At 39.3% G+C, this 267100-nt stretch overlaps 2 protein-coding genes across 5 annotated transcripts; both read left to right on the plus strand.

Annotated features, from left to right (window-relative positions):
- Positions 1-29819: 29819 nt before the first annotated feature.
- SCN4A (sodium voltage-gated channel alpha subunit 4) lies at positions 29820-212817 on the plus strand. 4 transcript variants are annotated; one of them, XM_075176881.1, is made up of 28 exons: positions 29820-29920; positions 91563-91879; positions 93863-93980; positions 100017-100107; positions 100561-100689; positions 103919-104010; positions 107283-107555; positions 107724-107787; positions 118324-118465; positions 127861-128073; positions 140574-140729; positions 141785-141899; positions 144289-144527; positions 147558-147731; positions 153635-153991; positions 158254-158703; positions 159191-159314; positions 163766-163920; positions 172352-172525; positions 174872-174994; positions 175344-175622; positions 177902-177955; positions 189042-189179; positions 195283-195387; positions 203321-203591; positions 207996-209131; positions 209919-209956; positions 211615-212817. In XM_075176881.1, the coding sequence occupies exons 2-27, from the start codon at positions 91622-91624 to the stop codon at positions 209919-209921; spliced, it is 5433 nt and encodes a 1810-aa protein (XP_075032982.1). In that variant the 5' UTR covers positions 29820-29920; positions 91563-91621; the 3' UTR covers positions 209922-209956; positions 211615-212817. The 4 variants fall into 4 exon arrangements, with proteins under 4 accessions (XP_075032982.1, XP_075032983.1, XP_075032980.1 ...); XM_075176882.1 differs by having other exon boundaries at positions 211659-212817; XM_075176879.1 differs by lacking the exon at positions 209919-209956 and adding an exon at positions 210007-210047.
- A 6363-nt stretch (positions 212818-219180) lies between these two features.
- On the plus strand, positions 219181-256127 carry CD79B (CD79b molecule). Its single transcript, XM_075176883.1, has 9 exons — positions 219181-219296; positions 226236-226274; positions 228428-228457; positions 234281-234304; positions 236408-236449; positions 238295-238579; positions 243205-243323; positions 245489-245530; positions 253617-256127. The coding sequence occupies exons 1-9, from the start codon at positions 219242-219244 to the stop codon at positions 253713-253715; spliced, it is 735 nt and encodes a 244-aa protein (XP_075032984.1). The 5' UTR covers positions 219181-219241; the 3' UTR covers positions 253716-256127.
- The last annotated feature ends 10973 nt before the right edge of the window (positions 256128-267100 follow it).

Genomic DNA, 267100 nt, shown 5'->3' on the forward strand with positions numbered 1-267100 from the left:
GTGGTATAGATAGAGTGGTCCCCACAATATAATAATAAAACCCTCAACTGGTCTGAATTCCACCAAACAAGTATCTGGACTGCGTAGTGTGGTGGCCCCGGTACACAATTTGGTACCGAGGCCACAATATAATTAAAAAATTGGGCATCAACTGTCACCGTTGTTTAATATCTGATACACCTAAATATGGACTGCACAGTGGAGTGGCCCCGGTAGTAAATTTGGTGCCGGGGCCACAATACCGCCTCCAACTTCCAAGTGTAGTGTTTATAAAGACAGACAGCGTCGAAGTGTTATTAGTTGACTTTCTTAACCCTAAAATTGTCCCTGTTGCAAATATTCGTGCAATGGACAGTTACTTTTTTATTGAAAGACTCAAGCTTTCAAGTGTAGTGTTTATAAAATATAAACAACAATACAGTAGTTTTAGAGCACGTCAATACCTCTTGTTTTAAATTATGACAGGGCATTTTACTTTTGGTTTAATTTCTTGAATTTGTTGCAATTTGGTTTTACTTTTTGAACATGGCAAACGACTGTTGATTGGTCATATAATGCAAAAAAAAAAGGTCCAAGATGGAATTGTCCTTGGGCCCTCACACCCACCCTTATGTTGTTGAAATAGGACATGCACACTTTAACAAACCAATCATTTCAGCGACAGGGCCTACCAAACAACTTTGGCTGAAATGATTGGTTTGTTTGGGCCCCCACACCAAAAAAGCTATTCATCTCTCCCTGTACAGACTAAACAGGCTCTACTGAGGCAAGATGTCGTCCTCATCCTCAACCTCTGATTCCTCTCCCCCTACAGTGTGTACTTCCTCCTCATCACACATTATCAATTCGTCCCCGCTGGACTCCACAACCACAGGTCCCTCTGTAGTATCTGGAGGGCAGTGCTGTACTTCATTGAGGAATTGATTATTCATTTTTATAAACATCATTTTTTCAATGTTCTGAGGAAGCAACCTCCTTCGCCGCTCACTGACCAGGTTCCCCGCTGCACTAAAAACTCTTTCCGAGTACACACTGGAGGGGGGACAACTCAGGTAAAATAGAGCCAGTTTGTACAGGGGCTTCCAAACTGCCTTTTTTTCCTGCCAGTAACAATATGGACTGTCTGACATGTCTACTTGGATGGTGTCAGCAAAGTAATCATCCACAATTTTTTCTATTGTGACAGCATCCAATGCAGCGAGAGTAGACATGTCTGCAATGGTTGGCAGGTCCTTCAGTCCAGACCAGATGTTATCAGCATCCCCGCCAGTGCCTCTTTTGGGAAAACTGAGCTTTTTCCTCGCAGCCATAGATGTGGAAGAAAATGAGGGTGGAGCTGTTGGCATGTCACGGTCCTCTTCAGAGGACAATCTCCTGACCAGCAGGTCTTTGCACCGCTGTAGACTTGTGTCCGCCGGAAACAGAGACACAACATACGCTTTAAACCGAGGATCGAGCACGGTGGCCAGAATGTATTCCTCTGACTTTAAAAGAGTGACCACCCTCGGATCCTGGCAAAGCGTACGAAGGGCTACATCCACAAGAGCTACATGCTTGGTGTAATCGCAATGGCTTACCAGCTCCTCCCTCACTTTCTCCAGCTGCTTCTGCAACAGCCTGATCAGGGGAATGACCTGACTCAAGCTGGCAGTGTCGGAACTGACTTCTCGTGTGGCAAGTTCAAATGGCTGCAGAACCTTGCACAACACGGAAATCAGTCTCCACTGCGCTTGACTGAGGCGCATCCCCACTCCTTTGCCTATGTCGTAGGTGGCTGTGTAGGCCTGAATGGCCTTTTGCTGCTCCTCCATCCTCTGCAGCATATAGAGGGTGGAGTTCCAGCGCGTCACAACCTCTTGTTTGAGGTGATGGCAGGGCAGGTTCATGCTTTTTTGATGTGCCTCTAGTCTGCGGTAGGCACTGGCTGAATGCCGAAAGTGTCCAGCAATTTTGCGCGCCACCGCAAGCATCTCCTGCACACCCCTGTCACTCTTGAGGTAATGCTGCACCACCAAATTAATGGTGTGGGTGGGCAAAACATGGGACGTGCTGGAAATTGCCCATATTTAATGCCCGCACAATGTTACTGGCATTGTCTGACACCACAAATCCCCATGAGAGTCTAAGTGGGGTAAGCCACTGGGAGATAATTTCCCTCATTTTCTCTAATATGTTGTCAGCGTTGTGCCTCTTATTAAAGCCTGTAATACACAATGTTGCCTGCCTTTGCACGAGCCGCCATTTTGTAGTTGCTGCTACTGATGCAGCTGTTGCTGTTGCTGCGGAAGGGGATGCATCTACCCAGTGGGCTGTCACAGTCATATAGTCCTTCGTTTGCCCAGAACCACTTGTCCACATGTCCGTGGTTAAGTGGACAGTGGGTACAACCGCATTTTTTAGAGCACTGAGGACACTTGATCGTACTTCTCTGTACATTTTTGGTATCGCCTGCCTAGTGAAGTGGAATCTCGACGGGATTTGGTACCGGGGACACAATACCTCCATCAACCCTCTAAATCCCACTCCACTGATGGCGGACACCGGGCGCACGTCTAACACCAACATTGCAGTTACAGCCGCAGTTATACGCTTTGCAATAGGGTGACTACTATCGTATTTTGTGGTCATGGCAAACGACTGTTGGACGGTCAATTGTTTTGTGAAAGACTTAGCGGTCTTACGACTTCCCCTCTGGGAAGATGACCGACTAACAGCAGCAACAGCAGCAGTGGCAGTAGTAGGCGTACCGCTGCAGGATTCCTCGGATGAATCCCGTATTGAGGAGGACTCAGTCTGGCTGCTGACTTGGGCTGCAGGACTGAATCTGATGGAGATTGTGGAGGAAGTTGACGAGGAGGGTGTTGCTGGTGTGTATCCAACTGGACCACGGGATTTAGGTGTCCCTGTACCGATGAGGGTCCTAGCCCCAGTTCCTGAACTAACCACTGAACTATGAAGGTTATTCAGGTGACGTATAAGGGAGGATGTTCCTAGGTGGGCAAGATCCTTACCCCTGCTTATTTGAGCTTTACATAAGCTACATATGGCCATACATTGGTTGTCTGGATTTGGATAAAAATAACTCCAGACCGAAGAGGTGCATTTTTTGGTCTTCTGACCAGGCATGACGATGGGCTTTTTCATCCCATGGACATCAGCTGTTTCCCCCCCTGGTGCCTCATTTACAATAACCACATCACCATCCTCATCATCAAGTTCCTCCACAGCGCCAGCTACATCATCAATAGCCTCCTCCTGAGCCACCTCTTCTCGTACAGTGATGGGAAGGTCAGGCTTGACAACCACCAACATCCTTGGACTCGCCTTGTGGATTTGTGATAATTTCTCTTTAGAAGGCAGAGTTGTTTGCTGTTTTGTTGCTGACAGCATAACTCTCTTCAATTTTTTGTAGGGGGGGGGGAGGAGGAGGAGGGCTAAGATCCGTGGGTGAAGCTGAACCACTAGTCATGAACACGGGCCAGGGCCTAAGCCGTTCCTTGCCACTCCGTGTCGTAAATGGCATATTGGCAACTTTACGTTTCTCCTCAGATGATTTTAAGTTTCTCTTTTTGCTACTTTTTCTTAACTTGGGCTTTTTGGATTTTACATGCCCGGTACTACGAGATTGGGCATCGGGCTTGGAAGACGACGTTGATGGCATTTCATCGTCTATGTCATGACTAGTGGCAGCAGCTTCAGCATTAGGAGGAAGTGGGTCTTGATCTTTCCCTACTTTATCCTCCAAATTTTTGGTCTCCATTATATGTAGCACAAGATACTGCAGAATGTGTGAACTTGGTAATATTGCAGTACCAATGGACTTATACTGCTGGATTGGTTTTGCAAATTTGGTTATAATTATTATATATTTATTTATTTTTTTTAATTTTTTATTTTTTTTTACTTTTTTTTTATTTTTTAAAAACTTGGGAATAATGGGGAAATAACTATGCCCTTAGAAGCACAGAGCACAGGACACAGCACCACTGGACTGAACAGGACACGGCACAGGACCCAGCAGCACTACGTAACTCAGCAGGACAGAGCACAGGACACAGCACCACTGGACTGATACTGCAGAATGTGTGAACTTTGTAATATTGCAGTACCAATGGACTTATACTGCTGGATTGGTTTTGCAAATTTGGTTATAATTATATATATTTTTTTTAATTTTTAATTGTAATTTTTTTTTTACTTTTTTTTATTTTTTAAAAACTTGGGAATAATGGGGAAATAACTATGCCCTTAGAAGCACAGAGCACAGGACACAGCACCACTGGACTGAACAGGACACGGCACAGGACCCAGCAGCACTACGGAACTCAGCAGGACAGAGCACAGGACACAGCACCACTGGACTGATACTGCAGAATGTGTGAACTTTGTAATATTGCAGTACCAATGGACTTATACTGCTGGATTGGTTTTGCAAATTTGGTTATAATTATATATATTTTTTTTAATTTTTAATTGTAATTTCTTTTTTACTTTTTTTTATTTTTTAAAAACTTGGGAATAATGGGGAAATAACTATGCCCTTAGAAGCACAGAGCACAGGACACAGCACCACTGGACTGAACAGGACACGGCACAGGACCCAGCAGCACTACGGAACTCAGCAGGACAGAGCACAGGACACAGCACCACTGGACTGATACTGCAGAATGTGTGAACTTTGTAATATTGCAGTACCAATGGACTTATACTGCTGGATTGGTTTTGCAAATTTGGTTATAATTATATATATTTTTTTTTTTAATTTTTAATTGTAATTTTTTTTTTACTTTTTTTTTATTTTTTAAAAACTTGGGAATAATGGGGAAATAACTATGCCCTTAGAAGCACAGAGCACAGGACACAGCACCACTGGACTGAACAGGACACGGCACAGGACCCAGCAGCACTACGGAACTCAGCAGGACAGAGCACAGGACACAGCATCACTGGACTGATACTGCAGAATGTGTAAACTTTGTAATATTGCAGTACCACTGGACTTTTACTGCTGAATGTGTGAACTTGGTAATATTGCAGTACCAATGGGCTTATACTGCAGGATTGGTTGTGCAAATTTTGTGGTAATTAAAAAAAATTAAAGTAGTTTTTGGTATTTTTTTAAAAAACTTTTTTTTATTTTTTTAAACACAGGGGAATATTGGGGAAATAACTATGCCCTTAGAAGCACAGAGCACAGGACACAGCACAGGACCCAGCAGCACCACTGACCTCAGAAGGACAGAGCACAGCACACAGCACCACTGGACTGATACTGCAGAACACAGCACAGCACAGCACAGCACAGAACTAAACAGCACAGCACAGAACTAAACAGCACAGCACGAGATCTACCAGGACAGAGGACCACCTAACACACCCTCCCTCTACCCTGATCAATGCCCGAGTGAAGATGGCGGCGACTAGCGGGGAATTTATAGGATCCGAGTATCGCGAGATCCGACAACGGGATTATGAGTCAGAGCCTCAGTTTCAGATTTGAATTTGGCGCCAATACCCGGATCTGTCTCGGATCCGACTCGGATCCGCAACGTTCGGGTGGGCTCGGATTTCATAAATCCGAGTGCGCTCATCCCTAGTTAAAAAGGTGCAAACCTGGGCTTCAATTTGAATATTTAGGGTCAGGCAGTACCCTCCAGACTAAGCTGCCAGGTAGTCCAATATTAACCTATTGTCTTGTGTAAATGTAATAATGTGTTGGGCCACAATACTCACAAATACATTTTTGTATTGGGTATAAACCGCTACAGTCATGGGTTGCTCTTTTCTTTATTTGGTTGGGTTAAACTTTTCGTGTTAGAATTTTTCTCATTATGTATAATGATCTCTACATTACTATTGGCGTGAGTCTGGTTCTCCAGACCTAGTTTTCCTTTCTAGACTAGTACACATCTACAGCCTACAGCAAAGGAAAATAACATGCAATCAATATTCCTCCTGCTAATATAAATGAACACCTCTCTCTGGGGTCCCTTGGACCTTTAAATAACTTGTAAATACATTTTACTCAGACTTCCCTTGTCTGAAGATCTTGCAGTGGGATGCGTGTATCCAGGTGTCATTTCGCTGTATTTCCACTGCAATGGGAGTCGTCAATAAGACCTGGAAATGACTCTCGTATCTGGGTTCAAGACTCTTCCTGACGTGCTTTTTCACGACCACCCAGTGCCCTGGTTGCAGTTTATGGGTACCTGCATCAAAATTAGGGCCTGGAGTGGAAAACAACACTTGACCATGTATTTCAGTTAGTTGTTTCTATAATAAAGCAGCATAGTTCAACAAATCACCATGTACATGCTGTAGTTGCTATGGAAAATAACAGCCTGTTCTGTGTGCCTTGCCAAACAGTATCTTATTTGGTGTCTTTCCTAGGAGTGTTTCTTACTGAGTGCAGGGCCATAGGTAAACATGAGATCCATGGCAGGCCTGTTTCAGCCATTATTTTCTGCATTTTCAATTTCAGGGTACCATTAAGGCGCTCCACACATCCCGAACTTCGGGGTCTATAGAGGGTGTGAAAGGCAGATATGATTCCCATGTCTTAACAGTTCCTGGAATCCTTGCCCCGTAAAGTGGGTCCCTCTGTCACTTTCAATGACCTCTGGTACCCCAGATCAGCAGATTACCTCACTAGCAATTTTCTGGGCTATTGTTTAGTATTTGGTTTCCTATACAGCCATGCTTCCAGCCAGTGACCAAAGAAGTCGACACAGACTAGCACATCCTCAAAGTCCGAGCATTTGGGAAGTTGTATAAAGTCTATCTGTATCATCTTATAAGGTTACTGTGTCTGGGGTGTGCTTTTCCATGGAGTTGGGACAGACTTACCCGGGTTATTCTGTGCACAGATTAGGCATTCTGCCACTAACGCCTGTGCTGCTTGGGCAAACCCTGGTGCTATCCATAACCTGTTATTGAATACAACCATAGCATCTTTCCCCAGATGCACTTTCCCGTGGGCATATTTTTTCTTCTTTTTCAAACTGGGATTCCCCTGCTAGGGGAACCCTGACGTATGTCCTCCCATCTTTTGAAACAATGCAAAAATAATGCAACTTCAGATTTAGTAAGTCTGGCCAGTGACAAAAGTGTTGTGCAATTTGGTTGTGTTTGGTTTAAAATTTCTGTCACAGCGTACTGTACCATTAAGGTAACAGGGTGTCCTAGCACAATATCTATACTCTTTTCACGCACTAAGCAACTGCAGCTATTGCTTTTAACACAAGTAGGTGCTGCTCGTATAACTGGGTCTAATTGTGCAGAGTAGTATGCAAGTGACCTTAGCTTGCGACCATGTATTTGTGTCAGTACTCCTTGTGCATGTGCACTGACTTCATGACAAAATAATGTGAAAGGCTTGTCATAATCTGGCAGTCAGTGCTGGCGCTGAAGTTACTTCATCTTAAAATTGGTTAAACTTTTGGATCTGCTCAGAGGAGAGTGTAAATGTCTTGCTATCATCCAGAAGTGCTAATACAGGAGCACAGATAATAGCTCATAAAGTCTTAAGGCTTTTTTCATTTATGTACAAACATTGAATTCCCATCAATGCATTACCATACCCATGATACAAAGTGGTATTTACAGTATATGAAGATTATAGCACAGTAAATAAGGGCAGTGAATGTCTTTATAACACTGATTGACTCAAAACTATGAGGATAAAAATAAAAACCTTTTGTTATCTACCATAATTTGACATTACATTGAATTACTTTCTTTCAAACCATCTAATATAAAATTTCGACATTAAAAAAAAAACCAACAAACTGAACCACCAGTTTATATTTAACTATGTTAGGCCATTTCTTTCTCCAAAAACACAGTAGTCATTATTCAGCAGAGTCTACATTATTTAAATCCTTCATTAGTTTCTACTTATGCTTGTTGTGGCTGTGGACTAGAGCTGCTCACTGACCCCCGTGTTTTGGTTTTGGATCTGGATTACCTTCGGGTTTTGGTTTTGCCAAAACTGCCCTTGCATGTTTTGGTTTTGTTTAGCCATTTTTTACAAAATTCAATTTTTTTGGGCTAAAATTACATAATTTAGGTATTATTTTGTACCTACATTATTATTAACCTCACCAACACTAAATTCCAGTGATTTACATTAAATTTTTACCATCTCACAGGTCACAATATGCTTTTCATACACTTTCAGCCAAATACTGCAGAGATCTGGCTGGATGGTAAGCGACAGAGCAATGACTCAAACACACGGCAGTTCCTACCACATCTAGGACACATTGGCACACAGCAGTGGTAGAAAAGAAAGTGGGGCAAGATGGAATTGTCCTTGGATCATGAAACCAGTTATGGTTCATTTGATCGCTCCTCCTGTTTCTTGGATAAGTGACGTAATTCTACAGCTAATACATGGCAATGAGCACTGACCCCCCGGGATGCGTGCATTTATCAGACACACACCAATCCAGGGTGCCAGACAATGCACTAAAAAGAGCCATTGACATTCATAGCAAAAAGCCAGTTCATCAATGAGCTTCGAATCAGCCCCAATTCCCACAAAATTATAATCTAGTTAGGTACCTTTCATGTAAAGCACTGATTACAAACACAACAAAATACGCGTGGGAGAATGTGGCCTCTAAGAGGCTGACTACTAGACACAAAGACGTTGCATGGATGGCTATCCAGGGATGTCTGCCTCAGGACATTCATGCACTCCCGGAACCTGTGCCAATATGTCCACTGCCCCTTCTGCATCACCAGAAGGGAAACAGCACAGCGGTTTTTTTTGGGACTGCCCCACTGCACAGGCACTGTTGGATGCCTTGGAACATGAACATAAGGACAGTGTGCCCAGAACTTGCCTTTCATACCATTCGGTATTTTATGGATTATTTCCTGGGACCCACATCATTAGGGCAATCCAGGAGGCCTGGAGCCTAATGAACTGCTTTAAAAAGGACACTACTTGGCTTGCCAGGAATCGCCTCATCTTGAAAAGGGAGAAGATGACCTTCCAGGACTGTCGCAGGCTGATCCACAGCCTATTAAGAGACTATAACACCATTGACAGTCCTGAGTAAGAGGAAGATTATTAATTTTCTGTCTCCCTCTTCTCCACATAGGGATGTGTCTGTTTATTCACTGTAACACTGTTGAATTTGCCTGCAAATTCTACAGACAAGCCTGCTTATCTTCCTCTTCATCATTGACTGTTAGCAATGGAGCACTCGTCTTTGGGTGTATATTAAACCCTACACTTATTAGTGCAAATTCAGAAAAATACAGTTTAAATCACTGCTAGGCTCTCACTAAACAAGCTAACAATGGTGTGAAGATACCGGGTTTATCTGGCCCAGTGCTACCCAGTACCTTCTAGGATTCGTATGGTCACTCAGGCAAAATGCAGTTATAAAAATACAACAGTATATTTATTGTTATACAAACAACACTAGAATATTATATACACACAGTAAATAAATGCCAGGCAGATTTACCACATCATCTGTCCCTTACCCCAATAACTTAAGGAGATATAGTCACCTGCTGTCCAGACTTCATGACCCATGGATCCCTCTCAGCTGCATATATAGACTCGAGTTAGAAAACGACAATTCAAAACTTCATCTTGCACCTTCCTGAATGAAATCCAAGCATAAACACCCCTCCTCCCTGGATTTGTTCCTTATATATTACAGGTCTAATTTCCACAGTCTTTCCCCTCCCTGGGCAAACCCCTGCGTCTATTCTACTTAACCATTGGTCAGTGCTGGACTAGGGGGGAAGGGGGTTGGACGGGGGAGTGAAGATGAGCTGTCCTTTCAGAGAACCTCCCCTGTTAGATGGCCTGTCTGGACTAGCCTGGTGAGAACAATGGACACTAATTAGTTTTCCTACTCAGGCACATGGCAACCTGATCCCTACCCATAATCCCCCTGGCTTCACTTTAAAGACAATGAATAGCAACCTTACTTCAAGTTATCAATATACATATGTACACTGAACTACAATGTCCCCTTAGCCACATGTTATTGGACAATGCAGTTGTAGTCTGGTGAGCTGGGGAACAAACAGCATGGGCTATAATATAAAAGTACTATAATCCACATTATGTGAGAAATGAGACATGCTCACAGGGTTATCAAACTCATTTCGTCACAAATGGGCTTGTTAGAGCAATGGCAGAAACACACATCAATGCCAGGATAGATTAATAGTGCAAGATGGAATGGTCCTTGGGCCCTCCCATGCACCCATTCGTTGGATCTTACAAAAGGACATGCACACTTTAACAAACCAAGCACTTCAGCGATAAGGGCTACCACTTTTGTGGCTGAAGTGCTTGGTTTGTTTGGGCCCCCCACTAAACCAGCTATCAATGCCCTAAAGGCATGTTAGACCAACAGTGCTGTGAAATGAATTCTACACTGTCAAGATGTTGTCGTCATCATCTTCAGCATCATCCCAATTGTAAAGCGCTACGGAATTTGCTGGCGCTATATAAATAAATGTTGATGATGATGATCCTCACCCTCATCAGTGTGTACATCATCATCACAGACTATTAATTCATCTCCGCTGGAATCCACCATTAGATAAGTGTCAGTACTTGGATGTATTTGCCGGTAAAGGCCTTCCTCGTGGAAGATGTGAACATCATCTTTTCCACATATTTAGGAAGTAACCTCCTACGCCGATCACGGACAAGGTTCCCGGCTGTGCTGAAAACTCTGAGTACACACTGGAGGGTGGGCAGCTTAGGTATTGCAAAGCAAGTTTGTACATGGGTTTCCAAATACAGTGCTATATTAGGATTTCAGTACCCAAAAAACTCAGCTCTTTTATAAGGGTGTATATGAGACCCCAAACACTTTGTAGTGCAAATTCAGAAAAATGCCTGCTCTATTCCTGCTCTATACTGTGACCTAACCCTTCTCTGTCCCTCTCTCAAATGGCACTAGATCGCCGTGGAGGCGGGTATTTATTGATTCCAAAACTCGCGAGATCCAAGATCCGACGTCACAATGACGTTTTGGAATCCGAACAGGCGCGAGAGTACCGAGCCGACGGTACTCGGAACCCCAAAGTTCGGGTGGGTTCGGTTTCAGGGAAACCGTGCCCGCCCATCTCTACTGTGGACCAAAACATATTGCAAACTTCTATTCATTGGAAGTTGGATAAATTCAATCTGGATTGCCTAAAGGGTATTTCTCTGTAGCTGGAGACCTTCTGTAAAGAAAAAAACTTTTGCATAGAGATTAATATTTATTCATTAGGGATTACAGTAACTGTTATTAATTCACATTTTCCAATCAGTGCGTGTTATTGCATGTAACACGCTTGTACACCATTATCAGGTAACCAGTAAACATTTTTGTGCAGTGAACAGCTGCTAATAAGACACTTGTTTAAATGTTTCTCTGTGTAACTTAACTGTGACGCTATGCGTTCCATGCCATGACAATATGATTTCCTCAAAGGGGCATTACCTAATCTCACAAACAGGGAATGTCAAAGTGACGTGACCTGGGCGAGTGTTCAAAGCCACTCCTTTCTCATCATCACCTAGTACAGCCTCCTTGAATGACTCTATTGAAATACAGGAAGAAACAATCATTCACCAACAGCCCCCAGAAAACTTTCTAAGCATACAGCCATTTTAAAAGCAACACTGCTTCTCTCATAAATCAGAGTACTCTCGTTACACACTTTGCATTGTGTCTGCAAATCACTCAACTTTTTCTCAACAAAATCTCCCATCACCAAATATTTACACACATTTCCAGATTCTGTGATTTCCATGTTGAAAGTACAAATATATTCACTTAAACAAGTCTCGCTCACAGATGCATTTTATCTTGTAACATTTCTTTATGGGCATAACAAACCCTCCTTATTTCTGAGAACATTCATCAGCGCCATTTTTTACACAGATTAAAACAGCTTGTAATATCTGCATGTAAAAGCTCACTCCCACAATTCATAACTTCATTAAAGAGAAAGCTATTTTTCTCAACTTCAGAAACAAAATTATTTTGTTCAAATACAGAAACGGCTTGTTGGACCCCAGACAATTTTCTTCTGACACTATCTGTTCATTATTTACAGTCTTGTCTGTCCACTGAATCGTACAGTGACAGACCAAAGATTTTAAAACTTCTTTTGCATCTCTTCAAAAGCTTACAATTAAGCAATGCAGGCATTACATTTACAAATATACAACTTTTCCGACCTTGAAACATGTCTCTTGTAAAACGGTCAAGACAGACAAACACGGATCTCTCTCACACGCAGTAAGACGGAGACAAAACTCACATACTGAGAAAGAAAAATTAACTAATATTTTCCAGCCTACTGCTGTGGAACTACAAGCCCCAGCATTATACTAAATAAAAGTCAGCTTCAACATGTTATTACCACTCAGTACTCTGGACACAGTTTAGTTACTCTTGAATTATTGAAGCATACTTGAAGAACCTTTTTACCAATGTTGCATACATTGCCAGATAACAAAATACAGAGTCCTTCTTATCTCAACACACTGAAATCATTTACACAGAATAAGGGAGGGGCACATATTACTCTTTCAGCTGCGCAGCATCAAACATACATTTATAGTACACAACCTACTTCATTCATTATTTTAGTCATATCATTCAGCTTCTGATACATTTAGCATATCAACTTTACACATATCAATTCATTCTTTGGCTGTCCCCGCTTTCTTGAAAAATTACTTGCAGACGTTCTACTACCCCCATATCCTAGAAATCTGCGCATCATTTCTATGGGGGGGGGGGGGTTGCTGTCATCTATCTGCTTACGGTCTATATTCCCTATTGACAGTACTTTTGAGTAGAGATGGGCGGGCTCGGTTCCCCGAGATCCGAATCCATCCGAATTTAGCCTATCCGAGTACTGAGCCGAGCAGGCTTGGTACTCTCCCGCCCATTCAGAATCGAGGCAAAACGTCATTGTGACGTATTCGTATTTCTGCGCTCGGTTCTCGCGAGATCTGAAAAGCATAAATACCAGCCTCCACAGCAATCCATCGCCATTTGACAGAGGAAGAGAGCAGGGTTAGGTCACAGGCTATATTAGCGCAGGGACAGAGCAATTATTGTACACATAACTGTTTCTATACTATTCTGTACAATTCTAATATTAATACCATTTGCAATTGTTAGAGCAGTAATAGAGGAGGAAAGAGGGTTTTTTTTCTTTTTTTGCCACTCCTAGTGCTTTTGGGGTGTCCAATATTCCCCAGTGTTTTACACTAATTTTTCTGGCTGTCAAAAAAAGTCATCTTTGTCAGCCACCTGTTATTTACACTGGGCACTAGCGCAGATATTTCTCTCTCTCTACATCTTTGTCAGCAATATCTATCTAATACAATATTTTGCACTACAAGTGATTTTAGCTCATTAAAATGGATTCAAAGCAGTCCACATGAGCAGAATCAGTAACCAGGTTCTGTCACCAGTCCTGATGGTAGTGTTCCCAGTACGTCATCTGGGAAAGGCAATGTTAAAGTACATAGTCTTTTTAAATCAGGGAAAAAAAAAAACACACACCAAAAAAAAATGTACCGTGTTGAAGCGAAAAAGAAGTGTAACTGAGGAAAAGTTAACTGCGATCAAAAAACAAATTGCCAACATGCCATTCTACACACGCAGTGGCAAAGAAAAAATGAGGCCTTCTCCTTTCTCTATTACTGCCAGATCTAAAAATATTACTGAGCCTTCTTCTTGTAAGTTCACTCGTGAGCAAGCAAGACCAAGTAATTTGCAGTCTAAAAGTGGTGCACAACTACTGTTACGCGGGAAAGCCGAGCTGCAAGAAAACAGTAAGGCATTAGAGGATAATGTATGCTCTGAATCAGAAATGACACCAATCCCTGTGGAGAGTCCATCCACCAGTGGTATGTCTAATCGTGAGCATTCTGATAATGCACCCATAAAGAAGGTTCCTTTCAGCAGTTCTGCTGATCTGAGCCTGAACAGCCCGAGTGTAGCCGGTGATACACCAAATGAGGATGACACTTTGGAATTAGAAGAGGATGAGGGTGAGATTTGGGTAGCCGATGAGGGCGCTGATGATGATGCGGCTGATTGTGTAAGTCCTGCACCAGAGGCAGCAGTGTGGCACCAGTGGCAGCAGTTCTGGCACGTGAGGTTCTGGCACCAATTTGCGCTTTCCAAACACAAGCAGGGATGACGCAGGTGGCAGACCACAACAGTTTGACATCTGGGCTGGTTTGAAGGATTTGACAAAAAAAATGTGTGACCTTGACCATAACTCCAACCAATCCTACTATTAACATGCTAAGGATGGTGGAGGGCCTAGCAGGGATTAAACTGTATTTTTCCTAATTTGCACTAATAAGGTTTGTGTGTAATATACACCCAAAGACGAGTGCTCAATTGCTAAGAGTCATTGATGACGAGGAAGACAAGCGAGCTTGTCTATAGAATTTGCAGGCAAATTCTACTGCGTTATATAGGCAACACCCAAAGAGAAGAGCTCTATTGCTCCATTGCGAATTGTAATTGGTGAAATAGAAATAATAGGGCTGACAGTCTTGGTCTAAATCTACAGTTACATTTTATTGTATCATAGCTCAGTCAGAAACAAGAGAGGTGGCAGGGTTCAGTGCTAATCTTCCTCAAACAATACTAATTCATCCCACCATCATAGAAGTCTGTGTACTATGATGTAATTGCTGATAATGGCCTTCCGAATGGAATTAGTAGTTAATTTTAGGGCAGAGCCGTCACGATTTTTGGGCAATTCTTTTACAGCGGAACAAATATCAAAATGTTGTGCGGAATCATCTGCATCACCACTGGGTATCTTGGGAAAGCAATTTTTGGTACAACAAGCAGTTGCCAGAGAAACTGAAGGAGAAGACGTCCAAAGAAGATGTTGATAAGTCTGGGATCCTTGCGAAGCAAATTAAGTATTAAATCTACAATTAAAATATAGTTAGCACATTTACTTTGTTTTATTTCACAAGTTAAATTTCTGTAGCTCCTTGTCAAAACGTACTATTAAGGCAATCACTTGACTCAAGCTAACCGTGTCTGCACTCTCTTCACAGGTGTCTACTTCGCTGGACTAAAGTACATTCCCCTCAAATGCCACTCATCTTTCAGAAATCTAATTACCAATACAATTACAGTAAACAAATTGAGTTAGTAATTACTGTATAAATATGAGACTTACAGTTCTGCTCTCCTGATACCTTAAACAGACATGAAGCACTAAACAGAGGAGCCTGACGAGTAGAAAACTCTACTCACCTGGGTTAGAGTGAGAGTCCTGTGTCCGGGGCGACCTCCAGTTGTGTCTGTCCTTGGCTCAGGGCAGCAGTCTGGGTGTGGACCTCCAATGCTGTCCAATCTAAATCAGATTATTCACCTGTAAGTGTCAGTTTATCAGTTTATAAGCTCATCAGCCGGAGAGAATTAAATATACTGCAAGTTCTGCGTGTACAATTAGCTCTGCTTTATTAGTTACAAGTCCATATCTATATAGTACAAAATCACGTATTTACAGAAAACTACGCCCCAAAAGGTTTTAACCACTCATGCTTCCTTTACACAGATCTTGCTACATTCTCACATATAGAGCATACTTGCCAACTCTCCCGGAATGTCCGGGAGACTCCCGCATTTTGTGAGAGTCTCCCGGACTCCCGGGCGAGTGTGGCAATCTCCCGAATTCTGCCCACTTCACTAGGAAGTGCCCCACTTCCTAGTGAAGTGGGCAGAATTAGATCCCAAACGCCGCGATTCCCGGTGAATCGCGGCGTTTGGCCCCGCCCCCGCTGTCAAATGACGCAATTTGCGTCATGACGTCACAGGGGGCGGGGCCGAAATGACGCGATTTCGGCCACCCCGCCCCTTCACGCCCCCCTCCACTGGCTGGCTCCCGGAAGGGAGCTGAAGAAAGTAGGTAAGTATGATATAGAGCAACTAAGCAAAAGTACAATTTTTTGTGTGTCTTGCATGATGTTCCCTGAGTGTAGCCTTTTATATTCTCTAGAGCTCCAGTATATCTACCTTCAGGTAAGTTGCATCTGCAAAGTTAGCATATTTAAAATGTGTTTAAAGCCATTTCATTTGCTGATTTTACGGAGCCTAGCCTATACTAGTATACTGTAAAATCAAGTGAACAAACTCTGTATGGTGGTATATATTAGCAGCAATATTATTCCATATATACCATATAGTGTTCTATATTCAAAAACATATCGTGGTAGGGAGGCACAAAATACATTCCCACAGCCTGAAATAGACAGAGATCCTAATTACAGATGAGAATTGGATAGAGTACAAAGGAGAAGCAGCGGTGATGTTATAATGATGCACATGTGAGGATCACACATACTGTACTTTCAGTGGAGATGACTCCGCGGACACAGAAGCGCAAAGAACAAGCTGGGTGACATACTGAGGACAATATTCTGAGGGATGTACCTGTGCAGCTTTCTGCTCTGCTGTCTTGGAAATGTTTTCTTTCTTTCTGGTGCAGGTAAGTCAGTCAGTTTAGAGAAGAATTAGCAATAGGCGCATCAAAACTAATGTCTGAGCGGCTGTTTGTTACAGCAGATTTCTGCACAATGTAATAAAATAAGCTTTAGCAAGGTTTATCATCCTGTTACTAACAGTCACAAATCAGTCATAATTCCAACTAATTTGCAGAGGCAGTCCGAAATTTTACGGATTTGTCCGTAGAATTTGTTGTTGTTAGTTATGACTTTAATCTTTTTTGATACTGACCAATGGTGCAATCGATTATAATCTTTTTCTGCATGTTATATGCAATTCTCACCATCTACCTTATAAGACTTATTGTAGAGAAGAACGTAAAATTACAGCCATATAATTAAGTGTCTTAAACATGACATGATGGAAATTGTATTGCTCCAAGGTTTGATGAAACAATATTGCACATGACGTTACTTAGATGCATCGACTTGGCAAAGGGTTCCTGGAAATAAAAAGGTTGACAACTTTACATACTTATAAATGAAGCAATTGACTGCAGAAGTTTACAAAAGTGCATTGTCTGTTTTAGGTCTGCACTATAAAGAGACGGCACTGTTTTAGTATATTCATTTTATTTCAGGGGCATATGCAGGATTTTCACAGTGGAAGAAATTTTACCCTCACTATTTGTGAAATCAAAATCAGCCACAATCCTCACATATACATATTATACATCTACTATATACACAAACAAGCATTTGTACAGTATATATAATTTTTATTCTGCGTTGCCATCTGCTGACCACTATAATTGTGCAAAAACTATTCTTTCTTTCCAGAAACCGTATTTGAATTTTTTCCAATAAAGCATAGCTTGAAAGTAACCCTGATGCTACCATTTAGTGAGGCTATTTCCAGAGGCTTGAAATTCCAACATCTATGGGGTAGATTCAATTAGCCGCAAAGTTCCTACTGGTAGTTGTCTCCACGGGATGGTTCCGATTAAAATCTTCGCTTGTTTTCTTTCCACAAAAAATCTGTACCACGATTGCCAGAAACACCTCACTGCTAATGGATTCTGCCCCTATGTTTGTAAAGGTTGACAAAGTATTTGTTTAAGGTGCGCATAAACTAGATTGCCAGGCGAGTTGTTCAAAGGCTAAAAGCCTGGATTTTCATAATGCTGTAATGTGCAGCAAAAAAATTGGATTAAAGTGGGTCCAACGCAGAAAAAATGCTACTCACATAATTTCATTTTCCTTCAGTGCAAGGGGCAGCATGCTATGGGTTAACTTATGCTTCTTACCCCAATAAGACAGGCAGCTCTAAACAAAAGACTGAATAATTAGTAGAAATCCTATAAAACCTTCTTCTAGCATCTGATGTATACTGTCAGCACATCCAGATGAAGAATCAGACTTTATGGTGTGAGGAACACGCACACACGCACGCACTTTGGGAGCTTGCAAACAGCAGTCTCAATGGACTGCCTGATCTACAAAGGTGCTTTCCTCAAGAAAAATACCATAATAGACTCATCCATTGCCACTCAAACCAAGACATGAAATAAATCCTAAGTGCTACAATACCACCTGTATTTAAAAAGTGTCGTATTTACACTTATTTTAGTGCAGAAATATGTTACAAGGTGAGGTTCCATTTGTGTTCGGAATAGGTTAGTATTGGGTTGGGATTGCAAGAGAATTCAGTTGGAAAATACACAAGGTGGAGAAAGATGAGTGATTGGGATGTGTTTTAAACAGGGATGAATGGGGTTACAAAATGGGGACACAATAATAAGGTAATGACTTTCATTAGGTAATAAGGCCAGTTATTAAGCAAGGAAAATGTGTATAACAACAGGATAAAAGTGATAAAACAACCGTATCTATGTATTCTATGATTAATATTATACTACACCAGACAAGTTGACTGAGGAATGACACAGTGAATAAGACAAGTGGTCTTGGATGTTACAAATACAGATGAAAAAAGGCAATAGTAAGAGACCGGTAGGGTCAGCAAAAGAAGTCACTTTCGAAAGGTTAGTCAAAAGTTCACCAAAAAGTCAGGACAGGCATCAAACAATCAATATCCATATACAGATGAGAGGTGAACACACAGTAGGTTCAAACAGAAAAGACACTTGGGTACTATTCATGAACCTATAGCAGGCACAGATAGAACACCTAGGATGTAAACTGACAACTAGGTATGGATGTATTTTGGACATAAACCTTATGGAAAATCAGAGTTTTGGTAAATGGAAAAAAGGGAAGGAATAGTAAAACAGGACAGGATAAATAGCAGGATGGTGAGTTTATGAGGAGAAAAGAAAACATGGGAAACCATATGCACAGGGAAGCTCTCATTTTGTTAAGGAGAAAACTGACTTGACATTTACTCAATCTATAAAAGCTTTTCTATGCAAAGTACAGTAAAACAGTGTCTACTAGGTGCAACAAGAGTCTGAATTCTATAAAGATAAGCGTTCTAACTTAAAGATCTCCATAAGCAAGATTCACATGGGAGTCCTATACACATGGAACCTATGATGGTAGGGGTCAGCACTACACCAATGATCTGCAGTATGTTATCTTATGATAGAAAGAGTACAGACATTTAATTGTATACTAATGATAACCGTTTACAATTCCAGGCATGAAAATGCGGCAAACCCTTCAGCCTAAATTCGGGTGGGAATATACACCAAATGTTCGGGTGGATATTCCCAAAAGACTGAAGTTTTCCCATTTACTTTCACCCTTGTGGGGCCATATAGAGATACTGGAAGAGAGAAAATGTTTTAGAGAGATTAGGAAATACCAGCTAAATGACATTAACAAGGATATTGATTGGCAAGTGTTGAGACTCCAAGTAAACCCAGCCAGTACAATCAAGAAGTCTACAAGAAGTGGTTTGGATATGGCCAAAACATATCTTAACAATGGACAACAGAAACAGGTAGGTGGGAGGACCAAACAGATGGTGACAAAAAAAGGCAACCTAAAAAAAGATGCCTCAAGAGCAAAGTATAATGGCTCTAAAACAAAGAGACGGATCCAGTTACAACATTTGGGTGGAACACGTGTTAAACAGACGGTTAGCAAATGTAAACAACTCCAAGCCACTTTTATACAGAGAGAGCCACAGCTTATGCTGGAAAGAGAGGAAAATGACGTGTACGGAGAGGTTAAATGTAAGAATTCTGAGTTAAGAAGTAATGAATTTTTCACAAACTCTAGGAGAAATAGACAACGGAAAGGAGAAAGAAAGGTGGTGCTCTGGAAAGTCAAACCTACCAATGGACGAATAGAAAGAATTGGTTTATTGCCTGGATCTTTGAACAACAGAGGATATCCTGAATTACATTCTATGATTGATGGAGAAGCGATAAACAATGAAGTCACATCTTCAGAGAGTCGATTCAGAGATGTTGACTTTTATAATATTGCAACCAGAAATCTGCACGTGCACCACAAGGGAGATAAAAAGGAAATCTCCAAGCAGGTCACACTTACACAGGATGAATCAAGAGAAGATAGCCCACTGGATCCTAGTACAAACAAAGAATTGAAGATCTTCCTAAGGAGAAAAGAAAATGTGATGTCCAAAGAGTTCAACCCTACAAACAATGGACCAAAAGAAATTGGCTTCTCTTTAGGGCCTACGACAAATATACAATTTAACTCACTTCCTAACAGAGATGAAGAGGAGATACCCATGGAAGTCGTACCTGCAAAGAGTGGATCCAGTAGAAATGAATTGTATTTAGACACTACTACCAACAGACAGCGGACAATAAGGTGGACAGATGCAGTGGTGGTGCCAACAAAGTCCATACAGATAAGCAAATATATCTTCTCAAACACTTTGGAAAAAACACAACTTGAATCACAACTGGAGAAAGGGGGCACAGAAAGCCATATTGGTGACCATCAGAAACATTTACAATTTCCTAGTGATACTTTTTTACAACCAGAAGGTAGTGGGAGTTCTGAACGAAAACAAAAATTGAATCATGAGAACAAAATAAGTTTGGCCCGAAATATTGCCAGCTCTCAATATACTTCGATCACTGGACAAACAAATCATATATTCAATCTACAATTGCCCCTAACAACTCCAAATCAGTTATCAGATAATGCTCTGCCTTCTCCCACCAACAAGAAGGACATGGAAAGCCCACGAGTCACAGACACTACTCTCAGTGAAGGGCTACATGATAGTCTTCTCAGCCCACTAGAAGTAACAATGAACCATGATTCTGGATCAGCATATTGCAAGCCCGGATACAAGGAACATGGTGGTGTATGCAGGAGCCTGTGTGATATTGATGGCATCTACTGTGAAAATGGAGGACAGTGTGTAATTGTGGAGAATACAGGGGCAATGTGCAGGTGAGATTACAAGACATATATACAAGCTCTATAAATAAGACAAATATATCCTAAATCATATTTATATTTCATAGGGCTGTGCCAAGAGCATAACTTTTGTTTGTAATAAAACCCACTCGGACCATGGCTGTTTAAATGACAGTCCAAATGAAAGGTTATACTAAATGACATATAAGGATCAAACTAGCAACTTTCTATTTCAATGTCAATTTATGAAAACTGTATCATGACACCCCCATTGTACAGCACTAAATCATACAGATGGTATATTGCAACAAGCATTATCACCAGTAACGTCACAACAACATATACAGTAAATATATGAGTGAGCACATTTTAATAAAGTTCCAAGTGTCTAAAACAAAGCACTCTATGGGGGTATATTTACTAAACTGTGAGTTTGAAAAAGTGGAGCCAACCACAGCTGACCTTTTTTAATTGGCGTTTAGTCTTTTAAAAGGTTGCTTATACGGGTGGAGCATTCTTTTGCATTAGTTTGAGGCATTGTAAGCACCAAAACCTTACTGATTGACTTGCATTCTCATATGTACATGTTCATAATGTATGGCTAATGAAATACAGTATTACACATTGAATGCATCAAATGAATGTCTCTGCTTTGCTAGTTTAATTTTTTGTCCCTTGCCTATAAGTATGTTATTCTCTAAGAATAGACTCTAAGGGGTACATTTACTAAACTCCGGGTTTGAAAAAGTGGAGATGTTGCCTATAGCAATCAATCAGATTGTAGTTATAATTTTTTAGTACATTCTACAAAATGACAGCTAGAATCTAATGCTATAGGCAACATCTCCACTTTTTCAAACACGCAGTTTAGTAAATATACCCCTATATGTTTGTTGGCACTTTATAACGGAAAAATAATAATAACAGCAATAACATTAAGTTTGTGCAATGAACAACTTTGATAGCCTTTACCTATGATGTAAATATAGAACTGAACATGCAACACTGTTTAATACATACATATGATAGATATATGTACTCCTGTTACTCACATTGTTCTGTTTCCTTGTAATAGGTGTCGGCAGACAAATTACTTGTGTTACAGTGGAAGAGAGTGCTGCCGTTCATCCCTCACAACAACTCAGCTGACATGTGTAATTGGTAGCTGCTGTATTCTTCTGTCTGTGTTGCTGGGATGTCTATCTGTCTTGATACGGAAAATGGACGTTAAGGCAGTTTCTAAATCTGTGAGGACCAGGTCAGTACTGGTTACACTGTGGCAAGATGCCCATACCTGGGCAGATCCGGCCACTTGACCAGAGCCTAAAGTACCACCCACATATGGCCATGTTGCACAAGTACTCGCGCAGACTAAATGGGTGAATCCTACATAGTGCAGTCAGTTAAAGACTGGACACATGGTCTGACAGCAGTTACCATCCCACAAGTATATTCCACCAGTCTTAACTGACATTTGATAGACCCAAATGATTTGTTCATTTACCTTTATTTTATGCCCATATATGCCAGAACCTGCGGCTAATAAGTCTTAAATAACCTAATTGACCATCGGAATTGTATTGCGTATGGGCAATTTTAGGGCAGATGATTTTGCGTGACACTTCAAATGAACATTCATGTGTACGGATGCCACTTTTTAATAGAGTTCGATGAAGTCTATTTTCAGTGTGTCAATTAAGTTGCTCAGACAGAACGTAATACAGGCACAGGAAAAGTACATGTGTGCAAGTCACTAGGCATATGTGCACAACTCAAATATCTTTAAAGAACCTGACTGTCCCCTTTCCCTCAGTCGCCTCTCCAACTCTGGAGTTATTACATCATATTTTTATAGTTTATTTATGTCCTAGCCCAGTCATAAGCATAATTGTCAACATTTTGGGGTCCGGTGTCGGGGCAGGAGGCGTGATATCACAATAAGGTTGTAGCTACATCACGATGGGTATATGGCCACTCCCCCAGAGGGCTGCCTAGCGCTGTAAGGGGCATTTTCAATTGTTGGCGAAAGCAGCAAAAATCTCGCGGTAATAGTTTTAACTCCACGGGGATTCAAAACAATTGAATATGCCTCAATGAGTAACTGTTTTCCATTTGCCAACAGCCACTAACCAATATTGATATGTGTGTGCGGCTAGCAGCTGGCTGCACTTATGATCTATGGAAGTACATTTTAATTTATCATTAAATATTGTGTTCAAGCATTATTTGATGATGGATGTTTTGTATTGGAATATTCTACCACAGACTCTGGATTTCCAGCTTGATGCCAGACTCCAGTTCATCGTCTTCATCTCACTCAGAATCAGACTTCACCGTCTCCTCGGACTATGACTGTCCACCAGACCTGTCTTCGTTTCACTGCACAAAGGAGGTGAGGGAGGTGTCATCCAGGTAATTCTCAGAAAGGAGAAAGACACATTTTGCGGTAAAAGAAAATAAATGGAATGATATATATAATAATATGAATCCGATTGCAAAAATTACATTGTTGTTAAGGTGCAAAACTTGGCTATATTTCTCAGTAAAGTGCTGTACAAGCAGGGCTTATTTACCATTAAATCCAACTAGCTACAGGACTAGGGCTGAAAATTTGCATGCATCATACAAATGGTTTTATGTTCATTTTATTTATTTACTCTATAAAACAACCAGACATACCAACTAAGCTTGATCTTCCATTTCTGCATCTTCTGGTACAGCCTCAAGGGGTCAGGATAAAGCCATTCTTTAGGACTGTGTGTTCATTATAAGTTATGTGGTTTAAGTAAGATATACAAGGAAACGGAATTGCTTGAATAGAAGTCCTCTAAGTTTTGCTGATGTCCAGAAAGAAATCATTCTCTTTTTGGAATAGTCCATTTTCCCAATTATGTGATGTTTGGAAAAGATTGTGATTTGAATTGTTAAGATTTATAATCTAAATCTGTACACTTTTAGCATAGTTAGTAAAGCAACACAATGTAAAATATTTCTGAATGTTACGTGTATAGGTCAATATAAGAAGAAGAAAAAAAATACTTCCTTCTGTATAATTACAGGTGAAGTGTGACTCCAACTGGTGGAGCTGTGAAAGCACTCGGCTATGAGGCATCATCACTGAAAGCCTGGGAACAGTTGTCTTAAAAGTCAGTTTGTGTCACGTGCATCCTGCCTGAAGAGAAGAGACAATACACAGACAATGCTGGAAGTGTAATCATGCTTGTTCTCTATATTGTATCACAGATATTTCTAGTACCTATACTTTACATGCAAAGGGTATCCACGTTTGCACAATTTCTCCCTCATCCCTAATATTGTATGTGGGAGGGGGAAGATCACTTCAGGACCCCACTCTTACCAGATTACAACTTCTCAGCTGGGAAAACTGATAGAACTAGCAGTAAAAACTGGGTTGAGGTTTCCAACCTGCACAGGAGGTATTGCATATACTAACCCTTGAAGCCATGGTCAGTCCATTCAGGAGCTCTGTTGACTACAGACTCAGGTCTTTAAAGGTTGAACAGCTAAGAGGGCATGAGGTGTCAGTGATGACAGCCATCTCCTGTCCTGGCTGGTAGTGATCCGGGGGGTGGTGTGTCTAAATAACAAGGGTTATCCAAAGTCTATAAACCTCAAGATACACCGTCACATTTCAAAAATAATTGTAAAAAAAATAGTAATATTGTTTGGAATATACAAGGCGGAGATGTCGAGCAAGAGATGAAGCAAAATAATGTTGTCAAGGACAATTAATCAGAAATTACAAGAATTACAGTACAAGGCTGGGTACACACCACAGAATCTTCTGACCAATGTGTTATCTACAAGGATTTTACCAACGAAAAGCAAAAAAAGTCCCAATCAGCATTGCCGATTCATGTGTACACACTAAAGACGTTTTACAAGATATACCTTCAGGACTGTGCTCTTCAACTGTTATAACCATCTGCTGAAAAGATCAAGACTCTGTAAACTCTATAGAGAGCCTGATCGTGAGAGCATACACACTGCAGGACTGGAAGGATGTCGTTCCATAGCTGAACGAGATTTATAGTTCTGTTGAACAAATGAAACTATAATCTGTTCTTTGGAACGACTATCGTTCATAGACTAAGTGGTATATTTACTAAACTGCGGGTTTGAAAAAGTGGAGATGTTGCCTATAGCAACCAATCAGATTCTAGCTGCCATTTTGTAGAACGCACTAAATAAATGAAAGATAGAATCTGGCTGCTGTAGGCAACATCTCCACATTTTCAAACCCGTAGTTTAGTAAATATACCCCTCAGTGTACACACTAATGCAATATTGGGCCGAATGGTCATTTATCGTTTGACGGACCCAATACTCGGCTGAAAACACTGTAGTGTTTGCAACCTAATTCATTAGGCTTATAAAGAGAAAGTGAGATGTACACGTTTTACCCATAATGAAGGTATACTCAGGTGTTTCATTCTAACAGATTCCTGAAAGATTAACATATTATTTCTGAATGTTACTAGTAGATATTAAATAGCCATTGGGAGTAACTGTTTTCTTTTTTTAATGATTACATTCAAGGGAAAATTTGACCCCTTTTAATTATACCGGAGCTACCAATGTCACCACGGTAACCACTGTTTAAAATCTCACGGTGCCTGACTATCAGCTTTGCCTATCATATTACAGTGTTTGACATTACATTTGCTTGGTTTTTTTTTACTACTGGCTTTGTACGGCTTTTAGAGATGCACAGTCAACTGTTTGAAATCACGGCTTTCTAAAAGCTAATGCGATACACTGTGGAAAGCCAAGCAGCGCTGTAAGGAGATCAGCAGAGCCGTTTTTAAAATTACTGTTGCCTGATCTTAAGACAGTCAGAGAGAGATTTTAAACAGTCACATCAGCATTGGTTGAGTTAGTATTGATGGCGCACGTATAATTAACACATACCGAAAATTTGTATTACCACATTAAGGTGATTCAGTTATTTGCATAATCTGTTCTCTATGCATGTACTGCAGACTTCCACAAATGTAAGAATGTCACCAATTCTATTGTTCACAAATTATGTGTTTGATTGTTTCACAGCTCCAAAATCCATCCAGAATATTTTGTAAAAGAATGTTATACTTTATTGATTTTTAATCTTAACTATATAAAAAAAAAAATCCATATTTGAAACAGTCTCAGCAAAGTTCTCAGTTTATTCTTATAGTATTTGAAAAGTAGAAAATAGATGCAAATTTTGTGATTACTTATAGAAACTACTTTATTGATAGTAATTAAGATTACCAGATGTTAGCTTCTTCAGAAAGAAAATGTAATATAGTAAGACTGACTGATATAGCCCACAGAGGATGTTAGTTAATGAGCAACTCTGTTGATGCCTGGGCCACAGACATCCTCATCCTCAGTACACTTAATAATACAGAACTTCTGGCACATGTAATAAAGTTTTTTGGTTATTTCTTGAAGCTGCTCTTGTCTTTCTCCTGTTTATATTTAGATAGCAATGATGGTTGCCAGCAATAACAAGCTGCTTTTGGTTGGCTGATTGCGGATTCACCTCTGAAGCTAATAAATGTTTTTTATTGATAGTGTATATATTATATGTGAGTTGTGGGCAGTTTTTAAAAATATTTTTTTTGCTACATTAATTTGTGCTTGAGAAGGAATATTATATCCGCTGTATTATATCAAGCCTAATAGCCAATGCGCTTTTTTATCCAAACAAACCTTTCTTGGGCTCATGACCCAATTGTGTATATGGGGGTATAAGTATGCCCGACATAAACCTGACTCATATGCTTCAAAGGCAGAGCTGGACGTATCTTGAGGTGCCTCCGTAAATATGGTATTTTTTTTGCATAAATTACACACAACGTGTATCCACGTTTAGTATATTTACTAAACTGCGAGTTTGAAAAAGTGGAGATATTGCCTATAGCAACCAATCAGATGCTATCTGTCATTTTGTAGAATGTACTAAGAAATAATAACTAGAATCTGATTAGTTGCTTAGTGGATTGTAGAACTTCACAGACCCTTTATTAATATATGGGGTCTACACTGAGAAATGTTAACTGAGTTATGGCAGGAGAAATCTATATTTCATAAATTATGTGATGGTCATTTCACAGAGAACACAGCTGTTTTCTCTGTTTTTATGGCTGATCACATATTAATAAATAGACTCCTTAGTTATTTAAGCTAGATTATATAAAAAATACAGCTCTACTTGAGCGAAGGATATATGGGGGGGTATATTTACTAAACTGCGGGTTTGAAAAAGTGGAGATGTTGCCTATAGCAACCAATCAGATTTTAGTTAATTTTTAAGACATTCTACAAAATGACAGCTAGAATCTGATTGGTTGCTATAGGCAACATCTCCACTTTTTCAAACCCTCAGTTTCTACTATATAAATGCCTAGTGGCGTGTGTGTGGAAAAAAAAACCAAGCTGCAGCGCCACCTGCTGGGCAGAGTTATACACTGACCTATATATTTCTTGAAGGAGAAGTGACAGTTGGGAGTGGTTGGTGGTTGCCGGGGGTGACAGTGGGGAGTTTTTAACACCTTAAGTAGCTTGATGAAGGATGTGGCGATGAAGATGAAGGATGATGTGATGGAGAAAAATTATGAGGTGGTGACATGTAGACAAAACCACGTTAAAAAAGGGCGCTTGTGTCGGGAAGTAACGCTCTTCCCCTGAGGAGGCCTGGGCTAGGCCCAAATGCATAACAAGAACCTTTTTAACACCTTAAGTAGCTTGATTTGACTAGAATGCATGAGTATCATGCACGGGTTAATTTGTAGTAAATATACCCCATGGAGTGTTTGTGTCTCTCTAACTATTAGATATTCACATGCTGTTAATCTTATTCTGAACACTATGGCACTCAATATATTAATCTATTAGATTGGTAATACTCATCATTTAAAGTTCTCTATATGTTTATATGGTCTCCCTCTCTTTGTTTATCGAAGTATCAGTCTTCCACCATGAGGAAAATAAGCCAGGCTGGGTATCTCATATCAAGAATCCTGCGATCGGCACATTTCCACATTTCTCTGAAGTTTGTCCAAAAGCTGAAGGACCAGATGCTCATCTAGAGCTGGAGGAATAGTGACAGTTGTACATATGCTGGTGTATACTCTCAAATTAAATGTAATGATCAGAGCACTAGGGCCCTACTAACAGACATGATAATGATGTGTTCAAGGAAATACGATTAATCCCAAACGTGTTAGCAATGCAGTGCAGGCATGTCCTTGGGCCTGATTCATTAAGGATCTTAACTTAAGAAACTTCTTATTTAAGTCTCCTGGACAAAACCATGTTACAATGCAAGGGGTGCAAGTAAGTATTCTGTTTTGCACATAAGTTAAATACTGACTGTTTTTTCATGTAACACACAAATATAAACTTTAAATTAGAGTGTACAAATAAGCTATCAAGTATTTCTGTGCTACATGACAAAACAGTCAGTATTTAACTTACGTGCAAAACAGAATACTAATTTGCACCCCTTGCATTGTAACATGGTTTTGTCCAGGAGACTTAAATAAGAAGTTTCTTAAGTTAAGAAACTTAATGAATCAGGCCCCTTGTAATTATCCCAGCTTTCTATGGACTATAATGTAGTTGACTGCTGAATAGAAAGTACGCATGCATGTTGTTCTTTATGTTCACAGACTGGACACCAAGACAGAGGGCATTTACTTGTTCATTTGGAGCTCACATCTACCATGTTATGCATGGTATCACAGAGCAGTGTACAGTTGCTCAATATATCATATGGATCATATGGCTAAACATGGTAAGAGAGAACAGTATACAGCTGCACAGCAAGAAAGGCCAGATTGTGATAGCATGTACCATCATATAATATAAATGAAAAGTAAACCATGACAGAGGAGTATATGGTGTAATACAGAGAACATATAGGGCCTCATCGAGAGAAAAGAGCTAATCCAGGTAAAGGGTAAAAATTTGCATATGGACAAATGTTGCATGCGATGCAGGAGGTGCAAATACAACTTTTTTTTTTTATGCAGAGAAAATACTATAGATTAACTATTACTTGGTGACCATAGCTTAAACAGATCCAATGATAGAGATCACTGATCTCTAAGAAAGATGCACTGTTAGAACACAATGAATTGTTTCATCAGCTGGCAGCTCCAGAATGCCACTTGAAGAATTTTGTTTTTGTGCTCGACACAAGTATTATGTGTACGGACAGTGAACTTCCCATATGATCTCACAATGAGCATCCAAGCTGTGGTCACCAAGTAATGGTTAATGTACAGTAGCAATGTTTGTCACATGCAACAAATTGCATTTGGAAGCGGCTTTTTTGTAACAGTATGGGTTTATCACTTTTGAATTACTTGTTTGTTTGTGCTGTGGTTAATCCTGTCTCCATTGAAGTCAATGATTGAAAATTGCTGGAAAATCAGGTGTGAATGGAAGCAGATGTTGGAAGATTGCTGTCAGTAACATACTCTATGCTTTTACTAGTTAATGGTGAGTAATGCTTTGGCAGGGCTGCATTTTTCTAAGCAAATTAAACACCTACCTAGAATGTTGATATCTTAATTTACTTCCTCCCCAAATCAGCAAAAATAATGAAGGAAAAAGTAATCAATTACTATTTTATTGCAATGCGCTATGTCAGCAGCAACACTAAATATGCCCATGTACTTGACCAAAATATTGTCAGTAAACCACATGATTTCCAGTTACACTGGACTGACAAGTTAAGACAGCACAATCTGCATTAGATGGCCGTAGGAACACAAGGAACAGCAAGATACCATGTGAAGACACACAACACAGTTGTACACGCTGCCCTTCTAGCACATACTTGCATGTCATATCATTGGCCAAGTAGGGAATTAATGTCCGAAACCTGAGAGAGGCAAGTTTTACCTGAAGAGTTTGCTAGATGCTCAGATTTCAGGCGTGATCATCTGACATCAGCTGCAGCTGTCCTGTGAGGAGTCTCTGGCTGAGACTCACACACTCGGGAATAGTCTGTGCCACAAAACGTCTCTCCTTGAGGATTTCTCATGTGCTTCTGACAAGGTAAATGACGTTTTTCTCCATTAATCTGCATAATCGATCACCTCTCTCAGCTGGAGGAGAATTCAGAGGAAATTATCCATTTTCAGTTATATGCTGCAATATATGCATCATACTGTGTCTTGAATTGATGAATCCTTCTACATTGTATGTTTCACATATTACATTACAAACAATATACAATTTTATTTGAATCTGGATAAAGTGAGGTTGATAATAAAATGGACATGAAAGAGATTGAACAGGTATCTACTTTGACACAGATCTGCATGTTCTCATTGATTTATACTATTGACTGTTACTATAGCTCTGTATATTGCATGAGTATAGAACTGGTATAGTTTCTCAGTACCCTTGCTGTTAAGATCAGTGTATAGTTGCAAGAGAATATGGTGTTATGGAGGACCATGCTGGTCCTATAATGAAGCTTATAGAAATGGTACTAGTGAACGCCTCTAAAAGCACTAAGCTACAAATTAGATCAAAGTAACAAAAAAGCAACACCAGATTCATAACAGAGAAAAAAAAAAAGGGTTGCTTCTCTTTTCAGTTTCCATATGGACGATACAATTTCTTTGCTAGTAGATCCAGATAAGCAAAGTATACTCTGAAAAGCAGAGTAGTCTTTGTGGGAGAGCTTACAAGGAGAAAATCTGGTAACAAGATGGACATGGAAAATACGTAACTGAACTTCCACACCCGGGCCAACTTTTTGACATTAAAGAGACAGGAATTGATTTATGGGATGAGTGTGGGCATAAGGGTTAGGCGGGCCTGAAATCAATATTGTAAACAACTTTGTATGTTTAAAACACCCCAGTTCTCCTAATTTACTATATATGCCTTCATTTGTAAAATATCCAAAATATACTCTGATGTTTAACTATTTTGTTCTGGTCTACGCTAGAGTAAAAAAAGATAACTTTAAAAATGTAAATGAGACATTCATGAGCAATAGATTTGTTTTACCACAACCAGGCTTGTAAAGCTAAAATATAAATTTTGGTGGACGTATTTTGAACACACTGCCATGAGGATAATAATCTGCAGATTGCAAAGTCCAAATGGCCAGTGGTTTGGAAACAAGTACAAATGGTGTGTAATAGATTGGAATGAAAAAGCCAGAATGTGTAAGAAGTTGTTGCATACATTTGGATTAGCGCTCTGAAGCTGTAATCTCTTTTTGTCCTGGAAATTATCTTTTCTATGTATGGATGTAATATTTATGGTATGTATGTAATACAATTTCCAGTTGTATACTCTTTATGTTCTGCAGGGTGCCCAGTACCATTATGTTCCTTTCTGCATCTCACCCACTTCTTTTTAAAAGCCATATCTTGCTGTCCAACTCTCTCAAGTGATGGGCTACATATAGAGTGATATGCTTGCAAGCCAGGTTCTATTAAATTAATTATGAATTTATTGACATATCAGTGTTTCGTAGTCAATGATTTCACATTAAAGCCTATGGCTCCAGAAATGCAGAACTGACTAGCTTTCCCATGTTTCACCATCCTTCTACAGGATGTATGTATGCCTGACAGCATAAAATATCATTTAATTATTAATTTATAACAATCATTTTTTTATATACCTTTAGAACATGGTGGATGTTTTAGAATATGGAGCTTTTATAAAGGGATTAAAGGCCCGATGCAAATCCAATTACCAGCTGTAAAATGTGATTTGTTTTACTGCACAATAGCACAGCATCTCTTACAGTCTGACCTGGGTAGTGGAGGTCAGGGTAATATGTAAGAGATAACTTAAGCGTGTGGAACTACAAACTCCAGCCTGCATGCCTTGGCAGATAGGGCCAGTTACATGTAGATCCACACAATAATGTATTAGTAAATAAATTATTACAAATAAATACTCAAACAGACCTTAACTTCCATCTTTATTATACTCCCAAATTCATTGGTTTCTTATTGTCTTCCAAGGAATACAGGAATAATCCAATTAAAAAATAAAATACCCTGACTTTCTCCTAGCGGACCCAGATCTCAAATGAATGAAATGGGGACTGTCCATGACAATACTATCAGAGCAGCTTGCTTCTGATTGGCTAGAGCATGAAAAAACAGCTCAGATTGGCTAGTTGCATATAGACCCCTTGTAATATATGAACCTCATTCTTTAAATGAAGATCATTGATTCACCTTTGCCGATCTGTAAGTTGTCTAGTTTTTAAAATGGTATACCTTGTAGGGCTACCCCTATTATTCCCACACATTTTATGCATTTTATTCAGGACCATGCAAACTAGGAAAATAAGTAAAAAATGCTACAGGCTTTATTATGAAAATCTATGTCCTGGATCCTGGCTTTGCTGCTTTGGAAAGGTGGATTGATGCCAAAGCAAGATCTACAAAGTATTTCTTGGTGGTGGTTAAAACAAAAATGCTTTTAGTTAATTTTTTTGCAATTTCAGTTGAGAAAACATATTTGTGTCCATTTTGGGTATATTATTTTGGAGTGACAGGAGGCATAAGCAAACTAATGGTATTTTTTGAAAATTCAAAGGGGCCGATTCAATTCGGCCACGTTATTCTAGGAATATTGCGGCCTGCGCTCTATTACCGTTACTACGGTAAAAGTGCGCAGTATTACCGTTAGTACGGTAATTTTAATGCTGATTATTGCTCGCACCTCTAGGGGCCGCAGTAAAAATCTGGGTTAAAACTACCGCATTAAAGGTAATAGTACGAGCGCCTCGTTAATCCTAGACTAACAATGTCTTCTGGGAAAAAAAAAACAAGGTATATTTTGTATACCACAGAAATTACTGATATTGATGTTTAATGCGATTCAAAATAGGTTCAACAGCAAAGGGGTTAATTTGAAAACACATATTTCTTTGATATGGGCAGTTACAAAAGACAAGTATTACATTACCATGTTACAGCATAACAATTGTAAACATTGGTTATTAGGCAGTGGCGATACCACATCAAAGGGAAAGTTGTCATTTTACATATGATAATACTTTTGGTATGTTGGCAATGGAGATGAGGGCAGCCTCTGTGCTATTCAGCACAGGGATGGTTTTCCCAAAAGAAGGGGGTATCTCAGCTTTTTATGAGAATTCCCCTAAGGAATTCAGCCCTATGCTGGTCCAGCTGGAGTACATTATGACTGGAGGATCCCACCCTGGTGGTCTCCTTGTCATAGTGGGACAAGCCCAGACTGGCGCTTTTTGCAGGGTTACCACTACCAGACACTCTTTGCCCTCCCTGTGTGCTCAGCGGGCTACCTTTTATCTTGTCACCTGAGGATCTGGTCGCAGAAAGAAATACAAGGAGGGGGCAAATTGATTCCCAGGGCACCTTACCTATATGGGGCCAAGACTCACTAGGCTCATTGTCTTACTAAAGACAGTTTACTTCTTCACTACAATTGATTAAATGTACCTAAGCAAGTCATAGTTCAAAATCACAATTATGCTCCCTTAGTACATGATTCTACAGCAGGGCCATACCTGTGAAGAGTGTACAAAAATGATCAAACTTATTTATATTTCAAAACTAATATACTGCACGTTGTATTTAGAGCTCCTAGGGCAGGCTTGGCCAACCTGTGGCTCTCTAGGTGTTGTGAAACTATAAGTCTCAGCATGCTGTGCCAGTTATCGGCTGGTTTTCTACAGGCAAAGCATGCTGAGATTTGTAGTTTCACACCTGGAGAGCCACAGGTTGGCAAGGCCTGTCCTAGGGTATATAAAAAGGATGTTGGAATGGAGCCCACCCTCTTGAAGAGATCATCATCAGCTATTTATATAGCACCACTAATTCCACAGCGCTGTAAAGAGAACTCACTTACATCAGTCCCTGCCTCATTGGAGCTTAGTATAAATTCCCTATTACACACACAGACAGAGAGAGAGAGAGAGACTAGGGCAAATTTTGATAGCAACAAATTAACCTACTAGTATGTTTTTGGAGTGTGGGAGGAAACCGGAGCACCTGGAGGAAACCTGTTGAATTATAAGGTTAAAACCAACTTAATATGTACCTCTGCATGCATATAAAAACCTGCGGGTTCACAATTGTTGTGCTATAAATGAAGCAGTTAAAGTAGTACACCTAATACAAAATAAAAAATTCCACATAGACCATTAAACAACTAAATGTATTTTCTAAACATCTAGAACGGCTGATATACAGAATGTGAATGCTATTTGTAACTGCAAGAATAGCAACACGCTGTCCTGTATCAAACTGAGGAAATACTGTATCAAAATATATGTATCAACTTCTAATGTTCTAAATACCCACAGTGTTCCTCTGGCTTCACCTTATGTATTCAAATCAAAATGTGTAACAGTCCTTTCCTGTATGAAATTATTGCATCATGTTAAAGCTGCAGGTTTTTGTGTGGCTGTAGAGGTACATATTAAGTTGGTTTTAGCCTTATATGATAGTATCCTGTGAAAACACTGATGCAGTTCCTCTATTTTCTAATTAATTACTTATTGCTAGTGTCGTGCTTCTGTGGGTCTTGGAAATGAGTGGAGATCCACATAAGCATGATAGCTAAATTAAATCAATGCCCAGAACCTTTCCTAATGACAATGCTTTTAGAATAACTGTAGGCTATAGTGTTTGATTTTGCCCAGATCTCCTATGTTCAAGAACCAGGGACCCATGTTCCTAGTGAATACCATGACTATGTCATAGGACTTGATAATTATTTTTTTTTGTAAAGGTCATACAGTTATCAATTACAGTGCAAACAAATCAGGAATAATAAGAAGAATTAATTAAATACAGAGTAACAACATCCAGGAGGTCTTAAAGGGAAATTGATGTTAGTTATGGGATTGTCAAACAGGAAGAAAAAAATAAAAGAGGAGAGAAGGGGGTGGGGGGAGGACGGAAATAACAAAAAATACTAGTGAAGCAGAGCTTCTTTAATTGGTTAGGGGCAAGTGGGTGTTATTGTAGATTGTCCAGGGTTCTCAGGTCTTGCAAATCTATTTTGCAGAGTTGTTTATTATACGGTCATATATTCCATACGGTAGACATACCGTATGTGTTTAATTCCCGTACAGAAAGGAGAGTTTAAGATTTCCAGGACGCCACATGCTGGCAGATGGCAGGATACATAAAGGGGTGCAAAAGTTTGAATTGGTGCTTTGTTGTACCGGGAGGAGCTAAGGGCAGTAAGAAATATTTGGGTGTGAGCAGGATGTAAATTTGCAGGACAAAGAGGATCAGGCTTTTGAGTGTAGACCACAACTTTTTGAGTTTAAGGCATGACCACCAGATATGTATAAAGGTTCCATGTGAAAGGCAGTTCCTCTAACATCTGTCGGAGGCATCAGCAGAGAATTTACATAATCTGGTGGAGGATATAATACCAACGATACAATAATTCTCCTTCATCTTCACACAGGCAGAATAGGATGTGATATGTTTCCAGAACTCAGACCATTCCTCTCCTTCTAAAACTTCACCAATGTCAGATTCCCATGCATGTTATCTTGATATACATTTTTACACCAATAACCATATTTCCTCACATCCTCAAAAAGGCCAAAAGAGAAAGGGGGCTAACGATCTTAGTAGTAACATATTAGCTGAATACATTGTGATACGTCGACATTCGAAACATGGTGGAGGGTCCAGGATGGCAGTTTCCACCTTCTAGCTCAGGGATAATTTCTACAACAGGACCTGACTTTAAAAGCATTGAAGTCAGTTTTCTAAGATCACAAAGTCTCCCTGAAAAAGTTTTCCAGTCTTTGTTAAAAGCCAGGAAACTTATAGAATACTTATATGCTCTGGTGCAAGCTGTCCCGTCTTCCTTCTTTCTAGACAGTGGCCAGAGACTCAATTCCCTTAAGGTTCCTGCCCTGTCTATTTATATTAAAAAGAAGTTAGGCCTCATTCCAGGCGTTTTTACAAGGAGTTCTCAATGTTCCTCCAATAGTTCCATGGGAACTCAATTACATCCTGTCAGCTTTACAATTATCAGTTTGAGCCTTTGCATACTTAAGTTCAGCTAAGAGGGGCTCTGAGTTGGGGGCCCTTTCTTGTAAATATTATTTTCCATTTTTTTCCCTATATAATGACATGGCTGACCTACAGCACCAAGCCATCTTTCCAGCCTAAGGTGGTTTCAGGTTTTCACCTTAACCAGGAGATTATTGTTTCTTCATTAAGACAGGCAGGAGTTTTGGATGACGAAGACCTGCTTTTCTGCTAGTTGTAGTTAGATCACTAAAGATCTACTTGGACAGAACTTAACGTTGAAGACAGATTCTCTTCTAGTCTTTTATGACTGATTCTCTTTTAGTCCTTTGAGACATGCAGATCACGCTCACTCTCTCAGATCAGTGAGTGCTCCCTGAACCCTGCAACATTGAGCCTTGGCTGAGCAGTTACGTCAAGCACCTACCTGGTCCTCGTTCCATACATTTACCAGATTCTATTGGTTTAAAGTTTGTGCATCCGGGGGCAGTTTTGGAACTTCTCAAATGTAGCAGTGTCCACCAAAGTGGATAAAAAAGAAAATAGGATTTTTGAACTAATGTAATGCCCTGTCTGACGTTGTTATTTACTCCTCCCGGTGACTGAATGTGTGGCCTTGCCCTTGGACCAAGAGGAAACACACTAGAAACAATTGCTTCGCAACATAAGGTTTGTATGAGCAGAGGAAAAGTGTGTGGTGAGAGTAACAGCCAAGGACCAGTATATAGGGGAGGAAGTACTGAGATCCTTTCACAATTTGGGAGCACATCTGTGGCCAGCACATCTTAACAGAGAGAATAGAGTGGGACAGATTTGAGGGAGAAATTACCTCAGTGTGGCTGCATGTAAAGAGGGGAAGGAGTCCCCAAGTTCAGAGAGCCACAAGAAGGGGAATAAGTCCCTATATTAATAAAGAAGAGACCCTGAGAGAAAAAAAGTGGGGACCCCAAATAAAAAAGGGTGACTGCCACTCTCATCACATCCTCCCATTCTCGGTTACAGGATTTTTCCGGGTTGCATCCACTTTGTGGAATTCCCTCCCACGCACAATAAGACTTTCCTCTAGTCTTCAAACCTTCAAGCATTCACTGAAAACCCACCTCTTCAGGCAAGGTTATGATATTCCTTAACCACCATCTTAAATTCCCTAGATTACCCTATTACCATCCTCTACACAGCTAAAGCAAGACAATAACCCTCTAACCAACATTGCAACACACACAGCCCACTCAATACTTTTACCTTTATGTTCTAGCTGGTCCATTGTGCAATATGATGTAGCACATGCCCTTGTGTTTCTAACTCCTATTGTCCTATAGATTGTAAGCTTGCGAGCAGGGTTCTGTTGCCTCTCTGTCTGTATGTATTACCCAGTATTGTTTTATCAATGTTTGTTCCCATTGTAAAGCGCTACGAAATTTGCTGATGCTATATAAATAAATGTTGACGATGATGATGACTGCCAAAGCTGTGTGGAGCCTATTTATAGTGGCAGCATTGATGATCTACCATATAGAGTCCCCATGTCTAGAGAGGGGAGAGCATGTAAAGAGACTATATGGAGCGGGTTGCTGCAAGAAGCAGTGTAACAATATTCAATGTGAACCAGAGGGGCAGAGAGTACACCAGAGAGGTGATATAGCCCAAGTTAATTTTTTTTAGCTGGATTTACTACACAACTTCCACTTGGATGTATTGGTTAAACCAATTTTACCAGAAATAGAAATACAAAATAAAACATGAACATAGCTGTAGATATTCCTCCAATGGTATTACTTTATGTGGTGCCTAAAGGGAAGTGTATGTTGTATTTTATGGTCTGATCAAACTTCAGATTATATGATCTCCCCGCTGTTTCATTTCAAAATGATGGGAACCCTACTGAAGACAAGTAAAGTCTGAGAGATACCAATATCAGAAAAAATATGGAGCTCTGTGAGAGATAATTGTGATGTTGTTTACAACTAAGCCAAAGGAAATGAAGTGATGCTGAAGCTATATTTATAAGAGAATTATTAGAAAAGTTCCATTTATAGATGTGTCTAAGAGCAGTGTGAGCATTTTCAGTAGTAGAAAACAGTATTCATCTTCTTGTGAACTATATGTCTACACAGTAGAAATATAGTGCTTCAAATACAGTATTTTAATAAAATTTGCAAACATATTTTATTCACTGGATTTTTCAAATGTTAATTGAGAGAATAGGTGTACTCTCTATATTGCATAACCTTTTAAAATATATTGTTCACACAGCTTTTAGACATATATTTAAAAAAATGGTTGCTAAGGAACCTCAGTGATCTCTCATTTATAAAATGTGAAGGCAGCCATTTTGTGTGATGCAGTGGCGCACGCAGGGGGGGTTTCTGAGTCTCTAGAAACCCCCCCCTGCGCTAACTAAGTGGCCACTGTCCTATACAGCAGCCGCGGCGCTGTCAAAGAAGCGTCCGCGGCGGTGCTGTATCCGTGCGCCCCTGTGATGAACCTATATTGATGAAAATGTAGTCGAATTGTTTAACTAGACACTGAGATTTGTGGCTAATCTTATAGTGGCTAATCTTATAATATAGTGACCTTCCTTGTGAGTAGGTTAGGTGTAATTTAAGTTTTACTTTTACCACCCTCCCGCCCGAATCTTGTGAATTCTCAGTAGTCAGGATGGTGGATCTTACCTGTATACGATGGACACTGCAGTACATTCCCAACACAACCAGTGCAGTCATATGTGCTTTGTCATGGCTAAGATGCCTACTACACTTACATGATCCAGTGTGGTCTATATTACCCCCCTTTCATATGACACATTTTAAAGATGTATTCTGTAATGAAATGTATAAGATAACTAGAGGAGAAAATGCAAAAACATAGACAAGGGCTAGTTCCCTACATAGTTTTTATGATGTGGACAACATCTAAAGGTTTGCAGCCTTGTGCACAACTTTTAAATAATCCACCATCTTGGAAATTCCAAATAATTGTATAACTGAAAAACCCCAGTTAGCCAGATGCCATAGCATATACTATACAGTATAGTTCTCCTGTCCTTAATGGCAGTGCAGAGCCAGACTGCCCACAAAGTAGGAGTGGATTATGAATTCAGCAAAAATACTGCTATCCATGTCACACTTGGAAACTAACCTCAATGAGATCTTTGCTTGACCGAGACTTTCACAGTGGACTGTTATCCCTGTGCAGGCTAAAAGAAACCTCGGAGGAGGGATGGGGGTTGTATTCCTGTTTGCCTGTTGTCATTTGTTCCTTTCCTTCCCACAGCCACACTGACATCATAATGAGGTCACAAATATCTCTTGACGAAAGATCTGGCCCCCAAGCAGTTATATTCTGAGAGGATTATCATAATGCAATAAGATTGACACCACAGCTCTAGAAAGTAAAGGGATTATGGAGAAAAGACAATGGGCCTGATTTATTAAGGAAAGCAAGGAAAAAAATAAGTAAACTTTCTCTTGGACAAAACCATGTTGCAATGTAAGTTTTTTTTATTTTGCACATAAGTTAAATACTATGTTTTATCATGCAGCACACAAATACTTAAAAACTTATTTGTACACTGAAATCTAAAGTTAATCTAGGACATGCCCTACCCCAGCTATAAATCTGCCATCATATTTTAAATGTACTTCCCCCTCCAATTCAACATGGTTTTGCAAGGTGAAAAGTTACTCATTTTTCTTGCTTTACTTTCCTTACTGAATCATGCCCAATGATTTGAAAAGTGAGCTCTGCAGTGTAATAGCACCATCACAGAAACTTGATAAAGACCTATCTAACGAGGATGCTATCATACATTCATCTCTTAACGTTTATATTAGACAAATAAAAAGGGAAAGTAAAAACACATAAGACCAGAGTCCTTTTAATATGACATCTGAAAATAGGAGTATGAGATCATTTTGTCTGATAATGGCAAACACTGAAGTTACCTGACCGTCCATCAGCCAGGTGGCAGCTGTGCCTGTTTCAGTGATTATGCCACAAATCACTCAGCCCAGACCCCTTAATTACACCCACTTTGTAGTTTGTCTCACTTATACTATAGATTACAAATTACTGACCGCTGGTAGTTTAGACCTACCATGTTGGCGGATTTAGAATTTACATAGATAAGGCGAAATGTTTGTGCGATACTGAACTTAAAGCATATATTCATTAAAAAGATTTGCTCATAAACATGCATGAACATTTTTGTTAACAAAATGCTGTCTCTCTGATAGGAAGATAATATATTTATTTTACATTAAGCTAGAGAAAAAATCCAGATAAGCAATGGCTTTATAATATAAAACATTCCAGTCTAGTTAACTCTCAGCTATGTGCTCAATGGGAATACATGACGACTGAGGGTTTGTACTAGCTGCTAATAATGCCATATGTAGTTCTATGCAGCTTTTATCCATATGAGGTACAGTCAACTTTTTAAACTGATTATAAAGTCAACACAACTACCTCCTGCCCCTCACAATACACCACCAGTTTATTTTTTAAACTCTCCAAAGGCTTTAATGATTGCGAATTCGTCCTGCCCTATGTTATTTAGAATAATAAAAAAAATAAAGCTTTATTTTGTCTCCCACCACATGCCGATGTTTTTAAGCTTTATACTGACCCCTGCACACGTCAGCCCTTTATTTTTAAACCCCTCATCTCTCCCAATTTTAACTACACTTCGTTAGGCTGCCATTTTTAACCCCATCGCACCTCATTTAACCCCCTACAGCCTCCATTCTGTACGGTTATACCCCACCTCTGCCCCCATTTTAAATCCCATTCAATCTCAATTAACCCCCCTCCCTCTTCAACTCTCCAATGCTAACCCTCACCCAACTCTTTTAAACCCCTCGCTCGTAAACTCTCCATTTTTTTTACCTCCCTCCCACCTCATGCCTGGTTTACCCCCCTCAGCTCTCCGTTTTTAACCCCATCCCGCAGAACGAAGTGTACAGTCAAGACAAAGTACAGCTTTATCCAAACAATGAAATACTTACACATATGGAAACATGTGTATGTATAAATAAGGATGATATAGCACAATGAACTTAATCTTGGAAGTCAGACATTAGACACTACTCTAGAGCGCAGACGAGTGAGCGCAATAATACACTGAGCGCTACAGCAAGTAATATGTCCCTGGCTCCAATAGGCAGTCATGTAATATGCACAATCAGCCAGAAGGCGGGATTTTCAAGCCCCCCTCTTACTACTATGACAAGATGGTGGGAAAGAGCTTGGTCTGAAGGAGGTGATATTGGTAAACTGTTTTAATAGTTTCATATTCGGTATAGTTAATTTGCATATATAGTGCATTGTATATTGATTTGCTTACTGCAAAAGACTTGGGTACCCTTGGCTGACTAGTTTCTGTGGCACTACAAATGACAGCGGGCGCTTTCATCTAGGTACTAACAGGACCTGCTGGGACTTGTAGTTTCACTGCTTCGGGTCAGTCAGATGTCACCTGCCTCAACATTAAATGATTATTAGGCCAATGTGTGGAACTTTATATTTAGTAGCGATAGGATAATTGCTTGACAAATAATGTACCTGTGCAAGATACTAACACAGCTATAATGGGAAACATACTCCAACTATGAAAATAAAAATCAGAAGCAAATTCACATTACTCTATATTAAGAGTTAATGGTAACATTTTTGTAGGAAAAGTATTATTTACAATATTCACCACAAATATCTGAAACTCTGTTGCTCATGTAGGGATGGAACAAAGACCTTGTTTGTGTAAAATACACATTTCCATGCACACCAAAGATGCATATGCATACTTCTAAATGCAGATTCAGGCGCATATTTGACTTCCAACTCGTTACTCTTCGAGAGGCGGAACGGTGAAGAGAAGGTGTGTAAAAATTAGTTATACCGCCCAACTGCCCTGATTACAGCGGTACAGTCACGATTTTAGGGCGTTGTTCTGCTGCCCAGCCAGGGACATGTTTGTCCCACAGGTGGGAACATTAGGGGGAAGGGAGATACCTAATGGACATTCTAGTGCAGCCCTCTTGGGTAGTGGCCATGCCCCCATCGTGACATGGTCACGCCCTTGTCCCACCATTGGGGACCGCCATGTTAGGAGGTATGTGTTGAGTACAATAATAGTATGTGTTGTCCATGTAAATGCGGCACAATTAGAGGTGGACGCATACGTAGATACATCTGTCTGTCATCTTTTGTGGGTGCTTGACCATGGTGCAGAGATTCGTGATGATGATGATCAGAGTAAACCAATTTAAATACTTTTTATTAAAAAAAAAGCACCAGCATTAATAGCCTGGGCTCGTTACCACTACTGCAGCGGGCAGGGGACACAAACAGCCGCATCTAGCACCAGGCTGGGCTAGTTACTCTCTAACAGAGAAACCTGCATTATGATACCCCCCTGTGGGAAACATCTACAGCCTGTTATGCACAGGGCTGATTTCCCTGGTTGAATCTGGTCCAAAAAAATGCATCCCCATCCCTCCCAGGAAAATCAGTCCCATGCTTATACCACTGGGTCTTCTCCCAACACTCTTGGCTGTTGGATTTTGGGGTAATACGTTTGTGATAAAATAGCATTATATATGTGGCACTACTGGTCCCATGGAGCCCTGACAGCCATAAATTGCTTGGATATGCTGGCGAATGTAGAACTACAAGTGCCAGAATACCCATGGCTGCCAGAGCATGCTCATGCATGTAGAAGGGACCTGTAGTACCACGTAGAAAAAACTGTAAAAATAAAAATACACAAACACTGTAGAAAAGTCCTTTATTTTAATTGAAGACTTACCCATTCAATAATTCCTAAGAAATTCTCTTTCTTCGTAGATCTGATTATACACATGGGCACTTGTTTGTATGTGAACATCTTACTTTAGTCATTCATTGTAAATAAACACCTTGTTCTATTGGAAACATTTTTTGTTTCTGTGTTCATTCAGCGCACTCCAACTTCTTGATTATCTATAGTTACTGTTGTGTGGCGGCGGTACATGGGAGGAACACTGCAGCATTGTAATCTACCCAGATAGAGTTGCATCAGACTTGTGAGATTTTGAAATCATTACTTGAACTATTGCCTTTGAGAAGCTCTGATCTTCTTGCTGTGAGATGTGATTGTAGCTTTGTAAATTACATTTTAAATCTGGACTATAATCCCAGGTAGTCAATGCAACTGAAATATTGCTTCTGGTACCTAACTTTTGGGAGTCAATAAATGCACATCTTCCTTGCTCCCTAGAGCGAATTCTGCTGGCTCCTAGTTTTGACGGACAGTGTCTTTTGAATTATATTTTATTTATTCTAATTTTGCTCTCAGGGTCATTTACACAATAGAAGACTCCTCCTGCATGCAGCTGTTGGTTAGGTACAGCCTCTCGTAGTGGATTTGCAACAGTCCCTGCTCATTCTTTGTTAGAAATGGTTTTTATAGGAAGCAGGTATATGAAGCGATCCCTAGCCACAGCATTCTTTTGGTGGTGCTGGCGATTTCACACCTGGGGTAAATGTATTAAGTAACAGATTCTGCAAGTAGCCAATATTCTGCGACTTTGCAGAGGAAATTTAAAGCGGCAAATATCGGTGACTTGCACAATCCGCTACTGAATACATTTACTCCCCATTGTGAAATCTATTGGCCCTGGGGGTTTGAAAATAACTTTGACTTCACAGAAATAATGCATTGTGTTCATATGCCCAATCCATCACTGTTTCAATAATTTACTATAGAAAAATTTGTCAACAATGTAGGATCAGGATGTATTTTTTTCAAGTATATAACTGACCCTTTTATTGCTTGACACCAATGTATCATTTAAAAAGTAAGAAAATCCACTATTGAATTTTAATTTATATATCAAACCCTTTGTATGTTTTCCATTCCTTTGCCTATAGTCTCCATGTTTTATAAACTGCTTAAAACCACAGCTTGAGCACCAGGTTTGTAGTCTCCTAGGTAACAGAAATACTCTGTAAAGATTGATGCTAGTACTATGCTTTGTCATTAGTACATTTTGGGGTATATTTACTAAACTGCAGGTTTGAAAAAGTGGAGATGTTGCCTATAACAACCAATCACATTCTAGCTGTCATTTTGTAGAATGTACTATATAAATGATAACTAGAATCTGATTGGTTGATATAGGCAACATCTCCACTTTTTCAAACCTGCAGGTGGGTATTATGCTTTTGTGGTGGAGGGAAGACAAAAATACTCCAGTATGCATTCTACATAGCTGCAGTGAGGTCGAAAAGGCGGAAGACTGCATTATACCTTAATGGTTCTTTAAACATTTTCAAACACTCTTCTTTATGTAAAATTCCAGATTTCATCACATACTTATGTGATTATTAATAAGTATATTGATTTTCTTTGTGTATTGATATTCTTTGACAGAGGAAACTTTGGGCTAGTAAATGTGCTAGGCTGTTGTATTGCATTGCTTCAAAATACCAATGGCTCACAATATTTATTTTTAAAAATGTCACACAAAATAAGTATCTTAAAAAAAATGTTTTGTGAATGATACTGCAGTGCAGTTGCTCAGACATCTCAATTTTCCTGTTCATAAAGAACTAGTTTTGTCCATGTTCGTGACTACACTTGTATGCGTTCTTACCACAAATGTAGCATTCCTGCAATTAACAAAGAAAAGAAGGGTGCTTGCCTTGTTGGTGTTAATTTCCATCACATTCTTTGGGAGATGTACTATGTGATAAGGTCAGCCAGGGAACCGGATAAAATTCTTATGTATGCCAAGAAAACTTTGCACAGTGTAGTACAAACACACTAATGGATAATGTATAAAATAAGTTTCTTATTGCTCATTAAGTAAAAGTTCTCCCATATCTCATTGCTTAGTACAATGCCTTATTTTGATATTTAAGCGTTTCATGAATGTTAAAGAACTGATTTTCATAGTTTTCCACTTACTGGAATGAGAAGTAAGCCTCCTAAATGCTTCCAGAAAATTTGTCTGTGCATTTCATTAGCTGCCAAAAACAGTTCCGGGATTAGAGATCTATTGACCCTGCTCTAGGAGAGGTGTAATATCCCCTTGTTTACATCCTTGGCTCTTTTCAGACACAGCAGGGGCAACACAGCATGTCAAAAGATTAGGCACGATTACAGAGAGACACCTGCCTGTGGTACATGCCTGTCATTCCACAGGACCCTCAGCATAATTCCACCATGAACAACAGTTGGGAGTTAATTACGTGTATTACAGAGCAATTACTGTCCTATGTGTCACTGGGTGGAACATGCATATAATTCTCCATGTTAGTGACAAATGAAAAACCATTGCGATTGTCCCTCGGTGTGTCTAGTGTAAATGCTAGGGCAGAGCAACTATTTATTTCCATGTGATGTAATAATTTCTACTGTTGATTTTAGGGGATCTGATAAGAAAATGTCGACAAACCCAGGTTTTATATACAATCAGGTTTCCTTGAAACGCTCCCATGGTTATAGTAAATAATACAACTTTGTTATAGTTTAAATTTGCCAAATCTCAAATATCCCCCCTATAATGGTACTAGGGCTTCCGGTGACAGCAACTTTGGCAACGGTTGTGGTACTAGCATTCCACAAGACTAAGGACTTTGCCTGGGTGTGCTAAAGGCTGGGGACATGTTTTAATTGTTGCCTTTAGGCATAGTAGAGATGGGGCGATCAGACTGTCTTGGGAGCAGGAGAAGAGAGGGTATTGCATGGAAGAGGGGAACTTACTGCAGTCACCAGGTTGGGTTTCTTATTCGCCATGATGACTGTTGGATGACTGGGATTTGTATGGCCCTGCTTTATGTACAAGATGGAGTCAAAAAAGAACAGTATAAAAAGCAATTATGTACCATCACTTTATAAGGCAACTATTGGTGCAATGGTTCATCTATAACAGGCCATCCACCCACAGAGACCCATGCCTGGGCTTTTCAGAACTTTTTCTGTAGCTATATACATTAAGGGCCTCATTTAGACTCGGACGGAATGTGTGTTTAAGACATACATGCAAGATCAGGAGTGGGAGTGTGCCGCAGCTTGGTAGGGTATTACGAGTGGCATGCAACCCCAGTTGCATCCCACTCGTAATACCCTACTGAGCAGTGACCAGTTCCTGCAGCTAGCTAACTGCTTGCTCCTCCTGTCGCACTTTTTCAGTCTTTTTTGACGTGTGTTCCATCTGTGTCTTGATCCATCTAGGGTTGTTTTTGCCCATAGTATCTAAATTATTCACGGTCATCATCATCATCACCATTTATTTATATAGCGCCACTAATTCCGCAGCGCTGTACAGAGAATTCACTCACATCAGTCCCTGCCCCATTGGAGCTTACAATCTAAATCCCCTAACATACACACACACACACAGACTGAGAGAGACTAAGGGTAATTTAATAGCAGCCAATTAACCTACCAGTATGTTATTGGAGTGTGGGAGGAAACCGGAGCACTCGGAGGAAACCCACACAAACACATGCTTACATAACTCCGTGTTCCACCCTCTCCCTCGTACTGAGATGCAGACTGTCGCAAGTGTACACTGCACCTGAAAAGGAGACGGAACTGATGCTTACTGTGCATGCGCATCATCATCATCATCATCATTTATTTATATAGCGACAGCAGATTCCGTAGCGCTTTACAATTCGGAACAAACATTAATAAAACAATACTGGGTAATACATACAGACAGAGAGGTAAAAAAAAACCCTGCTCGCAAGCTTACAATCTATGGGACAATGGGAGTTTGAAACACAAGGGCATGTGCTACATCATATTGCACACTGGACCAGCTAGAACGCAAAGGTAAAAGTACTGAGTGGGCTGTGTGTGTACCAATGTTGGTCAGAGGGTTGATGTCTTGTGTTAGCTGTGTAGAGGGTGGTAATAGGAGAGATTAAGATGGTGGTTGAGGAATATCATAACCTTGTCTGAAGAGTTGGGTTTTCACAGAACGCTTGAAGGTTTGGAAACTAGAGGAAAGTCTTACTGTGCGAGGGAGGGAATTCCACAAAGTGGGTGCAGCCCGAAAAAAGTCCTGTAACCGAGAATGGGAGGATGTGATGAGAGTGGAAGAGAGACACAGATCTTGAGCAGAACAGAGGTGTCGAGTAGGGAGATATTTTGAGACAAGTGAGGAAATGTATGTCGGTGCAATTTTGTTGACGGCATCAGTGGAAATGTGCAGAATGCACCTGAATTGGACTTTGCTTCTGACTCTAAATGAGGCCCTAAGTCTGCTTTTGTATTCATCGCGACAGCCAGCTCTTAATGTACCTTCTCCTGTATTACTTTAAATGGCCATGTGCACACCTCTGTATCTACCTCACCTTATGGCTTGTTTACCTTTTTGTTTACATATTTGTACAACTGCTACTATTCTGGTCACTGGCAAATGCAACTGCTGTTGTATTGCACTCGAAAAGATAAATAAAACTATTAAATAAAAAACAGGCAACTAGTAAACAAGCCACAGATATTGATGTCCTCTTTTGCAGTGAGCTTATTAATATAGACAGGGGTTCACCAAGCCACCTAAATACATCCAATGAAAAGAACACCCCTGGGCTGATCAAAATGGATTTAAACTTGTTTAAATTGTTACATTTATTGATAGCAGAGACAGTAATACAGAGGTGTTTGCCAGGTGCGTTACAGTAATAAAGACCATATACAAAATAAACATCTTCAGAGTGTGAAAATAGCATTTTCACAAACATTTAAAAATAATAAAAACAATTTTGTCCCCCCCTCAAAAAATACTTTTAGTAGGATGTTCTCAATGTCTACTGAGCATAAAATACATTTTTACAGTTGCTCCTGATTGCAAACACATGTTCTAGCATAGATACACAGCTGTCATCACTAGTAATCGGCACTAACACCAGACCTGTAGCTGGTGCAAGTGTTACAATTGAAAATCACATATATTTGTGATGCCCAAAGCCTGAATCAGATGCTGCTGTGTGAGTTTGAACTTGGCACGCCCTTACAGTACATTGCCTACGGGCATACGCCCAGTCCCCTCCCTGTTCCACCTCTGAAATTGTAGACTGTGGTAAGGGTCCTTTGTGCTCGAAGATGATTTGGACGATGCTGCGTTCACTTGTGTATGATCTGGTTCTAGGCAAGCGCAGAGTGCTTTTACGCAAAATACAGCACTTACCGGCATTTACGTTCCTTAATGAATCAGGCCCATTGTATTTAAAATGAGCAAGCATCCATGTGCCAAACTTTTGATACCTTGTTGAGTCAATTCCTTACATTTAAGCTGCTCAAATGGAATATGTTAAAGTAACTCAATTTTGGGAACATATAAATGCACTCGATATTGACTTACTTTTGTGTATTTAAATGCACAAAATAGGAAGGGTGAGAATCAAGCATATGATGAAGCTCTGCCCCTTCCTCACATGGAATGGGTGTATCTCTTTTATAAAGCCCAGTGCATGTCACATTACTAAGAGGAAGGAGTGTAATATGTTGGCTCACTCTTTGCTACATTCTGCCATTGCAAAATATTCATATTGTCCTTTCACACTTGTTGCTGTGTTTGGTGTTCCTGAACTTGGATATAATAAAGCTGCTGTTGAACTGTACATCTGTCTCCAGGGTCTTGACTCAACCCTTGATCTCCAGAAGGTGGTGTTAAAGTGGTATTTCAATTTAGTTCCATCCCTTAGAATTCCAGGTTGCCATCATGGAGGCTCCCATATAAATGCATCCTAGTGGCGAAGGGAAGGAGTGAAGAACTGTATATACGCTAGATTTGCCTAGACGGACATATCTTTCTAGAAAACCTGCTCTAGCGTTTGCAGCATTAATAAACAGATTGAAGTATATTTTTTAAAATGAAATGCATAATGAGCATCCTGAATATCAAACTCTTCCAAGACTTTTGATATAGTGTGACACTCATAACCACAATGCCCACAGTACATTTTAGATTGACCCATCTGGGTCTACCATGTATCTGCCATCCTTGGCACGACAGACCTAACATCCTACTTTGGCGGATACTAATTTCCTAAATGTTTTTCGCTTCGCATTTGGCCTGCCCTGCCTCGCTTTCTTTACTTTCGTTCCCTCCTGCTCAACATCTCTTAACAAACACTCTGATAGTGCTTTGATATAGTTTATGTTTACCCTTAGAAATCATGCTTTGTGATAGCTTTATTATTTCTGCTTCACTTCAATTGATGTACGACCTGTACTGTCATTTAATGCAACTGCCGCCACTGTCAGATATATACTATTTGCAACTGCAATGATAGTTAGGTGAGATTGTGGCCCACACCATATTTTTGCAATGCTCTGAAGTGGAAGAGTTTGCTTCCGGTCTAAGTGATCATTACATACAGCAATAATACATACTGTTTAAATTTAATAATAGCTGCCATATTAGAGACAGATTCAGTTCTTTAATCTGTTAGAGCTGGCAAAAGGGGCAATCTACTGAAGTTGTTAAAGCTTTACATAGTAATATATAAATACCATTATAAAGTCCCTTAACAGGCAGTGGCGCCACCACTTGTGGTCAGTATGGCCTGTAAGTACCATGATATTGAGTTTACTAATGTGTGTAATTGGGCAGGAGGAATGTAGCACTATTCTTCCACAATAAAGCCTTTCAACCGGCCCCTGATTGCTGGTGGTGGAAAATGCTTTATCTGATTGGGATCAGATCTGTTTACTGCGAGGGCTATGACATATGGATAACATCAGTGTCATGCACATTAAACCATTGACATAACATGTGAACTCCTATGTACGATTAGCATTGACAAGACAATGTATATTACCAAGTGCGAGGGTCAGTTTGTGCACTGCAACATGATTGATACCCTGCTCTGTGGAGTTCTCATTGGATCGTTTTTTATTAAACTGGCTGCTCGTTCCACAGGCTGAGATTTGGAGTCAGTTGGTGTGCAGTTTCTCTTCCCTTGCACTTAGTTGCCTTGCACTTAGCTTTAATGCATGTTCCTGGACAACGCGTTCCCGCCCATTTTTACCCTTTACTGAGGATGTAGTTTTTCCCTCAGAGTTGTATGCTGACATTACCTTAGGCACTGATACACGTAAGACATTAGCAATTTGAGCTGTTTTAAACACTGTAGCTTCTTCTTACTACTTGCATATTAAAGCTTATAAAATGAGAATAGAAGTAATATAAATAAAACCAACATCTAGTAAAGGAGGGCAATTAGTGAAGATTGTTTGTGGAGAAGGGATCCAGTGAAGCGAGGAAGAGGCACAGAAACTATTTTTGCCACTTGCCATTACTGTGGTTTGATTGGGCTGTTGGCAGAGATAGCAGATCCCCACCACTTGAATAAATTGTGTGCAAATGTGTAAAATCCATGCAGTGTGCAATATAGGGAGGTATGTCTATATTCCTGTACCCAGATAGTCTTTTAATTTACTAGATGTGCTCTTGCATGGTCATAGTGTGTATATTTTTATTTTTTTGTGCTGCTTTTTTTTTTTTAAACTCAGCTGGGGAATGTGCCAGGTTGACCAAACTGCCCCCTGAGTAGGATATTCACCATGGTAAGAATGCATTCATTATGGAGTGTGGGTTTGAGACATGAGGTGGGTGAGGTGAGAATAGGGGACTTCTGTGTAGTATCAGCTGCCTATTTCAGATAATCTTAATTCCAAGAGGTGCTGTGACATCGTGCAGAATTCTGAGCATATCACAGATATCTCAAGTATGGATTACACTCCCCCGGGTAATGAAGACTCTTTTGCACTAGTCTTTGCAGTGGGAAGCTGAGAAAAGTCCTTTGGCAATCAGCATGAAATGTAATCTCTGTAAACTATAGAAACACTAACATAAACATATATAATTAATCTATAGTAGAAGTGTCTGTTCTGTCTTTTCCAGTATTTTTTTACAATTAATTTTAATTCAGAATTTACACCATTAATCTCTTTATCTGTATCTAAAAAGGACTTTTAACATTGCTCATTCATTAGTCTCATTTCACCTATCCATACAGCTTGTTAAAAGTCAAATTGGGAGTGTACTATTTATTAAGTGCACACGTCACCTGTACACAGAGGAAGCAGCCATTTTATGGAATTCTACTATCAATTCACAAGGAACTGGTTGTATCATAAAATATAGAGACAGTGTGCCTCATGTGTCTGTGGAGACATTAGTTCTTAGTGAATTGATAATCTGTATTTTGATGATTATTGGTACCACCCGCAAAATGGCTGACTTCACTTGAGATCTGTAGAACAGTCATTAACAACCTAAAGAAATGTAAAAAATTATTTTAAAAAGTGATAATTGTTAGGGAATATATAATACTTCGGTTTTAATGTGTATTGAATTATAGAGAAGTTAAGATATTTTCCCTCTTGTTTATCAAGTGGCACCTGTTTGCCTGACAGCACTGCACATCAAACTCTTCTCCTTGGCTATAAATAGTGCTTGGGTTGACGTTAAGATATTTTACTCAGATGATGATATGGGTGATACAGGCACCTGTTCTGAGATTGTACTATGTCTTACACTCTCTGTATATGTTGGCTAATTGGATGTTCTCATTTCTGCTGACCGTTCCTCTCTATAATGCATTACACATCTGTGTCTATATTGTCTTAAGAGAATTTTTGAGCAGTTGGAAATGCAGACTATGCCAAGAGTTAAGTTGGGTACACACTGATGCAATTATCGTGCAGATCACATAATAAAAGACCATTTGGTCAGATATTGCACAAGTGTGTACTCTCCCTTGATCATGTTTTATCTTGCCAAAACACATCTCATCTGTTGATTGGTTTTATAAACTTCCTAAAAATCATGCTCAACAATGGAACGATGTCTGGCAAATGTACTCAATGTTGAGATACTGCAACAGACTGAACCCTAATGTTGCATGATTACAGTGGAGGGACTGCAGATGGAGCTTTTCCTAAATTGTGTTGTCACTCTGTATGATAGTAATGTACTCTGTTGTAGAAAAAAAACTTCTAGTTCATGCATGGCCAACCTCTGGCTCTCCAGGTATCGTGAGACTTCAAGCCCCAGCATGCTTTGCCAAAAGATAGCCAGCTGATAGTTGGCATGGCATGCTGGGACTTGTAGTTTCATAAACACCTGGAGAGCCACAGGTTGACCAGAAGTGTTCTGTCTGTATGCTGATATAACTGTACCGTTTAATATAAAGTTATTAAAAGAACTTCACTGTGTGTTTGCCTATAGACAGTGTATAAAGAAGTGCCATCTGCAACACTCACGACCAGCAGCATAGGCAGATATCTATAGAGTGTACAGAGTCACAATGTTATCAGTAGATGGTTATGACAGATGAAGAGCACAGATCTGAAGGTAAATTGCGTAGGTGTGTACACATGAATCTGCATGATCATCAGGACTTTCAGTCGTTGGTAAAATCATTACAGAAATCACATCTGAAGTAAATGCAATCACTTTAGGATTTACATCCAGCTTTAAGACCTACATACAGCAAATGATTTGCCAATTGGAAAAGTGTGGATCTGCTATGCGTTTTTATGTATAGAAGTACATCTACTTTAAGTACATCTGAAAACTCTGCCTGATTTAGCTTCATTTATGCCTCAAATTTATCTAGAGAGTGAGGGGACATCAGTCTTTAATTTGTTACTTTTGTCTCTATTTGATGGTTTTTTTTTATGTTGGTGGAAGTGCACTTAGAAATACACTTTTCTACAACCATGTAACTGGAAGGGGCAAAATGTGTCCTATTTAAAAGATATTATGGACACCCAGGGGTATATTTAATAAACTGCGGGTTTGAAAAAGTGGAGATGTTGCCTATAGTAACCAATCAGATTCTAGCTGTCATTTTGTAGAATATACTAAATAAATGATAACTAGAATCTGGTTGTTATAGGCAACATCTCCACTTGTTCAAACCCGCAGTTTAGTAAATATACCCCCAATCTCAAAAAGCAGAGTCCATTTTCAGGAAGCAAAATGGTATGCATACGATCTCTTCACCACTATCACACAAGATGTAATCTAATTGTTACAAGTTTTTGGATTGAAAAAGTATCTTTATTTTGTATAAAGCTACAAAAACATACAATACATTACATTCAAGTGTACACTGTCGCAGTACAAGCAAAATACACAGTAAAACATAATCAGACATACTTTTTAGTACAATACATGACATAAGGTACAAGATATGACATCCTACACTATACATAATGTACTGCATTAACCATGCATGACTTAAACAACACAAGAGTTTCAAACAAGCAATGGTTGTGAGGGGAATGTACGTAAGAGGGGTAGGAGGGGGAGATCACAGGTCCGAAGGTTTATTGAAAGATAGACACATATATAGGGGAGGGTGCATAAATTAAAGGCAAGACATTTCGACAAAAGTTCACAAAGTGATGGGGAAATGGGTTGGAAAGGGTAAGGGAGGGGGAGTCGCAGGCTTTATTGAAAAATAGATACATATAGATGTTTGTAAATGACCCTATTGTGTCTATTACAGCTGTTTTAAAACTAGTCAGTTAATTTGTATTTCAGATTATTATTCATATTTACCTAAATGTCTGTTTCATTATTTGTTGTTTCCCATAGTCTCAGTCTATTTTTTGGGCAAGTCTGTTTGTACTTTTGGCTATTGTACTCTCCTAATCTGTCAGTACATATTTACTTAAGAAGTTGTCCATGCTCATCACCAGCTGTTTGCTACAAGATGCCTTGCAGTCTGGACATATCAGCAAAAATAAGTGTGTCCCTATAGTCATAGCCATAGGATAGTGATTTGCTATTTGCCCCTGCCATATTGCTATCTGCCTTAATTGCAACAATTAAACCCAATCAGATATAAGGTCAGTTATCTTATCCTCTAAGCACATGCAGCAAAGGTGATTACAGAAGCTGCAATAGTGTTGCCAATATTAGACAAATAGCATATCATCACATTGTGTGTGTGGCCCAAAAGTAACATCAATGTCTAATAGGATCATTATCGAAAGATGACTGCATGTGTCATATTCTAACTTCACTAATGAGGTGCATTGAAACAGAAAATAATATGTTTGCTTGACCCAAGGGGGGACAACCAAATCTTATGAGATTTGGCAACCTATGTGTGGGGTCAAACTGAATGGTTAATCTGTCACCCTTCCCTCCAATCAAAGGGCAGGGTTGACTAGTTTGGCCAGCTGTATTGTGTGGAAGACATATTGTCTAGAATACAGATTGAAAGTTATAAAAAAAAACAAAAAAACCCCAGACCGATAATATTTAAATGTCGGATTCAGATTTGGTTCAGTATACAGCCAGATCCAAAAATAGTGGATTCAGTACATCTGTACAATAAAACATAAAGTCCATTATTGTCTATTATAGGGATATAGCATCACTGTATAATAAGCACCAATAGGAAATTATGCTTATGGAGTATGGACCTAAATGAAGTTACAGAAAGAGACCTTGGATTGTACAGAATAAATTCTCACCCTCTAGAAGAGGTATCCTTGCAATAAATCATCTGTCTGTGTGTGAGGATTGCTAGTACTATTTCTCAAACGCAGTGGCCACTTTATTAGGTACATCTGTACACATGCTCCTCAATGCAAATATCTAAACAGCCAATCATATATCTGCAATTCAATGCCTAACAGCATGCAGGCATGATCAACAGGTTCACTTATTGTTCAGAACTAGCACCGGAATGGGGAAGAAACGTGATCTAAGTGACTTTGAAAGTGAAATGATTATTGATGCCAGACAGGGTGGTTTCAGTAACCCAGAAACTGCTGGTCACCTGGGATTTTCATGCACAACAGTCTCTATCTAGAGCTTCCAGGGAATGCGCAAAACAGAAAACATCCAGTTGAACGGCAATTCTGTAGGCGAAAATGCCTTGTTAATGAGATGTCAGATGAGAATGGCCAGACTGGATAAAGTTGACAGAAAGGTGACAGTAACTCAAATAAGCATGCATTACAATAGTTGTATGCAGAAGAGCATCTCTGAAGGTACAGCACATCGAACCTTTAAAAGTGAATGGGATACACTTCTATCGGCTATGATCAGGAAACTGAGGCTATAATAGCCACAGCCTCACCAAAACTGAACAGTTGAAGATTGGAAAAACGTTGCCTGGTCCAACAAATCTTGATTTCTGCTACAAAATGAAGATAGTAGGGTCTGAATTTAGCATAAACAACTTTAATTCATGGATCCATTCTGCCTTGTGTCTATGGTGAAGGCTGGTGGTGTAATCATGTGGGCAATGTATTCTTGGCCCACATTAGGCCCCTTAATGCCAGTTGAGCATCTTTTACATACCACCGCCTACTTGAGTGTATATGTGTGTGTATATATATATATATATATATATATATATATATATATATATATATATACATATACTTATATTTCCTCTGACCACCTCCTATATCTCATTGCTATCCACCAGGCCTCTCTCCACCCCACTTACCTCTTGCCAGGCTGTTCAGTTGCAGCTCTGCTTTTGATGCTATATTGTGGAAAGTGGTTTATACTGGCACCTAATGAAAGCCTTGAGTCGGCATCATATAATGCAATATCGCAGCCAATATTAAGTAACTGTCTTAATACAGCATGGCACCAAAACATCTGCAATGCTAGAAAATGCTCCTATTGTATTTGATTGGTTTATTAAGAGGCATGGCAGAAACTGCAGTCTTAATATTGCCACTATTTGCCTGTGAGCAGTTAACTTAAAAAGGCCACAATGATGCCACAAGAGATAAATGGTTACCTGTTGTCCAATTTAGCCACCCAGGTGTGTTGCCAGGTTGAATGATGATCCTGTTGCTCGACTGTCAGGACCCACTGTGTCTGCCCACCATTAGGATAGTGTCACACAAGAAACAACACCAGTGTAGATAAAAGTAATGCAGCATTTAATCTCTGCATTGCCCTGCCCATTATAATCTATGCAGATTACTGGTGTCTGTCACGCATGCTGCATTTCTTTAAGCTACAGCAGTCAAGTATTTTGCAGCTTGTGTTACAATATTCTAGAAAATTAAATTAGCCAAGGGATGTTCCTACATTTACCTAAGTATCAGTAGGGTAAAAGGACTTCAAATTTTTCCAAACTTATCTGCACAACCAGGCACACAGTCTTAACCAAGCAAGGAACTAGAGCAGGGGTCGGCCATGCATGCCACGTCTGTCTGGCACGCTGGAGCTCCGCAGCTGTCAAACTAAAGAGACCAAAGATGGCTGAAGCTCCGTTTTAGTTATCTTCAGCATCTTGATTGAAGCAGGTCATGTGGAACAAAAGATGCTGACTCCAGAGGTAAGTATGAGGGATAATAGGAATTGGGGGCACAACTATGAGGCATAGGATGAACCGGGGGCACAACTATGAGGCATAACATGAACTGAGGGCACAAATATGAGGCATAAAATTTGGGGGCACAGGTTTGAGGCATAATATGATCTGGGAAACAACTATGTGGCATAATATGAACTGGGGGCACTATTGTGTGGCATAACATGAACGTTTATATTTGTGTGTGTGTGTGTGTAGAACTGGCACACCTGGGCTTGAAAACATTTTGACAGAGCACTTGTAGAAAAAGGTTACCAACCCCTGAACTAGGGTGTACTTATCCAGAGTGCATAAAATACATATAAGCAGGTAACCAATCCTATTGCATTGAAGTAATATGCATGTTCCTATTTGTCAGTGAGTGATAAAAAAAAATTTTTTTTAGCACAAGTTTGTGCAAGATTTGTACACTCTCTGAATAGCCTACCTAGAATAGCTAGGCAACATGAAATAAATTTATTGCTCTCTAAAATGTATGCTATAAACTATGCACGGTTGCCGAGGGTGACCTAGGAATCCCCTGAATCTGCCTGATTTTGGCATGACTGACCCAAGGGCGTGGAGTCTAACGGGTAGGTGGTTTTCACCAGGATCCCCCGCAAGGAGGTATGGTCTTAGCAGCCCCTATCCTGCAGGTCGCGATCCCTTGAGGGAGTACCAGGCAGATTGGTTCGGAGGAGCCGGGAATAGAGGAAACAGCCGAGAATTGTACACTAAGAAGGTAACTCAGGATGGTAGCAATGGAGTCACTGGAACAGCAGGAGTTCAATAAAGCCAGCGGACTGGAGAGGCAGAACTGTAGCTGAACACAATGGTGGTAACTCAGATGGTAGCAATGGAGTCACTGGAACAGCAGGAGTTCAATATAGCCAGTGGACTGGAGAGGCAGAACTGTAGCTAAATGGTGGTAACTCAGATTGTAGCAATGGAGTCACTGGAGCAGCAGGAGCAGGGAAGAAATGAGCCAGATCCTTACTGCTTGTAGGTAGTGAGCACAAAGAGGCACCTGACAGGAGACTCAGGTGCTTTAAATACCCCTCCAAGAGGTTGTGGCCAATGAGGAACGAGTGGGAGCTCTGAAGAAGGGAAGCGGGTCTGCGCATATGCAGTCCCGAGAGCAAGATGGCGCCTGCCATCGGACGGATGTGGCTGTGATGCCTGAAACACCGCCTGCAGTAGGAGGTTAAGGGCGCCGGTGCCAGTTCGCGGGGCCGGCGTGTGACAAATATATATATATATATATATAATGTATATGTGTGTATATATGTGTATATATATATATATATGTATATATATAATGTATATGTGTGTATATATATATATATATATATATGTATATGTGTACATATATATATGTGTATGTATATATATATATATATATATATATATATATATATATGTATGTATGTATATGTATATATGTATATGTGTGTATATATATATATATATATATATATATATATATATATATATATATATATATATATATACAGTTTGAATTAACATAAGCAGTGATGATACCACAAATATACACAGATAACACTAAGGGCTAGATTTACTAAGCTGCGGGTTTGAAAAAGTGGGGATGTTGCCTATAGCAACCAATCAGATTCTAGCTTTCATTTATTTAGTACCTTCTACAACAGGCCTGTCCAACCTGCGGCCCTCCAGGTGTTGTGAAACTACAAGCCCCAGCATACCCTTCCAGCTATCAACTGCTTGTCTACCGGCAAAGCATGCTGGGACTTGTAGTTTCACAACACCTGAAGGGCCGCAGGTTGGACAGGCCTGTTCTACAAAATGACAGCTAGAATCTGATTGGTTGCTATAGGCAACATCCCCACTTTTTCAAACCCGCAGCTTAGTAAATCTAGCCCTAAGAGAGGTCTTCAGTCTTCATTGGTCCAGGGTAAACGATGTTCCAGTAGACTGCTGGTCATAGGTGAGTTCATTTGATCTCTTGATCTCTTCTCCAAAGGTGGGTGGGGGGCAACTTGCTCCAACTGTTGCCTGCGTGTCTTCCCGCTGAAAAAACAGTTTAAACTGACCCATAAACAAAGTGCTTTTGAGTATTAAACTCATACCATTCATAACTTGCAATTGCATTATGTGATCTCTTCTCTATTGACACTGGATTTCACCTAGTCAAATATAGATTAATATGAGACCAAACTCCACACATTTCTGTGGAGCTGAAAAATAATTACCTTTACTGTAGTATTATCTATGTATAAATAATCTGTATTTTTTTTTATTAATAAATGAATGTGGATTGGAACCTTAGTAAATGTGTACTATTTACAAGTGTAAGTGTGAATGTAAGTGTGTGTGTGTTATTAATCTGCGTGATTGCATCATTACACGTGGAGTACTAATCGCAATCTCACGGTAAACAAATATTAATTCATTTAGCCAACTTCATCCAATTATTTGATTTCCATAGCAACAAAATTAATCTTGGGTTGGACTAGTATACTCCACTGCTCAGATATAGTCTGCAGTTACGTGGGTATAATCCGGTAAAATTATTTGGTTCTTAGTGTTGTTATAAATACAACTGAATTAGTGGATCAATTTTTGAAGGTTTATATGTACATAGGAAATATCTTTTATTATATTTCCCTGCTTAAACTTACCTGTTCCGCTCCAAGGTATAAGACATTCTAAGGTAATGAATAGGTAAGTTATCTAGTTCATTACTATCTCAGTAATAGATAGTAATGAACTAGATAATCCGGCTTCGTATCTCCTGTGGGGACTACTTTCTGTTTACTGAATATTATTATTCTGATTACTAATAATATTATTATATTGTGTTTGGAAATTTTAGATCTATTTTTATGGACTGACTATGTTTTAACTGCTAAATAACAATGTTTTTCACGAAGGATATGAACATTGTTTGTTCATCATCAGCTATTTATATAGCGCCACTAATTCTGCAGCTCTGTACAGAGAACTTACTCCATTGGAGCTTACAGTCTAAATTCCCTAACATACACACACCGAGAGAGACTAAGGTCAATTTAATAGCAGCCAATTAACCTACTAGTATGTTTTTGGAGTGTGGGAGGAAACTGAAGCGCTCGGAGGAAACCCACGCATGGTCTTTGCTTGAAAATTTCATGAGTTCTATACCAAGCTCTACTATATTTTACCAAAGGCCTTAGAGGCAGAAACACTCTATATACAACAATCTATTGAATCTTATTTGAATGAGTTAATATAGTAATATTGGATAAACCAATCGCACTGAGTGAGTTCGAGGATGCGATAGCCCCCTCTGCAATTATCAAGAGAGGGGCCCTGATAGGTTCACCATCTCAACCATTGCATTCTACTTATTTCTCCCCACATTCATTAAAGGCTCACATTATGGTGCTTCCGAAGGAGAGCAAAGACCCATCTCTATGTTCAAGTTACAGGCCAATATTTCTCCTTAACACTGACCTAAAACTCTATGCCAAATTGATTGCTAATTGCTTTAAACTTCTCTTACTGGGACTTCTCCATAATGACAAAGTCTGATTTGTACAGGGCAGAGAAGCAAGAGACGACACCACAAAACTATTTTATTGAATTCATCTCCTTTCTTGAGTATAGAGACCAGCATTGCGCTTATCAACTAATGCTGAAAAGTATTTGATATGATAAACTGTCTCTTTCTGACAAGTGCTTTAAAACACATAGAGGTGGGCAACACAAAATTACATAATATCCTTAGCCTTTATATAATGCCTACCGCTATAATTTAGATAAATGTCTCCCTCTCTGATTCTTTTAAAATCACCAATTGAATGAAACAGGGTAGCCCCTTATCTTATCTCCTCTTATTTTCATATTATGCATGGAAGCTCTCATTAGATCAATTAGAGCCAACCCAGACTCATATTCATTGCTGATGATCTCCTAGAAACCATTACAAACCTGGTGGTCTGTGTCCCCAACCCTTTGTCACAACTTCATAAATTTGGTGAGCTTTGTTTGGAACTTCAAAATGCATTATGTTAAATAATATACATTTACTAATAATTTTCCTCTTACCAGGATTGAGACTCTGTAACACTCATTTTAATAAATCTCTCACCCAGCCCTTATTAAGCAAAGACCTGTCCTATCACACTAATTTCACTCCATTGCTAACTAACACAAGGATTTTATTGGTTGGGGAGGATCAATATCATTAAGTTGAATGTTCTACCTAAGGTTTTATACTGTCTGAAAATGTTCATAAACATTCCCCAAAACATCTTTAAATATCTCCAGATATTTATTGGGACTTTATTTAGGGGGAAAGATGGCCCAGGTTAAAAAAAATTCATACTGTACAGAAGGAAATCTCAGGGGGTTGCAACCCTCTCAAGCTACTATGAAGCTGGTATGTTTTCTCATATTCTGGGATGGTCCGGACCACACCCTTACAGACAGTGGGTGTCAATCGAGAAACAGACTTTGGCTATCTCAGACCTAGTGGTCTCCTGGCTTATCAAATTGGTGTACCTGGTTTATCTCATGATTGGACCCACACAAAGAGGGGATTTAAATAGCTCCCTTCCAATAAATAGGCAATCACCCCTCTGGCTCTCTATTTGAAAACCTTTTTTCAGACTCTCTATTTGAAAACCTTTTTTCAGACTTACCTAATTTCACTAAGGCCTGGCAAACTGACTTGAAGATCTCACTGAATGAAAACCAATGGACCAAAATCTTCCATGTACCAAAAACGGCTCTTACGGTGTCTCAGTGATGGAAACTCAATTTAATGACTTGGCCCAATGGAACCATGGGGTCTCAGGTCTATGCTGGAAGTGTGGTTTGGCATTGCCCAATGTCATAGACTTATGACTGCTGAACTTATCCAGCATGCCAATCTTGTTTTATGGCTCCCACTGATACCTTGATAAACTTTTAGAACAGAACAAGAGAGAGTTCTTCACCTATAGCAAACCGCCTTTCCTGTAGAGATATATGTTCTCACAGGTACTCAGATGCCCTCAGGACTTAAACTCAAAGTAGTAAAAGTTTATCACAGGTACCAGGTAGTGAATATATAAAGAGACTGGGAGTACAGCACAACACACAGTATACAGAGGGTAAACTAGTAAAAAAGTAAATGGTTGAGGGCAGGAAGAGAGCAAGAATGACCGTAGACAAGCCAAAGGGTTGAGGTGGGCAGCGAGCAGGGATGGTCTGAAAACTGAAGAGATCGTGTGGGCTGTAGTGATTAGCAAGCACGGTGGCTCCTAATATCTTATAGATTGTAAGTTTGCGAGCAGGGTTCTCATACCTCTCTGTCTATGTATTACCAAGTATTGTCTTATTAATGTTTGTTCCCAATTGTAAAGCACTATGGAATTTGCTGGCGCTAGATAAATAACTGTTGATGATGATGATGATGAATATCTTGAGATAAAAGCTTTATTGAGACTAATGAACAATGTTATATCGGCCCACACACTGGCAAAACCCACCGCTGCATCAGACTAGACTGTAAACATTCATATGGATGACATAACAGTGTATGCAAGGGATCACTATGAAGAGTTTGTAAGTTTATGGGGGCTTGTGGCTTGAATATAACTTTATGGGTGCTCTCCAACCCACCAGACGTAAACACGTAGTCCTGATGGTAGATTGCATTTCTACCTCTAACTATTTGTTTTGTAATCTTGCCTACCTACAATAGATTAAGTCTAATATTTTATTGTTATGCAAATGACTTAATTTTTGTTCGTAGTATTGCAAATATTCTGTAATGTTGGCTGGCAATTGAATTTGTACAGTGCATCTAACAATGGAGTTGGTATGATGCCGTTTTCAATGGGGTCTGTAGAATGCAGTTGACAGTGGTGTCTGTATAATGTTGTTCAGTGTGATTCAATAGATTAGGAAATATGCTATAAAGTTTGTACATTATAGCTGACATTGAGGTGCAGGGTGTTTGGCAATGAAGTTTTTGCATGGGATTTGTGAAATATACTGATGTGTGCAAAGTAAATTTCAATGTGGCTAGAAGTGGTCTTTGTGCAGTGTGGTCTATGCAAAGTTGTTAGTAATTGGCTCTGTGCAATGGGTCTGACAGATGAAATGCAATCAGTGCAGTGTAGCTGGCAACAATGTCTATTCAGTGTAATGATGGCATCCATTCAATAAGGCCGGTAGTGGAATCTGATAATAAGGTCTACGAAATAGAGTTTGTTAAATGTGGCTACCATTGGGCGTTTAATTATATGGCAATTTAGTTTAAGAATGCGCAAGGATGGAAGCTCACATACAGACAGGGATAACATAACATATACACTTTATGCATATATGTATGTATGTGCATATATAATAAATATATATATATATATATATATATATATATATATATATATATTACATATATGTGTGTGTGTGTGTGTGTGTGTGTGTATATATATATATATATATATATATATATATATATATATATATATATAGATATATATATATATAGATATATATATACATATATAGATATATATATATATATATATATATATATTTATATAAAAAAAAATATTATTGTCTTTTTCTTCATGAACTGTAGTCTGTAATTAACAAAAGGCCATCATAGTTGACAGGTCATCTTCCATTCCATTAGCAATATCTCTTTTTCAAAAATAAATAAATAACTGTGGGTATTGAATGCTGTCATACCTATTTCATTCATTAACAGTGTCATATTTAAGCATTATTTGTATGCTTCATAAGCTCTTTCTGATGAGCACAAATGATTTGATGTTTGAAGGACGGGTATGTACTTAAAAAAAAAAAAAAGTTAAATATGAAGCTTGCTCCAAATAGGAAGACACAGGTCAAAGGACTGGCATAGCTTCACATGCTTTATAATGTTTGAAGGAAGGTATCAGTTCACAGTTAATCCAGCCTACAGGAGAAAGGTTCATTCCAGCTCCAGATTGAATTTAGCTAGAAGCGGAAGCGCGGGCATTCTTAAGTGTGTAAAATAATAGGGAATGGGGAGGAGTATGCAGAAAGCTTGGGCAGGTTTTTGGACCTCGGATGTTAGTTTGTGCTCTTGCTGACTCTCTCTATCCTCTTCATGCCACTCTTGCTCTCTGCATCATTCCTTCTCCAGAAGGAATTAACAGAGTCATCAGTCTGCTGAAACATGACTCCCCCTTTGGGTGATCTAGGATGGCAGCTGGAGTCAGCCTTCTGCCTGGAATCACTTCATAGCAGCCCAGTGCTAATAAGTCCTTACTCTCCATGTGATTACAACACATTAGAAATGTATAAACTGATGTATAATCCCCAAATACACTGCAGTGTCTTATTAAAGGAAAGACACAGCCTGAAAATGACAGGTAATATTCACCAGTTCCCTAAGAAGTTATCATGAAAATATCTTAGTTTAAATTTATATATTTCCTCAGGTTATGTAAAGGCTCCCTCTGTCCAGAATTCCTTTTAGCAGATGTTAGAGGAATTCCACTCATTTTTTTATTTTTTTTAAATCATATCATTGTAATGATGTTTGATAAATTATTGTTATTACATAATAGTAATGATTTATATATTTTTATTATAAGTATTATTTTTTTTTCACTGCTGCCTTTTGATAGAAAGATGAGTTTATTTTAAAGCAAAGCTCGACAAGTTTCTCCAACAAGCTCAGAGGCCAAAATTACCCACATTTTCTGTCTTCGAGGTGGCTTCCAGGGGTGGCCAGGCTATGTGCCTGCTATGGCGTGAGTGACAGACTAGCAGCAAATCAGATTGCCCCTGATTCATTCTAATTCACTGCCAGACTGGTCATGTTGTAATATTATGCCTTTGTGAAACCCATCTGGTGTTGCAATTAAACTGACTTAGGGGGGCCAGGATGTAGTGTGGTACCCCCCTAGCTGTATTTCTCCTCTTTTGCTTTGACTATGACATGAGTGTGGCACCTGTGACCAGAGGGCCCTCGAATAACAATCAGTGTGGCATGGACGCTAGGGAAGGTGCAGTGCAGAGTCACAAACGAAATGTTGGGCGCCAGACTAGCTCACAAGAACAAGTGATTATCTTTATTAAACACCTCTATTAAAAGCATAATAGGCAGATATCTTAATGATTACACTCATGGCTTCTCCAAACGCCTTCAGCACATTACTTTAACACCGTGTTTCCCAAATCCAGTCCTCAGGGACCCCTAACAGTGAATGTTTTCCATATCTTCTTGCTGGAGCACAGGTGCATTCATTACTGACTGACACATTGTAACAGATCCACAGGTGGTAATTATTTCACTTGTCACCTGGAAATACCTGCACTGTTTGGGGTCCCTGAGGACAGGGTGTGGAAACACTGCGTTAGCAGATGTCAATACTATATAAACTCCTCACACTCCTGTAAAGTACTCGTTACAACGATGTTACTTTGACAGTTACATACCAGTAGGAGCAGTATTTTAACACATGTTCTTCTAACACAGCAACTCCCCCCTCCCCTCACAGTATAGGGGCACTTTGCAATCCTGCTTCTGCACTGACAATCATCCCACATAGCCAGTGACTCTACCTCTCTCAGCCACACAGCTCCTGGGAGGGTTCTTATCAAACTGAGGTTCATCCAGGCTGCTCCCCTTACATCTGTCCCACTGTTCCAACTGCAGCCACACTGCTCTGCACAGCACTCTGTCATTCTAACTGGAGGGCTTTACATGTTTAACTCATCCAAATGGCTCCGTGTTAACCATGTCGCTCGTGCAATGTCCCCTCCCATCTCTAAGGGGGCACTTCTAATGACCCTCCTACTCACCGTCTCACTGGAGGTGGCCACACTCCACTTCAGTATAGGTTGCTCTTACAAACCACATACATCCCAATAGCCAGAGACCCTGTCTCCTTGTGAACCACTGCTGCTGTGCATTACATTTATGGCAGTTAATTTATTCTGGCAGATCTCTCAGAATGTCCAAATCACCATGGACTTTGCCCCTTCAAATAATACTGTCCTTCTCACCCTGGGAACTCTTTCTCTCTAGAGTAGCCATGCTGCCTCTGCAGCGACCACCTCTCACGGTATGGGTACACTTTTCTAGGAAGCTCTATACAGGGTTCCCTGTGGCTTCCAATTACACACATTCACCTTTCCTAGGATCTCTTTGTGCAGTCATTTCATGCCTTTATCGAGGCAATCTCCTGCCAAGGTTCTCCTCTTTTTGGCTCTTTGCTTGTTGGGAAATTTTCCCTTTTCGTCCATAATTGACACTTGTAACGGCCACCATGCACCCACTTCCCATTTCTGCCTCTTCCCTGATGGTGGGGATCCCCTGCTGGTGCTACTCCTCTCAGGGACTTCCCTCCTCCAGGACTCTCCTCCTTTCTCCCGGTCCCAGCTATAATATGGCCACTCTCACTTAATTTGCAGGGAACTACAGTCTTTATAGATTTTCTATAGACTTTGGTCCCCCACGTGACCTCCCTTTACCCAGCACTGGTTCTTTCATGCTGTGCCCTTGGCCATGCCCTGACTAATGATGCAGCTGCCTGCCTCATTGCATGGAGCTGCCTCTACAGTAACACAACCGCACACGTCAACAGCACCTCCCTCCTACTATGAGGCCTGCACCTCTATTCCTACAGCGGCCCCTGGGTGACCTCGCCTGATGTCACAGGGGGGAGTGGCACATAACACCCAGCAAGCGTTACAACTTTATCAGGGCTGGATTTGTAAAAAGGCCACATTAGCCCAGTTTAGAATGGTAGGGGGGGATACATGCCATATTTCATAATTATATCAGTATTACAGAAAATATAATGCTAAATGGGGCAAGATGACTGGAATTGTTTATAGCATATTGAAATTCCACTTTTGCTTTTATCTTATTGCATACAATATCTCAACCATCCTGCTCCCTGCTGTCTTTCTTTTTTTTTTCTTTTTTTACGCCTGCGGGACTCCAAATATCTTCTACGCACTATCGTCTACATTGACCCATCATTGCCACTTTAGGTTCTTGTTTAAGGAAACACTGTTTCATCAATTGTGCTTGAGGGCCTAACTATGGCTGGCATATAGCTAGTTGAACTTCTCTTCTGCATTCCTGCCTTGTCTGAAAATGTAGCCCCAGGCCCTTCCTATATTTCATATTGTGTTGACCATTTGACCATCTTTCTACAACACATACTCAGGCCTGTTCTTAAATATAGTCTATTCTTGGTCCAATTTACTAATAAGTGAAATTACTGTATATTTTTCTCTGCATAATTATTGTAATAATATATCTGCAGGGCATTATTATCACTATTATCACCTATATTTGATGAGAGTTATTACCACTATATCATATATATTTAGAATTACCATCTATTCAGAACATTCCACCATTGTCCATTTTTTAAGAATCAAACCGTGGGTCTGGGCACAAATTTAATTGTATTGGTATTCCCAGGTAAGAGAAGTTGGATTTTGTTCCACCAAATTATTTAATCAACGGACTTCTCCCCAACTTAAGGTGAAGGCGAGGTATCCTGTGCTCAAAAGTTAATTTATCTCTGAGTAGTAGCAATTGGTTATCCCTGCCAGCCTCCTCCAGCAAAGCACTAGCAGGCCTGGATTTGTGGCAAGGCAACAGAGCTAGCATGAAGGTATATTATCATTTTTTCCATGGCCTTGTTACGCATTTCCATATAAAGTAAGTATATCCAGAGGAGGAGAGCTAATGGAATCAGTGGCGGTAATTTTTTACATTTTTCATAATGTCCACTTTTAGAAATGCTACTTCCCTGGGGCAGGTAGAGACGGTCTACAATAAAAAGAAAATCCAGGTCTGAGCACATCATATTTCGCTGTTCTCCATTTATATCCCCACACCCCACTTCTTAATCCCCTTCTTCATTTTAATTAACTATCCTCCTCAAGAACATTCTCTATCTTCCCTCTCACTTCTAATTTCCCACCTACTTAGCATCCTCAACTCCCTTCTCAACAGCATGGTTTACCATCCTGGGTTGTCACTCTGCAACCCCCTCCATGTCCATAATCACCTGGTCCATAATCACCCAGTCCATGTCCATAATCACCCTCTCTATGTCCATAATCACCCCCTCCATGTCCATAATCACCCCCATGTCCTTAATCACCCCCCATGTCCATAATTACCCGCTCCCTGATCACCCCCTTCATGTCCATGATCACCCCCTCCATGTCCATAATCACCCCCCATGATCACCCCCTTCATGTCTATAGTTACCCCCCCATGATCACCTCCTCCATGTCCATGATCACCCTCCCATGTTCATAATCACCCTCCCATGTCCATGATCACCCTCCCATGTTCATAATCACCCTCCCATGTCCATAATCACCCTCCCATGTCCATAATCACCCTCCCATGTCCATAATCACCCCCATGTCTGTAATCACCCCCTCCATGTCCATAATCACCCCCCATGATCACCCCCTCCGTGTCCATAATCACCCCCCATATCTGTAATCACCCCGTCCATGTCCATAATCACCCCCCATGTCCATAATCACCCCCCCATGTCCATAATCACATTCACACACGATCACGCACCTCTCTGCTCCTCTTCACACTGTCATTGTTGCGACAGCTACAGAAGCCCAGAAGGCTCAAAAAAATAAAAACATCCATGCACATATAGTGCACTTAAACACGGGACCCTGTGCTGCCCCTTGTATACTGGTATTTGGGGGCAGCAAAAAAGGACATACAGAACATGGCTCAGGGGATCCCCTGAGAGAGGGAGGTCCAAGGCACGTGCCCCCCCCCCCCCCTCACTTAATCCAGCTCTGCATTCATGGCCTGGCATTGAATGTAATTACTTTTTTTCCCATGTTTCTCTCAGGAAATTAACTAAGCTCCTTGGGACTTTATGAAAAATTCCAGTTGTACCTGGTGAATTTTGGGCTTATTAACAGCTATCTGCTATTAATGTGCATTTCAGCTAAAACATAAAAATCATGAAAAAATGGGATGAAGGCGCAATTTGCGTTTACTACAAAAGCCACAATTGCAGGCAAAGTTGCAACTATCGCAAGATATGTGCAGGTCTGCACCAGTAACATATTTGTCTGGTGAACGCCAGGCTTGTGTCACATGCAGTTATGTCCATGTTTATATCCATTTGGTTTTTTTGAAAATATGTAACGTAAAATATGTTTATCTAATTATGTGAGGCCTCAGTTAAATACTATTAGAAGGAGATTTTGTCTCCAGTTAAGTGCTTTCAGTCTGCATGTACTTCACCTTATTTCTTGGAACTAAATAAAAAGGGGTGCACATTTAATGCAGTATTTTAAGCAATTGTACATACATTACATACATTTAAAACATTAAATCTCACAACAAAAGAAGCTACAGCAATATATATAGAGAGAGATATAGATATATATATATATATATATATATATATATATATATATATATATATATATATATATATATATATTGTGGCAAGAGCCCGCTACTGCAGAAGCACACGCGAACAACTTCTTCCTTTTTATGTAGCTTTATTGTCAGGATGATAAATGTTTTGACACCGTATACTTTCACAGCAATTATGAAGACCCTAAGCGCTTGCTATACATAGACCAGCTCACTCTCAAGACCAGCCAGCTACTCCAGCGTTGGTCTCCTTGAACAACTGATACAAACAAGCTTTTATACCTGATACTCTTCCTCCAGCCTTGGCTTGATGGACAGGTGACACACCCACCTTCTCTTTAAAAGGAAACGCCCATCCCTGGCTCTGTTTGGACTAACAGACACACCCTGTCTGTTTGCTGAGAGGAAGGATTTCAAATCATGTAAGTTTAACCAAACTTAAACTATTGTTTTTCATACATAAGTCTTCACATTCAATCTAGGTGCATTACTGCACAAATGTTTTACTCTACTTCCCTGCTTTCTCTGCATATTGCCAGCTAAATGCCTCCTTTTGTTACAATATATATATATATATATATATATATATATATATATATATATATATATATATATATATATATATATATATATGAGAGAGAGATAGATATATAGATAGATATATATAGATAGGAAATTTAGAAGTGGCGATATGGGAATTTAGAAGTGATGGTATGAAAAATGTAACAGGAACATATGTGAATGGAATTTAATAGTTTCACAATAAAGGCAGTAGGGGAAATGCCAGCCAACTTCGACCAGTGTATGTGTGTGTGCATGTATGTGTATGTGTGTATGTATATATATATATATATATATATATATATATATATATATATATATATATATATATATATATATATATATATATATACACAACTAGGTTTGCAATTCCTCAGTTTTCCCCATTTGTATTCCATTTACTGTGGAAGTAGCATAGTTATTACCATGGCCTAGGTTTATAATTCTATATTTATCTAGATTTATTTTAATCTGCCATGTTGCTGCCCAGTTTGCTATTTTGTCTAAAAATTTCTGTCGTAGTTTAGTATCCCGTTCTGTATTAATTACCCGACATAGCTTAATGTCATCAGCAAATCTGGAGACCTTACTTTGTACTATGTACATGGTCAGTAATAAAAAGATTTTTAAAAGGACAGGGCCTAATATTGATCCCTGTGGTACACAATAAATAACTTTAGCCCAGTTCATATATGTTCTATTTATAATTACCTGTTGTCTTCTTTCTTTTGATCAGTTTTACAGGTATCTATCCATGTATATACTTTTCTTCTTACACCTTGTACTCTCATTTTATGTTCCAAACTATTATTTTCGATTTTTGCAAAACCCAAATATAGCACAATTTTGTATAATATGTTTGCCTCCCTCAGAATTGTAGACCATCCATCTATCCGTAACTTTGTTATTGGGTCTGATATACTGTATAACATGACAAATGCATCTTGTATGGCAGTGGTTCTTAACGTTCTTTATATTGTGACACACTTGTCTGGAAACTAATTTTGTTATAAGAGTTTTATGTTTTTATATATGTATTATAACAAACAAATCTGGAATTGTGAACACATATGTGTGTTCTATTGTGTTTGGTTAAAATGTATTTAATATCTCCATTTCTATTGCATATAATTCACTTTTTGTTAGTGCTTATCACACTTAAAGAGTACCATATTATACATTGGTGTGGTATCTGCTTATCACACAGGGTCAGTGCGCTATATAATAGACAAAGAGAAACAGTTTCCTCCATGCCCATGACTCACTTGGGAAAGAGCACAATAAAGTGCATTCCCTGTTACTGCTAGTAAGAATAATTCACAACCCAGGTGTGGCTTTTGCCCCCTCAGTATGGAGTGGCACACAGGTTTCCCAAAATAGGAAATATAAAGGCATTTCCTTTGAAGTTCATATTTCTATATACCTGCATAAAGAGCCTTCAGGTTTTACCTGGGTCTATAAAATTCTCACCTAGGCATATGGCTCTCTAACTTACACCTAGTGGTTCTTTTGTGTTTACAATACCTATTAAAATTAAGTCAATTAGGAAGTGGAATACATGATGAAAACAATGGATGTCTAGGATCTGCATACCTTAAGCTGGACTCCTCAAAAAGGGTCTGCCCAAACTAATTACCTCCCACTGAGCTAATTGACCAAATGTTTTAAAAAGGAAACAAATAATTATCTGAGGGGAAAATCATGTTCTCTTCTATGTATTAATGCAATATGTTTTTGGGGGCCCTGACATTTAATATTCTATTTCATCATATCAGAGTTATGCTCTCATCCTGACATTGAGCAAAGCTGTGGCTTCTAAATCTGTGTCTTCTGGTTATTTCTTCCTTTTTTTGCTATGGGTATCCTGTCAATGCCCTGGAAATCTGGATAATAAAGGTTGGAGCTTCTGCTTCCGCTATTGAAATAGGTCGATCATCAATCAATAGATCTAGTACACTCTGTTTCTTCTGAAGCAATAATAAAATAACATAAATCAATAATAAAAAATATTCTTCAGTTAATGTGTTAAACACATATCCAAATGATTACATATCTGCAAAGCTTCATACTTTACTAAAACACAGGCTGGATATGAATCTTCTTGGCACAGAGCTAGCTGGTGCAGGTTTTGTAGATTCTTCTTGAAGTGATTTTTCAGTGGCAGCTACCTAAGTTAGTAACATAGTAACATAGTTGATGAGGTTGAAAAAAGACACCAGTCCATCAAGTTCAACCTATTTTGGATCTCCTGCGATCCTGCACTTATATTTGAAATTGATCCAGAGTAAGCAACCGCCAATATGTTTCAATTGTGAAAATCCCCCCAGACTCAATATTGCAATCCTATTTTTACATATGTATTGGTTTTATGTATATAAAATCTGAAATTACTAATTAAAAATTTGACATTATATCAGTGATGGGCAACAAGTGTCACTAAGGGGAAAGAAGCGCAGGAGTAAGTAGGAGGGGGCGAGGTATAGAAAGGTTAATATACAAAGATAAAGAAGAGGGTTGTAAGTGGGCACGGTTAGATGGAGGTAGGGTAACCTGAACAGATGGGTTTTCAGGGACCGTTTAAAGTTTGATAGGCTAGGTAACAGCCTGATAGAACGGGGGGGATCGTTCCAGACAAGGGGGCAGCACAGGAGAATTCTTGAATGCAGGAAAGGGAGGTGGTGACAAGATGGGAGGTAAGGCGATGGTCGTTGGAAGACCGCAGTGGGTGAGAAGTAGTATGAGTGGAGATAAGATTGGAGAGATATAGAGCAGTGGAGTTAGAGAGGGCTTTATAGGTAAGGGTGAGGAGTTTGAAGGGGATTCTGAAGCGGAGGGGGAGCCAGGAGCCAGTGTAGGGCTTGACAGAGAGGGGAGGCAGATGAGGACCAGTGGAAGAGGTAGATAAGTCGGGCTGCAGGATTAAATATGGACTGAAGAGAAGCGAGACAGGTAAGGGGGGGAGGCCAGTGAGGAGGAGGTTGCAGTAGTCAAGGCGAGTGATGATCAGAGAGTGGATGAGAGTTTTGGTGGCCTCAGAGGAGAGGAAGTGTCTGATCTGGGCTATATTGCGGAGATGGACGCGGCAGGATTGGGTGACGGATTGAATGTGAGGGGTAAAGGAGAGGGAAAAGTCAAGGGTGATCCCAAAGCATCGAACTTAGGGCAAAGAGAAGGGGAGTATAAATGTATTAATATCAACATAGTTTTGAAAAGAATAATATGCCTAGTCCATGTAAGAGAAGTGATTTATTTTAAATGTAACCAGGTTAAAAGGGGTAAACCAGGTCAGTGTCAGAATACCAAGGGGAGTCTAAAAGTGGCAAAGTTCTCTTTAGGGGAGCCAGGAGGGGTTAAATGCAGGTGGCGGTGGCGTTACAAGCTGCTGCGGGAGAGAGCCAGTGGGACATGCATGTGCGGTTAACAAGAGGTAATGTAACTTTTAGAAATATGGAACAGTGCTTCCATCTGAATCTTTATAGATTTTTGATTAATACTCCGGAGTTTGAACACTATGGGGTCGATTCAGGGATTTTCCCCTACCCGTTACTTGCAAATTAATTAGATAAGCCACTATAACAAATTGACCAGGATTATTTAATTAGCAGTTATTATGACAATAGCACTTTATCATAAAATATACTGTATATATACAAGCATATAAATATAACAGTACCTCACTGTCTCAGGATATCACTTTAGCCAATAAATATCAAAACACTCACTACTATACCCCACTTTTACTGATGGTAGAACATATGTGGCTGTTGTTACATGAAGTAATGCTCCACTCTCCTCTTATTTTCACTCAGACAATATATTTAAACAATTATACCTCACATGCATGAAACATTTCCTGTGACAGTCACCTGTTATTTCCAAATGTAAAGTCCTTATAATTAGAACGGGTTGCGATATGATCAGTCACCGTTACATAAATGTAATGTTCTATATATATGAAAGTATTCAACCATATCCAGTCTTAAGGATTAAATAACTGTCTTACAGCACTCTCCATATTTTTAGAAATACTCATGACATTGAGAAAATTAGTAACCTCTTCGGGAAAAAACATATCCATTTTAGTTTCCCAACAGGATTCTGTGGTAACTTGTATTTAAGGTCCCTCCTTCCTCCATTCTGGTGCCAGATTAATGGTTTCACCAGCTATTGCGTCCTTGCATCCAGTTCCCTTGTTACTGTTATTTGCTACTTTGGTTCTGACTTCTGGCTTGTTCCTGACCACTCTCTCATCCTGGGATTTGGTTCTGTCTGCTACTTGGATTCTGACCTCTGGCACGTCTCTGACCATCCCTTTGGATCTTCCCTGTGTACCGCATTATTGTTTGGTATTTGATCCGGACTGCACAACCATTCCTATTCTCTATCCGCTGCACTGATAACTAACTTGGAGAACCGCGACCTGTGCACCTCACGACCTGCGCACCTCACACAGCCAAGTCCATACCTCCTTGCGGGAGTCCCTGGTAAATACCGGGGATGCGTTAGACTCCGCACCTCCCTGTTTAGTTGTGCTAATATCAGTCAGTGGCACCCATAATTAGTCATTATCGTGACACAAACCTTGTAGCACAATTGTATCTACTGGAACAGTTTATAGCTAGCTATGTTTACCATCAATAACACCCGCATTAGATTTTACTCAATTTCTCTTCTCACATTAGCATGCATGTAATCAGTTATTTAGCAATAATGTTGAAATTAACGTAGTCTTAGTTAATAATGTTTCTCAGCCCCCTTTCAATTTAAATACTCCTTCAAGATGCATATTAGTCTATTTCATCTTATATATATTAAGTGTGATGATGAGGTAAGTTATTATTCTCTTATCACATTATCTTTCTTCGGACTCATTTAATGATAAACTCAGGTATGGTAACAGCTGCAGATGTATCTTCACTTATCTGTTTCCTATGCAATTTTCAGCACTTTGTACACTTTTTGACACAAATTTTGTCGTAGTGTTTCAGTTCCTTCTGCCGTTATGTTGTTACAAGCAGCATTGACAGATACTACATTCTTTGCTACATGTAAACTCTCCTTCAGATATTTTTCATATCAATCATCTTCCCCATCTTTTTACCAGCTCTAATCTCTTCCTCCGATCATATATCAGTCATTCTTATCTTATATCTCCTTCCTTTTCTTCTGATCTCTGGGCGCTGTACATTAACTTCCCGTCTTGTCAGAAGGATCAACCGTTACTTCCTCAACTCCCTCTCAATTGACTTTTCCTCGTATTTACCTGTCAGCCACGCCTTCCCAGCAATTTCAATGTCATTACAATTAAGGGAAGTTACTGCAGTTAATTCGTTTATTCACAAATAATGTCCAGTGTAGTCCCTATTTCTACATGGAAGTACCAGGGGTTACTTACATAAATTTTAAATTTTGTTTGCATAATGTAAAGATATGATAGGCTAACATAGCTTTGAAGATCCTCCTACTGTGGTTAGTTCAGAAATGTATAATACATCCTCACCAATTCTATTGGCGAGTAAAGATATTTCCTTTATTGGTTGTACAAATATTAATATGATCCTGTTGGTTGAATGTTGCCTATATATGTGTAACGTGTTTGATGCCAGGCCACCACTCTGACAAAGTCCTTGTGATGAAACACGTAGGGACATGGCCTGGCATGTTCAACTGAATGCATTAAAGCTCTGTCATGGTATAGTATTACCTTGTCCTGCTGTATTCCTAGCTAATATCAATCTTGCTAGATGACTGCATTGGAGTTACAAACCACTGTTATGCTCTTATTTGTATATCGATGGTACACAGTTGGTATTTTCACTAAGGTTCCTAATAAAAGATTGTTTGTAATGCACTATTGTGTGCCCACATTTATTGTTCTTTTAGAAACTTTTAAAGGGGAAGTTGCAGACATTAACTGTGAAGTTGTAGGTATCTGCGCTTCCCCTGGAAGTTATGTAGAGTGGCTGCCAAAAGGATGGGAATGTGATAAAGGGGGGGTCCCAACCCTCCAGGGTAAACATGCAAAATAAACCAATGTAAACCTCTGGAGTACCAAGGTGCTTCTAGTTGCCTCTGTGCCCCTCTATGTTGTGTGTTGTACCAACGTGACCAAAGGCTAATTTTATAGATAAAATCGTGTATATTTATAGAAAAAAATTCATAACAAACAATACTCAGTACATCAAGAGAAATGCAAAATAGCATGCAATAAAGTTCAATGACAAAACATTGGTAATTAGATAATGAATCAATAGTCTAGGTGAAGAAATCACAATTGTGAATCAAATGCCAAATCTGTGGATCCTTGCTGGTAAGACTGAAATAAACAACTAGGCCCCTCTAGAGCTGAGAAATAACAAAGTGGCCTGTAATTGTCTTTAATTAAGGACCTTACTAATGTAATAGTTCTAAAATTTCTGATGGGTGCAGAATATGAAGTCAGGTCTTAGCTTAAATATGAATCAAACTGTGCATCGGTTCTGTAGGTAATCCATACGCAAATGGTTGCTTGTGTAGTAAAATTAACGACTTACCCCACTGTAGGGGATGTTTCCGTGCCTTTCGGTTCCCTCCCGCCTCTCCTTTTCTGAGCCACGCTCTCTTCTGCCTCCAGATGTGGAACGTCCTCAGTTTAGTGGTGATGTGGTGTTGCACATGTGATGGTTTCACTTTTAGGATTCTTGTATTCCTTAGAAGAGATGCAAAGTAGTCCTCTTATGGCCTATGTTGAGTTTGAACTCATTTCATTGACAGAATAGTTACAGCTGCTGATCCGGACAGCTTCAAGTGTTCCTCCTTGGTATCAACATTACCGTGGACTCGGATAAGCGCTGTTTTTAGGCTACCTTTTGTAAGGGTCTTTAACTTTGTTTAAAATAAATTGGCTATTTTGAAACATTTCACAAATGGGCGGTTGTCTTCTCGATGTGTATTTCCTTCACAGATAAGCAAGTGATTACAAGTGAAAGCTGAGGATTCTGTCTGTAGTACATCTATTGAGCATTTGACAGATAAGCTTTATCTTTATTTGAAAACTGTACGCTGCTTTCATTCGATAGATTCATTTATTGTACATTAATTACTACACCATGAGCGCCCTTTCTCCCTTTGTTTTTTGACTGTGTATATATATATATATATATATATATATATATATATTTATTTAGCATTGCTGCCTTACAAAACTGGGTTCCAACCAAGGCCCTATCTGTGTAAAGGTTGTATTATGTTTTCCCTGTATTTGCGTGGGTTTCCGTGAGGTGCTCCACATAAGTGATTTTCCATGACATCACATGATAAACTCACTAAGACATTGATAAATAATATAATTCTTAAAAAATAAAATAAATTGTATACACATACACATACATATAGGCTGCAACACATGGACAGATTTTATAAGGTGTTTGGAAACAGTAGTCTTTCCTTCTGATGAAAGTGCTTTCTCAGCACCGAAAAGTGTTTGATTGTAACAAGTGTGAGTACTCCTGTTATACTCCTGCTAAATGGATCATATTGGCAGTTAATATAGACATCTACAACCACATTTGCTGATACAGCCATGGAACCTCTCTGGCTCTATAGAACTATGGACTGTGGTCTTGCTAGCAGGATATCTTTACCTGACAAGTAACAAGACTACAGATTGGAGCTTAATGCTACCAAAGCGCTCCTGTTATATGAACTGCATACCTCATTAACATCAAAACATTGTTTCTAGCATGAAACATCTGAGCGGTAAGATCGTTGTCTATTTCAAACTTAGCTGGTCATCTGGTAATTGGTTAAGCTGGGTACACACTACAGAAATTTCGACCAACTTTTTTGCCGAGCAATTTTACATGCGATCGATGGTCCGATCGCTGGGTCCATGGACTGCATACACACTAGCCTTGTTTAGAACGATAAAGGGAAGCGCGGACATCCCTTTAGCGACTTTTTACAGCCATGTTGTCGTGAGCAATGATTTTAATTTTGTACACACTGCAGCGACATTTGCGGGGAAGATACCGGAGACATTAGCATAAAGGGGCAGACTCTGCGATATAGTTAACTCCCAAAACAGCTTAAAAACAGAGGGCTACACTGTTCCTTCATTCATTCCCATTTGTAAACGTACAATGGCTACAAAACAAGAACAAGCAGCTGCACTTCTCATGCTTACTGTGGCAAGAAGACTGCTGGTACGGAACCGAAGAGAAAGAAGGAGAAAGAATAGATCTTGTTGGAGCAAAGAGTGGTTCAAGAGGAGAGACATGTTCTGCCATATGCCCCTGCTGCAGGAGATACGGGACAACAACCCCGATGATTTCAAGAATTTTCTTTGCATGAATGATTCAACTTTTCAGGAACTGCTCCAACTTGTAACCCCTCTCATCCAGAGGGAGAACACCCATTTAAGGAGACAAATACCGCCAGAGCAAACACTGGTGGCAACCCTACGTTTTTTGGCAACAGGGAGAACACTGGCAGATCTGAAATACAGCACGGCTATTTCACCTCAAGCTCTTGGCATGATAATACCTGACACCTGTGATGCTATCATTGAAGTTCTCAGTGACAAGTATATGAAGGTTTGTGAAAAGCAACAGTATTTATTGTAAAAATATCGTTTTACATATTAACATATTTAACGTTGTAAAAATACATTTAACTTGGAATGTGCAAATCATAAATTGTTAGGACCAGCGGAACAGTTTATAAATGTTGGTAGTGCAAAATTTCGCTTGTGTCCTGTTAATGTGCGTATCGTCGCTAACCAATAACGATTGTCGAACCTCGATTTGTGTTTCCAAAGCACAAAGATTTATTCGCAATAAGTGGAAAAATATGCTCAAGCGAAGTAATAGTAAATACAGCCGTTACTTATCGCAGGCGCTCTGGATCCAGTGCAGTCATTCAATCCTGAAGTCTGGGGACAAGATGTCTGCCCTCTGGATCACAAGCTGCTGCTTATATACACAATCAAATACAGTAATACAATGAAGATGGTATAGCTTGCATCTATTGGTCCAGGTCTCAGGAATGTCCAAGGGGTCGTCAATCATTGGCTGGTTCATCCTAAGGAATCCAAAGGAGGGGGTCATCTCTGCAGGGGGTATGCTCTGCTCTTCCCGCCCGGATTCCTTAGTCTTAAGTAGTTCATAATACCCTATCATTCATAACTTGCGTATGCACTCTGCGATTCCCTCGCAGAGTGAACCAAACAGTAGGATATGTAATAAGGTTCATTATGATACCACTCATGATGTTATTCCTTTAACCCATTCCGTGTATTTCACTAATATGCATGTAACTCTGATATAACATATAAATACTACTATATTTCGACATAACTGACTATGTGTTGCAATTACCATTAATGTGTACTATTTTATAAGTATGCGTGTTTGTGCGAATGTATGGTAAAAGACCGATTACTGTTGCTGCAACGTGTAGTGGATGCGTACGCCCTTTCACGCCGTAGCGTGCCCTTGTACGTCATAGCGTACCGTACGCATCTTTTCAGACAAAGACAACCAAGTTTGCTAGACTTTAATTGAAATGACTTTATCCAATTTGCTGACTTCGACAGTTCCACCCTTTGATAGTGTAATAAACTATTACCCAATCACCGTTTCAAGTTCAGGATTATACAATACAGACCATGATCTCAGTATCTGGTACCACCCTTTCAGTCTCTTTCTCAGTGTTACTCCCATGAGACCGTTTTCCACACTTCAACACAGTAGGAACACATTTGACAACTAAACCAATTGCTAAGATGACACCCAGTATAAGGAGAAGGAGCTTACCTATACTCGCAATCATTTCCTGTACCCACTCCCCCAGACCGGAGAACCATTTTGCTGGGTTCAACCATGAAAACCAACCCGCCACCTTTTCCCCGACCTCATATAACGAAGAATTATGGCTCTTTCGAAATTCCCATTTCAGCTGCAAAATTTCATCCATCTTCCGGTCTATAACCTCTTTAGGGTCTTCAGTATTATTAGTAATGTACGTGCAACATTTGACACCAAACTGGGTGGCCAGTGTCACACAGTACCCACCAGTAATAGAGGTGAGATAATTTAGTACCAGTCTATGTTGCACCAACTCTTTTTTTGTACGCTTGTAGCTCCCTTCCAGTATACCTGAAAGTGTCATCATACATCTCGGTGATATTATCTATTAATTTAGCTAGGTCTTGGATATATTTAAAGTTTAATGTTCCCCGAGCGGTCCTGGTGAGATCTAGAGCAACCATAACTTGGAAACCAGCAGTTTCACTAATCAATTTTGTAGCTATGGGTTCCTCACCAGGAATCATATTTCTCTTGCCACGGTGTTCATACTGTGTGTGTATGTATGGTGGTGATGTAGTCTTGTGAATATCTACCATTTCTTCATGAGTAATAGTCATGATTTCAGGAACCAGTTTAGCTAAGAAACACAAGCACTTGGAACTCGGAGTCACCCAGGAATAAGCTTTCCTTCCACAAACAAAATACACATCATCAGGGAGAACATAAGGAACAGTATGCCCATGAATTATATCACACAGAGTTTTGATAAAACTACCCATGCCTAGTGTCTCCATCTGCTCTAGACACGTGTCGGCATTAATGATATTTTCACATTTATCTGTAGAGACTTTTCCAATAGATACCTTCTTATGTTTGGTTATACGCCCTAACTTGTGACTTCCATCAGCATTCCTGCCTAGTAGTGACCTTGTGAGTCTCTCTCTAAAATGAGTGTGGCGAGCCATTGTCTGATCTGATAGGTCAGCCTCCCAATTCTCCAGGCGCTTTGCATGGGATATGTTTAGGCACAGCAAAGATCTGCCTATGGAGTATTGTCGAAGCATCAGACTAGGGGACCTAGTGTTATTGTACCTCCCTTCTATGGGCCTCCCACCCCTTAATTCGAGTACTTCGGATATGTTTAAAGGGAATGGCACTAGTCCTATGTTATGCTGCCCTTGAGGCACATGAGAGCACACCCAACAGTCGGTTTGGTTTAGTACCTTACCCACCAGGGAGTGATAATCCTCCAAAGGATGCCCGCCTATATTCAGAGTACTGGGGGACTGGCATCGTTGGATGCATCTCTCTTCAACTAGGGAGTTGCAGAACTTGCAAATACAATACTCATCAGACAATAACCCCTCACACTGCCTCCGAGTTCCTGAGCTAGCAGACCTTTTCATAACCCCTGGACCAAGTTTGATAATGGGCTGCTCAGGATATCCTATTAACTTTTCTTCGGCCTCCATTTCATCCGTATCACTCCCAGAACTCTCCTCCGTCCTCCATTCTCCTTCACAAAAATAGAATGTCCTAGAAAAAGTAAAAACAAGGAAAATCCAGGAACAAAAGAAAAACAAAAACCGCCACTCCATCGCTGGAAAGATAGTTCTGAGGCAACGTCTCTGGTTCAGGTGTCTCAACTGCAGGCTTTAGGTCTCCCGGAACAGGCTCACAAGTGACAGTTCTATGTCGTCGGTCTGAGTCTTGTCTTGCACTTTCTCCGGATTATGGACTCTTCTGCAGTGGGTGGAATGGACCCAAGTGTCTCTCTCTGCAACCTTCAGTGATGTAGTACTGGTCAGCAGCACTTGGTACGGGCCTTCCCAACGGTCTGTTAAACAACCTGAACGTAAGAAATTGCGGATCATAACATAGTCTCCAGGTTCAACATCATGACAGTTCGTTTCTGGCATACCAGGTGACAGCATTTTTAGTTTTTGTTGTTGTTGTTTCAGCTGTCTACTCATTCTTATAAGATATTGTACAGTCACTTCATTATTACACTTTAAGTCGTCTTGTGGACTCACGATCAAATGAGGTTGTCGTCCGAACAGTATCTCAAAGGGGGACAGATTAAGAGGAGGTCTAGGAGTGGTTCGAATGCTGTGGAGGACCAACGGCAAAGCCTCAGGCCATGCCAACCCAGTTTCAGCCATTATCTTACCTAGTTTGTTCTTGATAGTACCGTTTACTCTCTCCACCTTACCACTGGCTTGTGGTCGGTAAGGGGTGTGAAGTCTGCTACTGATTCCCATGAGTTTACACATATTTTGGAAGACATCACCAGTAAAATGGGTACCCCTATCACTTTCAATGATTCTAGGGATACCGAACCTACACACAAAGTCTTGTACAATTTTCTTTGCAGTGAACACAGCAGTATTAGTGGCTGCCGGATATGCTTCTACCCAACCGGAAAACACATCAATACACACTAACACATACTTTAGATTCCTGCACGGTGGTAATTGGATATAGTCAATTTGTATTACCTGGAAAGGTCCGTCTGTAGGAGGGATGTGGGATGGCTCAGTTGGAATAGTTTTCCCAACATTTTTCCTCAAACAAGTAAGACATGACATTGCTTTCTTACCAGCTTGAGAGGAAAATCCGGGAGCACACCAGTATGCTCTCACCAGTTTGCACATACCTTCTTTACCCAGGTGAGTCAGGCCGTGTGCTGCTTCAGCCAGGCTTGGATAGTATGTTCGGGGAGCTACAGGCTTACCTTGTCCATCCCTCCAGAGTCCTGAGGACTCTTGACCACATCCCTTCGCCTTCCAGACCGCCTTCTCCTGCAGGGAACACAAATCTTGCATTTCAATTAATTTCTGCATGTCTAATGTCTGAAAAACCATCATAGTCTCGGTTGATACAGTCATAGGTTGCCCTGCTGCCCATTTAGCAGCTTCGTCTGCCCTGTTGTTGCCCAATGACACTGGGTCTTCTTCAAAGGTATGGGCTTTGCACTTTATGACGGCTACTGTTCTGGGTAACTGTATCGCTGTCAGAAGTCCTTTTATGTGTTGTGAGTGTGCCACTGGTGTACCTGCTGCTGTCGTAAAGTTTCTAAGACGCCAAAGGGCCCCAAAATCGTGCACTACCCCGAAGGCGTACCTAGAGTCAGTATATATATTGGCTGATTTACCCTCTGCCAGTTCACACGCTCTCTTTAGTGCTACTAGTTCCGCCACCTGGGCTGAGTGAGGTGGACCAAGGGGTTCAGCTTCTACCACATCCTGATCGTCTACAACAGCGTAACCAGTACATAGCTCTCCTGTCTCTGTCTGTCTATGGCAACTTCCGTCTGTATAAAACGTAAAATCTACATTTTCTAAGGGGGTGTCACGTATGTCGGGCCTTGCAGTAAAGGTCTGATTCAGGTGTTCCATACAGTCATGCGTGTCAGTATTCTTGCCTAACTCATCATCAACCAGGGTCTCCTCACCTCCCACCCTTTGTGTCTCTTGAGACACATACCGAAGGTATGTAGCTGGATTTAGGGTGCTACATCGTTTGATGGTGATGTTTGAGGGTGCCATCAGGGCTAGTTCCCACTTTGTGAATCTAGCTGAAGAAACATGTCTGGTTTGGGCTGAATTTAACAGAGCTGATACAGCATGGGGTGTATAGATGGTTGAATTATGTCCTAATACTACATCCTCGCTCTTACTTACTAGAAGGGCCGTTGCTGCTACACTTCTGAGACATGTTGGGAGTGACCTTGCCACATTGTCTAATTGTGCACTGTAGTATGCTACCGGTCTACTAGCGTCACCATGTTTCTGTGCGAGGACACCTGCTGCACAGCCATCAGCTTCTGTACAAAAGAGCTCAAAAGGCTTTTCATAATCAGGTATTCCCAATGCAGGTGCTCTTGTCAGACTATCTTTAAGATTAAAGAACGCTTGCTCTGACTCTTCTGTGTGTACGACACGTTCTGGTTTTGAGGAGGAGACTAGCTCCAGGACCTACAGTATCCACACATCCCCAAGAAAGTACGAATCTGCTTCTGGCTCTGCGGCAGGGTCATGTGTTGTATGGCCTCAATTCTGTCGGTTGTCAGGTGTCTTAGCCCCTTAGTGAGGCAGTGTCCTAAGTATTTGACCTTAGTCTGACATGGCTGTAATTTATCCTTTGCCACCTTGTGCCCTGTTTGTGAAAGATGAAGCAACAACAATTTAGTATCATGTAAACATGACATAAAAGAATCAGAGCACAACAACAAATCGTCCACATATTGAATTAGAACAGACCCATTGTGGGGTTGAAAGGATTGCAAACAGTCATGTAAGGCTTGGGGGAAAATACTGGGGCTGTCAATGAACCCCTGGGGTAGTCTGGTCCATGTGTATTGCACTCCCCTGTAGGAGAATGCAAAAAGGTATTGGCAGTCAGGGTGAAGAGGGACTGAGAAGAAAGCAGAACATAGATCAATGACAGTAAAATGACTGGCAGACGGTGGGATCTGCATGAGGATGACAGCTGGATTCGGCACTACGGGGAATTGGCTCTCAACAACTTTGTTAATTCCCCTTAAGTCCTGGACTAATCTATAGCCCCTCCCCCACTCTTCTTCACAGGGAAAATGGGACTATTTGCTGTACTGGCTGTACGAATTAAAATCCCTTGTTGCAACAGCCTCTCAATAACAGGATATACCCCTAGTTCCACCTCCGGTTTTAATGGATACTGTGGGATTTTTGGAGCTATCCTACCACTTTTTAGATTGACCATGACAGGGGCTACGTTTGCCATCAGTCCAGTGTCCTGTCCATCTCTGGTCCATAGGGAACCTGGTATTTCCAGCAACATCCCCTTTACTTGAGATGGACTTTGTTCTATAACAGGAGAGTGTAACATTAACCTTTTGAGGGGTGTCCAATATGTCCTGTACCTCATGTGCAACCTTCTCGGGTATATCTAGGAACACACCATCTGAAGTACAGTATATGACACATCCCATTTTACATAATAAGTCTCTCCCTAGCAAGTTAGTAGGAGCCGCTGCAGCCAAGAGAAACGAATGCTTAGTATGCAGAGGCCCGATAGTAACTTCGGCGGGTTTAGTTAGAGGATAATGTAACACTTTTCCCGTCACCCCCATAGCTGGAATAGTTTTGCTGGTCACCTGTAGATTGAAAGGAGAGGTTATCACAGATCGGGCCGCCCCTGTATCTACAAGAAAAGTTTGTTTCCTGCCAGCTATGTCAACTATCATTGTTGGTTCTTCACTCTGACTCTCAGTTAACCTCACTGGCTGTAGACTACAGGTATGACCTGACCCCTAGCACTGACTATTGATTTCCCGCGCAGCATTTGCTGCCGTAATATGCGCGGGTAGATGTGAGTCTTCTAGTCTATGTGAATCCTTTCTCGGAGGATATCTATGTGACCCACCCCTATGTGTATTGAGTCTTTCTTTATTACAATCTCTCCTGTAATGTCCTTCCTCGTTACAGTTGAAACACCTGATCACTTTAGGTTTCCTGTTATATGGGTTGTATGCTGGTGGTCGTGTGTGCACCCCTTCTAGAGCCTGTATACTTACCGTCATTAACTTATCACTTTTCTCTTCCCTTTTTCTAAAAAGGTTCTTGTCATGCTCCACAGCAGACTCCCTAAGGAAGTCTACCGTGACGCCTCTCCAATTAGGTAATGTGGTTTGTACTCTCGTCTTTAAATTTTCCCTAAGGCCATCCATCAGTACCCCTACAGCTACCTCTCTGTGATGTGGGTCCTCACTTATGTTGGATATCCCAGTAAATCGTGCGATCGCTGTTATAGCTCTAGCAAAGTAATCTGAGGCAGTTTCACTATCCTTTTGTTTAATGGTGAAAATCTTACTCCAATTTACTACTACTGGAAAACAGATGGCTAAGTGTTTGACAATTTGTTCTATATTCCGTTGGTTAATCTCATCAGTCAGGGTGTCATCTTCCTCCAACAAACAATCTCCAATAAATTTTTGTATGTTAGTATTGGGAGGAAGACACGCCCTCAACACTACCCGCCAATCCTTACTGGTTGGTTCGTGAGCATTTCCTAAGTCTTTAACAAATTTCTGACATTTAGCTAACTCCTTTCTAGGGTCCGGGAATTCAGTCATAATGGATCGTAATTCTGATCTAGTCCAGGGACAATGCATTGTAACATTTCTTAAAGGAACTACACCATCCTTATCTGGTTTCCCATTGGGAACCGATATTGTGCGGACCGGGAACACACCCTCTGGTACACTAACTTCAGGGGACGCTACAGGATTTACAGGCCCTAGATTTAGAACACTTTCACTCCTAGTGATCACGCTACTCTCACCTATCTCAGCCATTTTCTCATATTTGCGCTGAGCCTCTAGTACATTAACAGCATGGGCAATGGCCGAAATCACAGTGGGTTCATCTTCATTTTCAGATACACTTGATTGAAACTGATTTAAAACAGGGTACAACTTAGTAATTTTTCTATTTTCAGTTTTAACAACGGCTGTACTTACCCCTCCCGCCACATAAGGCGGCGGGGGCGCGCTTGCGCTGAGTTCGCCACGCTTCTCAATGGTTACATCCGCCTCGCGCGCGCTTTTCGCCACGCCTATTTCCGGTTTGCATTCGCTGCTCTGCCACGTGTTACCTTCCATTTGCCACAATTTTAAACAATCATTATGTCTATTTCTCTTTTTCGTTGACTTGATCAACCATATTTTATCTTTTACAGTATTTAGTACCTCTGCATTAAAACTCCCTATTGTTGGGAAAGGCCTATCACAAGCTTTGGTCATCCCGACCCACGTGTCACAATACACAGTTGCATATGCACCATATTTCTTACACATGAGAAACCTTGCTGAACCAATAGGGCCTTCCTTAGGCAGTACACTGACCATCTCTAGCGTATGCTTAGCACCCATGTTGAACAATATACCTTCTACCCGGAACACAGACACACCGCAATGCTCTGTTCCTTCCGGCCAAATGTGAAATACAGACACACCGCAATGCTCTGTTCTTTCCACCTAATAATTTCAACTCTGTTGCTATACTCACCGCTAGAGATCTATAATGCTCGGTGAACGTATTTCCTTTAGCCGCGCTCACTCACTTTTCTCGCCCCTGGCGAGGGTCCCTAATACAGAAATATCACTGTGGGCCCCAAGGGCTATCAGCTCCTCGATACCCTGGCTCAACCACAAAAATCTGCTGAGTTTATTATCGCTGGGAGCGCAAAGTCGATACAATCAACCTGCCTTTCCAGTATAATTCCTCCTAGCTGCTTCACCAATTGACCAGTCCCAACCTGCGTTTGGACAAAATCGACAAAGTAGTGATGGTCTGTTGTGTTCTGCATAACTTTCTGCGGCATAAAAGCAATAGTGCCCGTACCACTCAGGTCAATGTGGAAAGTAATGGCGAGGACATGGAGGTATTGGGCTTAACACCATTAGAGTGTGGCCACTCTAAAAACGGTTGTTCAGTGGCAAAATTAAATCGTGAGGCCTACCTTTCGTATTTCAACGGTGATGGTGCCGTGCCATAGCAAAATGATTGTATGTGACTTTATAAACATGTTATGCATTGTTATTGTGTTGTTGATTGTTTGAACATTAATAAATCTGTTTCATTACAACAGCATAATGTACTGTACTTACTGTGCCGCTTGCAGGTATATCATATGCTTGCTCTACTTCTGGGGATGAACTGCTGTCTGTGGGCATGCTGCTAATGGACGTACGTGGTGTTTCTTGGTCCTTCACAAACTGTAACATATCAAAGTACCATAGCTTTGGCACATACACGTCTTCAGCTGCAGCTCCTGATTTTTTGGATGCTTCAACTTTATTTAATTCTTTTTTATACACAGTCCTAAAGTTCTGGATCTTGCTTTTTGCCCATTCAACAGTTGCTCCAGGGTGATATGGCAGACATGCTTTTACAAACTCTTGCATCGCAATGTTTCGCATCATTCTGTTAGAATACTCCTTGGATTTGGCTTTCCACAAACATGGGTGAGCCCTGTAGGTCTCAATAAAATCCTTCATTAGGTCAGCATTTCTTTCATATGTCATTATGATTATCTGTTTGGGTATAATAAAAAGAAACATAAGTCCCATTCACCAATGCAAGTACACATGTATGTATCAATCAGAAAGAACTTACCGTATATGTGAACGAATGTACAGCTCCGAAGAATTTTAAAATCCCTTCGTATGTAATGGTCATGAACGGGTTACAGTTATAGAAAAAAACACTGATACACGAGGTTATTATACACGAATAGTCTTCACCCACAATGCTCCATTCTCTAAACAAACGCCCATGTCAGAGTGTATAAAAATTATAGAGGAGCCTGTCTGGCGCCGAGGAACGTGAGAAGATGGAGAATAAAGAGAAGGTGTTAGTGGGGGTGGAAGCAGTGGAGACGGAGACGCAGGCACAAATGGTGCCAGAAGGGCCAACAAATGTAGGAAAAGTTACAGAGGGGGATGGAGATGCTCAAGAAGAATGTACTGCAGGTAAAAGAGCAAAGTCAATGAGCCCTAGAGAGATGGAGATGATGGTAAAAGTACTGGACCAGTACGACTACGACTGTCAAAAGCGAAAGTACAGAAAAGTGAATAATAGAAAGGAATTGATAATGCAAAAACTACTGCGATTACTGAAGGAAAAACTTGGAAAAAAATGAAATAAATTCCAAGTCCAGAAGAGATGGTCGGACCTTAAAAATAAAGAAGCAAGAGACTGGAGCGAATCCGTAAAAACATAAAAGAAAGTGAGTAGCACGTGTAGTCGTGTAATGTACCTGTATGAAGGACTTTATGTATTTCATTCTACTGTCCCATGAACCAATGCAAACGTATGATTATTGTTTTGTCAGAAGCAAAAATTAACGGTGACAAGGGCACTGTAGATACCACTGATGTAATTACACCTGTGATAAAACGAGAAAAAATAAATGTGCCCGAGGGACCACAACACAAAGTGATCTCGAGCAGTGTGCAAGGTGAGCACATGTCAGGTGTTGGAATAAAACTTGCATTAACTTTATTACAGAGATAGAAGCGAAATGGTAAAACCTTTGTATTTTCTTGCTTCATAGATACCATCGTCATATCAGACGAAAGTTCGGAAGAGGGAAAAAATGTCGCTGAGCTCTACGATCATTTGAAAAAAATGAATGACAATATTGAGAACATTAAGAGAAAAATCAAAATCCTTGATAATACTTTCAATGATATGTATATGCTGTTTGCAACTGTTGTGCCGCAAACCAGTACCACCATTTCACTATAATACTACTATTTATTCACTTGTCATATTGTACTAGAGAAGTTGAAAATTGCTATTGTTTTTACCAGCAATAAAATTTTTGCGTTAACACTGTGTGGTTTATTTAGAGTATTTCAGACATATTGGGGCATATTCATTATGTAATAAAGGTTATGATAGTATGATATTATTAAGTGCATGCAAAATGAAAATTTGTATGGACCCATTCTTAATGTATTGTCACATTTTGTTTTCAGTTAAATATAAACCAATGATCTTTTTCAATCTTCTCCAGTTTGGACATTGACTCCCTATTGAGTACAGGTTTTCGGCAAATTACTTCCTATCTCCCATGCCTCTTGTATTTGCTGTAGTGGAGGGGATGGAAGGAGTTAAAAAGGTTTGACTACTTAGGGGCAGATTCAACTCCCTGCGTTCTAAAGAGCGCAAATTATTACCGTTACTACGGTAATTTTAACGCAGGTTTTTGCTCGCGGCTCACAGAGCTGTGAGCAAAAGTCAGCATTGAAAGTACTGTAGTTACGGTACTAATGCTCATCTATTAGTACCGGTAATAGTGCATGGCCCGCTTTGTTCTAAAGAACTTATATCTGCCCCGTAAGCTTCTCAAGGTCCATGCTACTCCCTCCCGTCCATGCTCACACCCTTCCTGCTTCTCTTTGTCATAGCCAAAAATATGCATCAAATGCATATGTAAATGCTTTTTAACCACATGTGTGTTTCTATTGAGATGAATGGACATTTTCAAATGTCTTGATGAGTATTAGACGCTCTGAAGTGGATCAGGAAGCGTTCAAAATAATGCAACTTAACAAGTTAAATGCACATGGAAATGTCAATATGTATGTCACATCTGGTTCAGTGATGTTTATATTCATTTTACATGCACTTAACTGTTGTTTAGGAGGATGGAAAATGCATAATTTTATTAACAGTGGGTAGGTGGCCTAATGCATTGTAATGCACTATATTTCAAATTTTTTGTAAAAGGACTGCTAACTCCCACCTTTGGATCATACCAGATGTCTCGCCTATTACGTATAGTAATTCCTTATATTACAATGTTGCGTTGTTCCATACATATATAGTATGATTTCCTGATTCCTTTCTACACCCTCCATGCTCAGACTTGATGCAATTTTTAAGGGGAGCAGTTAACAATGTTGCTGTGTAGTTTCTTAGTTAACTAATCTGCCAACCAATGTCAGGGAATATCACAAAACAGATATAGGATCAACCATTCACTTGGTTTTCTACTATGCTCCTGGAAAAAATACTTCTTTGATTTATGTCATATCCAATTTACAAGAAACAATTTTATGCCTTATTGGTAAGATACTATCTATTTACAAAAAAAACTCTGTGGGTTGTTTGCATATTATTTTGTTGTCTCAGTGTCCAGTTGATTACTGTTCTGAAATATGCTGATATTTTCAGGTAAATTAATTCATGTTTCAATGTGAAAAAATTACTTTGGACTCAAATTTCTTTCCAGAAGACAAACAACTAGAGAGCTGAGGTAGTCATACTGATTATTTCAAATTACTATGATTTATCTAAATTTTAGTGGTCCATTTATTAAACAGTGAAAAGTCCTATCACCAGTGAAAAGGGGGCTTTCATCAGATAGGGCTTCACCTTACACATGAAGGAGTCACCGCTGGTAATAGTAGTGCTATAGCCGGTGGTAAGTTTTGCCGAGTCTCGGTGGTGAAGCATGTGGAATGTCTATTTAAAAAGGATCACAGAAGTATGAGTTCTGCCACAACTTTGTTCTATTATCACCATCTCAAGATGGCGACAACATAAGAAAAATCTATTAAAAAATGTTTTTTTTATTTTAAAAAAGCATTTTTCACTGGAATATTTTTTTTATAATTTTTAAATCTGTTTTTGACTATTTGTTTTAACCATCAAGTGGGTCACGAATTCGCATTCCCCTCAGATTTGGCTCAGTGAAGCAGTATGTAACCCTTACTGCACTGGGCTAGTGTTGCCGAGCCAACTGATTTTAATGCTAGATTGCACTGATCCTTATCGCTGAATTTTAATAAATAGAGTCCTGAATGAGAAATTACACAAATAAACAATTATTAACTTCCACCTTCCTATACACAATATTATGATCTCCTTGTGTACATTACTTTTAAATGTTCACCTGCTACCAGGAGGCTGTCATTCTTCTATTTTGTCAATTAAGATTTTAGTACATATAGATATGGATACATTCCAAATAGTTTAATGTCATGTAATTCAATTTATTTGTTTTTCGGTTAATTAAAGCTTATTACACTAGTTTTGGTCAATTTGTCACAGGACATGAGGGGAGACTAAGCTGGTTCCTTATTTCACCAGCCAGTCACCTCTATAGACCCCCATAACAAATTGCACACACCACATTCATTTAAGTTCCTACAAGACAGTCCTCCCACTTTGCTCTCTTCCTGCTACAGCCACTAACTATCTGATCTGTGCATATAGAGAACCATCCTAGATGCATCACCCGTCCAGCCTGCTGTGGAAGACCAACCAAAACTCATTGTATTAATCGTGATTTACTCTTTATAATCAATCTCCATATGTACTAGAAGTTATGTCACTGGTGATTCTTAAATCAGACATAGGAAAACTTTTATCAGTGGTCTCTGAGGAAAGCAGTGGAGAAAAACAGTTCTAGACAAATCTTTATTCAATGTTTTAAAGACATAAGTAAAGTTTCAAAATCAGTGAGGTCCATTTTAAGACACTACCTACTGTTTTGATAAAAGAGCTGACACAAATTTCCCCCACCATGGCATTTTTATGTATGTTGGTGATCGTAGCACTAGCAACAGGAGGAACTTTGTTGGTCCAGGCTACCAAGTAAATCTCCCTTTTCATTCTTCAAGTGAAACACAAGAAGAGTTAAGTTTTATCCAGGCAGACAGCAGTGAATAGATAAACATTGAATTTTGTACACAACTGCATATTGTGGGCATTGATAGAGATTGTGAATAGAATAGTGTGAATAGTATAGTGCCTATATCATCCCAGATCTCCTTATCTATGTGTCCATTTTTAGAAGATTACCGCCATCAGAATATGTTGGAACCATTTAGTGGTTCTGAAAATATGGAGTATTGAGAGGCATGTAATGTGTATTTTGTGTGATGTACTTTAAAGTTCACATTTTTACCCAACTGCACTTGTTGTTATTGTGTTGTTCAATTAATATTTGCAACTATTGTGCATATTGTATATCATTTTATGTATGTAATAATACAGTTGTTCTCCTCATCTCAGGTATTGGATTCCTAGGCAGACCTGCCTTATCACACCCCGCCTAAATACAGAATGAGAATATGGCCGGCAAGATGCTTCCTGCCGGCCCTGACAGCCTGCGACGATTTACCAAAGAGAGCCTTGCGAAAATAGAAAAGCTATTTGAGGAGGAACAGATCAGGAAAGCCAAGCAAATTGAAGTGCTTGATGATCAGGTGTTAAAACCCAACAATGGACTGGAAGCAGGGAAGAGTCTACCACTTATTTATGGTGATCCACCATCAGAACTTATTGGGGTGCCCCTAGAAGATCTGGATCCCTTCTATGGAACCCAAAAGGTAACAGTTGCTACAATGTGCAATTTTTCATCTTGGAAAAACCATCTTGCACTGCAGGGGACCAAATTTAAAATTTGCAGGCAGTGAGGAGGACGTATTCTAGCTCAATTCTAAATCATAGTGTAAAAAAAAGTTGGGCAATATTTGTGCGCTAATGGTTTGTTTAGGTACAAAATTATTATTATTATTATATTATTTTTTATTTAAAGGGTGCCATAAAAGATCTGCAGTGCCGTAGAAGACAGGGAAAGGGGAAGACACAAGTAGGGTGGCACAGAGTATGGGAGTGGTGTTTAGGGAGAAGAGCAGGGGTTCAAGAACGGATACTTGGGGGACTCCAACAGGTAAGGGAAGAAGTGGGGGGGTGGAGTTGGGTGTAGAACTGAAAAGGAGCGGTTGGAGAGGTAAGTGGAACACCAGGAAAGGACAGTGTTCTAGATGCCTAAAAATTGGAGAGTGTGCAAAAGGATAAAGTGGTCAGTGGTATAGAAGGCAGCAGAAAGGTTGAAAAGGATACTTCCATAGCTTTAGTGAAGATAAGGTTGTTACTGACCTTAGTGAGGGCAGTTTCAGTAGAAGTGGAGCAAATCCAGATTGGAGTGGGTCAAGGATGATGTAAGATTAGAGAAAGAGGTGAGATGGTTGTAGACAACAAATTCGAGAAGTTTGGAGGCAAAAGCAAGTAAGGAGATAGGGCGGTAATTAGAAAAAGAGGAAGGGTTAAGGGATGTTTTGGGGTATGGGGAGATGATAGCCCTTTAGCTGGATTTAATCCTAATTAACACAAATTTACACATATAATAACAAATTCTTCTTGATGTCCCCTAACTCTCATAATCATTTTAAGGCATTAATTTAGGCTCAAATAGGCAGTATTTTAGGAGAAAAATGTTTAATTCAAAGGTGTTGGTCCTAAATTTTTAGTAGCCACAGCTTTGAAGGGATATTTTGTCTCTTTGCAACTTTCTAGCCAGATCCGCAGTCCCACAAAAGTAGGCTCAGACAGATTTTTACAAGGGCAGCACCATAAAACGGATTGTGAGTGTGCTCCTACGTATAAGCGAGGCTGGTAAATATTTGTTAAAATGTAAATGTATTGGGAGGGTTTGTTTTTGCCCATTATGAACTTTAAACATAAGCAATAATGTTAATTATTTGATGGATGTCGCAAATGTGATAGCAGGCAGTATGCTGAAGTGATTTTAGATTTTTGTAGACATGTGCATTTAAATCTCTACCTAAACATTTGCAAAATGTCTCCCAGAGCATCTGCACAGACAAGCTATCCAAAAGCAGATTAGGGAGTGGTTGTGTCCGCTATGCTCAAAAAAAGGTTCATTTTAGCAAAATAAAATGTTCTGCACTTCCACATTTATTCTGCCTTAAATGGCCCTTGGTGAAAGTTGGTTTTACATTCATAGGATGGGCAGGTGGGCGATGCACAAGCAAATAAACTAAAGTAATCCATTTAAATATACAATTCTTGCTAAAACAAGATTGCATGAGAGGGCCTCCGTGCAAGAACATTTTAAGGCCGCATAGAGCAAGGAAATCGTGAGACACCAGTCCTCTGTAAAGTTGAGGAAATGTCTCTGCCTTATTTTTTGGGTATATATTCAGAAATTCTTGTCTTCAGCTACTGGAAATCAAAACATGTAAAATATAACACACGTCTAGATCATCATCATCATCATTTATTTATATAGCGCCAACATATTCCGTAGCGCTTTACAACTGGGGACAAACATAGTAAACTAATAAACAAACTGAGTAAAACAGACAAAGAGGTGAGAAGGCCCTGCTCGCAAGCTTACAATCTATGGGATGGAGCTCATTGGCCAACCTGATTTTTAATTTTGAGTGCATTGCTTTTACAATGTTATTTGTGGGGGGAAATCACTCTCGTACTGGTAATTCTTAAATGTCATGCATGCATGTCTGTATTCTCTGCTCAGTGCTTTACATTATTTTTTCTTTCCGCAGACATTTATTGTCCTGAATAAGGGCAAAGCAATATTTCGGTTCACTGCCACCAAAGCTTTATATCTACTGAACCCTTTAAATCCTTTTAGAACTGGAGCTATTAAAGTGCTGATCCACTCATATCCTTTGAAAAAATAATTGATTATCTTTTCTCTTAGTTGTTGTGTGTTGTGACTTTTTTCAACCTCACTATGTAATTTAGTTTCTCACAAGTCCAACAGTTGAAACTTTTTTAAGTTTGAGGTGTTGTGATCCAAAGTAAGACCAAAACAAAACTACAGTGAGGGCAGTGCCGATATACAGCATGTGAGGAGAGATGCTCCTCTTGACCCCATACCCAGCAATCAGATCAACTCCGTAGATCAATTACTCCAGCTCTGACTAGTGCTATTATCCCTTGGAAAGAAAAAGAAAAGAAGACATCCCCATATTTAGAGAATATGCATAATCTGTATATATGTGTGTGTGTGTGTGTGTGTATATATGTGTATATATATATATATATATAATATATATATATATATATTTAGCTTGGTAAGAAAATCCACTGGACCTACCTTTACAGTTACAGACCCCTTTTTTTTGTTGATGGTGAGAAAGATCCTTTCTTGAATTGCAGTCAATGTCCCCTCGTCATCTTCACAGTCCTGGCAGGGGAGGGCTGGCAAATTTTAGCCCAGGAGACAAGACTCTGCTCAGCAGCCTCCCATTTTAAAGGGAAAAAATGCAGGTGACCCAGTTCAAGGTAGTCCACTCATACCGGACCGGGGGAATATGCCCTCCTGCCCCCCAACCCAGCTTGCCCTTGAGTCCTGGGCATGAAAAGTTTGTTAGACAAATTTCTGTTTTGATTTTAAGTATACCTCTTAGGCACAATAGCAGGGCCCCCTTGGCTTTTGGGCCTGTGTGCACTATACACCCTGCATCCATGGTGGTTACAGTACTGTATTAGAGATTAGAAAGGCATTAATTTTAAAGGATTTCTGGAACGAAGGGTCAAATTTTGAAACTGGAAGGATAACTGAAAGTTAACATAAAGAAGGACATTTCTAAAGAAACCATAAACAATGAATGTAATAATCTCCCAGCAGTTAATGCATTAAAATAATTCAAGAATGCATGTGGTAGACATATGGCTATTGTTAAGACTTAGATCTAAAATAGATTTACAAAAAATAATAAACTACACAAAGAATGGGCATACTACCCATACCTTTAAGTTCATTTCTGCCTTAAAATTTGTGTTTCTATTTGTTTTTCCTATAGACAGGTTCCCATAGTCATACACCATTTTCAAGAAGTGGTGTACTGTGCTACAACCCATTTTACTGTCTACTAATATCCTAGATAGTTTGTTATCTCCAATCACGGCAAATGTGTGCATTGCTTGCTATTATCTGCCATTTGCTGCCAAACTTGGTGTTTTGTCCAAGTTTCTCTCTAGTGAGTTTTTGTTCTTCTCTATGTTAATGTGTAAATAATAATTTGTAATCATCTGTGTTGACACCTCTTCTTTCAGGTCATATATTTATTTTTACTTTAGAAATAAATTAACATTTGTGGAATCCATACTGTATTAGATGATACCTATATGTAATTGTATTGACATAAATCTTATTATGTGATATTTTACAGATATCATTGTGGTTTAGTGTGGGAATAACTGGTCCAGTCTAAGAGAAGACATGTTTATTTTGACATAGCTCCTAAACAAGGAGCAAATGACATTGCTTGTAGGCTTGTTTGGGTGTATTCATTACAGCAATGTATGTTACTACAGTCATGGCCAAAAGTTTTGAGAAAGTGACAAATATTGGTGTCAGATGTTGCTATGGTATACTGAAAAAAAATTACAAGCATTTCATAAGTGTCAAAGGCTTTTATTGACAATTACATTAAGTTTATGCAAAAAGTCAATATTTCAGTGTTGACCCTTCTTTTTGAAGACCTCTGCAATTTGCCCTGGCATGCTGTCAGTCAACTTCTGGGCCACATACTGACTGATGGCCGCCCATTCTTGCCTAAGCAATGCTTGGAGTTTGTCAGAATTTGTGGGTTTTTGTTTGTCCACCCGCCTCTTGAGGATTGACCACAAGTTCTCAATGGGATTAAGGTCTGAGGAGTTTCCTGGCCATGGACACAAAATGTCAATGTTTTGATCCCCGAGCCACTTAGTTATCACTTTTGTCATGCTGGAAAAGGCATTGTTTGTCACCAAACTGTTCTTGGATGGTTGGGAGATGTTGCTCTTGGAGGATGTTTTGGTACCATTCTTTATTCATGGCTGTGTTCTTAGGCAAAATTGTGAGTGAGCCCACTCCCTTGGCTGAGAAGCAACCCCACACATGAATGGTCTCAGAATGCTTTACTGTTGGCATGACACAGGACTGATGTTAGCACTCACCTTTCCTTGTCCAGACAAATGTTTTTCCAGATGCCCCAAACAATCTGAAAGTGGATTCATCAGAGAAAATTACTTTACCCCAGTCCTCAGCAGTCCAATCCCTGTACCTTTTGCAGAATATCAGCCTTTGCTGGCCTTCTTGACACCAGGCCATCCTCCAAAAGTCTTCGCCTCACTTTGCGTACAGATGCACTCTCACTTGCCTACTGCCATTCCTGAGTAAGCTCTGCACTGGTGGTGTCCTGATCCCGCAGCTGAATCAAATTTAGGAAACGGTCCTGGCACTTGCTGGACATTCTTGGGTGCCCTGAAGCCTTTTTCACAACTATTGAACCTCTCTCCTTGAAGTTCTTGATGATCCGATAAATGGTTGATTTAGGTGCAATCTTACTAGCAGAAATATCTTTGCCTGTGAAGCCCTTTTTGTGCAAAGCAATGATGACTGCACGTATTTCCTTGCAGATAGCCATGGTTAACAGAGGAAGAACAATAATTTGAAGCACCACCCTCCTTTTAAAGCTTCCAGTCTGTTATTCTAACTCAATCAGCATGACAGAGTGATCTCCAGCCTTGTCCTCGTCAACACTCATACCTATTTTAATGAGAGAATCACTGACCTGATGTCAGCTGGTCCTTTTGTGGCAGGGCTGAAATGCAGTGGAAATGTTGTTTTTGGGATAAAGTTCATTGTCATGGTAAAGAGGGACTTTGAAATTAATTGCAAATCATCTGAACACTCTCCATGACATTCTGGAGTATATGCAAATTGCCATCGTCATAAAAACTGAAGCAGCAGACTTTGTGAAAAATAATATTTGTGTCATTCTCAAAACTTTTGTAAATGACTGTAGATATATGAATAATAATTGGTCTAAGGAGCATATAAAATAGAATGTATGGGACATACTGAAGATGAATTGGACTAAGTATGGAGCAGACTGTGACATACATGAGGTTATATGGAGCTTTTGATTCAGACATGTAGAGTTTATGATTTATATGGGTTTATATGACTGCATAGGGGTTAATATGGTGACAATATGATATAAAATGTGTTCAGTAATTTTGCACTTGTAAGCTTTGGTCTTTAAGAGAAGTTGTACTATTGTACTAAGCAGTGAAGTTACTCTGGGAAGTTTGTGTCTGCAAGAGAAGTTGTACTAAGCATTGACGTTGCACTGGTAGGTTTGCATCTGTAAGAGAGGCTGTACTAAACAGTGACATTATACTTTGAAGTTTCTGCTGTGCTCGATGATCATGACAGTTTTAGATGAGTTATGAGTTGTACCAAGTGTAGTGGAGTGTATGTATGGGAGCAGTGATACATATACACTATATGGACAAAAGTATTTGTCCACACCTGTTAATTATTGAATTGAGGTGTTTCAATCAGACCCGTTGCCATACATGTATAAAATCAAGAACCTAGCCATGCAGTCTCCATTTGCAAACATTTGTGATACAAAATGAGTTGTTCTTTAGAGCTCAGTGACTTCAAGCGTGGTATCGTGATAGGATGCTACCTTTTCAATAAGTCAGTTCGTGAAATTTCATCCCTGCTGGATATTCCACAGTCAACTGTAAGTGAGTGATATTATAAGAAAGTGGAAATGTTTAGGAACAACAGCAACTCAGCCATGAAGCGGAACACTGCGTAAAATCACAGCTTAATATAAGCACAAGAACTGTGTGGTGAGAGCTTAATGGAATGGGTTTCCATGGCCGAGCAGCTGCATGCAAGTCTCACATCACCAAGACCAATGTCAAGTGTCGGATGGAGTGGTGTAAAGCACACCAACACTGGACTGTGGAGCAGTGGAAACGTGTTCTGTGGAGTGACGAATTCGCTTCTCTGTTTGGCAGTCATATGGGCGAGTCTGGGTTTGGTGGATGCTGAGAGAACGTTACCTGCCTGACTGCATTATGCCAACTGTGAAGTTTGGTGGAGGAGGGATAATAGTATGGGGCTGTTTTCAGGGTTTGGGCAAGACCCTTTTCTCCAGTGAAGGGCAATCTTAATGCTTCAGCATGCCAAGTCATTTTGGACAATGCTATGTTTCCAACCTTGTGTCAACAGTTTGGGGAAGGCCCTTTTCTATTCTAACATGACTGTGCACAAAGCAAGGACTACAAAGACATGTTTTGATCAGTTTGGTGTGGAAGAACTTGACTGGCCCGCACAGAGCCACAGAAACATTCCAATATCTTTCAAGAAAAGTCTTCCAAGAAGAGTGGAAGGTGTTATCACTGCAAAAGGGGGGCCAACTCCATATTAAAGTATGTGTATTTGAAGACAATGTCATTACAGTCCCTGTTGGTGTAATGGTCAGGCGTCCGAATACTTTTGTCTATATACTGTATATCATTGAAACCCAGTTTTGCAAACATTTCTCTACTGAACACATTGTATAACACATTGTCACCATATGTCACCTATGCTGCCATATTAACCCATATAAATCACAAGTTCCATATAGCATCATGTATATCACAGTCTGCTCCATGCATAGGCCCATTCATCCTCAATATGCCTCATCCATAGTGCCATAAATTATATTTAATATGCTCATTAGAAATTATAATCCTTCTTTACTTATAACGTTTTAGGTGGAAGCAAATTCCACCTAAAACGTACTCCTTTCTTTGGCAAGTGAACTTACTTTTTAATTTGGATGAGAAAAAGTTCACAAGTTCTTCAACAATCCACAAGAGCTGGAAATTCCTACTTTTAAGAAATATTATGCAGCTCAGTTGGTACTGTGCATTACTATTATTATTATCCTTTTAAAGCTTCCAGTCTGTTATCCTAATTCAATCAGCATGACAGAGTGATCTCCAGCCTTGTCCTCGTCAACACTCACCTGTGTTAATGAGAGAATCACTGACCTGATGTCAGCTCGTCCTTTTGTGGCAGTGCTGAAATGCAGTGGAAATGTTGTTTTTGGGATAAAGTTCATTGTCATGGCAAAGAGAGACATTACAATTAATTGCAATTCATCTGATCACTCTTCATGACATTCTGGAGTATATGTAAATTGCCATCATATAAACTGAGACAGCAGACTTTGTGTAAAATAATATTTGTGTCATTCTCAAAAGTTTTGGCCATGACTGTAGTATGTGTGCCACAAGAAATTGGCAGCCAATATTTTGATATTGTATTTCCATCTCTATAAATATTGAAATATCATCATATTATGTTTAAAGCAGCAATCACACATAGGTTTATTAATTTATATAACAAGTTAAGTATTCATCTTATTGTCATTTTTCTTAGCCGTCCTCCTACAAATTATTATATCCTTTTTAAAATCTGGCTTGAGGGCAATCAAGTATGGCTGCCAGACACATACACACAGACTCAGGCTCTCAACATGTCATGTGATGACAGAGGGGGAGAATTTATACTGCAGGCTGAGCTCAGAGGAGCGTTTCAAAACCTCTCTGCTAACTACATCATGTGTCATGTGACTGTGCTTGCCATAATAGTGCAGAATCATAAATCATTAATAGTGCCCTGAAGAGAAAAAAGAAGGGACAATGGTAAATACCAACATTCTTGTTATAGCATGCCACAGTGATTTATGTCAATAAACATGCCTGCTATTTTCATGGGATTGATGCTCTAAGAAAGATTTGTGTGGAGATTATTCATATTGCTGACTATGAAACCCAGGTCATGTGCAGTATAGTGCTCTTTTATCTGATGTCATGCCTCTGTTTTGTGTTATTTTCCTTAAATATACTTTACAATATTCAGTTTTTTTATTATGATAACAATCTTAACAAATTGTGTCTTTATGACCATGAGTGACCCACCATCTTGGTCCAAAAATGTGGAGTAAGTATGTTTTATCTACCTATAGTAGATTATTGATGTGCATATGTTTGTAAATTATAATAAATATCTGTATAATTCATGATTGATCTTAATATATGTATTAACTCCTTTAAATAATATCTGTATAAACAAGTATTGATACCATCAATTAAGTGTTTATTAAGATCATTTGCATATTATCCCCTTGAAAGTCCATGAGCTATATAAAAGCACCTGAGGTCTTGTGTCTATATATATATATATATATATATGTTCATGGGGCAACGCTTGATTATTAATATTATTTTCATGTACATTATTACATATATACATATCTAACTGTTTTATGTCATTTCTTAATCTCCTCTTTTTTTTTTTTATCTCACTGTGTCCTGTCTCTGAGCCTGTTTTTTACCCTCTTTTTACCATGCCTAACTTTCTTTCATAGCCCTGTACCTTGTGTCTGACTCTTAGGTGGACATTTACAGGCATTTATACTTTTGAGTCATTGGTGAAGATCTTTGCCAGAGGGTTTTGCATCGACAGTTTTACATTCCTCAGGGATCCATGGAACTGGCTGGATTTCTGTGTCATTGTCATGGCGTAAGTGGAAGCTAGACACTGTTATGGTCACTAACATGCTCATTTGGGATTTGATCATTAAAAATTATGTTTTTGTGATAATTTAACAGTTTTGCCTATTTCTAACCATACATGACTGTACACCCAAGGCTTATCTTTACCCCACTAACATCCTATGCATTGTGTGCATCTAATCTGATATATCTCAATCGTTGCTGTGCCTCTTTTTGTACTGTAACATAAAAAATATATTTTTTAAAGTTTTAAAAGATGAAAATATATTTTTCCACAAGGAGTAGCAAATAGGATTTACTGATTTTGTTTTCTCTTCTGAGCTAGTCTGGGGGACTCTGTTTGTGTAGTCTGCATAACCAATAATAACAACTCAGATATTTATTTTTATTTTCTAAATTGTACTGCTAGAACCGTTCTTTAAGTAGTAAAATGAATTCTGAAGTACATTTCAACTCTTATTGAGCTTTCAGCAACAGTCCCATAGTGTCCATGAATCCAGTCATTCAGTGTAATCATTGAATCGCTGGATCTGTGGACATGCAAACTGCACAGATCTGGTAGGTTAACTGTCATACAAAGTATAACTGACCACTACCACTTCCAGACAGTCAGTTAATGATATACAATGTCTAAATGGAACTCTTTGACCAACCTGACTACATTATGATAAGAACTGTCATTTGGAGAGATTCACATAGTACAATGCCTGACTGATTTAAACAAAATATGAATAAATTGATGGACAAGATATGCTCGTGGTTGGCCATTTTAAGAGACTGGAGATAAGGTGAGGCTGGTGACAGAGAGCATAGAGAATTAGGGCGCAGTGAGCGTCATTTAGAGTTTGAAGCAATATCAGTTTTAAGGCATGAAATACACTTTTTCGTAATGCGCATGTATATGAAGAATGCATGTCTTCTCATCCATATTATGCCTTATTTCAGACATGTGTCCCCTTACATTTAGAAAAGCGGAACAGGGGAGGGAAGGGTCATGAAAGCATAGGCCGAGTACAGTAAAGGCACGTTCACGTAATTTCTGTCTACCTAGAGGTGAAAACATTAGCAGATACACCTGTCAGGAGGTTTATCTATGGTGGGTGGTCTACTGCTGGAGAAAAGGTCCATGCTAATGGTGATTATTATTATTTCTGCAGTGTGTGAAAATAGATTAAATACATTATTTTTAATAAAAATTGTGTGCCACAAAAAGCACTTATCGCTTGTGCTGATTACAGCAAATGCACCGTTTGTCGTTCCCCCCCACACACACAATTGTCACAACCAGCTTCAGACTGTGGCAAGTTGGGTTAGTTGTACTATAACAGAGAAACCTGTAGGATTTGGTCCTCTAGTTATAGTGTTACACAGTCCCAGCTGTTCCTCTCAATATCCTTGCCGTTAGATGTTGGGTCCACTGGATAAAAACTCACCATTAAAAAATAATAAACAGTCTCTGTGAGAAATAATTATATCTTCCATCATAATAAGTAAAAATAAAACCCAGCATACAGGTAGATGATGCATACTGCTCCGGAGCCCTGTTGCGAATGAGAGACCACGATGGCCTAACTAACGAATACTGAATGGCTTCATTCTGTATGTCTCAGAACATGAGAAAGTTGTTCTGATTGGTTAGTAGTGGTTAGACCTCATGATTCCTTTACGGAATTCTGCCCCATGCAGAACCGGTTGGGGTTGTGTCACATAATAACAAGGGGACCCCACATTGCATCTTCAGTATGCCGCTGCATCATGATACGTTTAAAGCATATCTTGATGCACTTTAAACATATTTTCATGCAGACTCACTACGTGTTTATATTGAATTGCGTATATTGTACGATATGTGTATTTTACGCCTGCGCTATTGAAGCTGATTTGTCCAAATCTACATGACCATCAGTGTTTGCAAATTCAGTGACTTTGCAATGGTGCAACATTCTGCTCTATCTTGAGTGGCCTTTTTCCTATATCATATTTTTCCTGCCTCATTATGGTTCTTAAAAACCCACAAACAGCTATTTATAGCTATTACTCAGCGCTGTAATTTGATTTTTATTTGCTCATTATGGTTCTTGACACAGAGGAAATGATTGAAGGAAACCATATAAGAGGAAGTATATAGCGCAGTATGAGTCACGTCTTTCAAGTCGAGTCAACCCATATGCATCCAGCCCACTTAGAAAAGATGTCTTTTTCATATTACATAGCGCACAAAAATGCATTAGACAGGTTTTCTTTCATGTCTCCCAGCTGATGGGGCTTTGTTCCATGGCCAGATCCAAATCTGATTCTTCACAAATTAAACTGACTTTCTTAAAAATATACATTTTTAGCATTATAGATTGTGTGGTTATTGCTGCATCCAGAGAGATGCTTTTTTTGGATTGTGTCTGAAAACAGTTTGACACCTCAAATATGTTCTTAAAATGACCACTGCCCCCTTCAAAGAGAAAAATAACGTCTCTTTGAACATACACTGACTGGTGGAGTTTTAGGCTCCAGGGGGCTGATTCATTAAGGAAAGTTAAGTAAAAAAAATTGAGTAAGTAGTCTCCTGGACAAAACCATGTTGCAATGCAAGGGGTACAAACTAGTTTTCTATTTTGCACATAAGTTAAATACTGTCTGTTTTTCATGTAGCACACAAATACAGACTTTAAATTTCAGTTGTCAAATTAGCTATCAAGTATTTGTGTGCTACATAAAAAAAACTGACAGTATTTAACTTATGTGCAAAATAGAAAACTAGTTTGCACCCCGTGCATTGCAACATGGTTCTGTCCAGGAGACTACTTACTCATTTTTTTACTTAACTTTCCTTAATGAATCAGGCCCCAGATTCTGCAGTCCCAACTGTGAGCAAAAGTCCATAAGTGAGAATGTATTTCTTCACCCAAACATCCTACATCTTTTATTTTTTAAATGGGTTGGTCTTAGAATAGTTTTATGGAATCAGTACTCTTCTTTATTTGATGGTAAATTACATAGACAAAATTATTTACTTTGGATGTTAGTGGTTTAATATACATTAAAGAGGCTTCCTTGATCCCAGTTTGCTGGTCTCTTACAAAACAAGTTTCTCCAAAATAACGATTTGCTTTGGCTGGTTTGGTTTGTGGTTAATATGCACGTCCTAATAAGTGCAAGGAATGGGTTGCCTGCAGCCGACTTCCAGCATGTTAATCAATCCACTCTCCTCAGGATCCCCTGTCTTGTTATTATCTCTTTAGTTACACCACAGAGTTTGTTGATTTGGGGAATGTGTCTGCTCTCAGGACATTCCGTGTCCTCCGTGCACTTAAAACAATCACTGTAATTCCAGGTTTGTACCTTTTCATTTCATCTTTGTTTTATTTCTGTTGTCTGGGAGCTTGTGTTTGTTATTGTGTCATCGCCTGTGGAGGAAGCCCATTCTTTGAAGAATGTTATACCTTCTGTTAAATGTACGATTGTGTTATCAACATCTCAATCCTCTCTCTCCATATATCGTAGATGTCCTGTTTAATTCCAGTAGGAATTATATATATTGGGACATCTATTGTCATTAAATGGCTAATACCGAGCAGTTAGTCTCAGTTTCACAGATTCAACCTTCTGGCTGGGTGTCTCCAGTATCACTTACAATTTGTTCATGTTTACTTCCTTATTTCCCTGACCCGCTGTAACCCTCAGTGCTTGTTCATGCCCCTTAATTAGACCTTGCCCTTGTCCCTATTTTAGTTATCAAGTTGTTAGGAATTGCAAAGTCGTACAATGTAGTCATCAACAACATATGCTTTGTCCACGACAAAAACTAAAGTAGAGAGGGATTCAGGTTTACATCTTCAGTGGCTCAGCACCAGGTATTCAGCAAGCTTTTCACACAGATTGGCAACAGAGATGGGAGCATGGGATAAATAGTTCGGCATTGTAAAGTCATGGAAGCCCAGCTGCATGAACAAGTGACTCCATGTGGCATCCCATTTTTTTTTTAAAATGGAATAAAACTTCAGCCATCTAGTCCTGGAATGTTGCTCCTGTCTTTTGTTTTCATGTACTGGATACCATGTAGGTTTTGTCGATTTTAATGAAGCAAATGTCTTCCGATATCAAAACAATAACAGAAACAGTATATAATTTACAGTATCGCAGCTAATGATAATAGGTTAGGGCAAAGTTCTGATTCCAGGCCTATTAGCATTTCACAATCTTATCCTGAATGAAGCCTGCAAATTTAAAGTAGAGAAAAAGCCATAAGATAGAAATCTACTACCACAAACAGTTCCATATCTGGTTAACTAAGCACCAATACCTGTCTTAGCAGCAAGCCTCTTAGCCACCAATTTGACCTGGAAATTTCTTAGAATAAAGTTTCTTTGCTGTGATCATCTAGGTTTGAACAATTTGGTCAGCCAGTCCTTGAAAATAATTACATTGTTATGTGTGTAGTGCTATCATACCAAGGGAAAAATTCAATAGGTTTCCTCTTAGTGGTGTCTTAGTGGTAAACTGGTGTAACCAGACCCTTTATTAGGAACTAGGCAACAGAGGGACTGGATAACAACATGTGGTATAAATCTTACCTCATACTGAGATCAATGAAAATTAAAGCATGTTAATTTTAACCTTCAATAGGTTCACAGCAACTTAAACAACAACCCACTAAATTGTAAAAGTACACGCTAGCATATAAGGGAAACACACAAACGACAATTGAGTAATATTACCTGTTTTTTGCCCTATTCTGAGATTCAAACTCAGAAAGGGTGTAGGATGGCAGTCCAGCATTGGATTGCTTTCATGGGTTCACATAGGTACTGAAGGGCGTATACCTCACATTGACTCCAAGAGCAGGCAGTAGCAGGCACCCAGCTTTCAGCATTGACCATATCAGCTACCAGCATCCAATAAAAATGGCTGTTCAGCAACCTGTCTTCGCTTACTTTGCAGTTGTCCACTTTTCTTCTCACATGTATTAGCCAGATATAGGCTTATATAATGCTTATTAAGTTATAACTGTTGGAAAATGTAATACTTGTGTAATAAATTACTAAATTATAACTTGTCTGGAATAATTTTACAAAAAAAGACTATGGGAATCTATTTTGTTTATCATGATCCACCATCTCGGCACCATTTATTTACAGAGATCATTCAACAAATTTTGAAGTCTTGAGTTTCAGTATTTCTATTCAAGAGAAGAGGAAGATCATTCAGGGATTTAGACACATTTTCTGTTGGGTTACTATTATGTAATTCTCCAGCAGGTCACCAAGTAAAAAAATCACCAATGCTGTATTATGTTTTTACAGTGATATTTGTATTTTTAAATGGCAAATCATCACTTTTTAAAGAAAACAGAATAGTTCATAGGACAGGAAAAGATATGAGGGTATTTGATCAGCTGCTTGAATGATCATCATCAAATTGTTCATTTTTCTATGTCTATAGCTGTTGAATTGTTCATTACAATGTTTTATATAAGCTAACTTCCTGTGGCTGTGTCTGGTCATGGGAGTGCATAGGTGGACATCCCCTTACTTGCACTCTTCTCTGCCCTGGCTAGGTCTTGGGTGTGGGCATAAGTGAACAGAGGGTCCTCGCACGTGCGAGCTTTACAGCAATGTCTGTTAATTGTGGACGAAAGTGTTTTTGCGTGATGGTGCAGTGCAATAGTTGTTGTAGTAAGTTGGGTGCCAGACCTTCTCTATATTGCATAATTTAAACTGTTTATTTACACTCCTTCGGGTTCTTAAATGGTTGCAATGATAAATCAAATTATACAGCTCCCTCTTTCCACCTGCACAAATCTTAAAGGTTACGGACCGGAGTCATTAAGTAGAGCAAAGCATAAAAAAGGAGTAACATTTGCACCTGGGCAAAACCATGTTGCATTGGAGGGGGAGGTAAATTTAAAATGTAGGGACAGATTTATAGTTGGGATAGGACATGTCCTAGATCAACTTTAAATTTCAGTGTAGTAATAAAGCTATTAAGTATTTGTGTGGTAGATGAAAAAACAGCCAGTATTTAACTTGTGCGCAAAATAATAAACTAATTTGCACCCCTTGCATTGTAACATGGTTTGTCCCATAGAACATTTACTCCTTTTTTGCCTTAATGACTCAGGCCCTACATGGCTATGTTAATAGGACAGTCACATATAAAGTGGTGCCTCAGTGCACATCCATTGTATTTCAGCAGTGTTTAACTAACCCTCTGCGGCGGTGACATCATATTCAACTCTGGCACTGTCCTTGGTAGTGTTCTCTCAGCCCAGCTCACCTCTCCTCTGTGGGGATAATATTGCTCACTTGTTTGGGCTCTGACAATTACTTGCTAGTGTTCTCTCAGCCCCTTCAATATATGCTGCCTCTCTGCTTCCAGCAAGATATCTCTGGGTTCACTCACTCAGTTGCTGTGTCTCTCTCTCTATATTGTAAACTAATAAATAGATATGTATTATCACTATGCTAATCCTTTTCCTAGTGCATATATTTACAACATAACAAAATTACTGGTTAAGTTAAGGAGAGTTTTGAAACATAAGATAGATGAAGAGACAAGCTATTGATGATGTCTTGACAGTAATGTGATTTAATTTGCCAATTCTAGGCTTGAAGACCATTGTTGGAGCCCTCATCCAGTCAGTGAAAAAGTTGGCAGATGTGATGATTCTGACTGTCTTCTGTCTAGCTGTCTTTGCACTTATTGGTCTTCAACTGTTTATGGGAAATCTGAGGCAGAAGTGTGTCCGCTGGCCACCCCCTGAGGATGCCTATGAATATTACAGAAATGAGACATTAAGTTCTATGGATTCCTTATACAATGACACCGAAATGTATACCAACATATCCATAGACTGGACTCCCTACCTCAACAATATTTGTAAGACCACAGTCAGGTTTTGTCTCCTTATATGAACATTATAAACCTTCTACCAATATCCTTCATCATTATTTGCAGTGCATGCATCTTGTATTTAAGTGGTATATGTTGTGCTTTCATAACTTATTAAACTTAATTTTATTTTATGTTCTTTTATTGTGGAAATAGCTAATTTTTACTTCCTGGAAGGAGCACTGGACCCTCTATTATGTGGGAACAGCAGCGACAGTGGGTAAGTGATATTTTTTACAAAAATGGGGATGCAAGGAAGTGTATTGTTTGATTTTGTTGTTGTTTTTTTATTACTAGAACTGTTTATAGTCAAATGTGGCAAGGTGACTAGGTGACAGCAAGTTCTTAGAAGAATGATAAAAGTACCTGATTTGTAAATATAGATGAAAAGCTCTCATGGGAACAAGGGAAGAAGTCTTAAAAAGATGGAAATGCCCCAACCCTATTAAGATCATTCTTGATGATGTTAGGAGTGACCTGGGTAGAAAGCTATGTTATTTCTTATGGGAATTAATAAAGGAGTGGGTGATAATTAAAATAATGTATTATAACAGAACTATATAGAATATGAGAAATTAATCATTGGATGAAAATGAGCTAGGGACTAAAAATGAGAGAGAATGAAAAACGGGTGGCAAATGCTAGCTCTATCCAGATTCTCAACCCAGAGGGGGACTATCCATAAATGTACTCCTTTCACTGACAGAGTCACACATGGCTCTCACTATACTCTCCCACTATGCCCATGTCACTCCCACAGGTCATATTCATAAACAATTTGAGGCAAAAAGCTAAGACACTAGAAATGTTCTAATCCGCTGTGTTTGTGCTTTTTTTGTTTGGATTCTGAAGTGCTTTGCAATTCTCATCTCCAGATAATTGTTTGGTCCATGTATGGAAGGCCACATGGTCATTGTTGGAGGCATACAATTATAGTTCTACATGTTATTTTTTTCCTTAATGTTGTGTTTTTAGTGATTGAAATGAATTCTGTTATATATTGAGTGCATGTGTTATTTGCTGTTTTGCATTCAATGCATAGTTGCCTACATCTGATTCTGCCCTGAATCTAGTAACTATTTGCTGCTGCGTGAGCCAGCTCCGGGTACAAGTGAACCATACTGATGTTCCAGACACACATACAGGTTGAATTAGCACATGGATATCGTCCATGTGAGCACTCCAAGGCTTCAACCATTGTTACAGACCATTCACACACCTTTCATGTCTCCTTTCACTGACAGTCATACACTACTCTTACTATACTCCCACACACACCACCACACATACCCCTCACACCTCTCCCACCACACCTCTGCATAATCTCCACCACACACACCTCAGCACAAATTCACCCACGCAAAATACTGCACAGCCTTTCCCACGCTCACCTCTGTACGGTCTCCCCCACGCTCACCTCTGTACAGGTACCTGTGAACCATACTGATGGTCCAGCCACATATACATGTTGAATTAGCACATGGATATCCTCCATGTGAGCAGTAATGCCACGCCAAGGCTTTAACTGTTACTGACCATTCACACACCTTTCATGTCTCCATTCACTGAGTCATACACCTCCACAGTGTCGGACTGGGCCATGAAGGATCCACAAGGGAATACAATGGTAGAGACCCAGCAGAGGGGGTGTGGCCAGCCACTAGAGAGGTGTAATCACACCACTAGAGGGGGTGTGGTAAGCCCACGAAGGACCGCTAGCACCATAGTGTAGTATATAAAGGATGCAGTGTATATATAAAGAGTACACAGTCTTGGCCTGCCCCTTAGATTGGGCAGAACAGTCACCATTTGGCAGACTGTCCTGCTATCTCCTACCTGTTCTTGACACTTTCACCACCTGTGGCTGCTGGTTTCTTTAGTTGTGATTTGTCTGGATCCTGGAATGTTGAGGGCCCTATTTGAAAAATAATGGGTACATTTAGAAAATTCCAACCAGCCCCGGCATTAAATAAATAGCACCCATGATTAACAATTAGGCCTTCCTCCAACCTCAACATTAAAATAATAGTCTGCAGACATTAAAAGGCATAAAGTCCAAGTAAAAAATGAAAAATAATAAGAATGGACTAAAAAAAAAAAATATATGCATATATATCTTTGAAGCACAAAAACCGGAGTTTTCTATATGAAGTATGACAATGACTCTATGCATTCGTCCTGTAGACCAGCAGGTCAATAAACAGTTCCGGAAATAACGCGCCAGGAAGAAAAACGAACTGGTACCTTGAGTGTATATGGGGCGCACCGTACAGAGTTTACATGTAAGAATATCCGAGCATTTGCGAAACATCAGAATGGAGTTTGATATGCATAGTGTATCATACCATTATTCTAAGGATTATGAGCATGATCCCATTACGTTAAAGTTCATAGGTATCAAAAGAGTTCTAAAGAACTGGAGAGGGGGTATTTTGTGAAGGTAATATCAAGAGAAGAATTCAAATGGATCTATGAACTGCATACCCTCTCCCCACGTGTTCTCAATCTTGATTTTGACCTAGGGGTTTTTCTTGATGAGACCTGATGATATTGGACATAAGTTAATCTAAGCAGTGTGGAAGGCATAAAGACAATCATCTGTGGAATATGATGTATGGATTCTGAATAGGTTTATGTACCCTAAGATATGCTGTGTAGCATTTTGTATTTATATGTCTATTAGTTCTATTTCATCTATACAATACGACTTGCTCTTTATTCTTATTTTTATTTTTGTTTGTCTGATTGGAATGCCATCCTATGGGTATGAATTTTTAGTGAACGATTAGATGATTTAATTTTGAGGAAAGGTATATACTTTAAATTCGGGTTTATTCCATTGGACTATGGACTTGTCAGTCATTTGGATCTCAGTTTATTGGTAGATTGATTTAGGTCCTACCTCCATTTTTCCTATAAGGTCATTGCCGATTATATATAGATCGTCCATATTCCCTGAGGAAGCCAGCAGTGTGAGCGGGTGAAACGCGTTGGTTTTATACATATGGACTTTATGGATTGATTATCTTCGGTGATACGGAGATCGAGAATATAAACTATACATATCTAAAGGACCTGTGAAGGAGCATTACGCATGTGCATAACCACCCATAAGTGGTCGCGACCAAAGGAGTTCACAAAGGAGGATACAGCCGACCGGCCTGTTTCCATCTATGGTGACGGAAGTTTGGTACTGTTCTCTGGACTGATTTGCAGGGCAAAGTATACACTCAAGGTACCCATTAGTTTTTCTTCCTGGTGCGATATTTCCGTAACTGTTTATTGACCTGCTGGTCCATAGGACGGATGCATAGAGTCATGGGTATGCTTCATATAGAAAACTCAGGGTTTTTTGTGCTTCAAAGATATATGCATTTATATTTTTTTTAGTCCTTTATTATTTTTCATTTTTTACTTTGACTTTATGCTTTTTAATGTCTGCAGACTTTTCTTTTGTGCTTTTTTGTGTTTGTGTTGGTTTGTATTCTTTTAGAATACTAAGGAATATGTGAAATCAATATGATTTATTAGTTTTATTTTTGCAAGATTGTTGTTTATAAACATTGATATCCTTATCCCTATTTGTTTTATGTCTTATTACTTATTCTAGCGCCGGGGAGTCTACTTTTGCAATATTCTATATTTTTCTAGAGAGGATTGGGGATCTCCTCTCTTTCTTCCCCACTTTGTTAGCTTTACATGTTAATCACACACGGAGAGCGCTGGTATCATCTTGTTTTTTGTTGATTTAAAATAATAATATTCCCATTTAATAAATAAACCTATTTCCCTCCCTCCAAACAGCCCCAGCAATAAATTAATAGCATTTACGTTTAATGAATATATCTATTTCGTGCAACCATCACTGCTTCTAAATAATTCATATTCACATTTAATAAATAGACCTCATTCTCCCCAATCTCACACCCACATTCAATTAATAGCCCCCAAACCACCCCATGAAATTTTTTTAGTCCCCACTATTAAATTAAATTGCTCCACCATCACCCCACAAACAAAATAGCACCCATTAATTAGCTACCACCTACTTCACACACATTACATTGCCATAAGCCCCCTGTCCTCACACACACACACACTACATTGCCACAAGCCCCTATGCCATCATACACACATGAATTGCCACAAACACACACACATTACATTGCCATAAGCCCCCTGTCCTCACACACACACACACTACATTGCCACAAGCCCCTATGCCATCATACACACATGAATTGCCACAAACACACACACATTACATTGCCACAAGCCACCTGTACCATCACACACACACACAACTTTGACATAAGCCCCCTTTGCCATCACACACACAACATTACCACAAGCCCCCTAAGCCAGCAGACACAGTGTGACAAACTCCCTTTGCCTTCACACACACACAACATTGACCCTTCCCCCCCCCCCCACACACATTGTCACAAGCCCTCGAAGCCATCAGACACAGTGCCACAAGCTCCCTTTGCCATCACACACACATTATTGACACCCCCTGCTGCCATCGCGCACATATCATTGACACCAGCCCACTTTGCCATCACACACCAACATTTACACAAGCCCCCTGGGCCATCACACACAGACACCGTGTCACAAGCCCCCTTTGTCCTCACTTACACATCATTGACACCAACCACGGCGCTGTCAAAGAAGCGTCCGCGGCGGTGCTGTATAGTACAGTGCCGCTATGTAGGGCACTTTTTTAGCGGAGGGAAGGGGTTTCTGGAGACCTGCGTGCTCCCCTGCCCCCCGCTGCCATCACTCACGTTAATGACAACAGCCCCCCCCCGCTGCCCTCACTCACACACATTATTTATGCCAGACCTCCACTGCCCTCACTCACACATCACTGACAGCAGAACCCCCCCCGCTGCTCTCACACACATCATTGACACCAGCCCCCCCCTCCCGCTGCCACATCAATGACACCAGCCTTCTCCCACTGCCCTCACTTACACACAGCAATGACAATAGCCCCCCCTGCTGCCCTCACTCACACACATAAATGGCACCAGCCCCCACCCCTCGCGCTTTCCTCACACTTACCTACCAGCCGAGCTGTCGTCTTTGCTTACATGAGACAGCACCTGGTGCGCGTCCCATGTGACGAGCTTTTCTCTGCCACCAATGAAGGGGATGGGGCTATCGGGCATCAGGGCCCACTGGGGAATATCCCAGCGGGCTAGTCTGTCGCTGCCTCCGTGCACCACCTCCGCACTGTCTCCTTTGTGCACCACCTCCGCACGTTCTCCCTTGCGCACCACCTCCGTACAGTCACCCCCCGAGCATCACCTACGCATAGTCTCACCCCGTGCACCATCGATGCACAGTCTCAACCCGCGCACCACCTACACATGGTCCCAAATGATGTTTGGTGGCCAGAAATTTTTTTATATAGGCAAGTTATTACTATGATGTAACAATGACCCTCCTTATGTCAGTCATTTGAGATTAAATGGGTGTGGCTGGTGGATGTGGGTGCAGGGCTGGATTAACCCGAGGTCTAACTGGGCTACAGCCCAGGGGCCTCGGGCATCCTGGAGGCCCTTGACAGAGCTCAGCAGCATTGATCGGGCCGGGGGTTCCGGGAGCGTGGTCAGTTTTTGATGGGATTTAAATTATAAATATAGATTACAGAAGCTATTTTTTGCAAATGACCAGTAGTACAACACATGACATAGCTGTAGCTACAAATACACACAACATGCTTAATCAGTACATTTGCAGTCTCCTGCCAAATACACTGCTTCCTGCAGACATCTCCTTCCCAATCTCTCACCAGTGTCCTAGAAACATGACTTATAGATCCTTTTCAATGGGTAAGGGAGCATGGAGGGACGTGACAAGACGCAGTTACTGTGTAAAATTCGGAAGGATATTTCATCAAAAAGACAAAAAAATTACACCCTATTTGTGTCTTCCCCTTTACTTTAGGATGCAAGCTCTCACGAGCAGGGCCCTCTTCTCCTTCTAATATTCCTTCACCCTCTGTACCTCTTGGCCTGCTTAGCTAGCCCAGTTTTCTTAAGCTTAGGCCTACTTCCCGCTGATTACTACCATCACTCTCCTTCACTGTCCTTCATATAATTTGATCTACATTACCCTGTTACCTGTATTTTTATTCATTCAGTATGTCTGGTCTTTTATTTTGCTTTTCATGTACCATGTTATGTATTATGGATTACAGCTCTCTGTATTTGTCATGTACGGCGCTGGGGACCCTTTGTGGTGCCTTATAAAGAAAAGATAATAATAATAATAATAATAATAATAATAATGCACGGTGCCAACTGAGCTGCATAATATTTCTTAAAAGTAGGAATTTCCAAACCTTCAGCTCTTGTGGATTGTTGAAGAACTTGTGAACTTTTTCTCATCCAAATGAAAAAGTGAGTTCACTTGCCAAAGAAAGGAGAGCGTTTTAGGTGGAATTCACTATTAATAAACTTATAAGTAAAGAATGATTATAAATTCTAATCAGCATATTAAATATAATTTATGGCACTATGGATGAGGCATATTGACTACGAATGGGACTATGGATGGAGCAGACTGTGATATACATGATGTTATATGGAGCTTGTTATTTATATGGGTTAAAATGAGTTCGGTAGAGGAATGTTTGCAAAACGGGATTCAATGATATACAGTATATAGTCAAAAGTATTCGGATGCCTGACCATTACACCAACAGGGACTGTAATGACATTGTCTTCAAATACACATACTTTAATATGGAGTTGGTCCCCCTTTTGCAGCGATAACTGCTTCCACTCTTCTTGGAAGACTGTTCTTGAAAGATATTGGAATGTTTCTGTGGGAATTTGTGCCCATTCATTCTGTAGAGCATTTATGAAGTCAGGCACTGATGTTGGACGAGAAGGCCTTGCTCGCAATCTCCGTTCCAGTTCATCCCAAAGGTGTTCAGTGGGATTGAGATCAGGGCTCTGTGCGGGCCAGTCAAGTTCTTCCACATCAAACTGATCAAAACATGTCTTTGTAGTCCTTGCTTTGTGCACAGTCATGTTAGAATAGAAAAGGGCCTTCCCCAAACTGTTGACACAAGGTTGGAAGCATATCATTGTCCAAAATGACTTGGTATGCTGAAGCATTAAGATTGCCCTTCACTGGAGATAAGGGGCCTAGCCTAAACAATGAAAACAACCCCATACTATTATCCCTCCTCCACCAAACTTCACAGTTGGCATAATGCAGTCAGGCAGGTAACGTTCTCTCAGCATCCACCAAACCCAGACTCGCCCATATGATTGCCAAACACAGGACATGTTTCCACTGCTCCACAGTCCAGTGTTGGTGTACTTTACACCACTCCATCCGACGCTTGACATTGGTCTTGGTAATGTGAGACTTGCATGCAGCTGCTCTTCCATCGAAACCCATTTTGTATCACAAATGTTTGCAAATGGAGACTGCATGGCTAGATGCTTGCTTTTATACATGTATGGCAACGGGTCTGATTGAAACACCTCAATTCAGTAATTAACAGGTGTGGACAAATACTTTTGTCCATATAGTGTATATGTATCACTGCTCCCATACATACACTCCACTACACTTGGTACAACTCGTAACTCATCTAAAACCCTCATTAACATTGAGCACAGCAGAAACTTCACAGTACAATGTCACTGTTTAGTACAGCCTCTCTTACAGATGCAAACCTACCAGTGCAACGTCAATGCTTAGTACAACTTCTCTTGCAAACACAAACTTCCCAGAGTAACTTCACTGCTTAGTACAACTTCTCTTAAAGACCCAAGCTTACAAGTGCAAAGTTACTGAATACATTGTATATCACATTGTCACCATATTAACCCCTATGCAGCCATATCAAGCCATATAAATCACAAACTCTACATGTCTGAATCAAAAGCTCCATATAAACTCATGTATGTCACAGTCTGCTCCATATTTAGTCTAATTCATCTTCAGTATGTCCCATGCATTCTATTTTATATGCTTCAAAGACCAATTATTATTCATATATCTACAGTCATTGCCAAAAGTTTTGAAAATGAAACAAATATTATTTTTCACAAGGTGTGCTGTTTTTATGACAATGGCAATTTGCATATACTCCAGAATGTCATGAAGAGTGTTCAGATGAATTGCAATTAATTTCAAAGTCCCTCTTTACCATGACAATGAACTTTATCCCAAAAACAACAATTCCACTGCATTTCAGCCCTGCCACAAAAGGACCAGCTGACATCAGGTCAATGATTCTCTCATTAAAATAGGTATGAGTGTTGACGAGGACAAGGTTGGAGATAACTCTGTCATGCTGATTGAGTTAGAATAACAGACTGGAAGCTTTAAAAGGAGGGTGGTGCTTGAAATCATTGTTCTTCCTCTGTTAACTATGGTTATCTGGAAGGAAACACGTGCAGTCAACATTGCTTTGTACAAAAAGGGCTTCACAGGCAAGGATATTGCTGCTAGTAAGATTGCACCTAAATCAACCATTTATCGGATCATCAAGGAGAGAGATTCAATAGTTGTGAAGAAGGCTTCATGGTGTCCAAGAATGTCCAGCAAGTGCCAGGACTGTCTCCTAGAGTTGATTTAGCTACAGGATCGGCCATCACCGCTTGCTCAGGAATAGCATCAGGCAGGTGTGAGTGAATCTGCACACACAGTGAGCGAATACGTTTGGAGGATGATCTGGTATCAAAAAGGCCAGCAGAGAAGCCACTTCTCTCCAGAAAAAACGTCATGGACAGACTGATATTCTGCAAATGGTACAGGGATTGGACTGCTGAGGACTGGGGTAAAGTCATTTTCTCTGATGAATCCCCTTTCAGATTGTTTAGAGAAAGAAAGGTGAGCGCTACCATCAGTCCTGTGTCATGCCAACAGGAAAACATCCTGAGACCATTCATGTGTGGGGTTGCTTCTCATCCAAGTGAGTGGGCTGAATCACAATTTTGCATAAGAACACAGCCATGAATAAAGAATAATATCAAAACAACCTCCAAAAGCAACTTCTCCCAACCATCCAAGAACAGTTTGATGACAAACAACGCCTTTTCCAGCATGATGGAGCAACTTACCATAAGGCACAAGTGATAACTGAGTGGCTCGGGGATCAAACCATTGAAATTTTGGGTCCATGGCCAGGAAACTCCCCAGACCGTAATCCCATTGAGAACTTGTGGTCAATCCTCAAGAGGCGGGTGGACAAACTAAAACCCACAAATTCTGACAAACCCCATGCATTGATTAGGCAAGAATGGCCGGCCATCAGTCAGTATGTGGCCCAGAGGCTAATTGACAGCATGCCAGGGCAAACTGTAGAGGTCTTCAAAAAGACGGGTCAACACTGCAAATTTTTACTCTTTGCATAAACTTAATGTGATTGTCAATAAAAGCCTTTGACACTTTAATTGTGGTAATCGGTATCCCGATGCTTGGGATACCGACAACAATTATTCCTACAAAAAAAAAAAAGAATTGTTAAATAACAACATGATGACAATATACACTTACCTTCTCAGCGATGGCGTGAATTTTCGAAGAGTCTGCTATGTGACTCCTGGTAATTCCCAAGATGCTACATGCCTGCGCTGTATTGTGACGTCACCGACCATATTTAAAAAGGTATGCTAATCATACCATTAGGGTTAGGGTTAGGTTGCGGCCCAAGCGACCGATATTTACCTGACATCACAATCCAGCACCGGCATGCAGCCTCTTCGGAATTACCAGCCATTGCATAGTAGACACTTCGGAAATCAACACAGTCGCTGTGAAGGTAATTGTATATCTTCATCATGTCGTATTTTCACTATTCGTTTTTTTTTAGGTAAGATTAGTGGTTGTCGGTATCCCAAGCTTTGAGATACTGTACTCCACCCTATGAAATGCTTGTAATTTACTTCAGTATACCATAGCAACATCTGACAAAAAGGGCTAAAAACACTAAAGCAGCAAATTTTGTGAAAACCAATACTTGTGTCATTCTCAAAACTTTTGGCAATGACTGTCTGTAAGTACAATGTATTAGTCACAGACTCCTTTGCCTATCTTGTCTTCCACATATATCCCATTCAAATTATTCAAACTCCATATGTATCTCAAACAATCCACATAATATCATTATGCACACCACTAGACAAACTCTGTATTAATCATTCACTGCATTCCCACAAAGCACATGGCTTTTCCACATAGTGTGTGACCATCTAACGGATCGCATGACCTTCTCACAGAGCACCCAGACTTCCCATGTTCCAGTATATCTCTCTTTCAAGATCTACAGCATTAGTTTATACTCAACCTTTGTATGTTTCTGGATTGGAATCCATTATCCATTGTGTAAATCCATGTGGTAGGGTGGGTGTGAGAGTGGAAGAGGAGAGATTTGATCTTGTCTTTGCAGAGGTGTGGAATAGAAGAGCACTACAAAACTTTGTGTCTGCACTTTTCTTAGAGATCTGTAGGAAAAGCCCAGTGCAGGGGATTGATAATGTAAATGGAGAGATTGTGTGCCCAGACAAAGCCCGGTATTTACAGGAAGAATGGAGGATTCCTCCAATATTAGTATTATACATTAGCCCTACTTGCTCCTATGCATCCCTGAGGCACAGGCCTCACCCATGGAATGTATCTGAGGCATATAGCCTTTTGTGGTGTTTATGGAATTCTATTCTTTGTGTTGGAATTTTGAGCATCTGCTATAAATATTTATTATGATATCTTTTGCCAACAGGAAATGCCCAGAAAGTTTTATATGTATGAAAACTGGAAGAAATCCCAATTACGGGTACACCAGTTATGACTCATTCAACTGGGCTTTTTTGGCTCTCTTCAGGCTGATGACTCAGGACTATTGGGAGAACCTCTTTCAGCTGGTAAAATGTCTTAATCTTATGCAAAATACAGTACTTGAGGCAGGCTGTTTTTATAATGACTATTTTCACTTATTTTTCTATGTTCAGGAAAACATAAGTAAGTCATTGTTCAAAAAGAATATTATTTTTCTGATTATACATTTATTAATATTTGAAGGGCTTACATGTTTCCCATTTTTCCCAGGACAGTCCCACTACTTTTCCACTGTAAATATTTAGGTCACAATATTTATTGCCCTAGAATCCAAATGGCTGATGCACTCGATCTGAATGATATATAACTGTTTTACAGAACTTGGCTTCCAAAAGGAGCATTGGGTATATATTATAGACACATTACCTGGGTGTCCCAGCTTTTTGTTTCAGAGTGATGGTAGGAGGGTGAGCTAAACTTTTATTAATAGTTTGAAAATATGGATATGAATGTGATCAGTCGGACTTCTTGCTTGGTAAAAGAAAACAATCATCCATAGTCACTAATACAACAGTGACCGCAGTGGCCATATTAATGAAAAATGGTCATACCCTTGATTGTATAGACCGTTATATGTTATGAGCAAAGCACTTTTTCAGACATGGGAGTACTTTTATTGTTTTCACCACAAAGAGCTCTATTAAACATGTATTCAGAGTCAGTTTACAAAGCACATCCATACATATTTGTGGTGAACTCCGTTTAATTAATTTATGGGCAAAGCATACCGCCATAGGCTATATAATTGGTGGTTTGATGCCGAAAGCATGACTAGCTTTTACTATGATCAGAGCACTGACCAATCTCACTAAATTAATATGAAAGATGTGGGTGTTGTTTTTTAAAATGTGTTTGATTAGGTATAGAGCATGAAAAATAGAAATATTTCAGGCACAGAAGGGGAAGAAAGAGACTAAATTAAATAATATAAAACTATATATGTCTAAAAAATATTTTGAATAGGCTTAGACTGCTGTCATTTTAGAGATTGGCACAGTATCTCCTCAAATAACAGAAAAACATTTTAAAACAGCGCCCTATTGCAAACCTTCTTAAAAATCAGATGCTGCAAATAATTTAAATCTAAATAAACATTCTTCAATCAAAACATCATTAGATCATATCAAATTTAACATAAATAATTCTGACATACATAAGCATATATATATATAATATATAGAGAGAGAGAGAGCAAGAGCAATAACCATATAGATAGATAACTGAATCCAATATCGTTTCACAGTCCACCACAGGTTACCATATAAGGAAAACATACTTCAGTAATTCCTTAAACCTCAGACACTGGATTTTCCATATACACACATTTTCCTGTATAGAAATAGTTTAGTTTTTAGTGGAGCATAGAGGAATAAGTATTCACAGTTTAGCATGCATATGTTCTCTTGTAATACAAACTGCTTTCCAATTACCCAGATCCTGGGACGGTATCTCTGAATAGAGCAGCCAAACTAAATCTCTGATACAGACAGCAAAAGTTCTCCCATATAAAAGTATATTCGTCAGTAGGTAAGCTATTGTCCTCAGAGTAAAATCCATTATAGATGAATGTAAATGGACTAATTCCTCTGTTAAACAGTGATAATATTATCCTTATCTCCTGCTTGCCACTGCTCTCTCATTGACGCGTTTCATTCTAAATGAACTTTTTCAATGCATAGCAGGATACATTTTTGAACTTCTTTATATTCTACTCCTTAGTGAATAGAAACACCCTCTTAATTAATTGTTTATAACACAGTTGTGTCTAATTTCTTGTAGCAGTCTCTGTGGACATTTAATCAATCTCCAAAATAGTTACACATTAACAACAAGGGGGGTTATTGTACCTATTCAAAATCTTATGTATCAATTTATCTTATTACATATTTTATTTTATTAAAAAAAAACTTTTACGACCATACATTTGTAATCTGCAACTTCGTTATAAGATCTCCATGTCTATATAAAATCTGAAACATAATTTGCATATATATATATTTAAATTTATATTTTATATATTTATTTAAACATTTATTTTTATTCTTATAGTTATATATTTATTTTTGTACACACAATGTATATCTTATGCATTTACCACATATATATATATCCATAATAAATTTCTCCTTAAATAAGCATTTTTTGGATCAAATTATCTCCAAAATTTTGCTAAAGGTTATTTATCTAAGGGAGAAAGGCTTTATTTGAATTACAGGAGGATTTATTGATTATTATTACACAAGCAGACAATGGGGGGTTGTCATAATGAATAAATATGACTATTACGCTGAGGCATTTAAACAATTATATCATCCTGTCTTCTATTCACCCTTTAAGAGAGATCCCACTGGTGAATTTAAGGATCAACTAAGGATTTCATTAGAGATGGCCCTGGCTGGGGGAGTGATTTCTAAGGATGGTTTTCATTTTTTGTTTATTAAATTTCCCAATCACACCAATTTTTTTTCACCTCCCAAAAATTCACTAAAAAAACCACCTGGGCACCCTATTATTTTAGGAGTAGGTTCACTCACTTCTAATTTATCTGAATTTGTTGATTTTATTATTCACAGAAATATGTGGTCTCTCTGAGGTCCCATGTGCGAGATACCATCCTCATACCTTCATACCTCCTTAATTTGATTAGAGGATGTTAGTGGTAATGCTCCTATGTCTTCCTTACCTTGGATGTTCAGGCAATATTCCACATTTTAAAGGTTGAGGCAGTACAACATTGTTTATCACAATATATTAGTATCTTGGATGGACTATGGAAATTTATACTGGACTCTATTATGTTTTTGTCAACTCACAATAATTTTTAATTTGACACTTCTAGATTTTTTTCAGATTCTTGGGATGACCATTGGCACCAGGTTCTCCCCGACTTTTGCAAATTTATATATGGGACTATTTGAGGAAGAATATGTTTTGAGTGATCCGTTTGGGGCGAACCTGATGCTATATGGCCATTGTATGACCCTTTTATTATTTTGGATGGGGATTCGCATTCAGCACAGGATTTTGTTTCATTTCTCAATATCAATGATTATAATTTAAAGTTTACTCAGGAATATAATACTTCCACGGTAAAATTCTTGGATCTCACTCTTTCAGTAGAGGGTAATTATCTCTATTTTAAAAGCGGTAATCATAGACTGTGGGTACGTCATGTCCCAAGAGGACAATTTAATCAGTTGAAAAGAATTTGTTGAAAAGATTCGAATTTCATTGATCAAGAAAAATTGATGTTGTATTTCCACCTAAATGCGACTAAATGTAGTTGAACGCGCTGACATGAGAACACTGTCTCAGAACTGATCTGGCTCCACAATCTGCGGTGGTCTCTGTGATCTCTGGGAGTCTATGTTTCACGAATCGGGATCTTAGTCTTATTTACACCACTCAGCGGTACCATATCACCGAACATCCCCCTTTTGGTCGAAGGCAGCATTCTATCCTGGGACAAGCGTGGCTTCTGTCTGCAGTACTGGAGGCTGCCATCTTTGCTAATATCCTGCTGAGTCTGAACACCTGATCTCATCCACAAATTAGCTTCCTCTGCAGACTATAAGAGTCTCCTCCTACACTCAGCAAATTGCCAGTGCAACACTTTTCTAGTTCCTGGTTCCAGACTTCCACAATTGCTGTTTGTTTGCTGCTTCATCCTGCCTGCTGTATCCAGATCTCAACCATCAACACTTTGTGTGAATTCAGCTTCATCCTATTTGCTTCTTCATTCTGCCTGCTGTATACAGAGTTCAAACATTTACCCTCTGAGTGAATTTAGGAATTTAGCCTCTCCCTGTTGGTAATACATGGACTTCAATCATTTACTCTCTGAGTGAGTTTAGCTTCATTCTATTTGCTGTTGTATGGATTTCAAACCATTAACCTTTTGTGTGAATTCAGCTTTATTCTGTTGCTGTTATATGGGCTTCAAACCATTAATCAATTGTGTGAATTCAGCTCCATTCTGTTGCTGTTATATGGGCTTCAAACCATTAGCCCTTTGTGTGAATTCAGTTCCATCCTGTTGCTGTTATATGGGCTTCAAACCATTAACTCTTTGTGTGAATTTAGCTTCATCCTGTTGCTGTTATATGGATTTTAAACCATTAACCCTTTGTGTGAATTCAGCTTTACTCTGCTTGCTGAAATAAAGATTTTGAATATTTATTCCTTGTGTGGATTCACCTTCATTCTATCTGCTAGTGTACAGTTTCCAGCTGTTACCTTCTGTGTGGATCCTCCTCTCATCAATCTATTTCTGTCTCTCCTAGTGGCTATCTGGGGTAGTAGGTTGTTGTTCTGAGTCATCCACTTTCTTGAACCATCTCTGTGTCTCCGGGTACCAACTTCCAGTTCCAGGACTACCTCAGGTTCTGAGTTTTGAGTTGTCCAGGGCCAGGTCCAGGCTTATTCTGTTCAGGAGGTTGCCACCCCCCGTATAGTCTCTGCCTGTGTTCTGAGTCTTCCCAGTCCCAGTTGTGGTACTATATTCCTCAGAGTTTCTGAGTTCTTGGCGGTATTGAGTCTATGGTCATGGGGTCAGGTCCTCCCTGTTCCCACGTCCAGGTTCCAGTCCATCAGGTCCAGATTCCAGTTGTTTATTCCAGTACGGAGTCCAGTCCAGCATTCCTCCTCCTAACGTCTGGTATACAGGAATAGAGGTACCCCTATGAGCAAGACACTCATTCTGCCTCCCAGTTTCCACTACATCCCTGCCACAGATAGCCCCAAAGTTCCTGAGACGGACCCCGTAAGCCCTATTCCCGTGACACTATGGTAGTGGCTCCTGCTATACACAGCACAACAGCAGATTAAATTCATTGCATGCATCTGCTTCCCCCTGTGCTCGAGCTGAGGCAGCATGGTGAGCATTCTGGGAAGTGAGCAATGGGAGTCGGAGTGAATCAAGGGGAGAGCAGTACAAAGAGATGGGAAAACAGGGAGCCAGAGTTTAGTGTCCTGTGACCCATGAGGAGTATGTGAGCTCATATACTCACTTTTACTCATTTTTATGCTGTTCATACTACCTGTACTTCCAGTACTAGAGACACCAGTGAGAGATACTTGTACTGGGAGCCTGGAAAATTATCTTCTTCTGATATTTAGTTCTGTGGTGTTTGATTGCCGGATGTTCTTTTTCTTTTTTTTGGAGGTGGTAAGCCAAGGGGGGAGCCGCTCTGCTGCTGTGTACAGTATTGCATACTGTACTTAATGAGCAAATTGCCTATCATTGCTTATCAAGTATTGAATGTGACTTACCATATAACCTGAATATTACAATACAATAGTACAATAGTATAGTCATGGCCAAAAGGTTTGTGAATGACACAAGTATTGGTTTTCACAAAGTTTAAGACCTTTTTGTCAGATGTTGCTATGGTATACTGAAGTAAAATTACAAGCATTTCATAAGTGTCAAAGAGTCAGTATTTGCAGTGTTGACCCTTCTTTTTGAAGACCTCTGCAATTTGCCCTGCCATGCTGTCAATCAACTTCTGGGCCACATACTGACTGATGACCACCCATTCTTGCCTCATCAATGCTTGTAGTTTGTCAGAATTTGTGGGTTTCTGTTTGTCCACCCGTCTCTTGAGGATTGGCCACAAGTTCTCAATGGGATTAAGGTCTGGGGAGTTTCCCATGGACAAACAATTTCAATGTTTTGATCCCCGAGCCACTTAGTTATCACTTTTGCCTTTATGCAAGGTGCTCCATCATGCTGGAAAAGGCACTTTAGGAGACGTCCTAGCGCTTGCTGGACATTCTGGGGAGCCCTGAAGTTCTTCACAACTATTGAACCTCTCTCCTTGAAGTTCTTGATGATCCGATACATGGCTGATTTAGCTGCACTCTTACTAGCAGCAATATCCTTGCCTGTGAAGCCTTTTTGTGCTAAGCAATGATGACTGCACATGTTTCCTTGCATATAATCATGGTTAACATAGGAAGAACAATGATTTCAACCACCACCCTCCTTTTAAAGCTTCCAGTCTGTTATTCTAATTCAATCAACATGACAGAGGGATCTCCAGCCTTGTCCTCATCAACACTCTCACGTGTGTTAACGAGAGAATCACTGACCTGATGTCAGCTGCTCCTTTTGTGGCAGGGCGTAAGAGCAGTTGTTTTTGTGATAAAGTTCATTGTCATAGCAAAGAGGGACTTTGAAATTAATTGCAATTCATTTGATCACTCTTCATGACATTCTTGAATATATGCAAATTGCCATCATAAAAACTGAGGCAGCAGACTTGAAAAATAATATTTGTGTCATTCTCAAAACTTTTGGCCATGACTGTACATATGTGATGTGTGATAATTACTGGCTACCTACTAGCTGCTAAATAACTACAGAAACACATGCTTACTACAAACAAATCAATTGCTTACTAACTGCCTGTTATTAGCTACCGTCGATGTGGAAGCGAGATCTGTTTTGAACATATTATTGGTGTAGTAAAAAAAAAAGGTGGAGAAGGAAAGAAGAAATAAAAAAATGGAAGAGAAGAGAGGGGTATTTCGATTAGCACAAAGAGAATCAATGAATTGAACTAAATTAATGACTTGTTTAGACTTGTTCCTTCTATGATAAATATAAGCCTACTGGGTCAGTGATCTGGTATGAGCCACAGTAATCCCTTAAGTGTGGCTTTCTTTTCTGAGGTTATCTGTTTTAGAGCTACAATACAGATAACTAACTATATATTGTGTGATATTGTGGTGGTATTTTTTGGAAATTTTTCCCTTGAATAACGACAGAAGTGGCTTGAAGTGTCTGTGTAGCTGGATGCTTTGCTCATTTGTACCCGCCCCCCTCCCCCCTGTTCAAAAGGCCATTCCTAGTAGGAGGATCAATAATTGATTCCAACTCAAAGCGATATTTCCTTATGATATATGGTATATATATATCTGATCTTAGTTTATGGGCAACATTTTGGGCTACCTCCTACCAGATTTATATCTATATTGTGTTAATTGTACTTTTCTATACTATGTCACCAATATGGCTCCAAGAAAAGTTAAACTGACTAAACCTGGTCTCAGACCTCCTTGGTACCTGGAGGCAATCCAAAAAGTAAGGAGTCCCAAGATGCGATTAATAAGATCAGCACCAATGCCCCCCTACCGCTTGGGCTGAGATGGATATTTCCCCACATTCAGATCTTGATGGTCCGCTTACCATTCGGTCCTTGCAGCAAATGTTAGCCTCGTTTAAATCTGATTTAGTTACAGATATGTGATCTTCTATATTCGAGAGATGAAAGTGGAGGTTTTGGTACTGGGTGAGAGGACTTCCAATATTGAAGATAAGAAATGATAAATAATGAAGGGATAAATTATGTCTCAGATGTTCTATTATATAGATATGGAGATCTTATAAAGAAGCTGCAAATTAGAAATATATGGTTATCAAACTAAAGTGAAATATGTAATATGGTAAATTGATACATAAGATTTTGAATAGATACGATAACCCCCTTGTTCTGAATGTGTAACTATTTTGGAGATTGATTAAATGTCTGCAGAGACTGCTACAAGAAATTAGACACAACTGTGTTATAAACAATCAAATAAGAGGAGGGTGTTTCTATTCAATAATGAGTAGATCATAAGCAAGTTCAAGAAATTATCCTGCTATGCTTTGAAAATGTTCATTTAGAATGAAACGTGTCAACGAGAGAGCGAGTGCAACCAGGAGATCAAGGAGAATATTATCACCATTTACTAGAGGAATACGCTGTCCTTCATCAATAGTGGAATTTACGCTGAGGACAATAGCTTACCTATCAAGCCGAAGTGCGCAGTGTTCAGAGCGGAGTAGATAATTCAATACGGGTGGCCATCTGTTATTACTACCGCTGCTAAGAGGATGAAATATCTGCTCTGTTCGGAGATACCATCCCAGGATCTGGGTAATTGGAAAACAGTTTGTGTTACATAAGAATTTTTGCATTCTATGCTGTGAATTACCTTTTTCTTTATGCTCAAGGGAAAACAGAGATACTTTTATAGGAGAGAACCTTTGTTGTTTGTACCGGACATTTAGTGTGACTGTGAGTCCATCCCAGGATCTGGGAAATTGGAAAGCAGTTTGTATTATAAGAGGACATATGCATTCTAAACTGTGAATACTTATTCCTCTATGCTCCAATGAAAACTAAACTATTTCTATAAAGGAAAACCTGTTTATAGTGTATATTTAGTGTCTGAAATTTAAGAAATTACTGAAGTATGTTTTACTTATATGACACCTGTGTTTGACTGTGAAACGATATTGGATTCAGTTATTTATCTGTTATAACAGAGCAGTAACTTAAAATGTTAATGCTTGGGGCCAGAAGTAAAATTGCCGACCCCAGCCCTAAATTTTAGTCAAATTACCCTAAGATTTTCATGGTCTTGCGCCCCCTTTCAGCTTTTCTTCATGGGCGGTCGCCCCTCTCGCACAGCACTAGTTACGTACCTGCTTATATATATGTATTCTTATGTATGTTGAATTTATCTATGTTAAATTTTATATAAGCTAACGGTTTTTTGATTAAAAAATAAGTTTATTTATATTTCAATTTATTTGCAGCTTCTGGTTTTGCCATTTGTGGTTGATATTAAGTAGGTTTACAATAGAGCGCTGTTTTAAAACATTTTTTCGTTTTTTAGGTACAGAGCATAGTTATGTTATTATTCTTCATCTCATACACACGTCATCAGTTTTGTGAAGGTCAAAAACTAACCAATCAGGTCATTGAAATGTCCACAGCAGCACATATTAATCCAGGAGACAAGTCTGCTGGTCTTATGTGAAGCAGTCTCCTCTCCACTTGTGTAGTTATGATTATGATGACAACGCTACATATGACGAGCAGTGTCATGATTTGAGGAGGAAAATCAAGACAAGTTAGAGGTCACAGATGATGCAAGCATCAGGGTCTTTATCAGCACATAGTAATGATGTGAGGCTCCTGTTAAACTGTGTTTCTTTTGTCTAGCAAAATTGATACATCCAACTTTGCTAGAAGGTGATTGACTGAGGGCATTTCTTTGGGGGTGGCACAATGGTTGGCAGGGCTTGCTCACAGTCCTGAGGCCATGGGTTGTGGTTGCAGTGTGTGTTATAAACCCATACGGAGATTATATGAAATGAGCAGTGTCACCTGCATCCTAAGATATGATTTTGGTCAAACACGTTGGACATATATTTGTTCAAAACACAGAAGGAAGCTTTATAATATCCTGTCTAGACAGCTTACATTGGATGAGCTTATCCATGTTTTAGAGAATTCATCTTTCTACTCCTCAGGAGTGGCATGCCTATTGGGCAGTACTATGTAGTTGGTGTTCAACTTTAGTATAAATGATGCCTTTTAGCTATTTTGAGTTTATTATGCCTGTTTTTTCTCTCTCTCTCCAGACCCTCCGAGCAGCTGGTAAGACATATATGGTTTTCTTCGTTTTGGTGATCTTCCTGGGCTCGTTCTATCTCATCAACCTCATCCTCGCTGTTGTGGCCATGGCTTATGCTGAGCAGAATGAAGCCACCATGCAGGAAGCCTTAGAAAAGGAGAAAGAATTCCAGGATCTGCTGGAACAGCTTAAGAAACATCAGGAGGAGCAGGGTCAAAGGGTCAGTATTTGATATAGATGTTTGGTGCCTGCATGAAATCTAAGCAAAGGTCAGCATTATGGGGTTAAGTATATTTGACCAGGACAGTTAAAGAAGAACTTTTTTTTAACAGTAACCACCCTCCCCCCATCCTCCCAACAACTAGAACTAATGGAGTTCCATATATTTGGGCCAAAATCTTGCCGATTGTAGATTCTCTAACCACAGCATGGGAACATTTTGAAATATAATGCTGCTGACACCAGTGTGTCTATTACAGCTGGTGTTCTACTAGTTGAGAGGGGAAGGTTAAATGGTTTTGCACGGTGAAGTTCTTTTTTACACAGGACGTTTTTGTCTGGTCCTGTTTAAAAAAAAAAACTGGTCTTGTTTTTAAGAATTTAAGAAGTGTCATTATCTTCAAATTTAAATGTTTTCATTAAATGTATATTTCTGGTCCTAGATCTCTGAATAATCAAATCTGTGTCTAATCTTTTTATGAGTGTGGTCAAATAGGTTACAGAGCTGTTTATTTGTTAATTGGACTGAATTTCTGGATGCCCATATGTGTGGGCTAGACTAAAGCTTCAGACAATCAGGCAAAAAATAACATTAGTGCATTCTTTCTTAAGCACAAGGTCAAGTAATAGTTTATGTTTGATTTGCACTTTTGTTTTAACAGTATTTGTATTCACAGTATTAAGTGTTTATTTTACTGATCAATGTACCTGCAAACATTGTTTCTTCCCTGTTTGTGAAAAGGTGATGTTGCTGTAAAATACAAAGGGATGTTTTGCCCATATGACTTGGTTATACATCTCACTAATATTGAGATATTCAAAAATATTTAATATAAACATTATTATTGTTAATTTATATAGCGCTAAACATATTACACAGCACAGTATAGAGAATTTGTAATCCTACACACAAGTCTCTGCCCATTGAAGCTTACATTCTAAATTACTATCACACAAACACACACACTCTAGGGTCAATTTTGTCAGAAGCCATTTAGCTACCAGTATGTTTTTGGACTGTGGAGAAAACCCACACGCACCTGGAAAGAACATACAAACTACACACACATAGGGCCTTGGTTTGGATCAAACTCATCACCCCAGTGCAGTGAGGAAGCCATGCTAACCACTGTGCTGCTCTATATGCAGTATGCAGTATTTAGTTTGTTTTAACTGATAAATGCCGAAACACAGTGTTCTCAAGGCAAGAAAAGAAAACCTTTCTTTGGAATTGTTTTTAAACATATTTGCAGCTAGAATGTAGAACCTGATATCATACTCTAGATACTACCGTGTTTTTCATAGAATGATCCAAACACAAAAAATATAAAATAAAGCGTTGGACATTTATTGCAAAACATCTTCAGTAAACGATGAATACTGACTATCATTTGTACCACTGTCTCCTCCACCCTCTTGTAGGACTGCTTGGGAAACACTGTGTTGTTAGTGACCTTCCCCCAATAAACCATCACGGTGTACAGGTGTTGTATCATTGTGTACAATTTGGAATGGTCTTCAGATGTGAGTTAAAGGTTTATATTTCTTTTGATAGCAGCCACTGACTTGACATGAGGGTCTGCTAGAGAGAACACTTGATATACATTGTTAGTGTATGGGGCATGCCATCCTGCAGCTGCACTAGGAAATGAAGTGTTTTGTCAGTGTAATGTTCTGAAGTGACAGCAGCCTGTGCAGTACACAAAAAAGAGTTATTGCTGCTAGCAGTAGTAATGTACAGTGCTCTTGTGACCTTTCATATAACTGTAATCTGATGAGCTGATCCTTCTCATATTTACGCTTGCACAACTTGGAAAAATAGCTAACACAGCACTGAACAAGAATCATCAGAAGTATGATACTGAGAAATGGTGAGACTTCAAGGATATACATCGGGTCCTGGAGATCTTTTTTTCCTGTGCTCTGATTGCCAGCTCTTCAGACAGGATTCTTAACCTACATTAAATGCTTGTTTCTAATCCTCTGCCTCTAATGCGTCCTTAGCAGTAGCTCCTCTCTAGATCCTTGCCTCTCTTTGTAAGTATCAAAGTTCACCTGCATAATCCAGCAGCTGTCTAAATATAGAGCCAAGACCTCAAAAATATTCTCAAAGGGCTTAGATTGACTGACGTATATTAGAGTGACCCAAGAACGCACTCCTATAGATTACTATCATTGTTTAGATAGATGTAGGCAACCTCGGATGGGAACTATAAATACACAGTACGATATACAAGTATGCAATATATTATATTTAGAACTGCCACTTTTGGGGACCCATAGTAATGTCACACTTATACTTGTGGTCCCAGCTTAAAAAAAGGTTGAGCACCTCTGGTTTAAACTAGAGAGAGTCCCATCCACAATCACAAATCCAAACTTCTACTTGTCCAATCAATAAGCTCTTATGTATGCAAGATCAAGCTCTTCGTGTGTGAGAGGGAAAAATGTAAAAATGGAACTACAGTGCTTCACTGATTTAGAAAGAAATGTAGCCTCATGCTTTCACAAAGAATCTATATATCTAGGACTGATTTCTTGTGGAACCTATTCACATGGTCAACCTTTTTGTATGGCAACATCTTTTGAAGGCTTAGCAGCAGTAATTATCACTATGAATATGTCAGACAAAACACCCCACTCAGTCACAAGCAGAGCTGTATCTAAACTCCCACATGAATAAACACACCTACTAAATTACACCCTGACGTGCACAGCCACACCAACCATCCACCCAAAACACCAGCCTAGTTTTGTAAGCACGGCAGTAAACTGTTTATGTCCCTTTTTGCCCATATGAAATCTATACTGCCCAGTGAAAATTGGACAGTAGGTATGTTCATGTCTTCTTTGTGTGCTTCTTTATAAGTTGATGGAAGTTCAGTCTGTGACGTTAGTAACAGCACAGTATTAGTAACATTGTGGGCAGATGGTTGCTGTACCAACTGGGAAGTAGAATATGCTGACATTGTTAAAAGAGTGGCTGTTACATTATTAACTTTCTGAAATCTCATTAGGTAACAGCCCTTCACCCCTTTTAAGGATCTATCCACAGTTCCATTCACCATCAAGGTATCTGACATCATGAGGCTCTTCTAATGCAATGCTGCAGTCTTTGAATGTTAAAGCTTCTTCTTTAAAAGGGTCCAGACCCTTGACTGTCAAGTCTGAAACTACTGTAGATGGCCAGCTGACAATCTCATCCTAAGCAGAAATTTCCTTGACAACAGCAGGTGTCTTGTTGAGCAAGTGGCTAATCCTCTGGTTATCAGATGTCTCGGGAGTGATTCTGATTCTGGTAATATGTGTCCAGATCATTAATGGTTTGTTCTGGCTCTGTTACTGGAAAGACACACAGTATCTTTTTCTAATGGAATCTTATGCCCAGAGCAGCAGAGCCCTCAGGCCCAGAGTTTTGGGCGCCTCTGGGCCTGCGGGAAACACATACAAGGCCCTTTGGTGGCTGGGACTCCACAACATACCTTTATGCTTTCTTCCTTGATGTCACTTTTTATAACATTTTCTGTCCTCCATTTATTTAAACATATGTAATGGGACTTTCTCTCTCTGTACATGCTGATCAACAATAGAAAATAAGGCTGGTGTCAAATCTTGTACCCCACAAAGCACTATTCCCTGTGGAGGGACTTTTCTCACGGATAGACAGGGGCTTGTAGTTGCAGCAAATAATCATTCTTGTAAAGGCTGCAGTGTAATAGAAGTAAGTGCAGAGAATACATGGATCAAAGCCATATCATTTGCGCCTATTGTACCTAACCTCAGAATTGGTTTCCAGTGCAGGGTTTCCTTCTTGACCTGGGCATCTATATTAATGGGGTAAGTGGTATGAAAGACTGAATGCCTTAGTGGACTCATCTACCTTGTTTGCATGGCCTTAGTTATAATAGCTTTCTTAGTCAGCTTCCGGATATTAAGACACTGGCAGCTTTTAGTAGGCTCAGAATGTGGTTGGATCCTCTGCCAATCTTTTCTAAGTATAAATAGGACTGGGTGGGGCAGATTATTCCATCATCATCTTCGTTTATATATAAGGAGCCAAAGATTCCACAGCCGGACAGTTGGCCAACAGTACATGAATACAATTAAGCATAATAATAATAAATACATAATACAAATAAGTATAATAACAAATACATGAATCTAATTAATATGTGTGGATAAACAAGTATGAGTTATGCGTGAACAATTACAGGTAGCATAAATACAAGAATTAATACATTATGTATAAAATAAGCAATCAGTATAGCACTCGCACAAAAGTACAGCATAATTGTCAGGCGCCTGTCTCTGCCGCTCAGCCCGGACTGTTGCTGGGCAACAGGAGAGCCGTGCCCCCCAGTCCTGTCGGGCGCATGCACGCAGTTCCGTCCCGTTGCCTGGCAACGGGACGCTTTTATCGGCACTCTGTGTTCCTGAATCTGCTCCACCAATCACTGCCTACCTGCCACTATTTAAACGTGGCTCTGGCACCATTAGGGTGCCAGAGTAACAGGTTTCTGCCTCTAGCTCCCAAGTGTTGTTCCTCTGTTGTGACCCGGCTTCCTCAACCATTCTTTGGATTCTGCTTTCCTGTTGTGACCCGACTTGCTGACCTTCCTCCTTCTGTGTGCCCCACTGTGTTCCTGTGACCTTGGCTAGTTTGACAATTCTCCTGGATTCTCCCTTTGTACCACGCATACCGATTGGCTTGACCCGGACCGTCTGACCCTTCTCTCACTACATCGGCAACTGACTAATAGGACCGCGACCTGCGTACCCTGTGCAGCGAAGTCCAAACCTCCTTGCGGGGGTCCCTGGTAAAATCCAGGGGTTCGTTAGACTCCGCACCTATTAGCTCAGTAGCGCTAATCCTACTTAGTGTTCCTCTCTATTCGGGCCTGACAATGATAAACCAAAGGGAGATATGAGACGAGAGTGTTTGAAGAATTTTACGTTGGGGGGAGAATTTGGTGGGGTGAGGTAAGGAGTTCGACTAGTGAGGAGCAGCGCAGGAGAATTCTTGGAGTCAAGAGTGAGAGTAGGTTATAAGAGGGGAGAAGTAGTATAGGTCGCAGAAGGAATGGAGTGTTTGAGCTTTGGTGTATCTCATAACATAATTGAAGCTGTATGGAGGAGAGCTGTTTGTGAGGTCTTTGTAAGAGAGGATTATCAGCTTGAATTGAATTCCTGCGTGAATGGGCAGCCAGTGAAGGGATTTACAGAGTGGTGCAGCAGTTGAGGAGTAGCTGGAGAGGAAGATTAGTCTAACCACAGCATTCAGGATATATTCCAGAGGGGAGAGGCAGGTAAAGGGAAGGCCAATGAGAAGGGGGTAACAGTAGTTTAGGAGCGGTAATGAGAAAGGGGTGTATTTTGGATTTTGCGGAGGAGGAGGTGACGACTGCAAAAGGGACTGGATGTAAGGAGTGAAGCTAAGGGCAGGGTCAATAATGTCACCAAGGTAGTGAGTGAGCATAGGGGACAGCATAATGTAATTTGTGAAGGTGATGCTACAGTGAGCAGTGAGTGTAGTTTTCCAATCCTCTACAGAAATTTTGGCTGTACAAAAGTAGTGTGTTTCATCATGTTTACACTTCTGTAAGCACGGTTGGTAGCTTACTTGCAGTGGGTTTACCAGGTCTGAGTGGATAAATTACTTGTCTGCATTGAGATCCTCAAGACCTTCCAAATGTATCCAACTGAGCTGTAATTATCCTCATGTAAAACACTGTGCATGTAAGAGCACCCATTTCAAACAGACACTGCAGGCCTGGTGAGACTAACTCTTTGATTCCCAAAACATCTTGGTATTCAGGGAATTGCTGGCTCTCACAATCAGCAGAAGGCTCTTTTAAGGTGTGGATTTCAACCTTAGCATAGTGAATATTTATCAGCTGGAAAGTCCCTTTCCTTGGCATCAGTCTATTCAAAAAATTCTACTTCTCAGGTGTTAATAGTTCATTCAGCAAGCTGTAAACTTTTGGAAGTTCCATCAAAGTTTCTGTACAGCAGGGTGACTTTCCAAAAACTGTTTTAAAGAAGTGGTTGTGCTTTTTTCGGAAGGATTCTTTGTATCAAGAACCAGTTCAAAATCCCACTTCTAACACATATTATTATTATTATTATTATTATTATTATTATTAATTTTTATGTATAGGGCGCCACTAGGTGTCCGTAGCGCCGTACAGGGACAGACAGAAACACGATACAGGGTGAGACAGCACGGTACAGTTAACAAAAAGCACAGTAACTCAGAAGCTCAATATACAGCTAGATGACATATGTGTAATTGATGCTTAGAGATTCTGAAGGCTTATAGAAATAAATATTTGTTTATTTCATTATTGTCTTCAGCCAGAAAACAAAACGGAAAAACAACTTCAAAAAAGCGTGTCTTCAGCAGAGGAGAGGATGAAGACAAATTTACCTTTTTCTTCAGCCACTCAAAAGCTGTGTTTTAACAAGAACAGGCAGTTTACCATATGGGAATAATATTGTCCCTGGGGAATAAGGGAACGCCCTCCTGTTTAAACTGTTCTTCATTATATGATTAACAAATGAGTGTCTGCTGAGGACTTCACCCAGCTCACAGCCACAACTACAAGACCTGAGATTGAATGACAGGAATGCAGCTACACACACTTATGAACAATAACTGAAGTGGAGCAGTAGTATTTCAGGCACACACGGCTAAAATAATGGCACAAACCTAAGTAGCAAAAGCACTATACAACAGTCTGTAAATATAATCTTACATGTACATCTAGTGTGCAGTCACTTAACTTTTGATGCATATTGATGTAGCCTGCCAATAAAATGGCTTATTGGTGCCTGCCTTGGTGTTTTTTATTCTGCAAACTTCTAGTTTACAGGCTGCAGAATCAGAAACATATTGGGGACATTTTTGAAAACTGTAAACAATTTGCTGTAACTCATAGCAACCAGACTGTAACTGTTATTTTTCAAGTTCAAATTTTGCGTAAATATTTCCAGGGTCTCTTTTCTCGAATTACCCCACGCAAGAGAGAAAGACCCTTTGGTAGAGAGAAACCATAAGGCCCTATGACCCTGATCGGAGCCAGGCCAAACACCCACTCAAAGCCGTAACTTAGAACTCTAGCGCCTGGGGCGATAAAGACATATGCCGCACCCCTAGCCCTCAATTTTAACCAAATTAACCTAAAATATTCCTAAATTGCGCCCCCCTTCAGCGTTGCATCCTGGGCGGTCGCCCCTGTCGCACAGCCCTACTTACGGCCATGCACCCACTGACCTTATTCTATGTTTTCACTACTTTAAAACAAAAGAAAGGGTGATTGCATCCACAAGACATTTGACTACTAACACCTACTAAGGGTCAAAACTACAAGTTTACAACTAGTCAAACAATATGTTGGAAAAACCTGTTTCCCATTGAAAATAAGAGTTAGCGAACCTCTTTGCAATATAAAGAATGGCCTTAGTACACATTCATTATTGTGGTAACTTAGGGGAAAGACTAACGAAGATGGAATGCAGCATATTTTTTAACTTAAAACCAGAGATACTCGGTTCTCCGAGAACCGAGCCTACCCGAACTTCGTGGATCCGAGTACCGAGCCGGCCCTCGGAAGTGAAAACATCATCATTGCCTCGTCGCATCTCGCGAGTTTTGGATTCTATAAGTACCACCCTCCACGGAGATTCAGCTCCATTTCACAGAGAGACACAGAAGGGGTAGCAGGGTTGTTGGCAGTCTCCAGTGCAGTTTGGCAGCGTCATTAATGAAAGAGAAAGAGGAGGGTTGGCAGTGCTCTTGGTAGTCTTCAGTGACATTGTAATGTGACATAGCTCACATAGAAACAAAAGAGGTGGCAGTTTTCAGTGCTGAAAGACACATTTTTGGGCTGGCAGTGTAATTAAAAGTCTCCAGTGACATTCTACTGTGCCATAGCTCACCCAGAAACAGGAGAGGTGGCATTTTTCAGTGCTGAAAGCAAAATTGTAATAATAGCGCTGGCAGTGTTTTTAAAAGTCTCCAGTGACATTCTAGTGTGCCATAGCTCATACAGAAACAGGATGGGTGGCAGTGTTCTTGTCACTCTCCTGTCACATTGTTCTGTGCCATTGCTCATACAGAAACAGGAGGGGTGGCAGTGTTGTTGTCACTCTCCAGTCTTTAGTCACATTGTTCTTGTCACTCTCCATGCTCAGTGCCGTTGGTCACACAGAAACAGGAGTAGCAGTGTTCTTGTCACTCTCCAGTCTTCAGCCACATTGTTCTTGTTACTCTCCAGTGTCAGTCATGATGATACTAATCCCTCTACGTCATGTGTTAAAGCCTATGTTAAAGTGCATAGCGATTTTATGTCAGGGAATCAAAAATGTAAAAAAACACCTTTTACCTTGGTAAACAAAAAAACACTTGTAATTCAGGCAAAGATCAGTGCTGAAAAAAATAAAATTGCCAACGTGCCGTTCTACACACGCAGTGGCAAGGAAAAAATCAGGACTTCGCCTTTCTCTATGAGTGTTAGTTCTGCAAAAGACAAAAGATAAAAAAACAAAAAATTTAAAAAAACTTGAAAGACCCACAGTTAATAGGGTTGAAACGCGTTGGGAATCTTCCCGGAGACCGAGTGACCAGCAGTGTATTTCCTCCTGTTATGGATCCTAAGCTGCAGCTATACCATCTATAAATTGGGATTCTCTACAGGTCGTTTTATATATGGACATCCGGTACGGGGCTTTCATTTTGTCATTCTCTTGGAACTTATGCATATGTTTTTTATCTTTTGTTTTTATCTATTGTTTTATTGTTAATAAATGTATGTATTGAGGTAACGCACAAAGTTGGTTTTGTTTACTTCTCTTCACATATTTGTGCCTCATCTGAATTTGGAGGTATTTCCTGGTGATCCTAAACGAGGAGGGAGATCAGGATTTATTTTGAAAGACGCATGTGGGAGTACTGATATGTAAGCGTACACCCGAAAGGGGATCTGAGAAAGAAGAATCACGGGTGTGATGTTTTGAAGAATACCATATATTAAGAATTATCTTCACACTATTATAGTGGTGGCGGACTTGAAGCATTTTGTTTATGTTCATACATATTACGCGATGTGGTTTATTTTTGTGTTTTTCCACATGTGTACACATTTCATATGATGGTGACATCGAGTTTCATGCAGAAGATACAATCCCTTTATGAATATGGTGTTCTGATTGTGATTACCTATAGACAGAAACGGAAGCGCAAGTGTATGTACTATTTTAGTTTTATATCTATGCTGTTTTGAATTTTTGTGGAGAAGTATCTACACAGCTGCATGCCATAGTGAAGAGCCTGATAGAACCTATAATTACATCTATATGGCTACAATAAAGGCTCATACTTTAACTAGACTGTTGCGCAATTTCCACAACTCTATCAGCAGGTCATATTATATGATGAAGGTATGTTATTTAGAAGTCGCTACAGCCTTCAGTAGTCACTACAACTGTTGATTGAATCTGTGATAGTTTAAGCAAAATAGCGGAGGTAGCGAATCTTGGTTATAAGCCTACTTTATGTTCTTACATATATTGTTTGTAGAGTTTTTTATTTTGAGATTTAATGGAGTGTTATAGTATAATATTATGTATATAATATTAGAAGAATTAAGTTTTCTTTTATAAACGGGTTACCATAGAATCCTGGATATGGATGTCAACTGGTTTGTCTCCCTATAAAAAGACTCCATAAGTTCCCTCTTATCTTAAAAAAGACCCCACACAAGGGTTGAATCGCTTTGTCTGGTAACAAAAGACTTTTATACACCGGTTCCAGTTTTGGAAATAAGATAATTACCATCCACAGCACGTAATCCTGGGACTCTATTTGAGCATACACACTGTCATTGTCAACAATTTCTGGTAGGCGTATAATCGCAACATCTAAGGTGTTTTTTTATATATGTCATTACTACATGTTTTCATGTGAGTGTGCATTTTAAAGTTTTAATAAAGACATTTTTTTAAAGGGTATCATGCTATTAGTGGCTATTGTTCTCTTCTATTTGTCTATGAAATCATTCTACCAAGGAAAAGAGATAGAGACCAACAAGCTCCTGAGCACTAATATTGATATGATTGATACGCCTATGTGGATGTAAGTGCAATTAAGGAGGGTGGGCTTGAATGGAACACATTTTGGTGAACACATAAGATCATAGCAGCTACACTAGTGTCATAATCTTAATGGTGGTGGACTAGGTGACTACAGACCAATTTTGAATTACTACACCATATATTCAGATTCTCTGTTTTTTACATATATGGTCACCATTTGACGTCCGTAAAACAAGATCTGAAAATGATCCTTTGATTTGGAACTTGGTCTTTTTGGATTCGATATCTCAAGTTGAACTGCCTTGTCCTGTATTCTTTGACTATTTGTTGATTTGAAGATTTACGCCAGTGTTTACACTATTTGTAATATTATTTTGTCTTTTGGGTGATTGGCACTCTAGCTGTAAGCAGGCTGCATTTCTTTGTAGTTTTGGATCGCTCATAAGTAGTATTTTTTTATCACTATAAATTTAGAATGACCTGGCACCCCGAACACCTAAATGTGCAAAGAGCTTGCTTAACTCACCAAAGAAAGCTGTAGTAATGCAAATATAAGAACAGATGGGGATTTTCCTTTCAGTTTCAAGTATTCTCAGATGGAAAACTCTGTATGTGAAAAAGGCTTTCAAGGGCTCGGGCTCGGGCTCACATATCCACATATTGGTCTTCACAGCACTCCACTTTGGGCACAAACTATCGGCAAAATTCACTCTCCAGAGTGGTTCAAAGCATAAGCCTAAGAGAAGCTACGCTTGTTGATATACGCATCTTCAGTCATTCCTATACAAATCTCTCTGGCCTGAATTCTCAAAAAAAGCAACCTTAGAGATGCCCAAAGCTTGAATCGGACGCTGCTGTGTGCTCGAGCTTAGCACACCCTTACTGTACATCGATATATTGACTATGTGCATACGGCCTTTCTCACCCTGTTCCGCCCTTGAAATCATAAACTGTAGTAATGGTTCTTTACGCTTGAAGATGAATTGGATGTTGTTGCGATATATGGTGTATGGTTCGTTTCTGGGCATGCACAGTGCAATTTTACTCAAAATACGGAACGTGTTGGCATTTACGTGTCTTAATGAATCGGGCCCTTAGTAGTGTGTTCCAACTTAAGAAGGTATACACAAAGTCTATTCAATCTAGCAAAACAAGCAGCATTTTTCAGTGAGAAGGCATTGCACAATGTAAGATAAATATTTAGAGATGATAGTGTGTGTAAATATATATATATATACCTGGCACTGCCATTAAACAATCGTTATGCGCCAATATATAATGGGACAAATTCCTGCGGCGTACCCACTGAGAGCCAACCGCTGATGTGGAAGGGTAGCAGTCAGCAGTGATATGTTGGAAGTGTCTATGATATCTGCCAGAGGAGCAGAAGATGTGCCCCTCCCCACTACCGACACCAACCCAATTCCCATCTCCCCCAACAAGTAAGAAGGTGGGGAGCTGGGCAGTACCTGGAGGGTAGGGGGGGCGCATCTACTCCCCCTGCATATATACATATAAATGCCAATATAAATGGAACATTAGATTTGAAAGACAGCCTTTATATACTGCTACTTATTATCATGTCTTAAGATAGAAATAAGGCTTAAATGAGTAGTATTTTGATGTTGTTATTAAGGAGGTGGTTGAAAAGTATGCAGTGACATTCTTTCCAACATGTACATTTTGCTTTTTATCTTATTTATTTTTATTGAATTTTTAATATGAGGAGTACAGAACAAAATACAGGGGGTAATAAATCCAAGGATAAAGTGAAAGCATATATAGATATTATACACTTTCCCACTTAGAACCATATTTATGTTTGATTTATCAAATAACGTTACTTCTGATATATGGAAGCACCGTATTTCTGATTTATTCATGAAACATAGTGCTTCTGATATATTGAAGCAAATTATGGGCCATATTCAATTAAGCCGGCACATCGCGGCTGCGCATTTAAAGTGTCAATACGGTACCACAACATTGCGGATTTCCCTTCACAACCCTGTGGGGTGCGAACGGAAATCTGCGATGTTTACACTAGCTGGGATGCGTTGGCTTAATTCAATATGCCCCTATCTGTTATATTGAAATACATTACTTCCGATGTATGGAATCATTGTAATTCTAATATATTGAAGCACAGTGGGCCTCATTTATAACACACAAGACAGCCAAGGTACTAGGCATCACAAATTGTGCAGGTGCATCACTAATTTTGCCAGTCTATGGAATTGAGGAGCAAATTGTCAGCATTTGCAGAGGAGCAGAGGTTTCCAAAGGGTAAAATGAGGACATTCCTTTTTGAGTATAGATTAAGTGCACCATTGCCTCTGATTTATTGGGGCACAGTCACACTCTTATTAAATCACATTGTTTCTCTTTTTGATCTTAATAATATTACAGAAACACAGTGTAGCCTCTGTAGGACTTCTCAATGAAGGAAAGAAAAAATCTCCTACCGAACAAGACTTTGCAGAAGATGACATGGAGAATAGAGACTGCAATGGGCGAGTAATACCTCGGGTGGTGATTGATAGAGTCACCTCTCAAGAAGATGACGTGAGTACCACTTAGTGTTTCTTTTGATGAAAATGATTTATTGACCTGAAACACATGCTGTTATTTTTACCCTCAGTTTGATTTGAAAAACACTGGTAATTGTATCTCAGGAAAATTGCTTGTGTTAAGCTACGCAATCCTAATTTAAATATTTTAATTAAGAAGATCATTTAGAAAACAAAACATTCAAGATTAAAAGTTTTACAGCACTGGAAAACATTTTTGACAGTATGTGGTATTGAATGATGATAATTAGGCAATCTGAATTCTGAACTTGTTCACTATATCGGATTTACAGCTCTCTGTTTGTGTACAAACCATTCAATGAAAAGATTATTTGCGTAACGATCTGTAAATTAATACTCACAGAAATGCGCTGTGTGTAAAACACCTATAGCTGAGATTGTGCTGCAAAGCTTCTATCACCACAGGCTGAGCGACTGTGTCCCAACCCCTGCTCCCAATGTCTCCACATTCCTTTCCAAAAAGCTGAGTGCCTATACTAGATGCTTTTCTTAAGTTCACTTGTTGTGCCAATTCTGGTTTGTAATCCTATGAAACCTATCCAGAGCAACTTGTGCCCGTTTTCACTATATTATCATTTTTATTATCATTATTATTACTACTTACGTCACAGTCTACAATTTGGCTGGTTACAATTGCACAGAATTGTAAAATTGTTTACCTCTCATAATTTAGCTGTCACTCAGCTATGGGTGTGTTACTAATTTTAATTATTCCTAAGAGGGCCTGTAAAACATCTTTGTAGGGTCCTCCAGCATGGCGCTGTCTCTAGGTGTGAGGAAGGCACCCTGTGTATCTCTTAACTGTCTCAAACAACTCCCTGCATAGTTTAGCATACATGCCTATTGCTGATGGTTGGCACATGTTACAGTAATGCAAAGGACAAGAACAGTTTGAGATGAACTATCCTAGCACCTCCTTTACACAGATAATCCAACTGAATGTTTTTACCAATATCTGTGCATCCATGTGTGCCGGCATGCAGATCTTTAGATGTGTCATTTTGGAACACTTGTCTTCTTTATTCCTAGGCAAGCTCAGTAAAGACTGATCTTGAGAAGAACAACAAGATGTATCTCGAGGAACCAGCTATGCAGATAAAATCAAGGAGTTCAGTTAGTATTGTCTCTGAGGCCATGATTGAAGGTCTGTGCAATGGGAAGGTATCTAACATATCCATGACTTGTACGCAAGATAGAAACTTAAGTAGATCCTGTCACCGGGTTCTGGATTGGCAGTTTATTCATACTATTTATATATGGCATAGTGCATTTTCCTGGTTAAGACAGATGAGCGGTGATGAGGATGTTGACCCAGAAGAGCACATAGTACAGTAGACAGAGTTGAGCTATAAGCTTACAACGTATACTATTTTACATATGGACAACTGGCCACAGTGAAATTCTATTTTTTTATACATTATTAGTGCACAAGACTCTATGTAATGTATGCTAAACATGCCAATCCATCACCATATTCTGTAACTATTTTAGAGGTTTTTACAGTCAGTAAATATGAAAAGTGTGTGCCTTGTTTACACTATTATTTTATTTCTCTTAAGCATTACCTATAATCTGGTGCCCCACATAAAACATCCCCATAAGAAGATTTACGTTCAGATTTAATAGTTTGGGCTAGGGGGTTCCAGCTATATAATATCCCCTTTAGTAAGAAAGTTCCCCCAACTATGCAAGGTTTCAGTCAATAAAAGCCCTGCTGGAGAAAGTTTCTTCACAATCATGTTATCCCCATCTTCAGCTATTCAGCCATGGGATCACACTCTCACATGGGACTCCTTACTGACTGAGGCCAAGCACTGATGTGGTAGTAGAGATGAGGAAAATGTATTACTTTAGCGATTGAGGAGGAGGTAAGTAAAACATTTAACTTTGGTATTCAGTGGTCCTTAATGGGACCTCTCACTAGACCAGTCACATTGGGCCTGAAGAAGAGTTGAACGTGTGCCAGTTTTCATAGGGTAAATTCTGCAAATTTGAACTGCACATCCCTACAAAGAGAACAGATGTATATGCGCCAGTAGAGACTTGGGCCACTTGCGCCTCCTTGTGATTGAGGACACGTTCACGCAAATGCAACACATGCAGAGCTGCAGAAAACACATATATACCTGGTACGAGACATCCTATTCTTTGCACCTATTAGAAGGCAGATGCAAATACATGCTGATGATGATGACATGGTGACAACCAGTCTCATATGCCACCAATACAGAACCGGTCACATCTCAAGATGTGTACGACTAAGCATATGAGTGGGGTATATTTATTTATTTATTTTTTATATATTTTTTTATGTTCTCTTTTTTTTTAACAGTAATTTATGCCCATTTTGGACCAACTCAGCATCAGCCCCATTATATTTACCTAGTAGTCATTAGAGCATTTTTGTATAAAACATTTTGACTCAAAGTGGGGCTTTCATTTGCTGCTGGGTGAAGAAATGATTATTATTATGTGACATAACAATCCCTACTTAACAGGTAACAGTTTACAGTTCTGGTGAATTATACGAAGCTGAACCAGCCTGAAAATCCTTTTTCCAAAGATTATTACATTCATTTAACACCAAAATGATTTAAAGTTTGTATTTCGATATTCTCTGGCAATAGTTTTGATAGTTATATTGTATATTTTAAAAGCACAGTTCTCCCCCGTCCCTGATTACAGCTAACTAGTAGAATCCTACTGTTGCTGTCTTAATAACTCCAGTTATGTTTGTTTGCTTCCTGACTGTTCATCCTCTCCCTTCAGCCTTATTGTACATTTTTTAACTGTTAAACACTGGACGACGATTAACTGCTATCAGGAGTGAAGGATACATGATGAACGTTTATGGATGAATGAGATATTTATAGACTTGCACCATAATTTGATGTAATAATGATACTCATATGTGTACAGTTAAAAAAGGAAAATCACTTCCTATATTTGCAGCCAGATGCATATGATTTATGTAAGAAATGTCTAAATACAGTAATAGGATTAATAAAACCGTTCAGTAGCAGGATAGTCATAGGATTAATAAAACAGTTCAGTAGCAGGATAGTGATAGGATTAATAAAACAGTTCAGTAGCAGGATAGTCATAGGATTAATAAAACCGTTCAGTAGCAGGATAGTCATAGGATTAATAAAACCGTTCAGTAGCAGGATAGTCATAGGATTAATAAAACCGTTCAGTAGCAGGATAGTCATAGGATTAATAAAACCGTTCAGTAGCAGGATAGTCATAGGATTAATAAAACAGTTCAGTAGCAGGATAGTCATAGGATTAATAAAACAGTTCAGTAGCAGAATAGTCATAGGATTAATAAAACAGTTCAGTAGCAGGATAGTCATAGGATTAATAAAAACTGTTCAGTAGCAGAATAGTCATATAGTTTTTACTACTCCCATGTCTTAATTTGGGGGAAATAACACTTGCAAGACATATGAAGTACAAGCTAATGGAACATTTCAGTTATACATAATAAGCTCTATATATATTAACATGAAGCAACACCTGTCTTCTTGCAGAACTAGAGGAAGCTCAGCAGAAGTGCCCGCCCTGGTGGTACAAGTTTTCAAATACGTTCCTGATTTGGGATTGCTGTCCTCTATGGGTGAGGTTTAAAACGTGTGTCCGGTTTGTGGTCATGGATCCCTTTGTAGACCTTGGGATCACTATCTGCATTGTCCTCAATACGCTTTTCATGGCTATGGAGCATTATCCAATGACTGAGCAGTTTGAGAATGTCCTGTATGTGGGAAATCTGGTAAGTACCTAAGCACTTTTTATTTTATATTATCATGGAGTGAATTATTACAGGAAATGCATCACTTTTTGGATACATACAGTACAGTGCTAGCTGGGTGGCCATTCCTTTTACCTATTTTGACCAATGAGGCTGCACTACCATACAAAACAATATGGAGTCATTTACGAACGTCAAACACTGTGGTCCTGCACTGCTTCTTTATGTGCACAAGTGACCCTAATGCCGCTGAGTGCACGCCCACTTCACACCTTAGGACCATACCCCCTGTATTTCAAAGTTTTATTATTTTCTCCTAAAATACAACTTGATTTAGTTTCATTTGTGTGTTAAAAATGAACTGTATTAATTACATTTGGCACATTTATGTGCATTACATTATACCTAAAAATGCACTTTAACCCCAGAATTGCAAACTGGGAGTATAGTGTCCAGGTCCAATTTCCAGGACCTCTGAAGTGGTAGAGAATTCATGACATTTTTCAGAGAGATCGTGTCAGGATTCCTAGTATGAACACCATGGAGAACAGTGGGGGTGAAACAGAGGGACTTTATTAATAACACGGTTTACACAGGAAGCAAATAGGTGCAGTCAATGGTTAATGGCAAGCTTAGATTATAGAAGCAGCAGGTTCAAGTTAACAGGAATAGCAGGTATATTGGATAAATGCAGAATGCTAGACACAAAAGGAGAAATGAAGCACATGGTAGCAGGAGGACCAGGTTTAGCAGCTGAAGCAGGATATCAAGATTACTAGGTTTAGAAGATGAAGTAGGATATCAGGATTACCAGGTTTAGTAGCTGAAGCAGGATTACCAGGTTTAGTAGCTGAAGCAGGATACCAGGATTACCAGGTTTAGTAGGTTTAGTAGCTGAAGCAGGATTAACAGGTTTAGCAGATGAAGTAGGATATCAGGATTACCAGGTTTAGCAGATGAAGTAGGATATCAGGAATACCAGGTTTAGTAGTTGAAGCAGGATACCAGGATTACCAGGTTTAGTAGCTGAAGCAGGATACCAGGATTACCAGGTTTAGCAGATGAAGTAGGATATCAGGATTACCAGGTTTAGCAGATGAAGTAGGATATCAGGAACACCAGGTTTAGCAGATAAAGTAGGATATCAGGATTACCAAATTCAGTAGCTGAAGCAGGATACCAGGATTACCAGGTTTAGCAGATGAAGTAGGATATCAGGATTACCAGGTTTAGCAGATGAAGTAGGATACCAGGATTACCAGGTTTAGCAGCTGAAGCAGGATACTAAGATTACCAGGTTTATTATCTGAAGCAGGATTACCAGGTTTAGCATCTGAAGCAGGATACAGGATTACCAGGTTTAGTAGCTGAAGCAGGATTAACAGGTTTAGCAGATGAAGTAGGATATCAGGATTACCAGGTTTAGTAGTTGAAGCAGGATACCAGGATTACCAGGTTTAGTAGCTGAAGCAGGATACCAGGATTACCAGGTTTAGCAGATGAAGTAGGATATCAGGATTACCAGGTTTAGCAGATGAAGTAGGATATCAGGATTACCAAATTCAGTAGCTGAAGCAGGATACCAGGATTACCAGGTTTAGCAGTACAGGCACAGGATATCACAGAGGAATTATACAGGAGGAAGGAGAGAGATACTGAACTGCAGCTTGAGGTAGTGTCTCCTTCACCAACTATTTATTTAGATTAAATTATCCGTTTCCACTAAAATGAAATCTTGTTTTTGCACTGCAGCGCTAAAGAAGGTGCACTTCTGTACCTAGCGAGGAATATCATGGATTCTCCTTAGTGCAAAGTTCTCACCCGCAAGCGCCGCCGTAGTGATCTGCAGATCCATGCATTTTCCTTTACAAAAGTTGTACAAACTTTTATGCAAACATAGTCACATGATGTCACAAAAGAACATTTGCACTGCGTTTGTCCACTTTTACTATTTGTAAATGACCGTTCATTATTTCCTGCGTCTCCTTTAGATTTTAATTTCCCGTTTAATTGTAAGTGTTTTTATTGTTTTCATGTTATGTCGAATATGACTCTCCGATTGTACAGAGCTTTATAATATGTGGACAGTAGACACATATATAAATAATATGATGATGGTACATAATCTTCCCTTTAAAAAAATAATTAAAATGCAATTTTGTTCAAGATTATTGTATATATCATAATTGAAAAGTTATAGTTTTGATTATATTTATTCTTGTGGCATTGCAGCATTGGTACCCCTGGATGCCTTCATATGTCATCTTCTTTCAATGAATGCATTTAATATATGTATTGTGGACAAGGAGGACAGCTTGTCATATAGACTAATGCTGAATGTTGTATTTGATCAAAGCATGGTTTGCCCACTCTGAATGCACCACAGGCAAGCACACCCATTTAAACAAGTGCTTAAAAACTGTACTGTTTTGCATAAACTTGTAACTTTTGTTTTAAAGTAAAACACTAGCAGTAGTTATGGTTGCCTGCCACATTTTCTTGTGCTATCCAAAGTAAACTGATAATCTTTATGCACTTGTAGTCATAGCAGTTTGCAACTATCATAGTGACACATGATTTGTTTCCTTAGTAGACACGTTCCAATTGTTGTACACAAGAGATCTCTAGTGGCCAAATCATATATTACTGCAATAGTTTACAAAGCATCCTGTGTGTACTGAACATACATCCTAATTGTGACGCTAGAAAAAGTTTGTGCTTATTCATGTGTACATGGCTCAGGGGCGCACATAGGGTTTTTCAGGCAGCTCCGTTTCGGCTGCACTGTAGTATACAGCAGCCACTGTGGCTGGTCTATTGTACGAGACAAGCACTTTATGCATTTTTTTTTTTAGATTGTAAATTCTAAAACTGCGGCTCGCTCACCTCCCGTTTTTACAGTATGTTATTGTTCAGTTTGCTTCCCAAGCTGTATAACAGTGTGAAATATTTGGGTGCTGTATAAGTTAAGATGATAACAGTAAAGTGATTGCTGTCACTATACACTGTGTAGCAAAATGCCTTTAATAAATAAACTATATATTTTTACAGGTCTTCACTGGTATTTTTGCAGCTGAAATGTTCTTTAAGATCATTGCCTTGGATCCATATGAATATTTCCAGGTGGGATGGAACATATTTGACAGCATTATAGTCACCTTAAGCTTGGTGGAGCTGGGTCTGGCCAACGTGGAAGGTCTGTCAGTACTGCGTTCCTTCCGTCTGGTAGGTGCTGAGCTTAGGAATTCTGTGTTCATATGACCATTTAAAACACTATTCTAACTCTTTGTTTGTGGAAACAGTGATCTGGATGTATTATATATAAACTAAATAATATACAGACCTAAATGGGATATATACTATTAATCAAATTTGCACATCAATACCAATCTCATATTTTCTACTGTCTGTCTTTGTTATTCGTAGGTCCTATGTATAGAACCTGTATTGGCAGATAAAGAGTGCAGTTGTAGCATATTTTATTCTTATTCCTTTGTTGTGTTACTATGACTTGCATTGAACCTATAAAAGTGTGCTTTAAACAGAAGTGAAGTGCCCTGGGCACCTCCAGCCCCTCATCCGCTTCTCATCTTGATGCGGAACAAAATGGACGAGGGGGGGGGGGGAGACATCTTCTGCTCCTCTGTGTCAGACTGTGTGTGGAGCTGGGCTGTGTCAGTATAGCTCAGCACTACATTTACAGCACATCACTGACATGGAGAAGCAGCAGCCAGGAGCTTCACAGTTAAGATGTCAGAGGCTGGTGACCGTCGAGCGGACACCGTAGGGAAATTGAAAACACTTCACGAGTAACATTATGACGCTCATTCACTTGTTTAGGAGCACCATAATCATTGGCAAAATAGGCTTCCACCTTAGGTCACTTAGTGGCAGCACCAGTCCTGCATGCAGCTGGAGCAAACGTAATTGTAGTGAATGGTGTCACATGGCACAGAGAGCACAGCTACGCTAGTCACAAGATCGTACACAAGATCTTGCACAAATTCTCTCCTTAATTCTTTGCTATAAAACACTGTTTCTTAAAGAATAATTGCACCCACAGTGGTATAAAGCTAAAGGTCAAGGTCAATTAATAAACTACATGTCTGAGCACTTGGCCTTGACAAAGTGGTTTGATGCCATAAAACAGCTGTAAGTTATGCTACTCTGTATTGCCTACGTATACCGTGTATCTACATTTTTGTTGAAATTAATTTGGCTAGATATCGTAGTGTGTTTTTTTTTTACAAGGAAGTTGCTGTAACTAGATAGGTAAAGGAACACGCTTTTATGTGAGTGTTAAGACATCTATTTTCTTCATTGGACATCATTGCATTCTTTCGATGTGATACACCCACCTGTTTACAGCTCATCACAGAGTTTACTCTGCCCCCACAACACACACATCATCGTCAAAGGAAGATGATATTATGACTGCAGTACTGGCTTTGGTGAATGTGAAGAGGTTTAAGGAACAAACCTTCTGTGGATGTGGACCCACAGTGATGCTTACCAGGGAGGGTTGAGTTGGGAGTTATCCACTATAATGTGTAAGGCTAGGTACACGCTGGAGCGTTTTCATCCAATAATTGGGCAAATCAGCCGACATACGACCGTTCGGTCAGCAGTCGGGTTCCAAAGTGTCGATTGTCGACTTATTTGGTTGCCCGTACTGTTTAATATTTTCTGACCAATCCACAATCATGTAGTGTGTATAAGTTTACGATCGATCCACGAGCAACTGTCGATAGTTCCTCGAGCTGCGACTTCTTTGGGGGCGTTATTATGTTAATTTCTGATGTCTGTACCAGTCCCACTTGGTGCGGTGTCCGCACGTCACTCATTTGGTAAAACGTGTTACCTTCGCTTTTTTATGAGGTTTGGGGTGGTTACCATTCAACATGCTCAACCCCTTATTTAAATTTCTTGGGGATATCGTTACATGGACCTCATAAGTCGTTTCAGTGTGTACAAAATTCTAATCTTTGCTCACGACAATAAGGCTGTGAAAAGTCGCTGTCCAGACGGTCTGTCTTGCGTTAATCATCTAATACGTGACTAGTGTGTACGCATTAATCGTCTGATCGATCGGACCGGTCGAAGGTAAAGTCATTGTAGATAACGATCGTAAAATTCTTCAGTGTGTACCTAGCCTAAGTTTCTGTTACTAGATCTTTGTAACCCAGCCTGATAAAGTAGTGCGGGTTATCCACAGTCCACAGTCCACAGTGGAGGTTTGGAAACTAGAAGCTAAGATCCAAAACAAACAGAATTTATAACATATTGCTAAACTTTACAGAGGATTCAGATGAGCAGGATTTATATTTGTTTTGCTTGAACAGATTTCTGCAATGCAAGAAGCAACCTGTGTGTGACAGTGTTTGTTGTGTGCTGTATAATCATAAAACACAGGTAGTGTCATCTTGTACTGTATTGCTGGTGATCCTAACAAAAACCTCTTTGCCTACTATGCTAATCCTCACAGCTGCTAGTAGTAGAGCGGTATATAAAAAGTGGAGTAACATTATTACCGTGATCTTAATTAAGTAAAAAGTATAACATTACAGGATTACCACAATTTAAAAAAATGTGCAATTAATTTACATATATTTTACAAAATAAAACACTTTGAGAACAAAACACTATATCAAATTTGTATTCTCTGAAATAGACACACATGTACAGTAAATACAATCACATAAATCATATTGCGTTGCAAAATTCATGTAATATATGCATAATTGCGCAAAAACAGTAAAACATGCATCTACTATACTGATAAATGCAATATCATAGAGCCTAAGTTAGGCTATAGAAGCACTATTCCGACAAAAATTCAATGTAACTCAAAGATCAAACATAAATAACATACAATTCCCTATAATAAAGGATACATTAACATACATATACTATGTACACATGCACAAACTAAACAAGTATATAATACACACTAAATAAGTTCTAAATAGATAATAACCTTAATGCAATGTTTCAATAGTGACTTGAGCAGAATACTTGCACGGTATTCCTTACAGAACATGATTTAAATATACCACCAAGTAAATCCGTTATTCCTGCCGCGTATGGTGTCCACATGAAAGTACATGCCCCGAAAGTTACATAGTTGGTAAGGTTAAAACAGACATGGGTCCATCTAGTTAATTCTTTCATAAAATATAATTTTGTTGATCCAGAGGAATGTGAAACAATCCCCCAATTTAAAATCACAGGGGGGAGGTCTGATCAGTCGTAAGAAAGATATACTTTTTTGTGCGATATTATAATAAGTTGTAAAATTATTTGTTTAATTTTTAATAGATGTGGAAGTTTTTGCTGTAATATTTAGCCCATTTATATATCCTGTGGTTTTTATAAATGTCCCTTTATGAGTAAGTATTAATTACAAATTGCATGTTTGAGAAAGATGACTGCTCTGGATTAGGCAATAAAAAGCAATTTATACGCAAGCTCTACAGTGGGGAATTCAGGCAATCTGATCAATTTCCTGAATCAATCATCTGTAAGTGACTCCTCTACTAATTCTTGCAGCATATACCATTTTATGTAAGAAATGCATGCATTCCATTTTTAATTAATTATTGCAGTATGTGTTTAGCATTAATATAGTAGTGTTATAGCACTACTAAACTACTTACTACTACAAAGTAATGTATTGAAATAGATTCAAAAGCAATTCAATCCTTGTACACAAGGAAATCACCATATTTTGCAGAACTATATACCTTCTTGCATACTACATTGTGTTGAACTTGCAATAAACTAATTACTTATTATTACAAGTGTACTTTTGAGAGATTTTGAAAGGTTATGCAGTTAAAATGAAGCCACAGAAGCCAAGTGGCTGCGGGGAAAATGGGGACAACATTAAATTGCGTTATCTTTTATGCAGAAAGTACAGGCTATGTAGCATGACTTAGGGATCAGTACATACCTATCCAGCTGTATGTACAATGTGTTATGTTTGTATTGTGTTACACAGATAGATACATGATTGGTATAAAAGTGTAAAGTTGTATGTTACCAATGTTACCCCAAACACTATTAAACACCTCTGGTGTCCAATAGAAAGCAAGTCAGCTTCTATTTTAATAATATACAATTAAGTTTGTTACTAAATTCCACACTATTTAAAGGAGCAATGCCATGAAAAATGAGGTGTGTTTTTTTAAATCAAACGGCTTTTTATTGAAAATAAAAAACAAGGAAATGGTGCGAACGTAGTATTAAATATGGGAAGAACTTTTGAGGTATGTTCCTTTTTTAAAGACAAATCACTGTGGCAGGCTGTAAGTCATAGTTTTGCACAGTGTCATTTGACTACCATGGTCAATCACAATCACATGGTACATGATGTAATGAGCAGAGATGCTTTGGTACGCCACTCTGAGCTCAGTATATATCTTGCACTGTAAAATCCTTCTCCTTCTCCCAAATCTGCCTTTACATGACCACAGAGACTTGATTCCTTTACTTCTTCATTACAAATTATACTAATCTTTCACTGCCTCCTACAGTTTCTTTCAATCCATATGTTAAAGCACAGAACACACACATATTTTTTCAGCTTGATCTATATAACTAAGTGAACCAGACTGTACCCTCTACCCTGAATATTTGGATCTTCAGATATGTCCAGCAGATATGATGCATTGTTCCCTCTAAAGATCAACCCTTAAATCAGTGTATCCCAAACCCAGTCCTCAGGGACCCCTAACAGTGCAGGTTTTCCAGATCACAAGTGAAATAATTAGGACCACCTGTGGATCTTTCAAATGTGTCAGTCAGTAATGAATACACCTGTGCTCCAGCAGAGAGATATGGAAAACCTGCACTGTTAGGGGTCCCTGAGGACTGGGTATGGGAAACACTGCCTTAAATCATAACATTATCCAGGGATCATTTAGCCAGCCTGCTTGAGAATATGTACCAAAGTATTAAAACCTTTTAGACCGATTCAATAGGCCGATATTTATGGAGTTGTCTTCTTGTGCTATTACCCTCAACTGGCCAGAATGATATTATTGAACGAGAGACTATATTATGCAGCTGGTGCCAGGTATCATGGCGCAGGGGCACCTATAGTTACTTTTAGGGTCAACTCTTCTCACCAGCTTAGCTTTTTCCGAGAAGGCAGTGTGTATTTGAGATGGAAAGTAATCAAAATGTTCAAACTGGTGCTTTAACAGTAAATATAAAAATTCTAGTTTGAATTTAAAGCTGGTCCGCAGTTTGTCACTGAAAGCCTCAGCATTCAGAGAGTCTACAGTGTGTGTGTGTGTGTGCATGTATGTGTATATATATATATATATATATATATATATATATATATATATATATATATATATATATATATATATATATATATATACTGATTTATGTTTCTGCTGATAACATTTAATCTGTCTACAGTCTGGAGTAGAGATGCTATGAGCACTTTCTATTCTTGTGTGGAGTATGAAAATCTTAACTGCAGTAATATAGAGTATCAGACTCCAATGAAATACAGTACACTGTCCATCATTTAGGCACACTTCTAAAAGTGTCTTGGTTACATTTTTACATGGATCCCATACAAACTATAAAATTACTGTATTGAGCTTGAAACATTTTAAACAGTTTCTAGTTTCTGCTTTGCTCTGAAATAATTTCTGTACCTCTCTAATATCACTTCTTACTGTTTTTACTTGTGCAGGAAAAAAAAGTTGCTACCAAGTGACCAAAAAAATGTTTATATTTTAAAATGTAAAATATAAATTTAAAATATATAAAATGTTTATGTTTATATTTTCTTACCCATTGTTGGTATCTGCTCTTAAAAGATTAGAATAATTAATGTATAGCTGGGAAGAAAATACTATTCCCGTACCTCTCTTGGTCTCATTGCAGTTGTCTTCTGGAATGAAGAATCTCATTCTAATCCAGGAGTATTGTGCTTCTATATTGTTACCCTTGGCAAACAAGCATATTTTAAATGTATCAATAATTGTGTCATTCTTGGCATTAAGAGCACAATCAAAGGCATTAACGTCGTCTTTGCCCAATTGAGACTTGTTAATAAATATGCACTCATTTTTTTAATGAATCATTTGTGTTTTTATCTTTTCTAGCTCAGGGTCTTCAAGCTTGCCAAATCCTGGCCCACGTTGAACATGCTTATCAAAATTATTGGTAATTCAGTGGGTGCCCTTGGAAACCTCACACTGGTGCTGGCCATCATCGTTTTCATCTTTGCAGTGGTGGGAATGCAGCTTTTCGGGAAGAGCTACAAAGAGTGCGTTTGCAAGATCAATTCAGACTGTGTGCTCCCACGGTGGCACATGCATGACTTCTTCCACTCTTTCCTCATTGTGTTCCGGATCCTGTGCGGAGAGTGGATTGAGACCATGTGGGATTGCATGGAGGTGGCAGGGCAAGCTATGTGTCTAGTTGTGTTTATGATGGTCATGGTGGTGGGAAACTTAGTGGTAAGTTTTATTTTAAGAGCTTTTTTTATATTTGATTATCTGTACGGGTGTTTCTAGTATAGGCTGGGATAATGTTGAATAATGCCTTTCTAGAAGAGGTTGTATTGGCAGACTCAATAGAAAATGAAAAATAGGCTGTTATATTTTTTTAGGCAAACCATAATCTGCAACATTTATAAACATTAATGTTGTAGTGAAGTGGTATCCTATTATCAATTTAATGTAAAGACAGAATCTTCCCTCATTTTGGGTAGAATTGGAAATTGCTCCAAATTATTTTCCTGTTTCCTCAGGAGCCACAGAAGATAATAGCAGGAAGTCTTTTTTACATATGTCATTTGCAAACTTTGATATAGTACCAGAAATCTGCTATGGACTCTCGACAGTTATGGTGTTCACTTAGTTGAGGTGCAAACAATGGGGACATTTATGAATATTTCCACAGATACAGAAAATGTGGTGTTGCCCAAAGCAACAAGATGAATTCTAGCATTAATTTTTAAGATGCATGTGACATTACACAGCCCCCAAAGAGTGATGGGTGCGTGATATGGGTGTGGCTACACCCCTGGGGTTATGCCTAGCGCTTTTGAAGAATCATTGCCATAAGAAGGAAACTGACCAAGCCAACAAATTTATAATGTAGAGAACATAAAGCTGCAAGCTGATTATGACCCCCATCCCTGTATAAAACCACATTGAAAGGTAATTATTTAAGCCCACTCCTTTACTTGAGGAGAGAAATGATATTCCTTGCCAATACCTCAGGAATGACTTTATCCGAGAATAACTTGTAAACTGGCAGTGTTGACTGATTGGAAAGCTGACTTGCTGTTTCAGGTGCATTAAAATGCAGTGATCAGGCAGATTTCCTACCGCCGCTTATCATGCAGTGTACATTAACATTTTCCAAGGCACCTGAACAGTAAGGGTTAACTTACTGCATCCCTGGACCAGTCTGAAGGGATATGTGCATGACTTAGATAGCCAATTCACGCTTGGGCAGTGGAAATGCCTTGAAGAGTTTAAGGCCTTGTTGTTTAACAAACCTGTTTGCATAATATTAACAATTAATACAATTAATAAGCTGTTTACTATGAATAATCCTCACCCCTGACTATGGCAGCAGGACAAGCCATTAGCTAAGCTCTATTCTAAGCACCCAAACATTTCCTCCAGAGTTGCTTTAAAGTTATAACAGGACTTGAAGGAAGCGACTCAAGTAGCAAGGTAATCCTGCCCGTCTGAAAAATAGAAAGCTGGATATTACTTGTATTTGGAAGTGCTATTTAAATCTTACAAGCCTTATACCAGACCTGCTGTAAATATTAGTTGAGCCTGCTCTCAGATTTGCTGACGGCATTACTGTGTCAGCAACTGCCAAATGTGAACCCTAAAACTGTTTTTTATGTACGTTATGTCTGCTGATCTGCTGCTGTGTTGAAACCTGCTAGAAAGAGTTTTTATGTTTTAAGAGTATGAAATTACATCAGCAGAGAGGAATCTGCAGCGTGGTTTATCATTCCGTACCATAGGGACAATCTGCGGCCATCCGATCTCTTTATATTTGTGATATGCGTGTCTTGTGCAGTTAACTACAGCCATAAAGGTCCTCCAGAGGTAATGACTAAGTAGGAATCTGTGGACATTATCTCAAATCAGAGAACAGAAACTATGAAGAGTATTATCTTATTCTAATTGGAATAGATACTAACATATATATTTTCAATCTACATGGTTTCAGACATTTATAGACAAAAGGTCTTGATCCTGTTGAAATAAGAGGAAGTAAACTTCTAAACAGAATCAGTAATATTATGTTGTATACATTATGTGCACTCATCTGACATATCTCATGTGTTACTCTTTCAATATCATTGTTATCAATTTAATGTGCAGCATGAAAGAAGCAGCTTTTAAATGCTACATTTTATTAGCTGAAACCCATGTCTTACACCAGCCTTTATACTGAGGAGATATGTTCTTTAGCTGCTGTTGATCCACAACTCAAATTTTTCCACACTAACTAAATGGTTAAGTGTCATGGTTCAATACAACTGGACAGTAACCCCAACAGTGTCCAGCACAGTCTTTTGTTGGGTGGGGTACCAAAGCCGATAACTGGGAGACTGACGTAGACAAAATAAAGACTTACCCTAAAGATGCACCAGGTCCTGCCATTGCCCCCTTAAAACCGGTAATCTCAGTGTGGCCAAAGATGCATTGTATGTACACTACACATTAAAGCATCTTTATTTAATGTTAAAAAAGAGTTGCTCATTTATTTTATAATGTTATTTTTTTTTTAAGAGTTCTGATGTGATTTTAGCCATTCAACTGGTTGTCCCATTTTTTGTTGAGATATGGGCTGTATTATAGGGGCTACAAGCCATTTTTCTACTGTAACTGTTTAGACCAGAGGTGTTCAAACTCAGTTCTTAAGAGCTACCAACAGATCATGTTTTCAGGATTTCTTTAATCATACACAGGTGAGTTAATCTATTGGCTGGGTCAGTAATTATCCCAGCTGTTTTTACAGACAGAAATGCTGAACACCTGACCTGTTGGTAGCTCTTGAGGACTGGATTTAGACACCCTGGTTTAACGTTTTGCTATAAGTGGTGGTCTTTTAGGCCATTTAATATAGCGTTGTATATAACCTTCCATAAGGACATGTATTTTTTGTCTCATATGATAATTATTCGGGTTCTGGTTTCTTTTGTGATAGTTCGTATGTTCTTTACTTCTATTTCTATTAGTCCATATTTTTATACTTTTTCTTCTCTTGTGTTCTCCAATTCTTATAATCATGTCAATCTTAAATAATAGTAAATTTAGCTTTTTTTCTGTTTAATACGTATAACATCCTCCTTCATCTTATGTATTTTATTTTTGAGTTGTGCGAGAATCTTAAAATTGTCTAGTTCCTGTATGACAATTTTTTTCTTATTAAGGCAATCTCTTCTCCTATGTCATTTTGTGATTTCAATATATTACATTTTTATTGAAATTGTTCATCCTGGGGTATAAATGTGGGCTTCCTAAAAATTGTTAGTTCCTTGGAATTCTTTTACTTTCTAAATATTTAGTTATGGTGGTGCTATCCCACCACTGCTTTATCTCTAGTGTGAGTAACTTCTAACGTCTCAAATAATAGGAACAAAAATTGTACTCTGAAACCTTATTAGTCTCTACTTTCTCTATATATTGTAGAGAGATGTTTCCCCAATTTTTTAAATCTTTCTCTTTGAGTAGTGTGCAAATCTCTTTTAATATAACCAAGAACTTTAATCTTTGTAAAATTGATATTTTAAAATGATTCACTAGTATTCACTACTGGGGATTTAAGTGTATACTTCTGCAGCTTTTAGACTTGCAAATATATTGCATTAAGATGTGTTTATATTGGTGTTAATTGTGAAACCATATATAGTTTTGCTTGTTTTCTAATACATTTTACAATATATAGATGCCTCATGTTCCATGATAATAGGTATGTGGTGGAAAGTTAGATACTTTTGTATGTGTACTCTATAGTGTACTCTATTTTTCAACTGTTATTTACAACAAATATATTTGTACTTCCCACTCTATACATCTGGTTGCACCTGGGCCATTTCCTTCTACAGATATTTCCCCTTTACGTCCTGATTTGTCGTTTTACTCTCATATATTCTACAACCTTACTGTGATATTATACGCTGTCTTGTAATGTTCTACACCACAATAGTCTGCTCTTTAATACTACCTACAAGATGATTTTGTTCTCACATAAATCTTTGTTTGAAGTAAGGATTTTGAAATGGCTGCTGAGCAGGTTGGCTCGTTATCCAGTAAATGTAATAATACTGTTAGCAGATTTCTGAGTGACTCTCTTAATTTGTAACAATACAGTAAAATGTGCCCATTGCCTGTAGAGAGTGGTTACAGCCATTCTGAGGGCTGAACCAGTATTCATGTATTCGTGAGAATGCAGTTTATAACCACTGATGTTATTAAGGTACTTTGAAAAACACCACCAGTTTGTGAGCTGAACCTTTATTTAAATGCAGCCTGTACATTCACTAGGAACATCAATGATGAGCTCATTGTGGGCTAGTGATGTCACTGAGGCATTTCGTAGAATTTCATGAATACTGGTTCTCAAAACGAATGTCTCCACTGTATGTATACGACAGGTGCACTTGTATATAGATTCATTTTATCTCAGATACAGACATATTGCTTCTTGTCTTACATATTGCATTGGCTTTTGTTTTCAGGTGCTAAACCTTTTTTTGGCCTTGTTGCTGAGTTCCTTTAGCGCTGATAACTTGGCTGCTTCTGATGACGATGGAGAGATGAATAATCTACAGATTGCCATAGGGAGGATCACCAGGGGTATAGACTTTGTGAAAAAAACTGCCCTGTCAATCTTGCCATTTAAGAAAAAGGAGGCGAAGGAAGAGGACAATGAGGATGTGAACAAAGAGAGCATTGCTCTAAATCATGTAGAGATAGAGGAGGAGCCCAAGGCTGAAAGCCCAGTTGTTGATTGTGTGAAGAAAAAACAACGCTACATCATGAATGAGTTTGATCATATCAATCTGATTAACAACCCTCACTACAGGATAGAAGTGCCCATCGCTTCTGAAGAGTCTGACCTAGAGATTCCTGATACAGATGAAATCAGTACACAGTCAGAGTTAGATGAGGGAATAATAAGACCAAAGGTATGATCACTGTGTACAAGCAATGCTATGGTGCGTCTAAAGCTGAAGTCCATCCTGGTCAGAGCTTTGTATCCTTTCTCTGCTTTCAAGTCAGGGTAGTGTTTTTCAAGTTCACCTTGTATACAGCATCCCAGATAAAACCTGCAAAAGATGTAATGTAATGAGAAAAGAGGGAAGATTATTTTTCCAGATATTTATGTTATTGGGGGGTCAATTATGATAGGATGGTGCAGAATAAAAGAACAGGTCTGTTTTTGTTCACCAGGGGGTGGGCCCACATGCTTGTAGTATATAATCAGTTGTTTAGAAAGAGCCATTCTTGAATTGTGTGTCCATACACAACATGACCAGTGTAATCATTTGAAACCCAAACCAAACTGTAGTTCTAGATCTAGCAGTGTGCATTTATTCTCTGTATTCCCCAATGTGCCAATCAATTTTAATGTGTATATACTGTGTACTGATTACATTCTGACTTTCCCAATAGCGGAGGTTTGATGATGGTTCTTCAGGGTGCAGCACAGTAGACTATAAACCTCCTGAGCCAGAGCCTGAAGAAGAGGCCTTAGAACATAAAGAAGAAGATGGTCCAGAACAATGTTTTACCGATGGTATGTAGGAAAATATGTCATGTATAATATCTACTATATAAAAGCCTAGTGGCGTGTGTCTGTGTGTGGAAAAAAAAAACTAAGCTGCAGCGCCACCTGCTGAGCGAAGTTATACACTGACCTACTAAATTCTTAGTGTGTGTGGGGGAAAAAAACTCAGAAAGGGCTGAGATTTGGTATACTAAGATGTTTTTAATTTGTTAATTTAATTTGTTAATTGTTAAAAGTGTTTATAAAGATTTTAAAAAAATATATATATATTTCTTGAAGGAGAAGTGACAGTTGGGAGTGGTTGGTGGTTGCCATGGGTGACAGTGGAGAGTGGTTGGTGGTTGCCGGGGGTGACAGTGGGGAGTGGTTGGTGGTTGCCGGGGGTGACAGTTGGGAGTGGTTGGTGGTTGCTGGGGGTGACAGTTGGGAGTGGTTGGTGGTTGCTGGGGGTGACAGAGCGAGAGGAGTGTGATACTCAGGACCGCTGAGAGAGATCCCTGTGTCTGGATAGACATCTGGATAGATGTGGCGATAAAGATGAAGGATGAGGTGATGGAGAAAAATGATGAGGTGGTGACATGTGGACAAAACCATGTTAAAAAGGGGCGCTTGTGTCGGGAAGTAACGCTCTTCCCCTGAGGAGGCCTGGCCTAGCCCCAAATGCATGACAAGAACCTTTTTAACATCTTAAGTAGCTTGATTTGACTAGAATGCATGAGTATCATGCACGGGTTAACTTGTACTTTAAAATGTGACAATTGGGCCGCTCTCCCCTTTGTCTTTGGCAGTTTACTACTTATAATTATTGGGGAAAAAGACACACACAGGGCTTATTGATCAAGGCACACATTCTGAGCGCAATCCATGTCTAGTATTAAACGCACATTTTTCAGCTTTGTGTACTCCCGAATTTACCAAGGCACGGATCTCAAGATACGTGAGCTTTTGAAATCAGAGGCAGGTCTGCTGTGCTCTACTACACAAGACACTGCAGTCCAATACCTATGTGGATCATAGATTTGCAAAAGATCGCACAGGAAAAAAAATTAATTAATGTCACCTGTTATTATTAATAATATAGGTATTAATGATAAAACAGTTAAAAAAAAAAAAAGTTGTTTGTCTACTGTGCATAAAATACATTTTTACAGTTGCCCCTGATTGCAAGCACATGTTGCAACATGCATACGAGACTGCCAACACTACTAATCAAGACTTACACTAGCCCTTTGGCTAGAGAAAGAGATTCGGAAGAACAACTTTGAGACGCTCATAGCTTGATTTAGACATGGCTGCGTTTGCTTGTGTTGAGCACGCCCCTACTGTACATTGTCTACGGCAACATGCCCTGTTCTCTCCCTGTAATGTTAGGCTGTAGTAAGTGTCCTTTGTGTTCACGGACGTATCTCCTGATTCTTGGCATGCGCAGAGCGGTTTTGTGTACGATACTCTCAAAATCGGTAGGTACGTGCCTCGATGAATCAGGCCCAAAAGTCTTGAATGTAAAGAAATACTTTTTGAATCATATGCTGTATGTTGCTATACAGGAGAGACTGTATCCTCTCGTTTATTGGGACGATTCCTTCCGGAGGAAGATCATTACAACCACTTATATGTATAAAACAGAATATCCAACCCACTTTAAGAACCTTTTAAGAACTGAATATTTTCGTATAAGGTCAAATCTTATTTTACTGTTGAAGCATGACTTGTTTTAAAAATGTGGTATTTATGTTTAATAAATAGGGAATTTTGATTAATTACAGCTATGAGCATGTAACTTGTGTTTTTTCTAACCGATTGAGTGCAGTCTACTTCGTTGTTAGCCAGAAGAAATCTATGTGCATTAATGCCCAGAATAATGAGCCCAAGGGGTATATTTATTATATTTACTAAGCTGCGGGTTAGAAAAAGTGAAGATGTTGCCTATAGCAACCAATCAGATTCTAGCTGTCATTTGGTAGAGTGCTCTAAATAAATGACAGCTAGAATCGGATTGGTTGCTATAGGCAACATCTCCACTTTTTCAAACACGCAGTTTAGTAAATCTAGCCCCAAAGCTCTATTTGCACTGTGGAGCTTTCATATTTCTCTTTGTAAATTACCTTCACCACTTCTTGCGTTTCTTATCAGGTGCAGTTTACCCATCACTATCCATGGAATATTCTTGCCCCTTTTTTGTATCCAGTTAATAATAAAAATGAGGTGGTTGTCTCTAAAGAGTCAGCAAATTGTAGAGAATAAATATTAATAAAAAAACCCATTTTCTAGGCTGATTTTGGAGGTTTCTCCTTTGAAATATCTAATAATGAATAAAGAGACAATATAACAATAGAATAGGTCATTGTTTTCTCATAAGAAAAGAGAGAGCATGGAGTTGTTGTCTCAGTAAGTTGTTTAGGTCGTAATTGGCAGCTGTCTAATGTTTCTGGTGAAGTTAGTCAGGGTTGGGGGGTTGTTTGAGTATGCTTCAATGAACAGGTGAGCACCGTATTCAAGAAAAGAGAAGAGAAACTAACACATTTACACATTTATTTTTTTTCTGTAACTTTTTTTCATAATTCAAAAGGATTTACAGAATGATTTTGTTTCTCCTGGGACCCATAGTTCCTGAGTAATGTACCTGCACGTTGTGTAGGATATGTAGCCAAAATCTGTTAAAATAACAATAAGAAAATCGATGTCTTTCCAAAAAACATGGCTGCTCTCTCATTTTTTAACTTAAATGTGATCTCCAAATCGTTTGTCTGTGAAAAATGTCATTACTGTTAAACTTCTGTAGTTTTCTTGCCCTGTGACTTAAGAGGTTGATTTTCTATTTAAAAAAAAACAAAACAGAAAAAAAATCTTGCAACATGCACACACAAAAACATGTATTTTCTTCATCATGGAAGACGTCCGGTCAGGTCAGCGTTCCGTCCTAGATAGCAATGTTTCCGCACAGTGAAAGCGTTGCTTACTGGCAGAGTTCTGAGACTGCTCCATGTCTGTTTCTGCAAAGTAACATGTTATTATATTTTCTGTGCCACAGCTTGTAGTTTAGGTGCAATTAGTCTATGTCTGGAAGTTCTGTGTGTATGTGTTAGAAAAATAAACACGTATGTTTGGGCTTATTTAACAAACAAAATGTACATTTTGTACATGCAATAGTAACCACTACTAGAGTATATTAGATTTAATTAATCTGACTAATCGGAGCAGCTGAAACCATGTCTGATTTGTTGCTATGAGTTTCAGTACATCAATGCTCATTACAACATGTTATTAAGTATGTGTTATATTCACTGGAGTTACCTGTAAAAGTTTTTTTTTGTAACTGGGTAAATTTTTATTGAGAATTTTATACACAATAGATTAAGAAAAATAACAACAAAAATAAGGGGATAACATCAATAAGGAAAGGCAATAACCAGACAAGGGAGGGCAGTAGTGGGGGGGAGAGGAGACACAGCAAATACATCAGTATCAATACAGAACTGAGTAAGCAAACTGGTGAACATGGATAGACCGGATGACCATGTAAAGGTCATACCATGGGTTCCATTTAATCAAAGGAGATGACACAGGGGTTGAATATTTGAACCGATTGGTTTCCATAATGTAACTGCTCTGAATTTTGGCTATGATTTTAGAGAGAGGTGGGGGAACTAGATTCTTCCAATGTTGAGCTGTTACAGCCCTGGTTGCGATAAGTATTTGTCCAGTGACGTACTGATTGTGATGCTGGAGCTGAGCAGGATAAAGGTGGAGAAGAGCCATATCAGGATGTGGTGACAACCTCGTGTTAGTAGCCTGCTGTATTAGGTCAAACACTGATGCCCAAAGAGGGTGAATTGTCTGGCAGGTCCAATAACTGTGCATAAGAGAGTCAATCTAACCTCATTCCCGCCAACAAAACCTAGAGACTGAAGGCCAAATTCTATGTAGTTTATCTGCCATGAGGTACATTCTATAAACTACATTGATCAACATCTCTGAATGATTAATTCATCTAGACATTTTGTATACATTCTGGAATATTTTTCCCCATTCCCCATCAGAGAGAGATATTTGACGGTCCACCTCCCTCGCATTTTTAATCCCTCACTCCCTTCCTTTATTGTTACAGGTAAAGTGTGTGATTTATATTCATTAATTATTGTAAAGTATTTTATGGTGGGGCGCTGTGCATCATGATGTACTAAGAAATGCAGTGTACAATAGTTTTGCATTTTTTTATATTTTTTTAGTGTTTCTCCTCATACACACACACACACACACAATGGAGTAAACATTTGATTATTTTAAATATATACACATACATATACGGATATACATACAGGATAATGCGTGTCATGGCAAATTCTCACTGGTATTTTTGGAGCTATTCAATGAAACTTCTATCTAGTTCAGTTATGGCACATTGGTCTGAGGAGACCTCTCTACATGAATGTAAGCTTTAAAACATTTGTCTTATACAGCATGTGTAAGAAGATTTCCATTCCTGAACGTTGATGTCACATCAGAAAAGGGGAAGATATGGTGGAATATACGGAAAACCTGTTTCAAGATTGTTGAGCACAACTGGTTTGAAACATTTATCATCTTCATGATTCTACTCAGCAGTGGAGCCCTGGTAAATACAAAGATTCTCTTACGTTCTACCTTAGTTATCATTTCTTCACATTTCCCTCTGTAGCCTATAGTAAGTATACCTAGATTTGAAATGTTTCTTGTATTACAGTCATATTTTTAGCAAAAAATAACTAGGTTCCACAATCAAACATTGTAATAACTCACTAAATGTTTTATTTCTCCTCTGTTTTTATTCATATTAGTAGTTAGGATTTTTTTCTGGTTTAAGAGTTTACCTTGTTTCAAGTAGAAAAGGCACATATGTATATATATATATATATATATATATATATATATATATATATATATATATGAAAAAACAGTCAGTATGTAACTTATGTGCAAAACAGGAAACTAATTTGCACCCCTTGCATTGTAACTAGGGATGAGCGCACTCGGATTTATGAAATCCGAGCCCACCCGAACGTTGCGGATCCGAGTCGGATCCGAGACAGATCCGGGTATTGGCGCCAAATTCAAAAGTGAAACTGAGGCTCTGACTCATAATCCCGTTGTCGGATCTCGCGATACTCGGATCCTATAAATTCCCCGCTAGTCGCCGCAATCTTCACTCGGGCATTGATCAGGGTAGAGGGAGGGTGTGTTAGGTGGTCCTCTGTGCTGTTTAGTTCTGTGCTGTTTAGTTCTGTGCTGTTTAGTTCTGTGCTGTTTAGTGCTGTGCTGTGCTGTGCTGTTTAGTGCTGTGCTGTGCTGTGCTGTGCTGTGCTGTGCTGTGTTCTGCAGTATCAGTCCAGTGGTGCTGTGTGCTGTGCTCTGTCCTTCTGAGGTCAGTGGTGCTGCTGGGTCCTGTGCTGTGTCCTGTTCAGTCCAGTGGTGCTGTGTCCTGTGCTCTGTGCTTCTAAGGGCATAGTTATTTCCCCAATATTCCCCTGTGTTTAAAAAAATAAAAAAAAGTTTTTTTAAAAAATACCAAAAACTACTTTAATATTTTTTAATTACCACAAAATTTTCACAACCAATCCTGCAGTATAAGCCCATTGGTACTGCAATATTACCAAGTTCACACATTCAGCAGTAAAAGTCCAGTGGTACTGCAATATTACAAAGTTTACACATTCTGCAGTATCAGTCCAGTGGTGCTGTGTCCTGTGCTCTGTACTGCTGAGTTCCGTAGTGCTGCTGGGTCCTGTGCCGTGTCCTGTTCAGTCCAGTGGTGCTGTGTCCTGTGCTCTGTGCTTCTAAGGGCATAGTTATTTCCCCATTATTCCCAAGTTTTTAAAAAATAAAAAAAAAGTAAAAAAAAATAAAAAATTTAAAAAAAAAAAAAAAATATAATAATTATAACCAAATTTGCAAAACCAATCCAGCATTATAAGTCCATTGGTACTGCAATATTACCAAGTTCACACATTCTGCAGTATCAGTCCAGTGATGCTGTGTCCTGTGCTCTGTCCTGCTGAGTTCCGTAGTGCTGCTGGGTCCTGTGCCGTGTCCTGTTCAGTCCAGTGGTGCTGTGTCCTGTGCTCTGTGCTTCTAAGGGCATAGTTATTTCCCCACTATTCCCAAGTTTTTTAAAAATAAGAAAAAAGTAAAAAAAAATAAAAAATTTAAAAAAAAAATAAAAAATAATAATTATAACCAAATTTGCAAAACCAATCCAGCATTATAAGTCCATTGGTACTGCAATATTACCAAGTTCACACATTCTGCAGTATCAGTCCAGTGGTGCTGTGTCCTGTGCTCTGTCCTGCTGAGTTCCGTAGTGCTGCTGGGTCCTGTGCCGTGTCCTGTTCAGTCCAGTGGTGCTGTGTCCTGTGCTCTGTGCTTCTAAGGGCATAGTTATTTCCCCACTATTCCCAAGTTTTTTAAAAATAAGAAAAAAGTAAAAAAAAATAAAAAATTTAAAATAAAAATAAAAAATAATAATTATAACCAAATTTGCAAAACCAATCCAGCAGTATAAGTCCATTGGTACTGCAATATTACCAAGTTCACACATTCTGCAGTATCTTGTGCTACATATAATGGAGACCAAAAATTTGGAGGATAAAGTAGGGAAAGATCAAGACCCACTTCCTCCTAATGCTGAAGCTGCTGCCACTAGTCATGACATAGACGATGAAATGCCATCAACGTCGTCTTCCAAGCCCGATGCCCAATCTCGTAGTACCGGGCATGTAAAATCCAAAAAGCCCAAGTTAAGAAAAAGTAGCAAAAAGAGAAACTTAAAATCATCTGAGGAGAAACGTAAAGTTGCCAATATGCCATTTACGACACGGAGTGGCAAGGAACGGCTTAGGCCCTGGCCCGTGTTCATGACTAGTGGTTCAGCTTCACCCACGGATCTTAGCCCTCCTCCTCCTCCCCCCCCCCTACAAAAAATTGAAGAGAGTTATGCTGTCAGCAACAAAACAGCAAACAACTCTGCCTTCTAAAGAGAAATTATCACAAATCCCCAAGGCGAGTCCAAGGGTGTTGGTGGTTGTCAAGCCTGACCTTCCCATCACTGTACGGGAAGAGGTGGCTCGGGAGGAGGCTATTGATGATGTAGCTGGCGCTGTGGAGGAACTTGATGATGAGGATGGTGATGTGGTTATTGTAAATGAGGCACCAGGGGGGGAAACAGCTGATGTCCATGGGATGAAAAAGCCCATCGTCATGCCTGGTCAGAAGACCAAAAAATGCACCTCTTCGGTCTGGAGTTATTTTTATCCAAATCCAGACAACCAATGTATGGCAATATGTAGCTTATGTAAAGCTCAAATAAGCAGGGGTAAGGATCTTGCCCACCTAGGAACATCCTCCCTTATACGTCACCTGAATAACCTTCATAGTTCAGTGGTTAGTTCAGGAACTGGGGCTAGGACCCTCATCGGTACAGGGACACCTAAATCCCGTGGTCCAGTTGGATACACACCAGCAACACCCTCCTCGTCAACTTCCTCCACAATCTCCATCAGATTCAGTCCTGCAGCCCAAGTCAGCAGCCAGACTGAGTCCTCCTCAATACGGGATTCATCCGAGGAATCCTGCAGCGGTACGCCTACTACTGCCACTGCTGCTGTTGCTGCTGTTAGTTGGTCATCTTCCCAGAGGGGAAGTCGTAAGACCGCTAAGTCTTTCACCAAACAATTGACCGTCCAACAGTCGTTTGCCATGACCACCAAATACGATAGTAGTCACCCTATTGCAAAGCGTATAACTGCGGCTGTAACTGCAATGTTGGTGTTAGACGTGCGCCCGGTGTCCGCCATCAGTGGAGTGGGATTTAGAGGGTTGATGGAGGTATTGTGTTCCCGGTACCAAATCCCCTCGAGATTCCACTTCACTAGGCAGGCGATACCAAAAATGTACAGAGAAGTACGATCAAGTGTCCTCAGTGCTCTTAAAAATGCGGTTGTACCCACTGTCCACTTAACCACGGACATGTGGACAAGTGGTTCTGGGCAAACGAAGGACTATATGACTGTGACAGCCCACTGGGTAGATGCATCCCCTTCCGCAGCAACAGCAACAGCTGCATCAGTAGCAGCATCTACAAAATGGCTGCTCATGCAAAGGCAGGCAACATTGTGCATTACAGGCTTTAATAAGAGGCACAACGCTGACAACATATTAGAGAAAATGAGGGAAATTATCTCCCAGTGGCTTACCCCACTTAGACTCTCATGGGGATTTGTGGTGTCAGACAATGCCAGTAACATTGTGCGGGCATTAAATATGGGCAATTTCCAGCACGTCCCATGTTTTGCCCACACCATTAATTTGGTGGTGCAGCATTACCTCAAGAGTGACAGGGGTGTGCAGGAGATGCTTGCGGTGGCCCACAAAATTGCTGGACACTTTCGGCATTCAGCCAGTGCCTACCGCAGACTAGAGGCACATCAAAAAAGCTTGAACCTGCCCTGCCATCACCTCAAACAAGAGGTTATGACGCGCTGGAACTCCACCCTCTATATGCTGCAGAGGATGGAGGAGCAGCAAAAGGCCATTCAGGCCTACACAGCCACCTACGACATAGGCAAAGGAGTGGGGATGCGCCTGAGTCAAGCGCAGTGGAGACTGATTTCCGTGTTGTGCAAGGTTCTGCAGCCATTTGAACTTGCCACACGAGAAGTCAGTTCCGACACTGCCAGCTTGAGTCAGGTCATTCCCCTGATCAGGCTGTTGCAGAAGCAGCTGGAGAAAGTGAGGGAGGAGCTGGTAAGCCATTGCGATTACAGCAAGCATGTAGCTCTTGTGGATGTAGCCCTTCGTACGCTTTGCCAGGATCCGAGGGTGGTCACTCTTTTAAAGTCAGAGGAATACATTCTGGCCACCGTGCTCGATCCTCGGTTTAAAGCGTATGTTGTGTCTCTGTTTCCGGCGGACACAAGTCTACAGCGGTGCAAAGACCTGCTGGTCAGGAGATTGTCCTCTGAAGAGGACCGTGACATGCCAACAGCTCCACCCTCATTTTCTTCCACATCTATGGCTGCGAGGAAAAAGCTCAGTTTTCCCAAAAGAGGCACTGGCGGGGATACTGATAACATCTGGTCCGGACTGAAGGACCTGCCAACCATTGCAGACATGTCTACTCTCGCTGCATTGGATGCTGTGACAATAGAAAAAATTGTGGATGATTACTTTGCTGACACCATCCAAGTAGACATGTCAGACAGTCCATATTGTTACTGGCAGGAAAAAAAGGCAGTTTGGAAGCCCCTGTACAAACTGGCTCTATTTTACCTGAGTTGTCCCCCCTCCAGTGTGTACTCAGAAAGAGTTTTTAGTGCAGCGGGGAACCTGGTCAGTGAGCGGCGAAGGAGGTTGCTTCCTCACAACGTTGAAAAAATGATGTTTATAAAAATGAATAATCAATTCCTCAATGAAGTACAGCACTGCCCTCCAGATACTACAGAGGGACCTGTGGTTGTGGAGTCCATCGGGGACGAATTGATAATGTGTGATGAGGAGGAAGTAGACACTGTAGGGGGAGAGGAATCAGAGGTTGAGGATGAGGACGACATCTTGCCTCAGTAGAGCCTGTTTAGTCTGTACAGGGAGAGATGAATAGCTTTTTTGGTGTGGGGGCCCAAACAAACCAATCATTTCAGTCAAAGTTGTTTGGTAGGCCCTGTCGCTGAAATGATTGGTTTGTTAAAGTGTGCATGTCCTATTTCAACAACATACCTCTCAACTGCAGCTCATCCCTCCTCTGCGGGGATAATGTCTCCTGTGCTCTGACACGTCACTCTGTGTACTCTCAGCCTCAGGATCTGACACTACAGCTACCATGCCTCTTGTAGCAGCCCTCACTCCAGGGCCTCTTCCATGTGCAGTGTCCCCCTCTCTCTTGGGTTCACTATAGTGGCATGGAGTTCTCCCCCTCATCCAGGGCACACATTCCTTGCCCTGGCTCAGTCACCACGCTCAGACTTCCAGGCAATGCTGGGGGAGCCTGGGAGCTTCCACCCCAGGTCCCCAGCTACAACTCTCCTCTCCTGTGTCTTCTCTCTCTTTCTGACACTTTAAAGATCGTGCCTTTAAATGAAAAAGTCAGTCTTCATTGCACGACTATGTGCAAGTGCAACAGGGACATTTTTTTGGGTTTACAAAGTCAAACAATAACACTTCGACCCTGTCTGTCTGGGGTCTCTCAATGACGAATTGTCTGTAGCATGTTTGGAGGAGGTATTGTGGCCCCGGTATCAAATTGGGTACCGGGGCCACCCCACTATGCAGTCCAGATACTTGTTTGGTGGAATTCCGACACGTGGAGGGTTTTTTAATTATATTGTGGCCTCGGTACCAAATTGTGTACCGGGGCCACCACACTACGCAGTCAAGATACTTGTTTGGTGGAATTCAGACCAGTTGAGGGTTTTATTATTATATTGTGTGGACCACTCTATCTATACCACACTACAACTCTATACCACTCTATTTCCTACTTTAATTCTATTTAATTCTATTTCCTACTTTAATTCTATTACTAATTAATTACCATAAAGAGGAACAAAAAAAACCAATTTTACCAAAAGTATAATATGACTTAGACTTACAAACACTACACTTTAAAGATCGTGCCTTTAAATGAAAAAGTCAGTCTTCATTGCACGACTATGTGCAACAGGGACATTTTTTTGGGTTTACAAAGTCAAACAATAACACTTCGACCCTGTCTGTCTGGGGTCTCTCAATGACGAATTGTCTGTAGCATGTTTGGAGGAGGTATTGTGGCCCCGGTATCAAATTGGGTACCGGGGCTACCCCACTATGCAGTCCAGATACTTGTTTGGTGGAATTCCAACACGTGGAGGGTTTTTTAATTATATTGTGGCCTCGGTACCAAATTGTGTACCGGGGCCACCACACTACGCAGTCAAGATAGATAGATGCGTATTGCGTATCATAGATAAAGTACATTCAGTGGTGTGGGGCAAATTGAAAAATATTCCAAATGCACTGACATTATCAAAAACAAGAGGTTGTCACACGCTAAAACTCCAACATGTATATGATGGAGAGGATGGAGGAGCAGCCGTATGTGTAGTGTAATGCAGATCTGTTGAAGGTTTTTTATATATTTTATTGTGGTGCCCAGTGCCCACTCCTCTACGCAGTCCAGATACATTTATTGGTGCGAATCATAAAAGTTCAGGGTTTTTAATATATATTGTGGTGACCCACTCCTCTACGCAGTCCAGGTACATTTATTGGTGCGATTCATAAAAGTTCAGGGTTTTTAAGATATCTTGTGGTGACCCACTCCTATACGCAGTCCAGGTACATTTATTGGTGCGATTCATAAAAGTTCAGGGTTTTTAATAGATATTGTGGTGACCCACTCCTCTACGCAGTCCAGGTACATTTATTGGTGCGAATCATAAAAGTTCAGGGTTTTTAATATATCTTGTGGTGACCCACTCCTCTACGCAGTCCAGGTACATTTATTGGTGCGAATCATAAAAGTTCAGGGTTTTTAAGATATTGTGGTGACCCACTCCTCTACGCAGTCCAGGTACAATTATTGGTGCGAATCATAAAAGTTCAGGGTTTTTAAGATATTGTGGTGACCCACTCCTCTACGCAGTCCAGGTACAATTATTGGTGCGAATCATAAAAGTTCAGGGTTTTTAAGATATTGTGGTGACCCACTCCTCTACGCAGTCCAGGTACAATTATTGGTGCGAATCATAAAAGTTCAGGGTTTTTAAGATATTGTGGTGACCCACTCCTCTACGCAGTCCAGGTACAATTATTGGTGCGAATCATAAAAGTTCAGGGTTTTTAAGATATTGTGGTGACCCACTCCTCTACGCAGTCCAGGTACAATTATTGGTGCGAATCATAAAAGTTCAGGGTTTTTAAGATATTGTGGTGACCCACTCCTCTACGCAGTCCAGGTACATTTATTGGTGCGATTCATAAAAGTTCAGGGTTTTTAATATATATTGTGGTGACCCACTCCTCTACGCAGTCCAGAAAGATACCTTGTTGCAACGTTTTGGACTAATAACTATATTGTGAGGTGTTCAGAATACACTGTAAATTAGTGGAAATGCTTGTTATTGAATGTTATTGAGGTTAATAATAGCCTAGGAGTGAAAATAAGCCCAAAAACTTGATTTTTAAACTTTTTATGTTTTTTTCAAAAAAAATCCGAATCCAATACCTTAAATCCGAACCGAGACCTTTCGTCAAGTGTTTTGCGAGACAAATCCGAACCTCAAAAATAACGAAAATCCGGATCCAAAACACAAAACACGAGACCTCAAAAGTCGCCGGTGCACATCCCTAATTGTAACATGGTTTTTGTCCAGGAGACTGGAATAAGAAGTTCCTTAAGTTAAGATCTTTAATGAATCAGGCCCAAGATTATTAGAATGAGATAATGAGGGGGCATGGTTGCATTTTTAGGGGCATTTTTTGCTTTGCGGAAAGGCACACAGCCATTGACCTTTTCACAAAACACAGCAATTTTGCACCATCTCAGAGCCAGCGGAGGTCAGGTCTCATCCTGTTCTTTTAATGAATTGCATTTTGCACCTCCCGTGAAATGTATTTGTAGCTACACTTTGTCCAATGTAGTAAAACCTTTAAAACACACAAAAGAGTTACATGCAATAAAGACTGTTTATAATGTCTGCTTACTCTCATGAATTACTGAAGTCATTAATTAGGATAATCCGAGCAGTCTTTTAAGGAGAAGAAAAAATGAAAGTTTTATTTAGTGAAAGGGTTAGTTCTAAAGTGGTAGGAGGTTGCACTTCAGTTTGACATTTGTACTTATGCACATTGTGTCTTCAGATTTTTCCAATTCCCCACAAACCAAAATACACATCTAATTGCAGAGATGTCTCCATTACACCAGTGCAAAATTAATAGTGATTTATGGTGTCCCTTCAGTGTGCATTGTAAATGATGTCCAATGTATTGGTCAGTTATGCCAATCAATATAAAATAAATCATCTTTTTCCCCTCTGTAGGCATTCGAGGATATTTACATTGAACAAAGAAAAGTTATTAAGACTGGATTAGAGTACGCTGATAAAGTGTTTTCTTATGTATTTGTAATTGAAATGTTGCTAAAATGGACAGCTTATGGCTTCAAGACTTATTTCACTAACGCCTGGTGCTGGCTGGATTTCTTGATTGTTGATGTAAGTAATTAAAATCAGTTAGAAGTCGCATGATGGTGAAATGTGGGAAATTCTGGTATATTGCAGGACATACAGTAAGGGATGGTCTCATACTGTTTACTAATGGGTTCTAGGAGGCGTGATTGAAGTGTGTTACATGTATACATAGGGGCACTACACACTTATTCAAGGGGTAAAATGGAGTATCAAAAAATCAAAGGGGATATTTTATAACTATATAAAGGTATAAAAGGTGCTGGGTGTTAATTTTCATATATTAGAGGAGTTACCTGTTAAATATTTACTGATACACAAGATATGAAAAAAGTTGAGAAAGCATATTTTAGAACATGTTGATAAGTCTGGCATTGTGTGGTTGTGATGTTTGGTGGTGGGTTTTGCATCCTCTTTCCGGTTTCCAATGTTTCTTTTTTTTGCAGAATTCAATGTTTATTATTCTTGGGTTATTTTTTTTATTTTTTCACATAGAAATAAAAATTTGGTGTTAATTAAATAAATATATCATGAAAAATGAAAAAAATTAATCTATCATTTGGTGTTTATCTTGTTTTTGTTCTAAACAAGTAAGTAAGAGTTGAGAAGGTACTAGAGAAGAGGGTGTCATTGGAAAAGGTGTTAGGGGACATATTCCCATGAAAGTGGGTCCCAGGAAGAGGGTGACATGGTTGAGAGCAGAGGATGTTGGGACAGGGTGCCAGGGGTGGGAAAGAAAGTATCAGAGGGAGAAAGTGTCAGGGGAAAGGTGCCAGGGGAGAGGGTAAAATAAATGTAGTACTAATAAATCTCCACCATTCTATTTTTTTCACCTTCTGCATTATTTCCCCCTCAGTCTCTCCGTCTCTTTCTGCCTCTGTTTATTCCTCAGAATCTCTCTCTATGTTTTTACATGAATCTCTCTCTGTCTCACATCAGATTACTGGATTTTCCTCCCAAAAAAACTTATTTATTTAAAGCATTGCAAGCAATACAAGTTACAGTATCAAAATAGTAGGCTTTCATCCAGAAATAAAGATCAAAATGCATGAATACAAACAAGAACTGGCGATGCAAATTTTACCAACAATATGGAGTGAGGGAGTAGGGTAAGGGCTTGAGTTCTGGATGGAGGAAGGGGAGGGCTGTAAGCCACACAGTGAGGGTCTAAAGGGAGAACATTGATTTGCAGAAGGGTCCAGAGCTTTGGAAGGACAAAGACCAAATTTTAACTTAGAGACTAAGAAGAGATTGGCTGTGATAGGAGACCCATGGGCCCATACTTTGTAAAAAGATGTAGTTACTTAGGATGTTCGTTACATGCTCCATATTATACGTGTGCCACAGATGGTTGCAGACTGAGATGATGGCAGGAGGGAGAGCTTTCTTCCACAAGGCTGTTATTTAGCATGTCATAGCCCTTGTGATATGCCTGAGCAGCTTGTAGGCATGTTAAGGAAAGTCTGAGATAGGCAGAGGAAGCAGAATATGCTTGGGGTCAAACAGGGATTTGCAAATTAATAAATTGGTGGCTAGGGCAAATACTGCTTGAAGATTACTACAGCTTCCCCTGACATGCAGGAAAGACCCTGAATGACGATAATTCCTCCTGCAGACATCTGATACACCCGGAAAAATGCAGTGAAACATAGTTGGAACATAAAACCTCCGGTAGAGTAATCTGTTGGCATTCTCTTGGATGCAGAGATTAATTGAGGACCTTCATATGTCAGTCCATTCCTTCGGGTCTAGGAATTCACCAAAATTGACCATCCATTCACTTTGCTATAAATCCTTCTCACTAGATAGGTATGAGAGCGTGTAGCGAGATGAGGCCTTTGAAGGATTGGCCGTAGTGGCAAAGGTTCTCGGTTGCAGAGGCGAGTCTGTCCAGGAGACAGGCCTAGATCAGAGAATTAAGTAAATATTTCTACCCTAGAGAGGTTGTTTAGCAGCAGCACTCTTGCACTAGACTACACAGAGGGCAAGTGTCGCAAGGGCATGGGGGGATAAGCTGGATTGCCCCAGAGTCAAATAATAAAGGAGGAAGAAGGGGATAAGTCAGCCATTCTGTTACAGCAGACCCAAATTAACAGGTAAAGACGGATCACAGGGTGTGTGTGCGCAAGGGTAGGGGTCTCAGATTTCTTAATTATTGTCCCGCTTTTATTGGTTAAAAATGAAAACTGGTAGCCCTAGTTTTACAGGATGGGGAGAGACCTTGAGTAACAATCATGATAAATTCTAAATGAGGTGAGACACAATGTGGCATGACATTTTTAAAACTGATATCATAATGTTTTTTTATCTGTCATATTGTTAAGCTTCCTTTTGCTTTTCATGGGAAATATATGTAATTCTTTATCTGAACAGGTGTCTTTGGTCAGTCTGACAGCCAACTGGTTGGGTTACTCAGAACTTGGAGCTATCAAATCCCTGAGAACATTGAGAGCCCTCAGACCATTGAGAGCATTGTCTAGATTTGAAGGCATGAGGGTAAGATTTCAGACAATATTACTTATTGAGTCACATGTTTTTGGCAAAGGTGAATCTCTAATATTACAGTTTTACTTGTGCATTGCTCACCGTAAACATTCTCATTGAGCCTTAACGTATGTTATGTGTACATGATTACAGTGCAATTTTTTGTTCCTCATAATCATGTGTCTGGTCCAATAGTTCAATTGCAACAAATTCACAGTTACCTAGTTTTTAGTGCTACAGCTAGTCACTCTGTACTGTGAATTGTTTGCTTTCAAGTGCTAGTGATTGCATTGCCATGTCTTTTATTATGAATATACTGCTGGGTATTTAATCTACTGTCCTATTTTCTCTTGTTTTGAAGGTGGTGGTGAATGCATTACTGGGGGCCATCCCTTCCATCATGAATGTTCTACTGGTTTGTTTAATCTTCTGGCTTATCTTCAGTATCATGGGCGTCAATTTGTTCGCTGGAAAATATTATAAATGTATCAATAGCACAACGTCTGAAATGTTTAGCACCTCAGAGGTGAACAATCGCTCAGATTGCCTTGCTTTAAATTACACAGAAGAAGTACGATGGGTTAATGTCAAAGTGAACTTCGACAATGTGGGTCTCGGATACCTGTCTCTGCTGCAAGTGGTAAGGAAATCACAATAGCCCGATATGTGTGTGAGTGTGACCATTGTGCCTACTATGTACGGTTTTAAGGAAAGAATATAGAAGGATGACTTTTTTCACATCTAGAAGACATTCTATTTGTTTTGTACAGATCCTTCTGCAACTTTTACTAAATAGAATACTTTATCTTTCTTGCATCCTTCTATGTTTTTTTGTTTTTCTCGAAAGACTTAATATCATCTATGAACTTGTTGTTTTCTGTTCTCCTGCATACCACTCTAAACTGCATTTTGAGTATGATTGTATACAGTATTCCAACCATTATTGCGCTCATTTATATCCAAAGGCAACAAAAACACCTTGCAAACAAAAAAGCATTCCCTACTTATCCTCCTCTTCCTCTAGTATACAAATACAGTCAAGTCCATAAATATTGAGACATGGACACAATTCTCATATTTTGGGCTCTATACAGCACCACAATGGATTTGAAATGAAACAAAGATGTACTTTAACTGCAGACTTTCAGCTTTAATTTGAGGGTATTTACATCCAAATCAGGTGAACAGTGTAGGAATTACAACGGTTTCTATATGTGCCACCCACTTATTAAGGGACCAAAAGTAATAGGACAAACTAATCAATCTTACATCAAACTTTCACTTTTTAATAATTTGTTGCAAATCCTTTGCAGGCAATTACAGCCTGAAGTCTGGAACGCATAGACATCACCACACGCTGGGTTGCATCACTGGTGATGCTCTGCCAGGCCTCTACTGCAAATGTCTTCAGTTCCTGCTTGTTCTTGGGGCATTTTCCCTTCAGTTTTGTCTTCATCAAGTGAAATGCATGCTCAATCGGATTCAGGTCAGGTGATTGACTTAGCCATTGCATAACATTCCACTTGTTAGCCTTAAAAAACTCTTTGGTTGCTTTTGCAGTATGCTTCGGGTCATTGTCCATCTGCACTGTGAAGTGCCGTCCAATGAGTTCTGAAGCATTTGACTGGCTATGAGCGGATAATATTGCTAGAAACACTTCAGAATTCATCCTGCTGCTTTTGTCAGCAGTCACATCATCAATAAATACAAGGGAACCAGTTCCATTGGCAGCCATACATGCCCACTCCATGACACTACCACCACCATGCTTCACTGATGAGGTGGTATGTTTTGGATCATGAGCAGTTCCTTTCCTTCTCCATACTCTTCTCTTCCCATCACTCTGGTACAAGTTGATCTTTGTCTCATCTGTCCATAGGATGTTGTTCCAGAACTGTAATGGCTTTTTTAGATGTTGTTTGTCAAACTCTAATCTGGTCTTCCTGTTTTTGTGGCTCACAAATGGTTTACATCTTGTGGTGAACCCTCTATATTCACTCTTGTGAAGTCTTCTCTTGATTGTTGACTTTGACACATATACACCTACCTCCTGGAGAGTGTTCTTGATTTGGCCAACTGTTGTGAAGGGGTTTTTCTTCACCAGGGAAAAAAATCCTCTGTCATCCACCACAGTTGTTTTCCATGGTCTTCCGGGTCTTTTGGTGTTGCTGAGCTCTCCGGTGCGTTCTTTCTTTTTAAGAATGTTCCAAACAGTTGATTTGGCCACACCTAATGTTTTTGCTATCTCTCTGATGGGTTTGTTTTGATTTTTTTAGCCTAATAATGGCTTGCTTCACAGATAGCGACAGCTTTTTGGATCTCATATTGAGAATTGACAGCAACAGATTCCAAATGCAAATGTCACACCTAGAATCAACTCCAGACCTTTTACCTGCTTAATTGATGATGAAATAACGAGGGAATAGCCCACACATGTCCATGAAATAGCTTTTGAGTCGATTGTCCCATTACTTTTGGTCCCTTAAAAAGTGGGAGGCACATATAGAAACCGTTGTAATTCCTACACCGTTCACCTGATTTGAATGTAAATACCATCAAATTAAAGCTGAAAGACTGCAGTTAAAGCACATCTTGTTAGGTTCATTTCAAATCCATTGTGGTGGTGTATAGAGCCCAAAATATGAGAATTGTGTCGATGTCCCAATAATTATGGACTTGACTGTAGGTGTCCCACAGCCAAGCCAGGGAACATGAGCAGACTGCAGGGCTATCTAGCACCCAGTTTCAGATAATTAGTGGGTTCAAGTGAGGAGGGTGGCACTGAATTTGCTGTATAGGAGGCTGTGTTTTATTGAGCAGTTGTCCCAAAAATATAATCCCTTTAAAGTCTTTGAACTGTATATACATGAAATGCTATTGGAAATGTAATACCAAATTATTTTTATTCTCCACTTATAGGCAACATTCAAAGGCTGGATGGACATCATGTATGCAGCTGTGGACTCCAGAAATGTAAGTGACTTATGCATCTCATAAGTATGTCAAAAATCAAAGGAAATTATAAATTTCCCTCTAGGAGGCAAAGCAATTTCACTTTCATATGTCTTGCATTTGTCATGATAACAGCATTTTTCTACCAGTCTTTCTATCCTTAATTTAATAAACAATTATTCTGTTTTATACTGACACCAAAAGTGTGTAATAGTCAACCAGAGTCCCTAGCTTCTCGCCCCACTCCATCCTCTGCCCAATCACTATGTGGGATCCCTCTACTGCTTACTGTCCCCCTCTCTCCTCAGCAGAAATGACAATCCTATTATCAATCAATATTGTTTTTGGAGTTTCACTATTCCTCTGGAGTAGCATATTTTGACTGCCAGTGATGTCTCCTGGTCCCCAAAAGATGGGAAGGCTAAGATCCAGTGTGCCTGTCTTAGACTTTGGCTATGATATCTAATTAATTTTTTAAAAATTATAATGGCAGACAGAAGATAGCACCTACTATTCAAGTGTGCTTTGTATAATACTCCATTAGCCCACATATTGCAGAAAGCAAATGAATTGCACAATAATTAACAGTTATTAAGACCTAAGCATGCTGGGGTTTGTATAGAGATTTAATGCCTTTGATGATAGTTCAGGTTAGTGTACAGCTCCTGGTGACACTTTATAATGACAAACACACTACACACTACACAACTCTGCTTTCACCAAATTATTGTGAATAAATATTCTTTGTATGTATTTATTGATTGAAGATACAATCGCCAGTTCTATGGAAATTAGCTGAAGACAGCTTAGTTTTAACACCTTTTAAATGATTGACACTTTTGAGCAAATGATTGGGTCATAAATTACTTTAATTCCTCATTAATTCCCCAGTCTAAGATGTGTTTTTCTTTTTATGGGGGTGTCATGCAACACACTCTATAAGAGGATATTTCTGTTGTAGTCATATATGTTAACGTCCTTTCTCAATACATTAACACCACAGTTCACAGTTGAAAGCAATGTTAGTGTCATTGATTGTAGTATACAGTCATGGCCAAATGTTTTGAGAATGACACAAATATTATTTTTCACAAAGTCTGCTGCCTCAGTTTTTAATTTTTTATGAAGCAATTTGCATATACTCCAGAATGTCATGAACAGTGATCAGATGAATTGCAATTAATTTCAAAGTCCCTCTTTGCCACGACAATGAGCTTTATCCCAAAAACATTTCCATTGCATTTCAGCCCTGCCACAAAAGGACCAGCTGATATCAGGTCAGTGATTCTCTCGTTAACACAGGGGAGAGTGTTGACGAGAACAAGGCTGGAGATCACTCTGTCATGCTGATTGAGTTAGAATAACACACTGGAAGCTTTAAAAGAAGGGTGGTGCTTGAAATCATTGTTCCTCCTCTGTTAACCATGATTACCTGCAAGGAAACACGTGCAGTCATCATTGCTTTGCACAAAAAGAGCTTAACAGGCAAGGATATTGCTTCTAGTAAGATTGCACTTAAATCAACCATTTATCGGATCATCAATAACTTCAAGGAGAGAGGTTCAATATTTGTGAAGAAGGCTTCATGGCGCCCAAGAACGTCCAACAAGCGCCAGGACTGTCTCCTAAAGATGATTTATCTGTGGGATCGGGACACCACCAGTGTAGAGCTTGCTCAGGAATGGCAGTAGGCAGGTGTGAGTGCATCTGCATGCACAGTGAGGCGAAGACTTTTGGAGGATTGCCTGGTGTCAAGAAGACCAGCAAAGAAGCCACTTCTCTCCAGGAAAAACATCAGGGACAGACTGATATTCTGCAAAATGTACAGGAATTGAACTGCTGAGGACTGGGGTAAAGTCATTTTCTCTGATTAATCCCCTTTCAGATTGTTTGGGGCCTCTGGAAAAACTCTTGTCCAGAGAAGGAAAGTTGAGCGCTACCATCAGTTTTGTGTCATGTCAACAGTAAAGCATTCTGAGACCATTCATGTGTAGGGTTGCGTCTCAGCCAAGTGAGTGGGCTCACTCACAATTTTGCTAAGAACACAGGCATGAATAAAGAATGGTACCAAAATATCCTCTAAGAGCAACTTCTCCCAATCACCCAAGAACAGTTTAGTGACGAACAATACCTTTTCCAGCATGATGGAGCACCTTGCCATAAGGCAAAAGTGATAACTAAGTAGCTCAGGGATCAAAGCATCGAAATTTTGGCTACATGGCCAGGAAACTCTCCAGACCTTAATCTCATTGAGAACTTGTGGTCAATCCTCAAGAGGCGGGTGGACAAACAAAAACCCACAAATTCTGACAAACTCCAAGCATTGATTAGGCAAGAATGGGTGGCCATCAGTCAGTATGTGGCCCAGAAGTTGATTGACAGCATGCCAGGGCAAATTGCAGAGGTCTTCAAAAAGAAGGATCAACACTGCAAATATTGACTCTTTGCATAAACTTAATGTAATTATCAATAATATCCATTGACACTTATGAAATACTTGTAATTTTACTTCAGTATACCATAGCAACATCTGACATAAAGGTCTAAAAACACTGAAGCAACTAACTTTGTAAAAATCAATACTTATGTCATTATCAAAACTTTTGGCCATGACTGTACACTCTTTTACCATAAGCTATGTTGTTGGCATCTATGTCTGATCATAGGCTTCTTACAGCCTACCATTCAAAGGATTGCTTCTTTAGCAACTGCAGTCTTCTCAATTTCAGCCTCCTAGTTTCCACTAGATTTAATGAATTGGAAAACTGCATTTTTACTTGTCAGTGCTTTGTGATGGATATATTCTGAGGTGTGCTATTGTCTCACTATTCCACTTTATTGGGTTTTTTTTCTTAGATTATGCTGTTGTTAAAACTAATCCATCCTTCCTTCAAAAGTTTGTACTATCTGTTTTCAAGAACCACCAAGTAGTCTCTCAGCTGGCGAAGTCCAAAATAAAAAGCAAGAGGGGTGTCTCCTTTAGTAATAGAATGGGTAACAGTCAAGACAGACTCCAATATTGCAGTCTGGGGCAGGGCCACCTTAACAACATTATGGGCCCCCAGGCAAAGCAGTGCAGCGGGGCCCCTACTTCTATATATGTGTATTATTTATATTTTTTTGTGCAGGATTATTTATTTTACTTAAGAGCCCTGTCTATGGGGCCCCCTTGCCTGTGGGGCCCCAGGGCACCTGCCCATCGTGCCCAATGGAAAAGACGGCCCTGGTCTGGGGAGCTCATCTTCGGGCACAAGGAGCATAGTCAGGAAACGAGAAAAAAACTTCATGTAGATTACAAGAGACGTACCTGAGAATATTTTCAGACAATAAGACAGTTGCAGCCTTTATAAATTACCAGGGAGGTACTAGATCCATAACCAGGTTGCAAGTAGCAAAGCTCTTGGGCAGAAAAAAATCTGAAGACACTCTCAGCATTGCATGTAGCACTCAAGCAGAACATAATAGGCGATTACCTCAGTCAAAAACAAGTTCATCCAGGGGAGTGGACCCTGCATCAGGAAGTGTTTGATGCTTTGACAGTTCCGTGGGTGTTCACCTAGATTATGTCTTCCCTCCTCATTAAGCACCTTCTAAAATAGAATAAAAACAGAAAGCAGAATTGATAGTAGTCCTTCCGTTTTGGCCTTGTTAGTGTTAGAGATCGCGGCGGACGCGGGCACCGCCGCGATTCTCATGTGTCCTCTGATGACGCCCTGGCCGTTGCTACGGCAACCGGAATGTCACTTCCGGTTTCCATGTCCCGGTTGCCTGGGCAACAACCGGGACGCTACAGGCTCCCTGGCGCGGCGCCCGGACAGCTGGCCAATAGGCGGGCGTGCGCGCGCAGGGTTACTTAGGTGGTAGCCAATCATGGCTATCTAGATGTTCAGGAGGCAGTGTCTTTGGGTGGTATGTTTATTATGCAGCTGAACACTGCATCACTATTGGCCACCAGGTACATTATCTATTAGGTCACGCCTCTGGACACTTCTAAGGGCTCTTCCCTGATTGGCTACTTGGACTATTTAAGGCAATGAGGACTGAGCCTCACTGCCGGTTATAGCGTCCTGTTCTCAGTTCTGCTGTCTGCTTGTTCACTCTCTGCTTGGTGTTTATACCTTTGACTGATTTCCTGTGTATGACCTGTGCTTGTTCCTGGACCTTTGAACCTACGCTTCTGACCCTGACCATTTGCCTGAAATCCGGATTCTGCTCCTCCGCCAGTGCTCCTGACCTTTCGCTTGTCCCTGGATTCCGAACCTGTGCTTGTGACCTCTGACCTTGGTTTTCTCTGGCAGAACCCAACGCTGCTGTCCGCCAATCACTCCACTCCTGGGTTCTCCTTAAGCCAGTATACGATTCTCGACCCTCAATCAGCCTGCTGCCAAGTCTGTCCCCACCACTAGGGGCTCCAACGAACACCAGAATTTCAGAGTAGACTCCGAGTTTCATTGTGCTGGCTTGGGAGTTCCTAACAGTTAGCTTCAATTTATTATTCATTTCTTCCAAGCAATAAAGAGGATTCAACTCTCTATCAGGTCTTTTGTGGCTCTGTGGTACCTCAATTTAGTTATCTATACTATGATATTTGATCCTTTTGAACCACCACAAGAGATCCATTGCAAAAGAACAACACTAAAGGTGGTGTCTCTAGTTACGATTACCTCTGTCCGCCGGGTTGAAGAATTGCAAGCACCGTGCAAGGTACCCTTTCTGAATATTTATTCAGAGAAAGTGGCACTTGGAGCCATTCGAACATTTCTGCCAAAAGTAGTATTTACATTCCACATTAATCAGGAGATGGTGCTGCCATATTATTGTTCCTGTGAATGAATAAAAAAGAAAGAAAGTTGCAGTCATTGCATTTTATTAGGGCAATTTCCATTTATCTATTAAGGACATACGGATTTAGAAGCACAAAACAACCTTTCATGATTCCTACAAGACCTTGGAAAGGGTATGCCCTGTCTAAGGAAGCCATTTCCAGATGGATCATAGAAGTAATTATACAAGCATACAAGAGGAATGGGCATAAGGTGCCAGAGATACTAAGAACACGAGTTGAAGCAATATCTTGGACAAGAACAGCTCAGTCTTCAGAAACATAGCTTTGCATTATCATCTGGATGTCTTATCTTCTATTAATTCACATTTTGGGAGCCATGTTCTCAATTCAGTCATTGCATACATTCTTGATAATGCAGCAAATGTGGCTGATCTGTTTTTTTTTGTAGCCCTCCTTATTTTATTGCTTGGGTGCATTCCATTGTAATGGCTGCCATGTAGGATTGAAGAGGAAAAATAGCCAATTATAGTCAAAATGTTTGCTCTAAATACTGCATGGCAGCCCAGTTTCCCACCCATGTTTGATCAATTATATTTTTCAGAGGCCACTTCAGAGCCGGATTTACACCTCATGGGGCCCTAGGCAAGATATCGGTTTGGGTTCTGGCAGCCCTAGGCTAATACGGCCACCCCCCCCCCCCCCCTGAATATATATGTGTATAGGAACACTCCTGAATATGAATGTTCAGGTGTATTCTCCAGCATTCAAATTTAGACAGATTGTGCCATTGTCTCTTACCTGTTCTTGCTCTTCTCTCTTGCAATTTTGTTATCCTCTCGCTGGCTTCTGGAAAGTTGGCGTCCTGTTTTGAAAAAGCAAAAATTTATTAAAATGCAAAATGTTAACAAACCCTGAATGATTAGGCCCTTTAGTTAAAACAAAACACCCCAATATGGCCAGCTAAAAGTACCCCATTGTACAGGCATATATAAGCAATATCTAAATATTTGTGGTCAATCAAATACAAACCTCTACCAGCCCCATCTCACTAATATTTAGTATTCTAGTGATTGCTGAGACCACAGAGAGCATCCATGTGACCACCACACAATCATGAGATTATGCCCTCCAAAGCTGCTCTATTTTTTAAATAACCCCTGCAGCCATTTTCCTTAACCACCCCCCCACCCCCGCAGCCATTTTCCTTAACCCCTGCTGCAGTCATTTTCTTTAACCCCCCCTACAGGCATTTTCCTTACCTCCCACCCTGCATCCATCCCCCCTGCAGCTATTTTCCTTACCTACACTCGGTAGCTATCCCCCGTCACATCAAAACTCCCCCAGTCACATATATCAGCCCCCCTCCTCTGCCCTCCTTCATACATATCAACCTCTCTCCCTCCCTATAGATTTTCATGGCAGCCCCCCCCCCTCCCACTCTATAGATATGCAGGGCAGTTCCCCCCCCTCCCTATAGATATGCAGGGCAGGTTCCCCCTCCCTATAGATATGCAGGGCATGTTCCCCCCCCCCCCTCCCTATAGATATGCAGGGCAGGTTCCCCCCCTCCCTATAGATATGCAGGGCAGGTTCCCCCTCCCTATAGATATGCAGGGCAGGTTCCCCCCCCTCCCTATAGATATGCAGGGCAGGTTCCCCCCTCCCTATAGATATGCAGGGCAGGTTCCCCCCCCCCCCTCCCTATAGATATGCAGGGCTGGTTCCCCCCATCACTTACCTGTAGTTATGCAGTAGAGGCCAGCGTCGCTCCTCTGCTCCTCAGATCAGCAGACAGGAAGTGAAGACGTCCTGCTTCCTGTCTGCTGCACAGCAACAGGCAGCCTAGCGATTGGCTGCCTGTTGCTAACCACTGACCACCAATGCATTGAGCACCAGACCCCCCCCCCCCGATTTTTTTTTATTGATCCTGTGTCCCCTGCTGGGCCCCCCGAGACCCGCTAGGCCCTAGGCAGGCGCCTAGGTTGCCTAGCGGTAAATCCGGCCCTGGGCCACTTGTGAAGTTACTCAAAGAGGCAGGGGAAGAGGAGGACCTGCATGATATACGGTGTGACACTAGTGTTGTTGCTGGTGTACCTGGGCTGGTACTCCTGACCTCTCCCTATAGATCAGGGTGTTGTGGATGGATCTCCCCCTGGCCTATCACACTGACCAGAGCTGCAGGTAGCAGGCAGAGCGGTGGTACTGGAAAAGCTTGAGTCCAAACCTCAGACAGCTGGAGAACGGATTAGAGTTTGGTTCTAATCTGCAGATCACAGGAATACAGCAATACTGAAGATGTTTTCAAGCAGGTCTTGAAGCAAGATGTTTATTTGCTCTCACCCTAGTTGAAGGTATCAGGGTGATCAGGTCAGATGAAAATCAGAAGAAAGCATTTCAGTGTACAAGTCAGTGCATTTTATACAGATTTGGACACAGGCTATTTTTAGAATCAGTATGTAACCCCATTTACCAAAACATGGATTTACATGCATTGTAAAAGAAATTCTTAAAAACCTTGCTGTGATTTCCTGGATATTATTTCAGAGGCAGGGGTCTCACTAGCAAGTCAAAAGGTCTGACTGGCATGAATACTTCAGACAGTCTCCAAATACACATTCCCACAGAACAACAAAAAAAAACCAAAACAAGCCACTTCCCAACATCACAATACACCAAAGGATTGGTAAACAAAGGCTCATTGTATCAGACACAATGCATTTCCTCTAGAGAGGCTAAACAGAAAAAACACATTTTCTACCCTGGTCTCAGAAATAATGATTTCTTATCTCAAAATATACACAATATTAAAAATAAGTGCTTTGGCAATTTATATAAATGAACGGCCAGCGCTATTTCCTTTAAATAAATTTATACCAAAAGTTATTTATCAGTGATCCGGTCACACCCCCCCCCCCCCTGGTCTACGCGGCAACCAGGGTGCCATGTCCGATGATTTGGCTCCTGGTCCGCCGTATCCTAGGGTTACCGGAGGTGATCCGGAGGATTTGGCTCTTTCTGCCAAGTCAGTCCATTCGCATTGCTGTGAGCCGTTCCTTGCAGCACATCAAACGGCCATTTTCCCCTGAGGTATGTTGTAGCCACTTTAAAGGATTATGATCAGTCACCACAGTAAAATGTCGTCCATACAAATAAGGTTGTAGTTTTTTCACTGCCCACACAATGGCCATACATTCCTTCTCAATTGTGGCATACCCCACCTCCCGATTTAGCAGTTTTCTGCTGAAATAGGCCACAGGGTGCTCCTGCCCATCAGGCCCCACCTGGCTAAGTACTGCACCCAGCCCATACTGTGACACGTCAGTTTGCACAATAAAGTCCTTGTCATAATTAGGCACCAACAGTACAAGAGCATGAACCAGGGCTTCCTTCACTGAAATGCCAGCTCACAAGTGGGTGTCCAGTCAACTATTTTGGGGAGTTTATTCTTAGTGAGATATGTCAGGGGTTTCACTACAGTGCTAAAGTCTGAGACAGAACGTCTTTAGTCCCCTGCAGTCGTTAAGGATGCTAGTACATGTAACTGGGTCGTGGGCTGGGGCCAGTCTCGGATTGTCTCTACCTTAGCTGGTTCCTGGTTCTGACCTAACCCTTCATCCCCCCACACGATCACCCAGGTGCTGTACCTTTGACATCCATGTCTGGCAGTTCTCTGCCCTAACAGTCAAACATGCCCACCCTTTCCCTAACACCAGCCCTATTTGCTCCAGATTATCTTCCCAAATCTTTCTGAAATTGGAAATGTCCAACTCATCTACAACAGCATTAATACAGGGCAAGTGAACTTGTTCCCGGACCGGTCTATATCCATCTACCGTCCTATTTACATGGTACAAAAACAATTTATGCCAGGTCACACTCCCTACCTCCCTTGCTGGAAGGCTGCCGCCAACCTGGCGCATCATGCCTTCCAGTGAGTGATCAGAGAGCTGCACTGCCCTGAACTCTCCCCTGCAGCCCTCACTATCGTCTAAGTCAGGATACGCAGCAGGGGGTCTATGCTGGGGTGACTAGGGTCAGTCAAAGAGAAGTCCGTCAAAGGGGGGTCACTGTGGTCAGCTGTACTCACCGCTGGAGCTGGCATACTGCTAGGGACAGGAGCATCACCAGGCATCCACACAAGATCAGGTTGGCAAGAGACAACATTCTCTGCGTTGCTAGGGGACGTAGTCTTTCCAGAGGTAAAGAGCTGGCTGTTTCCTGAAGAAATAGCAGATGTGGTCTTTTCCTCTGAGCTGTGCAGGTGTAGATCCTGAAGACTGTAGCTTAGAAGCTTGGCTCCAGGTAATAGAGTTGAGAAATGCAGTCACAATTCCACCCCCAACATCGTTGCCCAAAATCATAACGGCAACATCTCGCAACTCCTGGCCATCTCCCCAGTCCAGATACACCCTTGCTACAGGCACTTCCTTCTCCAGTCCTTCTGCCACAGTAACTTTGGCAGTGCGATCCTGCAATACTGCGGCAGGATCAATAAGATGGGGACTCACAACAGTAATTGAGGCCCCTGAGTCTTTCAGTCCTTCACCCTACTGGGGTCCCACTTGGACCGGCTGCAGGTTTCTCCACATGTTTTTGGGGGGGTCTTTTGGACAAACAGGTGACTCTCTCTGCTGAGTCACCTTCAGACACGCCACACTCCATGGGGCTGGCAGGGGTGGAATCAGTCTCTAATGGCTCACCTTCACCAGTTAAGCAAGTTAGCCGGGCCCCAGGACTCGGATTAGGGGCACGAGTCTGGGTACAGTGTGTAGCCTCCAGGTCCTTTCAAATACCTGCAGGTGCCCATCAATATTCCCAACACAGTCCTCAAATTTAGGCCTAGGTAAAGATAACCGCACCCATTCTTTCATCTCCGGTGCGCACCGTCGGTGAAACTGCTCTTGGCACATTAAGTCTATTACCTCATACACTGTCTGGGCACCTGCTCCGCGCACCCACTTCCTGACTGACTCCCGCAGCAGGTTGGCAAACTTTTCATGAGCGGCGTGGAAGTCCTTTGTAAAGTCCCGGAACTTCAAACGATAGGTCTCTGGGGTAATAGTGTACCATTTAAGGAGTGCCCTTTTCACTATATCATAGTCCGCACAGTCCTCTGTGGGCACCACACGGTAGGCCTCCACTGCACGTCCTTGCAGTGTGGGCACCAGATGCTTAACTCATTCCTCTCTGGGTACAGTGTGTAGCCTGCAGGTCCTTTCAAATACCTGCAGGTGCTCATCAATATTCCCAACACAGTCCTCAAATTTAGGCCAAGGTAAAGATAACAGTCCTGATCCTCTAGGGGTCGCCTCCCCCCTAGGCTGCATGGCTGGTGCCCTTCCCTCTTGGCGCTATGCCTTGATGACCTGTGCCCGCTCAGCTGCAGATGCGTTGTCTCCTAAGGCCGCCAGCTGGATCTTTAGCCCGGCAGCCCTGCGCTCATCATAGAATAGAGGGGCTGGTTGTGTGGGTGAAGTCTGCTGGGTAGAGGTCTCTGCAGGCTGTTGAGCAGGAATCTCTGCTGTCTGGGGTATCTAGCTCCCGGTCATCAACTGGGCCGCCGCCTTGGCCACTGTCGCCATCAGTTTCCTGCACCTGGGTACCATGCTGTCGGTGCCATTCACTCAGCGTCTCTCTCATCTCTGCCCTGTTTGGCGAATGGCTGATGTCAGTGCCTTTGGCACTGCACAGAGTCTCGAGATCCGCCCTGGACACGGTAGTGTAATCAGACATCCTGTGAGTTCTCCTGGCTGCAGTTATTCCTCTCCTGAATAACTCGGCTCTCCTGATTGGTTCACGAAAAGCCGGCTGCGGTTATCCCACTAGAAATCTGTGACATACGGTCTGGGACATTTTCATTATCCTGTCTTTACCAAAACTAGAAGCAAGCTTACCCATTGTGGTGAGTGCCATAGAGTATTTAGTGGAAAGTGAATTAACAGTAACTATAATTTGTTATTTTTCTGTGCCAACCTCCAGCACTTACTATTATTATTTTGCTGATAGCATGGCAGTCATTTAAACCATGCTCCAGCATGAATTATTTCTCAGTGTCTTTATGTTCATCAGTGTATACTTCAAATAAGATGCCACTTACATTTTTCCATTCATACATTGGTAGTGCTTGAATTGGATACTTTAGCATTCAATAAAACAAAGGGCTTTTACACTTTGATGTTATCCATTTAACATATTTTATCTGTTAACTAAAGGGTGAAACAAATACTTTAACACTTGCTTGTTAGGGAACATGTGCTCTATAATTAGGGAATTGTTTAGTTTATTATATTATATTATATTACTTCATTACCTTTTTTTCAGATTGAGGACCAACCCGTGTATGAAGTAAACTTGTACATGTATTTGTACTTTGTCATATTCATAATTTTTGGCGCATTTTTCACTCTAAACCTGTTTATTGGTGTCATCATAGACAATTTCAACCAGCAAAAGAAAAAGATAAGTATTAAAGAAATGTGTCTAGTATTTTTATGCTAAGCAGTTTACTACTTCAGAAAATAACACAGAACCAGTTCAGCTGTTAAATCAATATTTATCCAGGGAATGTAGTTCAAATAGAGGTGCCAGTCCCTAACATCCTTTCATGACATGACCCAGACTACTAGTGATTTTCAATTATAGCAGAAGCAACATTTCTAAAGCTGGGTACACACTACAGAAAAGTAAACGATTAACGATATACCAACGACAGAATAAATTAAAAAAATCCCGATCGGCATACCGATTGACGTGTACACACTATACACGATTATCATCAGATCTCTGCTCTTTATCTGTCAAAATTATCGGCTGCGAGGTAATGACAGCTCAGGTCTTAATTCATTGAGAGACATTCAGCCCGGCAATTGTATTGGGCAGCCTGTCTTGACACAGCACTGTGCCCAGTGCAGAACTGTAAGCTGGCCGTAACTTCAGTGTGACAGCTTTATCTCCGGCAGCTGAAGCTTAACCCCAGGAACGGGCTCTAATCTCATACTGCACTAATCTTATCCATTCCAGCCAGAGCTGATTAAGGCTCTGGGGGGCCCGGGGCACTTTAGGCAGGGGGGCCCCTATGATGTAACATGTTTATCATTTTAGACAAATACACAGACAATGCTGTGTGCACTACTGTTAGGTGCATGCAGCTCTGCCTTTACAAGCCTTACAGTGTGGAGGGGGACATACCTCCCAACTGTCCTTGATGTCGGACCCAATCCTGACTACGCGAGACAGTCACCCACATTCAGGACTGCCCGACCAGATTCAGGACAGTTGGCAGACTGTCCTGCTCTCTCCTACCTGTTCTTGTCACCGTCACTACCTGTGGCTGCTGGTTTTTTAGTTGCTGCTTGTCTGGATCCTGGAATGTTGGGGGCCCTATTTGAAAAAAAACATGGGTAAATGAAATTTAGAAAATTTCAACCAACCCCAGCATTAAATCAATAGTATTCCCATTTAATATATAAACATATTTCCCTCCCTCGAAACAGCCCTATCAATAAATTAAATGGAATTTACGTTTAAAAAATATAATCATTTTCCACAACCATCCACGGCATTAAATAATTCATATTTCACATTTAAGAAAAATATCTAATTTTCCCCAAACAGCCCCACATTCATTTATGAGCTTCCAAACCACCCCAGCATTAAATTTAAAGGTCCAATCACCCCATTTTAAATTGATAGCCCCCACTATTAAATTAAATTGCCCCACCATCACCCCACAAATAAAATAGCATCTATTAAATAATTAGCATCCACCTGCAATCCAAGATTATCTTAAGAACCCCCCTTCCCTCACCCATTATATTAACATACTACCCCCTCACACACACATTATATTAACATACTACCCCCCTCACACACACATTATATTAACATACTACCCCCCTCACACACACATTATATTAACATACTACCCCCTCACACACACATTATATTAACATACTAACCCCACTAACTTTGTTCTATCCGCTCGCTGTATGACCTTGTTTCTCTTCACACATGGGACAGCACCTGTCACGTGGTGCACGTCCCATGTGACACCAATAGCAGGCCACACATAGGGGAAGGGGAGGATGGATCGTAAGAATCCGCTACCAATGATAGAAGGTGGCTGGTCTCAGAGGAGGGGCCAGCCACCAAGTAATAGAGACTTGGGCCAGTGCAGGAACCGTCCCAGCCCGCCCCAGAAAATAGCATTGCTGCTGCACATTAAAATAAAAAAGAAACACTGATGAAATGACATCAGTTTTAACATATATATATATATATATATACACACACAACAACTATGTTACGGGATCCTCTATTTTATTAGTAATTATTGAAGCCTGCCTCTTCTATTAAATATTAAAAGTCTAATTAGGCTACAAACATATACATACACATTATATATATATATATACATATATATATATATATATATATATATATATATATATATATATATATTAATAAAATAGAGGTTTCTATAACTTATAAGTTATATGATCCTCTATTTTATTAAAGTAATTACTCAAGCCAATATATAATATATATATATATATATATATATATATATATATATATATATATATATATATATATATATATATATATATATACATATATATATATATTGCATCTAATATTCCATTATTAGTGAAAATGTAAAATATCACATAGAAAAGATAAGGTCCTGGTAAAAAAAAAAAAAAAAGTGGTAAAACAAATAAAACAGCTGTGTTGGGTGAAGTCAAACTAAATAAATTACAAATTACCATGCAGTTTGTCTGCTCCTCTATTAAACTCCTGTTGCAAGTGTATATCTAAAATAAATCATAAGAAAAGGCCAAAGCACCAAACATGGTGTAGTATGCACATAAAAATGTTATACAGTAAATGGTGCAATTTCAAGCCACGTACCAAACTAAATATAGATGTGTAGCCTATCTGGGTATTAAAGGATTCCAAACGTCCTCTCCACAAACGGGTACTTGATCTTCCAAAAAATCAAAGTGCTACTGAGCTCAAAAAACACAATAATATATCATAGTGTGGGTTGGGTAAGTTTTCCCAACTGTAATAACCACGACAGCAAGTATGCCTATAAACTAATATATATATACATACATACATATCCACACACATAATACATACATATACACAAACACACATAATACACACACACACACCAGTGACAGTGTGACTTACCTTGGAAGCCACGTTCAGCACTGCAACCCCAGTCTCTTTTGGAATTAGAGGAGCTACGCATGCGCAGCAGCTTAATTTCGGCTATCTTGGAATGGCCTGATGTACAGCAGCACCGCGGCTGCTGTACTTCAGGCCAGCTGTCAAATTTTGTTTGGGGGCGGAGCGCCTGCGTCAGGGGGGCCCTACAGCCGCAGAAGCACTAGAATCGGATCACCAACTGACAGGTGATCCGATCAGCGTGTGGCTGGCGGCGGGCGGCCCTCAGAGAGATGGGGGCCCGGGGAACATGCCCCCTGTGCCCCCCCTTTAATCCGGCCATGGTTTCAGCCAGCACACAGAGGGTTAAGACTACATGTGCAGGGAGAGAGAGGGTGGAGCAGCCCGTACCATCGATATCAGTCTCTTCTCTAAAGCGAAACACCTGCAGACAGTTGACAGAAACCCTGGACAAGGTGAATGAGACCTGTCACTCTGAGATACATTACTGGCCGATAGTCGGGTGAATTCATACACACTGCAGGATTGGAAGGTGATTGGTCTGCAAAAATTAAACAGTATGACCAACCAAACGACACGATGATCGGCACTTTGGGTCGACTTTAGATCATTGTGTAAGTATACACACGATATTTGATCAAACAGTCGGATGTCGGCTGATTTGTCCAATTATTGGACGAAAAACCTGTAGTGTGTACCCAGCTTTATTCAGCAGGCTAAGGTAAGGTCTAACAAATCAAACAAACGGATGTTAAGAAATCAAAGTTGAGGGATAAGTCTATACAGAAGATATACATTGTAATAGTAGAAAACTAACACTTTGGTGATAACAACTACATGTATACAGTCATGGCCAAAAGTTTTTTAAATTGTCACAAATATTATTTTTCACAAAGTCTGCTGCCTCAGTTTTTATGATGGCAATTTGCATATACTCCAGAATGTCATGAACAGTGATCAGATGAATGGCAATTAATTTCCCTCTTTGCCACGACAATGAGCTTTTTCCCAAAAACAACATTTCCACTGCATTTCAGCCCTGCCACAAAAGGACCAGCTGACTGATGTCAGTGATTCTCTCGTTAACACAGGGGAGAGTGTTGATGAAGACAAAGCTGGAGATCACTCTGTCATGCTGATTGAGTTAGAATAACACACTGGAAGCTTTAAAAGAAGGGTGGTGCTTGAAATCATTGTTCCTCCTCTGTTAACCATGGTTACCTGCAAGGAAACACAGGCAGTCATCATTGCTTTGCACAAAAAGAGCTTCACAGGCAAGGATATTGCTTCTAGTAAGATTGCACTTAAATCAACCATTTATCGGATCATCAAGAACTTCAAGGAGAGAGGTTCAATATTTGTGAAGAAGGCTTCAGGGCGCCCAAAAACGTCCAACAAGCGCCAGGACCGCCTCCTAAAGTTGATTCAGCTTCGGGATCAGAGCACCACCAGTGCAGAGCTTGCTCAGAAATGGCAGTAGGCAGGTGTGAGTGCATCTGCACGCACAGTGAGGCGAAGATTTTGGAGGATGTCCTGGTGTCAAGAAGGCCAGGAAAGAAACCACTTCTCTCCGGGAAAAACATCAGGGACAGACTGATATTCTGCAAAAGGTACAGGGATTAGACTGCTGAGAACTGGGGTAAAGTCATTTTTTCTGATGAAACCCCTTTCAGATTGTTTGTGGCATCTAGAAAAACGCTTGTCCGGAGAAGGAAAGGTGAGCGCTACCATCAGTCCTGTAAACAGTAAAGCATCCTGAGACCATTCATGTGTGGGGTTGCTTCTCAGCCAAGGGAGTGGGCTCACTCACAATTTTGCATTAGAACACAGCCGTGAGTAAAGAACGGTACCAAAACATCCTCCAAGAGCAACTTCTCCCAACCATCCAAGAACAGTTTGGTGACAAACAATGTATTTTCCAGCATGATGGAGCACCTTGCCATAAGGCAAAAGTGATAACTAAGTGGCTCAGGGATCAAAACATCAAAATTTTGGGTCCATGGCCAAGAAACTCCCCAGACCTTAATCCCATTGTGAACTTGTGGTCAATCCTAAAGAGGTGGTTGGACAAATAAAACCCCTAAATTCTGACAAACTCCAACCATTGATTAGGCAAGAATGGGCGGCCATCAGTCAATATGTGGCCCAGAAGTTGATTGACAGCATGCCAGGGCAAATTGCAGAGGCCTTTAAAAAGAAGGCTCAACATTGCAAATATTGACTCTTTGCATAAAGTTAATGGAATTGTCAATATAAGCCTTTGACACTTATGAAATGCTTTCAATTTTACTTCTGTATACCACAGCAACATCTGACAAAAAGGTCTAAAAACACTGAAGCAGCAATCTTTGTGAAAACCAATACCAATGCTGTCATTCTCAAAACTTTTGGCCATGACTGCAATGAGCAATGTGAACAAATGAAAGCAGATAGGCATATTTATGTCAGTGTGCGCATCTTAGTCATGTTAAAAAGCATCGCAGTGGCTGCACCTACCCAGCAACTTATTTGCAAACCTGGAGACAGAGCACCCATCGAGGCATATATTTGACAGCATAATTAGTGTTTATGTAGTGGTAAAGCTCTATTAACTTGAGATTCTCCAACTGGTATATTCAAAATAATATCCTTGTTTCTTTATTATATGAAGTGTGGTTTGTAGTTTTTGCCCCCTTATGTAATATAGTACATGCAATATTGTTACTATGTATATGGGATAATGTAGGACAGGCCTCGCCAACCTTTGTCTCTCCTGGCGTTGTGAAACTACAAGCCCCAGCTTGTTTTGCCAATAGCTAACCAGGTAATAGCTTGCAGGGCATGCTGGGAGTTGTAGTTTTGCAACACCTGAAGAGCCACAGGTTTGCCAGGCCTGATGTAGGATCTTTATACCGGTTATGAAACTCACAGGTTATATTATATTATATTGCTCGGGGAGCCAAGAGCAAAATGTCGGCGTCGAAATTACCGTATTAACGGGAATTATGCACACTATTACCGTAATATTGATAATAGTGCACAGGCCGCATACACCTGGCTGCAGCCATAGCAGGAACAGGAAGGTGTGTGGCAGAATGAGGGTTGGGAGAGAGAGGAAGAATTCTCCCCCTCCTTTGCCTTCTTTATTCATGCTATCTGTCACAGCACTGGTAATAGTGTCTCACTGCAAATTTTCCAGGTATCAGTGAGCATGGTGACTGAGAAGGGACAGGCGGCAGGTCATTAGCATACTGGGGCCCAGAACGCCCTCTTTAAATGGCAAAAATTATATTTTACATGTAAGCAAAATTGCAGTTATCACACATGCATGTTATGGTGCAGAGGGATGAAATTGCATGTAACAAACATTTTTTTTATCTTATACTTTGGAGGAAAAGATATCTTCATGACAGAAGAACAGAAAAAATACTACAACGCTATGAAAAAACTTGGGTCAAAGAAGCCAGTGAAACCAATTCCTAGACCACTGGTAAAATAGGTTCTGTTTATACTTGGATGTGAACGTGTGTTACAATACATAGCTGAAGTACATTTAGCAATAAGCAATGTACTACAACAGTGACAGACAGTTGTCATATGATGAATGATGTCACATGCTGTATAATTGGCTGGAGGAGATCACTGCATGTGTCACTAATGCTTCCTACCTCATTCTTATTGCTATTATCATGTTGCAAAGCACATGGTATTGTAGGCACCACGGCGAGAAGTACACAAATGCAAAGGATCCCATTTAATGTCACTGCTATCTTGTACTTGCTTGTTCCCCCAGAGGAATATATACCTTGGCTATGGTACTAAACCACCAAGATTATCAAGTAGACGGTTTTTCACTCAGAAATCCAGTTTTACTACAGTATAATGCAAATGATAGGTATAGTGTTAGCACTCAAACTTATGCAGCCTAGTTAGTATAGAACCTGGACCTAACTAAGTCGAAGGTAACAGACAAGATAAAAAAATCTATACGTACTTGGGCGCTCACATATATATCAATGAGAAACAATTGATAGATACTCTTCCAGCTGAAAGATATATTTCCAAACAATCTTTTGCTGGCAATCAGAATGATATCTAAAGCAAGAACTTACAAAACCAGAGATTAGATATAGTGTAATATGCAAACACTAAAATATCCTTCACCAAAAGGGGAAACATTAAAGTCCAGAGAATGAAGATTTTTCTTTATAAAGTATCAGGTGTTCAATTCTTAGTAGTGTAGATGTCACTCCAAACAAATGAACCACGTGATGGTGGAGGGGGTAGCACCCCTTATGTATTGTGTTGACTTAATGATATCTTGTATTATAGAATTGAGATCATGTCAAATGTCGCCACCAAATCCTCCTTTCAGTGTATCGATCCCAATATAGAAATTTGATAGAAACATAAAAGATATCTAGTGTGTTACCTTTTATTTACACTGATATAAAATACATAGAAACACACTCATATTTCATATACTTAAAATCAGGTATATATTGGTATCATCCTTATCAATATAGGGTGGATGTCGCTCCCGGAAAAAGCGTATGTTTAAGCAGGAAAATGGTGATGATGGAAAATAGTCCTGGATTTTCTCCTTCTTCAACTCTACACACACACACACACGACCTTCCCAATTAGCAGCGAATCACCACCCTTTCCAACGCATTTAACTCTTTACTTTTTACTCTTTATTAAGGCATGGATGTGATCTTCCTAAAAGTTTGTCTTTTTAAAATACGCAGTGACTAATAATCTCTGCCCGTGAGAACACGCATCCAATGCGGAAGTCTTTACTCAATTAATCTTTATTCAAAGAGAGGCTTGGATATATTCAGCAGTGTTGATAGAAAGGCTTGGCTAAATGGAGAACGGAGCTAATACACATAAGCATCCAAACCTCAAAGTGAGGCTTGGATTCAGATACAACAATGTCATATATATGAATACATAGAATTCAATAAAGAGGCTTGGAATAAATAACATACAAAGCTATTCTATTAGATTATAACACACAGTTAAAAATTTAAAATAAATATGGTTCAAAACGCAGTTTGGGCTTATTCATACATTAAATTAAAACTTTAAAGCTCTCCAGAAAAAATAAACCTGATTTGTCTTCCATGAGTAATACAATATCCACAATACATATTCACTATTTTTCATGGGTGAAAAATATGTATCCCATTTGGTTTGAGATCCATACTAGGTGTCACAATGGTGTAGTCATCATAATGATGGAAACCATGTAATATAAATATAAATAAATATATAAGAAAGTAGTAAATGGCAGGTATGTAAGTCCTGAATTTCTGTTATTTGTGTTTTAAAAACTCCTGGGAGATTGTCTGTGTGTGGGAAAAAGCTTCCCAAAGAGTTTGTTCAGCTGTAGGAATAGCCAGTATAAGGGACTCTTTTCGGGTTTTCCAGCAAGCTAGCAAGTTGCTATTAATCAGGAGTTGCACCTGATTAGGTGCTGTTAAAAAGTTGCTAGGCAGTTCATTCACTCTCTCAATACATGGGGAGGAGGTCAGATGGCTCCGCAGAGATGCTGCATTTTGTGATCTGTAAGTTCAATTGTTTTGTATGTGTGTGGGACACTACGTTGCTCACTTCAGAGAGGAAGTTCCTGCGTATAAGTTAGAAGTCGGACAGGATAGGACTTTTGTTTCTGTTGGTTTATTTTTATGCCTGGTGAATAAAACTAGCTGCGGCTAGTTAAACCAAAACAACTGACTGGTGTGATATCCTTGGCTGATCTGTCTGAAGTGCAGCCGTCTACCCCAGAAGACGGTAACCCCAATACAATCTTATGACAATAGGTTAAAAAACAAAATAAATTCATCAAAGCAGCCATTTTAATTCAAAATATGCATTAATGCCCTTTGGTGTCAGGGTTTTAAGTTGGTAGTCTAAATGCATTTCAGATTTAGAAAAAGTAGAAAGAGGTATAACTTAAAGCATTCTGGGATAATCTCTCATTAGAATAATTGTTAAAACAAATTAGTTTATTATGTATACATTAAAACCTGTCACAGTAAGAGGAGCCTGCTGCCTCCACTAGGCTCCTACACCAGCGCCTATAACCACATCCTTCTGGGTAACTTTCGCTGCTGGTCACTCACTGGGCACCTGGGCTGGTACTCATGTCCTTTTCATTTAGATCAGGGTTGCTGTGGATGGTTCCCCATGGCCTATCACATTGACCAGAGCTGCAAGGTAGTGGTCAGAGCATTGGTACTGGAATACTGGGTCCCAAACTCAGAACAACTGGATAACGGATTAGATTAGTCTAATCTGTTGGTCACAGGAATTACAACAGATAAGTAGTCGTCGAAGCAGGGTCTTGAAGCAGTGATGTATTAGCTCAAGTCTTAATAAGGACAGTTACACATGCCAGTTTGTGGTACTAGTGATCTTTCCAGAAGTTACAAATGGTATGATAATATATGGTCAAACAGTGCTTGTTTTTATACAGTTTTGGACACAGCCTGGCAGGGGGTAAATGCAGCCCCCTTTTCTGACCAGGCATCAAAGAGTCTGAAATGTTTCATTCAAAGATTAACATTAGGATGTGAGATGTTCTTTAAACTTGGATTTTAAATGTAATTTATACTTAATAAAATTTACACAAATCTGTGATATCCTAAATCACATTGCTCAGACGTTTACTCCCCTGGCACTGTTTCAGAAATAAATACATTTCCTATACCAAAATACAACACAATCTAAAGAAAATCAGTACATTTGCAATTACATAAATTGTGGCCCTGTGCTATTAATTTAAAAAAATGTATACAATAAGTTAAGTGATATAGCCATATATATATTCATATTGGTGATTATCAATTCACTGCCTATGAACACATAATTATCAATGATCTCACTTAATGTAGGCTGTCAAACTTCAACCACCAGATCATTACATTAATTATCTTGCTAGTATTACATTTTAGGTAGATCCGATTAGGGTAATTTCTGTCTATGTATGCCTCAAATGGGGATTAGTTAGAAAGAAGTTATAATTACGAAGGTAGCAAAGACCTTTGTAGGTTCTCTGCAATTTTATTCACTATTAGCACTTTATATCCCTATTTCACATCTTGCTTTTCACAATATTTCGCTGCTTTCTGAGGTTTAGTACCATTTTTTGTTTTTAATGTATGCCTCATAAAATAATTTGTTTTAACAGTTCTTTTAATGAGCAATTATTCCGGAGTGCCCTTTCTGCTTTTTCTAAAATATATGTCAGTATTTGGGTACATCCTTCAGGAGTATCATAATCTTAGTTATATCCTGAAAGTCTCCATAATTATGGACTAATTTAGGGATATTCCTATATAATACCTAGTGCGGTTGTTTTTCCTTATTTTTGCATTTTAGATTTAGCAAGTCTAATACCAATATCATTATTCCTCCAATGATGTTCAATTATCTGAATGCACCAAAAATTCTTTATATGTCCAGCCCCACAATCATGTTTATTTTTAAAATGCAGAGATACTGAATGGGTTTCCAGACTTTTTTTAATGTTGCACATATGTTCCCTAGTACATGTTTTCAGGGGACTGTGGTGTAGATCCTACATAAAACATATTGAAACTACATTCCATCAAGTAGACAACATTGCTGGCAAGTTATAAATTGTTCTATATTATAACACTGGTTATTCACCATAAATTTAGTAAATTTGCTCTTGCTTGAACTATACGTTCTATATGCAACGCACATTTCACTGCAATGAAACCCAATAGTCCTTATATTCTTAGGACTCTGGTAAAGTGCTTTTGACTAATTTGTCTCTCAGATTTTGAACTTTTTTATATATGAACTTAGGTTTATAAGGTAAGATACTTCCAAGTACTACATCCTTTTTCAAAATCTTCCAATGTTTCGGGAAAATATTTTCAATTCTTTTATGGTCTTTATTAAATTGCGTGATAAATGCCCATTGGCACTTATTGGTATCTACCATATAGTTTTCTCTTTAATAGAGCACCTCTATCTGACTTTTGCAGTTCTTCCCTCACCTTATCAATTTGTATCTGTTTATAACCTCTATCTAACCTCTTTTATCTAAATGTTCAGTACTTCTTCCTCATTCTCTTCATTTGGCCTAAAGGAATATTGTTCAGCCAATTTTGATGGTGGTTCCTGTCAAATTGTATAAAACTATTTTTATCTGTAGATTTCTTGTATGTATTTGCATGATGGATATTATCTTTGACATAAACAGTAATATCCAGGAAATTAACCGAAATTTGACTATAATCAAAATAATTTTTGGGGCATCCAGAGAATCCAACATCATTGGAGGAATAATGATAATGGTATTAGACTTGCTAAATCTGAAATGCACTAGATCTACCAATTTAAACCCCTTACACCAAGCGGCCTCAATGCAGATTTTGCATTAAAATGGTTTCTTTGATTAATTTATTTCATTTTTTAACCTATATATTTTTTATTTTTATACTACATGTTTCCATCATCATGATAACTACATCATTGTAACACCTGGTATGGATCTCATCAAGCCAAATAGGATACATTTCCAGCACCCATGAAAAATTATGAATATGGATTGTGGAGATTGTATTCATCATGTGAGAAAAATCATGTTTATTTTTTCTGGAAAGCTTTAAAGTTTTAATTTAATGTATGAATAAGCCCAAACTGCATTTTGAATCATATTTATTTTTAATTGTTAACTGCATTTTGTGGCTTATTTAAAATGTTTAACTGTGTGTTATAATCTAATAGAATAGTTTTGTATGTAATTTATTCCAAGCCTCTTTATGGAATTATTATTCAAATTTATGACAGTATTTCAAGCCTCGATTTGAGGTTTGGATACTTATGCTAATTAGCTCCATTCGCCATTGAGCCAAGCTTCTCTCTCAACACAGTTGAATAGAATACAGCCTCGTTTTGAGTTTCATTCAAGCTTCTATTTGAATAGAGTAAAGACTTCTGCATTGGATGCGTGTACTCACGGGCAGACATTATTGGCCACTGCGTATTTTAAAAAGACAAACTTTTAGGAAGACGATATCCATGCCTTGATAAATATTGTAAAGTAAGAAGTTGAAACAAGTTGGCACCACTCATCTGGACGATTGTGTGTGTGTGTACAGTTGAAGAAGGAGAAAACCTGGGAATATTTTCCATCATGACCTTTTTCCTGCTCAACCATACATCTTTACCGGGTGGGGCTTCCACCCTATAATTGATGTAGATGATCTAAATTTATACCTGATTTTAAGTATATGAAATATAAGTATGTTTCTATGTATTTTATAATAGTGTAAATAAAAGGTAATGCACTGTCGTGAACATAGAGAACTTTCAGTTATTTATAAGAGTTAACCCATCACATAATTGTGGGGAATAAGGCCTAAATCATAACTGCAGTGTAAATATGGTATATCAAATGAATCCATTGATAAATTGAGCTACTAAAGTGTAAAATGTGAAGTCAGAAAGTCTATTGTGTGTGTATTCGGTGACTCTGCACATCCCAGTGTTAGAAGATAGCAGTGTCACTTGAAGCAGCTTCAAAGGCCCTTGCAGTGAGCTATATCCTGACACAAATTAGTTTTTTGAACACCTGAATAGACTTTGTGGGGCCGTTCTCAGCTTGACATTCTTGCAGACAAAGGCAGCATTCGAAGGCCTATACAGGTATATAGAAATATGAACTTCAAAGAAAAATGTCTTCATAGTTCATATTTTGGGAAATCTGAGTGCCACTCCATACTGAGGGGCAGAAATCACACCAGCGTTGTGAATGACAGATACTGCCAGTATCAGAGAATAGCTATAATCACATGTCTTTGGGAAAGGTATGTCACATTGTCACATTGTCATAATTCCATCATGTTTGGTATTTAAATGTGTGGGATATCATGACCGGTTTATTGAAGGGGGAGTTGTGTCTCTGGGATATATCTGTGGAGAGATACCAAAGGTCAAAACTTTTGGAATATTTGTGAGCAAACTATAGTAATCCCCAGGGGACATCCCTGCCCCCCTATTAGTATTAATATTGCCCCTGTGAAGGCCATCCCATTTCATTTTGCTTAAAAAACCTGTGTCGGGAAGGGGCAAATTGACAGTCTTTTGGGAAAATCAATCCACATTGATAAACTGTCCATCTCCCAAGCCAATTTCCTATGGCATAGATTATACAACTCCTGTAAATTAATCCCTTTTATTTTAAACTGTTTTGCTTGTGTATGTTATGTTAATTGTTTATTAATTGTTTTTTTTTATATCTGAATGCCCTGTACCTTTTGTATATTAAATCTATAAATTTAATACATTAATGAATCCATTAGCCTGTTAAGAAGAATATAGCTCGACCAAGTTAACCCTTTGAATGCCAATTTGTGATTTGTTAATACATTTGCCTGACAAGCTTAGTGTGTGCTTGCATTTACATTTGTGCAACAGTCTGGAGGTGTGATGAGTTAACCCTTTGCTTGCTGGTGTGTGCTTTGCTAACCTGTGGGTAGCCAGTGTGGGACAGTATATCGGGGTCCTGTTGCCCATATTCAATAGGTGGTGGCAAACCTGAGGTGTGTGGGGGTGTGAGAGCGCTGTGGGGGCGATTCAGCAGGTATATAACCTGTGTGATAGGTAAAGAGAGACTGAATGCTGGTATCGTGTTTAACATCATACAGTAAACACCCCAAGTCACAGAAGCTGGGAGCGTGTTCGTGACACGCACTAGATATCTTTTATCTTTCCGTCACATTTCTATATTGGGAGAGATAGACTGAAAGAAGGATTTGGTGGTGACATTTGACATGATTTCAACGCTATAATACAAGATATAATTAAGTAAACACAATACATAAGGGGTGCTACCCCCTCCACCATCACATGGTTCATTTGTTTCGAATAACATCTACACTGCTAAGAATTGAACACCTAATACTTTATAAAGAAAAATCTTCATTCTCTGGACCTTAATGTGGTAGAGGATATTTTAGTGTTTGCATATTACACTATATGTAATCTCTGTTTTTGTGAGTTCTTGCTTTAGAAATCATTTCGACTGCGAGCAAAGGATTGTTTGGAAATATATCCTTCACCTGGAAGAGTATCTATCCTGAGGACTTCTTGTTTCTCTCTCTCTCTCTCTCTCTCTCTGTGTGTGTGTATATATATATATATATATATATATATATATATATATATATGAGTGCCCAAGAACGTATAGATTTTTTTGTTTTTCCAGTTTTACTACAATAATAAATTAACATTTTATCTGCGGTAGACTCCATTTCCATAATGTTAACTCAACATTTATAGGTGTATTCCTTTGCTTTACCAGTATAATTGATTTATTTTTTTATCTGTCGTTCTCTTCCTTCCATGTTGTCTGTCTGCCTTGAACATAAATGGTGCAGAACGCAGTCCAAGGAATCGTCTTCGATTTTATCTCAAAACAAGCCTTTGACATTTTTATTATGATCTTGATTTGCCTCAATATGGTGACAATGATGATAGAAACAGATGACCAAAGTCAAGAGAAAATAGATATACTCTTCAAAGTCAATCTTGTGTTCATCGTCATCTTCACTGCAGAGTGTGTCCTTAAAATGTTTGCTCTAAGATATTACTTCTTTACCATTGGATGGAATATTTTTGACTTTGTGGTGGTCATCATTTCTATTGTTGGTAAGTATTAGTGATATATTGACCCATACATTAACAAGTTACACAATTGTAATGCAAAATATGTTGACTCTACATAAATAAATGTTAATAATAATACAGCACCTCTCTGCCTCCCATGTTAAACATAACCTTTCCAATGTTTAAAGGTGCAGTTCCGCCTTAGGGCTGCCATTTTGAATTCTCTTGAACTGACCAATAATTGGCTAAACTTAGGGATGTTGCCATTACTAAGGCTTTGCCCTGGTTGGCTATTCAATAAAAGTTTGTAACATGCAAATACGTATTCTACTGTAGCCAGTGCTTGGTCCCAGTACACCCTAGGCGCTGACCCCCTCAGTTGCCCACACAGACCCCAGGCTCTAGCCCTTCAATATCATTCATTCTACATATATTATTTAATTTAAATCCCCAGGCAGCTGATGCTTTAGTGCTGGGGTGCCACAGGGAAAAGAACTATAATAACATTATCACTCATTCAGTATTTAAGGTGCCCCCCCCCCCCCCTAAACTTTGGTGCTTGCCTTGGTTTGCTTTAGTGGTAGCTGTGACCCTGACTGTAGCATACAATGAGAGTACTAATAGGCAGTGTGTGCGTGCTATTTCTTCTCTGATGGCACTTAGGGTCTAATAGGATTGCAAATATGCTAATGAACATTTAATAACTATTTATAACTAAGTAGCTATCATTAATAAACCACTTGCAAGGGTAGACTCTAATTTAACCCATGGTATACAATTCGCACAAATGATGATACTTATATCTTAAACTTATGCTTACTATCAAGAAAGACTGCATGCAAGATGTAGCTTCGTTAAGCCCTACCACAATTATAACTACAAATGAAACCATTTACTCCAATATCACTCCCCTAATTCACTCTTTATAGTTCTCTACCACACAAACCTCCATATGCTCCTGTATATACATCACATAACTCCATCATATGCACAGTACAACTTGGAGCTGGATTAAGGTTCAGTGGGCCCCAGGGCACTTAAGACAGAGGAGCCCCTATGATGTAACATGGTTATCATTTTAGACAAATACACAGGCAATACTGTGTGCACTACCATTAAGAGCACGCAGCTCTGCCTTCACTAGCAGTGAATCTTAAATTAATAGGCCCCAGTATTACATTTAATTGCCCCACCATCACTCCACAAATAAAATAGCACCCATTAAATAAATCACTACCTACACTTCACCATTAAATTGATAGCCTACCTCACACCCACATTATATTAAAACCTAAACAAAATTGTGAACAGAAATGGCGCTATTGGTAAACAATCCAGATACTGTTATAAATGGAATTAAATGTCCATATATTTTCAGTTTTTGGTAAATTTCATATCCTTGGTGTATCCGCTCCTCTTTATTCAGTGTGCTTCTCTGTATTCACTCATCAAATGGATATGTAAAACAAACATAGTGCAACCTGTTTTTGCCATGTAATTTTTAAAGGAATAGCACTATCATTTTAAGCCCACGTGTAGATATAATAATAAAAACACCTCGTGAAAAAGAAGTATTCCTAAAACCCCTTAAGGGTATGCACTTACTAGAACAAATGATTTTTACAGCAGAAAAAGCACAACAGACATCGTTTTTCCTTATATGCCCTTGTGATCAGACAATATAATGCAAACACCTCGTGTGGAGAACTAAAACAACTCTTTCTTTACCCCTTAAGGGTGTACACTCACTAGAGCCAAATGATAATCAGGCGTGTCACAAAGTATCTAGATCTTCCTTTATAATCCTGATATGAACCATCAGATTCCACTCGTCCGTTTATAAAAATAAGAAGAAAGAACAATGCTCCATAGTATAAAATCCTCAGACAATTTATTATAAACACATAAAAACAAGGCCGTCATAAACAAACAACTCCTCACATATAATCTTCATTAAAACAAGCTCCTACAGCGAGGATGGGTGGCCTCTTACCCCTTTCCGGAAATCAGTGAGCGTGATGTTATATCACTCAGCATGGAGTGTCCCGGGCAAAACCCCTGCGATAGCTGACTTCCAAAGGATCAGAGACTTCACACCATACAGATCCCGTTGGAGCGTCTGACGTCACTCACTGCCGACGCGTTTCGATTCAGAAATCTTTATCCAGGATAAAGATTTATGAATCGAAACGCGTCGGCAGTGAGTGACGTCAGACGCTCCAACGGGGATCTGTATGGTGTGAAGACTCTGCTCCTTGGGAGTCAGCTATCGCAGGGGTTTTGCCCGGGACACTCCATGCTGAGTGATATAACATCACGCTCACTGATTTCCGGAAAGGGGTAAGAGGCCACCCATCCTCGCTGTAGGAGCTTGTTTTAATGAAGATTATATGTGAGGAGTTGTTTGTTTATGACGGCCTCGTTTTTATGTGTTTATAATAAATTGTCTGAGGATTTTATACTATGGAGCATTGTTCTTTCTTCTTATTTTTATAAACGGACAAGTGGAATCTGATGGTTCGTATCAGGATTATAAAGGAAGATCTAGATACTTCGTGACACGCCTGATTATTATTTGGCTCTAGTGAGTGTACACCCTTAAGGGGTAAAGAAAGAGTTGTTTTAGTTCTCCACACGAGGTGTTTGCATTATATTGTCTGATCACAAGGGCATATAAGGAAAAACGATGTCTGTTGTGCTTTTTTTCTGCTGTAAAAATCATTTGTTCTAGTAAGTGCATACCCTTAAGGGGTTTTAGGAATACTTCTTTTTCACGAGGTGTTTTTATTATTATATCTACACATGGGCTTAAAAGGATAGTGCTATTCCTTTAAAAATTACATGGCAAAAACAGGTTGCACTATGTTTGTTTTACATATCCATTTGATGAGTGAATACAGAGAAGCACACTGAATAAAGAGGAGCGGATACACCAAGGATATGAAATTTACCAAAAACTGAAAATATATGGACATTTAATTCCATTTATAACAGTATCTGGATTGTTTACCAATAGCGCCATTTCTGTTCACAATTTTGTTTAGATTATATGTTGTATACTTCTCTTCCTTCACACTTGACTTGTTCCATTCACGCTGTTGGAGTGGCAGACTCTTCTGTCTGCCTCTCTTGCAGCACTGCACACATTGGTCGGCACCTGTCATATGGTGCGTATTCCATGTGACATCTGCCTCTTACAGGGATAGAAGGAGGCCATACTTAGGGGGAGGGACAGATCATAAGATCTGTGGCCAAATGAAGGAAGGTGGCTGGTCCTGGAGGAGAGGCCAGCAACCAACTAACAAACTGTCCCTCGGCTGGCATTTCTGGTCGGGGTAGCTCCTCGACAGAGGGGGACAGGGGCACTTATCTACCACCCTCTTTAATCCTGGTACAACTCCATCATAATATAGTCTCTCATTATAGTCACGTGTAACCCTGTAGTCTCACATAAGCACAGAGCTCACTGCTCGCAGTATTAATAACAACAGTCACACAGTCCTAACATTATAATCAGTGTACTTAGCCATTCCTTGGACAGGGAGCCATTTTGTAAAGAAGGCCCAGGAGCCATAAAGAAGGTGGGAGGATGGGGAGAGAGGAAGATGGTGTGTTTTTCAGAGATTCATTCGGGTAAGAGACAGACTGAAAATGTCTCAGGTGAATGTGTTTTGCTTTTTCAAATCAGATCCCAGAGCTGAAAGTGGGCAGCAATTTATTATTTGAATGTGTACAGCTCTGTGTAGGATATTGATACGTGAATGCAAGGTATGTGCATTAACAAACCAGTTTCTTATCTGCCTATGAACAAAGGCAAAATGGACAATTTCACCATGTGTTTTGAGAGAAATCTGAAATGGCTCATTCTGGAACAGGCCAATGTCTCATAAAATGGAATATCCTCATCACAGTATATGACCTTAGTGAATTTAGTGTGCTGGTTTTCCAATACATGCAGTAAACCTTTATTTCAAGCACTGATTTGGCTATATTTACTGCATTACATCTAATAATCTTAAAAAATTATTCCATACCCTGATGTATCATAATAATTCACTGTATATTATTAAACTCACGCAACAGGCATAACTAGATAATTGAATATTGCCCAATGGTGAAAACCGCACACCTTTACACTTTAACATGAGTGGTGGGTCCCCCAGGCTTGCTGCATAACAACAAATAATATTTGGTACAAAACATGTTTAGTTTTGTTCATGAGGTTCCATAAATCCAAGTGATATAAACATGCTCAGCCATGGCTTATGGAACAGAAGCTCCGATCCCTCTCCTGTACCCAGCAAAAGGCATTAAACTATTTAAACAATATGTTTTTATCAGTGACCAGCATGTATTCTATCACAAGACACACAGCTACATTTACATGGTTTAAGGGTGAAAAGAATGTAATATAAAATTAATGAGTGGCATTTTTTGCTTTTCCAGGAATTGTCCTCTCAGACCTCATAGCGGAGTACTTTGTCTCCCCCACACTTTTCAGAGTGATCAGACTTGCAAGAATCGGGAGGGTTCTTCGACTCATTAAAGGTGCTAAAGGAATTCGGACACTGCTATTCGCCCTAATGATGTCTCTCCCAGCCCTGTTCAATATTGGGCTGCTCCTGTTCTTAGTCATGTTTATATACTCAATATTTGGGATGTCCAATTTTGCTTATGTGAAGAAGGAATCCGGAGTTGATGATATATTTAACTTTGAGACATTTGGAAATAGCATGATTTGTTTGTTCCAAATTACCACCTCAGCTGGATGGGATGGGCTTTTGAATCCAATTCTAAACAGTGGACCTCCAGACTGTGACCCTCATTTAGAGAACCCTGGAACTGCGGTGCATGGGAACTGCGGGAATCCATCCATGGGCATTATGTTCTTTTGCAGCTACATAATTGTTTCTTTTTTGATTGTTGTCAATATGTACATTGCCATTATCCTAGAGAACTTCAACGTGGCTACAGAAGAAAGCAGTGAACCTCTATGTGAGGACGATTTTGAGATGTTTTATGAAACTTGGGAAAAGTTTGATCCTGATGCCACGCAGTTTGTTGAATACAGTCGGATGTCAGACTTTGTAGATACCCTGCAAGATCCTTTGCGAATTCAAAAACCCAACAAAATTAAACTAATTACCATGGACCTCCCCATGGTAACTGGAGATAAGATACACTGCTTGGACATTTTATTTGCACTGACTAAAGAAGTGTTGGGAGACTCAGGGGAAATGGATGCTCTTAAAACCACAATGGAAGAAAAGTTTATGGCGGCTAACCCTTCCAAAGTGTCGCATGAGCCAATTACCACCACTATGAAAAGAAAACAGGAAGAAGTCTGTGTCATCAAAATTCAGAGGGCATTCCGGAGGCATCTCCTCAAACGCTCTGTAAAACATGCTTCCTACGTCTACCGCCACAGCCAGGATTTAGACTCGGCAGTTGAGGACCCTCCAGAGAAAGAAGGTTTGGTAGCGGAGAGAATAAACTCGGCATATGGCCAGTATGAAGGAGGAACCAATGGAGCTCAGAGATCAAGATCTACAAACAGATATTCTCGAAGCAGTGGAGATGATGTAAGGGAGAGATTTGTGTAGATATAGTTTACACTGTATATTGGCCAGATAGTTAAGATGAATTTTATATTTACAGAACTAAAATTGATATCTCAGTATACGGATTCTGGGGACATGAACAAAGTTACTGGGTTATAGTTAAAATCTCAGTGTAACAAGGCCCTCCTACTAATAGCAAAATATTAGTGGTGCTGCAGGTGGAAAGGACTAAGCAGCAATAAAATATGAATGTGTTTTTTTTCAATATAAATGCAAAATGTATTTGATCAGGGACATTCTTTTTGAAATCGCTATGTGTTTTTTATTGTGATTAAGCACTGGATGTTTTTGAGTTAATTTTATTGGAAAAGAATGTGACAATGCAAGTGGTAACAATAGGAAAATCATGGCATGGTAACATAAAATACATAACATGCCAATACGTATGACACATAAATTAAGTTTTCTGCACATGAAATATTATCTTATTATAAATACATCTATTGCTTGCATGTATTAATATTTCTGATAGCCATATAGTTATACCATATAGAATCCAGTAGAACACTACACATAGTGACTAAAACGGAAATGGCAGAAACATTCCTTGGCTTTAACAAGCAATAACTTTTAAGACTTAAGTATAATCAGTAATTTTACGTCAGACAATTCACATTTTATATTTGAGCCCAAAGGTGTAGTTTTCCACTCAATATTTCCTGATTATTAGTGTTTAAAACAGTAGAAAAATAATGATTTTATACTTCCCAACACCACTGAGACTATCTTCTTTTTCCCATTCATACAGTAATTAGCCCCCAAGTTTGATTATACTATGGAAATAATGTGAGTACTCAGAGCATGACTTTGTATTCTGACTTGTTTGTTTTTTGCAGTGGCCTTGAGTTGACGTGAAGCTCTTCTCTTTCTGGTTTCTGTAAGCAGTATGGTGTTGTGCATCATATAGACTGTTCCAATAACACAAACAGATGATGTGCTGCTGCCCAGAGGGTTCTAGCCTCTAGCGCGGGTTCCGCCTGCATGGCTGTAACTCCTGGCCGCAAATGGGAGACATTTAACAGAGGCAGAAAATCTCTCAAACCAATTGCACTCTATAAATTGTGTTTGCTGACTGGTGCACTTCAGGCTAATCATAGATTTATCAAGTGTTGTTTTTCTTATTCTAGATTAAAAATGCACTAAAACAAATAGAATATTATGCACTAATTCAAATGAAGTATTTTGTGACTGTTCATATATTAATCGTCCATCTCTTGATAAATCTAGACCAAAGCAATCATTGGTGCAGTTTTTTGTTATAATCTATTGCAAGTGTATAGATGTGCATGTATTTATATATATATATATATATATATATATATATATATATATATATATATACACACACACACACGAGTTAACCCGTGCATGATACTCATGCATTCTAGTCAAATCAAGCTACTTAAGTTGTTAAAAAGGTTCTTGTCATGCATTTGGGCCATAGCCCAGGCCTCCTCAGGGGAAGAGCGTTACTTCCCGACGTAAGCGCCCTTTTTTAACGTGGTTTTGTCCACATGTCACCACCTCATCATTCTTCTCCATCACCTCATCCTTCATTTTCATCGCCACATCTATCCAGATGTCTATCCAGACACAGGGATCTCTCTCAGCGGTCCTGAGTATCACACTCCTCTCACTTTGTCACCCCCGGCAACCACCAACCACTCCCCACTGTCACCCACGGCAACCACCAACCACTCCCAACTGTCACTTCTCCTTCAAGAAATATATATATATATTTTTTAAATCTTTATAAACACTTTTAACAATTAACAAATTAAATTAACAAATTAAAAACATCTTAGTATACCAAATTTCAGTCCTTTCTGAACTTTTTTTTCCACACACACTAAGAATTTAGTAGGTCAGTGTATAACTCCGCCCAGCAGGTGGCGCTGCAGCTTGGTTTTATTTTTTCCACACACACACACACACAGACAGACTAACACACGCCACTAGACATTTATATTATAGATATATATGTATATCTATAATATATATATATATATATATATATATATATATATATATATATATAAAAATAAATATTGCCCAATAATGATTGAATCAAATCTAATAAAATATTTGACTGTGACCTCTAAGGCACTGCAAAAATGGAAAATAATGTTAAAAGTACATGCTATAAACTTAATACTTTTGGCATTGTTATAGAGAATTGCTGATAATGAAGGCAATAAAACAAAACAAAATAATTGCATAACAATAGTTATTATAAAAGCAGCTGATCTTTGGTAGCTAAAATCAGACATCTGTTAACTGCTTTGTGTGTTGTGGTGTGTTTACTTGCAGCTGGCATGTCATGCCAAAGCTTCTGGATGTGGGTGTGCCAGCTTGGTTAGTGCTTGCAGGAATCATTGACCAATGCCACAGTACTGTGCATGTTTCCTGTTGGCTCACATTTGGTATTCCATCTCGTAATACAGAATTTGACAACTGAAAAGGACTGATTGTTCCATCTTTGGCACAGTTCCCTGCAGAAACCTGCCTCTTCTATGGCATCAAGGTGTGGTCACAGCAGTAGCTCATGTTTCATGAAGGAGAAGGTGTCAGAGCACTGAAGGACTGTTTCCTGTACGTTTTTGGATTCATATCTCGAGTGATGAAGATATAGCGTACAACACATTAAGTCTTACCCTCGGCACTGTTTGCTGAACTTTAGCTACCACTTCAAGCATCAGAAAGACTTATTTTCTTCAGACTGTACAAAGAACCTCTTTCCCTTTGCAGCCAATATTCAGTCATCACTACTAAACACATAAAAAACTTACTGATATCTAGCACATCTAAATGCAAAATTAGTATCAGAAGTACTGAATAGGTACTTTACACCTGTCTGTTTTTTCAAAAAATTCTGAGACTTTTTAAATATAATATTTTTCAAACCATTTGTTTGAAATCTCTGTGTAATTTGAGGATGTTTACACAGACCTCACTACAAATATATAATATTTGAAGGATTAATCAGCTATTCTTTTTCTGTGTATATCAGTAAATAATAAGTCTAGTAATTTTACAATGAAATGTCCATAGTACATATGGTTGTTGATGCTGTGAAGTATTCAAATTATTTAAATTAAATTAATACTACTATATGTAACACCACCATTTAATTGTTGTGTCAAGATATGTCTTTGGTTCAATAAATTCAGTTTCTGTTCAATAGTTCTTACAATGTTGTCACTCAAACTAGCTTTAAGGCCTATTTTAAGCTTTACCATAAAGAACTTTTAATATTTAACCATAAATATTGTCTATTTAATGATAATTCTGTCAAAGGATAAATGTTTTCTGTGTTTCGGTTAAAGCTGGAGAAATTATTGCAGCCATTTTGTCTTGACCCCGCAGATAATGGAAGGTGTTTAATTGCACAGTTTAGGTTGAAATGTTTTTTTTGTTTTATTCTGTCTTTGAGCCACGCGATTTGTGATGCCTATAGCTATTTACTGACCGTATGTTTACATTATAATTTATGTAAAGAGAATTCCAGTACTGAAAGCTGTTTAATTTTACATCAATTGCCTGTACATATTCCTGTTTAGTGCTGGAAACATAAATGGCTGCAATTAAAGCATATATACTATTCTTGTACATTTCACAAATTCTAATAAATTATTAATTTGAAAGTTCGGAACTGTTTGCTGTGTTTGTATGACAAGACTTCAAAAGCTATAGGATTTCAGTAACTATCAGGCAAACAATCTGTGAACTGCTGAGTAGCAATCACACAGCTATTAGGCACTGAAACCCTGAAGGGAGCCTTACTTCAAGAAACAATGTTTCCTAATGAAAGAACATGCTGTGAGTATAGATATTCTTTCTTCATTATTTGTTTTTGTTTCAATTAAATTTACTTGTGGAAAAATTGAGAACACGAGAGTTAATCTGGGTACACACTACAGAATTTTTCACCAACTTTTTATGCCGCACGATTTTACATCCGATCGATGGTCCGATCGCTTGGTCCATGGACTGCATACACACTAGCCTTGTTTTAGATGATAAAGGGAAGAGCGGCCGTTCCGTTAGCGACTTTTTACAACCATGTTGTCGTGAGCAATGATTGTAATTTCGTACACACTGAAGCAACATTTTCGAGGCATGTAACAGTATACCACAGACATTAGCATAAAGGGGCAGAGCTTTCACTATAGTTAACACCCAAATCCGCATAAAAAGATTAATAACATCTGACATCATGGCATAAACATTTTTGTACTTTTTTTTTCTGCAATAAAATTGTTGCATCAACACTGTGTGGTTTATTCTGGGTATTTTACAAATATTAGTCAATAAAGGTTATTATAACTTTATAAACTTTTACCTTTATAAACTATTAAACTTATAAAGGGTAAATATGAATAGGTTCCCAACATAGATACAAAGGGTAATAACACATGTGCTTTATACAAGTGTAATGGTGTGCAACCAGACAGGTGCAATACACATGTATACAAAACACAAGTCAGTGATGTGCGGATACCGCACCACGTGGGACTGGTACAGGCATCACAAATTTACATACACACGCCCTCCAGGTCGAGGAAGTAACGGAGGATTGTCGTGGATTGGTCGGAAATTTATACACACTACACAATGGAAAGGCGATTGGAACGAAAATATTGAACAGTACAACCAACCAAATGAGGCGACTATCGTCCATTTGGGCAGACTATCGACCATCGTATCACTACACACACTGACCCGACTTTCGAATGAGCGGTCGTATGTCGGCTGGTTAAGTTGATTATTGAACGAAAACCCTGTAGTGTGTACCCAGCTTTAGATTCTGCCCTGCAGGAGACAAGGTTGTGCTTCCACTTATTTCTGCTTACCTAATCTATAGATTTTCAGAAACCTCTCTAAGTACAGTGTTGAAAATTAGTGGATACTTCTAATAGTATAATCATCAGTATAAAGCAAATAAGCCTATTTCTATTCTTAAAACCACTATAGGTGATCTAAGAAAAACAAATTCTGTCGCCTCACCTAAAAAAATAGAATGGCACTTTTTTTCCACACTGATTTATCTTTTTAAAAGTTTTATTTCTTTAATTCCTACTCATGTTAATAAAAAAAAATGTGTTTTAAAGGCATATCAGAAAAACCTGTATACTTGAAAAGGGAATTGTGTAATTAATTTCCCTCATCAAAAACCAAAGCAGCGGTGGCCATCTTTCTTTTTATACTGCCAGAATGCCCGATCTCTTCTTTACACAGAGAAGAAGGTAAGAGGAGCTAAAAAGAATTGATTGAAAGATATTAATATTGATTAAACAATTTCTAGGTTTTTCACATTTGGATTTTGCTAAAATATGACATTATTACATACGTTTATTGTAGATATCTCCATCATCTAAATTGAATGTACTTCTAAATACATGCTAGTGTACAAGAACCAAGATACTTATATCAGCAGAAAAGCAAAATATCTTATCTTTAAAACTTTATTTTACTAATATATAAAGTAAACTGGGTACAAACATGATGTAAAAATAGTGAACAGATTTTATGACGGAGATTTAGTCCAACTTGTTTTAATAGTACTGTAGTTCAGCAGTAAATATGAGATTTCCCTATGGTTGAATATATTTATTTGCCAAGCGAGAGTCCCCCAGAGCTTAGCACGACACATCTGCAGTATTGTGAAACTATCTCACTGTGACATCTAAACTGACATGATATCTAAATGGAAATGTTTATTAAAGTCACCCTGCTTAATCCCTAAACACATGGAATCATGAATATATCTCCTCTTATATCTCATGTACAAATGCATGACCCAGCCTGAGCCTATAGGTCACAAAACACCAGCAACCTGCCGGAGAGGTGTCCTTTCATTCCTGATCAATATTCACAGGCATCTTAAATTTCATTTGTCCTGTGTCATCAACAAAATTGCCCTGATATCAGTATCACTTCCCTTTGTAGTACTGATGTTGTCACATTTTTCAATAAAACATTATGTACTTGGATGTGAAATTCCACCTGGAAAAAGCTAAATATTTGTATTTATTTAAAAAAAAAAAAAAAAAAAGAGGAAGAAGTTGGATTGAGGTGTGATGTTATTGTCTAAAACCAACTTGCAATGAAATGCATATTAATAGGCATGTACTACTTGCTAAATAATAAAATACATATACTGAATTAAACATGTAAAAAAACAACTGCAATGTTTCTATTACACAACGCATATTGCAACTAACAAGAAGGCTCATTGTACTATCAAACAAAGCGCATTTATAGTGCTGGTCACTTAATAAACTTCCATATCAATAAATATAACAATACACATATTTGTCTCCACGTTTAAGTCCATTTTAAGGAGTGTCCACATTTATCAGTGGGAGAAAAATTTCTTCAATGTAGCCTGTTAAACTTGTAGTATTTTACTCCATTCACGTTTTGCGATCCAAACCGTTGGAGATATAACTGTCTCCAAAATTAGAATTAGGTTACTGATTTCAAAGTATAGGTGCAGTCAGGGCTGCCACCAGAAATTGTGGGGCCCAGTACAAATGTAACAGACAGGTCCCCCTCCTTTTTTCTCTCACCACAGCCACATTTTTAAATTATTCTCTACCCAACATTTGTGTAGTGAATATGAATTGTTTCTATAGCGCCTCACTCGGTATTCAGTGTAGTGGGTATCAACAAGGTTCCACTAACACTTGAAAATCACAAAATGATACATACATATGGTGCTTCCTTCACGTACACTAATGAGTTGTTTTTGATGGACACATGGGGTCGATATTCTTGAAAGATTCTCTAGAATGCAAGATTAAAAACACATAAAGACAATCATGGTGTAGTATTTCCACATAACACTGAAAAAGCTATAATGAAAGTTTTCCAAAATTCCCGTGCATAGGTAGATTCTACAACACCCGTGTCTTCACTCATATTTAGCACCCTGTTGGGTTTATGCTTACTATAACGAAGCTTTGGTCACGCCCATAAAGAAAAATGCAGTTATTCCCGCACGGCACCAGATTCTCAAAAATGATGTTCCATACTCAAAATAAAAAAGGAAAGAATTACAGCACATTATCCTTTTAAAACCAAGTAAATGTAGAACATAAAAAGTGGACTCGTATCGGGAAACAGAATAGTACTCCAGTTCAGCGAGGTAAGTATGAACAGCCAAAGTCCGCTCACCAGACCAGATCTCGTACACTCGTACCCGCTCTCCACGGTTCCGTAGTCACATAAAATCAAACCAACGCGTTTCAACTTGTGCTGCAAGTCTTTCTCAAGGTTAAGTTCTAAGTTCCATCTCGTCCTTTTTATACTTCTCCTTTGTATCAAACACCTGTTTCCAATTAAAATTTTCTGAAATGAGGCTTGGATATATCGTGTATACGGGAGTTCCCCTTTTCTTCTCCCCGAAATCAGGTGCAAGTTAGCTCTGCTATCTCGTATTTGATGTGCATTAAACAAACTTCTATCTAATACATAGAACATCTATACTAAGACACACTATGACATTTTGTGGCATCTTCCTCGAGATTAGTCCAATTGATAGACCCATGGCCTCGAGAACCGGGACAAAGATACAAAGTTACTAAAAATCTCAATAATACATGATGCAAAACATGATATAAAAAAAGATAGATGTTTTTTTTATACCATGTTTTGCATCATGTATTATTGAGACTTTTAGTAAATTTGTCCCTGTTTTCCTCCAATGCCCACAAATACAAACTTATCCTCCACCCAAGCACTACAAATCAATCACAGCAAACAATAAACCAACTACACCCATGTGGAACACTTGTGTGTATATGTGCTGAAAGAGGAGCCATGGGGAACTTTAACCCTGTCTGCAGCCTGCTCCTGCAGACTAGCTGGGTTTATCAATTAAGCCTCTTTGCGCACACACACACACATATATATATCTATATATATATTGAAGTTGATGTGTTGGAGGCAGGAAAAATGGGCAAGCGTAAGGATCTGAGCAACTTTGACAAGGACCAAATTGTGATGACTAAACAACTGGGTAAGAATATCTCCAAAACAGCAGGACTTGTGGGGTGTTCCGGTTATGCAGTGGTTAGTACCTACGAAAGTTGTTCCAAGGAAGGACAACCAGTGAACAGGTTACAGGTTTATTGATGCGTGTGGAGCGTAAAGACCAGCCCATTTGGTCCAATCCCACAGAAGAGCTACTGTCAAGGCCATCTTTTCCATTGGGCATGATGGGCAGCTGCCCGGGGGCCCCATGGGCAAAGGGGCCCAATAGGCATGGCTCTTAATGAGAATAAATAATCCTGCAAAAGAAAAAACCTGCAAAAAAAACCTACAATGGTCACTGAGCATGTACATCTATCTATCTCTATATATCTATATCTGTATCTGTATACATCTATATATCTATATCTATATCTATATCTAGGGGCCCCATTGCACTGCTTTGCCCGGGGGCCCATAATGTTGTTAAGATGGCCCTGGCTACTGTAGCACAAATTGCTGAAAAAGTTAATGCTGGCTATGATAGAAAAGTGTCAGAACACCATTGGACCAGCTCACATCTAAATACATGACACCTTTTGCAGACAGTTGGCTACTGTGTCCCTGGCCAATGGCAATAAATAATAGTTTGCCTAGGAGAAGTCCAACCCCTTTATTTAATGAAAGCTCAATAATTTACCCAACTATTAGCTGCTCTTTGAGACTTCCTGAGCTTTTTTTTATCTACCATGCTTCTTGTAATAACCATTTACCTGTGATCCTCGCATTGTATTGAACATCTTGTGCAATTGTACAAACATTGCACCCATTGTAATACATAAAGTCAAATATTAACAGAAATCTATCACAAACCCTGATCTTATCCCCAGGGCCGCGACAGGGGCGACCGCCCAGGGCGCTACGCTGAAGGGGGGTGCAATTTAGGAATATTTTAGGTTAATTTGGTTAAAATTGAGGGCTAGGGGGGTGGCTTTTGTCTTTCTCGCCCTGGGCACTAGAATTCTAAGTTCCGGCTCTGCTTATCCCACTTTGAAGCAGCAATTAACACTTGTATTTGACCTAATACTCTCGCTGATTAAACAAACCCTATGGGATGTAGCATTGCAGATGAAAATAGTGTTCTAATAGCATCAGCTGAGGATGCACAATGGAACACTTTAAATAAGACGATAAAAGAACTATATAAAATAAGAGCTGTATCCCCTTGGTTCATGTTAAAGTTTACATTTTCAATTTGCATACTGTAATTAGTAATAATAACCTTTATTTATGCATTTCTAAAATATTAGGCAGTGCTTTACAATAAATTGTTTTTTTATTTCAGTCAGCTAGTGCTCCAGTTGGAATAGAACTCTTGACCATAAGACAGCAATGCTAACCACTGTTCCACTGCAATGTTCATACCTTAATGAAAATATTGCAAAACCACATTGCTTTATACATGGGATAATAATTTCCATACATTATATATATGAAAAAATAAGCCTGTATTCCTGTGAGAATTACAAGGATAATAGAAACCACTGACCAATAGTTTTAAAAATATCCAGGCCACAAATCAACTGGTTTTTTTGCTAAGTTGACTTCTAATTTCTATATAAATTACTTGTGTCTTATTTTTCCTTGTAATTGTGTTCATGAAAGTGCACTTATCACTAGGCACCATTTGTACGAGTATGATTTACAGTAGTGACCAAGAGTAAATACTTTTGTAAAATCAGAGTTTAGTAATGTATAATTGCATAGGTATTTTTACATATATTTGTAATTTTTTCATTTGACAAAAGCGAATACCTAAATACCTCTCTATTCTATATTATAACAATATTAGTTACACTTAATTATCATATTGTAAATCCTGCTTATATAAAGAAAACAATGTGTGCTTGAAGGGTTTGTTCTGCATAGATACCTCTAGGTAAATTTGCTTTGTTTCAGTTACCAGGAGGAAGTCCCTGCCCTGGACTATTTGCATAGTGCCCCCTGCCCATTCTCATTTACTCCTGTCTCCTGAGACTGTGTCTGATCTGAGTATCTGTTTTTCAGACTAACTGGGGTGACATTTCACGTCTCAAGATGGCTATAACTGAGCCTGTGCTGTGTACTCTCTATATATCCATCCTTTTAATAGGTAGGTGACATCTTGTAATTTGTGATTATAAATAACTGTTTTAGGTCTTCACAGATAAGGATGCTTCTCAAAAGTGTCCCCTGTGACCAGCTGAAAAGATTTTTTGTATAAAGTATGAACATTCTTATATACTCGTGAGAATTAATGGATGTATCACGGCCTATTTCTTACTGTTGTGGTGTAATAATTAGGGGTACACCATTAGTGTTGTATTGTAATAACTCATTTGCAATGAACATAAAAAAAAGTGACTACAATTCATCACCTGAACCGTTCTTTTGCTTATGGTTAATAACTATTACATGTTATCTTATTTTGAATTGTTATTGCTGGATCTATTTTTAAAAAGATGAACTTATTCCCAGCTCCTTGTAAATGATTCACTCTGTAAATATGTGTAAAACTAGTTATATATACATTGATTTAGGGTTTTCACAGTGAAAATTCTCTCTCAATCAACTCTTTCACAAGTGTTACATTTTTATTGTGTTATTTTCCTAAGCGCAGTGTCATTTTTACTTTTCAAAAAACACATAAATTTAGCAAGATTTGTTTCAATCTGAGCTTGATGACCAGACAAAATAATTTTAACTTTTCTTTTGGGGGGTAGGGGGGTGCTTGCTTGTAAAGGACAATTTTTTTTTTGTCTTTTTTTATAGACTTGTTTGGAAAAGTAGACCAATATGGTGACTTTTGTGTGAAAGTACCTTTTCCTGCACATCTGTGTGAAAGAGGAAGCAGTGGATGCATGTCTAGAAGTCTGACGGAGCAATGAGGCAGAACAAAACAATATCTACACTTTATACTGTGATGTATTCAGAGCTGGTTTAATATTTACACAAGAGGGGCATATACTATTAAATGTGATAGACAGAGCACAGATGGGGGAAGCTCTGAATCAGCCTTTATCTTAAATATCTAAATCTAAAATAAGGGATTTCTTCTTTTAAACATATAGCCCGTTGAGTTTTATTAAACAGGTAAAAAGTAAAAAAGTGACAAAAGAATTATATCCTCAACTTTAAAGAGGATAACAGTAACTAACCCCAAATTAAAATATTAATGAAATATTTAGATCTTACTCTAGCTTTCCACTGCAGTTCTTTTGCAATGTAGAGTTGGATTGTCAATTCCTCCTCCTGCATTACAAAAGTCTGAAGCCAATTCTCATATCTTTAGGGCACTGATCTGAGAACAAAAATATTAAATTGCAAAGCACAACATTATAATTAATTAACTGTGCGATGACAGGTACTGCCCAGTGTATGAATCCATAAGTTTACAGCCCGTACAGAGCATTTCCACCTTGGAGACTTACTAGCTACTCTCACATGCTCTGACTTTGTACTGCTGAAAGATAGAGATGCACCACTCTGATTCGTAAAGTCTGCTTCCTCTGAAGTATAGGACTGACATCATGCTAGACAGATTTAGATAAGCATAAACACATTAGTTATGTATATTATTTATCTTCACAATACAAAGGCTTTGATATAAAAAGTGGCTTTATTTGATCTTGAATAAAACATACCTCATAATACTCTTACACAGCACTGTGAAGAAAAGCTTTAATTATATTCCCTGATCCCTATTCATAACTCTAGCCCTAACATTAGCCAAAGGTGTAACTACCGTAGTGACAAGGTGCCCAGAACTGGGGGAGTGAGCGTTCCCCTGTGAATGGGATTTTTTCCCAGTTGGATGGTGCAAAAAACTTTGCTATGGGTCTCACAGATGTCTAAATATGTCCATGCCAAACACACCTAGGGGTATATTTACTAAACTGCAGGTTTGAAAAAGTGGAGATGTTGCCTATAGCAACCAGATTCTAGTTATCATTTATTTAGTACATTCTACAAAATGACAACTAGAATCTGATTGGTTGCTATAGGCAACATCTCCACTTTTTCAAACTCGCAGTTTAGTAAATATACCGCCCTAGAGTACAAACACAAGTCCTAAACATAATTTCTCAAGCCATCTTTAGTTTAAAATGATGTCATACCCCACCATAATTATGAAATGCAATAAAGTATTCATGCAGCTTAAAATATACTTTACTTATACATTGCATTATTAAGTATATTTTATACTGCTTGAATTTATTGTTTTGAGGTTGAATCAAATGACCCTGTTGCAGAGGCGTGGGGCCACAGGTAGAGCAGCCTTGTATGAATTTATTCAAAGATTCCCCACATAATTATTTTGTGACACCATAATCTAGATGCAGATACTGCTCTTAAGCTTAGCTATACAACGGCATATTAATGTGCAATTATAGCTTAAAAGAAAAGTAAATGAAATGGCTTTAATATTTCTAGGTCTTATTAGAGGGATATATGGGCAACATTTGTCCCTTGAACTCCCAACTTTCGATTCTCAAGAACTTTAAGTTATATTATATACATTTGAAATATATAGCGAGAAAACACTCTGCTGTAGTTATTAGTACAAAGACATATGTTGCATTTACATAGTTAACAATAGCATCCGTAATTGTATATAGTTTGCTTTATCATGGAAACTCACGTGTATATTTGTTAATAGGGAATTTTTCATGTGATTTTATCCCTCCTAAGTTCAAATGAACAAAGGATTGGTAGACAATATACACAATAGGCAGTCATCTACAACCATCCTATAAAGGCAGGATCTTTCCATAGGTCTTCTTTCTGGGAGTTTGATATCAGAAGCAGGAGAAAGAACATTCAAAACACATCCCTACCTGGTCAGAGAACCAACTTATTTGCAAAACTTATAGAGCGAGTTCCATTGCAGGAGAAAAAAAGTTGTGCTATTATTGGTTATAGCACAATGGCTGTTTTTTATTTAGTGAACTTACATAACCATGGTAATATAAGAACACAGTGTGATGCCTGTTAGTTTCTATGAGTGAACCAGGGCTCATGGTCAGATCATTGCCAGGGCAAGGAGATTAGTAATATAAGTGGATATTGGATAGTGGTTATACAATAAGCTGGAAATTATTATACTGTATAATATGCTGGTCATGGGGCTTTGTAACCTGTTAGAGGTCTTGCATGCTTTGTATATCTTTTTCAGAATGCTGCCCATTGACCTCACTCAAACAATATTTAAGTTGGCAGCATGGTGTTGTCTTATCATGACAACAAATCTGTTCTCCAGACAAAAGACTAAACCAAGTATATTGCACAAAGGTTTAAGGGTGCAGCTGCAACGGGATCCATAAAACTCAATACAGATTGACAGATGTAACGCATGGCCCCCTTTAACAACCGAAGGCTACACATGAGGCTTCTGGAATATATAATGTTATCTGCCACTGCTTCAAGAGTATCAACATACACATGGTAATGTAGATTTAAAAAATCTCAGGCACAGCGAAACATAAAACTCAGCTTACCCATACAAAGCCACATATAATATATATAGAACGTAGGTTAAAAAAGTGAATGTCGATACAAAAGACGTACAGGTGAGAATTGTGTACATTTGCAAATTGATGCTAAAAGAATAAATGTGATGAAGCTTTTTACAACAGTGAATAAACCTATTATAAATTTTAAAAACTGTTTTCCGACTGACTTTGGAGTTAATCTCAACAAACACTGTCTTCATGTGTTATTGTTTATTAAGTGCCGTATTAAACAACACTGTATAATAAACAATGATGTATGGAAACAGAAATTGGAAGTCTCCTTGACCAAATGAACTTACAATTCAGGGACTATAACCTCAAATTCTTTCTTTCACCAGAGGTCAGAAACCTCTACATACTAAAAGTGGCCCTCAATATGCAAAGAGGTGGACATATCTTTAGGAGTTACACTGTGCAAAATTGTAAATGTCACATCAAAGTACTTTAGTATAGCCCCTTTGAATTAAATAAGCATTTCCATTTTTCTCCTGGAATGAAAATGTTGGTCAGTTTAGCATTATTTATGGGCTAAATAAATTAAGGGACATCAGGACTATTCTCATTACATCACATTTGTGTACAAGTGAAGCTTTTTCATTACATTGCTTCAACCCTCCTTTACAATAGGCAGTCATCTACCATCCCTCATGAAACGCACTTCTCCGACAAAGACTGGCAGAGGATGGGGGGTTCATCCTATATCTTAATGAGACCCATTTCGAGAAGAAGCACATTTGCAGGGGCACTCCGAGTAATGTAGTACTGCACAGCATTGGCAATTGTAATCAAATAATTCCAATTCATTGTGTAAAGTAAAAATATACATCATAAAAAAATGGGTGCATGCTCCTTAGTGCTAAACAGCCTGTGCATGTTTCCACAATAACAGGGGACCACAAGTATAGGTTCCCCCACCATAGTAAATACCAGTCACATGCTGGTCATCATAGTGCTGGTGCCTCAATGGTGAGGGGAGAGCAAAAAACTCAGAGGCTACAAGTCCCACAATGAAAAGTGCTGGGGTTCTTCTTAATCCCTCCAGGCTCTGCACGCAGCAAAATACGATGCACAGGTCCAGCAACTCCATATTTCACTAGGAACATATTCACTCTGTCCAACTCCTCTTCTCCGCCTGTGCAAAATTCACTCCTGCACAAATGTTGCCTTCATTCAACCAATGCCCTGCCGACGGAAATCTAGTGGCACTTGCGCAAATCAAGGGGGTCCAAACCTGTATTTGAGTTGCAGAGCTGCTGTTTTGCTCTTTGTCAATGAGCTCCACTAATTTTGTTCTATGTGCAGAAAAGTAAATATGAATATACTGTTTCTTAAAAAAAAAAAAAAGTATGTTTATTAAGCATATGTAAAAGTGATGTAAGTGTATAATGTATAGAATGATATAGAAGGCAAATTACTAATACTTACAAGGTAATAACATTTTTGAATAGAGTAGAGGAGAAAGGGGAGGTGGAAGTCAGGAAGTGATCCCAATGTTCAAACCCATAAAGGGAAATATATAGAAAAAATATTAATATATGTTATTTATAAAGATCATGCAAAAGTTATAGTGATTCAAAAATGGGAGTTAAAATGACTTATCCATGAAGGTCATTCTTTATTGAATGATAAAGGCGAATTATGTAGGATGTTTGTTATAAATTCCATATTGTAACTTCTAATTGATGACCAAGGCATGCAAGGGGAGACCCAAATAATTCCAGAATGTCACCAATTTGCGAGTAGAACGGTTAAAAATGTTGTATTAGTTTATTTAGAAGCTTAGCAACATGGGATGGGGAGAGGTAATAGAGTTTATTTGGGTGAATTAAGGACAGTTACACCCGTAATGGCAGGTACCATATTTCTTACCTCCATACAAAATGATGCTAGTTTAGGGCACTTCCATTAGATATATGTGTTCACCTAAGAGTAATGCCTCCACCGTAAATGTGAAGTAGTTGGAGAAGGAACTGGTCACCTAAATAGAGGTTCGGTGTGGACCAAAACCTAATAGAACACAAAGAATCAGGTTCAAATCTGCACTTTTTATAAGGTGAAACATAAACATATTACAATGTAAGATGAGTGCAGGAGATGGGGGCAAGGGGATGTTTAGTTAGCGTTTTGGGATTAGGAGTAGGAAAGAGGGAAATTGTAGAAGGTGAAACTCTTAAGACCCAATATAGAGACTTAGTAGTAAGGTGGGTAGCACAAAAAGCTATATTCACTCCTAACATAGCATATATTTACAATTCAATTGAGACAGAATTGATTGATTAAAACAGGAATTAATTTAGCTTTAAGTTAAATGCAATTTGTCTGGTCTTGATAAATAGGAAGAGGGTATATAGCTGAATAAGCCATGATATACTAGGTCATTGTTTACATTGAATAATCCAGCCATTCATCTCCCGTAGTATAAAGCAGGCCAGTGAAAGTACAGTGATACCATATGTTCTCTATATTCCTTGGTGTGAGCAGGTTAGCTATAAGCAGATGATAGATCTTCCACATAGGTGTTATAGAACCACCTTCCAATCCACCAGTGGAGGGGAGATCAGCCTAACTGGGTTGAAATGACCATTTGGAGAGGCATAGGTTCACATAGGTCGAGGTGGACAAGTATTTTGACATTTTTGGACACTTGTAACTCAAAAGGAAACTCCTATTTATACTTTAAAAAAGGAGACATATGATCTCCATAACAAAGTCAAGGGTATCAAATTGTTAAACTTCATGGGGTTAACATACAAACCCATGAAAACCCCATGAAAAGGGACCATTAGAGGTATTCCAAATCACAGCCATGAACTTTTTTTTTACAGAATAATAATGGAAACACAGTATAATGTCACTGGACAGTTGGTCTGCAGGTGCTTTTACCTATTAAGCATCATATCCAAACTGTTATTTTTTTATTTTTTTTTTAAAAACGTCCTTTAACAATCACATATTGTGGATAATTAGAAAAGAAACGACCTGTAAAGAATGTTGCAGAAGGCCAAGGCATTGAGCATGAGATCTTTCTTAGGCTGGTTATACACTACAGAAATTTACTTCTGTTATGTATAATGATTTTTACCAACGACTGATGAAAAGAAAAAAAAAAGTCCCGATCAACATGCCGATGTATCTGTACACACTATAAACTTTTTACAAGATTTAACTCAGACCTGTGCATCTCTTTATCTGTCATAACCATTAGCTAAAACGATTGTGACTATCCACACTCCATAGTGGACTATGGACAGTGCAGATCATGAGTGCATACACACTGCAGGATTGCAATAACATTGTTCCATTGTTGAACAAGATTTTTAGTTCCGGTTCAAAAATTAAATGAAACAATATGATGTGATTTGGAACAATAATCACTCCTCGTTGCAGTGTACACACTAATGCAATATCAGGCCGAACAGTCGATTATTAGGTGATTGGCACAATAATCGGCCAAAAACACTGTTATGTGTACCCAGCCTTAGGCCAATGTGAAAGCAATATGTGGTGTATTCATATACATTTTTTTGTTGTATTTGCAGAACATGCATGTGGAGTGGAACACAAATTTGAAATTGCAGGTGAATTTTATTATTTTTATTATCATGTATACATGTAAGGTAGTTAGAATACCAAGCTGAGTTTTTAATTTATGGAAGAGAATTTTGAAATGCTCAGATATAATACAAAAAAAGCTTTACAGATCTGTTTCCTTATCCCTTCACTTTTGTTTTATGTTAATTATTATGTAGTATAACTGATTCCTTATCTTTGTACATATTAAAAATGCAAGTTGCCAGGAAGAATTTGTACTGATACGGGGGGTGGACTTTCTAATGTTACAGAATAACCTCCTCTTATGTCATTTAAAGGCTATAGCTACTTTTTATGTTAATGTATGTACTAGACACATGAGGTCATATTTGTAAATTATGCTGAGGCGAGAGGGGCTGAGTACAAAGTACCCGGTCTCAGGTCACCCTAGGGGTCCCAGCAGTGGCAATGATGGTGAGGGCTATATATATATTTCAAACCCACTGGCATCAGCAGAGGAGGGGGACAGGCATGTACTTAAGTTGAGTACAATAATTTCTCTAGAACTGTGACTGATCTCATATTTTTGATCTGGGGAAGGGAACAACATCGGAGAGGATAGAGTATGATGTGGCAGATTTCTGGGGGTAAAGGTTGATCCGTAAAGATTTATAAGGTAGACATACAACTGGCTGTGACCTGCATACATTATAGGCTACAGTGAGAATGGGAGGTAAATATTAAAGCATGCTGTCCAACGTTCCCAAATCTTAGAAAAGGATTAAGAGGAATTACACAGGACACTGGTCACATATTCCATTAAACAATCTTTAATAGTATAGTGGAAGGGTCTTATTTGTACAAACTGATATTTGTGACATCCCTTATGCTATGGCACATATGCACAGTGAGACTGACCAGGAGTATATTCTTGGTTATCGAAGAGTGAAATCATGGAATAGGGTGAGGAGCTAACTTGTTTAGTTTTTTGGTCCTATACCAGATTGACAAGAACAAAGATATCACAGAGTAGACTGAAACTGCTTAAGGACAGTGGTATCATGGGAGACCAGAAAAGAGAACAGAGAGGTCATTCTAAGCCTTTCTGCCTCCATTAGTTCAGATTCTAGCAGAGACTGCACTACAATGTTGTCGTTTTTGAAGTTTGATATGCCCAGGATTCCAAGCCTGAACTGAGCACTGCATAAATGCTTTCTAACTGTTTGGCGCTCCTTGGCTCAGATGAATTATGAGGAGCTATAATGTATAAATGTGAATACATAAGGGGGAATACAGATCAGGAGTGTTTGAAATAAGTAGAGGAGTCTGGGAAGTAAATTCATCTTAATAGCATGGAAACAGACTACCTAGGATATATGACATATTTTCCTTTTCCTCCTAAAATGCAGCTCATTAGAACATAACATACCTTAAATTTGTGAGGGTTTCAGTGTAGCTACATTGGTTCATGCAGGCATATATATGCAAAATGTGTCCCACTGAGTGTAATGATTGGAGTCTGGGCACCGCCATCTCAGAGGACTTCCAAAAATTAAGTTGCTTTTTGCATCCAAAAAGGCTTTGAGTTCTGCTTTTTATGGCTACTTTCTACAATCTGAAGTCATATTCCATTTTATGTCATGTAGCCACAAGCATTCCCCTCCATGTATTGAATAATTTAACTGTAAATCAGAAGCATCTAGACATGTATGTCTTTGTGCTTAGAATAAATAGATGTTGCTTTAGTAATACTTATATATCAAATTTTAGTTTTCCTTTTCATTTATTCTCCTGAATCACACAAAAGGTATTAAGTCCTATAGTAGGAGAGAACAATTTGCCGCATGAAACTGGTTTGGTGTAATTTAAGCTCTCCCTGGTATACATATAGTATTTTTATTGTAACTAATAATAAATAATAATAATAAGTCTTTTAACGGTCATGGACAACCATTAACGTGTCTGCAACAATTTGGTGATAATTTCTCCAGGTAGTGACATTCTTTTTTTTCCATTAACATTTACCACATCATCCAAAAAAACCAAAAACCTACCAAAACAACGACACATTGTATATATGAATAGAAATTAAAAAAATGTTGCAGGAGGTCACAGTGGCAGGAAGACATTGAGCACTAGATTTTTCTTGGGTTAACGCACATGCAATATTTGGTGTATTCATATAAATTTTCTATTGTAGTTGCAGATCATGGGCGTTGTGAAAATGCAGGTATGTTTTTATGTTTACCATCATTGATATAAATAACATAGTAAGGATATTTAAAATACCAAGATGTGTTTTCTTAATGGTCTGCCCACTCACACCCTCCTAGGCAGCACGCGTATGTGTGTGCAGGGCCAGTGGAACACGGTATGTTCGGTAAGCATGGCAGGAGGCCACTCTGCTTACTAGGCGCCTTCCCCTTTAGTCTCCGAGTCCCTGCTTCGATCAGTATAAGCGCCTCATTACGCAGAGTGGAGCATTCACAGTGAAATTTCATGCAGTGGGGGGCTGGAAATGCCAGCGCCAGCCCTGTGTGTGAGGTTGTTTCTAATGTATAGCATACTTACTATCAGTACTCATTAAAAGCCCCCGCAAGGCTATATAAGTCATGGAGGGGTGGGGGGGAGTTTCCACACAGACATTTTAAACTTTATTTACAATATCTTAAGTTCTGAGAGATTCCAGAAACATTTGCATATATAATTGTGAGTGCTGCTAGTAACTTAGTTTGTATTGTAGCTTTGATCATGTAATTATAAGCAATATAGTGCAATTTCCTGTTCATTTTGGTTTTTTTTTAAAGGAAAGTCTACCTATAATTAACCTGTAACTTTATTTGTGGTGCTTTTTTAGTACCAGCTTCACGCTGCCCAGTCAGCTCAGTTAACGGAGTTTCAAATAGACAATAAACAGTCAGGGTGCTTGTTGTGATTTGCAAATGAAAATTTCCATAGTGGGTTTTTATGTGTTTGGGTAAAAATCTTAAATAAAATAGGTGGTAATACAATATCTAATAGCAGATAATGTACTGAAAACGTGTGAAATTATCAGCAATATTTCACATACACAGTGGATATGCTGCCATTATAGGGGGTTTTAATTGTATTTTTGAATACTACTTGTGCGACAAATAATGGGACTGATTTCTGTCTTAGGGATTGTACAGAAACCCAAAGTATATTCATCAAGGTCTACTAAACACTGTCTGATGACGGGGCACATGCTTTCTGACAAACGTTCTCCTCATTTTGTATTGGGTTCAGGACCGGTGCTATCCCTAAGCGAATCTAAGCAGTTACCTAGTGTACCAAGGTTTAGAGGTGTTTTTGTTTTCTGCATGGTGCAGTCTGCTGACAAGGAGGAACAGCAGCCGGCAGCTTCTTATCTGGGAAGCTGGTGGTTACTGCTTCTCCACATGGATCCTCTGGGAAAGTGGTGCTGGGCTGTGATGTCACTGCTCAGCTCCAATCTAACAGAGGAAAAGATGCTGTCCCACCCCCACTCCACACAAAGTAAGAAGCCGAGGGCAGGCTGTGCCGGGGTAATATGTGGTGCCCAGTGTACTTGCACAAGTCTTTGTTTTGCTGTTTCAATTGTGAACTCTTCAGGGTATGTTGAATTCTGTAACACTCAGCAAAACATAATGGAGCTCTTTGGGAGCGCTCATTTAGCACCAGTGAAAGCACTGTCGTACACTATGCTGCAGCGCAGTTTTGAGATACATTAATGAAGATGTTGCCCTGAAGCAAAATCAAATTAGCTGTGCTTAAACAAGTTTTGTTTTTCAATATATTACATTTTAGTCTCATATTACATTGGTTTATTTAGGTATATAAATGTACTTTCCCATATATGCAATTGGTGTCTCTTTGAATATAATGACTGAAGCCTGATTGCTGCCCCTTTAGAGCATTTGTAAAAATCAAGCTGCCATTCATGTCCAAAAAGTCTGTATAGAGACCCAGTAAGCCAGGAAAGATGTAAATGCTAGGGCCTAGAAGTTCACTAGAATATCTTGTCCTGGTTTTTAATTTGGTCAAAGGACTAACCGCATTACTGTGGCTAAACCACATTTACAATAAGATGTTTTTCTTCTCAGCTGTCGTAGAAACAGCCACACATCATTATAAAAGAAGTTGAAATAGCATTATCACCTCCCTTACGAATTTTTCATTTTTAAAAAAAATTACTTAATTGAGTTGCTATTTAAAAATAAAACATCATTACTAACAATAAAAGTATTGGTTTCTACAATAAACACTTCATATATTTTAAGCAAATAGATCATATTTTTAGAAATCTACCTGACTCTCAACAAAGGTCAATGAATGAATTCAGCTTAGGTAATTGTGAAGAAATAAAAATAAGACATATCAATGGTTTTAGTGGTGTTTCAAAATACTATCATATTAGGTGTTGCTAGCTAGTAAAATTAAAAACTATTTACATTTTACTTATTTTTTTATTGCCTACTTTACTACATCTTTATAGTTCTATCATATTGCCTTTCTATTCATAGTTACTTTTAACGATCAGAAATAATGTTTTAAATAATTTAGCCACAAGCATTCCCCTCCATGACACTTTAATCAAAATTGGTTTAATTGCTCTGAATTTAGATAATTTAACCATAACTGAGAATCATCTAGTCTGCTAAAAAAGGTATATACTCTTTGCCTACTTATTGCTTTATTAATAAATATATAAGATTTTAATGAGGCACAAGGATGGATTTGATAGCTTCTCAAAAGACCTGGGGTCGTTGTCACAATTAAGGTCACCACATTTCTAGTTACTCTGACTATCTTGGTTGGCATCTCATCCCATTACTGACACTTATAAATGGCATGTTCTGTGGCTGATTGGACCTGTATTTGGGTTTAATTAGCCACAGATTAGAAGAAGCTGGGCGTAACAAGGGTGTTCCTTGTGGAGTATGGCATAGGCGGTCGATGCACCTAGTCTTCGGAGCTGTACAAAAACAAAATTTCATTTTAATGAGCAAGATTATTAAAATCAGATAATATGGTGTAAACGTGTATGTTTGAGGACAGTATTTGATTGCAGAAGGCGGCACAACCATTATCAGTCCACAGAAACACTTGAATGTTGCACCAGCCTTGAGCTAAGGGAGTTTAGGTCCTACACTATTTTTTTTTTTTTTTTTAATTTTTATTTTTGAATGGTCAAGTAACAAACAGAACCGACATGCACTGTCAGTAAAAAAAAAACAAGCAATAGAAGCACATCATAGGTAACATAATATAAAATCAGTGTAAAGATATAAATAACCAGTGCAACAATATGCATATATGGCAGTTGACCAAGGATTTTTAAAGAAATAAGGGAGGGAGCGAAATGCCTCGACAGAGAGTGGCATGACGCAGGAGGAAAAAAGGAGGGAGACTAGTACAGTAGAGAACAGGAAAGGAAAGAGAGAAGAAAAGAGAAAGAGAGGGGTTTACGGGAGGAGGACGGACATGTGTAAATGTAGAGGCAAGTGAAAGGGGGATAAGTCTGAAAAAATGAGAGCCATGGGCTCCATACCTTAGTGAACGATCTTGATGTCCTATTGATGATGCTGGTCATGTATTCCAGGCGGTGAACCTGCCAGACTCTATTAATAACGGCTTGAAGCGAAGGTGGAGTTTGTTGCCTCCAGTCTGCTGCTATTTGGCAGGTAGCTGCCGATAAGATGTGCCTAGCTAACTTATTCTCATGTCGAGTTGCCGTTGGCGCTCCCAGGGGCAAGAGGAAAAATTTAGGCTCTAATGGAATCGTTACCTGAATAATCGATTGGATCAGGTGTTTGATCTCGGCCCAGAAGTTTGAGAGTTTAGGACAAGTCCACCATATATGGAGGTCCTACACTATTAATGATATGCATTTTGCACCTTTCAGTCACACATAAAGGATGGTGGAGCGCATTTATAGGAGAACTTTGTCCCGAAAAAAAAGCTTCAAACACCGAAGTATTAAATATAATGTCCTCCCTCAATCTTCATTAATTTAAGCAATAAATGAGGATAAACTGGACAGTATTTTAGATGAATGATAAAAGGGTTTGTTCTAAAGTGTTAAGTGGTTTGAGATTGATGTGACTTTACACTTTTGCAAGGTTCACCTCTTCAGATTTCTGCACCTCCAAACACACATCTAAAAGCGGTTCTAGTTTGTGGAGGTTTCTCCAAACCCCAGAATGTACGCGTGCACCTTGAAGTGTGACGGTTGGATCTTGTGGGTGAACTGGTGAAAATCAAAGTGATCCAATGTGCTTAGTAAATCAGGTCCATCGAGCACAAAGCAGGACTGTACCATATTCATGATTTTAGGGTTCTGATAAATCCTTGCAAATGGATTTGCATAATCCTGAAGTGCGTTTCACTTGAAGCTAAATTAGATCAAAAATTATTAGCTTATGGAGTTAGTGAAAAACAAGAAATACAGGATGAATAAATTACTGCTACCTACTGATGGGAGAGTGAGTTGGGCATATAATGGAGATTGCACACACATGCAGTTGGAAGTCTGATGTGGAAAGACGACAAGAACAGTGGTGCTTCCAAGTGGTTGCTTGTAGTAGGGTACAGTGACAGAATGTGTACTTGTGGTAGGGTACAGTGACAGAATGTGTACTTGTAGTAGGGTACAGTGACAGAATGTGTACTTGTGGTAGGGTACAGTGACAGAATGTGTACTTGTAGTAGGGTACAGTGACAGAATGTGTACTTGTGGTAGGGTACAGTGACAGAATGTGTACTTGTGGTAGGGTACAGTGACAGAATGTGTACTTGTGGTAGGGTACAGTGACAGAATGTGTACTTGTGGTAGGGTACAGTGACAGAATGTGTACTTGTGGTAGGGTACAGTGACAGAATGTGTACTTGTGGTAGGATACAGTATGATTAAAGAATGTTTAAAAAAGCCCTTGTTTCACATTTTTATAGAAAGGTATTCTTTCTATCTCCATTTGATAAATCATATCAGAAAATCTTATTTCTTATATTGTACAATAACCTTTACATGAAAATTTGGGGCATTAGGTCAGGCAAATGGCTTTAAAATGCAAGTTACAAGGGAGAAAATTGGGGGTATACTGAAGCAAGTTTACCGCCTGAAACCGAATGGGCAACGGCTGTAATTTCAGCTTTTCTAGGTACGTGTATGCTATTTTTAATGCATTTAATAAACATCTTTTAATTCTATTTGTCTGGATTTTTTGCCTTGACTTACAAGAATACATTCAACATTGCAGTAACTGCAGAAAATCTTTTTTGCTGCTGCTGCAAAAAAAAAGTGTTTTTTTTTCTGTATATTAATCAGCAATTGTTCAATTATATGCCAAATAATACTAACAATTCTTCTGATAGAAACCATCCAGTTACCTTATGTACTAAGTGCCGATAAACGCAATGCTTCTTACATATATTGCCAACTTAAGTTGTGTGCAAGCTTCTTGTCGGCCATCATGAACAACCATTAGGAAGTCTTACAAGCCCACTGCTTTCTTCTCCCTGCAGCAGTATCTCAGACGTCAAGCACTACAGGCTGCCCTCGGGAACCTCTAGTTGTATTGACAGTATGAGCTGCCCCCTATCCTTATGTCAGGGAATTCAAGCTGCCAGCATATAAAGATTCAAGCTGAAAGTTTGCATTTTTTTTGGACAATGTGTATAATGAAGAGGTGTACGTGTGTTTGTGATTGTCTGTCCATCGAGAATTTTAAATAATCTTACACTGTTACAAGTACAGATAACCTGAAATTAAATGAATTTGGTGGAAAAGCTGTTAGTTAAGTTATGGGGCATGTTATATAAGAAGTTAGTAAATAGCAAAGATTCACTAGGTAGCTTATCTTTTTAAATCCACATTTTAAGCATCATCTCCATTTTTTTTTAGTTAACAGACATATTATAGATAAATAAATATTAAACATTCTTTAAAAAAATGTTGCAAGAGGCCACGGTGGGCCAAGACATTGAGTATTAGATCTTTATTGATCAATTAATTGTTTAGTGTATTCATATTCATGTTCTATTCTATTTGCAGATATTCGATGTTCTATGAGCTCAGGTAAATTTTAACCTCTTTACCATCATTAATACATATAAGGTAGTAGGAATAGTTAAAATACCCAGCTTTGTTCTTATTCATTTATGGAACAGGATTTTATAGACTTCAAATGTAAAAAAAAATAAATCTTTACATTTCTTTTATGTTAAAGTTAGGTAAGATTGATTTTTAGAGCCACTTTGAGATGCCATAATTTATGTTTAAAAAAAACAAAAAAACGTAATATCAATTAATTCAGCTCAGATAACTGCAATGTTCAATTAAGCTCAAAGCAACAACAGTAATAAGAAAAAGTTTGTAATTGAACCGCTTGCCTGATGTAAGGAAATTCAAGCTGCCAGCAATAAAGGTTCAGTTTTCAGACAATGGGCCTGATTTAGAGTTAGGACCAAAGCAAAAAAAAAAAAAGGAGCAAATGTGTTCCTGGACAAACCATGCTACAATGCAAGGGGTGTAAAATGCACAGAACATGGCATGGACAGAACATGGCTGCTTTTGCATGTAGCACATAATTACTGGACAGCTTTATTTTTACACTCAATTAGTTTGGCTAGCATATGGCCCCACCCAATTCTAAATCTGTCTGTATTTAAATTCCCACCTCCCCTGCAGTACAACATTGTTTTGCCAACTCTAAATGAGGCCCATTGTGTATCAGGTGTCTAAGCTATTTTATTATTGATGGTTGTGATAAATGTGTAATGTAAAAGTTAGATTGTGGGGAATATTATCATCATCAGCAGCAGCTATTTTTATAGCGCCACTAATTCCGCAGCTCTGTGCAGAGAAATCACATCAGTCCCTGCCCCATTGGAGCTTACAGTCTAAATTCCCTAACATACACAGACAGAGAGAGACTAAGGTCAATTTGAAAGCATCCAATTAACCTAGCTGTATGTTTTTGGCGTGTGGAAGAAAACTGGAGCCTCTGGAGTAAACCCACGCAAACACGGGGAGAACATACACACAGATAAGGCCATGGTCAGGAATCAAACTCATGACCCCAGTGCTATAATATTATACTAAACATTCGTAAATAATGCAAATTTTCTTTCAGTAAACATGGGCTCATATATCAATATTTTGGCGATTGCTCTATGGGGGTATGTAACTGACAGCGAGATATTTTTTCACGCTGAATTTAAAAAATAAATAAATCACCCACGGGTTTTTAACTGGTATACCGACCGTTTTTAGTTAACATAGCGTGAAAACTCATGCAATTCAATTGAAAAAGAGGAAACGCTGGCCCCGCGCGTTAATCATTGTGTTTGCGAGTTTTTATGGCAGTGAAGGGAAGTTTTAACGCGGTCATGTATAACACAAAAAAAAGGATTGGCATACATTTTCATACATTCTATTGCATCACACAACCATTCTAGTTGATAATATCTACATTACAGTACTTTCTTTAGCATATTTTTTTATTTAACTATTTTTGACTATAGAATCATCTATACCATGTCAAAACACATTTGTACAAACATATTTGTACCAAAAACATACATAAATATATTTCATTGTGATTTTTATTTATTTTTTACGTTTTTTTTATTTCATTATTTTTTCACAAGAAAATCAACTTTTACATGTTAGGCATTAGTGGTAAACATAATTTATCCTTTTTCTCATTTTTACATGATTTCAAAAACAGTTTTCAGAGGTTTTTTTGTTTTTATCACACCCCAAAGAGGTGCGAGATAAAACAGCTTATTGGCCTGTTTAACGCGCAGCGTTAAAAAACAATTGAATTGCTTTTAACGTGGCTGCCTCTCGCACACCCTATACTTTCAATAGACCTTCCACTGGAGTGCAAGAGAACCATTTGATGAAAAAAAATGGAGCGTGAAAAATGGAATTGAATTGCGGGTAAAGTTAACCTGCACGAAAACGATAAAAAACAGCGTTAAAAAGACTTAACGCGGTCTAAAAAAAATATCTTGTGGTCAATTGAATACCCCCCTATATGTGAGGTGTTAATGTATGTACATATCACATGCATTACCCATACTAATATTTGTAATATTTTTTTAAACAATTACCTATTGCACCAATTATTGCAGTATTTGGTGTATCAATATTCATTTTCTATTGTATTTTCAGATCATGGACATTGTTCACTTGGACACAGTACCGAAAGCATAGGTATAATTTATTATTTATTATTATTATTGTATTATTTTTATGTCAAATAATATGCAGTAAGATTGATTCCCTATTATTGTACATTGAGAAGGGGGATTTCCTCTTTATACACAGATGACTTCCACAAAACAGCCACCACCTCTGATGCTATTTAAAGGATAAGTCATTTTTTCAAATAAAATATTTATGTATCTAATAGACCAAGGGGGTCATAGAAGTAGATTATACCCTCTGCATGTTGCTTCCTTTATAACAGAGCTGACTAAGCACGTACACCAAGGGGTCTGCATAGAAATATTGGGGGCTAAGTACATAAAGAAAAACAAGTGATATAGAAGAGCCCACAAACGGTGGCTACATGTGGCCTGCGGGCCAGCAGCTGGACCGGTCTGGATTATTAGATACACTAGCTAAGGTGTATCTAATGTTATCTGCAATATAAACATTGTCACTCTTCAGAGAACATGGTCACTGCTCTGGATACATACTTACTGGCACCATTACATCGTCTATCCTATGTCAGTAGGTTTGAAATCCACAGTATTAATAGGGAGAGGGAGAGGAGGGAGATATGTATACATGCAGAGCACAAACAAGTTCACTCTTTGACAATTAAATGTATTAATATAAAAAGGGCTGGAAAAGCACTTATGCTTTAATGATGTTCTATTTGTAAGACAAAGAAGGTTACTCTGTTAGAAGTGAACAGGAGAATAGATATAACAGCACTCCCACTTTACCCTGTACAGTTTTTACAAAGACAGAACTAATGTTGCCTTATGGTGTGCAACCTTGATTATTCCTGCACAGGTCAGCCACACACACACATACACTTAACTTTATTACAGTATATTTTAAGCAATATAGGGCAGTTTTCTGTTTGTTTGTTTGTTATTCCTTTAAAAGAAAAATCTATATCTAACTATTTTAAATTCCTAAGTATTACAGTTTGTGGATTATAGTCAGTCTTAGTCCTCATACACATGTTAACATAAAGCTCAAAATAGCCAATTTCTTTTAATGTGTAGATGACAGCTTGTAGAAATGCTTCTTGTTTCACTTAATGCATTTTGTGCAAGTTAAATACATTATGCTTAATGATTTGACATCTAATTACCTCTAAAAACCCTAAATACCAACTGCATGTCAAGAGTTTTTCACATGCAGTTTTGCTAATGTTTGCATTAATGGAAAAAATAAAAATTCCCCTCCCACACAAATATTTTATATCTTGTAGGTAATGGTGAACTCTATTATTTAACTTTAATTCAATGTGAGATCAAATATGTCAACTCAGAAACTGATACAGAAGTGCCTCACTGGACACTGTCACCCTGCATTATGTACTATCCTCACTCCTGGGTGCTGCTAACCTGCCTCACAAATGCTCCCTAGGCTGGGAAGAATGAGTGAGATGCATAATATGGGGCGGTCCCTCAGACAGTCCCCATATCCTTGGTGTGCTTTTCACATTGCTCTTCCGCAGATAATTTTTCCCTACACTTACATAATGCACTAGGTACTATGTAAAACAAACGTGACAGTCTGTCTTTAAATTAAAAAATGTATGTGCATGATTTAAACAACCTGCATATGTTCTATATCCTGCAGAGACTAGCCAAACTATATATACTTATCAAGAATATTATTACATTACAGTTATTGCTTTGGTTTTCTCTTTTCTTTTGATACCTTTTGGAAAAATAAGTTTTATTTCTACTTGCTGGAGGGACAAGGCTGGACAGTCAGCAATAAGAATTAGTTTAGATTATTATACCTCAGCAACATTGTGATAAAACATTTGACAAAACATGGCTGTCTAGTGATTTCACATTCTGTTTGTAGATACAGTGCTACAGGACCCTCGCTTTATTGCGGTGAGAAAAGGCTGGAATATCCGTATAGAATGCAGATACAAGAGTGCACTCAAGAACAGCAATATCTCCTGGTTTTACAGAAATACAAATTTGTCAGTCACGAATTCCTTACCAGATCCTTATATGACAGTACAGGAAAACAATCTGGTAATTACTAAGATCCAGAGACAACACAGTGGGATCTACTTCTGTAAGTTTAATACAAGTGAAGGAGAGAAGACATCACCCTGTGAAACTGAGCTGATGGTGGTGGGTAAGTATTTTGGAAATATGAGCACATGCTATGAGTGAGATCTTGGTGACCATTAAAATTATATATGGGGACAAATGTAGGCTGTTCATATAGGCATCACTAATGATTGTTATATGTAGCATACATACTGTACAAATAACATGCCAAACACACACAGCAGTTATACTGTTTATATAAACCTGCCCAAGCCACAATCTCCAACACATAGATGATGGACATACTTTACCATCTTACCACCAGCCAGTGGGAGTGAATATGCCCTGAATTAATAACTCTGCATCCACATACTCATTCCACTTCTATTTATTGGGAAAATAAGTGGGTGTTAAAGAGGATGTTCAGAGAAAAGAAAAAGTAGTAATGATTTCTATGCTGCTCCATGAACAGTATCGGCACATAGATGAACTAAAGCCCCTGTCTGAAGCAGCCATGGTCTCTCTGTCCCTTCACCTCTAGTAAAATATTGAATTTTTAAGAGGTTGTAATAGGATACTATGTGTTCCACCATAATAATGATACAATGCATTTGATCTTATTAATAACTAATCTCATTAATTTTTGAGTTATAATGCAATCTCAGATGAACGTAAGAGGCATCATTTTACCCAACCTTTTTAAACATTCGCTTTGTACCATGTCAACCCTAAACAGGGAATCCCAGCTATGACACTGATGCATCCAACTAGAAATCCGTAAGAGTGACTCATGCGATTCCTTTGTATATACCGCCCACGTATTACACATCTATTGACCTCCATTCACCAACCATTAAATGTTAATTGTCAATTAAATACCAATCAATCATGCACTTCACTGTGCTGCATTATCAATATAAACAAACTATTCATTCATCCTTTCAGTCAGTTATCTAAACATACAAATGGAAGGTACAAAAATGTTTACTTTACAAGTATAACTTTGAGATCATATACACAGTACATAAAATGCTTATATACAGTACAGATAATACATCATCCTTTAACCTACATGATGTTATAATGTATATTACTAAGCCACTTCAGAAGTGAATTTCCAGCTCAAATCAAATAATGTATTACCCTTTTCTGTCACTAATTTAAGTTTGTGTTTGATGAAAGATAGAAATAATGTATATGAGTGTATTATCAGTCCTTCCTCTTTGTGTAAATGTATATGTATTGAGAGAGAGAGAGAGAGAACGTGAATGAAGAAAAATGGCGCAAAGGTTACAAACAGAAAAAGAGCGAGAAAGTATTAGAGAGAGAGAGTATGTGCGGGGGTGAATTAGAGAAATAGATAGGAGGTAGAGAGAGAGAGAGAGAGAGAGAGAGAGAGAGAGAGAAATAGAGAGAAAACGACTGCAAATTTGCAGTATAAGGATAATGATAAGGTATCCATTTTAGGGATTTTCAGTGATATTGTAGGACTAGAAGTAGATTGCAGAATTATTGCATATAGAGTATAGAAAAACAGTATATATATATAAAATGCAGGCAGAGAATATTATATTGCAGGGTAGCTAAAACTATATTATATATATATATATATATTATAATATAATGCAGAGTAAATTACGGTATATCGCAGGGTAGATAAAATGCAGTATAGCAAATAAAGGCAAATTATATAAAATGCAGGCAGAATATACAAAATGCAGGTAGAGTATAGATAAGTTAGAGATTACATTGTAGGATAGTAGGCAAAACTATATAGATATAAATGCAGAGTTAGCGCATGGAAAAATGAAGGTGAGAGATTAGGAGAGCGAATAAGAGTTTTGATAGCTTCCACTGTGAAAAAGGGCTAGATTTTGGATATATTCCAGAGGTGGAAGCGGCAGGAATTGGAGAAGGACTGAATGTGTGATTTGAAGGAGAGGAAGGAATCAGGGATGATCCCCTAGGCAGCAGACTTGAGGGACAGAGAAGAGGGTAGTGTTCTCAGGATATAAAAAGACAAGGACGGAGGTGAGGGAGCCCTGAAGGTGGGAAGACAATGATTTCAGTCTTTCCAACATTAAGTTTGTGAAAACGCTGGGACATTGAAGATGGGGCGGCTGGGAGACAGCAGGAGACACAAGGTAAGAGGAGAGCATACAGGTGGAGGTGTAGAGGGAGAAGAGCAGAGGGCCAAGAAAGGATAACTTGGGTAACTCCGACAGGCAAGGGAAGAGGGGGGAGATGGAGTCTTGTGTGGAGACTGAAAAGGAGTGGTTGGAGAGGTAAGCAGAAAACCAGGAGATGACAGTGTTACGGGAGGCCTATAGATTTGAGAGTTTGCAAAAGTAGTGGATGGTCAATGGATTTGAATGCAGCAGAGAGGTCAAGACAGAGGAGAAGTGTGAAGTGCGCTTTATATTTAGTGGAGAGGTCGGTTTTGATAGAGTGGAGGGAGTAAAATCCAGATTGCTGTGGGTCAAGGAGGGACTGAGAGGAGAGAAAGGAAGGGAGATGGTTGCAAACAACCAGGTTGAGAAGTTTGGAGGCAAATGGAAAGAGGGAGAGAGCCGTAATTAGAGAGGGTCAGGGGAGGATTTTTTGAGTATTATCAACATTAACATGTATTTATATAGTGCCAGAAAACTCCCATAGTGCTTTACATTTGGGAACAAATACAGTAATAAAACAATATTGGGTAATAGAGACAGAGAGGTAAGAAGGCCCTGCTCGGAAGCTTACAATCAATGGGATGAGATAGATACATAGATAAAGAACACTAAAAGGTTTGGGCTTCCAAGTGTTAAATAGTCTATTTTCTAGATAAGCAGAGAGAGACATCATACCAGGGTGACATCATAGCTATTTCCTGTTTTTCATTGCAGTTATATCTAATCAAAAATATTATTTTGCAATAGTCTGTGGTGACACTGTAAAAAAGGAAGTAACAAATAAGTGAAAACATTTGGTGGAACTTTAACAAATGTATATGTTTGGTTGCAAACTAAAGAGTATACAGAACACATTCTAGTTAAAATGGTAGAAAAAGCCAATTTAAAATCTTATCCAACTGTGTGTTTCTTTTCTTCTATATTTTCAGTTTACATTTGTAATCTGTGCAAAATAAATTATTATTTATAGTGCAGTATGTATAGCCACTTGACTGGTTATTGTTTTAAGTAAAGATTTACCTTCACATTGCTGTATAATATGTTTTTGCAGCCTAAGGAAAACAATGTTTAGAAGACGTAACTTCAGCCTACTCACAGCAGTTGCAGATTGATATAATGTTTTGTCTTATGAACATTGTTTGCCTCTACTTACTGTATATAGGCTACAGGTGTAAATACCCAATTCATACTGCACCAAAATCCTGGGTTTTTGCCAGGGCGAGCTCAAACGACCCGGGTCTTGGTGCAGTATGACTGGTACAAGTCAAAAATCCCGGGTCTAAAAACCCGGGTCTTCAACACGGGATTTATCGAGGGGTAATTCCCGGTTCGGATCCAGGTTGCCTGCACTATGAATGGGGCAACCCGGGTTGCACAGAAAACAAGCTGATTGGACAATGTTTACAAATGTTGAGAAAAGAGGATTTTTAGCAGTGTACTTTATGCTTGCTGTGACAATGCTTGCTGCCTAGTAACTACACATGATGACAGCTACAAATCCATTACTAATTAATAGTGTGAGAGGCTGGATATTATTACAAATGGAAAATGGTAAAATAATAGGATTCTGTTCTGTCAGAGAATGGAAATGGGTTACAAACTGTTATTAACACCTTCAGGAGTAATAAAATAGGCAGTAAAGGACAATAAAAAAAACATGTTGAAATAGGATTAGCCAAGTCATTGTCATAAATAACACAAAATAATTTTATCATTTTGTAAAATACATTGTTTATTCCATACTCCTATAAAGTATATGCTTAAACATCCTCTAATGAGCATTTGATTTTGTGCAATGTCATTCAAACACAATTTAGTAGTTGCTATGGAATTGTATAGGTAAGCTAGACAACTGTCAATGACATCACCATTTTTCAGCCAATGAAAACTGCTCTGGTGATGACTCCCACAAATTGCCAGGGCACAGACTTGTGCAGTATGAATGGGGTCAACCCGGGAAATTCCCGGGTCCGAGGTGCAGTATAAATGGTGTTTCTGAGCTGGGATGCTCCGAGCCCCTGCAAAAACCCGGCTTGAAAAACCCGGGATATTGCCGGGGCGGCAGTATGAAAGCGGTATAAGTGCTTGCAACGTTTATATGAACCAGATATCTGTATTTCTTAAAGTGAGCTAGGGCAGCAGCTGCTGGTGGGGATGGAAATGTGAATGTGTTGCACTTGAACTGTATATGAAAATTAAGTGCAAAGTACAATAACAACATTATCTTTTTCTTTTTGCTATAGGCATTAATTGTGCATATGATCTATGCACAGTGGGTGAGATAAGTAGTTACAAAGTAACAATTACTAGTATATATAATTACAATAGTCACCAAGTCTGTTTTGAAGTACCATATACAGAGTTCTCTGCAACAATACCTGAATGGGTGCTGGCAACTATTTATATAATGCAAAACTAAACAGAATATAATTAAGTGCCTTCAAAATAATTGTACTCAATACAAAGGATAAATGTGGCCTGCTTGGAATAACATATATACAAATATCAGAGAACCAATACTATGTTTTTACATTTACAGATTGTTGGAATACAGTTACTGCAAAATCAAGAAACACAATGAAAGATGCAATCATTATGATCCAGACATTCCTTATTCTGCTCTTTATACTCGTGCCAGTAGTAATGCTAATGGAGATGGTAAGTCTGTGCACCAAAGGTGAGCAGCAAGCGTGTGCTCCACATTTAGGTAGCTAGGTAGAATAAGAGCTATGCCATACTGGCTCCCCCATCTATCAGGAGGAAATTCATGGTACATACAAGTCACTATGGGAAGAATTTTAAAAAAAATGTCATTTTTCTTATGCCCATAAAATGAAAAGTAATGTTTTCCCATATGCTACTAAAATGATATATCCATGTGCTTGAAAAAAAAGAACAGTATTAAATTAACTTTGAATAACTTTTTAGTATAGTAGCTTAACCTATCATACATAAGTTTTTCCCATTGGATTTACAATGTTGCTGAAAGTAGAGGCTATTCCAATTATTCTGAGACATTTATTCCCAGTCTTTCTGGGTTGAATGTTTTCCCTATAAAGTAAAAAAGTAATTGGTTTCCAAGTGCCCCTGCATTTCTTACCCTTTATATTATCATCTTCCATTTAGACAAATTCAAAAGACCCCTTTAATCCATCTAAATAATGCTGCGATCTGATTAACTAGAAACAAAACACGTTCCATCCCAGAGTACTGAGCGTTCTGGCAGTTCTTCCAAATAACACACGCATGTTCAATCAGCACCTCAGTCATAGAGACCCAATTTAAGATTATAGTTTGTTGGTACAGACACCGAAGCCTACTAAATAAAATGCACTCAAGTTCCTCTAGTGAATATTGGAGATGCTTTAATGAAATAGGGTGTTACATAAATATCTGGTGAAAATGTGCACAAATAAAATTATTCTGTAAGGAAGTATTTTATAGAGGGAAATATTCTGAATTGTGAGATTTCAGAGGACACAGGTTTTTGGCTTACACAGTTTTTTTTGTTTGTTTTTTTTAATTCTCATCAGTCCCTTTTGAGACATTTTAGCAAGGCACTAAGCCGGTAATCCCAATGCACCGGAAATCCTCTGTTCTCCAATCACTAAAAGATTGGGTAGCTCGAATCAACTATTATATGACCATGGAAAAAATAATTTCCTCTGGAATGACAAATCGTTGCATTCCATCTCCATGTGGCTTCAGTGGTTAGAATTTAAAGCAACAGAACACTCTAAAGGATATATGTCTGAAACAGGCATCAGACATTAAGTTTTTGATTCACTCTAACATCTGATGATGAATCCATTTGTATTCTCTGTAGCTTTTTGTAAGCCATACAACCTATAGCCCTTTATTTGATCTCCCGATGGTCCGCCCAAATCCCCCCTAACTCTCCCCATTAACGACACTTCCCCCTGTAGGTCTCACATTTGTATTATTAAGTTCAAATTTGACATTTTACATATTTTAATATTGTGAAAAATATTTGAAGGTTGTATTAGGTTGTTGATGTTTGTTATTTTGCTTCATCTTGTCAATAAAAATAGTTTAAATAATTTAAAAAAAATAGGTTTCTGGTAAAACCGAATCATTGACAAATGTGAGGAAACGTTCTAGTAATTGAAGTGCACACTGTGCCTAAAGGATCCCTTAGTGACTGTTAACAGTAACTGCACATAGCAACATTTTGAACAGCTCCAGAGGTTTCTAGGGCCCCTTCCCTCCCCTCCCCTCACTTACCTTAAGAACCCGCCCACCTGACCATCTCATCTTCCTCCACCACTGCAGTTCAATTCCTATTCAGAGATGGAGGGTTAATCCCTTGCAGTGTCAGTGGTCAAACAGCAGGTGGAAGCAGGGGCCAAAGTAGAATGGATTGCAGGTACATGGCGCCCTGACGGACCTCTCAGCTGCCGACCCTGTAGAAGCTGCTACCTCCCTGTATTTATATGTATGTATACAGGGAGAGAGAGTGTGAGAGTTTCAGTCTTGGTCATAGACTTACAAAATACATTTTAGTTAAAAATTAGCTATTTTTGTCTCTTTAATATGTAATTATTTCAAATGCATCCAACATCTACACTTCACTATGTCACTAGTTATTTATAAATTAATAGGTTGCTTTCCAATATTAGTTTGGTCCATAATATTGCTGCTCATGAATATTGGTTCATCCCACAATATGGTATTGTACAGATGTTGTTGTTGTAATATATTCCAGGAGTCAGACTTTTTTGCCACCTGTATTTAAGCCACATCATACTGTTTCCAGTTCAAACAAAAACAGTAGAAACTGCTTAATTTTATTCATATTTCAGAATAAGAAGCGCAGTTTGAAGATCGAGGACCATACCTATGAGGTGTGTATGTTTTCTAGATAACAAAGTAGGTGTATCATGACAAAGCAACAGACAAATTAAGTTTGTGTTTATAATAAAATCATTTGATAAGTTACATTATTAATTCTACACAGCATATTCTAAAAATTATCCTGCTGAAGTCTTCTGACTTCCCTGTCAGCTGCCGCGGGACTCCGCTTCCGGGTACTCGGGCGCATGCGCCCTGTTCTCAGTCCCGTTGCTAGGCAACGGGACGCCGCTTCTCCTACCAGTTCCGCCTCCTCCTCTCCGCCAATCACTACAGTCAGCCCTCTATTTAAACCTGTCTCTGGCGCCATTAGGGTGCCAGAGTAACAGGTTCACCACCAGTGTTCCTGGCTTCCTTATTCTCCATACTCCTGAGTATTCTGATTCCTGATTACCTGTTGTGACCCCGGCTTGGCGACCATTCTACTCTTCTGTGTGACCCATTCTGTACTGTGACTTCGGCTTGGCGACTATTCCTTTGAATTACCCTTTTGTACCTGATATTCCTGATTGCTGTGACCCAGAACTGTCTGACCCCTCTACGCTACACTGGTAACTGGCTAATAGGACCGCGACCTGCGTGCTCTCTGCTGCGAAGTCCAAACCTCCTTGCGGGGGTCCCTGGTGAACACCAGGGGTACGTTAGACTCCGCGCCTGTTTGACCAGTTGCACCAATACCGGTTAGTGTCTAATTATCTTCAGCCTTCATAGGCCTACAGCGTGACAAATCTCTGGCACTGATTTGGTACTTAGTTATGATAATATCCAATAGGAATCAATTGCAGCAATTCAAAAGAGGTAGTGTTAAGCCTCCACTATACAAAATAAACTAATACAGAAAAGCAGAATTACCCAGATGATACCCAAAAGTACATTTATTAAACAATATATAAGTAAATAATTATTCATAAACGCAAAGCAAAACTGTCCGCAAACTTTCATTTTTCAAAAGACACTGTATCTACTCTGAAGGCCACAAAGGCAATACATCTATAATTTATCATTCCGTCATTTCTTTTGAATCCCTGTAATTGGATTCCCATGAGGAAGCCTGGGAGAAAGACTTTAGGATCTCTTTGGACTACAAGGGATGGTCTTGATAAGGAAGAGAATTGCCAAAGCCACCATTAAAATGAGTATAAAAGAAAACTATTATAAAATATTTTCACACTGATACATGGTTCCCAAAAAGATTAAATTGTATATACTCCTTGGTACCCAACAGATTTTGGAGGGACTGTGGAGCAATTGGCACATACCTCCACATTTGGTGGGACTCCCCTATCATCCAACAGCTCTGGAATATTGCCATAGATGTAATCAAACAGTAACCGAAGTCTGTATAGCAATGAATCCTCTTATACATCTACTTACCCCCATGATAGCATTAAGTAAGCCTTCGGTACAATTGATACTGCATGTTAGTCATGCATCTAAATTGCTGATAGCAAGGGCATGGAAAAAAAAGTCCCGCCCCTGTCCTGAACGGTACTGTTGAATAGAATATGGCATATATCCTCTATGGAATACATTACTACTCTTCTCAACAACACCTTACCCAAATTCCATGCAACATGGGACCCCTGTTTCCAATTTCACAATTCCTGTCCCGGACCAGAAATTAACTGTGACATCTTTCTGCTTCATAGCCCTTTACCCTCCCTCCTGCCTACAACCCCCCCCCCCTCTTTACCTACAGTTTCATCCGCTACCTCCACTTTATAACAAAAATTCCTGCATCTTGAATGCCGATTTGCTTAATAACCCGTATGTTTTAGACGTGTATTTTTCTGTTCTTTTCTGTTGGATATACAATGTGATGTTTTTTTTTGTCTATTTGATCTTACAATGTTATGTTATATTTATACTGAAACTCTTGCTTTTGGGTCTCATGGTTTGTTATATATTTGATGCAGTCTGGTGCTTTCGCAAGCACCAGCGAGCTCAAGAAGTCACTGACAGCCAGACCATCTAGGTTCACAAACCTATGTTTATATTTTTTTATCATATTTAGAGAATCTTCCTCTTTCCTGAAGTACTCCTAAGGGCTTTGCAATATGGGGGAAAATTGCTCACCTTGGCCGATCGCAGATCAACTCCTCTAGGTCAAATGAACTGATTTTCATCGCAGCTCCACTAAGAAGCTGGTTGTGTTGCTCTACTAGAAGCTGGTTGTGTTTTTTTTATACTAAATCTCTGTGGAGTACTTCAGGAAAGAAAAAGTTACATCAAGATCTGGATGCCAAGGCCTGCTGGCACTTGGAGTTCTACAAGCACCAGCATGCCCAATCAGTCAATGCCTGCCAGACCTTGTAAGTCCACAATAGTATGTAATCCTTTTTTCTCCAAGATCTTAATTTTCATATTCACATACACCAAACCAAAAATATCAGCCGGTAACATTTACATACATAAAGGCAGCAATTGAACATAGGGTAATAGTCATGAACAAGACAACAAATAGTGCAATGTCATTATAGCACTCATGAGCTACCTAGCAGTGTATCCTGAGTGCCTGCCTGTACTTAATGTAAATATATGGTATAAGTACAAGGTAGGAAACGAATAGAGGGAAAAGGAAGGACAAAGTACAATGAGGCTGGTTCCAAAGCCCACAGTGGACCCAGGGCAGATGAGTGTGTTATGAGGTTTCCCCCAAACATCAACAGGTAAATGTAAGAGCAAATATGCAATGATGACCAAAGAGGTTTTGAAAGTCCTTTAGTGGGGGAGTTTTGAGAGGAAGAATTGTTGTGGTAGTACAATTGAATGAATGAAACAACAGCCAATTCTTCTGAATATGCGCAGTGTGGCAAAGCGTATTTTTACGCAACGACTTTAAAGCAGGCCTAAAGCATTTAGCACCCATATTTCAAAAACACTGAAATCTTCTCATTTTAGAACACTGCTGCTCTCTGTAGGTCTGTGTGTAAATACTAGATAATTTTGCAGTATACTAACAATCATCCACTGAACCTAAAATAGTAACATTGACACTATGTATGCACAATGCTGGAGAACTCTGTTGAGAACTACTGACATTCCAGATTAGTCTGTGGTCATGGAGGATGCAGTTTTTTCTATGTACATCAGACTTTCTGTTTGAAATGCTAGTCACCCATGCTGTAAAACAGCAGGCGATATTGGGCAATTGATAGGATCATTATTGTTCCTGGTGGTAAATACAGTTATTAACATGAATAGACACCAGTGTGATAAGTGACCCTTGATCTGAACGCCAGATCTCATCCAATCTGGCCACCTACACATGGAGTCAGTGGTTCTGTCATTCATTGTGGCCTGCTTAAAGCTATTGAAAATCACTGAAAAAGATTTCTCCCAGCCTAGCTGAGAACAGAAAGAAATACATTTTATTTAAATTTAATTAAATTGCAATGTTACATCTTAAGCTTCTCATACATGGGAAGATATTGGTTGGATAGATAAATCACATTGATCAACCTTTGCTTGGTGTTTGTGCTCATCATTTCTGATTAAAGCCAAATGATGCGCCCCTCACCCCCCTCCTCCTCGTCACTAGACATCACTGTGAGCTGGCAATTCACAATTTGGTCCTTTGGCAGAAGTTACTTTTTCATATTGAATCAATTTGTAATGATAACCTAAAGCATTCTACATACCTTGAGTGTAATGATGCTTTGATCCAGTACACCCCACCGTTTAAACCTGGTTCCAACAGTCACTAAGGTACTTAAGAAGCAACCACAATAATTATAAACGATATATACTTTCACAAGTCACCAATTCAAATCACTAATATTTAATGTGAAATGCATAAAAAAAAACAGTGCAATAAAACATAATAAGGCTAAAAAATCAATTTGTACACATATAAACCCTGTTCCGCAATAACCATACAATAATGATACTTATAAGAAATTTGGATCATATATAAATAAGTTAATTTGTAAAAAAAATGTATGAATATCAGCACAAAGATCAACCATCCAAATAAACATGATTGGTGTCTCTTGGTGGAAGTCAAACCTGATCTACTAGTGGATATCAGAAAAAATATAACTTTATAAAAGATTCAGTCTTTATTATCTGCATTTTGCTTTGTGGGCCCACAATTGTATATTATTTTGTACGGTGTCTCTTGGTGGAAGTCAAACCTGATCTACTAGTCTCTCCAGAGGGAGACCAAGGAACCCCCTGCCCTCTACTTCAATACCGCAGACACATGATAAAAGTAATGGCAATACTATATGGCGGGTTTTGAAAGCCACGCCGGCACATTTATTGTTTAGAGCAGACCTTCAAAACTGGGTTTTGTGTCAAGTTTAACTTTTATTACAAAATTAAACGCTATATTATGAATATCTATTCCTAAGAGTTACTCTAACCAGCAGACTAGCATAAAATAAGTTTCACCATAAACATGTCACAATTTAAACTTCAGTGCAGTATACTTATAATCTTTCTCTCCTCACTAAAAAGTATTTACCTTATATATTAGCTTAATACTTTGATTACAGCAGCATCAATACACAGGTTTTGGCTAATCTAAAACTTCTCCAATTTACATTTCAACATCAGATATATGCATAAACATTTCAACCTATGAACATTAGGATATGCAAAATTAAACAATGGAGGGCCCTCCACTTAATTATAAGTCCCACCAACTTCCTGTTAGTTCAGCTGTAAATCAAGTTTTAAAGTTCAGTTTGCGCAATATGACATCACTCAAACTAGCCGTTGTTTGCAGCGAAGTAATATCAGGATCTTTTGCAATACTCTCTTCGCTCAAGTCGGCAATATCTAGCCGCAATACTTTCATCTTAACTGTGGTTCATTATTTGCTTTGTCTGAGGTGCAATTTTCCTTACAAACTCTTTTTGGTTCTTTTCAATGCTATAATGCTATCAGCATGAAAAATCACTGACTGACAGTTGATACATCCCTTAGGTATGGCTCAGCACAGGTTCCAGATATAGGGTAAACTGGGTCCTTTTTATTTAACACAGTCTATTCCCCTAATTCTACCTATCCCTACTTCTAGCCCTCATCACAAAGTCCAGAAAAAGGGCTTACTCACTATCTTCGGCTCTCCCCACCTGTTCCCTCACTAACTGCTATGGTAATATATATATAAAACTCAGTTCCATGCAATAAATAGGAAATACAGATAACTTATCATTTCCAGGCTCTGTCACCAGCTTTAGGATGTTTTTCTCCTCAATAATATTCTGGTTCTGTTCTCCACAAGCAAACTGGATCCACAAAATTGCGTTAAACTGTCATTACTCACTCTCTGAACTTCAGCCATGCTGTCTTCCGTAGGGGATGTTGCTTCCTCCTCTGCCAAGCCTTGTAGCCAATTTTATGCCCCCCATGTCCTTCAGCTGGAGTCATTTAGCATCATTTATATTCCTGTCAACACTCTCTCTCACTGCCATAGCCCTGTCCTGGCTCTCTCCACTGTTATTTTTGCCCAGCCTACTGTCTTCTCTGGCAGATTTTTTTCTCCCCTCCCCAGTACTTACTTGGACTTGTTTTTTGTTTTTTTTCCTCCCTTCTTGAATCCACTGCAAATGCTCCAAGAACCAATAAGACCTCACGGATCAGCCTGCTGGCAACGCTCACCTGTCAGGCTGGCGGCTCTACTCTGGTCTGTAAGTAGTTTTGGATATACAGTGCATCCGGAAAGTATTCACAGCGTTACAGCTTTATTCCAAAATAGAATAAATTACTTTTTTCCCCTCAAAATTCTACACACAATACCCCATTATGACAACGTGAAAAAAGTTTTTTTGAGATTTTTGCAAATTTATTAAAAATAAAAAACTAAGAAACCACATGTACATAGGTATTCACAGCCTTTGCTCAATACTTTGTTGATGCACCTTTGGCAGCAATTACAGCCTCAAGTCTTTTGGAATATGATGCCACAAGCTTGGCACACCTATCTTTGGACAGTTTTGCCCATTCCTCTTTGCAGCACCTCTCAAGCTCCATCAGGTTGGATAGGAAGCGTCGGTGCACAGCCATTTTCAGATCTCTACAGAGATGTTCATTCGGATTCAAGTTTGGACTCTGGCTGGGCCACTCAAGGACATTCACAGAGTTGTCCTGAAACCACTCCTTTGATATCTTGGCTATGTGCTTAGGGTCGCTGTCCTGCTGAAAGATGAACCGTCGCCCCAGTCTGAGGTCAAGAGTGCTCTGGAGCATGTTTTCATTCAGGATGTCTCTGTACATTGCTGCATTCATCTTTCTCTCTTTCCTGACTAAGTCTCCCAGTTCCTGATGCTGAAAAACATCCCCACAGCATGATGCTGCCACCACCATGCTTCACTGTAGGGATAGTATTGACCTGGGGATGAGTGGTGCCTGGTTTCCTCCAAACATGACGCCTGGCATTCACACCAAAGACTTTAATCTTTGTCTCATCCAGAGGAATTTTTTTTCATGGTCTGAGTCCTTCAGGTGCATTTTGGCAGACTTCAGGCAGCCTGCCATGTGCTTTTTACTAAGGAGTGGCTTCAGTCTGGCTACTCTACCATACAGGCTTGATTGGTGGATTGCTGCAGAGATGGTTTTCCCTCTGGGAGGTTCTCCTCTCTCCACAGAGGAATGCTGTAGCTCTGACAGAGTGACCATCGGGTTCTTGGTCACCTCCCTGACTAGGGCCTTTCTTCCCAGATCGCTCAGTTTAGACGGCCGGCCAGCTCTAAGAAGAGTCCTGGTGTTTATGATCTTCTTTCATTTAGAAATGATGGAGGCCAGTGATCACTGGGACCTTCAAAGAAGCAGATATTTTTCTGTACCATTCCCTAGATTTGTGCCTCGAGACAATCCTGTCTCGGAGGTCTACAGACAATTCCTTTGACTTCATGCTTGGTTTGTGCTCCGACATGCACTGTCAAGTGTGGGACCTTATATAGACAGGTGTGTGCCTTTGCAAATCATGTCCAATCAGCTGAATTTACCACAGGTGGACTCCAATTAAGCTGTAGGAACATCTCAAGGATGATCACTGGAAGTAGGATGCACCTGAGCTCAATTTTGAGCTTCATGGCAAAGGCTGTGAATTATTATGTACATGTGATTTCTTAGTTTTTTATTTTTAATAAATTTGCAAAAATGTCAAAAAAACTTTTTTCACTTTATCATTATGGGGTATTGTGTGTAGAATTTTGAGGGGAAAAAAGAATTTATCCATTTTGGAATAAGGCTGTAACATAACAAAATGTGGAATAAGTGAAGCGCTGTGAATACTTTCCGGATGCACTGTATACAGAACTTTCTTATGTCCGATGGCGAGCACCAGCATCCGCCCCCAATTAGCTGCTTATAAGGTGAATGTCAGAAGCCCTTGCCATAACATATAGATATATATGTGGCATATAAATATCCTATTGTAGATAGTGAAAGCAACAAAAGAACCACTCAGCTATGGGACAGAGCAATGCAACTCACATGGAAATGGTTTCCAAAATATAGAAGAATCTGCTAGTAGTCCTCAGAAAATCATGATTTTTTCGGCTTTAATATGTTTTATTGTACTGTTTTTTTCATGCATTTAACATGAAATATTATAGCGATTTGAATTGGTGACTTGTGAGTGTATATATCATTTATAACTATTGTAGTTGCATCTCAAGTACTTTAAGGGTTTTTGAGAGCTGCAAGTATTTTTTTTTTCCTATGAATTGCAGAAGCTTTGCCTGGATATTTTATTTTGTTATGAATAATATTTGCTAATTGTTTGTGTGCCATTATCAAAGGTTTTTATTTTCTTTATGGTTCCAACAGTCCAGTGAATCTCTTATCTCTGTCACGAAGGCAGCCATGTTTCACATTTGGTAGTATTGTAAATACTACTCTGCAATTATTGCTTACCTATTTCATATGATTTTGAGAATTACAGCAGAGAGAGAACAGTGCTGGAATGCTGGAGCCTTCAAGGTGCATGATTGCACCACAGTTTAGTAGAACTGTATTTTAAGTAAAGTTTTATATTATTATAATTTAATATGTTTCTAATGAATGTATTACAGCACTTTTTTTGCAGATAATATATAACTTTGACATTTTCATTCTTTTAAACAGGGACTGGAGGCTTATCAGACAGCAACTTATGAGGATATTCAAAATGTTCGTGTTCTTTCAGCTAAAAGCATGGAGGCAGAGCACCCATGTGTTCAGTAGAATCTTCCGTCGCTGGATTTTCTTTACATATTTTTACCAAGTGGTGAAAGTACTCACCATAAAACCTGTATATACAGTGCCAGAATACACAGGCTAGAACGTAAAACCTGTCTGTGAATTTTATATTGCATGGTAATCTAACACTGGGATGAAGACAATAATAACATCCTGTAAAATATAATGGCTAATGTGATTTCTTTACATGTTATATTTCACTCTCTGGATATAAGGCAGTTCCTTCCATGAGGCGAGAACCTTGTCTCAGCAGAACTGTATGGGTGCCAGAGATGAGGTTCTCACCTTGCCTTCCAGCTACCAGGATGCTTGCACTACCCATTTGTCTGGCACCATGCTCCTGAATTACTGATTGTGGGAGTAAGAGCGGTGTATAAGGGGGCAGAGATAAATCTGTGGTTATGTATTTATATATACCGTTTAGACCAGAAAAAACACAGGGAGCAGTCAGATATTCCTTAGTGGTAAAGCTTACAATTAAAGTGAACCAGGAACTTTTACTAATAATGTTAACATAAAAGTTGATTGTTTTTAAAGTTCATTGTTGGGGGGATGTGGTGGATCATAGAGGGTGTAAGAATTAGTATAATTTATTTGCAATGTATAGGTCTCTACTTGCATATTTACATATTGCATTCCATGCCTGACTGTTGACATTTAAAATAAATAACAGGATTTTGCTCACTTTTCAGATAGATGGAACCTAATAATCCACATTACTGGGCACATAAATTAGAGTACATGTCCGATAACTGAGGTTTCACTCTATGTACAGAAACCATACGCTGTGCCTCCACAACCTTTCAGATACAATTATAACGTGTACCCATCATCTACGCACAGTGGAGGCAGAAATCATGTCGGCTAAATCAATATTCAATATATGATAATGTTAGTCTTGTGCCTTCTAGTGAATATATAGACCTACCTACATGAGCTGACAAGATGCCTGCCTCCACTGTGTGTAGAAAATGGGCACACTTTTACATAAAACACATACTTACTTATTATACAAGCAACATATAAATCATCAATAATACTTTGGGTAGATATAATTCTATAAAAGTTGGCAGCCAGGAAGGGGTTGTACCCATACAGATCTATAGAATAGACTTACAAGAGGAACAGTAGGAAAGTGGGACTGACTGGGGGTTTACTGCTTGAAGTCTAAATGCAATTGTGACTCTACAGTAATATATTGTCCAATTATTAACCACAAGCATAACTTGTATACCACACATATAGGGAGCTGCAGCCCTGTGTTCTTATCTTTACGAATACACTCATCATGTACAATAGGTGGGCATTATATATACTTTGATCATTGCCGTTATATATAGAAGTATATATCTGGAGAACCATACAGGTAGAGAAAAACAGTATTAGTTTATTATTAAGCCATTTAATGACCCATGCCATAGTGGGTGTTTATGGGTGGACATTACCTGTGTGCCATATTTTCTCATCTTTTCTAAACTACATTCATTTTATCGGATAAAAGGGACAAATTCACAAGAGTGGATAAAAAGGGTGTCATTAACTTAACTTTTATCCCGATATTTTATAAACATCAAAATAATGAGAGAACTGGGCATAACTCACATTAGTGTCAGATTTAAGTTTGTGAATACAGTACAAAATATAGGTCTTTACATTGATAACTTCATATACTTAATCTTTTACTTTAAATCTGGTGTTACCATCTCCAAACTCACAAATTTAGTCTGTAGTGTTTGTGATTTTGGATAGAATGCCATCATTTTAACTCAACTTATAAATACGCATTTAACACATATTATTGGCAAATTGTTCCAAAAGTGTGTATATCAGTTAATGTTATTGTTGTTACAGAGTTAAGCTTGACAAACCCACAGTTGATATTGGGCAGTTAGCTAGATATTGCAACGTGATCCCAGGATCATTCTCAAAGACGACGGTAAATTCAGTCAGAAGATGAACGCTATTGGCCTGTGTGTGTGTGGCCATCTTACAAACACATGGAACTGCAGTGAAGGCAGAGTGATCTAGGCACTCCACCTGAGAGACGGACATCACAAGATCATCAGCTTTTGCCACCTACATGTCAGGATAACTTGAACAATGATCCTGTCATGTGACTGAGGTGGAACATGTTCGGCCCATGTGTGAACTCCTTCAGCAATGTTAAAGTCTCACCACCTATGAATTAACTTTGTTAACTTACTGTAGCTGTCGATCATGCATCAGTAAACATGTCGTGTCATCTAGCGTCACATTATGGTAAAAGTTTACTATTGTTATCGCTATATCTTCAAAAGCTTTGTGCATTAAATAAGCTATTTTCTTGGAATACTGCTATATACTGTAATATATTTTACTCACAGCATCACATGCATATCAAAAAATAAAATATTTAAAACCATATATTGTGTTGTTGTGTAGTTATTTAAACTTAAAATTAAATTATTTGAATATATATATGATCGACAAAATAATTATTTTTTGGAAGCAGTTATAACAAAAGCAGGTTGAGAGGAACAAGATGCGCAATCTCAGTCACTAGGTGTAGATTAAATGGGGAATAGTTGAACTGCACAGAGTGCCATGATACATAATTGGGAACCAGTAGTCCGAGTTATTATTATTATTATTATTATTATTATTAATATTTATTTATAAGGCGCTACAAGGCATCCGCAGCGCCGTACAGAGACAAACAAAATCACAATACAATGGGAGACAGCACAGTACAGTAAACACAGCAACTCAGTACGCTCAATGCACAGCTAGAGAGGGCGGGGAAGGGGGAGGGAGGATCCGAAAATGACGGGGCCCAAGAAGGGGGGCGCGGAAGACAGGGAGACCCCCAGGGGGGAGGAGGGAGCGAAAGTGAATGTGGGGCGGAGGACCTTTGAGGAGGAGGGCTAAGTAGCTGGAGAGCAGAGTTAGAAGTGGTGGAAACAGGAGGAGAGATGGCCCTGCTCAGAGGAGCGTACAATCTAAGGGTTTAACTTTAGTACTTAGAGCTCCTAGTTCTAGAAATGGAGCCATTTTCATTCTTACCATAAACATTTGTTTTAAAGCAGCGTACTAGTGCAGCACATACAAAAGAATTTTTAAAACCGTATTATCAACATTTTATTCCCCTTTGAAAACCTGTTCTGTGACATGTAATTTGTAAGGCTAGGGGGTAAATTTAGCAAACTGTGGTTTTGAAAAATGAAGATGTTGCCTATAACAACCAATCAGATTCTAGCTGTCATTTTGTAGAATGTACTAAATAAATGATAACTAGAATCTGATTGAAAAAGTGGAGATGTTAGCTATAACAACCAAACTGCAGCTTGATAAATTAACCCCCAGGTATCCTACAGTTATGAAGTGTGCAACCATTGGGATGGTTGAATGTTCCCTGTAATGGGTTGGGTACGATTTAACTATTCTGACTATGCTGACATGGACAAGCCCTACAAAAAAAATCCGAAATGCTGCAAAACCGAATGGAAAAAAAAAGACTTACCTTCAAGACGACGTCAAGTGTTTAAGCACTTAACCTTAGGGGTCCCGACATTGCCGCTTTACATTTCTAGTGACAGATGTCGCAATGACGTCAACCTTTATTTAGTTATGGAGGAATGGTGTGGGGAGTTGAGGAAGTTGACAGATATAACAACTCCTCAACACCAAGGGGGACAAACATATAGGTTATTTGAAATTACCCAGTTCAACATCTTGGGTAAAGAAGGAGCTACAAGGTACTTGGGAGGGTGGGGGGTTGCAGTTGTTAAGAGTGATACCTGGGGTCCTAGACTTTGAGAAATGTAGCATCTGTATCATGCAGAAAGCTACTTATATATTCTATTGATGTTGTGTGCCAGATTCTATTAAGGACTGTGTTCCTGGAAAGTTGTGAAGCTTTCTTCCAATCACTAGTGATTTGGAGTTTAGCTGAATTGCAAATGTGACATATCTGTTTGACAGATGATTTATTACTGGATCTAGTAAAATGGCCAATGGGTAAGCAAATGTTGGTGATCTGAGTAATATGGTCTAGGACACCATCCCAAAAACGGGAGATAAGTGGGCATTCCCACCAAACGTGCATAAAGGATGCTTTGTGCCCAGTTATGCCAGCGAAGGTCAGATGTTTGAGGATAAATGGCCTGTAGTTTAGTGGGAACCATATACCACCTAGTGTATACTTTAAAGGTATTCTCACAAAGAGCTGTGTTGATGTAAGATTTTGCAACACGTTAGCGAATGACCGATGATCCTTCCCAGTAAAGTGTTAAGTCAAAGTGCTGCTGCAAAGAACATTAAAATACACCCTGAATATAAATTTGTATCACTAGCTTAAGGACGCGCCTACAGGAGATACCTTGATGTTGGCAGGTGAGCTTAATTCCAATATAGCTATATTGTGCACAAAATTCTCCTTTATGTATATGCTGACATAGTGATTTATATATTGTTTGTTTGTGAGCACCAGACAGCAACTTTCTTTTATTTGCACAAGAACATTAAAATGGTTCGGCAGTGCGGGGAGAAGGTGACAATATAGAGTGATACCATCAGGAGATACAGCCCCGGAGTCCAGGGGGTAAATGTATCAATCTGCGGGTTCTTCAACACCCGCGTGTTCAGCCTCTTCCGCGATTAAATTTCTAGCGGCGCTGCATTGTAAAGGGTTAACTTCCCTTTACAATGCAGCGCCGCTTGAAATTTAATCGCGGAAGAGGCTGAACACGCGGGTGTTGATGAACCCGCAGATTGATACATTTACCCCCCAGGTGTATAAATGCAGTGGCATTGAAATGGAGTTGGGAATCGGAGCTTAGAGTATTGTATCTGGTCCTGCATAAACTCTTCATTTGGATATAGTAAAAATGAAGTGTGTTAGACTCCTGGGAAGCCAGGGCAAAAATCAACCCATTTTTATACCAAAAAGCTGGCTTGCCAGGAGAGAATGTGGCACAATTAAGTAGCGTATTAATACTTTTCAAAAGTGGAACGCCAAGAACCTTGTTGTGCTTGGACTTTACTACGCAAGCTCTACTATTTCTGTCATTCCAAATAAACTTGCCACAAAGGATTGGAGTGAGTGAAGGTAGGAATCCAGGACTTTTAACAGCAAAGTCTGGAACGAATACAGTAGCCTGGGCAAAACATTCATTTTAAATGCATTAATACTCCTAAACCACAAGGTGTAAAGGGCACTCCAGTTGTTAAGGTCACATTTAATAAGCAATAAAAATGAGGGGTAGTTAGCCAGGAAAAGCTGGTCATAATCTTTAGTAAGTAGAAACATCCCAACACCGAATTGTTAGGGGGCACCACTGAAAAGCAAGGTTGAGTTACAATAATTTTTGGGCTTGTGGAGAGAGCGGGAGGGGAAGCGCTTCAGCTTTAGCATTGTTAACTATGTAACCTGAGAGTGTGCCATATTTCTCAAGGTCTACAAACAGAATAGGGAGGGAAATCTGAGGAAGGACAAAGTACATCGTCAGCAAAGAGTGATATTTTATAGTGACTGCCCTTAATCTGAATACTCTTTACTTCTGGTTTCAGACTAACCCTAGCTGCTAGTGGTTCAATACATAGCGCATAAATCAAGGGGGAATGGGGGCAGATTTTTTTACTCCCATTGGTTAACCAAACACGGAGGAAGTCAAGCCATTTGTTGCGACCGAACATGACAGGGGAGGCCTAAGGTGAGCTCAGAGGACAGAAACCTCCTGTGGAACAGAAGAGTACACCTCACTTAAGTGATCTCACTTAAAGGGTAAATTCACATTTGACTTAAAAATTTTAACTGTTTGCCCAACTAAAAAAATGGAGGCTTGTCACCTGTGGAGTCTGTCTGCCCAAGGGCAAGATTTATGTAAGAATGAAACTTGCACCAGAGACAAAACAGAATGAATGAGTTGAATCTTAGAGCTGTGGGTATGGACTACCTGACTGCTTCCTCCGTTGCCAACGCTCTGCCGGTCTCAGCGAGTCACCTTGGACCACCTCCGAGGGGTCCAAGGTGACTCCCTCTAGCCAAGCTTTTACCCTTCTGCTCCACAGGAGGTTTCTGTCCTCCCTGAGCTTGCCTTAAAGTATAAAGCTTGAATGGCACAAAGAAAGTTGCAGAAAAATTCAAAATTTTGAAGTGTCTGGAACATAAATGAGAAGTATAGTCTATTAAAGTCTTCTCTGTATCTAAGGCTAGAACCACTGAGGGAATCTTTTTGCCGTTTATACAAGAAATCAGATTCACCATTCTCCAGGTGTTGTCTAAAGCTTGTCTTGTGGGGACAAAACCAACCTGGTAAGGGTCAATAAATTGAGTTAAATGGGCGTACAGTCTGTTTTGCCAACATTTTAGCGAATAGCTTGAAGTCCGTGTTTAGTAAAGATATGGGGCGATAGTTAGTGCACACAGTGCGATCATTATTAGGTTTGGGGATAACAATATAGGTGGAGCGTGTAGTATCCTGGTAAAAATTACCCCGGTGAATCGAGAATATGATTAAAAGTAGAAGTGAGATGCATTTGTGAGTAGGTTCTGTAGTATAATATAGAGAAGCCATCAGGACCAGGAGCCTTAGTTTTTGAGCTTTAAGCGCGTCTGCCACCTCTTTGTCCATTATATCGAAATTCATCTTAGAAGCAAAATATTTATTTTATGTAAATTACAACTATGCAAATATTGTTAAATAATCTTGGGACAGAGGTGAGGAAGAGGTATCTTTTTACAGATTGTAGGGAGATTTATAAAAATGGTCAAAAGATTTATTAATCATGACAGCATCATAGCTAAGTTTCCTCTTGTTGATGGCTTGCACAGCTTTAAAAGCTTTCAGCTGGTTTGCAAGTATAATGTCGGATTTATTAAAAAAACAAAAAAAAAAAAACGGAAAATTTCTGATTCCACCAACGGAGGGCTCTCTCGTTTGTTTCCTCTAGAATTGGTTCACCTCTGTGACCAGATGGGCTTACTTTGCCACCCGGTTTGTTGGAGGAAGAAGGATGAAGGGATGTTCTTCCGGCGGGTTATCTGGGTTTCTTTCTCACCATTAATAGCAGAGTTTTGCTGACCGCTCCTGCTGGTGTCACCTTACCACCAGACACTCGCTAACTTGCGCATACCAACTGCACAATAGTTGTAGGAGAATTTGTCTGTCACCACTAGGCTCCTTCAAAGGCACCTAGAACTGCTTACTTCTGGGTAGCTGTTATAGCTGCTGCAGCACCTCTTTGCTGTGGTTTGACTAGTAACTCCTGAACACCCACTATGGATCAGGACTGCTTGGTAGCATGCAGAGCGTTGACCCAGAGATGCCGACTTCAACATAAGACAGCCGGAGAACGGATTAGAGTGTAAGCTCCTATCTGTTGGGCACAGCATACAGCAGGCAATGGCTTCAGGCAGAATCTTCAAGCAGTGATGTTTATTTGCTCAAGGGGTCTTCACGAGACACATTACATACTGGTTGCAGGTACTAGTGATCATCCAGATGTACAGATACTATAACAGAGATACAAATGCAAACCACAGCTCTTATTTCCTGTTTCTGACCAACATATTGGCAGGGGATAACAGTCTGCTTCCTATTACTTCAGATATTTAGCATCAGGCTGTAATATATTCTCTAATTTTGATTAAACAAACCTCTTTAACAAGACAGGAAAAAAAAAAAAGGTAACAAGCCCCTGCTGTGTATTTAGGCTAAAAAGTGTTGGTCACTCACCAATGAAAAAGACATGGGATTTCCTTTCTTCAGACAGTTGCAGAAAGAAACTTCCTCTAACATGGCATCCGTGCATTTCCAATACAAAACTCAGTATATTTGCAATGATACACATTGGCGTACTGCACCACTAAGTGAAATATATTTATATAATAAGTTATCTCTAAGTGATCCAGCCACATTCCACTCAGTCCCTTGTCAATGTGGGCCACCAGCGGGCCATATCCCCATTATTTGGCTCCTGGTCCCACGGTCTCTTGGGGTCACCTAGCTATTTCTGCTGAGACAATCCACCCACATTGCTGTGGGCCTTTCCTTGCATGTGAATGATCTGAAAGTCATAAATTTCCTCTACTTCCTCTATTCACCGGCAGCGTTAGGCTACTGGTAAATAGTGAAAGTCTTTGTACATCACTGCAATTTGCAGCGATGCCCGATTGCCACTGCACTGTTTTAATAAATAGGGGCCTGATTCATTAAGGATCTTAACTTGAGGAACTTCTTATTTCAGTCTCCTTGACAAAACCATGTTACAATGCAAGGGGTGCAAATTAGTATTCTGTTTTGCACATAAGTTAAATTCTGACTGTTTTTTCATGTAGCACACAAATATCAACTTTAAATTACAGTGTACAAATAAGCTATCAAGTATTTGTGTGCTACATGAAAAAAACAGGAGACTGAAATAAGAAGTTTCTCAAGTTAAGATCCTCAATGAATCAGGTCCTAGATCCCTGTAACACTTATCGTCCTGTGAGAGATTTAGCTACATTTAAAATATGCACTAAATGAACACCAGTCCTGGCATCAAATTTACAATAAATCTAAAAATGTTAAATTTTTATGGATTCAATTTAATACATTTTGTTTTTTGCCATTATTCTCCACAGTTTTGGTGATCTGTTTATAACTTTGGATTACCGACATAACTTTTATTTCTTCCTTGCTGGGGTGAACAAGGTTCTCCTGCAGCATCTAGATTACATTGTGTGTATGCCTATTTAATATTTAACAATAATGTGTAGCTAGAGATCAGGTGGGTTTACTGCCTGTTCAATATACAGGATATAGGCATCGCATGATGTATTAATGATGTATTATTTCACTTTTTGTTACTGGAATGAACTATTTTAGTTCAAGTTTCTAGAAAGCATTAAGTCAAACAATACAAATAATTTAGATTAACAATTACAAAATATGTATGCTGACACACACAGTTGCATCTGGCCAGAATTTTTGTCACACTAACAAAAACTGTTTCCTGGGGCATTATTTATCAAACATTGTTTTTTTTCTCTGACATCCATGGGAGGCACTGGAGACTGTGGGTTATAGAGTGTGATTGCTGGAGCCTTGGGCACTTTCCAATTTAGCGCTGAAATGAAAGCCCCTTCTATACCCTATTGGCTACATTCTAAACCTCAGTCTTGTTTATAACACATCCTTATTGATGTATCTAATGTGGGACTTTATAATGTACATATGCATGTGCATATTCTGCAGTCTGTTCTGTCTGTTAATATACAAAGTACTAATTAGGCAGAGTGTACTTATACAGAGATTCAAATGGAAATGTATTTTGATATCCGCTTGGATCTGAGTACAGGTACACGTATGCTCAAATTTCGTGCTAGTGTTAAAAGCACAACTAGTGTGCAAAGACGAATCAGTCCCCCAACATCTAAACCCTTTACTGTCAGCATGACAAGCAGGTAGCCCACATGGACTCCTGTGGTGGGAGCCTGTCTACTTTTCTTCAGAAATAAGTGGGTTCGAAGCATTATAAACTGGAACTACACAATAGACTTTCAGGCATCCCCTCCCTAATGCTTCTTCTCAACAGGTCTTCCAGGAAGCAGTTTAAAATGGGTGGCTCTTCAAGAGGCCATTCGGTTCCTCATTTCGGCAGTGGTGGTCATTCCTGTTTTGCAGATATTTCCTGATCGAAGTTCATCAACTGTAGTTGTATATTGCCTAGATAATGCATATCATTTTTATTATTCTTTTTGCCGAATTAAAATTGAGAAGTTTAATTTGTACATCTTGTTCGTAATTAATTGTAAGAATTAGGGAGCTAGATGTGAAGCATGCACTTGTTTTGATTTTGCTTAGGACCAAGCCTTCTTTTCAACCCAAGATGGTCTCACATTTCCACCTGCATCAGAAAATTGTGTTTCCAGCTAAGGACTAGGATAATTCCCCAGAGAATCTCTGTATGTGGTTTTGTCACTGAAAACATATGTGGACAGAACCAGGACAGATGACATGTTAGTCCTTTATGACGTTCATACGAGGCTGGACAGCTTCAAAACAGACTGTTGCCCAATTGATACAAGACTGGAGAATTACCGAAATAATCCGAGGGGGATAGTCGGCCCCGGAATATGTGCGGGCTCATTCCACTAAAGCAGTTGGTGCCTCTTGGGTGGGGCCACTGCTGAGCAGCTGTGCCAGACGGCATCTTAGTCTCTGGGTGCAAAAGTATGAACTGTAGACTTAAGTAAAGGTGTGCACCAAAGATTCCAGTTTTGGACCTAAGGTGCTGCGCACCATAACTGCGGAGCGTACCCTCCCTTAGGGACATTCCCAGTCTCCAGTGTCCCCCATGGAGGTCATAGAAAAAGGGATTTTTGTACTTGCTTTAAATCCTTTTCTTTAAATCCAACAGGGGCCACTGGACGCCCTTCCTTTACTGTCTTTTGTTCTATTAGTTATCCTTGTTAGGACTTGTTTTTTTGAGGGAGAATATTATTTATTTTTCTCCTCTTCCTCTTGTCCCGTCCCTGTTTCTGTCTTTGGGGGCTCTGTTAGACAAGTATTGAGGTTTAGATGTAGACAATGGGGTATAGAGGGTGAGGAGATATAATTTTAGCACTAAATATGAAAGTGCCCAATGTTCCAGCAACCACACTCTATACCCTACTGTCTTCAGTGTCCTCCTTTGATACAAAGCATTACAGCCACCCCACTATTTAGAAATCTGAAGGTTTCTGAAAAAAGCAAAGGACGTGGCACATCTAATCAAGACTGTAGTACCCATAGAAATGGATGCATGCATGCAACCACACTGGTCTGATGCCTTTTTTGTGCCAAACACAGATAGATATTCTATCCACCACTCACCCTTAGGACTCCTGCCACTGCAGTTCACCAGAATTGAGAGTTGTCCAGCATATGTCCCCCAAATGCTTAAACAATTTATATTGAATGCTAATACTATTAATGACACACATTTACCTGTTTTATACTCAAATAATGACTGTAATAAACACAATGAGAGAGATGCTCCCTTACATTTTCCATTGGTGTTGCCATTGTAACACATGAAAACTAACAAAAACATTTTAGCACATCAATAATTAAGTAAGCTGAAAAATCTATCACGGATAATCCCATTGGGTTGTATATAGTAATGGAACAAAAAAACATAAAATGCATGGACCAATCCGGTTGATTAAGTCGATCACCAAATAACTTCATCTGGACAATCAGTCTCTCCACATTTGTGAACAAATCGGCTACATATCATGCCATTCAGGGATTGTACCATCTTTTAGTAACACTAACTTATATGGTAAAGTTGTTGCGGTCACCTAATTAATCTTCACCTATCCATAGATTAGATAGAGATGGTTGATCAAATGGATTTGCAAATTCCACATATGGATGATGAGAAGACCAGTTCTGCTTGTCAACAGAATACTTAAGATTTCAGAGATAATTTCTATAAAATCAGCAATTAAATATTAAAGTATACATTTGTGCAGTGTTTTCCAGAGCTTCAAGGCTCACATTCCACACACATTACCCACAGGTCTATACACATCATCATGCTTCACCAGTATTAGAAATATTATAATATATTTATAAATACACACATACAGACGCATTATAGCACATATTCTATATTGTCACGTTTTCAACAATTACAATGCAACTTTTTTAAATGTCTTCAGTTTTCATGCATCTTCTATTGTCTTCTCACCATGCATTACAATCTGCAGTTTCTTTTCATTTGTATTAGAAATGTGGAACATAAAAAGTTAAAAATACAGCAGTGTGTGTGTCAGAATTGTAGTCTTATCCTTTTTCATAGCAGATATTCCCATAATTTTTATGTAACTTTCTCAAGAACATGTATTAACTTAATAATTAATCCTAAAATGAAAAGGTGACTTATAAGACTGGCCTCCCAAATAACGATCGGGTCAGTCACACATATGGAAAGCTAAATTGTAGAAATCCGATAATTTAGGCACCAAGGCAAATGACCAATTGCAAGGTGAATCTGGCAACAATCGACTCCACCTCCAGTTTAGTTTCTTATTTCCACAGACACACAAACACACTTGCTGATGGAAGTCATAAACCGATCCAACTCTGCAGTCTCTAAAGTGCCCAAATTAAACAACCATATCTACATGTGTTTGACCAACTAAACACTTTGTGTATAGTTATCCAAAGAAAGGCAGATATGGCTGCTCACACCAACCACTGAATTTAAGACTAGCCAAAGTGGACAGATCAGGCTGTCACGGTTAAATACAGGAATACAGCTAGGAGCCACGAATATGGTGAAAAGCACTTTATGTTTATTTGCAGAAGTGTACAAATAGCAGGTAATCATGAGTTTGTTGTAAATACCAGGGTCAAATCTGATGCAGGAAGCAGGAGGTAATATGAACTTGCAGAAAAGACCAGGTACACAGCTGATACAGGGAAGCAGAAGGTATGGAGAGATCCCAAGCAGCAAGTAACCAGAAGCGTATCAGAAGGCAGGAACAACAAGTAACAACAGGATGTGACAACAATAACCAGCAATGTGTGCTGGGAGTGACAGGTATACATAGGGAAAACACCCAGGTGCAAGGAATAATTAGTGCAGCAAGGTTAACTCCTAAAAGACATGAGACAGGCACAGTAGCAGCACCTCTGGTGATCAGAGGTACTGCTGCAAACACACAATAATAAAGTCTAATAGTCCTGGAGGCAGGAGCTGCCAATACAAAGCAGCAAGTTGTAGGCAGATCGTGACACAGGCAGTTTGAGGATATGACCAAATGCATAGATTACAGTGATCATACAATGACACACACTAATAAGAATGCTGTCATTGGCCGACTGCAATTAGTGCCAACCCCACTCAACATCCGATTGAGATTTTGATTGGCATCATAACCAAGACGTCTCCTATCACATACCCTTCTTATCTACCTTACTGAAAAGCTATGGTCTTCTGCTATAATATTAGGCTCCAACAGATTATCTACAAAATTCTTTAAAGGGTTCATTTACTAGCCGCTTTGTTTTGTTTCGGAGAGGGAGCAGAAGGAGATCTATGGGAAGGAGAGGGAGCATTTAGTGGTATAGAGGCAGACATATGTAAACAGCTCACAACCAGTCCATCATATTGGCATAATCTACGGCAATGAAGGCCCCATCCTAATATACAACGTACCACTGCTAGTCCCAGTCAAAAGCAGGGATCTACATGTACAGAAGAGAGAACATCCCCTTTCAATGGCTTACAGAGAGCAAGTGTGATGTACAAATAATGAAATGCTTCCTACACATCAAAACCTTACCTGAAAATTCTTTATTTCTGATAAATGCCTAGCACTTTTAAATATAAATCTCTTACTAAAGTGCTTTGTA

Source organism: Mixophyes fleayi, chromosome 6, assembly GCF_038048845.1.
Source record: "Mixophyes fleayi isolate aMixFle1 chromosome 6, aMixFle1.hap1, whole genome shotgun sequence".
Taxonomy (NCBI): domain Eukaryota; kingdom Metazoa; phylum Chordata; class Amphibia; order Anura; family Limnodynastidae; genus Mixophyes; species Mixophyes fleayi.

Excerpts from the sequence above, each read along its gene's own strand:
- SCN4A (XM_075176879.1), top strand. The coding sequence starts at position 91,622 with ATGGCCGGCAAGATGCTTCCTGCCGGCCCTGACAGCCTGCGACGATTT. Across the intron at positions 100,108-100,560 it reads TCTTGGTCCAAAAATGTGGA|GTGGACATTTACAGGCATTT; the intron begins GTAAGTATGTTT and ends TCTGACTCTTAG. Across the intron at positions 158,704-159,190 it reads AGGGAATAATAAGACCAAAG|CGGAGGTTTGATGATGGTTC; the intron begins GTATGATCACTG and ends CTTTCCCAATAG.
- CD79B (XM_075176883.1), top strand. The coding sequence starts at position 219,242 with ATGGCTATAACTGAGCCTGTGCTGTGTACTCTCTATATATCCATCCTT. Across the intron at positions 234,305-236,407 it reads TCGATGTTCTATGAGCTCAG|ATCATGGACATTGTTCACTT; the intron begins GTAAATTTTAAC and ends TTGTATTTTCAG. Across the intron at positions 245,531-253,616 it reads TCGAGGACCATACCTATGAG|GGACTGGAGGCTTATCAGAC; the intron begins GTGTGTATGTTT and ends TCTTTTAAACAG.